The sequence below is a fragment of the Bos taurus genome, chromosome 15 (assembly GCF_002263795.3).
Source record: "Bos taurus isolate L1 Dominette 01449 registration number 42190680 breed Hereford chromosome 15, ARS-UCD2.0, whole genome shotgun sequence".
Classification (NCBI taxonomy): domain Eukaryota; kingdom Metazoa; phylum Chordata; class Mammalia; order Artiodactyla; family Bovidae; genus Bos; species Bos taurus.
The window spans coordinates 28659139-28943719 of record NC_037342.1 but is presented as its reverse complement, the minus strand read 5'-3'; the positions used below and the strand labels follow the sequence as shown (position 1 = coordinate 28943719).

The 284581-nt window shown below is 46.7% G+C and overlaps 8 protein-coding genes, 1 long non-coding RNA gene and 1 other non-coding gene across 25 annotated transcripts in view; 6 read left to right on the top strand and 4 right to left on the bottom strand.

The window, feature by feature from the left end:
* MPZL2 (myelin protein zero like 2) overlaps positions 1-821 on the top strand; it is a 10547-nt gene extending 9726 nt beyond the window's left edge. Inside the window, 1 exon segment of the mRNA NM_001015673.2 lies at positions 1-821. This exon segment is cut by the window's left edge and continues 379 nt beyond it. The gene's annotated coding sequence lies outside the window, so the exon portion shown is untranslated.
* Positions 822-2827: 2006 nt separating this feature from the next.
* MPZL3 (myelin protein zero like 3) lies at positions 2828-29958 on the top strand. Of its 3 annotated transcripts, none has more exon segments than NM_001098051.1 (6): positions 2828-2937; positions 16202-16368; positions 19857-20067; positions 22341-22506; positions 24291-24351; positions 27122-29952. In NM_001098051.1, coding segments are annotated over 6 exon segments (705 nt in total). In that variant the 5' UTR covers positions 2828-2864; the 3' UTR covers positions 27149-29952.
* A 1036-nt stretch (positions 29959-30994) lies between these two features.
* On the top strand, positions 30995-62194 carry JAML (junction adhesion molecule like). Of its 7 annotated transcripts, XR_009490576.1 has the most exons (12): positions 30995-31063; positions 33432-33536; positions 34082-34192; positions 35579-35641; positions 38807-38961; positions 40619-40844; positions 46256-46368; positions 48108-48345; positions 51554-51692; positions 54629-54689; positions 54881-57726; positions 57986-58072. XR_009490576.1 is itself a non-coding variant. In NM_001080250.1 (11 exon segments), coding segments are annotated over 9 exon segments (1155 nt in total). In that variant the 5' UTR covers positions 31018-31063; positions 33432-33536; positions 35579-35598; the 3' UTR covers positions 61780-62189.
* Positions 48851-51554, bottom strand: LOC132342272 (uncharacterized). Its single transcript, XR_009490590.1, has 2 exons — positions 51343-51554; positions 48851-49200 (listed from the first exon to the last, which is right to left on the bottom strand). It is a non-coding gene; the product is annotated as an uncharacterized lncRNA (long non-coding RNA).
* Positions 62195-72673: 10479 nt separating the features above from the next.
* SCN2B (sodium voltage-gated channel beta subunit 2) lies at positions 72674-84573 on the top strand. Its single transcript, NM_001192074.2, has 4 exons — positions 72674-72840; positions 81891-82057; positions 82370-82580; positions 84143-84573. Exons 1-4 carry the CDS (start codon positions 72771-72773, stop codon positions 84340-84342), a joined length of 648 nt encoding a protein of 215 aa, NP_001179003.1. The 5' UTR covers positions 72674-72770; the 3' UTR covers positions 84343-84573.
* Positions 84574-98315: 13742 nt separating this feature from the next.
* On the top strand, positions 98316-118180 carry SCN4B (sodium voltage-gated channel beta subunit 4). The gene is given in 5 exon segments (NM_001076912.1): positions 98316-98496; positions 106945-107117; positions 108551-108779; positions 110452-110581; positions 114558-118180. Coding segments are annotated over 5 exon segments (687 nt in total). The 5' UTR covers positions 98316-98435; the 3' UTR covers positions 114652-118180.
* A 23945-nt stretch (positions 118181-142125) lies between these two features.
* On the bottom strand, positions 142126-182125 carry TMPRSS4 (transmembrane serine protease 4). 4 transcript variants are annotated; one of them, XM_005215824.5, is made up of 13 exons: positions 181772-182086; positions 163896-163929; positions 161254-161367; positions 158153-158305; positions 156257-156386; positions 153089-153193; positions 151762-151802; positions 148529-148688; positions 147090-147256; positions 145867-145965; positions 145538-145680; positions 143619-143768; positions 142126-142683 (listed from the first exon to the last, which is right to left on the bottom strand). In XM_005215824.5, the coding sequence occupies exons 1-13, from the start codon at positions 181802-181804 to the stop codon at positions 142672-142674; spliced, it is 1341 nt and encodes a 446-aa protein (XP_005215881.1). In that variant the 5' UTR covers positions 181805-182086; the 3' UTR covers positions 142126-142671.
* On the top strand, positions 166710-274950 carry SMIM35 (small integral membrane protein 35). Of its 3 annotated transcripts, XM_024975770.2 has the most exons (5): positions 166710-166923; positions 253607-253723; positions 254984-255017; positions 255720-255854; positions 256716-274950. In XM_024975770.2, the coding sequence occupies exons 1-4, from the start codon at positions 166881-166883 to the stop codon at positions 255817-255819; spliced, it is 294 nt and encodes a 97-aa protein (XP_024831538.1). In that variant the 5' UTR covers positions 166710-166880; the 3' UTR covers positions 255820-255854; positions 256716-274950. The 3 variants fall into 3 exon arrangements, with proteins under 3 accessions (XP_024831538.1, XP_059730992.1, XP_024831537.1); XM_059875009.1 differs by lacking the exon at positions 166710-166923 and having other exon boundaries at positions 252771-253723; positions 264513-274950; XM_024975769.2 differs by lacking the exon at positions 166710-166923 and having other exon boundaries at positions 252771-253723.
* Positions 233699-233825, bottom strand: LOC112441673 (small nucleolar RNA SNORA40). The gene has a single exon (XR_003029538.1). It is a non-coding gene; the product is annotated as a small nucleolar RNA SNORA40 (small nucleolar RNA).
* Positions 270687-284103, bottom strand: IL10RA (interleukin 10 receptor subunit alpha). 3 transcript variants are annotated; one of them, XM_005215831.5, is made up of 7 exons: positions 283951-284103; positions 281431-281545; positions 280639-280829; positions 279361-279530; positions 278342-278489; positions 276205-276326; positions 270687-273423 (listed from the first exon to the last, which is right to left on the bottom strand). In XM_005215831.5, exons 1-7 carry the CDS (start codon positions 284015-284017, stop codon positions 272494-272496), a joined length of 1743 nt encoding a protein of 580 aa, XP_005215888.1. In that variant the 5' UTR covers positions 284018-284103; the 3' UTR covers positions 270687-272493. The 3 variants fall into 3 exon arrangements, with proteins under 3 accessions (XP_005215888.1, XP_024830982.1, NP_001192686.1); NM_001205757.2 differs by having other exon boundaries at positions 272373-273423; positions 283939-284017; XM_024975214.2 differs by lacking the exons at positions 280639-280829; positions 281431-281545.
* Between the last annotated feature and the right edge of the window lie 478 nt (positions 284104-284581).

Here is a 284581-nt window from a genome sequence, read left to right as displayed (position 1 = left end):
CTTTAGAGCAGCGTTTTAGCTACTAAAGTTAACATGTTTATTCTTTCCTTCTCACATGCTTGATTAAAAGGTGAGCTAATTCTTTCAAGAGTTTTGATTAATTAACAGAAAATCCTAAATTCAAACTGCTAAAGAACAGTTTGATTTTTATGGCTCTCCTTAAGTATGAGACACATCTTATTTTATTGAATTTCTTTCAATACCCTAGATGGCAGGGTTTTGTTTTTGTTTGTTTTTGGCCAGTTGACCCAAGGTTTACAGTAGCACAAGCCAAAACCACAGAGTAAATAGGGAAGGTGATATAAATGCTAATAGATTGACAAATGCCACCTCAGGATGAAATGCTTGTTACTTTTTTTCTGTGCTCTGCTAAGTGATCTGCTAAGGTGAAATGCTTGTCACCTTTTTTCTGTGCTCTGATTTTTCACGAGCAGTGAATGACTGTTTAGATTACTGTATTCCCCACTTCCAATTCAATTATTTACAACAACAGAGCAAAATCTATGCTCATTTGTAGACTGGAATCTTTAAGCAGTTAAATGGAAGGATTCTGAAGTAGTATATTACAATTTAAAAATTGAGGGCTAATGAAAAAAAATCAACCCTAAGTTGTGATAATTTTCTCTAGTGTTATACAAAGCTCTGAGAACTGGAAGAGATTACATTTTTTCTTTCTTTTATTTATTTTTTGTTTTAATACAGCTTGATACTTTGTTTTCACCAACTAGGCTGAGGATATTATTTCTTTTAACAAACTGGAATTTCAAAGCAGTTTATTTGTATTTAAAGATGATGAACTTTGATTTTTTTCCCCCAATACTAAAAAAAAAAAAAACCCACCCTGGTATAATTTACTTATGAACTTGAAATGCTTCTCATGCCTGTCTCATTTTGCTTTTTATGCTGTCTAAAAAAGTAGTTTCAGTACCCAGTTTTGAAACTAAAAATCAGATTTAAAGTCCATTATTACCTTTCATTCACATTTTCTTTTTTTCTTCTACATTCAACCTTTGAAAATATAGTAAGTGGATATTTCTTCAAACAGATGGCCTGGATAAAGAGTAACTGCTGCTGCTGCTAAGTCGCTTCAGTCGTGTCCGACTCTGTGCGACCCCATAGACGGCAGCCCACCAGGCTCCTGGTCCCTGGGATTCTCCAGGCAAGAACACTGGAGTGGGTTGCCATTTCCTTCTCCAATGCATGAAAGTGAAAAGTGAAAGTGAAGTCGCTCAGTCCTGTCCGACTCTTAGCGACCCCATGGACTGTAGCCTACCAGGCTCCTCTGTCCATGGGATTTTCCAGGCAAGAGTACTGGAGTGGGGTGCCATCGCCTTCTCCGATAAAGAGTAAAGAGATAGTTAAAAACTCATGGAAGCTGTTTCCAGCAAAACCTGTAGTTTCCGTGTCTTGATTAAATGCTCAAGGGTTAATACAGCCCCACTGTTCAGTGTCTTCTACTTAAAGAGAACTTTTGTATTGTAATTTATTTTTTATTGTGCCTTAAACACTATGTAAATAACCGTCAGTAATAAAGCATTACAATTAAATAATTTGCTTATACAAAAATCTAAAATTTTTACATAGCAGGTAACAGAAAACTGATGGGAATGTATTTTACCTCTATTGAAAATTTTTCTAAGGAGCAGCCTGGAAGTCAATAATAGAATTAGTTTCTACTGGGTAAATAAACCTATATGAATTTCCACAGAATTTTCACATTGCTTTGAATAACAGGATTGAGCACAACAAACTACTTAGTTTGGGGACTCTTTTGAAGGAACAGTATCATCTATTCCATCTGATACTCTTACATTACCTTCTTAATAGAGAAAACTACCAGCTTTCAAGTCTGGTAAAGAAATGCAAGTTGAAAAATGTGAAGTTATTAACTATTCCAAAAGCTGAAGCATATTTTCATTCCCTTGCTTTCATTAAACATGCGTAGATTCCAGGAGAATAGACTGACTAATAATTAAAGGAAGGTACCATCCCATTTCTTTTTCAGAAGAATCTGACACCGCCTCTTCATTGCACTTCAAGCACTGTGAAAACACTTTCTCACTTTTCCAACCAAAAGAAGCATAAGCCTCAGCTCCTTTTTGTAATGATTTCATCATTGCCACTGTCAGCAGTAATTTAAATGAAAGAAAGTGAAGTTGCTCAGTGGTGTCCGACTCTTTGCGACCCCATGGACTGTAGCCTACCAGGCTCCTCCGTCCATGGGATTTCCCAGGCAAGATTACTGGTGTGGGTTGCCATTTACTTCTCCAGGGGAACTTCCAGACCCAGGGATCGAACCCGGAGTCTCCAGTAATTTAACAGACACCTAATTTAAACTTAGGTACGTACTGAGATGGATGCTGTATTAGCTACACATACACACAAAATACAAATCAGTTTTGTACAAACTGCCCACGAAGGCCTAATACAAATTTATCTATTCACTGAATGACCCTGTATACTCACTCTCCAGGGTTCCTGTGAACTCTTAAATGCATAGAAATCTATTCCGAAAGCATTCAATAAAATAATCTGTAAGGAGTTAAAGGATTTCTGGCTTAGAGTCAGAGGATCAAGACGATAAAGTCCTGCAGAATTCCATTACAAAAGTCAATTCTCCAAAGCCTGTCCGACTTCATTTCGAGTAAAAGAGAATAATGAACTCCTACTTGAGAGTTAAGCGTCTCTGACTGGAAGTGAGCAAGTCCAGGTGTGGCTCTGGAAAGAAGCCACGTTGCTATGGCAACTTAAATCGCCATTTTAGGTCTTCTCGCGGCCTCCCGCCCAAGCGTCACTTCCGGTGTTACCTGTGTGGTTATCGGGAGCCGTAAACAAGGTGTGCAAACTTCTGGAGACCTGTCGGGATGCAGCAGAGCGGGGTTCCTGGAAGCCGTGGCTGCGCTCTGTGCCCACTGCTGGGTGTCTTGTTCTTCCAGGGTGAGTGAGCCGGCGGCGGGCTCGACTTACACTTCCGGCCGGGGGTTCGGGGAAGATGGTCGCTTTTCCGGTTCCGGTGGGGGGTCTGAGGAAAGCCCCCACTGAGCTTCTGGGAAGGAAGGAAGTAAGCGGGAGGCCGTGGCGGGGGATGTTCTCGGAATTACCACCCACTGAGCAGGGGGTCGGTTGCTTGTCAGTGTTTTCCCGAGCCCCTGAGAGCTCGACCACCTTGCGTGACTCTTGTATTGGGGCGAGGGCGCGACTTGATAGAAACACGGAGGGCACTGATTTTGGGGGCACCTGGCATTATCTTGTGATGAGTTATCAACGGTTGACTCGGCTGTGGTTTTGTGGGCCTTATCTTCTGCTTAGGAGAGAACAGTTCTAGTCTTCAGCAGTTTGTCCCAGTAATTTTGGGAAAGTAAATTCATGATTGTTGGCAATTTTATTTTTTGTAAGAGATTGTCAGGGCCAAGGAAGTAAAACATTTGTTAGCCGCAGAAAGGATGTGCTTTGATCTCGTGATAGTGATGCATTTGTTGAGGAAAAGCAACTGCTTTAGTATTTTAATAACAGTTTCTTTTTTTTAAATGGAAGGTAGGGAATGTCAATTCTGTTAAAATTTTAACTAAACATCAGTTAATATTCACTCTATGACATAATATTAAAATTTGGATAAGTTTTGCTTTCATTCAGTTTTCAAGTTGCATAAATTTCAGTCAACCTAATTACCTTCATCTAGGGTGCAATTATTTCCTGGATTTTTGTGTATGTATGTGTTTGTCTTCCTCAGGAAATCATATGTTAGTAGAGCTAGCATTAGAGTGAATTGTTAACTTTGTAAAAAATTTCCCTGTGGGAATTTCTGAAGAGGACCTTTGACATAAAGGCTTCAGGTGTTGTAAGTCTCAGCAGGTAGGGCTAGGGAGTTTTTATTTATTTGATGATGACTAGTATTTATGCCGCCAGGACACTCCCTGATCCTTCCCAGCTTTTCAGCTAAATTATTTTGCAATATACTATTTAGGCTGAATTGCTGTCACTCTAAATAATCCTGGTTTCCTGTCTCCCTCTTTCTCTCTCACACAAATGTTCAAATATTACCCTATTGAAAAAAAAAATTCTAGAAATAGTGGGTGATCTCACAAACTTGAAGTCATTTCACATTAAAAAACATCCATCAATTCAGCAGGCCAAAAAAATCCAAGTGTTCAAAGTTGAGTTTATGATCTGTATATACTTGTTGATTTATCTTTTGCCTTGAAAAGCAAAAGAAAAACCAAAACAGATATATTGAATATAGTTCATGTGCCAAATGATTTACCTATTTAAAGTGTACCATTCAGGGAATTTGGGGATGGTCCAGTGGTTAGGATTCCTTGCTTCCACTGCAGGTGGCAGGGGTTTGGTCTCTGGTGGTGGTTCAGTGCTAAAGAATCTACCTGCAGTGCAGGAGACGCAAGGCTCAAGTTCTATCCCTGGGTTGGGAAGATCCCTTGGAGGAGGAAATGGCACCCCACTCCAGTATTCTTGTCTGGAAAATCCCATGGACAGAGGAGCCTGGTGGGCTAAAGCCCATAGGATCACAAAGGGTCGAACACGACTAAGCACGAGCACAATAGGGAACTAAGATTCTGCATGCTGTGCAGTGCAGCCAAAAAAGAAAAATAAAGTGTATTGTTTACAGTTGTGCAATTATTACGACAGTTTTATAACATTTGCATCATCTCAAAGAGAAACTGCATAGTCATTAATAGTCATGCCTTATTCTTCCCACTCCTCTGGTCCTGGCAAACACCAATTTATTTTCTACTGCTGTGGTTGCCTATTCTGGATATTTCATAGAATTGGACTTGTACAATATGTGTTCTTTTGTAACTAGGTTTTTTTTTTTTCACTTAGTGTGTTTTCAAGGTTCATCTATTTTTGGGAGGTCTTACTTTTGAGTCTATTAGGTAATAGACTTTGGTTTCATTCCAAGTTATCTGCCTTGCCTTTTCATATTTTTGTTGTTGATGTTTAGTTGCTTAGTCGTGTTCGACTGTTTGCGACCCCATGGACTGTTAATAGCCTACCAGGCTCCTCTGTCTATGGGATTCTCCAGGCAAGAATACTGGAGTGGGTTGCCATTTCCTTCTCCAGTGCATCTTCCCGACCCAGAGACTGAACAGAAGTCTCCTGCTTGGCAGGCGGATTCTTTACTGTCTGAGCCACCAAGGAAGCCCAAATATGTAGAACCAGTGGATTAAGACTCCTAGAGCTTACACTTTTCTCTTTTCCATCTAAGTGTACAATTTTATGAATCAAAGTTTGACAGATTTGTATTTTGGAAAATTGGGTGTATAAAATTGGGAGTTTTATAATTTCTCCCCATTTCTTCCATGTATAAAATTACGTATGCTTAAATATGATTTTCTTGTTTTCTTCCCAGATTAAAAAAATTTTTTAATTTATATATTACTTCTGTTGGCTATTTTTACCTGGCAAAATGCTTTTCCCTCTGCATGTGTCCTAAGTCACTTCAGTCATGTCCGACTCTGGAATCCTATGGACTGTAGCATGCCAGGCTCCTCTCCATGGGATTTTCCAGGCAAGAATACTGGAGTGGATTGCCACGCCTTCCTCCTGGGGATCTTCCCGACCCAGAGATTGAATCAGCATCTCATGTCTCCTGCACTGGCAGGCAATTTCTTTACCACTAGTACCACCTGGAAAACCCTTTTCTTTCTGGGGAAAAGATAAATATCCATTAGCACATTAGGCCTAGGGTGAAAGTTTCTGAATGAATGTAACTTTGGATGGATGTTTTTTTTCTCTTTTTTTTTTTGAGTGGAAGAGATGAATTATTTTATATCCAGTGATTTTAGAATACTTTTAATTTCAGTAAAACATGTAGAGGAAAGTGCCCTTGTCATAAGTGTACAGCTTAGTGAATTTTGAGAAACTGAGCATGCCTGGTTAGCTAACCAGAGCCAAAATCAGGATGCAGGTTGTTACTGACTTTCCAGAAACTTTCCTCATGCCTCCTTTCAGGCTTTCTCCCTTCTCCTCCAGGGGAACCAATGTTAGTGTAGGTTTGTTTAGTTCACCATGGATAAGATGGTTACTTTTCTGTAACTATACATTGAAGACCTGCTTATCTAGTGTTTAAAGTTCAGTAAGGCCTGGCGTGCTGCAATTCATGGGGTCACAAAGAGTTGGACACGACTGAATGACTGAACTGAACTGAAAGTGACTTTACATATTGATCGCTTTGTGGCAAAATTATGTTCATGGAAATGGAGTTTCTATAAAGAAGAAAGTTTCTAGTAGGTAGTTTTATTGAAGGTGTGCTTACTATAATTCAGTAATCAAAATTTGCTCAGAACTTGTCATTTTTATGCTTACTTTATAGCAATTTTCATTTTGTAAAGGGAAACTCTTGGTTTTTTCCATTGAATAAATATTACTGAGCATCCATAATATGCTAGGTTCCATTTGGATGAGTTTAGGATCTATTGAATCAGACAGACAAGTCAACAGATTATTTTAGAATCTAGTACTAAGCAAAATGCACTAGAAACCATGACATCACAGAGGAGGTGCCCTTAATCTGCTAAGATGATACAGGGAAGACTTACTGGAGATGTCTCAAAAATTAAATCTTAAAAGACAGATAAGAGTTAGGTCTTGAAGAATAGAAAATGGAGCTTCCCTGGTGGCTCAAATGGTAAAGAATCTGTCTGCAATGCAGGAGACCCAGGTTTGCTCCCTGGGTTGGGAAGATCCCCTGGAGAAGGGACTGGCTACCCCATGGACAGAGGAACCTGGTGGGCTACAGTCCACGGGATCACAAAGAGTTGGACAGGACTGAGCTACTAACACAACAACAATAGAGAAAGAGAGTAAGGAAAAATTCCAGACATAGAAACATAAACAGGGGATGGCGGTATTAAGTAATTTTCCAAACAAATTTGATTAGATTAACCTAAATGCCATGTTGACCCCAGGTATATCTCTGTGGTCAGGAGGATGGTGTGCTGGATCTAGTTCCTACTGGCTTTCAAGAGTTGATCATGCATGTGTCTTCCTAACTCGCATTCACAGACTTTGCCATTTGTAGCTTGAAAATGGCCATGGTGGGAGTATCTGTACCACAGAAATTGTGAAACCCTACACACTTGGGTTTTCTATTTTTAGTTTTTCACCAGCACACCTCTGGATGTAATGATTGGTTTAGGCCAGTCTGAGGCACCATCCAGAGCTGGGAGTGAAAGTTAAAGTGAAAAGTGAAAGTTAAGTAGCTCAGTCGTGTCCGACTCTTTGCGACCCTGTGGACTGTAGCCCACCAGGCTCCTCCATCCATGGGATTCTCCAGGCAAGAATACTAGAGTGGGTTGCCATTTCCTTCTCCACGGGATCTTCCCAACCGAGGGATTGAACCCAGGTTTCCCACATTGCAGGCAGACGTTTAACCTCTGAGCCACCAGGGAAGCTGGGAGTAAGTAGGGTCTATTTATTCTTAATTTGCTGTTCTCTCACCAAATCCATTCACTTTTCTTCTCTGTTTTTCCTACTCCCCGGAAAGCTAACCTATAAACTACATCATCCAGGCTCCCGTCCTTTGGCTTCCAATTAGATTTGGTCAATGGGAGGCATTGGCAGGAGATTGGAAGGCAGGAGGAGAAAGACATTTTTCTTCCATACTCCCTCCCTGTCATGGTGCCATGGTTGATAGTGGCTGTGTTCTACTGTGGCTACAGCTTCTGTCAAATGGGCCACACATCCACCTCTTACCAGGCTGCAGTAACACCATTTCCTCTCTTTGCCCCTCAGGACTGGAGTGGTAACGACTTTGTGCCTTCGTTGGGGATCTGACCCTGAGAAAGACGGATAAGAGTTAGACCTGACCCTGACCCTGAGAAAAGTCCCTCTGAAAAGTGGCCCATACACTTTTTAAAGTCTTAGCTGACTCTGCCTTCTGTTTCCTGCCTGGACATTGACAGAGGCCTGCAAGCTCTTGGGCTATGTGGGAAAGGTGGATATCCTGAGAAAATCTGGGTATCGTGAGGAAAGGAGATGAGGAAAGGAATGGGTATTGAGCTCGTAACAAACAAGAGTTCACTACCTTCAGGTTAGAGTCCTGTGGTGGTGATAGTCAAGTGAGTATATCCTGTAATAGTTGGACACTCAGAGGCAGGTCATGGCAGGCGACATACTTTGGGGAATCATTTGTGGTTGTGAAATCTGTAAAACTGGATAAGGTTGTCTAAAGAGAACATGTTGAAAGCAGGACCATGGGCTCAGGGTGAACTCTGAGCAACACCAATGTTTAAGAGATGGGGTAGGAAAAAAGGAGCCTTAGAAAGAAATTTGATAGAAACTCTCAGAGAAGTGGAGTGTGTACGTGTGTATGTATATGTAACACAGTGTGGAGATTTGGTTGGAGGGAGACTAATGAGATTCTGATTTTATAGCTTTAATCCATATTTCTTCTTTGGTATAAACCAGGATTGGCAAACTTTTGTAAAGGGCCAGGTAGTATTTTAGGCTTTGTAGGCTATATAATCTCTGTTGCAACTATTCAATTTTGTTGGAGTAGCACAAAGGGATCCCTACACAATACATAAATAAATGGAGCTGGTTGTGTTTGAATAAAAATTTATCTATAAAAAGATGTTATGATACACACTACTATATATAAAATAGATAACTAATAAGGACCTACTGGGTATCACGGGGAAATCTAATAAATATTCTGTAATGACCTATGTGGGAAAAGAATCTAAAAAAATAAATACCTGCAAGGAGATCCAACCAGTCCATTCTAAGGAGATCAGCCCTGGGTGTTCTTTGGAAGGAATGATGCTAAAGCTGAAACTCCAGTACTTTGGCCACCTCATGCGAAGAGTTGACTCATTGGAGAAGACTCTGATGCTGGGAGGGATTGGGGGCAGGAGGAGAAGGGGACGACAGAGGATGAGATGGCTGGATGGCATCACTGACTCGATGGACGTGAGTCTGAGTGAACTCTGGGAGTTGGTGATGGACAGGGAGGCCTGGCGTGCTGCGATTCATGGGGACGCAAAGAGTTGGACACGACTGAGCAACTGATCTGATCTGATCTGATCTGATACGTATAACTGATTTGCTTTGCTGTACAGCAGAAACTAGCACAACATTGTAAATCAACAATAAAAGTTTTTAAAAAAGAATGTAGAGAATAGTATAGAATATAACCATTTTGCAATCCTAATAAATAAAGCAAATTGATGATTAAAAAAAGCTTGATGTGGGCTAGATTTGGCCCATGGTCCATAGTTTGCTGACCCCTGCCCTAAATCAACTGCCTCCCCACCCCCAGCCCCTGATATTATCCCTTGGATATCTCAAAGTCACCTTAAACTTATCCAAAATCAAACTCATTTTCTATCCTGCCGAGCCTGGTACTTTTCTAGTCTTCCCTGTGTCAGTGAATGGTATCACCAAGACATAAACTTGGGAGTTACCCTTGACATTTCTCTTCCCCAAACATTTCACATATGACCTGTCACCAGCTCTTGCTGGTTTTACGTTGTAAGTACTGTTGTCTTCTGAGTTCTCTCCATGTCCACTGCCACCAAGTTAGTTCAAGCTTTCCTTATTTCCCCCTTTGACTATTTAAGTAGCTTCTTAGGTTATTTCTTTATATATACTCTTGGCTCACTCTAAGTGTCTTCCCTAGAGTGATGTTTTAAAAATGCAAACTTCATCATGCCCCTTCTCACTCCGTCCCATACTTAAGTATTTTCCACTTTGAAAGCACGACTTCCCATTACTCGGAGAATAAGGACCCAAATCTCTAACGTCCTGCCTAATCTGGTTTCAGTTTACCTCCTAGTCACGTCTCATTCTTCTCTCTTGTGCTTTTGTGTTGTTGCCATTCTGCTTTTCTTTCTGTTCCCTGACTGACTGTCCTCTTTCTGGCACAGGACCTTTGCATATGCAGAATTCTCTGCCTGGAATGCTCCCAGTCTCCTCACGTTGTTACCCTTCCTTCAGAACTCAACCCAAAATTAATTTTCCTTTTCAGGGAAACTTTCATTAACCACTCCCTACTCCCCTGTCAAACTGATATAGTTCTCATAGCACTCTCTTTGTCTTTTCCATGTAGTGCTTATCAGAGTTTGTAATTATACATTTGTCTTTATGATTATTTGATTAGTATATTGAACTTCTACATTAAAAAAATATTTGTTTATTTGGCTATACTTGGTCTTAGTTGTGGCATGTGAGATGTTTTGTTGCAGCTCGTGGGATCTAGTTTCCTGCTGCTGCAGCTGCTAAGTCGCTTAAGTCATGTCTGACTCTGTGCGACCCCATAGATGGTAGCCCACCAGGCTCCCCCGTCCCTGAGATTCTCCAGGCAAGAACACTGGAGTGGGTTGCCATTTCCTTCTCCAATGCATGAAAGTGAAAGTGAAAGTGAACTTGCTCAGTCGTGTCTGACTCTTAGAGACCCCATGGACTGCAGCCTACCAGGCTCCTCTGTCCATGGGATTTTCCAGGCAGAAGTACTGGAGTGGGGCAATCAGGGATCAAACCCCAGAGTGTGGAGTTGTAGCCATTGGACCACCAGGGAAGTCCCCTTCTGCTGCATTTTAAACTCCAAAACAGGGAGTATATGTATTTTGCTCACATTTAATCTCAAACTCAGAGGGTGGCACAAAACAGATGCTCAATAAATCTATGTTTGAAGAATGAGTGAATGAATGAGAGTATCATTCTGGAAACTTTGAGACAGAGAAGATCATGGAGCAAATGGTCACTCTTGCAGAGGGAGCCAGTAAAGTCAGGAGAGAAAAGTCAGTTTTGATCCCTTGGATTTTTCAGGTTTAAGACAATACTACCTTTTATTAAAAGTGGTAGTGGAGTCCAGGTTGTGCTGTAGGGGTCCAGGAGTGGATAGGCAGGAAAGAAAGGGAGATGTTAGATGTAGAGAACTCTTGCACAAACTTGGCTTAGGAAAGAGAGGGCAGTGGTTGGTAACGAATAGTATGACAGGGTTAAGGAAACTGTAATACTGTAACAATAGTTATATATTTGTTTATATAGATGAGAGAGACTCCTATGTTTTTAGAGGCTGAGGGAAGAGACCGCCCTTCTTGAAAGGGGTAAGCTGAAGATATTGAGAGGGTTTTTGTTTTTGTTTGTTTTTTTTCTGGAGCAGGGCTTGGAAGGGAGGAATTCAGGCAGAGAAGAAGGGCTTGACCTTGCATAGAAAAAGGGACACCACACCCTTTCAGATTGGAGGTAGGCATGGGTACAGACACAGGAAGGTGTGTGACTAAGCAGTTTGTACTGCTTCAAGTTTCTTGAAGAAGAGAGATGTTTTCTTTTGAGAATGAGGTGTTTATAGGTTGTACAGGGGATAAAAGATAATGGCAAAGTTTGAGGAGTCAGAGGAGCTGACCAAGGCTGGTGAAAGAGTCGTCATAACTTGGGACTTCCCTGGTGGTCCAGTGCTTAAGACTCTGGGCAGGGAGTGTGTGTTTGATCCCTGGTCAGGGAACTAAGATCCCACATGCTGTGCAGTGTGGCAAAAAAAAAAAAAAAAAAATCTAGATAATTAAAAAAAAAAGTCATCTTGCCTCATTAAAGGCTTAGCTGTGATGGAATTCATGAGTTTCTTATGGTAACTATTTGTGCAACGGTGTGATTTTTCTCCTTCAGTAGATACCAGCTATAGTCTAGACGTGGTCATTTAGGCTGTTTTTCCTGAATCAGTGCAAAGGAAAGATAGGTGTCTAGGAGGCTTAAAAATGTTGAAAATACTATAAAAATGGGAAAGGAGGAGAGTGAGGGACTAATAAGCACACTTGGTTGCTATATGAGAACTTTGGTGACCTGTCCACCTCTTTCTCTCAGTCTCTCTTTGCTTCTCTTCCTCTGAATTTTGCCCTTAAGTTACTTCTATTTAATGGAGGAAATTATCTTTACAAATTGAGTACAGACAGTGGTATGTATGCTTGAGTAGCACTATATGCTAAATATTATGTGAAAATTGAAAAAAATAATAAACTGCATCAGAGAACTTGGGAGGGCATTGTAAGGGAGCTGATATTTGAGCTGAGTTTTGAAGGGTGTGGGGGATGTGGTGTTGTGGGAACAACCCAGGCAGGTTTGGTAGGGATGGGGAGAGCATTCTAGACAAAGACATAGTCAACGAAAGTCACAGTGGCATGAAGGATATAGTAAATTTGGGAAATGGTAGGACATTTTGGGCATAGTGAAGGGAATGGGATGGGTAGTGGGTACAGTAGCAGAAGGAGGCCAGATTGGCACTATTTAGATTTTATGTTATAGCCCAATAGAAAATTCCTGAAGGTTTTTGAATCTTCGTGGTGTTCATTTTAATGATAATAGCATTTATTGGAAGTTTCAATTTCGGGTTCTATGCTAAACATTTTATGTGTTACCTTCTTTAATCTTATTAGATCCTCCCAGTGACTCAGTGAAGTAGGTCTTTTTTATTATTCCCACTTAGAGTGAGAAAGTTGAGTCTGGAACAGGTTAGGTAACTATAATCAAGATTTCATAGGCAGAAAGTAGCTGGGCTAGAACTCAAGTTCAAGTCTGTCTAATTCTAAATCCCAACTTTAAAATCTCTCTGGTATTCTTATGTTTTAAGATAAAGATAGTGGGCTGGTCAAAAAGTTTGTTTGGGTTTTTCCATAAGTTCTTATGTAAAACCCGAGTGACCTTTTTGGCCAATCCAAATATATAAAGGATATGAGGAGAATGTAGATTATCCGTTTATTATTTATTTCTGCTTTCCAGTTTTTAGAGCTGCATCTTTAGTACAGAGACCCTGTATCTTGGATCAGGAGTGAGGGCTTAGGAGCGACTAGGTTTTGAAGGATCAAGTCTTTCCAGACAAAGTAGCAGCATTTGCAAAGGCATGGGAGGAATGACAAGTTTAGCATGGCAAAGTCAGGATGTTTTAGATGAGCCAAAAATAGTCCTCATTTTGGGGATGGGCTTAGTCTTGGTCTTGTGAGCTTAGTCTTGGTCTCCTCCTTTTAAGAGGAATGTGAACAGACTGGATTGTCCAGAGAGGAGAGAGAAACGTGATTAAAAGCAGCAGAGGTAAAGGCGGTGGAATGGATGACTCATAAGTATGTCTGTGATAAGAAAGGTTGAGAGCCCAAGTTCAGTTCAGTTCAGTTGCTAAGTTGTGTCTGACTCTTTGCAACCCATGGACTGCAGCATGCCAAGCTTCCCTGTCCTTCACCATCTCCTGGAGTTTGCTCAAATTCATGTCCATTGAATTGATGATGCCATCCAACCATCTCATTCTCTGTCACCCCCTTCTCCTCCTGTCCTCAGTCTTTCCCAGCACCGGGGGCTCATGCAATGAGTCAGCTCCTCATATCAGGTGGCCAAAGTATTGGAGCTTCAGCATCAGTCCATCCAATGAATATTCAGGGTTGATTTCCTTTAGGATTTACTGGTTTGATCTCCTTACTGTCCAAGGGACTCTCAAGAGCCTTCTACAGAACCACAGTTCAAAAGCATCAACTCTTCGGTGCTGAGTCTTTTTTTTTTTTTTCCTCTAGGCCTTCTTTTTGGTCCAACTCTCACATCCCTACGTGACTACTAGATAAACCATAGCATTGACTATATGGATCTTTGTTGCAAAGGGATGTCTCTGCTTTTTAGTATGGTGTCTAGGTTTATCATAGTTTTTCTTCCAAGGAACAGGTATCTTTTAATTTCATGGCTGAAGTCACTGTCCTTAGTGATTTTGGAAGCCAAGAAAATAAAGTCTGTCACTGTTTCCATTTTCCCCCCATCTGTTTGCCATTAAGTGATGGGACCAGATGCCGTGGTCTTAGTTTTTTGAATATTTAGTATTAAGTCATCCTTTTCAACTCTTCTCTTTCACCCTCATCAAGAGGCTCTTTAGTTCCTCTTCACTTTCTGGCATTAGGGTGGTATCCTCTGCATTTCTGAGGTGGTTAAGGATAGAACTAAAGAGTTGGCAGTAAGGATGAAGCTAGCTAATGCGCATTGATCACTTACTCTGGGTTAGGTAGGGTTCTTAGTGTGGCACCTGTTTTAATTCAAACATTTCTCACAGTTACCTACTAAGGTAAGTGTTATTATTCTCATTCCTACCAGAACGAGAAGCTGAAGAAATCAAGTATGAAGACCACAGAGTCAGCAATTGATAGGGCTGGGATTTGTATACTGTCTCAACCAGAGGGACTGCTGGTTTTCAGGATGGTGTGTGGGTTTGTTCTCTTTTGAAACCTTGCAGCTCTCTCTGCCTTTGGCCTGCCATATGAATCATAGCTCATTGTGGTGGAGAAGGAAGCAGGAAAAATGAACTGCTAGTGGCTTACTTTCCTAAAAACTGGCTCCCTAGTGGGAGAGAAATTTCTACTACTGTTCTCTGAAAGTAGAGGGAATTGTCCAAAGAAAGTGCCAACTCTTTTAGGGGAGACAGAGTTTCAGAGTTGGATCTATGGTGGTGGTTTTGGACAGAGGAAGTCTCTAGAGAGTTTTAAAATCATATCTTATTTTTACATTTTAAAATGCATTAAATTGCCTAGAGGCTGCCATGCAGAGTGAGGTAAGTCAGAAAGAGAAAAAAATATCGTATATTAACATATATTTGGAATCTAGAAAAATGGTATTGATGAACAGATTTGCAGGGCAGAAATAGTGACGCAGAGAATGGACTTGCGGACACGGCGGGGGAAGGAGAGGATGGGACAAATTGACATGAGTGACACTGACATATATACGCTACCATGCGTAAAGTAGATAGCTAGTGGGAAGCAGCTGTACAGCAAGGAATACTAAGCTCTGTAATGACCTAGAGAGATGAGATGGGGGATGGGGTGGGAGGAGGCGCAAGGGGGAGGGGATACATGTATACTCACAGCTGAATCATGTTGTCGTGCAGCAGAAATGAACACAACATTGTAAAGCAATTATCCTCCAATAAAAAAAAATAAAAAGAACCTTACCAAGCCAAAAAAAAAAATGCATTAAATTGCAAATTTAGTAAACTTTTTCCTGCCCCTGATTTACTTTTAATGGATATGTGATTCATTCAGATTCAGATCAGTCGCTCAGTTGTGTCCAACTCTTTTGACCCCATGAATCGCAGCACTCCAGGCCTCCCTGTCCATCACCATCTCCCAGAGTTCACTCAAACTCACGTCCATCGAGTCAGTGATGCCATCTAGCCATCTCATCCTCTGTCGTCCCCTTCTCCTCCTGTCCCCAATCCCTCCCAGCATCAGAGTCTTTTCCAATGAGTCAACTCTTCGTATGAGGTGGCCAAAGAACTGGAGTTTCAGCTTTAGCATCATTCCTTCCAAAGAATACCCAGGGCTGATCTCCTTAGAATGGACTAGTTGGTTCTCCTTGCAGTCCAAGGGACTCTCAAGAGTCTTCTCCAACACCACAGTTCAAAAGCATCAATTCTTCAGCGCTCAGCTTTCTTCACAGTCCAACTCTCACATCCATACATGACCACAGGAAAAACCATAGCCTTGACTAGACGGACCTTTTTTGGCAAAGTAATGTCTCTGCTTTTGAATATGCTATCTAGGTTGGTCATAACTTTTCTTCCAAGGAGTAAGTGTCTTTTAATTTCATGGCTGTAGTCACCATCTGCAGTGATTTTGGAGCCCAGAAAAATAAAGTCTGACACTGTTTCCACTGTTTCCCCATCTATTTCATTAACCGGCTTTAAGAAAGGGAAAAACAACAAAACCAGATAGAACCTTGAGGTAGATTTATAAAATTCTTTGAAAAAAATTCCAATTCTTATTTCTGCTGGTGGTTGGGACAGTGATAGCTTTAGGTTAACAGCTGAACTGTATTTGGGGTAAATCCCTCAGATACAATAGTTGTCATACTCCTGCAGTGTAAGTGTGTCAAGGGAGTGGGTGGCATTGCCTTTTAGCCTTCTGTGGGCTGACATGCTTCATTATCATTAATTTAACCACAAGTCTATTGGAAAAATGCTGGTATGACCAGGTTTAAAATTTTTACCCAGACTTTCATTCTATGACTTCATTTCGTAAAATGATGAACCACCACCCCACTGTTAATTAATGTAGATATCTACTCCCTATCCTTTTGGGCCTGCCTGAGAAGATGTTTATTCCCATGGCTTTTTGATGAGAGACCTAAAAATGATACCTACTGCTTCTGTGTTGTTCACTTACATCTATGTATTCCATCCAATGCACACATTTTTAAAGTTTGGGCTTGCTTTGATTAGGTGTTTATGTCATCTTTTCCCTGGAGATTAAAGCGGATGCCCACGTCCGGGGTTATGTTGGAGAAAATATCAAGTTGAGATGCACCTTCAAGTCATCCTCTTCTATCACAGACAAACTCACCATAGACTGGACATACCGGCCTCCGAGCAGCAGTCGCACAGAATCAGTAAGTGTACACTTTAATTTTTACAGCATTCATTTATTTGGCTGTGTTGACTCACATGGGCTCTTTAGTTGTGGCACGTGGTCTTAGTTGCCTCACAGCACGTGGGGTCTTAGTTTCCCAACCAGGGATAGAACCCACGTCCCCTGCATTGCAAGGTGGATTCTTAACTACTAGACCACCAGGGAAATCCCAGTAAGTGTATACTTTAAGGCTCTTTCCTTGAGCTTTCTGTTGTCAGCAACTCTGGAACCCTTTTATTCTAAGTCACAGGCATACTTTAGGCCTTCTCATCTTCAAATAGAAGATGAGCTTCTATTAAATAGAAGGAGATGAGCTTCTACTCTGTATGACAGCCATTTTTGGTCATGGAGGGCTTTTTCTTCTACATAAGAATCTTGCAAATATGCTATAGGAAAAAACCAGTCAGAAACTCAGAGGAAATGTGGTTTAATTTTGTTTCCCCTTTGTTGTTTCATTTTGCTTGGCTTCATAGCTTGAGTTTCAGATTTGTTGTACAAAAAGGGTACCTCCAGGCTGTTGGATAGAAAAATTCTACAGGTCCCAGTCTTAGACATCCTTTCACTTAATACTGCTCATTTCCTGTCATGTGAGGTCATCTCTGTGGGTGTATCTGTTTGCATATCGGTACTGTGTAGATTTATCTTGGCATCTTCTCCAGTGTATAAACATCTGCATTGATTTACATAGCTCCCTTTGAAGGAAGTGGTGGCACCTTATGTTGATGACAGATGCTGTTGGTGACATTTGGTCTTGAAATATTAGAAGCAATATATTTTAATCAGACATATAAAACACGTTTATGGCTCAAATCCATTGTGGATGTCTAATTGAAGATTGCAATGCTATTAAAAAATACTTTCTCCGTATGCTTTCAGCAACATCCTAGGTCAGGATACATTTTATTAAGAATGTGAATGTCATAGCGGTATGTAAGATTGTGTTTTTGAAAGTATCCTTCATTTGTTATCCTATTTCCTTCACTGGAAGTACTTTCTCTTTGATTTTAATGTGTAAGCTTTGGATTTTGTTTTAGGAGCCATTATTGAATGCCAGGTAGCATCTCCCAGTAGCTACAGTAGGTGTCCCGGTAGGGTGTTGTAGTGACGGTGGCTCCAGTGAGGGAAGCAAGGCTGTATTTGCAGTCCCTTTTTCTTTAGACTTAAAATAGGTCACTTTATTTTGAGTGGGCAGGAAACTATGGCTGGCTTTATATGACTCTTCTTCCTTGGCCAAAAGTAGGACAGAATAAACAATGGGGATTTTCTAGGGGTAGAAACCTGAAATGCAAACAGCAGTTCTCATATGATGCTGCTTTTTGTGAGGCTAGTCAGGAAATCAGCAAACACACCCAAGCTGTAATTATTGGACCCTTAAAGTTTGCATTATGCTATGTTGCAGTTATGTGCTCAGTCAGGATTCTATCAAACTAATCAGATAACAGGATTTGAATATCACTAGTTTAACTGGAAATTTACAGGTTAGATTAATCTTGAAGATTCACAGTAGGCTTTGTTTTGTCAGTCAGTTCAGTTCAGTCACTCAGTCGTGTCCAACTCTTTGCGACCCCATGGACTGCAGCACACCAGGCCTCCCTGTCCATTACCAACTCCCAGAGTTTACTCAAACTCATGTCCACTGAGTCGGTGATGCCATCCAACCATCTCATCCTCTGTCGTCCCCTTCTCCTCTTGCCTTCAATCTTTCCCAGCATCAGTGTCTTTTCAAATGAGTCAGCTCTTCTCATCAGGTGGCCAAAGTATTGGAGTTTCAGCTTCAGCATCAGTCCTTCCAATGAACACTCAGGACTAATCTCCTTTAGGATGGACTGGTTGGATCTCCTTGCAGTCCAAGGGACTCTCAAGAGTCTTCTCCAACACCATAGTTCAAAAGCATCAATTCTTCAGCACTCAGCTTTCTTTATAGTCCAACTCTCACATCTATACATGACTACTGGAAAAACCATAGCCTTGACTATGACCTTTGTTGGCAAAGTAATGTCTCTGCTTTTTAATATGCTGTCTAAGTTGGTCATAATTTTTCTTCCAAGGAGTAAGTGTCTTTTAATTTCATGGCTGCAATCACCATCTGCAGTGATTTTGGAACCCCCCAAATAGTCTGCCACTGTTTTCACTGTTTCTCCATCTATTTGCCATGAAGTGATGGGACCGGATGCCATGATCTTTGTTTTCTGAACAAAAATTGTTTTGTCAATAAGGAGTTTTAAACCCTTTTATGCTGATGCTGATAATCTGTGATAGGTATTCTTTACCTCCCTCTTTGGAACACTCAAAGAGTGTTCCAGCTGTGTAAATCAATTAGTAAACAGATATTGTTTACTAATATCTGTATTTCCCACTAGCTGGTAAATTCCTGCCCTAATCCCACTGTATCATTTTGCTAAACACAGTGACTAAGGGCATGTAGTAGGTGTGCAACAAGTATTCATTGAATGAATGCCTGAACCAGGAAGTGATTTAGTGTCCTCTCTGGGAAATTGCTTTTCAAAATTGGGCAATGCAGTTTGTAAAAGCCTGGGCTCCTAAGTGGGGAGGATACCAAGTAAGAAAAGAATGAGGAAAGGCTAGAGTCTTGCAAAAGAGAGAAAGATGATATTGTATTGTAGGGCCTGCCCAACCTACCATCAGGTGTAATGAGGTGTTTTTTGGCGATTAGGTATGTGATTACCAATCTGAAGCAGTGTTGTTTTAATTCAGTGTATATTCATTGAGTACAAATCACACATCTGACTTGGGGTTTTATTAATTTCCAAGATAGATGACTTGAGAGAGGCTTATGTTATAGTCTCTTGGTGATTTTGAGGATAAATGAAAAATCTCTCTGTTCCCACTTATTCGTTGTGTGCCTTTGAGTAACTCACTTAATTTTCTGTTTTTGGCCTTGTTTCCCCGTCTGCCCCATGGATAGTTCAGTGTTGTTGTGAAGGTCAGATGAGTGAATGTGTAGAGATTGATCGCACCCTATGAAGTACCATATGATAGTAGGTGCTGCTTTAGGATAGGATTTATCGACTTTGGCACTATTGGCACTTTGATGCAGATAATTCTTTGTTGTGTGGGGCTAGCCTATGCACTGTAGGATTTTCAGCAATATCCCCTGGCCTTTACCCTCCAGATACCAGTAGTACAACAAACAATATCTCCAGATGGTGCCAAATGTCTTGAGGGTAAAATTGCCCCTAATTGAGACCTACTACTTTAGTACTTTGGGGAGAAGAGGTTTGAGAATCAGAATCTTTGGATTCTTTCATTAGGACTATTTTGGGGACAAGTTTCATAAACCTGTCTTTTTAACCTATAGTACAGAAGTGAACAAAGTGTAAGAAAAAATTGTCCAACTGGGAAAACCCATTATACATTTGTATTTTATTTTGGACCTACTTAGATTTACATTTCATTGCATTGTCCATATTAACTCTTTTTTTTTTTCTCATGGTGTTGCTTTCCTAGATTTTTCATTATCAGTCTTTCCAGTACCCAACCACAGCGGGCACTTTTCGGGATCGGATATCCTGGGTTGGAGATGTGTACAAAGGGGATGCATCCATAAGCATAAGCAATCCTACCATGAAGGACAATGGGACATTCAGCTGTGCTGTGAAAAACCCCCCGGACGTGCACCATAATATTCCGGCGACAGAGCTGACAGTCACAGAACGGGGTAAGCTAACTGCTACCAACCTTGTGCTGCAGTGAGTGCTCTGGGACTTCTGTGGTGGTTTGTGGAGAGATCAGTGATAAGCAGAACTTACCTTATCTTTATCAGAACATTCTGCCATCTTGAATTGTCTTTGAAGATGAGTTCTTTATTTTGCAAACTAAAGCTTTTTTTTTCCCCAAATATCGTCAGTTTCACCATGATTCTTCTTTAAATTTTCATTTCAGGTGACCAGAGTCTTGTGGAATGTAATGAAACCCCTGAGTAAATGGAGGGTTGCTATCTGTGTGAAACATGTCATTCTGGTTTCCCTAATATGTTCATACCCTCAGTTATGAGACTGTGTTTTTGCCTGAGTCTTGAAAGGGTACCTCCTTTAAATATGGAGGCTGCACATTTCTTTTCTGTTGCAAAGAGCAGCTGTTTGCATTCGGTGTGAAACATGAGTGGGATAAGGACTGACCTTTTTTCTTCCACCATTCCCTGGTGACTATTGAGTGGTCATTCTAGTCCTTATTTGGATTTGAACCAAAGATTTAGAGATAGAGACCTGCATTATGGTTCATTATAGCTACTTTGTCATTTCTCAAATCTTTCTGTATGTCTCTGTCTCTTTCCCCCTTCCCTTTCTCTTTATTTTTTTAGGACAACTCATAGATTTAAAAGATATGGGCACATTCATACTGCTGGTGGGGGTAGATACTGGTATAGTTTTTCTGGCAGACTGTTTGATAGTATAAATCAGATACCTTAAAATTATATATCCTTTGATCCAGCAATTCCATTTTAAACTGTTTTAAAAAATAGGGCTAAGTATGAACGTTTATATACAAGGATGATCATCGCTACATAACTGATAGATTCAAAAATTGGAAACAACTTGAATATCCAGCGTTAGCTGATTAATTCAATAAATTATTCAATATGCAGAATACTATGCAGCCCTTTGGAGAAGGCAATGGCACCCCACTCCAGTACTCTTGCCTGGAAAATCCCATGGATGGAGGAGCCTGGTGGGCTGCAGTCCATGGGGTCGCTAGGAGTCGGACATGACTGAGCGACTTCACTTTCACTTTTCACTTTCATGCATTGGAGAAGGAAATGGCAAACCACTCCAGTGTTCTTGCCTGGAGAATCCCAGAGACGGGGGAGCCTGGTGGGCTGCCATCTATGGGGTTGCACAGAGTCGGACACGACTGAAGTGAAGGGCATGCAGCCCTTAAAAAAAAGTCACAGTTGGACTGATGAAGCTATTTGCAGGGCAGGAAAAGAGATGCAGACTTGGAGAATGGACTTTGTGGACACAGTGGGAGCAGGAGAGGGTGGAGTGAACTGGAAGAGTGGCGTTGACACACGCGCACACCACGGGCAAAATAGACAGCTAGTGGGAAAGTGCTGTGGGGCACAGGGAGCCCAGTTCGGCACTGATGGCCTGGAGGAGGGAGCGGGGCTCAGAGGGGAGGGAGATACGGACACACAGCTGATTCACACTGTTGCACAGCAGAAACTAGCACACCATTGTAAAGAAATCATGTGTGTGTTAGTCAGTCATATCTGACTCTTTGTGACCCCATGGACTGTAGCCCGCCAGTCTCCTCTGTCCATGGGATTCTCCAGGCAGGAATACTTGAGAAGGTTGCCATTTCCTTCTCCAGGGGATCTTCCCAACCCAGGGATTGAACCCGAGTCTCCTGGACTGCAGGTGGACTCTTTACTGTCTGAATCACCAAGGAAGCCACCAATTATACTCCAATGAAGAAAATAAATAAAATGGAAAAAAATCACACATGGATGGAATATTTATGGAAAATATTTATATAGTAAATAAAAAAGAGGTTAGAAAAAGTATGTAAAGTATGGTCTACACTTCTGAACATATAGTCTCCTCCCTGTATTCCCACTCATACCCACATACTCCTGGGGATTACCCTGGTGGTCCAGTGGTTAAGACTTCATCTTCCAACACTGGGGGTGTGTTTTCCATCCCTGTCAGGGGAGCTAAGATCCCACCTGCCTCGTGGCCAAAACCCCAAAACATAAAACAGAGACACATACTCCTAGAAAGAAGAGTGAACAGATAGATACTGACATGTTGATCCTAGGTATCCAGATTATGGGTAAATTTTAATCCTTTGTATTTTTGTGTGTTTTCTAGTGTTTCTACCATGAATTCATTCCTTTTGTAATCAGAAGGAAACTGGAGCAAAAGTAAGACTATCTCATGTCATAGGAAGCACTTTGCACATCCTCTTTTACCTTCTCTTTTCCTCCTTCAGGTTTTGGCACGATGCTGTCCTCTGTGGCCCTTCTTTCCATTCTTGTCTTCATTCCCTCAACTGTAGTGGTTATTCTGCTACTGGTGCGAATGGGAAGGAAGTCTGCGGGGCTGAAGAAGAGGAGCAAGTCTGGCTATAAGAAGTCGTCTATTGAGGTTTCAGATGAGTAAGTCCAGTTGCAGTCCTGAGCCGTCAACCCTCTTCAGAGCCGTGCTTTCTGGACAGCACCAGACCTCTGCATCCATGCCTTCCTTTCTTCCAGGCTGACCTCAGTTCTGCTGAAAGGGAAATTTGTGGATATTAATTTGGAGAGAAAGAGATAGAGGAGTTAATAGCATGGTCCTAGTCTCTTTTTTTTGGAAATAAGATTGTACAGTGCTGTGGTTCAGAGGGTAAATTCTGAAATGAATCTCTAATTCTTTCCAAATGAACAGGAGGTCACCAAGTCAATTATTTTTTCCTTTTCCTTGTTTTGGCACCAAGCTGACAGAAATGCCTGAGCAGTGAGAGAGGCTGTAGAACAGCCATGGAGGGCAACATAATTTAAATAAGCGAGCACTATTCTTGGTCAGCAAATGCTCCAAAGAGGTTAACTGGATTCTGATTATCAAAAGCAGGTGAGCAGGTGTGATCCAGTATTTTCCCTAAGAACAAATCCACTAAAAAAAAAAAAAAAAAAGGTAGCAAAAGTCTACATAAAACTCTGTTGATTCTCCATTGTCAATTTCAGGGGCTTGGAACCTTGGGAGAAAAATCTGACTTTGAGAGAGTCTAAAATCTTTCTCTGTGTGTGTGTATGCATGTACACATTTATATAATGGGAGTAAGAGTCCCCTTTAAAGGAATCTGTGGCCTCCCACAAGGCAAAGAACTCTTGGTAAAAAATAACTAAAATGTCTATTTCTAAGTATGGTCTAATAAGACCTCCTTATGATCTAAGCCTGAACCACATTGTTTCTTGCTATTTCTTCTCATTGGTTCCAGTGAGCTGTTTCCTTCTCCAAACCCAGTATACTCATTTAGATCTTTAAAAATAACTATTTATTTATTTGGTTGCTCTGGGTCTTTGTTGCTGTGCACAGGCTTTCTCTAGTTGCAGCCAGCGGGGGCTACTCTCCAGTGGTGGTGCACGGGCTTCTCACTGTGGTGGCTTCTGCTATTGCAGAGCATGGGCTCTAGAGCGTAGGCTCAGTAGTTGTAGCACATGGGCCTAGTTGCCTCACAGCATGTGGGATCTTCCCAGACCAGGGACTGAACTGGTGTCCCTGGCATTGCAAGGCAGATTCTTAACCACTAGACCACCAAGGAAGCCCTATTTAGATATTAAAAAAATTTTTTTTCAATGTGCTTTCCCTCTCACCTGGATTCCCCTCCCTCCTTCCCTTGTTTGCCTGGAAAACTCTTCCTTATCTTCCAAGACCCTGCTGCAGCTTCTCCTTCTCTTGAATTTCCCTGACTCTTTCAGGGTAAACTAATCTCTCTCTCCCCTTTGCTGCTGCAACAGTTTGATTTTAACTCTGTGAAAACATTTATCACATTGTATTGTGACATACTTGTTACGTTCTAATGGGTCTTTCACCCTCAGGAAATCATGAGCTCAAGGAACAGTGCCCAGACATGATTGATGCTGAGTATATTTCTAAATGAACAGTTGCCACTAGCTCTTATTTATTGAGCACTTACTATGTGCCAAGCACTGTGGTCCATGATTTACATGTGCTTATTTTGCGTATACTCCTCACCACTATCCTTTAAGTGTAGCTGGTAATACGTGCATTTTGTAGATGAGGAAACAGGCTCCTGGAGCTTAAATAATTTGCCCAGTCACCCTGTTAGTAAGTGGCAGAACTGGAATTTAAAACCACACCCGTCTGACTTCAATACTTGTCCTCTTAACAGTCACTACCAAGGATGGTGACTGTCCATATTTGGTCTGTCCTCTTTCTACAGCACTGACCAGGAGGGGGATGACTGCATGGCGAAGCTCTGTGTTCGTTGTGCCGAGTGTGTGGTAAGCCCATGCCATTTCACTGTTCATGCTTTCTTTTCCTGCTTAATTAAGGTAATCCTTTGTCCTCAGAGAAGCAGGGGACATGCAGGTAGGTCTACAGCAAAGTATGAACCAAGGTCTTTGCCCAGAGCATTTTAGTCTCAGGGGACCCTTCCCAGTTCTAACCACTATTTTATTTTCTGTCTTGTGGGCACTAAGTGGTGTCCTTAGGTTAGGGAAGGGGACTGTGTAGGCAGCCTCTGCTGACTAACAGGGAGCATCCTGAAAGAGGAGTGTCCTGTGTTGCTAAGGTCATAGTGGGAGAGCTGGCTGAACTGGCTCAACCTAAAGCCAGTGGAACTGAGCTTTTCTGCTGAGCCTCAGTTTTTCCCAGGAAATTAGAGTGATATCACCATTTAGATGACTTGATTGTTTTGTCCATAAGAAATACCCATGTTGGAAGGCTTGAGTTTTGATTGAAATTGCGGAAAGCACTTGCTGTGACTGGTAGGCTTGCGTGGCTGCCCCAGGATCCTAGGAGGAGAGGCTTTCTGATGTAGTACTGTTGGAAACAGGTCAAAAGCAACTCATGATCTAATATGAAGTATACCTGTCATTTCAGGGTTTAAGCTGGAGCCTTCTTTGTACTTACTGCTAAGCTCAGCACTTGGCCAGATGACTACAGCCCAATTACTCATCGCAGTGTTCTTTGTTTCTCTTTCTCTCATGTACTTGCGTATTATAAGTGGCTTCTCTGATGAGAGAAAGGTGGATAACGCCAGTGGATAAAATCTAATTAAAACCCTTTGGGATTTGAATATTTTGATGAAACAAAATAAGCTAATGTCCTGAAACTAACACATTTTTAATCAACTATATTCCAAGATAGAATAAAAACTTAAAAAACAGAGGAAAAAGAATCATTTTTCTGAAACTAATACAGCATTGTTAATCAACTATATTCCAATATAAGGTAAAAATTAAAAAGAAAAAGAATCACTTTGCTGTACACCTGAAACTACACAACATTGCTAGTTATGTCTCATCCTCCAGGACACAGTTGAAATGTTCAGTTCAGTTCAGTTCAGTTGCTCAGTCGTGTCCGACTCTTTGCGACCCCATGAATCGCAGCATGCCAGGCCCCCCTGTCCATCACCAACTCCCAGAGTTCACTCAGACTCACGTCCATCAACTCAGCGATGCCATCCAGCCATCTCATCCTCTGTCGTCCCCTTCTCCTCCTGCCCCCAATCCCTCCCAGCATCAGAGTCTTTTCCAATGAGTCAACTCTTCGCATGAGGTGGCCAAAGTACTGAAGTTTCAGCTTTAGCATCATTCCTTCCAAAGAAATCCCAGGGCTGATCTCCTTAGAATGGACTGGTTGGATCTCCTTGCAGTCCAAGGGACTCTCAAGAGTCCTCTCCAACACCACAGTTCAAAAGCATCAATTCTTCAGCGCTCAGCTTTCTTCACAGTCCAACTCTCACATCCATACATGACCACAGGAAAAACCATAGCCTTGACTAGACGGACCTTTTTTGGCAAAGTAATGTCTCTGCTTTTGAATATGCTATCTAGGTTGGACATAACTTATCTTCCAAGGAGTAAGCGTCTTTTAGTTTCATGGCTGCAGTCACCATCTGGAGTGATTTTGGAGCCCCCCAAAATAAAGTCTGACACTGTTTCCACTGTTTCCCCATCTATTTCCCATGGTGTCTCAGATAGTGCTTCATGCTATAGAGAAAAAATAAAATAGGAAGAGGAGATGGAATGGCTAGAGAAGGGGGTATGATACTAAATAGGATGGTTGGGGGAATTCCCTAGTGGTCCTAGTGGTTAGGACTAGACACCTTCACTGTTGTGGACCAGGTTCAATCCCTGGTTGGAGAACTAAGATCCCATAAGCCACATGCTGTGGCCAAAAAAAATAGGATGGTTGGGGGCATCTTTATTGAGACACTATTTAAATAGACATCTAAAACAAGAAGCAAGAGACATGGCTACCATGGAGGAGCATTATTCTAGGCAGAGGAAATGGTTGGCGCAAAGACCCCGGGGAGTGGCCATGATTGGCATGTTCTAGGAACAGCATGGAGACCAGTGTGGCAGGAATGAAGAGAGCAAGGCAAAGAATAGCATTTCTTCAGAGAGATAACGTCATATCTTATACAACATTGCATGACTGTAATGACCTAGACTTTGAATCTTACTGAAACAGAATCCACTGCAGGTTTTTGCAAAGAGAACGCTGAACTGATTTAAGTGCTAAAAATGTCATTCTGGCTTCTGTGTTGAAAACAGGTGGTGAGGGACCATGACAGAAACACAGTCCATTTAGGAGACTTTAGCAATAATGGAGATGAGGGAAAAGGGTGTTGATCTGGACCAAGACGGTGGTAGTGGGGATGGTGAGAAGTGGTTGTTCTCTGGTTATAGTTTGTAGGTAAAGCCAGAAGGACTTCTTGATGAGTTGCATGTGTCTGTGAACAAAAGTTAAGGATAAATCCAAAGTTCTTGACCTGAGCAAATGGTAGAATAGAGTTGCCATTTTCTAATATGTACAAGCCTGTGGCTGGAACAAGTTTTAGGCAGAAGATCAGGAGCTGAGTTTGGATATATTAAATTTGAAATACTTAGTAAATTTAGGTGGATTGAGTCAGTGCCATTTTACTCTTAATGAAGTCCCTAGCTGAGTTCCATTTGGGGGGCCCTTCCGTATGGTCTTTACCTGAATTCTGACTGTGGCATGTACTTCATATACACACCACAACTACTATTCTTTCCTTTCCAGGATTCAGACTATGAAGAGACATATTGATGGAAGTTTGCATGATTGAAGAAGAGTCACCTAACAACAGAAAATGTTTCATTCCACTGGCAGCTAAATCCTCCTAGAGAAGTGGAGCTGGCTTGGACAATAATGGTGGAGAATCCTGGAAGTCATCAGTAAAGACTTTAGGAGTGACTTATTTATTGAAGAAATATTCTTTTTGTATTTATAAACTGTTCAAAAACTCTCAGAAGAGACTCATAACTACCCCTGTTAATAACTTATACTCTAATTGAATGAAGGAATTCTTTTCCTAAGTAGATAACTTTTTGTTTAGTTTTTGCTCTTGAATGTATTACATGTTTTCTTCCAGTTTTTATGAGGGAGAATCCTAGATGTTGGCCACACTGCTGAAACACACACACACACATACACATATATGTATGTATGTATTTAATGAAATGGATCTTAGAGCTTCCTGATGTGCTCCTGGACAAAATGTTTTTTGGGGATATTCTTTGTTTTTTGCTCCATGAATATTTTCAGCTGTGAGTTAGCCTACAGCATATACTCATTGGTTTAATTATCTCATCATCAGTTGTGTTTGGGAGGCTTGGAGTGTATAACCCCAGTTTTTTAGAGATGGTGGGATTGGGAGTCAGTGGTTTATTTGACTGAGTTTCTAAAGTATTAAAGTGTCAACAATTTACAATTAAGAAATGCTGAGATGGAGGGGTTCCCTTCTTTTTCTCACTAGGTGCAATTTGTTATTTTACTTTCTTACAGCTGAGTGGTTTATGGTTTCCTTCTTGACCTTTCAGATCAGAGGCAAGAAAAACTCTTCATAGGGTTTTTAGTGGGGATAAGTAGAATAACTTTACCAGTTATTTGCAATGAAATCTCTTTTAACCTATGCTGTTCTTAAAAATTTTCTTCTAAAATGCAGAAAATATGAGTGAAAGAAGGTATTTATAAATCCTTTTTTGCATAATATTTGAGATAAGGAAGTGAGGGTGTACACAACTTATAGTTCCTTCTTCTGTTCTCTCGATATCTTCTATCAAGTTCCTCCATTCTACTGAACCACATTATTTCAAATATTAATTTACATGGGATTTTCTATAAGCCATTAAGAAATATGTATGACATATCAGGAAGGGTTGACTGTCTAGTCCTCTGTAATAGAGGGATAGAATTTGCTTCTTAATTATGAGAGACAAAAAATGTGTCTCATAATTTGATTCTTTTAACAGGATAGCCCCTTTCTGTGATTCTTTGCTAGTGACTCAGGAGGTTTCCATATTATAGCACAATGCACTGTATGCTGTACAAAAATCACATTTATACTTTTTTGCCAAGATCTATTTTTAAAAATTTAGGTTATTCTGTCTCATAGATTTGGCCTGGCCTTTTATGTTAATCTAGTCCATTAATGAGAAAGTCTGATTAGTTAATAGATGTTATGATTTACCTCTGATCATATAAGAAAGAAGAGGCAGAAGCAAGATTGTCGTCTGCATCTACAGTGGTTAAGTCTTACAGTCTTGGGCTACTTGTAAAGTATGCGGTTGTCTGGGGCCAATCTAGTGAGACAGTCTAGTCTGACACCTCAAGGCAGAAAGGAAAACAGTTTGAGCAACAAGAGTAGATAATTTGGGCTCTAGGACATTTAAAAGATAGAGATCTAGTTGTGAGATAGACTTCTTGTGGGTCCTTATTCTTTGAGAAAGAGATGATGTTACAGGAATCCAGGGAAAGTTATATCCCATTCAATAAAGGACCAGTTTTGACTGAGTTTTCTGGCAGTTTCCTTTCGGGCATGTTATAAGGATTCATCCAGCGGGATATGTTTATCAATTTAGGTAAATAGTGCTGTGTGACTGCCTGGCCATGTTATTTTGTAGCCTTGATCATGGTTTGAATCAGTTCCTTCCTTTTTAAGTGACCAAATGATGAAATCCTTCAGGGTAGGAGAGTAAGTTGACCACTAGTCTGTTCCTTGGATTTGTGGTCACATCACAGTCTTAAGGTTGCTCTCAGTCTCCTTCTTCAGCCCTTTTATTGGGGTCTGAATTACAGCTCTTTTTTTTCTTCAAAGAAGCACAAAGCAGTGTTTGGATACCTGCCTTTTAAGGATGAAAGGAAGATAAAGTGTTTTTTTTTTTAACTTACTGTTTTAATATTTTCTAAGGTGCTACTCTCTCTTTTTATTTTTTTCATTTTGCTTCTCCATGAGTTCTTATCACACTTTATGGAGACCAGCCTTGTCTAGAAACGGAATTGAATTCTGAACCTTCAGAGGGGGTTAAAAGCCTTTCAGAATTTTTCTTTTGGCTGCTGAAGTCTTTACTTGTGGCTACATTGCTTTTATGAGTTTTGTGCATTGAGCTCTTAATTCTGTTACCAAATGTGAACTTATAAAATGTTTTGTGTTTCCCATGTGACCTAGTACCTCAAGCTTCTTGGGGGGCACATTCTCTGCAGCCCTTAAACTGGGCTCTGTGCTTCACGAGGGAATGTTTCATGTCCTTGTTTAGAAAAAATTCTGGTGGCCAAATCCTGAGACTGCATGTTCTTGTGTGTTACTCGGTTATGATTCCAAACAGGAGTTGTAAGAAGACCAATAATGTGTGGCACAAGACTCTCATTTAATTGCACAATTAAAACTTTGCTGCTAGAAGAGGCAACTCCGTCCTTTTGACTCTAGTGTTGGACTGTTACCTGCTGCATTTCACTTTGTTTCTTGTTTGTTAATTTTTGTAGGAGGATATGCACTATTGGGTCATATGCACAGATGTTGTAACTCTTGAGATCTTTACCACATCATAGTTAATAAACTTCTTTGCACTTTCTGGCTACTTTTTGGTGTGTGTGTACATATAAGACTAGAGCCATCATGTGAAAGAGAAGGGAGGTGGTTTATGATTTTCGGCACCCAGTAACCATTCATCTCTGAGCCGTACCCCAGCAAAAATCTACATAGATTCAGAGGTGTGCTGGAGCCAGCTCACGGCTTAAGAGCTGATTGTTAAATTTTTAGGAAGTTTTAACAATTGTTAAAATGTTGGTAGTTTAAAATAGACCACATTGTGGGTATTTGCTCAGTTGCTGGCTTACCGGCATACCCATTCTCAAGAACCATGAGACATAGTCCTGGAGAAGAGCAAGCATTCAACAACTTGTCAAACAATACAGAACAAGTTTCAAAAAACAAGTATGCCCATGTGTAAGTCAAACAAATGCAGGCAAGATTGAAGGTGTGTACACTGAAAACACTTATTTTGAAGTGGTGACTTGAAAGCAAAAGATACCTTGATTCAAAGAAGCTTTGAGTTTTTAATCTAGGATGTCCAAGTCCCCCGGGGGATTCTCTGAGGAATAAAATGCTTCTTGTATGCTAGAAATGCTGATGTCACATGGTCAGGGGAGACTGACATGCCTCGGTGGTGAGTTGGAGGAGGGGACAGGCATACCTTTGGAAGCAGGGATTGGCTATATTGCCCCTCTGTACTGAGAGGAAAAATAAAATTGCAAGATTGCTATATTTTAGATACAGAGCAAAATGTTTTGTGTTAATCTTAAACGTATTTTGTTTGCATGAAGCTGATTTCTCAGCTTGTTTACCTGGGACCATTCAACATCCCACCCTAGGAGGTTGTCACCTAGGAGAGGAGATGACACCTGCAGAGGTCTGAAGCATGAGGCTTGCCTCAGTAAGGTGAATTTATTACCTCATTTTAGAATGAAAGTGTAAATAAAAATTGAGTAATAGGCCAGCTGACTGAAACGAGAACCTTAATTCGGAGGTTCCTGTTTGTGTCGCAGCAGCCACCTCAGGATGCACGCATATGGTTTGATCTGAGCCTGACCTTCTGTGCAGGCAGAAGTGTCTTCAGTCAGACTTGGGAACTGCAGTGGTGGGAGAATTGAGTGAATTGCTTCTCCTGGTTTTCATCATTTTGGGTAAGCGCCTGCTTTGTATTTCTTAAGCAGTGACTTGAACTTTTCTCACTCGGAATAAAGCTGGTTCTGAAGGTTTTCATTTAAAGGCCATCCTTTTGGGCTGTGAGGCAATCCCAGAACTGTGAGCCTCTGCAGGAGGACTGCCATAAGGTAGTCTAGTGGGTCCAGTTTTCCTTTCTGCAGTGTAGAGTAACCTGTATTAAGATCCTCAGAGAAAAAACCAGTAAGGTTTGCTCTTAATAAAAGAATAAATGATGATGATGATGGTGATAAGCTTTAGCTTTTAAGTTGCCTGTGTCTTTAAGATAGAGCTGTGGCTGGCTGTTCCTTGGACTCATGGCAGAACTCTTCCTGAACTGTTTCTTTTCTCCCAATCCTACACAGGCCAATATTTAACCTTAAGAAGTCAGGAACTTAAACCTCCCAAGAGGGCTAGGCTGTTGTTCATGCTTGCCTCACCATCTGCATGGCTGGATCTCAGGGAAGATAAAGTAGGATGGTTTAGATAGAAGCTGGTCTAAAGGAGAGAGCAGGAATAATGACTGCCTGATTGAGGGAAGGTGGTGAGGTTATCGGTGAGCTCAGTGGTCACTTGTCCTTACTAGGGGCAAACACTTGACTGAGAGAGAGTGCCTCTCCGTTATTTTGTCCTGTAATATTGTAATATTGAGGGGGTCATTTCCACATCCTCTGTGGTCATCTCATTGCCGTGAACCTCTTTTCTGAAGATTTTTTTTTTTCTGTTATAATTGTGCCAAAGACAACAATTCCCTTACACTTTTAATAATAGAAAAGGAGGTCCTGATAGTTACAACTCCCCAGGGGTGATAGAAGATACTTGCCAAGAGTTATATTGTGAAAGAACCATAAGCTTAGCTCCAAACATTTGACCAACACATGAGATAACTTACTATGCAGAATTACCTCAAGAACATGCTTGTGAGAAGATAAATCAGCATCTGGGAAGGAAGCTGGCAGAGTCGAAGATTCAGATGGAGTCCATCAAGGTGCTTAAGGTTCATCTGAGTGCTTTTGTTAGATTTTTTAGAGACTGAGATTCATATATGTATTCTGAATTATTCATCTGAATAATAAAATTCTGAACTATATGTGTGTGTGTATATATATATATATATATGTATATATAAGATTACCCGTCTACTATTATTTATCTATCTGTATTACATGGTAGGAATTTCTGAATATCTGCCAACTAACTAGGAAACTTGAAACTTGACTCAAGTCATGTTCTTGGCCCATTTAAGTGTTTATTAATTCATCTGATCAGTGGTCCCTGGACTTTCACTCTGGGTCTTACTCTGTGATGGTGCTGGAGATGCACTGGCCAATAGGCATGGCTCTTGGCCTCATGAAGCTTATAGTCTTGGGGGTTGAGGGGTGGAGTACAAGCCTTTAATCAAACAAGCACTTAAGCGAATATGTAATTAGAAATTGTGACAAGTGCCCTAAAAGAAAGAGAAATAACAGTACTATTAAAACATGTGGCTAGGATGTGTCCTGGATAGGGTGGTTTGGGAGAGGTTTCTTTGAGGAAATTACATTTAATTTGAGATCTGAAAGATGAACAGGAGTTAACTAGGGGCAGGAGGTGAGAAGAATAGTCAGTCAGGGGGATCAGATTAATCTTGTTTTGTTAAATGAAGTTCAGGAAAGCTTTGCTCTAAAACACTGATTACTTTCACATGCATGGAGGAGACGTCCATAGTAGTAAGAACACGGTCTCTGATCCAGAAGACCCCGGTTTGAATCCTGGCTCTGCTACTTGCTCTATGTTGTTAGGCAGGTTATTTCACCAATTTGTGCCTCAGTTTCCTCATGTGTAAAACCTCATAGAGGGTTGTGAGAATTAAATTGGTTAATGTGCAGAGCACTCAGACAGTGCCTGTCACATACTGTTCTCTAGTTTAATGAGTGTCAGTTACTGACTTCTAGTGTGGTGCTATAACTAGAGGGGAAAAGTCTGATCCTTTAATGTTAAGAATAAGGCCTGGGGAGATGGAGTGGTTTCCCAAATATCAAAGAATTAGTTAATGGAATGTCTGATCTGGGAAGGGAATTTTTAAAAAACTTAATGCTTTTACTGTTAAGTCATTGCTTCTCTATTCATTCACACAGAGTTCTAATGGTGCCTTTGAGTACTTAGGACTGAAAATGGGTATCTTCTATTTGTCAGATTGTTGGCACATTTCTTAGAATTTGTTTGAAAAAGGTTTGGGTGTGGCTCTGTGTGTCTTGAGTTTGGTGACTAGATTCAGAATCTTTTTGGAGTCGCTGGTTTCCTCTTAAAATAGAACAGTGCGTTTGCAGGATGTCGAAGCTGATTTCAATTTGATGGTTATATTGGCAGCTATCAGCACGTATCCAGTATATGCCAGACACTTCACCAGTGCTGTAGCACAGGCATGGACAGTCAGAAATGAGATGCATTTTGGTCCTGCCCTTGAGGGTGTAGGTAAGTCTACTCTGTAATCAATGACTACTCCTCGGTGCAAATAGTGCACTGCTTTGGGGAATATAGAAAAACTATTTGCTGGGGAATGAAGGGAGCACAACCAACTTCCTGGAGAAAAAATTCATCCAGAATACAACAGGGATCTTAGTTGTCCCAGATATGATGAATTAAAGTTATACTATAAAGGAAGCCCCTTATGCTCAGCGATGGATGTGTGGGATAAGGTGGGTGTATCTTTTATATAGAGCTGGAATAAAGCACGCTGTGGCTATCTTGAGAGAGATCTGTATTTTCATTAGAAATACTTATATTTGGGAAAACTTAATGTGACTTTTGGTACATCTGAGTCAGTGTAATTGTTACCTTCATTGTTGTAATGGATTCAAGAACCGAAACTTAAGAAGTTTCCAGTTCATTCTGATTCATCATTTGCCATTCTTGTAAAGGTAGATTCTCAGAGTCCAAAATCTCCTCTAAATTTCCTATATGACTTTTAGGCTATAAAAAATAGGATCTTATATAGTAATGCTTTCTATTTTTTAAAGCACTGATATCTACATTCTTACATCTGATTCTTGCGTCGTTATCCCCATGTTATAAGTGAGGAAATTGAGGTTCATCAAGGTCAACTGACTTTCGGCACAAGCAAGACCTAGGTAGGGCTGCCTTGAACAGCTTGACCCTGATTTTCCAGATGGGGAATTTTTTTAAATGATTTTATTCATTTGTGGCTGTGTTGCGTGTTCGTTGCTGTGTGCGGGCTTTCTCTGTGGTGTGCTGACTTCTCACTGTGGTGGCTTCTCCTGTTGTGGAACGCGGGCTCTGGGCGTGCATGCTTCATTAGCTGTGGTTCCCAGGCTGCAGAGCACAGAGTTGTGGTGCCCAGACTTAGTTGCTCTGCGGCACGTGGGATCTTCCCAGATCAGGGATTGCACCCATGTCTCCTGCACTGGCAGGCAGATTCTTTACCACTGAGCCACCAGGGAAGACCCAGTTGGAGAATTTTGTTGATTAAAATTCAGATAAGAAACTCTTAGGTAATCATTTTTTTATAAGTTGAAATGGCCACCACACACATGCTGGACTTCCAGCAGAGCTGGCTAGGGTAATATGATGTTAATACACCAAGAAGACCTTTCCTTTCAGCAAATTCTGAGGTGGAATTACTCCAGGCTGTCAAGGGTTCAGAGATCATGGCTGAGGCCCGCCGCAGGAGTAGGTTGGAGCCTAAGGCTGGTTGAATTGTGACTCTTTGGAGTTAAGGTATTTCTGTTTTGTTAAGAAAACTGTGGGGCTTTGTGTAGAACAGCAAATCTATTCCCAGGAAATGGTGGATGCCGTGAAATTTATACCACAGAGATAATAGAGATGCTTTTAAAGTACTTTTGCCTGTGTACAGCCCGATTCTCCTTCTACTCCTGCTATCCTGCCTGAAAAAGTGAAAAAATAAAATCTCGCCATGGACCTTTCAGGTGGCTTCTTTGTGTCATAGAACTTGGTGAATGCCTTAACTGAGCTTAGAAATTTCCCCCTTATTTGTGTATCTCCCTTCTTACATGTTCAGAATGTTCTTTATATATTTAAGGCAGTTGTTTTAATTTAGTTGGAGATATAGATCAACATTTCAGGCTGAGTATCCTGTAATCTTTCATTTTTATGAAACTGTCAGACTGTAGATTGTTTAGGGTTGTCATCTCAAGGTTATCCTGGAATTATTTGCTTTTATTCTCTCGAAAAGCAACTTTCACATGATCTTCCCTTACAGCCAATCTGAGGCAGCCCCCAAGTAACTCTCCAAACACCACTCTGTTTTATCATAGCAGTTACCAGCATCCGCTGTTTCTTATTCATTCATTTGCTGCTTTTTTCTCTCCATTTCCCTGCCAATGCAAGCTGCATGTGACTAGGCCCTTGTCTTCCTTGTTCCATGCTGCATCCTAGTACTTCAGAGAAAGACTGGCTCACAGAGGTACTCACTAGTGATTGGTTGAATGAATGAACTCCTCCTAACACTATTTTCTGACTTTTTTTTTTCTTTTAAGATTGAAAAATTGACAACAGCATGTTTTACCCACTGAAAGTCATCCTGATACCAGTGTTACTGGGTAAGTGGAAGCCAAGGGACCAAGGAGGGTATTTGATTTAAGTCTCATGTGTGTTCAGAAGCCAATGTTATGTATTTTCATTTCCCCTTGCTTTGCTGAAAACGGAAACCCCAGCCTGGAACTTTATAGTTTTGTTGAAACAGTTGTTTTAGAAGCCAGGTAGCAGACTCTTTCTTGGAAAGCTGAATATTCCTCTGTTTCTATTAGAAACAGAATGCCTTTTGGTCCTGACTGGGTGTTCTATGACCTTCTTACAGAATATGAAGAAAGTTTCTCACTGGCATTCCTGCACTTTCAACTGTTATCTTTATCAGGAAATGAAATCATCAAAGAGAGTCCCTAAGTCTCTGTAATTGTTTTCCTGCTTTAGTCATGCCAGCCTTCTTGCAGTTCCTCAAATGCACCAAGCTCTTGCCCAGTTTTTGATAGTTTCTTTTGCCTAGTACCGTCTCTCCCCACTTAACCCTAGCAAGCCTGCCTAAGCCTTCAGCCTTCTCCTTAAGCTCTACTTCCTTTTAAAAAGCCTGCTGTGGTTGCCTCCCTGAACCGGGTTGGAGTCTCCTGTTCCTACAGTGCTCAAGGCTGCTGCTTCTTGCTCATCTGTTGTCTTTTCATCCTTTAGCCCCCTTTCATCCGTTAGCCCCTTGTCTCTCTCTTTATCCCATGGATAAATTAATTAGGTGCTTTACTCTCATGACTTTTAAATTTGTTTTCTTAAAAAATTTTTTTTTGAATTTCATTTAAAAATTTATTCTGTTTATTTATTTGGCTGTGTTGGGCCTGAGTTGCAGCACTCGGGAGCTTTAGTTGTGGCATATGGGATCCAGTTCCCTGTTGAGGGATTGAACCTGAGGTCCCTGCATTGGGAACTCAGAGTCTCAGCCACTGGACCACCAGGGAAGTCCAAAATTTTTTATTTTATTGAAGTATAGTTGATTTATAATGTGTTAATTTCTGCTGTGTAGCAAAGCAATTCAGTTATACATATATACATACTGTTTCATATTCTTTTCTATTGTGTTTATCACAGGATATTGACTGTTGTTCCCTGTGATATACAGTAAGACCTTGTTGTTTATCCATTCCATTTTTCTCTTCTTTATTAGCTTTTTGGACTTTGCATGGTGACCTAAAGAATGACTCAGCAAAGTGCACAAAAGAATGGTCTTTGCTTTAATTCCAGGCAACATAGCATTTGCACACACATGCAGTTAGACACGTGCGCGCACAAGAAAATAGTCCATATTAGAGAAGTTTTTTCACCATGGAATCAGGGTTATAATAATCTCAGGGGCTTCCCTGATAGCTCAGTTGGTAAAGAATCTGCCTGCAATGCAGGAGACCTGGGTGTGATCCCTGGGTTGGGAAGATCCCCTGGAGAAGGGAACAGCTAGCCACTCCAGTATTCTGGCCTGGAGAATTGCATGGACTGTTTAGTCCATGGGGTTGTGAGAGACTTTCACTTTCACTTTCTTTTCTTTCCAGAGATGGGTGAAGCAGCCTGCAGCATTTTGCCCTTCCATCAGAGACTTAGCAATCTAACCCCCTGTGGAGTTGCCTGGTGACACTGGGCGACCAGGATTGTACTTCTTGATGGAGAGGTTTTCCTCCTCTGTAGAAAGTCTTGATTTCTTCAGTTATTTCTGTACAAAGGCTGCCGGTCAAGTCTAAGTTTCTGTCCGCTTTGCTTGCTGCTCTTACCTTCTAGCAAGCTCATTTAATTCTACAGTCAGCACTCTTCATATCACATTATACAGCTTCTTATCCCTTTAACCACACTTGAAGCTGCTCAGTTCTTCCCTACAGGAAAATTCCAAATCATTTTTGGAGGTACTTTTGGATTTCTTTCAAAATAATTTCCTCCAGAGGGTGGTGAGTTCATGTTTTCTTTCCCATCTTCCCCACTGTGTGTGCCTGCTGTTGGGCAGGAAGTTAACACTCTTCTCTTGGAACAACAACTTGGATGGAGAGGCTGGTGCATTTTGTTTATACCCAAATCCATTCACTTGGCTCTTCTTTGATGGGAACTGGCCAGCATCTGATTGTGTCTTGCTGTGGTTGTCTCTTTGCATAGAGCATGTCTTATAAAAACAGAAAAATCCATGTGATGGTTTTCTCTTTAGAAATGGTTTTCTCTTTAAGTGAAAAGAGAAATTACTTGAACAATGGACAGATATTGGAGGGGTATGATGAAGATTAACCCCTAGAGGCTGGAAAGCCAGGCTGAGGGCAGACCTGGAGGGGGCAGGTGGGGAGAAAGCAAACAAAGGAAATTCAAGGGAGGGGCCGTGCTCTGTGTTGACCTAATTACAAGGATCTGCACTACGGCCAGAATCAGCTGGCACACTCAGAGATAAGCTTTTGTAGAGGGACGAAAAAAGGAGAAAAACTGAGGGAAGCAAAGTTACCTGTGAACTGGCCTTTCAGTTAGGGGACTGGTGGGAAACTAGGAGCCAGAGACATCATCACCTGCTTAGAGGCATCTAAATTCACGACCTCAGGGGAGAGACTTCAGGGTTTCTCTTCTTCTTATTTTTGTTTTGTTTTTTGGCCCTGCTACATGCCTTGTAGGATCTTAGTTCCCCAACCAGAGATTGAACCTGTGCCCTCAGCAGTGAAAGCACGGAGTCCTATCTACTGAATTGCCAAGGAATTCCCTCTCTTCTTTCTTTAGAAAGGAGATTTCAGGGATGAAGACTAGAAAAGAGAGAGGGTCTAGCTAGGAGCTATTGGACAGTATGAAGATTGTAGAAGTCCTTTGACTTGAGCCACGTGGGGGTAACCACAGGGTATTTTTGTTACCCTTGGGAATGCCACGCTGGGTTGAATTAAAGTCCTCTGAATACTTTGTTCATGTTGGGTTATCTGGGGAGGGAAGATGTTAGTTGCTTAGTCATATCGGACTCTTTGTGACCCCATTGACTATAGCCCACCAGGCTCCTCTGTCCCTGGAATTCTCCAGGCAAGAATACTGGAGTGGGTAACCATTCCCTTCTCCAGGGGATTTTCTTGACCCAGGGATTGAACCCAGGTATCCTGCATTGCAGGCAGATTCTTTACCATCTGAGCCACCAGGAAAGTCTGCATCTACTTGGAGATTAATACTAGTTTCTGTGTTCAGTGTGTTTGTCTGATGATATCTCTCTTGCCTGTTGCCTTCTCTAGGTTATTCCTTGGGCCTGGATGACTTGAGTATTTCTGCCGTGGAGCTAACAGTCCACGTGGGTGATTCAGCCCTTCTGGGATGTGTTTCCCAGAGCACAGGAGAGAAACATGTGACCAAGGTAGACTGGATGTTCTCATCAGGAAAGCACATAGAGGTAACAAGGAGGAAACCCTGCTGTGTATTAGAAGCCCCAGCCAATGGTGTCAGAATATGGGGAGAGGGAGAATCAAGTCATCCCATGCCATGAGGTGGGGGGGGTTTCAGGAGTTGGGTTCTGGAGCTCACCAGAACTGAGCCTCCTCCTAGTTTGAGCTCTTGGTGGTACACAGCTGATTACAATCAGCTGGGAAAGTTACTCAACCTCTCAGAGCTTCTCTTCCCCATCTGTGAATAATGGTAATACTTTTCAGGTCATTGAGAAGCTAATGGGAGACATACACATAAAGTTCTTTCAGTTTCTTTTCTTTCCTGTTTCTCCCATTTGTGGAGTAGCATAGGTGGGTGGGAGGGGTGAGAAGAATGAAAACACATTGGTCTAGACAAAAAGAGTTATGGCCCAGGCACAGGGATGATGTCACTGTAATCTTTCAGGAGGGTGGAGAGTCTTTCGGCATTCTGCCGATCCGTTTAAGTGCTGAATCATCTCTTTCTCCTTCATGGCTGCTTAAACTGTTAGGATTGGCAGGTTCAGCATGGCTGAGTGAGGGAGCTCTTTGGATTGGCAAAAGTGTATGAAGCCTCATCTGGGATTCTGTGGAGATAGATACTTGTGTATTGGTCTCATTTGTGAAATATACTCCAAGTAATGTATGACTAGCAATAAAGTCCTAAGGTTTTCAAATGAAATATTGTTTCAGTAGCTCAGAGCATGTTATTTCCATAATGTTACTATCACTCAAATGTTTGTTACTATTTATTTTTTTCAAAGATTTTTTTTGCTGCAGACCATTTTTAAAGTCTTTATTGAATTTGTTACAATATTGCTTCTGTTTTATGTTTTAGTTTTTTGGCCCCAAGACATGTGGGATCTCAGTTTCCTGACCAGAGATTGAACCCTCCTCACCCTCTGCATTGGAAGGCAAAGTCTTAACCTCCTGACTGTTTATTGTTATAGGAGGGGTATACCCATGGTCTAAGTGAAACTACGAATTCCCTATGGCTTTTCCCCCAAGTCTGTAAACCATTTCCTTTGATGACTCCTTCTCATGCCTTACGATGTGCTGCCTGGAGGAGGGTGGAAAGGAGAGGGCTGACAGCTAACACGGCAGGAATTCTTACAACAGCCAGTCTGTGGGGTTGCATTTAGATGCCATTGAATCCAGGGGCCATGGCAGAACACAGGGAGGTACTTTTCAAAAGTTGTGAGTTTGTGGAATTCCCTGGAGGTCCTGTGGTGAGAACTCTGTACTCTCACTGCCTAGAGTCCAGGTGCAATCCCTGGTTGGAAAACTAAGATCCCACATGCCGTGCAGCGTGGCCAAACAAACACCGAAAGTTGTGAGTCTGAATCACCAAAGTGATTTTCAGAGTAGGTGTTACATTTTACCTTAAACTATAAGAAATGAAAATGTGTTCATCCTGTTTCTCCAATTGTCATTGTCTAATAGAAGCCACAGAGTCTTGTGTCAGTTAAAGTATTGTCTGGCACATTCTTCTTATTCTTCTTCTTATTAATTGGGTACCAAGTACTTCTTTGATGCTGGTGGTGACAATGACTATGCTGCCTCCATGGAACAGGGGCTTTTGAACTCAGACTTCTGGGTCTGGTGCCATGGGCTTGAAATTTCCTCTGATGTTGTGTTGCCCTCCAGGATGAGTACGTGCTCTTCTATTACTCTAACATCAGCGTGCCTGTGGGGCACTTCCAGAATCGTGTGCGTTTGGTGGGGGACATCTTACACCATGACGGTTCCCTCCTGCTCCAAAACGTGGAAGAGACCGACCAAGGAAACTTTACCTGTGAAATCCGCTTCCAAATGGAGAGCCTCGTGTTCAAAAAAGTGGTGGTCCTGCATGTACTGCCAGAGGAACCCAAAGGTAACATGAATGCTTACTCAGAGAAGGGCAAAGGGCAAGAGATTTGGTGTGCAAAGAGGGATGTGAACTGATTTTGTTGACTAAATCCTAGTCAGTGGGCTAGGTACTTACCACGAAGTGAGTCCTCAATAAATGGTGCTCTCTATTTATTATTAGTTTTTTAAAGTAACCCATAGAGGATTAAAAAAAATATGATCTATTTAATATTTTTGGCTGCTCTGGGTCCTTGTTGCTGCTCGCGGCAGGGGCTACTCTGTACTTGTGGTGCGTAGGCTTCTCGCTGAGGTGACTTCTCTTGTTGTGGGTCATGAGCTCTAGGGCATGGGCTCAGTAGTTGTGGTGCATGGGTTTAGTTGCCCCATGGCACATGGGATCTTAGTTCCCAGACCAGGGGTTGAACCTGTGCCCCCTGTGTTGGCAGGCAGATTCTTAACCACTGGACCTCCAGGGAAGTTCCAGTGGTGCTCTTTAAATAAAAATAATGATGATTATTATTTTATCATTCCTTTAAACATATTTCATCCTTATGAAAATTCTGTGAAGGAAGTACCGTGTTCTCCTTTTCATTTTATAGACATGTTAACTGAGGCTTAGAGAGTTTAAGTGACTTGCCTGAGGACATATATTTATTAAATGGCATATCCAATACTTGGACCCTTGTACCTCTGTCAACATAGTTCATGTTCTTTCCACTATACCCTGATGCTCCCCATGAGTTTTGCAGATTGATGTTGTCTCCATACTTTGTAGGTAACTATGTTTTCTGGGGGATACAAAAGAAATGAGCAGGTTTCCCTCATGTTCCTATTTATAAATAGCTTCAGTAGTTTGTTGGTTTTAAAAACATACTCTGTGGAACACTCAGGGTCCAAGGGACCTGGTGGGCCACACAGAGGGTGAGAACAAGGCAGCGGGGACAGAGGACCTAGTCACGCCCGGACCTCAGGTTTCCACCTCCACTACAACCGAGTCCTTTTCCTTTTTTCTGTTGTATTCTTGGGCTTCCAGGTAAGATTTTGTTTGAAGAAAGAATTCTGCTGCTTTAAAAGTTTGAAAATCACAGAATGAAGTATCTTTAAATGTGTGAAATGGAGACTTCGCTGGTGGTACAGTGGATAAGAATCCACTTGCCAGTGCAGGGGACACGGGCTTGATCCCTGATCCAGGAAGATTTTACACGCTGTGGAGCAACTAAGTCTGTGCGCCACAACTACTGAAGCCTGTGCACCCTGGAGCCCGTGCTCCGCAGCAGGAGAAGCCACGACGGTGGGAAGGCCGCACAGTGCAACTAGAGAGTGCACTTATTCTCCACAGCTAGAATAAGCCTGCACACAGCAACGAAGACCCAGTGCAACCAAACATAAACAACTGAAAAAAAGAAAACAACAAAAAAGTGTGAAGCGGAAGAACCGGCTCTGTCCTCAGGAGAGCTTGCTGTCTAGGGCAGGAGCTAGGATCTAGACCGCTCCCCCTGCCAGCCTGCTTAGGTCTGTCCTTTCAGTGAGCTCCTTTGGAGCACCCAGCTCTCCTCTCTGGTGACACACTCATCACACCTGTTCAGTTGTGTCTCCCTGTCCACCTGCATCCGTGTTCTTGGTTCCATGACCAGCCCCAGGCTCAGCACCTGGCACAGAGTACGCAGTCAATAAACATTGGTCAAATGAATGAAATCCTTAGGTGAGCATCTCTCACTTGAATCTGCTTTCTAAAAACATGAAGTGGTAGAAGGAATTGTGGAAGGTGGCCTCTGACCTCACTCCTAACTTCATACTAATACTTTTTATCAATTGCATTTTTTCTTTTGATTTCAAAGCTAGGGCTCTCCAGGAAGAAGAAATGAACCAGCTACCTGTGTCTCCCAAGGATTATCTTTGAATTACCCCTTTCTTCTTTGGTCTCTGATGCTGGCCTTGAGAACATGCAAGCATGTCCTACAAAATGGTGCCTTTTCCTGCTTAGAAGAGGCACAGAGGGAACAAATCCAAAGGAGGCAATTTTAAGAGTTGAGTCCATGGGAGTAGGCTAGAGCAATTTTATGGGAGGCAGATATTTTCCAGTAGCCAGTGGAGCAACTTGTATTTACTTTTTCCTTCCAGCCAGAGTGGGGATAGCTCTGAGTGCTCACCATTTGCCTGGTGGCCATCTCCTCCCATGTGGAAACTCATGTACGGCTTCCTCCACGAAGTTTACTCTTCAGTTTGTAATTCTTCCGTCTTTCTACTGCTCCAACTCTTTTAATTCTTATTTTAAAAGCTAGAGACAGTTTTATTTTTCTTTTCTTTTCTCTCTCTCTCTCTTTTAAGAATTTGCTTCCTTGTATTCTGTGAAAGGATTTTAAGGCATCTGAATGTGTGTGTTCACAGATTATATAATTACACTGTATAGATATATGTTAATGAGATGTATAAAGAGAACAAAAAGTAATTGTTGCTCAAGCACGTGCATATTATTTCAATTGTGTGATCTGTATTTTTAAGATTCAAAATGGAATTAAAGTTTTCATAGCAGATGAATTGCCTGAACAACGTTTTGAGTTGTTCAGGGAGAGAAAATACTCTTATTGAAGAGACTCATGCACGTGATAGGTGGCATAGTAGGTGAGCTTTAGGTGACTTCTGGATCCTAACTTCATTCAGTTCAGTTCAGTCATTCAGTCGTGTCTGATTCTTTGTGACCCCATGGACTGAAGCACGCCAGGCCTCCCTGTCCATCACCAACTCCCGGAGTTCACTCAAACTCATGTCTATTGAGTCGGTGATGCTATCCAGCCATCTCATCCTCTGTTGTCCCCTTCTCCTCCCACCTTCAATCTTTCCCAGCATCAGGGCCTTTTCAAATGACTCAGCTCTTCGCATCAGGTGGCCAAAGTATTGGAGTTTCAGCTTCAACATCATTACTTCATTACTCTAGCTATTTTTATTCTATTGTAATCTCTTCTCAATTTATGAAGGTCTGTGATACTAGAAAGAAAGAAAGTGAAGGTGAAAGTGAAAGTCACTCAGTCATGTCTCACTCTTTGAGACCCCATGGACTATACAGTCCTTGGAATTGTCCAGGCCAGAATACTGGAGTGGGTAGCTTTTCCCTTCTCCAGGGGATCTTCCCAACCCAGGGATGAAACCCAGGTCTCCCACAAATCCGGTCAGGTGGTTCTTTACCACCTGAGCCACAAGGGAAGCCCAAGAATACTGGAGTAGGTAGCCTATCCCTTCTCTAGCAGATCCTCCCAACCCAGGAATTATACTGGGGTCTCCGGCATTGCAGACAGATTCTTTATCAACTGATCTATCAGGGAAGCCCCATGATACTAGAAAAAGCCCACAAAAGTCCACCTAGTCAAAGCTATGGTTTTTCCAGTAGTCATGTATGGATGTGAGAGTTGGACCATAAAGAAAGCTGAGCACTGAAGAATTGATGCTTTTGAACTGTGGTGTGAAGACTCTTGAGAGTCCCTTGGACTGAAAGGAGGTCAAATCTGTCAATCCTAAAGGAAATTAGTCCTGAATATTCATTGGAAGCGCTGGTGCTGAAGCTGAAACTCCAATACTTTGGCCACCTAATGTGAAGAACTGACTCATTGGAAAAGACCCTGATGCTGGAAAAATTGAAGGCAGGAGGAGAAGGGGATGATAGAGGATGAGATGGTTGGATGGCATCACTGACTTGATGGACTTGAGTTTGAGCAAGTTCCGGGAGTTGGTGATGGACAGGGAAGCCTGGCATGCTGCAGTCCATGGGGTTGCAAAGAGTCAGACACAACTGAGCGACTAAACTGAACTGATGATACTAGAAAGGAGGGAAGAGAATGAAATAATTAAAAGTCCATGTTTTAGAATCACATGTGACAGGCTTTAAATTTTAATTTAGAGAAAGTTCCTAATATTTGAAAGACAAATTTCAGTTGTATAGGCAGTTTTCTTACAAATAAAAATAATGTTAACTTCCTGTACTTTTGCTCTAGAATCAGCCATCTTTCCACTTATGTGAGGTGGTAACAGTAAAGGGAGTGAGAACACATGGGCTTTGTTTTCACTCAGACCTGGGTGTGAGTTCTGCTCTGCCTTTTACTGGCCATGAAGCGTTGCACTCATTCAATTTCTTTCTCTGTGAAATGGGAGAATAATAGTGCATATCTCAAAATACTGTAATGACTAGGTGATAACCTAGGTGTTTAGCACATGTCTGGTGTGTTGAAAGAATTCATAATATTTAGTTCTTATTACTGCATTTAAAATATAGGGTTCAATTCTTGATATACGCATAGATTTAGAGGGCATTTCGTTTGCTATTGATATTCTTTGGAGTGAATTTTTATCACTTCCAAATTAATTCCCTCCATAGAGTTCCAAGTTCATGATATTTTCTTTTGCTTTCCTCCCATTGTACATCTTTCCTGCTGAGCGGGAAGTTATTGTTCTGCCAGGGACACAATTTGGATGAAAAAGTTAGCTGATGTACTGTGTTGCTTTGTGAGCTTTGCTCAATGCTCTTTTGAAGGAACTCTGTCCAAATAAGACCTAGACTTGTGTCTCCCTTAAATACCATCCTGCCTTTAATATCTTGACTGAGTTTGTAGTTGATTTATATAGAGCACTGTTGAAAAATCAGAAGCATCTTTCTAATTATTTTCTTTTTCAGGGACTTCTTAAAATGATATAAGTAGTATGGGATCAGCTGTTTACACAAATAAGCAGGAGGAAGAGACTATGAGTTGGAAAGCCAAGAATGAGGGGAAGGGGGAGCAGGTGCAGAAGAGGGAACAGGTGGGGAAGTGGGGGCAGGGATTAAAATGAGAGAAAAGTCAAAAGGAAAACTGTCTGTTGTTTGACCTAATTAGCAAGCAGTCCTGTGACCTGTAGTCTAGCCAGAATTGTCCTAAGCAAGTCCTAAGACAACTTGTAAAAGAATTAAGTAGAAGAGTCACCCATGATTCAGTTTTTCACCTGGGAGAGCCAGTGGGTTATTTATAAGAATGAGAGTTACTTCTACTTCCTGTTTATGTTAAGCAGATGTGGGTACTCAAGTGGGCGAACAGAAAGTGGAGGGCTTCATGGTTTTCCATTCTTTATTACAGGCTTGAAGTGAAGTTGGGGCTTGTGGGAGAAGTTCTAGAAAAGGAGAAGGAGAAAGAAATTAAAGAGAAGCCAGAAAGTGTTTATTGACGTCAGTGGGACCCTCAGACTTGATGTGTGTTGGCAGCTAGAGGATGCTGTCTTACCCTTGGGGCATCGTGTTGGTTTGATGAGAGGCCTCTGAATATTCTGGCCGCACAGAGGGAAAGTGTGCAGTGTGTGGTGGTGACATTGGTTTTACTGCAGAGGATCTTTGGCTAAACATGATCTCTTCCAGAAGTTCTTTGGCTTCTAGAGATTATACTTTGAGTTTGACTTGACTTATCGTTTTATCCCCAGAGCTGATGGTTCATGTGGGTGATTCGACTCAGATGAGATGTGTTTTCCACAGCACAGAAGAGAAGCACATGAGCAGGGCAGACTGGATGTTCTCATCAGGAGAGCCTGCCAAGGTAAGGAGGAGAAGCCCTCGTTGTGTAGAAGAAGCCCCTGGCCAGTGGTGTCAGGACAGAGTGGGGACAACAAGAACCTAGGCATCAGGTGCCACATGGTGGTCTCATGAGGGCTTGGACTTTGGAGTTTGTTTAAAAAAAAAAAACAAACTGGGCCTCTTAGCTTGGCTGGGCAATTTCAGCTTCCGGTTGGGAAAAATGACTAATGAAGATGATGAAGAAGTAGATGTTGCTACCGCTCGACTTTTTGGGTTGTCAGGATGCATCTAGGACATGGTGATGTAGAGCATTGGTTCATGACTTGGCTACTGCGTCTTGGCTTTATCCTTTCTCTCTCTTTTCCTTTTTATAGAATTCATGGAATAACAAGGGGGAATGCTTTTGGTGATCTAGCCAGGAAAGCAGTGGGTTAGGCATAAGAATGATTGTCTTATTTGGGTTATTTTTGTGAGTTTTCTTCTGCACCCCTTCACCCCATTTATGTGATGGGATTTTCTTTGTCTTCATGGATGTGTTGAATGTTGGGATTAGTAGTGCTGGAGGCCAAGATGAGGAGTGTACTTCACAGGGACTCTGAAGCAGTAAACAGCAGGTTAGTTCATTAGACAAGTAGATGTCAACTATGGCATGGTGATGTCCTGATGAGTCAAGCTGTGTCTTGAGAGATATCTCACATGACTTATCGTTAATAAAAGTTAAGGTACCAAGCTTAGAAAAGATTTGGCTTTTACAAATGAAGACATATTCCAGGTCATCCATACAAAATGTCATTTACACTCAGTTGATTCCTATATGCTGTCTGTGTGGATCAGAAAGGATGGCTTCATGGTGGGGTCTGGGGAATTACATGTAGTTTCGGGTTCACCTCTGGGAACTCACTGTGTATTTAATTGTCATCCACCAAAGTGAGTCACTGCAGAACACAGGATGGTAGTTGACTTTTGTGAGTTATGAATTGGAATCACAAGAGACAACAGGTTTGGTGCCAGATCTTTTCATTCATATTTGTGTCTGTATCCTCATTTCCTGTTCTTAAAAACTTCTAAAAAATAATGGTATTTATATACCTTTTTGAAAAATTCAGACACTTTTTTATTTAACAAGTATTTTTAAAGTGTCTGTTATGTGGTGAATACTCAAAGCTCCTGCCCTGGTGGGAGACTTACAATCAAGATGGAGGGAGATACATAGAAGAATAGTGAAGAAGTAGGAATTTCCCTGGTGGTCCGGTGGTTAAGAATTCATCTTGCAATGCAGGGACACTGGTTTGATCCCTGGTCAGGGAACTAAGATCCCACATGCTGTGGGGCAACTAACACCCAATGCGGCCAAATAATAGTAATAATGAAGAAGTATATACACAGTATGTCAGGTAATAGTAAGAGCTATGGAGAACAAGAAAGCAGGCTTTTGTGATTGTTATTTTATGTAGGTGGCCAGGGAGGCCTCACCAAAAAGGTAACATCTGAGTAGAGGTCTCGGGAAGTGAAGGAGGCAACCATGCATCTGTCTAGGTGGGAAGACTGTTCCAGGCATAGGGAGCAGCAAGTGCAAAGGCCCTGAGGCCAGCACTCAAGGAACAGCAAGGAGGTTGGTGTGGACACGTGTGTCCGTGGCTTTGTGTTTTCTGATACTTTCTGATGATACCTTTACTGCTTCTACACACAGGGCCTGTGAATCCCGAGAGCTCCCTCCCACCCCAGTCCTTCAGTCTCTTACATTTTACCTTTCCCTTCTAGGAGGAGATTGTGTTGCGTTATCAGCGCAAACTCAGGACACCCATGGGGTACTCCCAGAACTGGGGCCGCTTCCTGAACCGTGTAAACTTGGTGGGAGACACTTCCCGCAATGATGTCTCTATAATGCTCCACGGAGTGAAGGAGTCTGATGGGGGAAACTACACCTGCCATATCTACCTGGGGAACCTGACATTCAGGAAAACCACTGTGCTGCAAGTGATCCTGAAAGAGTCCCGAAGTATGTAGCAACTGGCCGGGCAGGGAGGAGGGGCTGCATAGCCGGTAGGCAGGGGCAGTACCAGGGGGAAGCTGGAGAGGCTTCTAGGATGCACAATTTAAGGAGGCATCACTCTCAGGTCCTGTACTTGCCTGACCCTGATAAGCCTCGGACTTATCAAGCACTCCTACCCTGTGCTTGCATGACCTTGAGAGTAATCCCTCCTTAAATTTGGTGCCCTAGGCACCTTGCCTGCCTCACCCTAGTGCTTCCCTGATGGTAGGTCAAGGGAAAAAAAGATAATAATACTGAGTGAATGCCAACCCCTCTGCCAAGCCTCACTCATGGTTTCTGTAATATACCAATTTAAAGATACAGGAGCTCAGAGATGGGTTGGGGTCATTTTGACTTGGCTTCAAGGAAGATGCTCTATGCTCTGTAGTAGAAGGGAAGATGCTCCTGAGCTGGTGAGAGACAGCAAAGAACAGAGGAAACAGGAAGGGGAAGGAACCAAAAATAGAGGGAGTTTCTGATCCAAGGTTCTTTATTCTGGCAGTGTGTATTAAGGGCATTGGTGAGGAGGAGAGTAAAGACTCAATTGTGTTGACTGAGAGGGGTTGATAAGTGAGGGGTTAAAGTTAAACCAGAACCCAGTTAGCAGTCAGGATGTGGCCTGTGGACTTTGCCTTTTGCAAGGGCCCCAGGGGTTGGCTGTGGTTGGTTGGGGGCAGGGATAGGGGTGAGGAAGCACCTCTACCCTCAATACCTCTGGCCAGAGACTTAAGCCCATGGAGGCACCTTCTTGTCAATAACGGAGGATCCCAGCTAGAGAGGGAAGCAGGGCAGATGGCTTTCTTCACTCTCAGAAGTCTTAACCTGTGCTTCACAGGAAAGAGAAGCCATTAGCGGAAACTCATGCAACTTCTGAGCCCTCCACACCCACAAACAGACCTCCATCTACTCCATCCTCATCTTTGGCCTGCCATCCTGAGTGGCCTTCCCTTTGGGGGCTTATCTGAGCCCCTGTGCTCAGGTGGTACCCTCTTCTCCTTTTTAGGACCCTCACAACATGCCTCTTTAAGCTCATACTCCCCATGGGCTTCTGCCATTAAGCCCATGCATACACTCAACTCTTCCTCTTACCTGTGTCCTTGTCTACTTTAGCTCTCACCCTATGTCATACCTTTTCTTTTTTCTCTTCTTTCACTTAAACTTTATTTATTTATTTATTTTAATTGAATTACTTTACAGTATTGTGGTGGTTTTTGCCACACATCAACATGAATCGGCCATAGGCGTACATGTGTCCCCTCCCTCTTGAACTCCTCCCCACATCCCTCCTCACACCACCCCTCCAGGAGACACAGACATAAAGAACAGACTTTTGGACTCAGTGGGAGGAGTTGAGAGGGTGGGATGCTTGGAGAGAATAGCATTGAAAGATATACATTACCATATGTAAAATAGATAGCCAGTGTCTTACTTTTTCTTGAAACAGCTTTATCGAGATACAACTCACACGCCACACAGTTCACTCATTTAAAACGTACAACTCAGTGTTTTTAGTATATTCTGAGTTGTGCGACTTTCATCATAATACATTTCTTTCTAGACACCATCAGATAGTTTGCAGAGGACTGAACTCAGTGCTTCCTGTCTCATCCTGCATTAACTCCCAGCGCCCTGCAGCCAGCCTTCTACTTGTACCTCTCCTCCAGTGTAGGCCACAGAGGCACTCTAACTGTTCATCCTTGACTTTCCTACCCCAGCAGTATTGAACACCATGTTCTGTATATATTTAATATACTCTGTTAGGCACAACCTATCTGTCCATCCATCCATCCATCCATCCATCCATCTCTGTATATGAACTCCACCCAGATATTCCACAAATACTCAAACACGAATAATCCAAATCTACCACTCACACCTCTCCCCTGCCCACCTCTGCAACCTCAGTCGATGCCACCGCTATCTACACAATTATCCAACTGCATGCCTGGGAGTTGTACTTGATTTTTCCCTTTCCCAGGACCCCCAATCTAACAAGTCAACAGGTCCTGTCATTTAGACTGCTGACTTTGGATCTGTCTTCTTTCTCATCTGGCACCATCCCCTCATTCTGCCTGTCGACCTGTCTCAGGCTGTAGGCCTCTCACCAGTCTCTGCTTTCGCTTAGTCACTACCCCTCATCCTCGGTGCCATCTTTCTCAATCACAATCTGAACTTCCTACAACCTTTCAATGTCTTCTCCATTGCCTACAGAAAAAACAAAAAACAGAGCAAAACGAAAATTGAAACAAACTCCTCATTGAGATAATTAAGGTCCTTCATGACTTAGATCCTATTATCTACCCAGCCTCATTCCCCATCACGCCCTCACACGCAACCTTTGACCCAGAGCCATGGACCTCTTGCTAGTTTCTCTAAGCACCATCCTGAACCTAAAGGCTCCAGACCTTGGGTATAATGTCCCTACCTCCCTCACCCCTATCCTTCTCCCATTGTTGCTAAAATCTTTGATTGTTCCTTTCAGACTCAAACTTTAAAACTTTTGCTGACAAAGTCTCAGGTTCTGCTCCCCATAGAACTGGGTGCCCTTTTCTCAGCGCTGCTTTGTCCCCCATGCGGACTGCTCTCATAGCTCCTATAGCAGTCCGGTGTTCCGTGCACACTGTCCCCCTCCTTGAGGGCACGGACCATGCATCATTGGTCTTCGTATCTTCTGCGCCTAGTACTATCTGGCACCCAGGAGGTGTTTGATGTATGTGTTCGGAGTGAATTGAGAAATGGGTGAAGGGTGCTATATAGACGGATGAAGTGTCATGCTTGGTATCACGACTGTGGGGCTGTGTTGTAGCCTAGATACCTTTGAGAACAATCACTTCACCATAGAAAGGACAGCAGCCTCTACATGTCTGTTATTTGTGTCATTTGGTGAACCGCATTTTAAGATAGAATTGTTAATGTAACAGAAACTCTACGGTACGTCAGGTGATATTCTGTTTACCCACCCACCTTCATCTATATTTTAAGTGAAAAAGGGGTGGGCAAAGGCTGGTTCTCAGTCTAAAGGGGTGAGCTGGAGTCCCAGTGCTTCCGTGTGGGGTGAAGGCTGGCCTTCTCCTCCTCCTTCCTGACGTGGCGGTTGCTGCTTGGCATAGAACTGGTGAGGCTCCCAGCTCTTCTCTGGAATGTTGAGGCTCTGTCATTGCTCTCCTTTCCCAAGCGTTGGTGACCCCGGTAGCCCTCAGACCAGAGATCCTGGGTGGTAACCAGCTGGTGATCATCGTGGGGATTGTCTGCGCCACCATCCTGCTGCTTCCGGTTCTGATACTGATTGTGAAGATGGCCTACGGAAATAAGAGGTATGGGGCTGCTCCCATCTCTTGGACCGGGAGGCTCAGGTGCCTCTAGGCTGAAGTGGAGGAGAGTGGTAGGACCCTATGTGTACCATTTCCCCAGAAGGGTGTATTTTATTTATTTTTAGAAAGATGTATTCATTTACTGTGGTGGGTCTTCTCTAGTTGCGACGAGTGAGCTTCTTGTTACAGTGGCTTCTCTTGTTGCTGAGCACAGGCTCTAGGTGCTCAGGCTTCAGTCATGCGGTGAGTGGGCTCAGTAGCTGTGGTGCACAGGCTTAGTTGCTCCATGGCATGTGGGATCTTCCTGGACCAGGGAATCGAACCTGTGTCCCCTGCATTGGCTTGAGGAGTTTTAACCAATGAACCACCAGGGAAGCCCGGAAGGGAGTATTTTAAACTGGCCATCATCTGGGGTAATCACGTTAGATGTCATCATATAGTGACCCCACCTGCCTTGCTCACTGTTCAGTCTCTAAGTTGTCTCTGACTCTTTTGCGAGCCTATGGACTGTAGCCTGCCAGGCTCCTCTGTCCATGGGATTTCCCAGACAAGAATAGTGGAATAGGTTGCCATTTCTTTCTCCAAGGGATCTTCCTGACCCGGGGATCAAACCCATATCTTCTGCATTGGCAGGTGGATTCTTTACCACTGAGCCACCAGGGAAGCCTCTTCTGTTCTTGGTTGTCCTGAAAGGCCTTGCACATTCCCACATGATCCTCATTTTATAAGATTACAAAGACTTACAAATGTTTGTCCAAGTAGAGCATAATTAAGAGTATAAATCCTATGCAAGAACCATAATGGTGCTATTCAATGCCTGAAAGAAATGATTTTTGAATTACCCATAGTACGTATACACGTTTTAGAGAAGCTCAGATTTTGAAGGTTGTCAGTGACTTTATTTGAAGGACCACATTTTAATTATGAGAAGCTACTTTTGAATGGACAGCCTCAGGTCCTAAATTATTTTTAGTGAATGTATTTTTAAAGGCTTGAAGTTCTCTGTACATGCATGCTCAGAGCTGTGTCTGACTGTTTGCGACACCATGGACTATAGCCCTCCAGGCCCCTCTGTCCATGGGATTTTCTAGGCAAGAATACTGGAACGGGTTGCCATTTTCTCCACCAGGGGATCTTCCCGACCCAGGGATTGAACCTGTATCTGTTTGTTTCCTGCATTGAACAGGCAGATTCTTTACCAGTTCCATCACCTGCAGTTCTCCTAGTATCTCAGGAATTTGTAGATGCTCTGGTGTGAGCACTAGCATTTCACAGATTTTGGCTGGGCCATACCCTTCTGTTTACCCAGCTATTGATGAACTATGTTGCTAGGGCAAATTGACTCTCCTTTTGAAATAGTGTCAAGGGGCAAGAACCCCCATTTAGACTGAGTAGAGCTGACTTTTAGGTCTCCTTTCTCCACGGGACATGGATCATACAGAAACTGCTGGTGTCTGCTAGGTTTGCATTTGACTCCCCAGGGGCTTTCTGACTTGGTTTTGAAATTGAAAGTCTTTGCTCAGGGCAGGTGGGCAACACGGAACGAAGAGTTATACAGTGTGGCTTCCCTATCAGCTCACTTCCCTGATCTGGACCTGTTTCTCTCAAAATGAAGAACAGAACTCCAACGTCTGTGTATCTGTTTAGTCTAAGGAATAATCAGATGGATGTGTTGAGATTTGTGCATAAACATGGTTGCTGTAACAAAGGTTATAATTAAAAACTGAAATCATTGTCAGTGCCTGTCAGAAAGGTAATGATCCAATGAATTTCAGCAGTCAGTGAAATACTGCTCAGCCCTGTATGTAATGATGGGGAAAGATGTCCAAGAAGTAATATATAATGTATAGTAGGGTCTTATTTTAATAAAAAAGTAAATTATGTAATTCTCACTTCAGCAGCACACATACTAAATATATTCTGTGTGAGCATACTTATGCATTGAGAGAAGTTTGGAAGGATAATTTTAAAATACTAATAGTGCTATTTGGGAGAAAAGAAAAGGTGGGTCCTATGAAGGTAGGAGGTTTACTGGAACTTGAACTTCAGACTGTCTACATTTCTGTAATATTTGAATTATTTTACAATCAGAGCATACAACTTTATAATCAGGAAATATGATTAAAATATTTACACTTTGAGACAAAAAAACAAATTCCCCTTCTAGCTTTAACCCTGGTTGTTATTTTTAGCTGTACTTCAGGCCAAAGTAGAAAAACGGAAGGCCATTCAGTAGCAAAAGCAGAAGGCAAATGGTCAAGAGATCAAAGGCCAAGGGGCCAGGAAGGGGCCAGAGCTCCCAGCCCTGGGTGTTTGCCGGGTTGATTCTGCTTGTCCTTCCCCCAGGGAGAGTCCCAGAGCCTTTAAACTGGTGTCTTGCTGAGTTTCTGCTGCCCCCTGCTGGTCCAGCTTCTTCTCCCTAGTCCTCGGAAATGATGAAATCGAATCCCATGGAGTCCCTCTATTAATTCACTTACAGGAAGTTATTAGGGTGACAGTAGAGAGGCTGAGGGCTTCCCTTGTGGCTCAGCTGGTAAAGAATCTGCCTGCAGTACGGGAGACATGGGTTCGATCTCTGGGTTGGGAAGATCCCCTGGAGAAGGGAAAGGCTACCCACTCCAGTATTCTGGCCTAGAGAATTCTATGGATTGTATAGTCCATGGGGTTGCAAAGAGTCAGACACCACTGAGCAACTTTCACTCACTAGAGAGGCTGAAGCTGTCTTCAGCCCAGGCTTTCTCTAGATACTTCTCTGCTCTCCATTAAAGAGATGCATGCCTCAGATTCTAAGCTGAGCTGTGTAGTGTGGGCTGAAGGTGTCTAGAAGTGGGTCCTCCTCTGGGGTCTCTTTTTGTAAAAACAATGTGTGGTCTTGTGTTATCACCCTTGACTCTACAATGCCGGGTGGTTAATTGCACATGCTTTTCATGTCTTTGCAGTTCAGTCACTTCCACCACCCTGGTCAAAAGCCTGGAGAACACAGAGAAGGCTTGTGCAGAGGTAAGAGAAGAATTCTGCCATTCCAGGACCTCCCTGGCGGTCCAGTTGTTAAGACTCTGTGCCTCCAACACACGGGACATGGGTTTGATTCCTGGTCAGGGAACTAAGAGCCCACAGGCCTGTAGGGCCAAATAAATAAATAAAATAATAAAAAAAGACAAACCAAAAAACAGAATTATCCTGTTTTGCAGCTGTGCCCCATGAGGACAAGGTGGAGACTGCTCCAGCACCCAGGTGGTGTCTTTATCATTCTCCTGAGAACTGTGTCTCATTCATTGTTATGTCTCAGCACCTCCAGTGCCTGGCCCAGAGCAGTGCCTAGGAGATCTCCATCACTCAGTAACAGCCCAGGAGTAGTGAGGAGCATAGTGAGTAGGGGTGGGCGGGGCCAGCCCAGCAGCCCCGCCCAGTCTTGGAGGGTCCTGGGAAAGAGCACTGGACTCGGAATCGGAAAGTCCCGGTTCAAGCCCAGCTCTGCCACTCCTTGAGCCTCTGTTTTCTCATCCCCCAAATGAGGATAAGGACAAACACATTTGCCCAGTTGTGAGGTTCAAATAACGTGACGCTATGTGCAAGTGCTCTATAATCTCTGAGGCACTGTATCAATATGAGGGGTGATTATGATCCATTCTGAGGTTAAGTGACAGAAATCGTATGGACCTAACAGAAGCAGAAGATATTAAGAAGAGATGGCAAGAATACACAGAAGAACTGTACAAAAAAGATCTTCATGACCTAGATAATCACGATGGTGTGATCACTCACCTAGAGCCAGACATCCTGGAATGTGAAGTCAAGTGGGCCTTAGAAAGCAGCACTACGAACAAAGCTAGTGGAGGTGATGGAATTCCAGTGGAGCTATTTCAAATCCTGAAAGATGATCCTGTGAAAGTGCTGCACTCAATATACCAGCAAATTTGGAAAACTCAGCAGTGACCACAGGACTGGAAAAAGTCAGTTTTCATTCCAATCCCAAAGAAAGGCAATGCCAAAGAATGCTCAAACTATCGCACAATTGCACTCATCTCACACACTAGTAAAGTAATGCTCAAAATTCTCCAAGCCAGGCTTCAGCAATTTGTGAACCCAATGTTCAGGCTGGTTTTAGAAAAGGCAGAGGAACCAGAGATCAAATTGCCAACATCCGCTGGATCATCAAAAAAGCAAGAGAGTTCCAGAAAAACATCTATTTCTGCTTTATTAACTATGCCAAAGCCTTTGACTGTGTGGATCACAATAAACTGTGGAAAATTCTGAAAGAGATGGGAATACCAGAACACCTGATCTGCCTCTTGAGAAATTTGTATGCAGGTCAGGAAGCAACAGTTAGAACTGGACATGGAACAACAGACTGGTTCCAAATAGGAAAAGGAGTTCGTCAAGGCTGTATATTGTCACCCTGTTTATTTAACTTATATGCAGAGTACATCATGAGAAACGTTGGACTGGAAGAAACACAAGCTGGAATCAAGATTGCTGGGAGAAATATCAGTAACCTCAGATATGCAGATGACACCACCCTTATGGCAGAAAGTGAAGAGGAACTCAAAAGCCTCTTGATGAAAGTGAAAGTGGAGAGTGAAAAAGTTGGCTTAAAGCTCAACATTCAGAAAATGAAGATCATGGCATCCGGTCCCACCACTTCATGGGAAACAGTGGAAACAGTGTCAGACTTTATTTTTCTGGGCTCCAAAATCACTACAGATGGTGACTGCAGCCATGAAATTAAAAGACGCTTACTCCTTGGAAGGAAAGTTATGACCAACCTAGATAGCATATTCAAAAGCAGAGACATTACTTTGCCAACAAAGGTCCATCTAGTCAAGGCTATGGTTTTCCTGTGGTCATGTATGGATGTGAGAATTGGACTGTGAAGAAGGCTGAGCGCCGAAGAATTGATGCTTCTGAACTGTAGTGTTGGAGAAGACTCTTGAGAGTCCCTTGGACTGCAAAGAGATCCAAGCAGTCCATTCTGAAGGAGATCAGCCCTGGGATTTCTTTGGAAGGAGTGATGCTAAAGCTGAAACTCCAGTACTTTGGCCACCTCATGTGAAGAGTTGACTCATTGGAAAAGACTCTGATGCTGGGAGGAATTGGGGGCAGGAGGAGAAGGGGATGACAGAGGATGAGATGGCTGGATGGCATCACTGACTCGATGGACGTGAGCCTCAGTGAACTCTGGGTGTTGGTGTTGGAGAGGGAGGCCTGGCGTGCTGTGATTCATGGGATCGCAAAGGGTCGGACACAACTGAGTGACTGATCTGATCTGATCTGATCTGAGGTTAAGTGAAGGAGTTAATAGTTACATTAAATATTCAGGAACCTTTAGAAAGAGAGAATCAAGAACTTTTTCTTGATCATATTGGTTTGTGATAGTTTATATAAAAAATAAATAATTTCTAGTAGGAACTGAGAAATGGATTAATTTCCTTAAACTCCCCCCCCTTTTGTTCTTTCTTTTCTTCCCTCCTCTCTTCCCCCCTCCCTCCCTCTTTATTTCTTCCTTCCTGTTTTCCTTCTTCCTGCCTTCCTTTCTTTCCTTTGAAAAACTCTTCTTACATACCTATCCATCTTTTGGGCTGTTTGGGACCCAAGAGTAGGATTTTCTCACATCACAGTACAGGGGACTCCAGAAGTCTAAGAATTTGTCACTGGATGATATCACTTCCCCAGATAGTGACAGGGACGGGAGTCACAAAGTACCTCTGACCTCACAGACATGAAGTTCAGTGAGGGCTGTTCCTGCCATTGAAGCCCCATCGGAGAGATGATGACAATTACATGCTGATGAATGCTGTCCTGCCAAGACTCTAATTAGGAAGAAATAACCACAAAATTCAAATCATTAGGCAAAATAAGAATTCCCTGCTGCTACCTCAATGCCCATCCAAACAAAGACGTTGGACTTTTTTTTTTTTTTTCCTGGTCACACCGTGGGACAAGTGGAATCTTAGTTCCCAGACAAGGGATTGAACCCGTGCCCCCTGCATTGGGAGTGTGGAGTCTTAACCACTGGACCACCAGCGAAGTCCCAGAGGTTTGACTTTTGAACCAAAGAATTTGGTTCTTAATATAGTGTTCTTTGCCAATGAGTTAATTTTCAGGAAGTCTGAGGACTGGATTATTGTGACCTATGATCATTCTGTAGCTCTCAATAACCCTCAGAACCCACTGATTTTGGGGGTTGATGCCCTGTGAACATAGGGGATCATAAGAACATAGAAAAGAAAGCCTTTTCTCTGGCATGTAAGATTTGTTAAGTTTTAAGAATGTTTATATGATTTTCTCCCCTCCAGAAACATATTTATTCCTCAATAACCACACAAGAGGTGAACGATGAGGAGGAATCAAGTGGAAAATCAGAGGCCACCTACATGACCATGGTGAGGAATTGTTCTGGGTCCCGCTGAGCCTGGTGTCTGGAGGCAGGAAAAGAACTTGGGAAGGATATGGCAGACTCACGGGGGATGGACATTGTTAGGTTTCCTGGCGGGAGCAGGGGTTGGGGTGAGGTGGGGTGGTGGTGGGGTAAGGGGACACTCTGCTGAAGACAGAGCTTTTTCTAGGTAGTTGGAAATTGTAAGAAGTTGAAGCTCTGCTGGATAGAAGAGTAGTAGCAAACTTGTCCTTATACCCAATTTCGAGTCTTCTGAGCATCTCTAGGGCTAGAGAGGGTTGATCTTAGAGGTAAAAGGAAGTGCCATCATGAGGTTAGACAAAGATCTCTTCCTCATCAGCACAATACTGGTTTCACAATGTAGTGAAGAGGGACTGGAAGATCCTTGTACAAAAATCATGTCATGAGGAACTGTTTTCCTCCCTTTCAAAAGGTCCCTTCCAACTCTTAGATTTTTTTGTTTTTGCAGCATAAGATCATTATTTGCACTTTATTAACTGAACACAACACAAATTTACCATGCACATTAGATGCTCATATACACATGCCTGCAAGCCCAGCACCAATTACTTCCTAGTGCGTGTTGTGCTAAGGAACTGCTATATACGATTTAAGCCCTAGGTCCCTTAATGAATTCCATGTCTTTCCCAAGTCCTCTTTATGCTAGTAACATTCTTTATTTGATGCACCACTAACTATGAGAACTCTACTGTTTATGCTGTTTTACCCAATGCTCCTTTATTCACAGCCCTTACAGTTTTCCTATGGTGTCTGGATATTTTATTGTTGTTGTTTAGTCACTAAGTCATACCTGACTCTTTCGTGACCTCAAGGACTTTAGCCCACCAGGCTCCTCTGTCCATGGGATCTCCAGGCAAGAATACTGGAGTAGGTTGCCATTTCCTCCTCCAGGGTGTCTTCTTGACTCAGGGATCCAACCTGTGTCCCCTGCATTGGCAGTTGGGTTCCTTGCCACTGAGTCATATCCATTGGGATATTTTAAATACTTGCTAATTGCTTTATCTTGTTATTAAATTTTATTTTTTTACATTTCTGAGTATGACCTCTTCTCTGCACATATCTTTTAGAATTCCTTAGATTACTAATGGTTTTATCTTTACACTGATTTCTGCTGCTCCTGCTGCTGCTACTAAGTCGCTTCAGTCATGTCCAACTCTGTGCGACCCCATAGATGGCAGCCCACCAGGCTCCCCGTGCCTGGGATTCTCCAGGCAAGAACACTGGAGTGGGTTGCCATTTCCTTCTCCAATGCATGAAAGTGAAAAGTGAAAGTGAAGTCGCTCAGTCGTATCCGACTCTTAGCAACCCCATGGACTGCAGCCCACTAGGCTCCTCTGTCCATGGGATTTTCCAGGCAGGAGTACTGGAGTGGGGTGCCATCGCCTTCTCCACACTGATTTCTAGTTGGCTCCAATTCTGGATGGCCAACGTATATCCAAATATATACGTTCTAGTATGTCCTGGAGTGTTACGCGTCTTCAGTGTTAGCTTGTGAGCTTCTCCTTCACTGGTATTTTCCTGTAATTTACACTGTTTACTAAACTTACCTGTGTGTGCTCAGTCACATCCGACTCTTTGTGGTCCCACGGACTGTAGCCCGCCAGACTCCTCTGTCCATGGGATTCTCCAGGCAAGAACACTGGAGTGGGGTGCCATTTCCTGCTCTAGGGGATCTTCCTGACCCAGGGGTTGAATGCACACCTGCACTGGCAGGCAGATTCTTCGCGCTAGCTCCACATGTGTTGTTTAATCGCTCAGTTAAGCCCCACGGGGGCTCTTTGCCGACCCCTTGGCCTGCAGCGCTCCAGGTCTCCCTGTCCTTCACTATCTCATGGCGTTTGCTCAAACTCGTGACCATTGAGTCGAAGCTCCACCTGGGAAGCCCTAAACTAAATTTACCCACCAGTTGTATTTAAAGTCAATATCTTTCAACTCTTAGATTTTTTAAATTCTGTGACTTATTGTACCTTGACATAATCCAACTGCTGGAAGGCTGCATGCTGGATTTCCTGTAATAATACAGAGTCTGATTCCTATGTTCTCTTTGTTCAACTCTCCAGGGAAGTCTAGCACCTAGAAAAGACACTGGCTGTGTAGTGAGAAGGGCTAAGGACAAAAGGAATGAGCTGGCGAGGGACATGATGCTATTTGTAGATAAATAATAGCTGGTCAAGAATCCCCCTGCAGGGCGGGAGACCTGGGTTCGATCCCTGAGTTGGGAAGATCCCCTGGAGAAGGGAGCAGCTATCCAGTCCAGTATTCTGGCCTGGAGAATTCCGTGGACTGTGTAGTCCATGGGGTCGCAGAGAGTCGGACACGACTGAGGGACTTTCGCAATAGGCACCCCAGCCATGGAGGGAACAGTGTTCTGCTGTGTTCAGGAAGGCTGGCCTCCTCTGTTTACAGGATGATGGCTTGTGTTGTTTTCCTGTTACGCCAGCTCCAAGGACACATGACTCCCAGATGACTGCAGCAGAGAAAGGCTCTGCCAGGGCAGACTGAGATCAGAATCTGGCCTTGCTCCGCCAAGTGAAACGCGAGCTCCCCTCTGAAGTTGAACACAGTCACTCCCCTTCCCCCCATGCTTCTCCCATCATTGCCATGTGATGCTGCAGCAGCTGCCAGGACCTTGCCTTAGAGACCTGCTGACAACGGTGCCTGCTGCTCAGTGTGGCCGTCACCTGGGCGGTGCCGTTCGCAGACGCTCTGTGGGGCAGAGGTGACGGAGCAGTGAGCCACCTTCAGTGCCAGCGTCTCATGCTTGGCGCCAGGTGTTTGCGATTTAAACTCTGCAGAAAACAGCACCCATGGCCCCTTGAAACGGATCCAATAAAGCAAGTGTGATGGGGGACCAGGGCCACAGACTCAAAGCCCTTCAGGGGCTCGTCAAGCTACTGCAAAACACTGTGTCAAGTTACACACCGCTGTGGGTGAATTCTGGCCTGTGTACCACTTGTTTGAGACTTCAGGTAGGGGGCTGTTATCTGATAGAGAGCAGGGGTAACAAAGAAATTTTGCTTAAAAAAAAATTTTTTTTTTTGATTTTTTGTTCATCATGGATTTTTTTTTTTTACATTGATGTTTATTTTTGACTACACCTGCAGTGTGCAGGATCTTAAATCCCCAGCCAGGGACTGAGCCCTTGCCCCCCTACCCGTGCCTCCCTGGTGTCCTGACCACTGGGCCGCCAGGGAAGTCCCAGAACCTTTGCTTTTCTATTAAATTTACTTAAATGGAGGGGCGCCATACCACGTCCTCTTTCTGAGGCCATGTGGCACAATGGTTACAATCCCTAGCTTTGGAGTTGGACAGACCAGCATCCGCATCTTTACCCTGACTTAGAAGCTGGATCGTCTTGGGCAGTGGGCAGGTAACTTGGTTTCTTGAGCTTCAGTTTCCTCATCCTTAATGGGAATAATATTAATAAAACCTACCTCTTGGGTGGTGAGGAACAAATGAGGTAGTGCAGCGTGTGAAATTCAGAACTGGCCCAGAGAGATGGAAGGAGCTCAGTAAATGGTAACTATTATGATTGAAATGCTTCTTACAAATATGCTTTTGTTTCTCTCCCCCCCACAGAACCCAGTTTGGCCTTCTCTGAGGTCAGCACCAATTAGCCCTCCAGACCAAAGGTCAACTTGGGGAATGGCAAAAACAGAGCAAGCCTTCTGAGAAGGGGTGGTCCTTTTACCCTTGGCTGCGGCAGAGACTCTCTTTGTTGTGTGTCCTGAGTCCATCCATGTAGCGGTTGTTTCAGACCCTCTGCCCTCCCAGTCCTCTTCCTGCCTCCCTGTTTGGGCAGAGGGCTGACGATGGAGGGCTCGAAGGCCAGCAAAGAGACTGGACAGCCCTGGAGGAAGACAGGCTGATAAGAGGCAGCATGGACTTGGTCCCCCTGGAGTGAGACTCTGGTCCTGGGGACCCTGGTCAGCTGCCGCAGTGGCCTCGAGCATCCCTTCAGGTCAGACCCTCTGCTTGGACAGTGCTCTCTGTGGAAGGTTCCAGAGAAGAAACAGAGATAAAAACCACCCCAAATGATTATTCCTTTGGCCAACGATCCCTAAATAAATGCAGTCTGTGGCAATCATCCTGTGTTTCTACCCTGGCTGAAGGGCATGTGGAGTGCTGGTGAAGAATCTGTAGTTGGGAACTCCTGAAACAGCTGAAGTGACTGGAAGAAAGCCCTGCTGTGACTCACACGTTGGGGGCCAGTTTGAGGCCTGAGGAAGTTTGGGGGGCATGAATGGGGTGGAAGTGGGGTATGAATACATCTCTTCGATGTAACTCAGTGCTTCTTGACGCCGGCTGGGTATCAGAGTGGCTGGTGGCTCTTGGTTGGGCCCCACCAGAGGTCTGGATAGACTATATGGGTGGATCTGGAGCACTTGTCTTTTTCAGAAGCGACACTCCTGGGTCGCCAAAGCGGACAGCCACTGATTTAACTCTTGGTCTGAAATGTGAGATTCCTTTCCTTTCGGTTCCTTTACTGTTGTAAGATTTAATAAGGCTAGTTGTTTGTTTTTTTTTTAAATCCTCTGGTTCTGAACTCCTGTTTCTAGTCTGGGCTCAGCTCAGATCTCTTTGTCTTTACTCCCATACGGCCTGCCTCAGGTACTGTGTCCCATTTTCCCCTCTTAGCCATTTAGGGCCTGGATAAAGAGCAGATCCTTTGTAGGTCTCTGATTTCTGATCCAGTCTCAAGTTGAGGTAATTTTTAATATTTTTTAGCTGCACCCCACAGCACGTGGGATCTTAGTTCCCTGATCAGTGATCGAACCCATGCACCTTTCATTGGAAGTGTGGAGTCTTAACCACTGGACCACCAGGGAAGTCCCAGAGCTACATTTTTGAGTGATTTCCCTAACTCTCCAGATTTCAAGGACCCTCCACTAGACACTCATCATTAACTTTCTCTTTTACCAGCTGTCCTCTGGTCTCTACTTGGAGGCTTGAAGCCTCTTTTTGTTCAGCCATGGCTAAGAGTTGTGAAATGTTTCCTCCTCATTGTTAGCTCTCAATAAGGAGCATGTCAGTAATTTACAATATGTGGATTAAGGCAATATCCTGTCCGAGACATATCAGAGAGGGGAGACATGTTGACATGATGGGGTGGGGACCCTCTTTCATATACTAAGAGTTCATGGGGAGGAAGTGGTTTCATTTCTGACTTATTAGGCAACATGCTTTCCTGGGCTAAGGGGCCCTTTTCCACTTCCTCAAATATTGTTTTCATGTGATGACAACCTTCAGGATACTGAGTGGAGTGGATGGATGGTGATTGTACATCTGTTGTCCTGGGTAGAAAGGAATACTTGGGATAAGGGCTGAGTGGGGCAGGCAGCTTCTCCATGTGCTCCTCCCTACAGAGGGTGCTCTGCCCCGCAAGTGTGCACATAGCCCTGCAGGGTTTGACTAGCGCACATCAAATTTGAATTCCATTCATTCAAGGTTAAGCTTTCATTCTGAGGAGGAAGAAGAGGAAGTCTACCTCTCTCCCTCAACTCTGCCTCTCCACAAATCTTCCTCTTACACACAGGCATGGAGTTAAGGTTGAGAGCGCAAGTTCACAGCTGTCAAATACAATTTTGCCGCAAACCAAAATAGCCCTGCAGGGGCCCATGGGAAAGACCTGCCTGCCCCCTATGCCCTTCGCTTAGGGGTGGTTGTCTACTAAATCCAGGACCATGAAGGCATATGGCGTAGGGAATGGCTTCTAGGTGAAACAAACCTGGTTTAAACTGTGGTTCTGCCTCTTACTCTCTGTTCAATATGACGAAGTTGATGTCAATTCTTTGAGGCTATTTGCCAGATAGAAAATAATCATGGGAACTAAATGAGGTCGGTTAGGGGCTAGAGCCTGGTCTGGGTCCTCCATCCCCTTCCAACATGTTTTCCCCAGTGGATTTGTCATCTGATGATTCAGTCCCCATCTTATTACTTTTTATGTCTATGGGCAGGAAGCCCTGCAACCCTAAATATAATAACTAAGTCCTTCTTCTCATCCAAAGAAAGAGTTAGGAAGCCAAACTTGGGAAAGGATTTTGCATAGCTTTGAGGGGTGACGTTCTGAAGGGCAAGACAGCTGCTAGAGATGGAGCAAGTTGGATCTCCTTGTAGATCCAAGCAGTTATGTTACTTGAATTTGCAGTATTTTAAGTCTCTAGGTGACCAGATGCTCCCATATTCAAAGGCTTCCAGAAGTGACCAAATTTTTGCCAACAGAAAGCAGCCTAAGGGTGGAGGGGGTGGGGCCATCCAGGAATAATGGAGAATCTGGCACCATCAGAGTTTGGCTACTGGAATTGAAACAGTTCAGCCTGTCCCCTGGGGACCTACAGAAGACATGCCTCCTTTAGAAGACTTCTGCCTTCTTGCCAGCCCTTCAGTCTTTTTCTCTTTGCCACCTCACTCTTTCTCCTTTTAGCTAGTCTATGTTCTTACATGTCTATACTGGGAATTTTCTTAAAAACACCAGCTCTTTGTACATGTATGTGTGTGTGTGTGTTTGGAAGCGGTCATGCTGCCATTGATTTGGCTCAGTTACTTAGACCTAGAGAACCTTAGGTTGCAAGTTTTGTCCCAACCCAGACCAGTTATCTTCTTACTGAGAGTAAACCAAAGTTTCTCAGAACTTCTGACCTTCTGTCCTGGCCAGTTGGTTTGCAAATGTGGTTCGTTCTTCCTCAAGGGAGATCAGGTGGCCCATTACCACTTCTATAAAAACCAACTCTTGAAACATCCCTTCTTCATCAAAAAATAAGGGAACTTGGAGTTTTAACAGAAAGCTAAACCCTTTCATATTTCCTAGATGGTGAGAGCAATAGTGACTTACTTTGTCCCAGAACTCCCCAAACCCTTGTCTGAATTCCCCATTGTATGCTCATGGCCTCTGACACTGGGTACATCTTGTCTACCCATCCACACCTCCCATTTTTTTCCCCCATGCTCCAAATACCTTTGTCTTTTGGGCTTCTGAGCCTTTGCTCTTGGTGTTCCCCTGTCTAGAATTCTCTTTTTCTTCTTACCTGCCCAAATAAACATTTCTTCAAGGACCTGCTTGAGTCTTGCTTGGGTGATGGTCCATTTCTACGTGTCTCTACACTTACTGGATTTTATTATCTGATGTTTTCTAATTGTTTCATGGGTGTGGGTTTTATTTTCTCTGAGAGATCTTAAACTCTTTAGAGATCCTGCTTTAGGTCTTTTCTGTGAGTGTTGCAGTATCTGACTCCATGTGGGGAAATCCTTCATTGAATGGAATTCCTAGAGAATAGGGTAGCTGAACCTGGCTCCCAGTCCTGGTTCCACCACTCTTTGGCTGTGAAAGGTCAGGTTGATGGAGTTTCTGCTCTTTCCCAAGACATGAAATAGATATTCATTCATACATTCATTCTCATCTCCTCAGGGACTAATAGTGGCCTAGCACAAACTAAGAGGAATAAGACAGAACCCCTGTCTTTAAGGAGCTACAGTCTAGTTGGGGAGGTAAGATATAAAAACAAAAAACGACAATACTCCCTGGCTTAAGCAATCCCAGGGGTACCGTAGATGAGAGTTGAGACATTTATCTGTCTAGAAGGTAAACTTTCACAGACTGAGTTGGTTCTCATTCTTGTTTATGTCTCTAGTTTCTAGCCTTGTGTTTGGCACACAGGGGACATTAGATATTTGAGTTTGTTGTATGAAGGAACTGATGAGTGAGCGGACCCAGGGTCAAGCAGCACAGAGAGAAGTATGTAGGTACAACAAGGAAGGGGTTACTTTGTAGCAGATTTAAAAAAAAAACTATTTATGTTTTATTTGTTTATGGCTGCACTGAATCTTCACTGCTGCGAGCTGGGTCAACTCTCTAGTTGTAGCGCACGGGCTGCTCATTGTGCTGGCTTCTCTTGTTGCGGAGCACAGACTAGGGGCGCGGGCTTCGGTAGGTGTGGCATTCAAGCTCTAGAGCATGTGTGATTCTGTGGTTGTGGGGCACGGGCTTAGTTGCCCCACTGTATGTGGGGTCTTCCCGGACCAGGGATCAAACCTGTGTCCCTTACATTTTTGGCAGGCAGATTCTTAATCACTGGACCACCAGGGAAGTCATTTAGTAGATTTTTGAAGAAGGACTAGGAGCTAGCTGAACAGACAAGGGAGAAAGGGCATTCCTGGAAGAGGAAACTTCAAAGGTAGAGACACCATGATGTGAAGCTCTTGCATGGGGTAAGAGAAACCTCGAAACTTGCCTGGTGCAGAACGGCTTGGGAAGGGTCGGGGCAGAGAAGAAAGGTGAGTGCTATTGTTATTCCTGAGCAGGCCACTTGGTGCTGTACACATTTAATCCCAAGCTTGTTCCTGCTCGCCAGCCCCTTCTTCCCAGCCTCCCATACCTGGCCTCTGCACTGCTTCTTGCTCCTGGGATGCACCCCTTTTAATATTCATTGAAGGCATTACTTCTTAAACTTTCATGTGCTCAAGAAACATCTAAAGATCTTGTTTAACATGCAGATTCTGATTCTTTGGGTCTGAGGTGGGACCCATGACTCTGCATTTCTAAGGAGCTCCCAGGTGAGGCTGAGGGTGTTGGTCCAGTAAGGCAGTGGCACCCAGGGGTTCTCTGTAGCCTCAACTAAGAATTCCAAAGGCAGGGGAGGGAGGAGGGAGGAGGGTTCGGGATGGGGAACACATGTATACCTGTGGCGGATTCATTTTGATATTTGGCAAAACTGATACAATTATGTAAAGTTTAAAAATTAAATAAAATTTAAAAAAAAAAAGAATTCCACAGGCAAAAGGAAACCACCTTCCTTTGGATTATTTGTAACATTCTTCTGCCAGCAGGATAGAAAATTGAGTGTTGTCTAATCCAGTCTTCAGGGATAAATGGCACTGGGTAGAAATGCTGAAAAGAGGGCCCCATTCCCCAGATAGCCCGTCTTCAATAGTGGTGTCTTCGTTTTGCAGATTATTGATTACCTCTTTGAGTTTCTGCTTCCCAGGCTTTTATTGGCTCCTGGGGCAAGGCATACCTTTTTGAAGCAGATGGGCATCTGGAAGCCCGGTTGAGCTGTGGGGAGGCTCGAGGTCTGCTCTCTTCCCAATTCACCCTGCCAGGGTGCCTCTCCCCTGACCCATTGCCTTCTGACTCTTGGTCCTGGAGAGCTGAATTGGACAAAGGCTATACTAAGTCACAGGCTTGGCTTCTCTTAGCCAAGTTCTGGATAGAGGCAAAGGAACTTCTGGGTCTGTTTCTTAGACGTCCCCCAAATAGAAGCTTTTGGACCCAGTGTGAGACCAAGTGAGCTGGGTAAGCAAGCAGCTTCCCTGGGCCTCACAGGCATGCTCAACAGCGTTAAGAAAAATGAGGAGGCCGGCTACATCAAACCAAAACTCTCCGCCAGACATGTGTCTGCGGCAGCATGGTGCTGCAGACTGGGACCGGGCTGAGGGGCTGGGAGGGAGCTGGAGGGACCCTGGACCGATGTCGTTGTATCCCTGTGAGTGCACCTGAGAGCCAGGCCAGTGCTGATGGCAGAGGAGGCCTGGGATCTGAGGGTTGTGGCCACCAGGAGACCCTTTTCTCCTAGGCTACCCCATCTCTCCTTCTCTGATTTCTCTTCCTTTGGGCTGTGAGCTCTGTGAATGAGCCAGCTAGAGCCAGACTCTGGTGAAGTGAGAGAGGCACTTTGGCAACAGAGTCTCTGTAAGATCAGGTGCGGATAAGCACCTCTGGTGTGGAGAAGCTCAGAGGTCTTCTCCCCACACCTCTGCCTTCAGCAACTGCCACCCACATTTGACCCACTTCACTCCTCCTCAACCTAGGATGGCTTCAGTGGCCTGGGCTAGATTTCACTGCCTTCTCAATAATGTGGATGATGTCCCATCCCTCTCCAAATTCACTCATTCATTCATCCAGGGTACCGCTGGGCAGCTAGGCAGCACCGGTGTCTGCTCTGAACTCAGCACTGTGCTGGCCTCCCATTTGATTCCTTTGTGCCCTGACTCTTTCTGCATTCTGTTACACACACACACACACAGACACACACACACACACAGGCATCTTGCTTCATCTATTCTGGTTTTCTCTTCTCTGTGTCTCTAAACAACCCAAGGGAAGTTCTCATGTCTCCTTCCCTTGGTAACAGGTGATATGGATTGCTGGATATATGCAGTGTTTCACACAGACCTCAGCTTGAGTCCTGACTCCAGCCCTGCCCTTAACTATTAATATCATAGGTAACTTAAGTGGGCTCAAGTTAAAGATGGGCTCAATAAAAGACAGAAATGGTATGGACCTAACAGAAGCAGAAGATGTTAAGAAGAGGTGGCAAGAATACACAGAAGAACTGTACAAAAAAGATCTTCATGACCCAGATAATCACGATGGTGTGATCACTGACCTAGAGCCAGACATCCTGGAATGTGAAGTCAAGTGGGCCTTAGGAAGCATCACTATGAACAAAGCTAGTGGAGGTGATGGAATTCCAGTTGAGCTATTTCAAATCCTGAAAGATGATCCTGTGAAAGTGCTGCACTCAATATGCCGACAAATTGGAAAACTCAGCAGTGGCCACAGGACTGGAAAAGGTCAGTTTTCATTCCAATCCCAAAGAAAGGCAATGCCAAAGAATGCTCAAACTACCACACAATTGCACTCATCTCACACACTAGTAAAGTAATGCTCAAAATTCTCCAAGCCAGGCTTCAGCAATATGTGAACCGTGAACTTCCAGATGTTCAAGCTGGTTTTAGAAAAGGCAGAGGACCTGGAGATCAAATTGCCAACATCCGCTGGATCATCAAAAAAGCAAGAGAGTTCCAGAAAAACATCTATTTCTGCTTTATCAACTATGCCAAAGCCTTTGACTGTGTGTATCACAAGAAACTGTGGAAAATTCTGAAAGAGATGGGAATACCAGACCAACTGACCTGCCTCTTGAGAAACCTGTATGCAGGTCAGGAAGCGACAGTTAGAACTGGACATGGAACAACAGACTGGTTCCAAATAGGAAAAGGAGTATGTTAAGGCTATATATTGTCACCCTGCTTATTTAACTTATATGCAGAGTACATCATATGAGAAACGCTGGGCTGGAAGAAGCACAATCTGGAATCAAGATTGCTGGGAGAAATACCAATAACCTCAGATATGCAGATGACACCACCCTTAGGGCAGAAAGTGAAGAAGAACTGAAGAGCCTCTTGATAAAAGTGAAAGTGGAGAGTGAAAAACTTGGCTTAAAGCTCAATATTGAGAAAATGAAGATCATGGCATCCGGTCCCATCACTTCATGGCAAATAGATGGAGAAACAGTGGAAACAGTGGCTGACTTTATTTTTCTGGGCTCCAAAATCACTACAGATGGTGATGGCAGCCATGAAATTAAAAGATGCTTACTCCTTGGAAGGAAAATTATGACCAACCTAGACAGTTTATTAAAAAGGAGAGACATTATTTTGCCAACAAAGGTTTGTCTAGTCAAAGCTATGGTTTTTCCAGTAGTCATGTGTGAATGTGAGAGTTGGACTATAAAGAAAGCTGAGCACTGAAGGATTGACGCTTTTGAACTGTGGCGTGGAGAAGACTCTTGAGCGTCCCTTGGACTTCAAGGAGATCCAACCAGTCCATCCTAAAGGAAATCAGTCCTGGGTGTTCATTGGAAGGACTAATGTTGAAGCTGAAACTCCAATACTTTAGCCACCTCATGCAAAGAGGTGACTCATTTGAAAAGACCCTGATGCCAGGAAAGATTGAGGGCAGGAAGAGAAGGGGATGTCAGAGGATGAGATGGTTGGATGGCATTACCAACTCAATGGACATGAGTTTGAGCAAACTCCAGGAATTGGTGATGGACAGGGAGGCCTGGCGTGCTGCAGTCCATGGGGTCGCAAAGAGTTGGACATGACTGAGCGACTGAATTGAACTGAACTTGAGTGGGTTAGGCCCTGTTGTCCTCTGTTTCCTCATTGCAATTAACAAAAAGAAAGGGAAAAGGATGAATTGAGAGAGCAGCATTGACACACATACACTACTTATCTCAGGTGGCCTTGGCCCGCAATCGCTTGGAGGGAGGCTTGGGTTCCCAGCCACAGAGCGAGGCCAGGCTGTGGTGGTGAGTGCACCAGATCCTGGCCATTAGACCAGCGGTCAGTGACAAGGGGCCTGGCCCTTTGGCTTTACAGAAAAGAATTTCCACAAAGACAGAAAGTAGGGAAGCAAGTAGTTATTAAGAGGAAGAAAGAGTACAGGATGTGTGCATAGACACAAGTGCAAACTCAGAGGGAAAGTCCTTGAACTGTGCTCACATGGCAGTTAAAATGACTTACGTGGGGCATTTCTTCCTGTTTTCCTTTGGCCAATCATTTTGAGTTGCCTGATCATTTTGAGTTGCCAGTTTATATTTGGTATATCTCAGGATCCTTCCATGTGTGTACAGGCGTTTCTTAGCCAAGATGAATTCTACCGCAAAGGTCTGTGGGTAGAGCATCCATTGACATCGATCCCCCTTTAACCTCCAAGGAGCCTTTCTGTGCACATGTGGTTGGGGAGGTCTCCTGATTTCAAGAATGAGAAATATGTTTTCTAGGCAGGGCCCAGCCTCCTCCCTTAATTGTCCTACTCTTACATTATATTAGGGCTTCCCTAGTGGCTCAGACAATAAAGAATCTGCCTACAATGCAGGAGACCCAGTTTGGATCCCTGGGTTGAGAAGACCCCCTGGAAAAGGGAATGGCTACCCACTCTAGTGTTCTTGCCTGGAGAACTCCATGAACTGAGGAATCTGGCGGGCTACAGTATTATATCATTTTTATTATTGTAATTATTGAACAACAGCATATAATTATAATTCATTCATAATTATTCATATATATATAATGAATATTATATGAATTCATAATCATATATATTATTCATAATTTATGTAATTATTGAACAACAACAATTATTGTTGTTGTGTTAGTCACTCAGTTATGTCTAGCTCTTTGCACCGCCATGGACTGTAGGCCACCAGACTCTCTGTCCATGGGATTGTGCAGGTGAGAATACTGGAGCGGGTAGCCATTCCCTTCTCCAGGGGATCTTCTCGACCCAGGGATTGAACCTGGGTCTCCTGCATCGCAGGCAGATTCTTTACTGTCTGAGCCACCAGGGAATCATATTATTAATACTTACATATATATTATATTATTATTCCGCAGGGAATGACTCTCCAATTGCTTTACCCTGGGGGGTGGGCATGTATCTCCTGTTTCACGACCCTGTGTGAACTAGACAGCTAGTGGGAAGCTGCTGTGTAACACGGGGAGCTGAGCTCTGTGATGGCCTAGAGGGCTGGGATGGGGGAGGTGGGAGGGAGGCTCAAGAGGGAGAGGATGCTTGTGTACTGATCCATGTTGTTGTAGGGCAGAAACTAGCCCAACATTGTGAAGAAACTATACTCCAATTAAAAAATAAACTTAAAAAAGAAGAAAGCACTTCTTCCAGGCTTATATCGAGGTAGAGACTTGTTCAGACTTGGTACAGAGTTAATGCTCTCAGATGCAAGTGGCTCCCTCTTGGCTCTTCAGTGGCCCGTCACAAGGGCATGTAGTGGCTGCATGAGAGTCTGTGTTCTCCTTAAATGTCTCCTTGGAAGAGTGGGTACTACACCGCAAGTTCTCTTATGATTTTAGCTTTTTTTCTTCTTCTTTTTTTCAAAGGAGGTATTTTCCAACATACACAACAGAAGAGTGGACATATAGTAAACCTTTGCATCCATCACTACTTTCAACAGTCAACAACTACCACGTCTCCTGTGTCACCGGCCTCCCCCCATAATTTTTTTTCTTGAAATATTTTAAAGCAAATTTCATCCATCCTATCATTTCAACTATAAACATTCCAGTGCGTATAACAGAAAAAACGTTAAAGAACATAACTACAATTTTTTTTATTACACCCCCGAAATGAAGTATTCTTCATTAATCTAACACCCAGTCCATATTTGTTCTCTCCCCAGTGATCTCAACAATGTCTTTTTACTATTGATTTGATTGAATCAGGATTCCCCAAAAGTTCACATTACATTTGATTATAAGGTCTCCTAGACATTTTCACACCAATCTGCTGTTCTGTTTTCAGTGGAAATGCTAGAAAAATGAGGAAGTTCTTACTTCCTGAAAATCTCCCAGCCTACTTCCTGAACCCATTCCAAGTAAAAAAAAATTATCATCTCCTTTTTTGGGTGTTTTTAAATGACAAAAAAGAATTCACCCCCAAAAAAGGATTCAGCTGCTTTGAGATAAATGGGTTCCTCAAACAACTTTCAAACCCCAACAATCATCCCAGTGAAGAAGAAAAGCAGTCCATACTTCAGTGCTGCTGTTGGAGGGACTTTTTTCTTTGCAGAAAGACTTTTTTATGCCCTCCCACCTGCTTTTCAAAATCCACTAACCACAAAATTTACTCCATCCACTTTTTTCTCTCTCCCTTCCACACTCCCTCTCTCTTTTTTAGCAGCAACATACAAGCCGGCCATATTAGAGAGATGGAAATAAAGGTTCCTTAATGTTGTATGTGTCTTTGAAGTACATCCGTGCATTTTTTTTTTTTAGCACCTAACCATTCCTCCCTCGTAGCCCTCGGCCCCTCTCAAATCGCCCTCTCCCCTCTCCCACCCGACTAACATCTCAGTCTGAAAATGCACAGAAATGCCTGGCTACCTCGCCCTGCCTTCAGTCTCACGGGGCTCAGTCTCTTTTTCTCTTTGGGTAAGTTAGACTGCACATCTGCATGCTCCTGAGGGGTCCAGAAGTGCAGCTGCAACAGGAGGAGGATGGGGGCCGGGGGCAGGAAAGAAGACATTGCTTGTGGTTCCCTTGGTGTCCTTGGGGAGAGAGGTGCTGGGACTGGGGGACTGCATAATGCAGTCTGGGGACTGCCTAATGCTGGGGTGATCTGGTCACAGAAACGCTGGGTCAGGGGATCTGAGAATTCCCCGGAGGTGTCAAGAGAAGTGATTTTTCTGTGGATTTCCCTGAAATGGACCTATGTGGGGGTGGGGGCAGAGGGTAGGTTGATCTGCAGAGCCTCTTCATGGATTTTTGCTTTCAGCTGCTACAGATGATCTGGGACTTAATGTCTGTGAATCTTCAGAATCTGGCAGATTTAGGGTATTGAAAAGAGTATTCGGTGGTGGAGTAGGGGGCAGAAAGTTGAGTCTGGGTCTGGCTTCCTGGAAATCTGTACCACTGATCTGTTGCTGTGTGTGGGGGCATAGGTGGGAAGCAGGCTTGAGGAATGATTTCTGCATTGGGATGAGAACTGCTGAAGCAGGCACTGATGAAGAAGCTCTCTGGCTTGGGCCAGATGGAGTGGAGGAGGGGTCAGGTGAAGGGATCAGGAGAAAAAAAAAAGCAACTCATGGACTGAGGGTGGTTGTGGCCCTTTAGATCATGTCTCTAAACTGCCCAGCACTGCCCCCACCACCCCGCTTGCAGACTGTCAAGAGATCCAAATGCTAATTTCATACCTGACCACTCATGGACTTCCTGGTGGGTAGGTGGGTGAAGGAGTTACTTGCAAGCCTGCTTTCAAGGTAGTTTCACTCTTGCTCTTAAACTTATTCATTGCTGGCGTAGCAATTGAGGATCCAGTCCAAGGGCGGTCAGTGGGAATATTCCCTATCACAAAGTCTCTCTCTCACTCCCACTCTTTAACCCTCTTTCTCTCTCCTTATCTGGCATGCTGTGCTGGCTATTGGTGGCGCTAGTGGTAAAGAACCTGCCTGCCAATGCAGGAGACATAAGAGACGTGAGTTCAATCCCTGGGTGGGGAAGATCCCCTGGAGGAGGGCATGGCAACCCACTCCAGTATTCTTGCCTGGAGAATCCCATGGACAGAGGAAGCTGGCAGGCTACAGTCCATGGGGTCACAAAGAGTTGGACATGACTGAAGTGACTTAGCATACATGCTGGCTATTGGGCTGGAGTGCTAAACAGAGAGAGCACAGGGCCCCTGGCAGCCTGCACGATGAGGCAAATGAGCTTTGCTGGATTATTGGGTGTATTAACAGAGTGTTACAGAAGCTAAGGTGGTAGAAAGAGCATGAGCCTTGGATTCCATCTGGTTTTAAAGCCACCTTTGTCATTTACTTCATACTATTGCCAAGTTGCGATTCATGGGGTCGCAAAGAGTCGGACACGACTGAGCGACTGAACTGGACTGATTGCCAAGTTACTCACCTCTTTCCTGGGTGAACTGAAGAGTATCTACTGCCTGGGGTGTTTTGAGTCTGGCACACAGCAGATGCTCAATGATAGTTAACATTTATGAATGCTTTTCACATGCCTGTGCACTGCAATTGTTTAGTCCTGAGGCAATTGGTAATCATGTGGGGTAGATATGCTGTGATTCTCATGTTATAGATAAGGAAACAGGCACAGAGAAGTAACTTGCCCAATAGGGTCCCAGGAATAGTTTAAAGGGAGTTGAGATTTGAACCCTTGGTTGTCTGACTTCAGCCCATTCTTAACCACTGAACTCTACTGCCCCCAATGTTTGAGAAATGGTATTTCTATGCTAAAAATGGGCTCTGTTAGCTCAGCTGGTAAAGAATCAGCCTGCAACGCACTAGATCCTGGTTTGATCCCTGGGTCAGGAAGATCCCGTGGAGAAGGGATAGGCTATCCACTCCAGTATTCTTGGGCTACCCTGGTAGCGCAGACAGTAAAGAATCCACCTGCGGGAGACCTGAGTTCGATCCATGGGTTGGGAATATCCCCCTGGAGGAGGAAATAGCAACCTACTCCAAAATTCTCGCCTGGAAAATCCAATGGACAGAGAAGCCTGGTGGGCTACAGTCTGTGGGGTTGCAAAGAGTCAGACACAACTGAGCGACTAAGCACAGCACATGCTAACAATTTGGATTAAAGAATCTTAAGTACGGGCAAAAAAAGGGGAGCTGGGTGAGTGACCAGTGTATAAGGAGATGGGGAAGCAGGACAGGCGATCTCTTCCAGGAGTTAGAGAGAGCTTCCTGTGGGAGGGAGAGCCTTCCCTAAATAAAGAAAGGGAGGGTATTTGGGGGTCCTGAACCAGGGTGTGGCTCAGGGGAAGGTGGAGTCTGGGGTGAAGAAGTCAGGGTGTGGAGGCTGTGATGTGGTGGTGGGAGGAAAGCTTCTGCAAACCTGGATGGGGGGAGGATGCAAGAGTGGGGACCTTGAACTTGGACTTGGTTGGTGCTGTGATGAGGCATGCTCTGGCACTCCAAGGCCAAGGAGTCAGGTGGACAAGGCAACTTTGACGGCTGTAGCAGCAACAGTCCCTGAGATGGCGGGACGCCACAGGTGAGAAGGGTGGGGCCACGACAGGGGCTGGGCTTGTGAGGATGACTGTAGAGCGGACACAGGGCAGGGGACAGTGGGTCAACCTGCTGTATACACGGCAGAAGCACGTGAGACTAGCTCTCAGTTGGAAGCAATCCAATTGACTGATCTTTCCTAGAGTTTTTCTCAAGAGCCTCGGCTCCGTAGTCACTGGACTGGTTACCAGAGTCTGGATTATGTTGTTGGTATTGTTTAGTCACTAAATCGTGTCTGACTCTTTTGTGGACACTGTAGCCCACCAGTCTCCTCTGTCCATGAGATCTTCCCAGGCAAGAATACTGGAGTGGGGTGGCATTTTCTTCTCCAGTGGATGTTCCTGACCCAGGGATCAAACCTGTGCTTGGCAGGTGGATTCTTCACCATTGAGCCACCCAGGAAGCCCCTGGGTCATATTAGGTGAGGCCTAGAAAGTGGAGTCTGGTCCTCACTCAAGCCCACTGTGCATGAACACACGGGGGAAGAGGCCTTCCCTTCCCCCTACAGACTGTTACTGAGCGTCCCCTGTGTGTCGTTCACTGTTCTAGGTCCAGGGATGCCAAGATGGGTAAGAATCAGCTCCCCAGAGTCTCCCGAGGGATTTGGGAACATAAATAACAATGCCACATCACACGTGCTATAAAACAACAGCAATGGTGATAACGCTGCTGCTGCTGCTGCTAAGTCGCTTCAGTCGTGTCCGACTCTGTGCGACCCCATAGACGGCAGCCCACCAGGCTCCCCATCCCTGGGATTCTCCAGGCAAGAACACTGGAGTGGGTTGCCATTTCCTTCTCCAATGCATGAAAGTGAAAAGTGAAAGTGAAGTCTCTCAGTCGTGTCCGACCCTCAGCGACCCCATGGACTGCAGCCTACCAGGCTCCTCTGTCCATGGGATTTTCCAGGCAAGAGTACTGGAGTGGGGTGCCTTTGCCTTCTCCGAATGGTGATAATAACAGCAGCTAACCTTTGGTGAGGCTGACCACGTACCAGGCACTGCCATGAGCTTTATGTTTTAGTATGTAATCCTCACAACAACCCTAGGAGGTAGGGCCTATTGTTGTCTCCCGTTTTACAGATGAGGAAGCTGAGGTGTTGGGAGGTGAACCATCTTGCCTGAGATCAGAGCAGGGTATGAGAGCACTGGTCTTGGCCATGATACTGCTCTGCCTATGGGTCTGGAAGGCTGGGGAGAAGGTTCAGGCGCTGGGGAAGTGATGCCTTGTTAGCTGGGGTCTGCAGGATAAGCAGGAGGGCTCAGGTGCAGCAGGGTGAATGAGCGTCCCAACCTGGAGCAAAAACTCATGCAAAGGCATGGAGGAGTGGAGGAAGGCGGTGTTTTCAGAAAAGTAAGAACTCTGGAGAAGGGAATGGCAACCCACTCCAATATTCTTGCCTGGAGCACCCCATGGACAGAGGAGCCCAGGAGGCTACAGTCCATGGGGTCGCAAGAATTGGATGTAACTTAGCGACTAAACCACCACAAGAACTCTGGAGTCACTGGAGTGGAGGAAGTATGGAGGGTTGGGAGCTGGAAATGAGGTTGGGATGCTGGTTGGCCCCAGATGGTAAAGGGCTTGGAAGCCCAGGAGCCTGGACGAGATCCTGAAAGTACCAGGGAGCCTGTGGTGGTTGGGAGTGAGGGGTGATGAGGACAAGGGCTTTCATGGCTGCATGGGGGTGGCCTGGCCTGGGAGGGGAGCCCTGAGGTGATAGGTCTAAATAGTGAGGCAGCCCAGGAGATAGACTGCACGTCACACTCACCTGGGAGTCAGGGGCGGCAGGAGGCCATGTGCTCCAGAAGGGTGGGAGGCAATTTCTCTGCTTAGACAAACTTTTTTTTTTTTTTTTAACCAAGAAAAAATTAGTCTACCTCATAGACTGGAAGGAGGCATGAGGAGAATTAACTCCTAGTCTCTGTAGGAAAGTGTTTGACGGTAATGAGCAAATGTTCATGATCTCTGCAGGATGGGCCATTGTATGACATGGGGCCCTCGATGCCCAGATGAGCTTAGGAGAAAATGAGGGGGCCTGGGCCCTGGTAATGTCAAAAGCCACATCCTGACTGTACCGCTGTTGATCATATCCCTTCTGTGAGCTGGAATTCAGGAGACCCAGGCTCTAGACCTGGTCCAGGAAGACCGTGGGCTCCCCTTGTACGGGGCACGTGTGCTAAGTCGCTTCAGTCATGTCAGACTCTTTGTGATCCTATAGCCCACCAGGCTCCTCTGTCCATGGGGTTCTCCAGGCAAGAATACTGGAATGGGTTGCCATGCCCTCCTCCAGGGGTCTTCCCAACCCAGGGATCAAACCCACATCTCTTACATCTCCTGCATTGGCAGGCAGGTTCTTTACCACTAGTACCACCTGGGAAGCCCCCTCTTGTATGGAAGTTCATTTTAAATAAGACCATTCCCCTCTGGCCAGCCTGGGGGCTGACAGTTATGGCGCAGGACCTGCTTTGCAGACAGCAGGAGGCCTGGTCTCTGGGACCCCTTGGAACAAAACCCACACCCTCACGCAGTCTCCACCCCTCAACCCTCTCTGTCTGGAGCCTAGAAGCCTGGGTTCCAATCTAGCTTTGTCACTTACTAGCTGTGAACTTGGGCTATTTATTTACTTCTTTGTGCTCCATTTCTTCACCTGGAAAGTGGGGGTGGTCATAGGGCAATATCTGTAGGGTGCTTAAACAGAGCCTGGTACATGGTAAAGGCCTTGTTATTATGAAGTCCTTTTGTGGCCTTAGCTGTGGATTCCGCTACTTTCCTGAAGCAGCAGAGTTCATCAGGAGCCAAGAAGTTTGCTCAGAGTTCTGCCTGTGTTGCCTGATGACTTACTCATCTTTAAGGACCGCCTGGATTGGTGAAAGGACATCAAGACTTTGCCCTGAGCTGGGATCCTGGGAGGCCTCAGGTGGAAGTAGGCGCTGGACAGGGAGTCAGGGACCATGACTCCGGCCCCGGCTTGTCCCTATCCGCGGTGTGTCTTCCTCAGGCCTCCCTTTCCTCGTTGGTAAGATGATGGAGCTGGATCTGTGGATACAATTCCCGAGTTTCCCTCTCTGCAGTTGGGAATTGACGATTGACCTCTCTGGCCGCTAGAGGGCACACGCGTCCGCCTGGTGCCTCCTGCCGGACGTGCGGTAGGGATGCAGGAGGCATCCGCATTGCATCTCTGTGTCTGCCTCCCTCCTGCGGGCCAGAAAAGGCCCCTCGCTTCCCAGAGTCCCGACCTCCCCGAAGGGTGCTAGCTTCTTCAAGATGGAGGGGTTTCCTGGTAGGGTTCAAGTTCTGTGTGTGGAGTGATGTCGTGGGCTGGGGCGGGACAGAGGCAGGGATGGGTTACGCAGATTCACCCGACCTACTTCCTGATGTCACTTGGAGGCTCCTTTTGCTCAGGAGCCCTGGGAAAGGGCAGACCCTTCCCAGGGAAGGTGCTGGAGAAGCAGGGTGTTCCTGGGATATGAGGTAAGCTCAGGACAAGGCCCTGCCAGGCTCTTTCCCTGCAGATTCCTCTGCCTCTGCAGAGCGGGGGTGGAGATGGCATTTTCCGCACACCTCCTCCTAGCCTGGCGTATCTATGCTCGGCGCTTTCATAACGGCTGTGAGTGGGGAGGTAGGAACTGGGCTTTGTTCTTCTGGGCCGGCAGCTCAGCCTCCCCAGTTCATATTCCCCTGACATGCACGTCAGGACACCTAGCAGCCTGTCCTTGCAGGTGGGGCCACCTGTCTGCCCCCGCTGTCTATGGTTAGGTCCTGATCTCTGGGGCCAGCATCAGGATGTTTCTGAACATCCTCTGTTCTTAAGTGCTGCCTGCTGGGCCCTGGCCACTCATCCCGAGGAATGAGCTGAGCGGAAGGACTTTGCTATCCCTGCTTCCAGGCTGCAGTGCCTGGGGTGGGGCCTCTGCAGCTTGGCACAAAAAACAACTTCTGCAGAAGGAGCGCCCTGTGCCAGATCCCAGGGAGTTCCAAGGGGCTGTCCTGAGGGGCCAGGCTCCAAGGTGCCCCTGCCAGGAGAGTGCCCCAGAAGCTCTTCCTTCTATGGGGCAGAGCTTGAGGAGAATTTAGGCTACCTTTTGCTTTATTTTATTTTTGGGCCCATGCTGTGCAGCTTGCGGGATCTTAAGTTCCCCAACCAGGGGTTGAACCCCAGCCACTGCAGTGAAGTGCAGGCCTAAGCGCTGGACAGCCAGGGAATTCCTCTACCCTTTGGTTTATATGTTTTGTCTTATTTAATTGTTATAATAACCCCAGCAGGTAGATATCATCGGTGCATTTTACACAGGGGGTGCCTGAGCCTCAGAAGGTGGAAGAACCTGCCCACGTTCTCCCAGCTGACAGAAGGCAGAGCTAGGATTGAACTGTGTCTAATGGGAACTCCGTGCCTCCTAGCTGCTCCCTGGGCACCCTCTAGCGGCTTCCTATCTCAGAAGAATGGCAGCCTGGTCCCTGCCTAAGTCTGAGACCTCAGCTGTCTCCAACTGCCCCTTTGATCACCTCCTGGGTTGTGCCCCAGACACGTGATGCTCATTCAACCACTGGAACTTTCCTCTGGATGTTCTGCTGCCCCGGCTTCCTTCAAAATTTGAAAACTTCTCCCTCCCTCACTTTAGTGGGGCCCACCTACAGGGCACCCCTTGGGGAAGCCTTCCCTGACTTTTGATGTCAAACAGCACCCTGCACCTTATATTGTTTACAGCCCTTGCCCTGTATCACTAAAGTTACATTATTATCTTTTCCCTGTTAACATCTGCCCCCCTCCCTAGAATACAAACTCAGTTATAGCATCTCTGCCTATATCACAGCAATAACTCTGGGGCCTAGACTGAGTGTCTGGGCGGGGCGGGGGGGGGGGGGGCGCCGGGGCGGGCAGAGAAGGTGATTTAGAAATGTTTGGTAAATATTTGGTAAATGGATGAATGAATGATTGATACTTAGTATTACTATTTCTCCTCTGTGTTGTTGTTCAGCCACTCAGTCCTGTCTGACTCTTTGTGACCCCATGGACTGCAGCATGCCAGGCTTCCCTGTCCTTCACTATCTCTCAGAGTTTGCTCAAAGTCATGTCCATTGAATCGATGATGTCAGCCAACTATCTCATCCTCTGTCACCTTCTTCTCCTCCTGCCCTCAATCTTTCCCAGCATCAGGGTCTTTTCCAATGAGTCAGCTCTTTGCACCACGTGGCCAAAGGATTGAAGCTTCAGCTTCAGCATCAGTCCTTTCAATGAATATTCAGGGTTGATTTCCTTCAGGATTGACTGGTTTGCTGGGCTTGCTGTCCAAAGGACTGTCAAGAATCTTCTCCAGCACCACAGTTCAAAAGCATCAGTTCTTTGGCACTTAGCTTTCTTTATGGTCCAATTCTCACCTCCCTACATGACTATGGAAATTTTGACTGTATGGACTTTTGTGAGTAAAGTGATGTCTCTGCTTTTTAATATGCTGTCTAGGTTTGTCATAGCTTTTCTTTCAAGGAGCAAGCTTTTTTTTAATTTCATGGCTGCAGTCACTGTCCACAGTAATTTTGGAGCCCAAGAAAATATAATCTGCCACTGTTTTCATTTTTTCCCCATATTGTTTCCATGAAGTGATGGGATCATATGCCATGATCTGAGTTTTCTGAATGTTGAGTTTTAAGCCAGCTTTTTCCAGTCTCCTCTTTCACCTTCATCAAGAGGCTCTTTAGTTCCTTTTCACTTTCTGCCATAAGTGTGGTGTCATCTGCATATCTGAAGTTGTTAATATTTCTCATGGCAGTCTTGATTCCAGCTTGTGATTCATCCAGCCTGGCATTTTGCAGTCCAGGCCTGATGTCTCCTAAAGGGACTCCTGTCCTTGTAGACCCATCGGTTGATCCCTTCGAATTGTGCTTGTTCTTCTGGGGTATTGCTTCCCTCCTGTTGTTCATCTGCCATCCCCACCAGGACCCTGGGGAAGAGGAGAGAGCTGGGCTGGGCTGAGTGCACAAGCTTTCCTCTGCTCTGGGGTGTGCGGGTCTGCATCTGTCCTCCCGGCTGCCTGCCCCCGAGACACCGCAGCTGCAGCTGGAAGGGCATGGGCTCTGTTGAGATGGTTGGAAGCGGTGGCAAGAAGGGGAAAGCTAGGCCAGCATAATGCAGCGCCTTGTCCAAGGTCTTCAGCCACCAGGTGGCCATGACAGTCCTGTGGAGTCATGACAGTCAGGTGGAGGGAGGCCTTGAGGCCATCTGTCTGTCCCTGGCTTGACAGATGCTTTCTCTTCACCCCAGCCTTGTTCTGTCCCCCACTTCTCTCCAAGGCCACATGAGGCACCCCTTAGGAGTTTTGCCCTCCCCTCCACCCCTTCCCCCGACAAATTGCAGCCACAAGGGACTCAGCCAGCTGCCCGAGCTCTGCTCCACTCCCCATCAGGCGCACCTGTCCCCTCCCCGGCAGCGTCAGCCAGAATCCTCACTGGGTGTGACTTTGTCCACAGTGCCACCAGGAAGGAGCATGGAAGTCACAGTACCTAACACCCTCAACGTCCTCAATGGCTCTGATGCCCGCCTGTCCTGCACCTTCAACTCCTGCTACACCGTGAACCACAAACAGTTCTCCCTGAACTGGACTTACCAGGAGTGTAACAACTGCTCCGAGGAGATGGTGAGCCCTGGGATGGTGGCAGGGGATGGGGGAGGAGGCAGGAGCCCCACAGCATGAAGCCCCCTTTCCCACCACCTGTCCCTGCCTTGGACCAGGACTGCAGCATACCCTGGTGGGCTGTCTGCTCCCCAGGGCCTCAGCAGAGGTGTGTTGTCACACCTGGGTGGCCCTGGGAGGGCGGCAGAGATCTGGAGGTGACTGCCTCCCTTCCAGGTAAAGGCGGGGGAGGGAGAAGGGGGGTCCTGCTGTCCTTGCAGCTCCTCGCTCATCCAGCCCCCCCCCGACCCCATCCTGTCCTTCGCCCCCACTCAGTTCCTCCAGTTCCGCATGAAGATCATTAACCTGAAGCTGGAGCGGTTCCGAGACCGCGTGGAGTTCTCAGGGAACCCCAGCAAGTATGACGTGTCAGTCACCCTGAAAAAAGTGCAGCTGGAGGATGAGGGCACCTACAACTGCTACATCATGAATCCGCCTGACCGCCACCGCGGCCACGGCAAGATCTATCTGCAGGTCCTCATGGAAGGTGAGAGGCTGCTGGGGGGCCCTGCCCATTCCCAGCCCGCTACTCTCCAGCAGGGATAGTGGGCGCCTTGGGAGAAGCCGTGCCCTCCTGAGGGGTGGGAGCCACAGCGTGTGCTGGGTGGAAGGCATCTGTTTTACTCCTTCCAGTCCTTGAGGACTGTGTCTCCTAGAGTCCTGATGATGCTATCCATCATGATCATGACCTTAAGAATCTTGAGAACAGCTTTCATTTATTGGACACTTACTATGTCTCAGTTATAGGTACAGGTAAACTCTCTATATGCATTATCTCATTTCATCTTCATACAGCCCTTTCTCATCCCCATTTTACAGATGAGAAAACCAAGGCTTTGTGAGGTACCTAAGGTCACACAATAAATAGTACAGCAACTTCCCTGGTGGTCCAGTGGTCAAGACTCTGCATCCAGAGGGCTTAGGTTTGGTTCCTGGTCAGGAAACTAGATCACACATGCCGTAACTAAGACTTCGAGTGCTGCCACTAAAGATCCCACACGCCACAACTAAGGATCCTACATGCAGCAATTGAGATTCGGTGCAAATGAATAATTAATTTAAAAAGAGAACTTAAAAAAATAGTGCAATCAGACATTGGTATATTTAAAATGGATAAGCAGTGAGGATCTACTGTACAGCCTTTGGAACTCTGTTCCATGTTATGTGGTAGCCTGGAAGGGAGGGGAGTTTCAGGGAGAACAGATACTTGTACATGTGTGGCTGAGTCCCTTCGATGTTCACTTGAAACTGTACAACACTGTTTATCGGCTATGCCCCAATATAGAATAAAAGGTTTATAAAACAAATTGGCAAATTTGTTAGCGTTGCCAAAATGTTAATAATTGGTGAAACTGTGAAGAGTATATGGGAGTGCGGCAGCTTTTCTATATTTTACTTTTTAAAAATTAAAAAAATTTTGAGAGAAGTTTTTAATAAAAGAAATGTTACTAAAGAAGTGTGGGGGAAAAAAAAAAAAAGGAAAAATAGTACAATTGGGACTCAGATTGGGTCCATTGGCCTCAAAGCCCATCCTCTTGGATATGGTATTGGAACACTCACCCCTGGCGATTTCAGGTGCCCTGGGATTATGGGGTGGGCCGGGCGCTGAGAGGCTGGGTTGGATTTTGGCTATGACTAGCTTTCCCGCACGGAGAAGGCAATAGCACCCCACTCCAGTACTCTTGCCTGGCAAATCCCATGGACGGAGGAGCCTGGTGGGCTGCAGTCCATGGGGTCGCTAGGAGTCGGACACGACTGAGTGACTTCACTTTCACTTTTCACTTTCATGCATTGGAGAAGGCAATGGCAGCCCACTCCAGTGTTCTTGCCTGGAGAATCCCAGGGACCGGGGAGCCTGGTGGGCTGCCGTCTATGGGGTCGCTCCGAATCGGATACGACTGAAGCGACTTAGCAGCAGCTGCTGCAGCTTTACAGCAGGAGAGTGAAGGCAGGACCACCCCGCGCGCGCTGCAGGGAGCAGGCGCCAGCGGGCGGGACTCCCTTTTCCAGCCCTATTGCTCAGCGGGTCTGTCTCCTTTCCTTCTCCAGAGCCCCCCGAGCGGGATTCCACAGTGGCCGTGATCGTGGGCGCCTCCGTCGGAGGCTTTCTGGCTGTGGTCATCTTGGTGCTGATGGTGGTGAAGTGCGTGAGGAGGAAAAAAGAGCAGAAACTGAGCACGGATGACCTGAAGACTGAGGAGGAGGGCAAGACCGACGGAGAGGGCAACGCGGACGACGGCGCCAAGTAACGGCGGCGGCCCTGCGGCCCCGCCCCCGTGCGCTGCCCCTCCCTCCCCCACCCCGCCCCGCCTGCCCTCTCTAGGTGTGCTTCTCTCGAGCCAGGACCCCGGGGCCGCCTGGGGCCTCCTCCTGAGCCCCTCCCTTCCTGTCCCCTGCACCAAGAGTGACCCACCTCTCTTTGATTTGAGAAACCTGCTGGGCGTCTGGGATGTGTGGGCCCTGGGTGGGGGGTGGGGGGGTGGTGGAGAAGCGGGGTGAAAACTGCCAGCCCCTGAGAGGAGGCAGGAGGCCTGCGGGAGGGGCGCGGAGAGAGAGGAGGGGACCAGCTGTCCAGCCTGCCCAGGGCGTGGGCTGATCTGGTGGTGGCTTCAGAGGGGGCCTGAAGGTGGGACAGGGCTCTGGGGCTGCCCCTTCAAGGCGCGGGGCGCATGGCCCGGCTCCCAGCCCCGGGCGGCCTCGTCATGGGGGTGGTGACAGCTTCCTGTAACTTGGAGGCTTGTTGAAGGGACACCTGTGCGTTTCCTGGGTGTGGAAGGAAGGGGAGCCGGGGCTGGAGGCAGCCAGAGACAAGCCTTGACCCCGGGATCTCTACTCCTCGCCCTTCCCCACCTCGTCTGCTTCCACAGATGCCCCTGGGTCTCCACTGGCTGCCAAGCCTTTGGGACTTCTGGAGAGAGAAAAGTACCAAAGGCCTGCTGAGCGAGGCCATGGGGCAGGGGTCGGGTCTGTCTGGCTGGTGGTCCGTTTTCACCACAGTTACCCACTAACAGGAGATGAAGTTCAGAGTTAGCGGAGAGAGAGACAAGGGGCTGGGGGCTCTGTTGTAGAATGGAGTTTACGGTCAACTGCCTTCTCGCCCAGGGTGGCGGCTCTCACTGGCCCAGGAGCCGCCTCAGGTGTGGAGATGAGGAGGGAGGGGGTGGGAGCCACACTGGAAGAGCTGGTGCGCAGAGTGGAGGGCTTCACTGGGACTTCTGCTCAAACTTTCCCGAGCTCAGCAGGGTTCCATCCGGCTTTTGGCCGGGAGGGAAGCCTCTGAGACCCGTGTGGCCATGTCACATCTGGAGCCATGTTACACCCTCCCCTGCCTGGACGACTCTCTCTGTGGAGAGCAGAGTAGCATTTGTGGGGAGCCAACTTTCACTGCCATTTTACTCACACGGAGAGGGAATTGCTTAAACCTCAGGAGAGGGAGAGAGACAGAGAGAAACTGCCTTGGAAGGCCCTGGGAGATCAACTAACCTCGTCACCCATACTACAGACCAGGAGACTGAGGGTCACATTCACAGAAACCAAGGGGCCTGCTTTTCCTTGGGTTTCTTATTTTCCAGTTTGAATCAACAGAGCTACAGTTTGTGGAAGAGATGGGGAGAGGGAGTCGGGCTCCTCCAGCCCCACTCACCTCTTGGGAGCCTGGGATGGGGTGATGGCAGTGGGAGGGCAGAGCTGCCGGAATGCCCCACCCTGCCCCAAGCGGACCCTCTGCAGCACTTCCCAATCTTTCTCGGAGCTCAAGCCCTGCCCAGGCTCAGGGAGTCAGTGCCCAGAACCCGAGAATGGGAGTCTGGGGAAATGGGGTGGAGACAGGACTCCAGCAGCCTCTGGGACCATTCTCTGCCTCTGCCCAGCAGAGGGGAGAGAGCAATAGCATATGGACGATTCACTTTAATTCACTTCAACTCACCATCCATTTATTGAGCATCTCCTATGTGCCAGGCACTGGGCCAGGTGCTGGGGATGTACACAAAGCCATAACAGAGCTGGGAACTGCTAGGTCAGCACTATGGGGAACCAAGATGATTTTTTTTTTTTTTGGTGCATCTAATTCCACCTCTGCAGCTACTGCTTCCAGGGCTGGAGTAGGAGAAGAAGGAAGAGATTCCAGAATCTGGGCCCTGGGAAGGGAAGAAAGGAAGGAAAAAGGGAAGATACAATAGGGAAGAGGGTGAGAGGCCAGGCAGAGTGCACACAGAGTTGGGGATGGGCCACAGCCTGAGAGCTCCTAGGTGGGATGAGTCCGGCTCATCTGGAAATTCTAAGTCATCAGTACCTAACTGCCAATCAACACACTGCCAATGGGGGGTGGGCTAAGCCCCCAGGATACCTGGGGTGGGTGGACATTGCCCATCCTTGAAGCCAGCCAGCTGAGAGGAGAGAGGTGGGTGGTGGGCACCTTGATCTCCAGCTGAGATCAAGGGTGGTTGTAGATACACGTCTGCCCCTTGCAGATTTCACTTTTTTGGGCAACTTCTTAAGTGCTCTCCTCTTCCAGGATGAGGAAGGATCTGCAGATGCTGGAAGCTCTTCTTTTTCATAACATTTAGGGGAATTATTTGCAAGATTCCCTAGGTTTATTCTAAGAAATTCTACTCTCTATAAAAGAAGCCTGAGACTTTCGGGTTCCTTCCTTTCTCTGCCCTGACCTGGAGGGTCCTAGGGAGAGCAATGCCTCTCCAAGGGGCCTCAGATGCCTGAGCCGATGGGGAGGGACCAGGAACCACCTTTGTCCCAGGGGCCCATCTTCATATGCTCTTTCTTCCCAAGCCTCTTAAGAATCTCTTCCAGAGGCCTCATGGAGCTACCTCCCCCAAGGCGATGAGGTTGGGAACAAAATGGGGCTTCTGCGAGTAGAGGTGGGAGACCGGTGAGATGTCCCCTCGGCACCCTGCTTTCTAGCATGGACCTCCTCCTGCACCATGGGGCTCAAGCCCTGCTTCCAGCTGCACATTCCCATCACTGCACTCTGCTGGTTTTCTCAACTGCTCCTGCCTCACCTGCTCTCTTGGAACCCCCTATCTGTCTCTTTCTCCTAATTAAGGGTCCCTGTAAAGAGAGGTGGGCTGGCCAACCCATGGAGTTTAGCTTATGAAGAACAAAGCACACTTTTTCAGGACTGAAATGCCTTGAGGTGCCTTGGAACTGGCTTTGGAAATAGCTATCTGCCCCCTGGCTCTGGGCTAATCACAGTTTATTCTCGATTTATAAAAAGGAGAAGCTGGATCCGTATTTCTCCTTGTGAATCTCCTTGGTGAGGCCGGGCTGGTAAGTATTTGCAAGGTCAGGTTAAGCAGATGGACAAATGAAAATACTGGCTAGGTCCAAAAAAGATAGTCCCAGCCATAGGAATGGCTTGATGTAATTGGAACGGGTGATGATCAAGAGATTTTTCTTCCTATCTGCGTCTTAAGGATAGACAGCCTGTGTCTTTTGCTGTGCCTCTTGCTGATGTTGTCCTTTATTGAAGCTTGCCGATGCGTTTGTACATAGTCTATATATAGGTAGAGATATATTATATATACAAATATAGGACATCTCACTACATCCACCCCAAAAGTTACACTGGGATGGGGGGGAAACAATCATTTCTCAATATTTTGAGTTGATTCATCAAAGGCAAATTATGGAATGTTCTCATGGCTGTTTGTGCACTTGGAGGGGAAAACACAGCTACTCATGCATTTTCTAGGACTGATGTGCTATGTGGTGATGGAAGAGGTAGTGGGGAGAGAAACTCAAGTGGTCCTCTGTGACCCAACCGCTGTGAGGCGTCTGCTTTCGGTAGCAGACTGAGTTTCTTCCGCGGTGTGTCTCCTTGCTTGGATGTATTGGCTGCAATAAACTGACGGTCTCCCCTGAACCTCCCTTGAGTGTGACTTTTTTCAGGGGGTGGGGCAAGTTGAAGCAGTGCCAGGACCGTCACAGGGGCCCCTGTTACTCCTTTCCTGGTGACGTCACTGACACTGCCGGGTCCCCATCAAGGATGAGGTCGTCCCGCTCCCCTCTTGTTGTCAGATGTCTCCTCTTTTTCCCTCATGGCCTTCCCAGAATCCTGGGCGACTCCATCCACCTTGAAAGCACCCTGGGGACAGGGTGGCTAAACACCCACTTCTTGGAGGGCTCTTGGTTATTTCTGGATGACAACAACACTGCAAGCCCCCAAGGCCGACTGTCATGCTGGTGCTGTCTACTCTTTCTGGGGGTGGATGGGCCATCCTTCCTGCTCCCTGTTGCTAAGCTGCTTCTGACTAGGCAGACATCTCTTTCATCTGCTTCAGGCTCACAGAAAATAGACGACAGCTGGTGCAGAGTCTGCCCTCATGCAACTTCACGGATGAGGGTGGCTGCAGGGAGGAATCAGGTTTCTTGTGTCCCATCTGCGAACCGCTGTATCCTAGTGATGTGTTGATGTGTCAGCCCTCAATTTAGGACCAAAAGCAACCACCTGGCCCTGGGGTTCTGCTTCCCCTAGGCACATACAGTCTTTTTCTCTCTTGCCTCCTGTTCTTATGTTTCTCTTTGCATTTTTCTCTCTCTTACGCACAGACACACACACAACACACACACACACACACACACACACACACAAACCCTTGCCTAGGAAGCTCACCCAATAAGAAAAGCCTCAACTTTCTGAATGTCAAGGGAATGCTGAAGTGGTTGGTTCCTGTTTTTTTCTTAGTTCCTTTCTCATTTTTGCCTGCTCCCCGGTAATCCAGAGACCTTCACCAGTGGTGAGTGGTCAGATGCATTTTAGAATATTCCAGGAGGAGCCTAACACTCATAGTCCTAATGCTGGCAGCTGCTCCCCAAGAAAGCAGCCAGATAGAAGGTGGCAGCCTTAAGCAGAGGTGGCCGGTATTTGACAGAACTGAAGCTACCCTAGTTTAAAAGGATGTCTGTCCTTGGAGTCCCGGAGTCCTTCCAAGGACCTGATGTTAGACAGGATGCTTCTTTACCTAACAGGGAAACTGATGCAAGCGACGTGGACTCAGGAGTAGAAGCTGCTAGGATCCTGGCTGGTTCCTTCTGGGTGGAATCAGCATCTAACTCAGCCCAGGGCTTTTCCACCAGAGCCTTGGAGGACACCTCGGATCTGGGCCTGGCTTGTGGGAGTCTTCCCTTGTGGCTCAGCAGTAAAGAACCCGCCCACCAGTGCAGGAGACGTGTGTTTGATCCCTGGGTTGGGAAGATCCCCTGGAGGAGGAAATGGCAACCCACTCCAGTATTTTTGCCTGGAAAATCCCATGGACAGAGGAGCCTGGTGGGCTACAGTCCATGAGGTCACAAGGAGTTGGACATGACTTAGCGACTAAACAATAACAACTGGCTTCTGGGAGGGCTGGGTTTGGCTCAGGTGTCTCCCCTAAATTGATGTTTTGGGGCCCAGCCTGCTTGGGGCCTGGGGGGAGGTTTGTTTCTGATTGCTGAAGGCACTGCCGTGTCAGGGGAAGGTTAGCTCCCACCCTGGTGTTCAGAATTGCTCACCAGCCTCCCATGGCCCCCAGCCAAGGTGCCTGTACAAGAGCCTCCCCATCCCCACTGCTCCTTGGCTTCCCACTGGAGCCCCCGTGGCTCAGGCCATCGGCCTGCTCACAGTCAGCTGCCATGGAACAGGAGTCTGTGTGCCGGGCCTGAGTCTCTAAGACAGGTTTTAGAGCCCAGAAGAATGGTGGAGTTTGGGAGGGAGTAGGTCTTTACATCAGACGGGTCCTAGGGACTACTTGACCAGGTCTCCTGATTATCCTGAAGGGGAAATTGAGGACCAGATTGGGGAAGTGACTTGCTTAAGGACAGTTGATGAGTCCAGGACGATCCAGGATCTCCCAGCAGGCTCCAACCTGTTCTTCCCATAGCCCACACCTCGTCTGGGCCTAGAGCTCGGCACAGCTCAGCACAGCAGCCCACACCGGCCCAGGCACCTGCCTGCCCCTCCCCAGAGGGCTTGAGTTGCACAAGAAGAGGTCCCAGGCTTCTCGTCAGGGTGCAGTTTTTAAAGCTGAGGTTCAAAGAGGGTAAGTAATTTTCCCAAAGTCACACAGTAGGCTATTGACAGAGCTTGGCTTTAGTTGCCTTTCTGAGTCCTCTTCTACACCCCAGTAGAGTGACTTTCTTCAGGCTGGTTTGTGTCCAGTCCCTCTTAGACCACTTGTCTTCCTTCCATCTTTCAGGGGTGGGGGTGGTATCTAAAAACCTTTAGGTGAGAGGAGGCTGGAGCAGGGCCTGGTGAAATGTGGGCTGGGCAGCTGGAAGGCGGAGCATGGGCCCCACTAGCTCTCCTGCCCTCCTCCTCCTTTGGCGTTTTGGGGCCTCAGAAGGTCCATGCTGGCTGGGCTTTGCAGGCATGCTTCTCAGATGCCCTAGTGGCATTGCCCTGCACAGACTCATCCTGATGCCAGCCATGATGCCTGCTACCATGCTGACGTGCAAGGCTCCAACCACCCAGTGATTGAGGGTTCCAGAGGGTGATGGGGAAGGAGGCTCATCTTAGAACTAGATCCTGGCATCTTGACATGGCACATAAACTTGCCCCCATATAGATTAGTCTAGCCTAGAACCCCGCTCCTCTGTGGGGCCGAGGACATCTCTGTCTAGGAGAGAGAAAGACTGTGGGATGCAGGTGGCGGGACTGGATGAGTTGAGTGCTCCCACTAGGCTAGTAGTGGGAAGCCTCACAAAGCAGCCTCTTTTCTCTGGCCATCATGACCTTGAGGGTCCATGAGGTGTTAGGGAAGGGGGGCAAGTGGACACTGGATGCTCTGCTTGGTAACTCAGGATTCCATGGGAGGGGCTTTCCCTTTTGCCTCATTGGCAAATCACCTTTGTCCTGACCATAGCTGTCTCTGCTTCTCAGCTGTGACAAATTCCCTGTGAACAGGTGGCGTGAGGACTAGGAACTGTTTGCCTCAACAGATTGAGAGCCCCCTGTGGGCAAACGGACAAATGAAGAGGGTGGGTTCCGCTTGGAGGGAAAGTATATGTCACAGCTGATGGCCAAAAAGTGGTTAGGGCTGTGGCCACAGGGGAGAGGGATTAGCCTTGTCCTGTTCTGCCCCAGGGTGAAACATTAGAGCTGGCAGACAGAGGCGGGTATAGATCCAGCGTAAGTCAGAGCTGTGCAGAGGGTTGAGTTTCTTTGAGGTAATGAGATCGCGATCCCGGAAGGTCTTCAAGCCTAGCTTGGGGGTGTTGTCCAGAAGATGCATATATTAGGGCATACTTTTAGATGCTGTCTAAACTTACTGGCGATGTCCCTCTGCCGCTGTCATCTTAGGATTCAAATGACAGATGTGGGATTAACTCTTGCTTGGCTGAAGATGAACAGGACACACACAAGGGCAAACTCTGTCCTGTCTGGCTGCCGTGTTCCTGTCGTGCTCTATCCCAGGCTGCCTCTGCATCCTTCTACCTGCCTGCCCTGGCCATCTTTACTTGACTTAGCAATGGTGGGGAGAGGGCAGGTGGCAAAACCCTATTCACAGTGGGAAATAGGCTGGGAGAGGGTGGAAATTTGGAGTTAGGAACCCTCAGGAGCTTCCTTCCAAAGATCACACCAAGCCTAACTTGAATGCTTGGTCCTCCAGCAGGGGCAGAGTATCCCTTGTCCTTCAAGCAAAACTGCAGAAAATGGTGACAATCCTTTCCCCCTCCTCCCTTCGCCCTCCCAACTTTGCTATAGTCTTCAGCCTCCCCATCCTTGTCTCATAGCATGTTCAAATGCATATGGCAGGAATACTGGAGTGGGTTGCCATGCCCTCTTCCAAGGGATCTTCCCAACCCAGGGGTCGAACCCATGCATCTCCTGCATTACAGGTGGATTCTTTACCACTGAGACATTGAGAAGCTCAGGTGGGTTCATATCCAGCCTCAGAGGGCTTGGATGGTGGGGCCGGGTTGGTTGCAGGGATGAGTGACAGTTGGCTAGGCTAATAAGGATGATCACTTTTTACTGAGTAGCCACTCTGTGCCTTGCTCTGAACTCAGTATTCTGTGTGCATCAGCTGACTTAATCCTCAGGACAACTCCCCCAATATGCATTCTTTTCTCACTTTTACAGATAAAGAGACCAAGGTTCTGTTATACAAAGTATGTGTACATTCAAGGTGACACAGCTAGAAAATACTAGCAAAGAATTCAAACCCAGGGTGGAGCGATGCCAAAGCCATCACATCAGACTGTGAGAGGGCAGTGGACCAGCCTCTTGCAGCCCAGAGACCTGGGAGTGGGTTGGGGAAGGGCGACTCGGAGCCAGTCTCAAAATGACCGTGGACAGCAAGAGGTGGGCAAAAGTGTTTGGAAGCAGAGGCAAAGCCTCCCCACTGGGATGTTTGGGATGCCCCAAACATCCCACCCTGACTGGCCTGGCCCTTGACCCCACAGCTCTGTGCAAACAGCTCTGGCCTCTGCCGGCCACCCTCTCCTCTCTTGGTTTCTGAAAATCTATGAAAATTCTTCTTCACCTGCTGACCAGTTGCCTCTATCGTTACCCCTCCTCCTCGGCCTGTGTCTCACTCCAACTTCCCCAGGCGACCCTTCACTCCGGGCAGACTCTCTCCATGCTGCTTCCCTTCCTCTTGGCCAAATCCTGACCTTCTGTCCCTGTCATAGCTCTGCTCCTACTCCATGCCCTCCCTTTCCCCTCATTTTACAAGATCCACTGCTCCTGCACTAAAATGTTCATAGCAGACGGGATCAGAACATCCAGGGAGCCTTGCCTGGCGCTCTGTTCCATTTTATGCTCCTGGTTTTGGTCAGTCTGTCCCAGTGCCCAGCTCAGTGGCAGGACCAGGTCTAGGGTTCTGGGAGGACATCTGGCCATTCAGATGACAAGGCAGTCTCCCTGCGATCAGTGACCACCTTCCCGATGCCTCCGACCCCCAGCCCTCCTGAACCCCCATCCTCCCTTGATGGGAAGGCAGTGAGGAGGCATGGTAACCCCTGAAGCAGAGAGGTAAACACAGCTCTGGGGTGCTGGGCAGGGTGGCAGAGACCTTGCCGTGGGGCTTCACACCCCACCCCAAAGTGGCCCAGAATAAAGGGATGCCCAGGACTCACCCCATCTCTGAGTTGCAGTGAGGGAAGCAGAGCCTGTTCCTGGAAGAGGGCACACACCCCTCTCCAGCTTAGGATGGTCCGGTGAGCATCTCTCTGGTCAGGATATTTCAGCTTCCTCCTCTCTCTGCCCTCCTCCTCCCAATGAGCTCATCTGTCTGGGGCTCCCCACCCCCCTTTGCCTGAGAGGATGTTTGGAAAGAACCTGGCAGAAAACAGAAAAAGAGGAAGGGAGGGATGGAGGAAGTGGCTGCCTACCTGCCTGCATCCAGAGCCCTTAGAAAGTGGAGATGCCTGAGAAGGGTTCAGGAAGGGTTTATCTCCACCCCAACTCAGATGCCCGGTGGGCTGGGGATCAGCAGGCAAGGTGGCCAGTACTGGTTCCTTGCTGGACTGCTGAGCCACGTGCCTGCGGGTTGGTTAGGTACACTCTGTCGGGTTAACCCCCTCAGCACCTGCCAAACTTCAGCGGATGCTGAGACTGTGGCTGGGGCAAGCCGGCAGTGAATTGGGGGTGGGGGCAGAATAGTAAGGATGGGCAGCGAATAGACCGAGGTACACTAGAAAGAGGTTCCCAAATGTCTGTCCAGGTCACATCCACTCTACCCCAACCCCAGAGGCAGAAGGATTTGGGGGCATTCAGCTTGAAGTTCATGCAGAGCTTCCTGGCTCCTGCAGTCCCGCGGTCCTGAGGTTGGGACTCTGTTTATAACCGGGGGTTATAAGCTCTGGGGTGTTGATGCAAGTGGTCCATGGTTGGTGGGAGAGGCTGTGAAGTGGAGGGCTTGGGGAGGTCCCTGCAAAGCCCCTCGTCCTCTGCCTCTAAGAGCCGAGTCAGCAGGGTTGCCCTCCAGCCCCGTTACCTGCAATGCCCGGACAGGAGCCGCGAGGGCTTGTGGGGGAGCGGGGGAGGCGAGCGGCAGGCAAGGGCGAGAGGGGAGCCGGGGGGTGGAGGGGGGCGGCTCCCTGCCAGGTTCTCTTTACTTAGAAGGAACTCCTCTTAAAATAGCTCTGGAGACCTCACCAGATCTCTCCCTTCCTCCCCTGCCGGGGTCTTGGCTCGCTTTCTGAGAACAGATAGGGGATGGAATCTTCCATCACCACCCCCCAACACCCCACCCCCTACCCCCCACCGTGGAAGGTGGGACCGCGCCCAGGGGTGCGTGCCTTCCCGGGTAAGAGCATCTCCCGGAAGGCTTCGAGCCAGAGCTCTAACCCCCGTTCCTGCCCGGGCCATGTCCCCACCACACTCTGACACTCTGACCCTCATTTCGTGCTTGCGCCCCCTTCCTAGCTCCTATCTTGCTCCCGGGAGGGCCGGGGGTGGAGGCCGAGAGCAGGAACTGAGAGAGGCTCGCCTATCTCAGAGAAGACTGTTGGACTAACTGCCTCAAAGAACCGCTTGAATCCTCCCCCCGTTCCCCCTCCCCCCACCCCCCTACATAGAAAAAAAATCCTTTCCCCTTAAATCTAGGCCCTATCTCCTCCCACCTGATAACAGCTCCCTGACAGCTCCTTGGCCCAGGGCCCAATCCCTCTATGCCTCCCTGAAAACTTGCTCTTCAGGGTATTTCTGAGCCAAGGCGCCCAAGACCTGAGGGTGCAGGAGCCCACCCTCAGGAATCCACCCTGCTGGGTGCAGGTGGGGGCTGTGTCCCAACTGCCATCCTGCCCTCTAGGACTTCCAACAGAAGGAGGAGGAGGAGGAGGAAAGAGCCAAGGTACCTGCCCATCTCCCTCCCAGACCCCAGACTGGGGCTCTTGAGTTGGATGAAGGGGGTTTATGTCAGGGAGGGCTCTGCAAAGAAGTAGCTTTCTAAAGGTGGGACAGAGGAATTCTGACTTTTGCTTGCCCTCTCCCCTGGCATCCCTGGATGGATCAATCGATGGACTAGGGTTTTGAGAATTTTTGAGGAAAGTGCTCTCTAAATGTAAAATTCCTCTAGCCGCTAATGCATCTCTCAAACACTTTTTCTGCCCAGTTGTGGAGCCCTCCTGATGTTCTTTAGAGGAGAGCTGGGGGTGTGGAGGGAGGGAATCAAATAATGGGGTAGATTCTAATTCTGACTTGAAGAATCACTTTCTCTGTGACCTTGGCCCACACATCTTACCTCTCTGCGCCTGTTTTTTCATTTGGGAGGCGTATGGATTTTGTAAAGACCCTTTCGGCTCTACGAATTGGTGAGCAGAGATGCAGCTGAGAAGGTGGAGGGCATGGAGGAAACTGGCACATTTTCGGGTCACCAGGATCTAGAGATACCCAGGGAGCTCTGTCCCCTCCCAACCCCCTTCTCTGGGCAGGGGTCACGTTCCTTCCCTTTGGCTCACCTCCTGACTCACCTCAGGCTCCGGCTCCTGAGAAACATAACCCCTGCTGTAAAAATAAATTGAGCAGCGAGGAGGCCTGGCCCTGTGGATCTAGTGTCTGGGACCTCCTGGCAAAGGAGGGGGTGAACGTGCAAACTTGGAGACAGAAAGAGGCTTAGACTTTTTAGGGCCCCAGACCTCTTTGAGAATAATAAGAGCTAAAATGTACTGGGAGCTGACCCTGTGCCTAGAACTCTATTAGCATTTTACATGTGATAATAGCTCATCCAGGGCTTCCCTGGTGGCTCAGTGGTAAAGAATCTACCTGGCAACCAGGAGATGCAGGTTCAATCCCTGGGTCAGGAAGATCCCCTAGAAGAGGAAATGGCAACCCACTCCAGTATTCTTGCCTGGGAAACCCTGGACAGAGGAGCCTGGTGGGCTGTAGTCCATGGGGTTGCAGAGGAGTCAGACACAAGTTAGAGACTAAAGGACAAACAACAACATCTCATCCAGTCTCCATAGGTCTACATCTGATGTCTGTGATGCTTGGGGTGAGCACACAAATGGAAATTACATATATGTCTAAATATAAGTTAAGAATCAAGATAAAAAAGTGTGGAAACTTACCTATTATCTTCTGTCTTTGATGGATTTTTCTCAGTCTTAATTTTAAGGCCAGGGCCCAAAGCCATTCCCTGGTCCACTCTTCCCTGGTCCTTGGAGTATAGGGTCTCTGATGCGTGTCTGGATGTCAGGTTCCACCTGAATGTCAAGTTCCATCCACTCCCCACCCTCTGCAAACAGCTGCCCTTTGCCCTCTCCCCAGGCCTGTGGGTACACATTCTGCATGGGCAGCTCCTAAGAGGATGGGCCCAGGGAAGAGGCTTGCTCAGAATTGGGTCATTTGAACAGAGAATTCCATGATCTCAGGTGTCTGGAGCATGGTCTAGAAGATGAGGTGTAGGGATTACCCTTCCCTGCTGTCCCAGGAACCACTTTTCCAGTGAGGAGGAGGGGGTGTGATCAAAGGAGGGCCAGAGTGAGACCCTCCAAACTCAGCAGCCCAGGGCTGAGGCCCCTGTTGCCCAGGTCTAAGGGTGGCATTGCCCTGAACAATTTCACGAGGTAAATATCACTTTCATCATATTTCAAATGAGGTTTCTGCAGAAGATTGCATAACTTGCTCAAGGTCATCCAACAATAAACGCTGGAGCCGGGACTTGATTCCCCAGCGTATAGCTCCAGAGCCACTGTACCACTATCACAGCTATACTGAATCTTTCTCCCAGGAAAAAAAAGAAAAAACCACATAGACTTCCAGCATTTCCCATACAACCTCAAGGGGTCCATGATCTCTGAATCCCACCAAGGACCCTCAAGTCAAGAAGGTGGGTGGTGGGGGGGCTGTAGCAGGGGTCAGGCCACGAAGTGGAAGCAGGTTTCCAAGTGTGGAACCAGTGTCCAGACAGGCGAAGGATGGAGGGTCAGGAATGCAGACAGGACCTGCGGTGGAGGGAGGGGGCTGGAATGGTTGGGTAGGGGGCCGGAGGAGGAGAGCAGACGTGAGATACTAAACCACTGGGAATAGCACTGTGCGTGGGCGCATGCCTGGGAGTGTGTGTGCTCAGTCCTCAGGACTCTTTGCGACCCCATGAACTGTAGCCCACCAGGCTCCTCTGCTCGTGGAATTCTCCAGGCAAGAATACTGGAGTGGGTTGCCATTTCCTACTCCAGGGGATCTTCCCGACCCAGGGATCGAAACTGTGTCCCTTCCGTCTCCTGCGTTGGCTGGTGGGTTCTTTACCAACCGAGGCACCCGAGACAGGCTCCCTTGTAACTCCAGAGGTTCTGGGAAAAAGCCCTCTGACCTGGCTGTGACCACCCCCCTCCTATCCCGGGCTAATCTACCCCCACTTCAAAACAGAGGCAAGCCTAAGAGAGTCTTCGAGGATTCTGAAGGACACAGGAAACCCTTGGAAGAGGGGGAAAAAGGGAGGTTCGAGGGTGGAGGGGGTGGCCTAGTTGGAAAAAAGAAGTAGTGGCTCCCCAGAGGGTGAATCAGGGCTTGGACCCAACGGTAGGGCCTGGCCGGATTCCGTAACCAGGAGCATCAAGATTTCTGAGGAGTCCATAAAGCAGTGGGAGAGGTTGGTGTGCGGTGGCAGGGGCAGTTTGCAGTTGGAAGCCGGGTCCGTGGGACCCTGTACAGCTGGGCTTCAAGGCTGCACACACGCGCGTCGGCGGCCGCAGTGTACATACAAGCCCGCACACGCCCACCGGCTGCGGCAGTGCCGGCTGCGGGCGACCGAGCGGTCCTTTCGCGGCCCCGGGAGAGGGAGCCGTTACCCAAACTCATGTTCCCCAAAGCAGACATCGCAGCCTTCCAACACCCGAAACGCTCCACCTCGACTCCTCCCCAAACTATCCTCCTAATTGGCAGCTCAGCGCACGGGATGATGCGGGCGGCTGCGGGCGGCCCTGCAGTGCCAAGCCGCAGCCGCCCAGCCCAAGCCGGAGAGGAAGCAAGGGGGTGTGTGTGTGGGGGGGGGGGGCGGTGCTGGGGGTGCGGCCGGCTCCCGGGGCTCCGGGACCTGGAGGCGGGGGCGCCCCGGGCTCCGCGGCGGCCACCGCCCCTCCTGCGGCTGGAGCGCTTCCAGAGCAGAGGCGCAGCGTCGCTCGCCTAGGTGCTAGTTCGGCGGGCCTCCTGGCCCTGCTCGCGTTCCTCCTCCGCGGGCTCCTCCTTCTCCTCCCGCGCCCCCGGCGGCCGCTCCCGCAGCCGGCTCCTCCTCTCCCTCCCTGCCTCCCCCTCCTCGCGCTCTCCGCGCTAACTTTCCCGAGCCCTGGCCAGCGGCGCAGAGCTCCCCGGCAGCCTCCGGCCCCACTGCAGACCGCGGGCTGCGAGCGCGGGTGTGCCCTGTATCCCGTCCCCGCGCCCCGGGGGCGCTCCGGAGAGAACAGAACGATGCCCGGGGCTCGGGACCAAGGCGCAGCCCGGGCGAGATGGCTGGGCATTGGGCTTTTGGGTAAGACAGACACCCGGCTTGGTTTCTTCTACCTCTTGCCCCAACCCTTCCCCCCTCCCCCTCCCCCCAGAGCAGGGAACACTTAGAAGAACAGCACCTTGGATAGGGTGGGCTTTGGAGCGCGGCCCCCAATGAGCGGCTCCAGCTACTTCCAGGACGCCGTTTGGACTGCTGAGCTGCCGGGGGACCTTGCGCCGTCCCCCGCCCCATCCCACCCGCCAGCCCGGAGATTAGTTCTTTGCTGTCTCTAGTGCGTTCAGCTTCAGGAGCTGGAGCTTGGGGCCGCAGAGGTTTAAGCCGGCTGGGCGAACGTGTCTGGGATCGGATGTAGGAGATGCCCGGTGGGTTGCACGTGTGGTTGTTGGGACGCTGGTTTCTACCCCAGCCCGGAGCCCCTTGCAACTTAGATGCGTGTTGCCTGGGCACTGGCGTGCACCAGTTCAAGGCGGGGGAGCGCCCCTTCCTCCTGTCCCTTTTCCGTTTGGCTCCTCTGCTGTCTACTTCCTCTAGTGCCCATTGCCTTCTCTGCAGACTGGATGGTGTTGGAGGGACTTGGAGGATCGTTCAAGCCCTCCTTTAAATTTTATTTATGTTTTTATGGCTCGACACTTGTGGGAATCTTAGTTCTTCGACTAGGGATTGAACCCATGCACTCGGCAGTGAAGGCACCAAATCTTAACCACTGGACTGCCAAGAATTTCCCCCTTTTAGGAAGGATCCTGTCTCTCTTCTTAGGTAAAGATTCCATGGGGTTGGGCGGTGGGACCTGTTTAACCTGCTCTTGGCTCTTCATTTTTGGGATGAGTATGAAGACTAAGGAGCACATCCGGAGACCACAGAAGGAACCCATGATTAGTGTCTATTTTATGCATATGATACTTTTGAACGTCAAACTCCCAGAGATTAGGGAATGACATTTAGTAGTCCAGAATGTAGCCTTTCAGAAGTCAAAGCTGGATTTCAGTGTAAGCCGATTCCATCTCTGGCACCTGCACCTCTTCCTGTTTATATTTGTCAGATTTGGCTTTTGGCAGCTCCCCTCATCGGGTTGGGCACACGATGTAAGCATTTGGGCTGAAAACAGGAAGACAGAAGTCTTTAAGGGTGGCCGCTGCTGCTTCTGCCGAGGTAAACCATGTGCTGACCTGTCATGTTAGCACCTGGGGGTGGAGCGGGGATAAAGTACGTCCTTCACTCAGGAGCCGCTGCTTTTGTTACATCCCTACAGCTGGTGTTCTCTCTTGTAGTTTAGGCACAGGTGTGCTGATTCCACGGTGACCCTAAGAGGTGGGTCTCTGCGAGGCCCGAGGCTTCTCTTCATGGGCAGGGCACAGTGGCCCTCTGCTCCCCCTCATCCCATCTCTGATCACTGTGGCCATGGCAAGGGGAAGGGGTCACTGGGGAATTCACTCACACCACCATTAAACTAGCCTGCTTATCAACACCTCTGGCTTCCCTTTCTCCTATTGCCTGGTTGGCTGGTGGAATGTGAGTGCCAGAGTATTCATAGAAGTTGTCTTCTGTGGGGAACCCCACCATACACCGTGTGTGAGTGTGTGTGTGTGTACACACCAAGGCACAGATTCTTGGTACTTTTCTCCAGGTGGAAACCCCCACATCCTCTAAGCACTGTTTGAGCTGATAGACTAGGGAGGGACAGAGGCCCATTGGAACAGGTTTGGAAGATTCCCTGAGCTACCCTCTGGGAGCCCGGGAGAGAGCAGAGTGATTCGTAGGGGGAGACCAGAAGACCTTAGAACTGGCCCCAGCTGCTCTGCCCCTTGCCCCTCTGGTCTGCCGAGGGAATACAACCTGAGTCCCTCCCTGGACGTTGCCCAGGCAGCCACCGATAAGACCTCGCAGTGGCATTGCTTTGAGCTTGGCAAGAAGACACCATCCTTGGTCTTGGTCCAGGAGGGGAGATGCAGAGATGACTGGACAGCCAAGTAGAGCATCAGAGCTGGCAGGAGCTTTGGAAACCATAGCACAGAGCTCCCCTCAGGATGTAGAAACCACGGTCCAGAGAGGGAAGGTGACTTGCTCACTGGTGTGTAGCCAGTTGATGGCCAGGTAGGCCAGAATCCAGGTCTCTGGGGCTTTGTCACACCAACTTCCCTCTCAGTTAACCACAGTCTGCTGCGGGGGAAGGTCAGCAGGGGTCGTGCTGATGGACTGAAGAAGCAGTGAGCTCGGGAGCCTGAGTGTGGAAGAACAGAGGCTTAGGGGCCCAGAGCTGTTCTCACAACTATGGAAACTGGGTACAGAGTAGTAAGCTCCTAGGAGTCCTCTACCCCTCCAGCTTCCTCTCCCCACATCAAACTCAATCTCCTAGGCGAGATGAAACTGATTTTTGATAATCTGACCAGATGCTCCTTTCTTAAATTGAGACACAGTTTTCAAGACAGCAGTATTGCAACTGAGGCTAAAAGGTGTCAGTCCCTTCCTAAGCACGTGACTGGTAATGTATCTGTCCTACCCACTCCTTACTTGTTGCCTGATCTGCCTAATTGCTGCGATCTCTGTGTAATTATCACTTGTGAGGGTGCTCTGTTGCCCAACCCTCTTTCCCTGGGCATGTATTTATTAAGGACTTGTTTAATGAGAAGGCAATTAAGCAGAGGGTGTTTAGTCCCACTCAGAGGAAGGAAAAGGAAAGGGTAAATAAGCGGTTCATGGCAAAGAAGATGGGAAAGCAGGGAAGAGGAGAAAGATCCCAGGGTTGGGGATTCATTCTTTTTTTGGACGTGCAGGCTTGTGGGGTCCCAAGTCATTATGGCTGCTGTGGCGGGTGGGACCAGCATGTTAGGTAGACCCCAGGCACAGATTCTCCCACCTTGCCCCGCTGCTGAGGGTGTAAGGATCTCTGCAGAAGCCACACCCATTCCATGGCCTGCAAGAGGAGGGATGGGCACACTGCTTGGAATTGTTTGCAAAGCTGGTTTTGTTGAGCATCCAGCGCTGTCTCAGGGGCATGTTTCTATCCTGGCAAAGCTCCTGGGGGTGGGCAGGAAGCCGGCAGGTTGCCTAGGGAGAGGGAGCTGAAATCTTTCCTCTGTCTTTGGGCCCAGGGGCCTTGCCTGGCTCAGCCCTGCCTCCCACAGCCCCCAGGGCCTGCACCCCAGGAGGGGTCTTGTCCTGCTGGCCTCGGCCCACTTTCTCCCTCCCAGCTCTTACTTTGAACCTGACTCCCCTGGGGCCAGTGTATCATCTTCTCTATTAAAGTCAGCCGCGATTCTGCCTGCCTTGCCAGGCAAGCCCGGGAAGCTAAACTTAGAGTGTGCTCCACGCTGCCCCTCTTTCCTCCTCTCGGCCTGTTGGGTATCACTGTACCCGGATATGGGAAAAGGTGGCAGAAGATTTCTGCCTTGGCATTTGACTTGGAATGTCTGATGGTAGATATGAGATCCCCCTTGGTGTATTTAATAAGATTTGCCTGTACAAATATATTTTTACTTTAAATGGGAGGCCTGAGTCAATCCTTAGACATAATCGGGTGGGATAGGAGGGGGCCGATCCGAAAACAGCCAAGAAAATGGCTGTTCTGAGAACGGTTCGGCAGTTAGCGAGCAAAGACAAGGCTTAGGATTGAATTCCACAGGATCACGGGTCAGAGGACTTGTTCCCACCCATCCCAAGATGCAGGAAAGGGACCCCCAATCTGAAACACACACAAGATCACTTGAAATTCTAAAGAGTTTAGTTTGGGACAAAGAAAGTCCTTCTTTATCCGAGGAAGTAGCCACATGGAAATAATTACCTCCAGGAAGTAATACAGGGTGAAAGTATAAAACAGTGCTTGAATGGCTTGGAGATATTGTTGGCTGACACGGGTTGAGTGTCTTGGTTACATCTAGACCTACAGTGGAGGCCAGCCCTGTCCCTCTGCCTCCTTTTACACACTATGTTCCTCTACCCACAGAGAGCCCAGGCCAGAGGGATGCACTCATTGAAGCCCTTCTCATGTTTTATAAGCTCATGTTTTTTTTTAGCTTTATACCAAGCTTAGAAGGTAGGAAAGACAGGCATCCCTGGTTTGAGGATGTAGCACCTCTGACTTTCTCAAGGTCAGCCAGCCAAGTGGGGTCTGCCATGTGCCTCCTGATACATGCATCCTGGCTTGGTCATCCTGCTGAAGTACCTCTCTGAGTCCTCTAGTGGGTCTAGATCTGACTCTGCCCCCTTCTCTCCCCACAGCACAGGCTCACAGGGAAGAAGGCACAGGATGCAGGCTTCCGGATTTGCCCGTGCACGAGCCTCCCAGACACGGCCGATAAGACTTCTGTGTGCTGGGAGGGTGTGCAGTGGAGAAGCCAGGCTTGCTCCCCGTCTCTGATGCTTTAATTCAGGCAGGACTCTGAACTTCATCGTATAAACATCTCTGCCTTCCCTTTGTCCCTTCCAGGCTACGGTGGGAATGGTGATGCTTCACTCTGGGAGTCTGGGAGTCCTGAGTACATTAGAGTTAATTCATCTGCACAGGCACACACACTAATCAGGTGGAAATGCGCACCGTCATGAGTCAGACCTTAGAGAAGTACTTTTCTCCTCTGTCCTGGACTGTTTTTTTTTGTTTGTTTTTGCTTCTATTTAAAGTGATCAAAAAGATTTCGCTTCTGATGGGTATCTCTGGTGCTTGGATAGTCTATTCCAGCTGAGGTTGGGGGGAAGGGGTTTGGCCCCTGACTTGGATCCCCTGTCTCCCCTAGGATCCTGGACACTAGAGGCTGGTGCTGTGGTGCTCCCTGGAACATGTGCTCAGGCTCCGAGGGAGCACTGTAGGCATCAGGAAGCTCCTTCTGCTGAGAGCTTCACCACACTGCACTCCATTCTTTGGTTTGTGGAGGTGGTAGGGGTGGTGAGAAGCAAAACTGAGATCTCCCATCAGAAGGTTGTCTTCTTGGGACTTCCCAGGCAGTCCAGAAGCAAGCAAAACTCCTTGCTTCTACTGCAGGGGGTATGGGTTCAATCCCTAGGTGAGGAACTAAGATCCCACATGCCATGCAGTGTGGCAAAAAAAAAAAAAAAAAAAAACCCAACCAAATTGAAGGCCATCTTTTAGGCAGGAGGGTGTAATCTCATGTCTGGCTCCTGTCTGTAGATCTCTGGGGCAAGGTGGTGAGGGAGGGGAGAAATGAAAAGAAAACCAGGAGCTTTAAGGAGGGCTGGCCCTGACGGCGTTGTTCCCTTGGAGAGGCACCATCACAGAGTGGTGGAAAGCAGAGCTCGGTCTGTAGTCTGCTTATTCCACTTACCAGTTGTGTGGCCTTGAGCAAGTTAATCTCTCTGAGGCTGTTTCTTCATTTTGCATGTTGGGGATAAAAATAATAACTACCTCATTTGGATTATCATGAGGATTAAATGAGACAGTGCCTGTAAAATGCCCATCCTATTTTACCATCAGTGCTCAATTCCAGATCCACCATTTATTATGTGACCCTGTGCAAGTGACTTAACCTCTCTGAGCCTCAATTGTATCATCTGTACAATGAGAAAAATGATACCCATCTTTCGGCATTCTAATCAGAGTTGAAGTTAATAGGTAGAAATCCTCTAGCACAGTGGGGCCCAAAGTGTCATCTCTGATTGCAGCATTTTCTGGGAACCTCTTAGAAATGCAAAATTTCAGGCTCCACTCTAGGTGCTGGATCTGAAACTGCTGGGGTGGGGCCGGCGGAGCTAGCTGTAATCACCTCCAGGTGATTCTGATGCTTTGTGAAAGCCACTGCTCTAGAACAATCCCTGGCACAGAGGAGCTGATCAAAGATTGAAGGCTAATTGAAATGACCCCTCAGCACTAACTGGAACTCTGGTGGGCAAAATCTGCTGTTTTAGGATGTAAGGTAGGGCTTTCTTGCTTTGGGATGCTAGAAATGTCTCTTGTTGACCTTTGTGTGTATGTGCTAAGTTGCTTCAGTCATATCTGACTCTGTGCCACCCTATGGACTGTGGCCTGCCAGTCTCCTGTGTCCATGGGATTTTCCAGGCAAGAATACTGGAGTGGGGTGCCTTTCCCTTCTCAAGGGGATCTTCCTGACCCGGGGATCGAACCTGAACCCATGTGTCTTACATCTGCATTGGCAGACGGGTTCTTTACCACTAGCACCATGTGGGAAGCCCCTCTGTTGACCTTAGGCAAGTCACCAAACCTGTCTGTGTTCAGTTGCTGTGTCTGCAATATGGAGCTATTACGGTACACCACTCAGAGCGTGGCTGTGGGGGTTATATGTAGCCGGCACATAGTAAGTGCTGAGCATATACCAGCAGTTGTTGATAGCTGTTGATCCTGGACTATGGGTTGTTATTTCTGAGCTTTGTGTTAAGAGCAGTCCGCTTTGCCTTCAGAAGTAAAGAGGACATGAAGAAGCTGAGGGAGTCCTAAGGGCAGAGTTGGGCCTCCAGCTCTCCATGGAGCTCCTCTTACTTACTTAAGGCTGCACCACATGGCAGGCGAGATCTTAGTTCCGCAACCAGGGATTGAAACTGAGCCCCCTGCAGTGGGAAGTGCAGAGTCTTAACCACTGGACTGATGGAGAGGTCTCCTTCTTCTAAGTTAAAAAGCATTGCCCAGGTGGCACTAGGCATCCTTATCTCGTGTGTGCAAACCAAGAGGAAGCTGGTTTATGATGTATCGATACAATGAGGAAATTAAGTTTGATGAAAGAGGTCCTTCCCTGAGAATGAGGATGGGAGCAAGGTTGGCAACTTTAAAACAAAGACTGGCCCTATCTGTCTTGGGAACAAGAACAGTTCTGGGAATTGCCTGCAGAGCTGGGAGCTGACTGGCCTGAGAGGGGTTCTCAAGTGGCTCAGCCACTAAACCCAGTTAGTTTAGCCAAGTCTCCTCCCATTTGGGGTCTTGGTTGTCCCATCTCTAAAATCAGGCAGTGGCAACTTAGTGTCTCTAAGCTGAAACCATCCGGGTCCTTTAGGCTCTGACACTGTGGGAACGCCAGGCTGGTGGTCCAAGTAGTTGAGAGAAGCTACAGTCTGGGAAGAGATGCCAGGGAAACTTTGGCATAGGAGGTGGTACAGCCAGGTGTCTGCTCTCAACTGCCCAACTGGAGTCACACTCCAGTTCACATTTACCTCTGGAAGTTGTAGGACTTTGGCCAAGGCACAGGGCACTTTGCTCTTCTGAGCCTTATCTTTCCCACCTGTAAAATGTGATTAATAAGACCCTCCTTCCAGGTGAGAGGTGAATATGCTATGAAATTACTCATACGCAGCCTTAGCCAACATCTCTGCTCAGGAAAAGGTCATTATTCTCAGCATCACTGGGAACCTGAGAAGGACTCTGAGTCCTCACCCGGGGTGACCCTGGTTCATTCAGGGGCAAGGACAGCTAGTGTCTAATTCTGAAACCCCTCCTCCTCATGACCTTGAGGTACAGTGGGGTTGCCTCAAGGACTCTGTAGGACAGGAGGGCCAGGTTCTCTTACAAGAACTCACAAACTCACGAGGCAGGACCCAGAGGCCATGAGTGGAAATTCACAACTGCCACCTGCTCAACTGGCAGCGATGGCATTGGACTGGAAGGTGTGGGAAAGAAGGGGGTGGGGGTGGGGATGGTCCCCGCAGTGGGGCTGCAGGGGGTCGGGGGGCTACTCTGGGTCCGGAGGGGACCACGGGTGCAGCGCCCACTCCAGCCACCGGCTTGCAAGCATCCTGCTGCCCTGAGTTGGCCTCCATCAAGTGTCTCCCGCCCTCACTTTCTCTGAGGTTATTGCTTTACTCCCTCTGATTTCACGGCTGCTGACTGATGCCAAGACATCCCCGTTCCACCCCACCCTGCGGGATGCCCTCTAGGTCCGCCTTGTCTCTCTTTTCTTCTCGAGGTCCCTTTCGGTGGTGGAGCAAAGTCCAGCGGGAGGCATCCCCCTGCCTCTCGGCCCCTTGGGGCAGGTGGGAGCCGCCAGGGTCCGTAATGAGTGGCCGAGGAGCCGGTGTCTGCCGTTTTCCTTTTAGCCACCTCAGGAGACCCGCTCAGCCTCCCAACACCCCTGCCCCGCCAAATCCCGAAAATATCACAAGGGAGTGGCGCACAGCCCTTGGGGAGATTCCCAGTGCGAACAGGAGGCGCAGGTTCTGCACTTGGGGGCCACAGGGACCACATCCGCTGGTTAAGGGGCGCGGACTCGCGGCACGGAGGCCGGGACCTGGTTTTCCTGGGTTGGGGTGACCCCTGGTGGTCACTTAGAGTGTCACAAGGGTTACTAACAGGCTCAGAAGTCCATCCAGCTCAGGCCAAGAGGGAGAATCAATCACGGAGGTAGTCCAGGCAGAGTTGGTTAAAGTAAAGAGAACCATCTTCCTAATATTGACACAGAGGGCAATAGAGACATCCCTGCCTGACCATGCCACTGCACTCCACCGGAGAGGTCCCTTCCAGGGCTGCAGGCTGGAGGTTCTGGTGGGGTTTTACTCAGGGAGGTGGTGCCCCTCACACAGGTCTCTTCCTGCTCCCGGTGTCCCTGTCGCTGGAGGTGTCAGTGGGAAAGGCCACCACCATCTACGCTGTCAACGGCACGGAGATCCTGCTACCCTGCACCTTCTCCAGCTGCTTTGGCTTCGAGAACCTACACTTCTGGTGGTCCTACAACAGCAGTGATACATACAAGATCGTAAGTAGCCGGAGAAGGGATGGGGCAGCTCAGATCCTCCTCCGGGGTTTGTCCCCTCACCCCTGCCTCCCACCCCAGGCTATGGTCCTTTCTGGACTGACCCTTCAATGATGGTCTCCAGGGATGCATCTTTGGTCACCCTCACCTTTTATTTATTTTAAAAATACATGTATTTCGTTCTTTTTGGCTGCACTGGGTCTTTGACATTTTCTTTGGTTGCAGCTAGTGGAGGCTACCTTCTAGTTCGGTGCACGGGCTTCTCACTGCAGCGGCCCCTCTGGCTGTGGAGCAGGGGCTCTGGGGCACATGGGTTCAGTAGTTGTGGTGCACAGGCTTAGTTGCCCCGTGGCATGTGGGATCTTCCCGGACTAGGGATCGAACCCGTGGCCCCTGCATTGGCAGGCGGATTCTTAACCACTGGACCTCTAGGGAAGTCTCTCTCCCAGTATTCTTTCCAGAGCCTGTCTAGACAGATCTATGTGGGAAGGATGCTTAGATTTTTGTTGCTAGAATTTGGGGTGGAATTCCTGTCTAGAGTCCTCTGTCTGGTCTGAAGAAATACCGGAAACTTGGTTAGCTGGTGTAAATATTAATAATTTAATTTAAAAAGCAGAAGAGACAAGACATTTGGAAGACTTGGAGACGGAGAATGAGAAGAGTCCAAACAGGAGAAGGGCTGGGGAATAGGCCTTGGAAGGATGGAAGGGGATGCTGGAGAAGAGAAGGGTCCAGGGCTTTGGCTGGGGGTGGGGATGGAGAGTCAGCAATTGTTTTTTAAATGTTTCTTTACGTATTTGACTGCACCAGATCTTAGTTGTGGCAAGCAGGATCTTTAGTTGTGGCATGTGGGATCTAGTTCCCTGACCAGGGATTGAACCCAGGCCACCCTGCATTGGGAGTGTGGAGTCTTAGCCACCGGACCACCAAGGAAGTCCCAGCATGTGCTTTTTGAGTACTCTGCAACCTAGTAGGGGACTGGAAGTCACAAGAGACCAACTCTGGATGTAATTAAACACTGAACTCAGAGGGTGCCGATGCACTGCCCTGTGGGATTGATCCACATCTTGATGGAGGGTCAGAATTCAGGCAGATAGGGGATGAGGTGCTAGCAAAAGCTGGAAGGAATGACAGAGGGAAGCGAGTGTGGTATTAACAGGCTTTTATGTGGTATTAAAAGGCTTTTATGAAGAAAGCAGTAAAAGTCATGCTACATTCTAGGGAGACCTTAGTAACAGAAATTGGGTTTAGCCTGAAGCAAGTAAAATCCAGGTTAGACAGACAGATCTATCGATAAGCGTGGGAAACCAAGGGGAAGGGCTCTTCCTGACCTGGGCAGGAAGGTGCCCAAGGAGTGGGCTGGAGTGATGTCATGACTCTAGAAAGGACTCTGATTTTTTTCTTGGCCCCCTCCTTGCTCCCATCTTCCCACACAGCTCATAGATGGGACTGTGAAGAATGAGAAATCGGACCCCAAGGTGAAATTGAAAGATGATGACCGCATCACTCTGGAGGGCTCCACAAAGGAGAAAATGAACAATATTTCCATTTCGCTGAAGAACCTGGAGTTCAGCGACACGGGCAAATACACCTGCCACGTGAAGAACCCCAAGGAGAATGATTTTCAGCACCAGGCCACCATCTTCCTCCAAGTTGTTGATAAATGTACGTAATGGGTCTGGGACAAGGGCAATGGCGTTGGAAGGACGGGGCTGGGGGTGGGTACCCATCTCAGTGTAATGGTGAAATGGACCATTGGTGTTTTCTTTCACTTTATGCTTTCAAGGGCAACTGGAGTTACATCTGGAAACTCGAATAACTTAGTGTGAATACTTATTCTGCCACTGAATAGCTTAAGATATACACTGAGGCCCTCTGAGCCTTGTTTTCCTCATATGAAGATCTGCCTTCTCTTAGGGTTGCTGTGAGAGTTCCAGAAGCTATATGGAAGTGTGTTGTGAAGTTCTCCTTATGTGTTGATTATTACTGCTCTTGTGTATTCTGTTAGCAACAGCTGATTGAATGCCATGTAGGACCAAAAAGTGCTATGAATGATACACTCAAAGAATTGACAGGTCAGGGTAGGACAGAAGACAAGTAAACACATAACTGAGATGGGGCAAAGCATGCAAAGCCAAAGCGAAGGAGATTAAAAATATATTTATCTATTTATTTGGCTGAGCCAGATCTTAGTTGAGGCATGCGGGCTCTTAGTTGCCACATGTGGGATCTAGTTCTCTGACTAGGGCTTGAACCAGGGCCCTCTTCATTAGGAGCTCAGAGTCGTAAGTTCCAGTAGAGATTGATAAGAATGGTCTCTCCTCTCTGGGGCTTAAGTCCTGGTTGAGGGGATTCCAATCCGACAATGGTGGAACAATTAGACAATGAGGAAACATGTGATGAGGGTATCCCATGACCCCGACACTGGACGTGTTTAGAGAAAGGGCTGAAGGAGTTAAGACTGGGTGGGCATCATGGAGAGGGGAGCCTGGAAGGCTGGCGAGGCATGGAAGCAGAGAAAAAGGAAGGAAACTTGCTTAAGCATCCTGATTGTGTTGTGTTTCTTGTGTTCCTGGGGATCCACTGCTCTCCTGGATGATGTGGGATTCCTGCAGAGAAGATGCTCATGATTCTGCAATTTTTTGGAGTTAGGGCCATTAAGATTCTCAGGTGGGTTGGATATAGGGGTTTGAGAAAAAGAGAGGAGTCAAGGATGACTCCAAGGATTTTGGTCAGAGCAACTCAAAGGATGGTGTTTTCTCAGCAGAGATGGAGGAGATTGTGGGTGGAACAGGTTTGGGAAGTCAGGAGGTCAGTTTTCAGATGAGGGAACTGAGGCTAGAAGGGTTAAGTGACCAGCTGTAGGCTATTAGTGACTATTGGTGACCAGCTCATTTGTGACGGTGGAAATCCTGTTGTTGAAATCCAGATTACCTGGCTACTGTGTCTTCTGGCTGCATAAGAGGTATTGCAGGGAGACTCTCAATTTTTTTTTCTGCATGGGTAAAAGGAAACCTAGAAGGAGGCAATGAAAGTCTCATGCTTGAGGGTCAAGTCAAACCTGGATGCTGTGGTCCCCAAGTCTGAGTTATTCCAGAACTTGTTGTGTGGGTGTCTGCGGGAGGGCGTATGTGTGGAGCACAGGGGGAGAGGGACGACTTCCTGTTATGCCTTAGCCTGACGGATGCCATATTCTAGCTTCTCCTGCTTCCTGCTGGGGTGGGCGTGTCCCAGATGCCCAGGTTGGAGGCTGGGGAGCTGCTGGGCTGCCGTGGTGCTCCAGGTGACTCCTGCTCTCCTTCTCCACCCCTCTTCTTTCCCTTCTCTGACCATGAAGTGGAAGAAGTGGACAACACTGTGACCCTCATCATCCTGGGTGTCGTGGGCGGGGTCATTGGGCTCCTCATCTTCATCCTGCTGGTTAAGAAGTTCATTGCCTTCATCATCAAGAAGACTCAGGAGAAGAAGTAAGTTGACTCCTGCCTTCCCACTGGCCCGCCACCCATTCTCATCTCATGGGTGTTCCAGCATCCTCTCATCCACCATCATATATCCCCATCTGCCTTCATCCTTCCATCTATCTCCTAATCCCTCCTCTCTCCCTAATTCTTCTACTCTCTTTTTTATCCCTGCCCCGCTCCTTTCATCTTTCAGCCTTATTCTTCATCTCACTCCCTTTCCCCCATCCGCTCAGGAGGTGTTTATTGAATACACTGACTTCACTGAGAACATACATACAACTCATCTGCTCTACCTCATTCCCCCGTCTTCCTGCCCATCCCGTTATTTGTACCATCTCAATCTAAAGTCCTACCAAAGGCTTTAAAATGCATTTTTTTTTTTTTTAGATCAGGGGAAATAATGAGATTCTGCATACAGAAACTCTAAAATGGGAAGATCCTTCTAGGGTGATGGGAGTCTTTTATTGTGAAATTCTGAAAATTCAAATGAAGGAGAGAAAAACAGTCTGAAAAGGCTGATATGACTACCCGGGAAGCCCTAGGACAAATTCAGGTATAAAGACAGATATTTGTAAGAGGAACGAGAAGAAAGATCGGGAGGTACAAAGGGTGCAGCCCACACTTACCCAGAATTGCCAGAGCTGGCAGGTTCCATGATTGAATGCTGCAAAACCCAGAGCAGACCAAAGGCATTTGAAAGTTGTGTTCTTGGCAAGAAAGATGAGATGAGGCAGGCCTTCCATTGAAGCAGAGAGGGTGAAAGTAAGTAGGAGAAGCAAGGGAGAAGCAGAAGATAGAAGGAGAAGATCTGTTGGGGTTGGCTTCATGCTGCTTTGTTGAGAAGAAATTAGGCTGAAAAGGGCACTGGTCAGAAAGGAAGGCAGCTGAAGGCAGGGAGAGAATTTTAGAGATTGGCAGAGGGGAGGGAGAGCTGGGAGGACTGGTTGCGATGATGAACTCTTGGGCTATCTAGCTGCATCATGGTCAGAGGCTGGGAGGATTTCAGAGATCTTGAGAGGAGTCTGGAGCATGGATTCAGACCAAATTGTGTTTTTAATAATCAGTCTTACTATTGCTGGTGAGAAAATTTGGAGAACAAAGAGACATTTGTGGTCAGCCTTGCAAGATGGATATGAGTTAAGTCCCAGGGAGGGTGAAGAGAACGTTGTTCTGTAGGGGGAACTGCTGAGAGCAAAGACAGCCAGCCTGGGAAGCGAGCATGTTGTGGAGAACAGGCGTTTGTGGTTGCTGTTGTTGAGAGAGTGGGGGTGGGGTCAGGAGGAAGGGGGGAAACCCGCAAAGGGGGTGGGGACAGACCCTTGAGGACCCTTGAGGCTGAGATTGGCTTTCCTCTGACCACAGGGGAGCTGGGGAGGGCTTGCAGGGCCTGGCTTCATCAGAGGACCTGGAAGAAAGGGTCTGGTGTTGATGGGCACAGGGACTGGGAAGGCAGAGGCTAGAGGTGGGAGACAGGCCAGGAGGAAGCCTGAGAGGGTCCTCTGAGCAGCGAGGTAGGCCTGCGTGACAGTAAAGATGTGGTGGCTTCCTGAGAAGAAGGGAGGTGTGGGGCAGCATCTTATGATCAGTTCTGGGCTTTCACATGTGAGGGTGTTCCCTCTGCCTCGAACGTCTCCTCCCTCTTTTCCTGCTCATCTTTCTTGGTCTCAGCTTAAATGATGCTTCCAAAGGGCCCTCCCTGACCCTAGAAGGAGCCCTCTTAGGCTGAGTCCCTCCCTGGCATGCCCCACCCCCGTCCTGCCATTTACTGCATTGTGCTGCAGGTACTTGTTTAATAGCATATTCCCTGGAAGACTGCAGGTTTTTGGAGAGCAGGCACCTTGTCAGTTGGACACCTTTGTAGCCTGACACAGTGCCTGGTAGCTAGCAGGGTCTTTGGAAAGAAATATGGATGGTTAGGTGGATAGGAATTGGCTAGACTGACCATTCCTTAGGTTTAGAGATAGGCAGGTAGGTAGATAGATGATAGACCCATCTGAATAGGGGTCTTTAGTGGTATGTCACAGGCTCTGTTTGTTCATTGTTATTACTGATTTAAACTACACTAAGAATGACATGGGCTCTGGTGGCTCAGGGGTAAAGAACCAACCTGCCAATGCACTAGACACAGGTTCGATCCCCGGGTTGGGAAGATCCCCTGGAAAAGGAAATGGCAACTCACTCCAGTAGTCTTGTCTAGGAAATCCCACGGACAGAGCAACCTTGTGGGCTACAGTCCATGGGGTCGAAAAGAGTTGGACACGACTTAGTGACTAAACAACAACAACAGGAATGATACGCTTATCAAATTTCCAGAAACCTAGCCACTGTATTGGATGGATAACAAAATTGGGATCTGGGAGGATATTTTTTAATTTTTTTTTAAATTGAAGTATAGCTAATTTAGTGTTGTGTTGGTTTGCTGGAATCACAGCAAAGTGGTTCAGTTGTACATACCTACATATTTGTTCTTTTTCAGATTCTTTTCCATTGTGGTTTATTATCAGATATTGAATATAGTTCCCTGTGCTATACAGTAAGGCATTGTGGTTTATCTATTTTATATAATAGTAGTTTGTATCTGTTAATCCCTAATTTATCCCTCCCCCTTTGGTAATTATAAGTTTTTTTCTATCTCTGTGATTTTCTGTTTATGCTTTGTAAAGAAGTTCATTTCACTCATACTTTAGATTCCACATATAAGTATATATGGTGTTTCTCTGTCTGATCTACTTCACTTAGTGTGATAATCTCTATGTCCATCCATGTTGCTGCAAATGCATTATTTCATTATTTTTATGGCTGAGTAATATTTCACTGTATACATGTACCACATCTTCTTTATTCATTCGTCTATGGATGGACATTCAGATTGTTTCCATGTCTTGGCTATTGTAAATAGCGCTGCTATGACCTTTGGGGTGCATGTATCTTTTTGAATTAGAGTTTTCTCTGGATATATGCCCAAGAGTGGGATTGTCGGATCATATGGCAACTCTATTTTTAGTTTTAAAAAACTAAACCTCCAAACTGTTTTGCATAGTGGCTGCACCAATTTACATGCCCACCAACAGTGTAGGAGAGTTCCCTTTTCCAGATTTAGGAGCATAGGCTGGAGGTATAGACTAAATCCTGCAAGATGAAATTGATGAAGATGAAATGTTAAATCTCTCCTGAAGGCCTCAAACTCAGCTACACAAGCCCAGGGTGAGGCTAAGATGTAGTTTAGTGACAAAAGCCATGAAAAAGACTTGGAAGTTTTCATGGGCCAAAATGTAGGAGTAATGCAGCAGTCAGGTCTTCTCTGGAGCACCCTGTGCGGCCTGGCCACTGCTGTTGGGGGGTCTTGTACTTAAGACTGGAACATGCCCAGCACAGGGTGGCCGGGGTGGTGCCCGTTCTGGGGGGTATTCCCACCTGCCCACCTCTCCTTCCTCCTGCCCCATCCCCCGCCTCTGCCCGCACCTGCCTACCCTTCCATCTCATTTTGCTACCTCTAGTCCCAGAGAACTTCAGGAGGAAGGGCCTGCAGGGCCTGGGTGAGGAGCTACTTGCCCTGGGCATCCTGTCTGCTGGCCTGGACCCTTCCCCTGGCTTGGCACAGCCTGACATCTACCCTGGTTTGGGCTCCCCTCATTACTGACCCCTGGGAGGAGTGACTGGTACCCTTGCCCTCTGCCATGTTGAGATGACCTGGTGATGCTGGCCTTACTGAGTACTTCCTGTGGCTCAGGCACTGTTCCAAGTGCTCCCTGGCTCCTCCCAGTAATCCCATGAAGAAGGGGCCATTGCAGCCATTTTTTAGACAAGGAAATGGAGGCAGAGAGGGTGGGCGATCTGGCCTCTGGCTACCGTGGCACTACAGAAGGCCAGGGAGAGGCTCGGGGCTGGCACAGGGGGCCACGGCTCCCCTCCCACACAGTTTTACCCACTACTTGGCTCTCCCTCTCACCACTGCCTCCCCTCTCTCCTTTCTCCCTCTCAGGAAGGAGTGCCTCGTGAGTTCCTCAGGGAACGATAATACCGAGAATGGGTTGCCCGGCTCCAAGGCGGAGGAGAAAGCACCAACCAAAGTGTGAGCCCTGCGTGGGGCCAAGCAGCTGCTGGGAGCCTCACTTTCCTATGATGAAGCCGATGCTTGAGCCGTGTCCGTGACCCCATGTGCCTGAGACATCTGCTGCTTGGCTCAAACTGTAGTCTTCCCCGGGCGGGGAGAAACTGGGGTCCTGTCCCGCCTGCCCCACCCGCTACCTCCCACCAGGGCTCCCCAGGGACAATGGCTGGCCAGGGAAAGGAACCCGCGGAAGGTTCAGGAAAGGAGGGGCTGAGGCGGTGTGGATGGCCTGTTCCCCGACACCGGGGTAGATGGTCTTCAGTGCCCCCCACCCTAGATGAGGAGCACCTTGGTTTTCCTCCTGATGTCTCTTTGTGAGAGACTTGGGGGGTCGCCGAGGGCTGCCCCAGTAGTTGGACCCTGAGTATGGAAGACTAACCCTTTTATGGCGGGAGTGGCCGGAGGACTCTCTACAGGCTCTGGGGGTTTGGGGGTTGCTGGAAGGATCCTGCAGGGAGAGGCTTCGATGGATACCTGGTTCCCCATGTCCCTCCAGTGAGGAACTTCCCTCCCCCTACGCCGACCCCTGGGTGCCTGCCTGCCTTGGTTCTTCCCCTTCTCCCCCGCTGCTCGGAGTCCCTGAAGACTCCCAGCTAGGGCTGCCACTTTGTGCTAGGGGGTCCTAGCCCACCTGGTCTGCTTTTCTAATCTCTGGGTTCCGAAGGGCTCATGAATGGGTCCCTCAGGATGTCCCAGAGCACTGGGCGCCACTTATTTCTTTCCTAGAATTTCTGTTCGGGGCGTCAGGGCCGTAGAACGCCCACCAACGCCGGCTGCCCCTTCTCCTTGGCCTGGCAGGACCGTGGCCGCTCGTGGGAACTCCCAACCGGCTCCGCCCTGCTGCTCTTCATCCGAAGCAGCAGGTGGCGCCATCTCGCTTGAGGAGCTGCTCGCTCCTGTGTTCCTCTCGCTTCTCCCCTCCCAGGGTTGTTCACCTCCATCCCCGGGTCAAGGCTTGCCTTCGCCTCAGGGACCCTCTTGCTTTGAATGAGAGGGCTCTTGGGTTGTCTGGCTGCTTCCTGCTCAGCTGTCTCCTCCATCCTCAGCCTGGGGTGGGGGAAGGGCAGGTAGAGAGTGCCCACAGTTTTCCTCTGCTTTTCCACGCACTGGTTTGCACACCGCTTGTGTGTGGGGCTAGACTGTGCCTTAGCTCCTGAGTCCTGGCTCATAAGGTCTTCGACCCCTTCCTTCAGCCCACGTGGAACAGCCAACTCTGGTGGGGCCCTGGTGAGGGGTCCCCAGCCGCCCACACTCAGGGTCAGGCAAGGGACCGGGGAGCTAACGCCCCCTGGGCCAACAGCTGAGTCCTGGAGGCATCTGCCAAGTGCTCCCTGGGGCCCTGCCATGTCATGGTGTTTTCCCTGTGAGTTGATGAAGTGGGGGATGGACGGGGCTGTGATCATGGAGGAATCCACCATCTGCTTCCACCCACCTCCATCTCTCATTAAATTTCTGACACTCTGTCCTTTGGGGCCCTGGGAGGAATGAGAGGGGAGTAGCCCCTTTTTCAAAGTGTATGGGGACTGCCTAAGGGCTCTCCCTGCCAAAAATCAGCAGTGAACATCCCAGCAAGGGCCCACTCAGATCTGCTTCCGTCCCTTGTGTCTTCCTTCTCCCATCCTGGGCTCAGGTTCAGGCTTTCCTGTCTTTAGGAGCAGACAGACCAGAGCCACCAGTTATTCTGGAAACGTATTAGGTTCCCTTCATTTAGAACCGTTTTCTTTTCCTTTCCCAGCTTCAGCATTTGGACAGGCTTGGGCTCCTCTGACTTCCCTGAGAGGAAACCAAGGCATACAGAGTATGGGAGAGGGAGAGCATCATCCTCTATATTCCTGGGTCTGCTGCTGACTCATAGGCAGATCATGTAACTTCTCTGGGCTCAACTTTTCCTATCTGTAAAATGGGGTAATAATACTTACCTACTTCACAGGACTGTAAGACTTGGAAAGTTTTGGTTTAAAAATGTCTTTTTGGCTTGGAAAGGGATTTAGGAGTTCAGGTATCAAAGTTGGAGGGAGTGTTCCAAGTCTATCCTGTCCTCTGCGTCCTATCCCTATAGTGCACACACTCACACACACACACACATACACACATTCTCACTCTTTTCTGTCTCTCTCTTCCCACCCACCCCCTGCCCTTAGAATTATTTTAGCTTTTGTAATGTTAGAAACCTTGGCTCTGATGCTTAAAGCTTCTTGTCCATGGCTTTTGTTTGGTAGTTTTCCATAGAGGTGATTGGAACTGTAGAGGGGGACACTTTAGATTGCTCCAAGGCCTGAGGACTCATGGCTACTGCCGTTTAATGAGCGTGAGGGCTAAGGATGTTCAACTCAGTCCCCACAACAAAGACTGTCCTGCCCCAAGGCTGGGATTATACCCATGGAGAAGCTCTGGCATGAACTTGCAGTGGAAGATGTGTGGGCAAAGCCATCTTCCCAAGCAGACCCTCAGCGCGTGCAGGTCTCTGAGAGGGATCTTCAGGGGCTGGTGAGGGTGTTTTCAGGGTGTGTGGGCTAGAGAGCATTCACAGTATTGAACTTGGGAGCCCAGGACACATGCAGTTTCTCTGACACTAAAGTCAGGAGACCACAATCAAAGTCTTTCCCACTCCCCCTTCCTTGACCCCCAAGTAGGACCTGAGCATTCCAAGCCTTGGGATTCTCCTGATGTAGGAATTGTGCAGAAGGCAGCCAGAACGAGCCTGGAGAGGTCTGGGAGGACAGCTGGTGGAGCTCAGACTTTCACATCTGGCTGGCTGCCCACAGCTGGATGCAAAGGGAGGGGTGTAAGAGCAAGCTCCTGAGATGGAGGCAGCCGAGGGTGTGCCTGTGTGGACTGAGCGTGTGGAAATGCGTGGCTGTGGTGTGGGTGGGCCATGCATGGGCATGCGGATGTATGGAGCTATGTATAAAGGCTGAGTGTGCCTGAGATGGGGGAGCTTCTATACATTTCAGAGCCATCTTTCCTGTTGGGGCACCTGGAATCTGAGAAAGAATAAGAGACAGAGGGAGAGACCAGCTGTGCTCCTGGGTCGCATAACACACCATGATGCCATCTCACTGTCACAGCTGCCGTCAGAGTGTGGGGGGGAGGGGGTGCTAGGAGAGGGGACTTCTCTGGGGGAAATCCTACAGCTTGCTTGACTACTGTGTCCCAGGGAGTCCCTACCCTCCCACCTCCCACCTGATACGCAGTGCTTTCGACTATCTTATGCATGGTTTATCCCTCTGGCTTGGATAACAACAATACTCATAGTCAATTTCCTGTAAAACTATAGATCAAAACAATGCAGCACAAACGGGCCTTGTGGGGGCGGGCCTTAGATCTGCGGGTGCCTCTGGGAGGCGCAGATGTGTACACACCAAGCACTTACTTGTGTTCAAGCACAGAACGAACGTGAGCTGACTGACTGTCTTGCCTTGACAACATGTTTTGCTTTGTAGAATTTTATTTAGTTTTGCCTTGGATGAAATAAAAATTATGTTTAATAGAAACAGTTTGGGGTTTCTATCCTTGGCTAATTGGAAGTTGGGGTCCAGTTTTATTACTTTGCCAGCTGAGCCTCAGTCTCCTTGTGTCTGAAACGTCCCCTGCCTTGGTGAGATACCAGATGTAAAAAGTCTAAGAATGTCTGCTGTATTCATAGGCATTCAGGTTGTATTAGTGCTGATAGTACTTCTCCTTCCCCAAAGAAGGTGCAAAGATGGCCCTCTGATACTGGAATCGTTACCAGGGCCTTCCCTGTACTGATGACCTTGGCAATGATTCTGGTACCAGTCAATGTCATCACATTCCCTTACCCAGGTCTCTCCACCCCAGGTTAACATGTGTATCCAGGTGAAATCTGTTTCAAATGACAAGGCCAACCTTAAAGAGGAAAAGCACAGGGCTTCCCTGGTAGCTGAGTGGTGAAGAATGCCCCTGCCAACGCAGGCGACATGGGTTCAATCCCTGATCTGGGAAGACCCCATATGCCGTGAAGCAACTAAGTCCATGCACCACAACTGCTGAGCCCGGGCTCTAGAGCCCAGGAGCACAACTACTGAGCCCATGTGCTGAAACTCCTGAAGCGCACGTGCCCTAGAACCTGTGCTCTACAGCAAGAGAGGCCATTGCAGCAAAAAGCCTGCGTACCACGACTAGAGAGTAGCCCCTGCTCGCCACAGCCAGAGAAAAGCCCGTGAAGCAACAAAGATGAAGCACAGCCAAAAATAAATAAAATTTAAAAAATAGTCCACATTAAAACAAATCTAAAAAGATTAAAAAAGAGAGAAAGCACAAAAGGACCTACTGACTGGTCTATATAGGCACAACGAGCCACGCTTGGTGGGTCATGCTGTCTGGAGGGATGGGAGGATGGGCGTGGGTGGGGATGGGGGAGGGAGGAAGTTTAGGCTTACATCCCAGGAATGACTACCCATGTGCATTTCATATTGTCCATCTTAATTATTTGAAAGAAAGTGAAAGTGAAGTCGCTCAGTTGTGTCTGACTCTTTGCCACCCCGTGAACTGTAGCCCACCAGGCTCCTCCGTCCATGGGATTCTCCAGGCAAGAATACTGGAATGGGTTGCTATTTCCTTCTCCAGGGGATCTTCCCAACCCAGGGATTGAACCCAGGTCTCCTGCATTGCAGGCAGACGCTTTAACCTCTGAGCCACCTAAGTTATTTGAACATAGTTTAACCGAGCACTCCAGCCTCCTTTCCAGCTGCTGGGCATAAGGCAGGCTGGGAAGGAATTGTGAATGTGTGTGTGTGCTTATATTTGTGGATTCTATCATTCCACATTTTTCCCCCATATCCCTCTCTTAAATGGGTTCACCTAAGACTGCATCTCAAAGAGTTTCAAACACTAAGTCCTTAAGAGATCTTATTAAAAGACTCTGCTTCCTCAATCAAGGACCCCAGCAAGGCAGAGGTCTATGAGGTCCTCAGTGTCAGCAGATGCCGTTAACATCTGTGTTTCCTTCACCCTCAGCAATAGTAACTCCTCTGTGCTCCCACCCTGAATGGACTCATCACCAGGATCCATGTGCTCACCCGTCTTCAGCGCCTGCTTGTTGCCTGGGACCTCCTGGCACCTTCTCATCAGCTAGAGACCTGTGAGATATTGAGGTTTCCTGGTCCATATCTGAGTTTATAACACTCTTGGAGTGCTGTGCATTGAACTTGTAGTTCCCCATGTAAGGATCAGTCCCAAGATCTAGGTAGGTTTCCATCTTTGCTGTTTCATTCTATTTCCTTTCTGTACTCAACTGTCATAATTGATAGATAAACGAATGTGTCAAAACCAAATTAGGAACTGGGACTGTCCTGGGTAAACCTGACATAGGATCACCCTGTGAAGGCCATACTGACTCAGCCAGGACGAAAATACACATAAACTGTTTTTGTTTAGTCATTAAGTTGTGTCTGACTCTTTTGCGACCCCACGGACTGTAGCCCTCCAGGGTCCTCCGTCCATGGGATTTCCCAGGCAAGAATACTGGAGTGGTTGCCATTTCCTTCTCCAGGGGATCTTTCCAACCCAGGGATTGAACCCACATCTCCTGTGTTGGCAGGTGGATTCTTTACCACTGAGACATCAGGGAAGCCCCTCCCCACCATACACATAAATTTAAGGGTTCTTAATTTGAGCTGCTGGCAGGCACACAGACTAGATGGCCTATTTTGAACCAGAAGCTCTGTTAGAAGCTAGTGTTACTAAAATGGGCTAAATACAAAGCATACTCTCGGGGAGCTTATAGTCTCTTGTGATTCAAACAGAAAACTTCTAACACGATGCAAGTTTGCTTCTCACTTGTGGATCTTCTGTCTAGGCTCTTTCCACATCTTGCTCAGAGGTGTGGCATCTTACATTGTGGCTTTGTCCTCCTCTGGGTCCTTGGAGCCTTTCCCATGCAGCTGATGGACGGGGAAGGAGAGAATGAAGATGGTGTGTGGGGATTTTTACGGGCTAGGCTTGGAAAAGAACCACATCACTCTGTTCATGTGCTTCCCACAGGGAAGCTGGGTGCCCAGGAGAAAGCGAAGTGTGTTTTGGGGAACATAAAACAGCCCATGAGAGGACAGGGGTTCAGGCAACTGTAGGAGATTCAACTGTGGCTGAAGCCCCAGTGGTGTGCTGGAGATGGGGAGGGAGGTCTGCAGGCAGCATAGGTGGGGCCCCAATCCTGCAGGGCTCGTAGGCCATGCTAGAAGGTTCAACCTGTATTTTGTAGGCAATGGGGAACCATTGGAAGACTTGGGGAAGACAAGACAGGAGACAATGAGTATGGCAGGGCTGATGTGGTTGCCCAGGCAACAGATGAAGGCAGGAAGGGAATGGAGAGCAAGGGTTGAGATAATCAAGGGGATAGAATATACAGAGCTTGATTTGGGGGCGGGGGGCGGGTAGGAGAAGACGGTGCCAAGGATGGCTTCTAAGATCCCCCTGCAGATGATAAGGTATTTAGAAATAATTTTGCCCTGAAAGGGAGCAGAGGGAACTCTGGGTGTGGGGAGAATATAAATGCATTTATGAAAATGTTCAATGTGCCTCCAGAATAATAGCAGGTAGCTGTAAAGAAGAGTCTAGAACTTAGGAGTAGTTCAGGTAGTATGTTCAAACCATGGCGAAGGTGGGCTCATCTAGAGAATCCTGGGCTCTGACACTCAAGGGCTGTTTGGAGGAAGGGGAGGCCATAAAGAGTGTCATGAGGGTGGGCCCAAGGGCAAGGTCAATGGTGTCTTTGAGGTCAAGGTGGCAAGGAGTGCTAAGAACTGAGTGGTCATCGCTAAGTTAAGGATCAATCCTTACAAAGGACATTGGTGACCCCCATGAGCCCAGCACAGGAGAAGGGAGGGCCAGGTGGGAGAGGCTTAAGGAGCCTGATTCCAGGGTGTGGGTGAGTCAGTGGAAGGGAGGAACTCACTGGCACACAAGGTTACGAATTCAAGGAACTTGAAGGAAAGAAAAGGCATTGGCCCAGGTAGGAAGGAGAATGGATGGTTTTCTTCTTAAGATGGGAGAAATAAAATAAAATCAGGGTTAAACGCGGGTGGGGAAGAGGTAGTGGAGAGGGGAAGGCTGTCTTGGCTGATAGGCAAGCAAGAGTCCTTCAGACCTGAGGGGATGGGCCCCGGAGGCTGGGAGGGTTTTATCTTGTCTAATTGGCTTTAGACAAGAGGGGAATCAACCCTCTACTACTGCAACAGGGAAAAGGAAAGGAAAGAAAGTGAAGTTGCTCAGTCGTGTCTGACTCTTTGCGACTCCATGGACTGCAGCCTCCTAGGCTCCTCGTCCATGGGATTTTCCAGGCAAGAATACTGGAGTCGGGTGCCATTGCCTTCTCCAGGGGATCTTCCTGACTCAGGGATTGAATCCGGGTCTCCCGCATTGCAGGTGGACACTTTACCTTCTAAGCCGCCAGGGAAAGGAGTACAAGTGGAAATTAAGGCTGCTAAATTTGCAGGGGGTGTGGGGCAAGAGACTGAGAGACTTTGCCTCATGGTCTTGGTTCCTACTAAGACACCAGGTCATTTGCGGAGCAGACTTTAGACTGAAGCTGGAGACAGCTCAGCATCCCTCTCAATTCAGGGCTCTGGGCATCTGGCCGGCTCTTTCCTGGCATTCCACTTGCACGTGCACGCACTGCAACAGGAACACACTAATGGTGGGAAGGGGATGTGCTCATGGATCAAGGCTCAGATAAAGCCTCCGAGGTGCTAACAGGTAAGATGAAGGGTCCCCTTCCACTGCCTGAGTCTAAGTATGGAAAAGAACAATCCTGGATTTAGAATCCAGAGTTCAGGTTCAAGTTTTCACTCTATGATTGACCAGTAATGGCCTTGGGCACCACCTCACCTTTCTCAATCTTAGTTCCAGTTCCATAACCTGCAAATAGAGATGATTACACCCACCACTGTTGCTCTTGAGAGGATTAAGGGAGACAATAGTTGTGAAATACTTTAAAAACTGGTGGCTCAGAGGTTAAAGCGTCTGCCTGCAATGTGGGAGACCTGGGTTCGATCCCTGGGTTGAGAAGATCCCCTGGAGAAGGAAATGGCAACCCACTCCAGTATTCTTGCCTGGAGAATCCCATGGATGGAGGAGCCTGGTGGGCTACAGTCCACAGGGTTGCAAAGAGTCGGACATGACTGAGCGACTTCAATTTCACTTTCACTTTAAAAACTACAAAGTGCTGGCCATAAATGTCAGTAGTTTCTAAGCCAGGTAAAGGCTTCCATGAGCGTTTCTATACTTGGAAAGGGCTGCCCGAGGCAGGGCTCCATCACGGCATCTCCAGTGGACTGGAAGGCAAGCCAGGGTGTGCCCAGAGCTGAGCACACCCTCATGTTCCAGGTTAGGAGAGACCGTCAGTGGAGTGGGGCAGACCTGGGAGGGAGGGAAACGTGTTGAGAAATGACTTCCTGGCAGACAGGGTTATGTCAACTCTTCAAAACCAAATTCCGGATCTTGTTTCATTCCAATCTTGCTGCTCCCAGTCTTCCGCATTCACCCAGTCATTCAGGCCCCAAATAGTAGAGTCGACCATGACTCCTTATGATCTCTCACACATGAATCTCACACATGAATCAGCAAATCTCATTGGCTCTGCCTTCAAAGTACACCCTGAACTCAGTGACCTCACACCACCATCCCTGAAGTCATGGGCCAGGGGACCGCTGGCTGTCCCCTGGATTACTGCCATTGTCCACTGGTCTTTCTACTGTTGCCCTTGCCCATCCTTAGTCTGGTCTCCAGAGTGATCCTTTTAAGACAAAATTAGATGATGTCATCTCCACTTCCCAGCCAAGATGGAGTCTTGGAGACCATTTACCCTTGTACTTCAAATAACTAAAAAACTGGGGGAAATATATAACATGGTGGTTTTCATCATAAATCATAAGACAAAGGGGAGTGGGGAACAGATGGTTTCTGAGAGTGAAAAAGAAATGAACCTTCCACTCGTCCAGCTTACTGCCTGGAGAGAATTTCTAGACTACAGTGCAGGGAGGGAGGGGGACCCAGGCTAAGCCCAGTGTTGTCCCTGAGTTGATGACAGGAGTTGCGAATTCCTGGGTCTTCCTGAGTCTTTAGCTGAGCATTGCTAGTTGGGTGTGTGAGGAAACTCTGTGAGGCTAAGGAAGAGAACCAGCAGAAAGGGTTCGGGGGAATGCTTGCTGGAGCTGACACAAGGTAGCTTTCCATCTAGGGTCGATCTCACCCACTGGGCTTCCTGGTGGCTCAGTGGTAAAGAATCTGCCTGCCAATGGTGGAGACCCAGGAGACACAGGTTTGACTCCAGGATCAAGAAGATTGCCTGGAGAAGGAAATGGCAACCCACGCCAGTATTCTTGCCTGGGAAGCCCCATGGACAGAGGAGCCCGGCCGGCTATAGTCCAAAGGGTAACAAAGAGTTGGATATGACTGAGCAACTACGCAGCATCTCACTGACTACTGAGGCAATACCCTTTGAACTCTCTTCCTCGTGTCCAAAGGAATCATGACGTTTTCCATTCTGGTTGGTGCTGATGATCCTCCTCTCCCCGGCCTGTGTGAGCTCCAGGGGTTGTTCTCACCAATCCTTTCTGGTGGTTCTTCCTCAGCCTTAGGTGGCTTCCTCACATACATGGGTTGTTCAGAAGCCAAAGACCTGAGGGGGCCCTTTGCAGCTCTCCGGAACTTTCTTTCTGGGAAGTTCTCATCTCCAGGACTTTGCAAGGTGGGCCCCATCTGCTTTGGTCTCCCTGACTCCCACTTCATCTCCTTGATTCCAGGGGGCTGCCAGGCTCTGCCTGAGTCCCCCTCCCTGCGCTCAGCATTTGTAGGGCTCCTTTCACTGGTTCCTCCCCTCTCAGCTATCGCTGTCATGTGATGTCTGATGTCCTCCTATGTCTGAAAACCATTTTGTATATTATTTTCCCCCAGGTTTTTAGTTGTTTCAGATAGGAGAGTAAATCCATTTCCTGTTACTCCATCTTTGTCCGAAGAAATTCATGAAAACCTATGATCACACAAAAACATGTGTATAGATGTTTGTAGGGATTTTATTTTGTCATTGTCATCAACAAGAAACAGTCCAAATGTCTTTCACCTGGTGAATGGATGAACAAACTATCACATCCATACAGTGGAATATTCTTCAGTAATAAAAAGCTCCATACATGGTATAATATCTAGAGCAACTACTAAGTAACAGTAAATGAATGTATATATTAAAACAACCTGGTGTTTTTCTAGTCTTTATGGAAATGACAGGATACTGACCATGTGACATCAACAAAAGCCAGAAATCTTGCTCAATTTTAATCTTTGAATTTGGAAAATAAAAAGAAGTTCTATATGCCAATATGGATGAATCTCAAGTGCTTTATGCTAAGGGAAAGGATTCAGACTCAAGAGGGCATCTACTATAAAGTTTCCTCTAAATGACACCCTGGAAGAAGCAAAGCTATTGGGACAGAAAATAGATCCGTGGTTGCCAATGGCAATAGGTGGGGATGGGAAAGGCTACAAAGGGCAAGGGAGACTTTTGCGGGGGTGATAGAGCCGTGATTGCTCGCTTGCGCACATTCGTCAGAACTGGCAGAACTCTATACCCAAAATGGTAAAGTTTACTTTATGTAAATGACATCTTAAAAAATTACCAAAAGAAAGATGATGTCACTCTTTTGTTCAGAATTTTCCAGTTTGTCTTACTCACGCCTCACAATTGCCCAGAAGGCTCTATTGTTCTCCCTGGTGCTGCCTCTTTGATATCTTCTTTTCCTGACACGCTCCTGCTGACTCATCCCATGCCAGTCTCACTGTTCTCCTTGCTGTTCCTCCAAATATCAGTCTCCTTCTGTCTCAGGACCTTTGCACATGCTGTTCCTCTACTAGAATGTTCTTCCCCAGATATGCACAGAAGTCATTCTCCTATTTCTTCTTCTTTTTTATTTTGACTGTTCTGGGTCTTCGTTGCTGCTGGGTCTTTTCTCTAGTTGCAGGGAGCAGGGACTGCTCTTGAGTTGTGGTTCGTGGTCTCCTCGCTGCGGTGGCTTCTTTTGCCGGGGAGTTTGGGCTCCAGGTGTGTGGGCTTCAGTAGTTGTGGTTCCTGGGCTCTGGAGCGCAGGCTCAATAGTTGTGGCACAGGCTTAGCTGCTCCGTGGCACGTGGAATCTTCCTGGATCAGGGATCAGACTCATGTCTCCTGCGTTGACAGGGAGATTCTTTACCACTGAGCCACCAGGGTAGCCCCTCCTATTTCTTTTTATTTTATTTATTTTTTTTGCTGTGTGGTTTGTGGAATCCTAGTTCCCTCAGGAATTAAACCTGGGGCCCCCACAGTGAGACTGCCAAGTCCTACCCACTGGACTGCTAGGGAATTCCCTATTATTCTCCTATTTCAGTCAGATCTCTGCTCAAAACCCATCTCTCAGAGAAGATTCCCCTGGCTATCTTACCTACAATCACACCTTTCACACTCAGATGCTGTCTACCTATCCTGCTTTATTTTTTTCAAAGCACTTCTCTCTAGCAGATGTCTATTTGTTTACTTGTTTATTGTATACTTTCTCTAATTAGGACATAAACTCCATGGGAGCAGAGGCTGTGTCTATTCTCTGAGGAGAATCTAGATTTTCCCTGCTTTCTTTGAAGGAATAGGATTCTCAGAGGCTTGAGTGTGCCCAGAGGGAGGGCAGCCCCTTGGGGTTCAGAATGAATTGTGAGGTCAATTGTCTGGGTCCTTGATCTTGTCAGGCAGAACATTTGTCCATGTCTTTCAGTTGGGCCACAGGAAGGACAGGAGTCAAGGGCCCTGACTACTAAAAGTGTGGTCTGCCGGCCTACAGCATGAGTGTTACTGGAGAGCTTGTTAGAGATGCAGAAGTTCAGGCCTCATCCCCAAAGCACAGAATCAGAATTTGCACCTGTAACAAGTTTCCCAGGAGATTTCTGTGCAAGTTCTAGTCCCTGGCCCAAACTCCATCCTTTTCTTGGGCACGGTCTGCAGGAGGGTGAGAAAAGCCAGGGTTTGTCTTGCCCTTGATCTCCTCTTCTTTTTGGTGTAAGATGGCCTTAATCAGTGAGTGTGAAGACCTGTGGGAGCAAGCAAGGGAGACCCGGGCTCTGTGTAGTCATGACTAAGGCAAGTACTGATCTGGTTCCTGAGATTCTAGTCCCCTTCCTGCAACATATTCACATCTCATTACAATCCTTAAAGGTAGGTAGAATTAATTCCCTTTTACCCATGATAAAACCAAAGCGCTGAGGAGGAAAAATAATTTTCCAAAGACATGTAACTATTAGCTGTGTGCCTGCTCAGTTGCTCAGTCGTATCTGACTCTTTGTGACCCCATGGATTGTGGCTCTCTAGACTTCTCTGTCCATGGGATTCTCCAGGTAGGAATACTGGAGGTGGTTGCCATTCCCTTCTCCAGGGGTGAGTCTCCTGCATTTCCTGCATTGCAGGTGGCTTCTTCACAGCTGAGCCACTGGGGAAGCTCCAGCCCTATGAGGGAAGAGCCATTATTACTAGTCCCATTTTACAGATGAGGAAATAGAGACACAGGTATGGTTATTGATAATTGTATAGAAAAGAGTCTGAAAAGATACCCATTCAGCTGAGGTCAGTGGTTGTCTCTGATGAGGAGGACTGGGGATTCAGCTGGGAATTGAAGACAAAACTATTCTTTTTAAAAGTAAAGCAACTATACCCCAATAAAAATTCAAAAATATGCTATAAAATTATATTTTTATTGAAATATAATTGATTTGCGATGTTGTGGTACAGTGAAGGAATTCGGTTATGTATATATGCACTCTTTTTTAAATTTTAATTTTTTAGTTGAATGGTAATTGCTTTACAGAATTTTGTTGTTTTCAGTCAAACAGCAGCAAGAATCAGTCCTAGGTACACCCATGTTCCCTCCCTCCTGAACCCCCCTCCCATCCCCCTCCCACTCCAACCCCTCTGGATCGTCACAGAGCCCCCGTTTGAGTTCCCTGAATCATTCAGCAAATTCCCACTGGCTGTCTATTTTACATATGGTATTGTAAGTTTCCATGTTACTCTCTCCATGCATCTTACCCTCTCCCTCCTCCCCTCCTGCTATGTCCATAGGTCTGTTCTCTGTGTCTATTTCTCCTTGCTGCCCTGAAAATAATCAGTACCATTTTTCTAGATTCCATATATATGTGTGTTAGTATACGATATTTATATTTCTCTTTCTGATTTACTTCACTCTGTATAATAGGCTCTAGGTTCATCCACCTCATTAGGATTGACTCAAATGCATTCCTTTTTATGGCTGAATAATATTCCATTGTATATATGCACCACAGCTTCTTTATCCATTCACCTGTCGATGGACATCTAGACTGCTTCCGTGTCTAACTAGTGTAAATAGTGCTGCAGCGAACACTGGGGTACATGTGTCTTCTTCAGTTTTGGTTTCCTCAGGGTATATGCCTAGTTGTGCAATTGCTGGGTCATATGGTGGTTTTCTTCCTAGTATTTTAAGGAATCTCCATACCTTCTTCCACAGTGGCTGTATCAGTTTACATTCCCACCAGCAATGCAAGAGTGTTCCCTTTGCTCCACACCCTCTCCAGCATTTATTGTTTGTGGACTTTTTGATGATGGCCATTCTGACTGGTTTGAGGTGGTATCTCACTGTAGTTTTGATTATATATGCACTGTTTTTAGTATTCTTTTCTGTGATGGTTTATCACAGGATATTGAATACAGTTGCCTGTGCTATACAGTAGGACTTCGTTGTTTATCTATTCTATATATAATGGTTTGCATCTGCTAACCCCAACCTCCCACTCCATCCCTCCTCCACCCGCCCCCTGCCTTGGCAACCGCAATTCTATTTTCTATGACTGTGCTTAACTCTTTACTTTAAACCTTTGGTGTTGGAGTTTTTTATAACTATGTAATACATTCTTGAGAGTCCCTTGGTTTGCAAGGAGATCCAACCAGTCCATCCTAAAGGAGATCAGTCCTGGGTGTTCATTGGAAGGACTGATGCTAAAGCTGAAACTCCAGTACTTTGGCCACCTCATGCAAAGAGTTGACTCATTGGAAAAGACCCTGATGCTGGGACGGGTTGGGGGCAGGAGGAGAAGGGGACGACAGAGGCTGAGATGGCTGGATGGCATCACCGACTCGATGGACATGAGTTTGAGTGAACTCTGGGAGTTGGTGATGGACAGCGAGGCTTGGTGTGCTGTGATTCATGGGGTGGCAAAGAGTCGGACACGATTGAGCGACCGAACTGAACTGAACTGAATACGTTCATAATAAACACACACATACACACAGAGTTTTGAGTCAGATGTACTTGCCTCTAAAATCCTTTCTCTTCACTATGGTGTCATCCACGTCTCTCCTTTCTACTTCCCATTCTGTCCCCGCTCATACTGTTCTCTAAACACAGGGCTTCTTCCTACCCCTTCCTTTGTGCTTGCTGTTCCCTCTAGCCATGCTCTCCTCCTGGGCTGGGTACAGCCTATGGTCTCCAGCTCTATTTCAGACGTCACTGTCTCATGGCATTTGTACACACTTGTATTGTGCTGTTTCCCATGCCATCCTTAAATTCTCTCCTGAGTTCCCCTAAGGGGCTGGGCTGCCTCTTTACCCTCTCCCTCTGCCTTTTCTAGTTCCTGACCCACATTCACACTCAGGGCTCCATCATGGTCTCTGTAACGACTTGCTTTTAGGTGGGGAGTTTCTAGTGTAGATGGCCCTGGACAGAAGCTGAGAGCACCACAGAGCCAGGCTCATCTTTCTGGGGTTCAGGTCCCATCCTTCTTAGTGGGAAGGGGACAGGGGTCTTCTCTCCACCAACCCCCTCACCACACCCTCCCTTCCAGAGATGGTGAGGGTCACCTTTGTGAGTCTCAGTGCTAGTCACTTTATAGCTTCCTGTTGTTTCTCTCTTGATTCCTCTCCCCTTGTCTAGTGGAACCACTTATACTCTGAGTGTCAAGTGCAAATATTGGTCCATCTCCAAACAAATCCAGATCAGTATGAGCACAAAGACTTTCAGGTTAGCTGCTGAATGTCACTCTGAAACAATCTATGCATATGTGCTTGTGTCTGTGTACATCTTTACATATATTCTATATCTTTCATTATCATTCTAAGTAAATTTTTTTCTTACAATTTCTGCTTTGACCTATGAATTATTTAGAAGTGCTGTTAAACATCACATATATTTTATATTTAAAAATTACTGCTTGCTGTTGTCTTGTAACTTAATGGGGTTGCAATCAGAGTTTCATTGGCTTGATAGTCAGACCAGGTTTCTTAGAAAACTTAAGTTGTATAAATTAAAGTTAATCTTAATGCTTTTTTATGGGGTTCAGTCTCAGGGAAGTAGCATTTCGGGGGAAAGGACAGAATGGCAGATAAAGAGAGAAAGGAAACACAAAGCAATGCAGCCCTGAGCTGACACAGCTCTATCAGCAACACGCCGCTGGTTGCTGAATCACAGGACTGTCTCTGGAGAACTAGGGCTTCTCTGAATAGTTTCATTCTGGGGAAGAAGGTAGAATAATTTATCTTCTGGCTCCTTCCTGTCTACTGTTTTCCATTATTAAACATTTATACCATAGACAATACCTTCCATATTTTACCCAGTCCTTCCAGACAGCCCTGGGGAAGCAGAGCCTTGTGGGTATAGTCTGCTGGTGCTGAGTGCTGGTGGGTATGATGAAGACCCTTCAAGCCACACACCATCCCTGGCTCCAGGGGAGGTGGAGACCAACGTGGTGTTAGGAGAAGAGGCGGTGACAGTTGAAAGGGCTTTAGAACCAAGGGAATGAAAGGAACCAGAGCTGGGGCAGGAAGCCAGGCCAGTGACTTCATCCAAGTGGTGAGAGGATGGGGGATGCAGACAAGGCTGAGTAGAAATTGATGGATGTGGTGGGTGCCCATACTGCCTTTGAAACAGGTTGAAACTTACCTTATGAACCAGTATGGAGTTAATTTTTTTTTTTTTAACAAATGTGCTTGAGAAGGATGTTTACTTTCTAAGCATTGAGTGCAAGGTCCTACACATGTGTATTAATCAAGTATGCTAAGTATATTGTTTACACATCTATGTGTGTATGTGTGTGTGTGTGTGTGTGTGCACACACTCAGTGGTGTCTGACTTTTTGCAACCCCATGGACTATAGCTTGTCAGGTTCCTCTGTTCATGGGATTTCCCAGGCAAGAACACTGGAGCAGGTTGCCATTTCCCACTCTAGGGATCTTCCCGACCCAGGGATTGAACCCATGTCTCTTGCATCTCCTGCATTGGTAGGCAGATTCTTTACTACTGAGTCACCTGGGAAGCCTTTAGCATCTATACTTCACTAATATTTTACCTGTTTGACCTAATAATCATTGAGAGAAGTATGCTTCAAGTTTGCTTTATGATGGTGGATTTATCCATATCTCCTTGAAGTTCTTTCAGTTTTGAGATGGATTTAAAACTGTGCTTATATGGTTTTTTTTAATCTATTACTGAGAAAAAATTCAGATATACAGAAAAGTAGGAAGAATAATAAATATCCATCACCTAGATTCCACACTTGTTGACACTTTTCTATCTTGTTTCAACTCTTTTTTAAATGAATTACAACATTGTGTCATTTTATTCCAGACACTTCTATATGAATCTCTAAAAATTAAAGGTATTTAAAGTAGAATATTATAATGAAATTAACAATTCCTTGTTATCATCCAATATCCGGATGGTATTCATATTTCCCCAGTTAGCCCTTAGCTCAGATGTCTTTTGGGATTCCCAGGTGGCTCAATGGTGAAGAATCCACCTGCCAGTGCAGGAGACGAGACACAGGAGACCCGGGTTTGATCCTGGGTTGGGAAGATCCCCTGGAGGAGGGCATGGCAACCCACTCCAGTATTCTTGCCTGAAGAACCCTATGGACAGAGGAGCCTGGCGGACTACAGTCCATGGGGTTGCAAAGAGTCGGACATGACTGAGCGACTGAGCAAATGCTCAGGGAGGATCCAGTCGAGGTCCACACTTTCTATTTGGTTGTTACTCTCTTAAGTCTTTTTTACTTTTTACATTGTTATTATTATTATTTTTACTGTTTACACTGGCTGTGCTGGGTCTTCGCTGTGGTGCATGGGATCAGCAGTTGCAGCCCATGGGCTTAGTTGTAGTATGTGGGATCTTTGTTCCCTGACCAGGTCTCTTGGTCTTTAGAATGTCCCACCTTCTGGATTTGTCGGTTAGGTCCCAAGAGTGTCATTTAACTTATTCCTCTAATTCTTATATTTCCTATAAACTGGAAATTAGATGTAAAGCTTTGACTTAAGCATATTTGATAAGTCACCTTTAGGTGACAAAACATGAGGTATATGTTATCTTCATGTTGGGAGGCATATAATCTGGTTGTTTCACTGTTAGTGAGTAGATGATGATCTTTTGATTATATTTTAGCTTTTAAATTTGAAATATTTTTCTGTTCAGAATTTTCTCATTTTTATTTTTTGTCAATTTATATTTTATTTATTAATTTTTGGCTGTACCGTGTGGCTTGTGGGATCTTTGTTACCTGACCAGGGATTGAACCTGTGCCCCCTGCATTGGGAGCATGGAGTCTTAATTACTGGACCACCAGGGAAGTCCCCTCTTGATTTTAAAACTAGGTTTTACTCTTGAGATTAGCAGGGAATCTGTGAGGGTTATACTTGGGCTTTATGCAAATATCCTGTTCTCTTTCAACCTTTCATTTAATGGTTTTAGCATCTGTTGATGATACTTGCCTGAATCAATTATTTCATTGACGATGCAAAAAATGATTTTTTATCATTCATCTATATCAATTTGCTATATTTTTTCTTTAAAGAAGAGCTTTCCCTTACCACCTTGAGTCATCTTGTTAACTGCAAGTAGATTTTTATGGCAAAACAGAATGATGCTCCCTTTTTTCTCTCTAAATACAATTTCCAAATAAAGACTTGGTGTGATAGCTAACTCCTGTGGTGACAAAGAGATGGCATTTTTTCATTTCTTTTTTCTTCTCTTTGTTTACAAGTTTTTCTTTTTAATTTATTTTTTTATTGAAGGATAATTGCTTTACAGAATTTTGTTGTTTTCTGTCAAACCTCAGCATGAACCAGCCATAGGTATACACATATCCCCTTCCTTTTGAACCTCCCTCCATCTCCTACACCATCCCACCCCTCTAGATTGATATAGATCCCCTGTTTGAGTTTCCTGAGCCATACAACAAATTCCTGTTGGCTATCTATTTTACATATGGTTATGTAAGTTTCCGTGTTACTCTTTCCATACATCTCACTCTCTCCTTCCCTCTTCCCAGGTCCATAAGTCTGTTCTCTATGTCTGTTTCTTCATTGCTGCCCTATAAATAAATTCTTCAGTATCATTTTTCTAGATTCTGTATATATGTGTTAGAATATGATATTTGTCTTTCTCTTTCTGACTCACTTCACTTTGTATAATAGGTTCTAGGTTCATCCGCCTCATCAGAACTGACTCAAATGTGTTCCGTTTTATGGCTAATATTCCACTGTGTATATGTACCACAACTTCTTTATCCATTTATCTGTCAATGGACATCTAGATTGCTTCCATGTTCTAGCTATTGTAAATAGTACTACAATGAAAAATGGGATACATGTGTCTTTTTCAATTTTGGTTTCCTCAGGGTATATGCCTAAGAGTGGGGTTGCTGGGTCATATGGTGGTTTTATTCCTAAGTTTTAAAGAATCTCCATACTGTCTTTCATAGTGGCTGTATCAGTGTACATTCCCACCAATAGTGCAAGAACGTTCCCTTTTCTCCACTCGCTTTCCAGCATTTATTGTTTGTAGCATTTTTGATGATGGCCATTCTGACCAGTGTCAGGTGATATCTCATTGCAGTTTCGATTTGCAGCTCTCTAATAATGAGCGCTGTTGAGCATCTTTTCACGTGTTTGTTAGCCATCTGGGTGTCTTCTTTGGAGAAATGTCTGTTTAGGTCTTTTCCCCACTTTTTGATTGGGTTGTTTTTCTGGCATTGAGTTGTACGAGCTTCTTGCATATTTTGGAAATGAATCCTTTGTCAGTTGTTTTATTTGCTATTATTTTCTCCTATTCTGACAGTTGTCTTTTCACCTTGCTTATAGTTTCCTTTGCTGTGCAAAAGCTTTTAAGTTTAATCAGGTCCCCCTTGTTTACTTTTGTTTTTATTTCTGTTACTCTAGGAGGTGTGTCATAGAGGATCTTGCTTTGATTTATGTCATCGAGTATTCTGCCTATGCTTTCCTCTAAGAGCTTTATAGTTTCTGGTCTTATGTTTAGGTCTTTAATCCATTTTGAGTTAATCTTTGTGTATGGTGTTAGGAAGTGTTCTAATTTCATTCTTTAACATGTAGCTGTTGAGTTTTCCCAGCACCATTTATTGAAGAGGCTGTCTTTGCCCCATTGTAGATTCTTCCCTTCTTTGTCAAAAATAAGGTTCCCATAGGTGCATGGGTTTATTTCTGGGCTTTCTATCTTGTTCCATTGGTCTATATTTCTGTTTCTGTGCCAGAACTATATTGTCTTGATGACCATAGCTTTATAGTATAATCTGAAGTCAGGAAGCTTGATTCCTCCAGCTCCATTCTTCTTTCTCAAGACTGCTTTGGCTATTCGGGGTCTTTTGTGTTCCCATATGAATTGTGAAATTTTGTGTTCTAGTTCTGTGAAAAATGGTATTGGTAATTTGATAGGGATTGCATTGAATCTGTAGACTGTATTTGGTAGCACAGTCATTTTCACAATATTGATTCTTTCTACCCAGGAACATGAAATATCTCTTCTGTTTGTGTCATCTTTGATTTCTTTCATTAGTGTCTTATAATTTTCTGTGTTCTTTTGTCTCCTTAGGTAAGTTTATTCCTACATATTTAATTCTTTTTGTTGCAATGGTGAATGGGATTGACTCCTTAATTTCTCTTTCTGATTTTTCATTGTTAGTATATAGAATAATTGCAAGTGATTTCTGTGTATTGATTTTGTATCCTGCAACTTTACTAAATTCACTGATTAGCTCTAGTAATTTTCTGATATTATCTTTAGGGTTTTCTATGTACAGTATCATGCCATCTGCAAACAGTGAGAGCTTTACTTCTTTTTCTCCAATCTGGATTTCTTTTATTTCTTTTTCTTCTCTGATTGCTGTAGCTAGGACTTCCAGAACTATGTTGAATAATAGTGGGGAAAGTGGACACCCTTGTCTTGTTCTTGATCTTAGGGGGAAGCTTTCAGATTTTTACCATTGAGAATAATGTTTGCTATAGGCTTATAATATATGGCCTTTACTATGTTGAGGTAGGTTCCTTCTATGCCCATTTTTTGAAGAGTTTTAATCATAAATGGGTGCTGAATTTTGTCAAAGGCTTTTTCTGCATCTATTGAGATTCTCATATGGTTTTCATCTTTCAATTTGTTAATATGGTGTATCATTGATTTGCATATACTGAAGAATCCTTGCATTCCTGGAATAAACCCAACTTGATCATGGTGTATGAGCTTTTTGACGTGTTGCTGAATTCTGTTTGCTAAACTTTTATTGAGGATTTTTGGATCTATGTTCATCAGTGATATTGACCTGTAGTTTTCTTTTTTAGTGTTGTCTTTGTCTGGTTTCCTGGTAGCTCAGACGGTAAAGCGTCTGCCTGCAATGCGGGAGACCTGGGTTCGATCTCTGGGTCGGGAAGGTCCTCTGGAGAAGGAAGTGGCAACCCACTCCAGTATTCTTGCCTGGAAAATCTCATGGATGGAGCCTGGTAGGCTACAGTCCATGAGGTCGCAAAGAGTCAGACATGACGGAGCAACTTCACTTCACTTTGTCTGGTTTTGATATCAGGGTGATGGTGGCCTCATAGAATGAGTTTGGAAGTGTTCCTTCCTTTGCAGTTTTTTGAAAGAGCTTTAGAAGGATAGGCATTAGCTCTTCTCTAAATATTTGCTAGATTTCTCCTGTGAAGCCATCTGGTCCTGGGCTTTTGTATTTTGGGAACTTTTTGATCACAGCTTCAATTTCAGTGCTTGTAATTGGGTTGTTCATAGTTTCTATTTCTTCCTGGTTCAGTCTTGGAAGATTGAGCTTTTCTAAGAATCTGTCCATTTCTTCCAGGTTATCCATTTTATTGCCATATAGTTGTTCATAATAGTCTCTTATAATCCTTTGTATTTCTGCATTGTCTGTTGTAACCTCTCCTTTTTTATTTCTAATTTTGTTGATTTGATTCTTCTCTCTTTTTCTTGATGAGTCTGACAAAAGGCTTGTCAATTTTGTTTATCTTCTCAAAGAACCAGCGTTTAGTTTTATTGATCTTTACTATTGTTTCTTTCATTTCTTTTTCATTTATTTCTGCTTGGATCTTTATAATTTATTTCCTTCTACTAATTTTGGGGTTTTTTTTGTTCATCTTTTTCCAGTTATTTTAGGTGTAAAGTTAGGTTGTCTATTCGATGTTTTTCTTGTTTGTTGAGGTAAGTATGGCTATAAACTTCCCTCTTAGAACTGCTTTTGCTACATCCCATAGATTTTGAGTTGTCGTGTTTTCATTGAAATTTTTGATTTCCCTTTTGATTTCTTCAGTAACTTGTTGATTATTTAGAAACATGTTGTTTAATCTCCACGTGTTTGTGTTTCTTACAGTTTTTTTTTTTCTTGTAATTGATATCTAGTCTTATAACATTGTGGTCGGAGAAGATGCTTGACATGATTTTGATTTTCTTAAATTTACTGAGGTTTGATTTGTGACCCAAGATGTGGTCTATCCTGGAGAACGTTCCATGTGCACTTGAGAAGAAGGTGTATTCTTCTACATTTGGATGAAATGTCCTGAAAATATCAATGAGATCCATCTCATCTAATGTATTATTTAAGACTTGTGTTTCCTTATTAATTTTCTGTTTTGATGATTTGTCCATTGGTGTGAGTGGGGTGTTAGAGTCTCCTACTATTATTGTGTTACTGTCAATTTCTCCTTTTACGTTTGTTAGTGTTTGTCTTGTGTGTTGAGGTGCTCCTGTGTTGGGTGCATAGATATTTACAATTGCTATGTCTTCCTCTTGGATTGATCCCTTGATCTTTATGTAGTGTCCTTCCTTATCTCTTGCAATCTTCTTTATTTTAAGGTCTGTTTTGTCTGATATGAGGATTGCTACCCCAGCTTTCTTTTGCTTCCCATTTGCGTGGAATATATTTTTCCATCTTCTCACTTTCAGTCTATCTGTGCCCTGAGGTCTGAAGTGGGTTTCCTGTAGACAGCATATATATGGGTCTTGTTTTTGTATCCATTCAGCTAGTCTGTGTCCTTTGGTTGGAGCATTTAATTATTTACATTTAAAGAAATTATTGATATATATTTTCCTATTGCCATTTTTTAATTGTTTGGGGTCGATTTTGTAGATCTTTTTTCTTCTTTTGTATTTCTTGACTATATAAGTCCCTTTAACATTTGTTGTAAAGCTGGTTTGGTGGTACTGAATTCTCTTAACTTTTGCTTGTTTGAAAAGCTTTATATTTCTCCAACAATTTTGAATGAGATCCTTGCCAGGTACAGTAATCTTGGTTGTATATTTTTCCCTTTCAGTACTTTAAATATATTCTGCCATTCCCTTCTGGCTTGCAGTTTCTGCTGAAAGATCAGCTGTTAAGCGTGTGGGGTTTCCCTTGTATGTTACTTGTTGTTTCTCCCTTGTTGCTTTTAATATTCTTTCTTTGTGTTTAGTCTTTGTTAGTTTGATTAATATGTGTCTTGGTGTGTTTCTCTTTGGGTTTATCCTGTATGGGACTCTTTGTGCCTCCTGGACTTGATTGACTATTGCCTTTTCCATGTTGGGGAAATTTTCAACTATAATCTCTTCAAAAGTTTTCTCATACCCTTTCTTTTTACCTTCTTCTTCTGGGACCCCTATAACTCGAATGTTGGTGCATTTGATATTGTCCCAGAGGTCTCAGAGACTGTCTCCAGTTCTTTTCATTCTTTTTACTTTATTTTGCTCTTCAGAAGTTGTTTCCACCATTTTATCTTCCAGCTCACTGATTCGTTCTTTTGCTTCAGATATTCTGCTATTGATTCCTTCTAGAGTATTTTTAATTTCAGTAATTGTGTTGTTTGTCTCTATATGTTTATTCTTTATTTCTTCTAGGTCTTTGTTAATTGAGTCTTGCATTTTCTCCATTTTGTTTTCAAGGTTTTTAATCATCTTTACTATCATTATTCTGATTTCTTTTTCAGGTAGTTTGCCTATTTCCTCTTCATTTATTTGGACTTCTGTGTTTCTAGTTTGTGTAGTATTTATCTGCCTTTTCATTATTATTTTTTTAACTTATTGTGTTTGAGGTCTCCTTTTCCCAGGCTTCAAGATTGAATTCCTTCTTCCTTTTGGTTTCTGCCCTCCTACGGTTGGTCTAGTGATTTGTGTAAGCTTTGTATAGGGTGTGATTTGTGCTGAGTTTTTGTTTATTTGTTTTTCCTCTGATGGGCAAGGCTGAGTGAGGTGGTGATCCTGTCTGCTGATGATTTGGTTTGTATTTTTTTTTGTTTGTTGTTTAGATGAGGCATCCTGCACAGGCTGCTACTGGTGGTAGGGGGATGCTGGTCTTGTCTTCAAGTGGTTTCCTTTGTGTGAGTTCTGACCATCTGATACTCCCAAGAGTTAGTTCTCTGGTAGTCTAGGGTCTTGGAGTCAGTGATCCCACTCCAAAGGCTCAGAGCTTGATCTCTCTGCATCTAAGAGAAGATGAGGGAAGGCTGAAGTCAGTTAGAAGCTGTTTTCTGATGGAAGATGAGGAAAACCTGCAATGACTTAGATGCTCCTGGAAGCCCTCTGTGGGGCAGCCATTTGGTTCCGGGACTGGAAGGAAAAGAGCAGCAGCCGCTTTTACAAGTTTTAACTTACTGTGTCTTCCTGGTGAATTGAAGCTTTTATGATTGTGTAGTGACTCTCTTTATCCTTAAGTATTTTTTCCTTTTTTGTCCTAAATCCCTATTTAAAAAAAATATTTAGCTTCTCCAGCTTACATTTTATGATGTGCTTGCTTTCTGTACTTTTTTTCTTCTTCTTGGTTTTAACAGTCTGTAACCTAACATTCTGGTGTGTCTCTTATAAATAACATGTAGCTTAATTTTACATTTTAATCCATTTTGCCTATCTCTATGTATTAGTTGATGAATTTAACATTTATTGTAATTATTGATATTTTATCCTATCTTTGTATATTTTATTTATTCCATGTTCTATACTTTTTTAATTTTAGCTCTCATCCTTCTTTTGAGATTGCTTGATATTTAGTTTGTTTTTCCTTAATCTACTGGACAATGTCAGTTTTAATTCTGATCCCAAAGAAAGGCAATGCCAAAGAATGCTCAAACTACTGCACAATTGCACTCATCTCACATGCTAGTAAAGTCATGCTCAAAATTCTCCAAGCCAGGCTTCAGCAATATGTGAACCGTGAACTTCCTGATGTTCAAGCTGGTTTTAGAAAAGGCAGAGGAACCAGAGATCAAATTGCCAACATCCGCTGGATCATGGAAAAAGCAAGAGAGTTCCAGAAAAACATCTATTTCTGCTTTAATGACTATGCCAAAGCCTTTGACTGTGTGGATCACAATAAACTGTGGAAAATTCTGAGAGATGGGAATACCAGACCACCTGACCTGCCTCTTGAGAAAGCTATATGCAGGTCAGGAAGCAACAGTTAGAACTGGACATGGAACAACAGACTGGTTCCAAATAGGAAAAGGAGTATGTCAAGGCTGTATATTGTCACCCTGCTTATTTAACTTATATGCAGAGTACATCATGAGAAATGCTGGACTGGAAGAAACAAAAGCTGGAATCAAGATTGCTGGGAGAAATATCAATAACCTCAGATATGCAGATGACACCACCCTTATGGCAGAAAGTGAAGAGGAACAAAAAAGCCTCTTGATGAAAGTGAAAGAGGAGAGTGAAAAAGTTGGCTTAAAGCTCAAGATTCAGAAAACGAAGATCATGGCATCTGGTCCCACCACTTCATGGGAAATAGATGGGGAAACAGTGGAAATGGTGTCAGACTTTATTTTTTTGGTCTCCAAAATCACTGCAGATGGTGACTGCAGCCATGAAATTAAAAGAAGCTTACTCCTTGGAAGGAAAGTTATGTCCAACCTAGATAGCATATTGAAAAGCAGAGACATTACTTTGCCAACAAAGGTCCATCTAGTCAAGGCTATGGTTTTTCCTGTGGTCATGTATGGATGTGAGAGTTGGACTGTGAAGAAGGCTGAGCGCTGAAGAATTGATGCTTTTGAATTGTGGTGTTGGAGAAGACTCTTGAGAGTCCCTTGGACTGCAAGGAGATCCAACCAGTCCATTCTGAAGGAGATCAGCCCTGGGATTTCTTTGGAAGGAATGATGCTAAAGCTGAAACTCCAGTACTTTGGCCACCTCATGCGAAGAGTTGACTCATTGGAAAAGACTCTGATGCTGGGAGGGATTGGGGGCAGGAGGAGAAGGGGACGACAGAGGATGAGACGGCTGGATGGCATCACCGACTCGATGGACGTGAGTCTGAGTGAACTCCGGGAGTTGGTGATGGACAGGGAGGCCTGGCGTGCTGTGATTCATGGGGTCGCAAAGAGTTGGACACGACTGAGCGACTGAACTGAACTGAACTGAACTGAATCTATTTCTTGTTTTTATTGTTTTGAAGTTAAAAACTTTATTTCCATTCTTTTGGTGGTTATTCTTTTGACCACTTAGAATATGTATGGCCCAATATTTTGGTAGTTTGTAGCATGAACTCTGGAGTGAGAATGCTTATGTTAAACTTGCCAGTATACAACCTCAGGCAAGGTATCTACTCTGATTATGCTTAGTTTTCTTATCTATAAAATGGGGATAAGAATAGAACCAATTTCATAGATTTGTGTGAGTATTAAGTGACTACCTACATGATGAAGCCATTAAAGAGTAGTGTCCATCACACAGACATACTCTATCATATATATATGATATATGATATATATATATATGATAGAGTATATATATACTATGTATAATAAAATATAATAATTATTATAATTATCTATAATTCTAACATCTAAAGTTCTTGAGGTTTTATTTTTAAACTCTTCGCCAATCTTTGATTGTGAACTCATATTTGGAGGATCTTCCTCTGGGAATCCTGAGGCCCTAAATCTAATGGAGTCTTTCCTCCTCCATTATATTTGCCACATGGGATCTACCCCATTCAGTTGTCTCTGTTTTATGTGAGAATCCCAGTTTCAGCTTCCCTGCCTGCAGTGGGTCTGGGGTTAGTTCTGATCTCAGCTTTCATGTAAATCTTTGTCTGAGGGCAACCCAAGACTTTAGTAAGCAATTGTTCCCAGATCTCCCCCATAGTTTCAGCTCATGATTCTGATGGCTTTGCTTTATTTTTACTTTTTTGGCCTTTGAGGATTTCTGTTGTTTACTAAGACCCTAAGAAGACATTAACAAGTATATTTTATCAAGGATTTGACACAAGTATAGCAAGAGGGTCCTCAAAACACCTAGGCTCCCTACAGCTGCCAGAAAAGTTCATGGGGCTTACTTCTCTGATTATTTTGAGTGCAGGAACTTATTCATGCTAATATCCTCAGATCCCAGCTTGGAGACCATCTCATTCCTGTGCAGGATTGTGCTCAATTGCTCAGTCATGTCCGACTCTTTGTGGCCCCATGAACTGTAGCCCACCAGGCTCCTCTGCCCATGGAATTTTCCAGGCAAGAATACTGGAGTGGGGTGCCATTTCCTATTCCAGGGGGTCTTCCAGACCCAGGGATCGAACCTGCATTTCCTGCATTGGCAGGCGGATTCTTTACCACTAGTGCCACCAGGGAAGCAGGTGATAAATGACTGCTTAAAACGAATGATAGGGACTTCCCTGGTGGTCCAGTGGTTAAGACTCTGCACTTCTGTGCAGGGGTGTGGGTTTGATCCTGGTGGGGAACTAAGATCTCACATGCCATGTGGCTAAAAAAAAAAGAAAAGAATGGTTAAAAATCACACCTAGAGTTCTTAAGGTAGATGTTAGGACCTAGAGTTGCAATACCTTTTCCCAGCCTCTTGGGGAGCCATGATTCACAGTCAGCCTTGAAAGCCCAGATCCTCTCCCTGCTTGTGGCTGATATCAGGGCAGAGAGGAAGGGGAGGAAGGCAGTGGGACAAGTCCCCTGTGTAGAAAGCACACTTAATGACCCCTGGCTTCCCCAGTTGGTTGTTCACTGTTGCCCCCTGAGTGGGGTGCCCCCACCCATCAGCTCTGGTACCCATGCCTTCTTTTCTTCTACTTTGAAAATCAATCATTTCCCATAGATCTTTTCCTACCCAGGACAAGGAATAAAGATCATAGTTTGGTAGTCTTTAGCTCAACACTTTTCAAGCAGCCCAGTCAGCCTATGTCAAAGACTTCACGCACCAGTTTAATAAACAGTGGCCACAATACGAAACAGTAAGAAACAGTACTTGAGCCAAGAGCAGGACAGCACATTTCCCATTATAAACGGTTTCTTGTTCAGGTGGGCTTGGGGATGGGTGGGGAGGCAGAGGGCTGGCTCAGACCCTCTCCTCCCTCCACTCCAGCCCTTGGTGATCTAGGCTCTTAGAAGAGCGTCTGTTTCCATTCAATAGAGTAGAAAGTTCTTGGCTTAGCAATGCCTTCTGAGACCTCAGTCTTGGAGGCTGGCTTGTTCGGTGGGCTGTGTCTCTCCCTCCTTGGGATGCCGAGAGCATCATGGGCAGCTGAACTGGAGCTGCTGATTTCCTGCGTGCCTGTGAGCTGTGGGGTGACTTACAGGATTGCAGGTCCTTTGCTGCACCTAGAAATGCTGAGAGTGTGGGCAGAGAGGTGTGCCCCAGGGGGCTCTTGGTCTGTGTCTGACTTCTGGGGGATTCCCATGTGGGCAGGGCAGGGGGAAGCAGTTTCCAGCACTTCAAGGGCAGGAGCATCATGGATCAGACTAGAATAAAAGAGACCAACAAATAAACTAGGTAATTTGAAATTGAACAAAATGGTGGCATGCAAAATTAATCTTCCTTTTCTGAAGCTCTTTGCGCCTCTCTCTACTCTCTAGAGCTCAGGAAGTCTTATAAGCCTTTCCATCCTCCTTTTTTTTTTTTAATTGGAGGATAATCGCTTTATAGCATTGTGGTGGTCTCTGCTGTACATTAATGGAATCAGTCATGATTATACATATCACCTCCCTTTTGAGCCTCCCTCCCCCCATCCATTCCACCCCCTAGGTCATCACAAAGCACCAGGCTGAGCTCCCTGTGTTATATAGCAGCTTCCCACTACTTCTCTGTTTTACACATGATAGTGTATATATATCAATGCTCCTTTCTCAATTTGTCCCACCCTCTCCTTCTCCAAATGCATCCACAAGTCTGTTCGCTATGTCTATATCTCCATTTCTTCTCTGTAAATAGGTTCATCAGTACTATTTTTTTCTAGATTCCATATATATGCATTAATATCTGATGTTTGTTTTTCTCTTTCTGATCAACTTCACTCTGTATAAAAGGCTCTAGGTTCATCCACCTCACTACAACTGACTCAAATTCATTCCTTTTTATGACTGAGTAATATTTCCATCCTCCTTCTTATCAGAATCTGGTCTCTGGAAAGTGTCTGATAGCTGCATTTGATCAGAGAACAAGAGAATGGTAAAACTGGGTGTGTTCCATACAGTAAGGTATTTGGATTTAATGGGAGTCTCTGATCTAAAGAATTTCAGCTCTTAATGGTGGAATTCCAGGTTGTCACTTGCTGGAAATGAAGACTATTGGGGGTTTAAAGGGGAATCTCAGAGCCATTAAGTCACTAAGGGTGGCTTGGAACCCACAGAGGAGAGGAAGGGAGGGAGGGTACCACAGGGAGGGCAAACACGCTTACCTTCCGGACATTGTAGATCCAGTTGAGATAGGCTGTGACCTTAGTGTATACTCCTGGGGTAGTAGGCCCCCCACAGCCATGGCCCCAGCTCACGATGCCCACCACTTGCCACCAGTCAGAGTGATACATCAGAGGGCCACCACTGTCACCCTGTGAGAGAGGCCAGAGCAGAGGCTGCTGGGGAGGGTGGGCAGGGCTGGGGTGGAGAGGTGGGCTTCTCCACCCTCCCCTCACTGCATTGGCCCATCTGGTCCCTGCTCTCCAGCACCCTCTGCTGTTCCACCTTCACTTCCCCTGCTCCTGCTGTTCCTGCAGCCTGGAATGCCCTTCCCTTTCGGGGTGAAAGGGTTTTGTCTGCAGTCAAGCAAGTTGTGGGTGTGCTGTTAGCCCTTTCTTGGAGATCTACAACTCACACTAGCACAGTGAGGGCTCTAAGGGGTCCTGTAGTAAAGAAGCCTGGTTATCTTTGTCTAACTCAGTGTGTGCTGGAGAACGAAATGGCACCCCACTCCAGTACTCTTGCCTGGAGAATCCCATGGACGGAGGAGCCTGGTAGGCTGCAGTCCATGGGGTCGCTAAGAGTCGGACACGACTGAGCGACTTCACTTTCACTTTTCATTTTGATGCATTGGAGAAGGAAATGGCAACCCACTCCAGTGTTCTTGCCTTGAGAATCCCAGGGATGGGGGAGCCTGGTGGGCTGCCGTCTATGGGGTCGCACAGAGTCGGACATGACTGAAGCGACTTAGCAGCAGCAGCAGCAGTGCATGCTAAGTCGCTTCAGTCATGTCCGACTCTATGTGACCATATGGACTGCAGCGCGCCAGGCTTCTCTGTCCGTGGGATTCTCCAAGCAAGAATATTGAAGTGGGTAGCCATTCCCTTCTCCAGGGGATCTTCCCGATCCAGGGATAGAACCCGCACTTCCTGCATTTCAGGCGAATTCTTTACCAACCGAGCCCCCTGGGAAGCCCATCTAACCTAGTAGTTTCCAGATTTATTGAACCATTACAGGGGGGCTTATTTCATGCTAGTCACTGTTCTAGATAACTGGGATCAATTAATGAAAAGAGAAAAGATCCTTGCCCTAAGGGAGCTTAGAATTAAATGGAGAGAGAGAGAGAGAACAAGCAAACTACAAAATGACATTTTCTTGTACAAAAAATGAGAGAGAGTGAAAAGTTCACTTATTTGGGTGTCCTTCTTACCAGCTCTTATAGCCTCCGGGGTTTCATCCCTCAGAACCCAATAACTCTGTAGCTGAACTGCCTGTGGAGTTATTCACCCCCGCCCCCATTACTGTGAACTCCCTGAGGGAAGACACTGTCCTCAAAGTTCTGCATCTACCTGATATCAAGTCATCAAGAGATGACTAAGAGATGCCTCTTGAGTGAAGGAATTTAATGACTGAGAATGGGGGTGGGAGAAGGGTTTGGGGTTTTAACGAAAATAGTTGAGAAGATCCTCTGGGTGGGGATGTGAGAATATATTCATGGACTGGCCAGTAGGATGGGTGAAGGACAGTGCACTGGGGCTTATCCAGCACGAGATGGGTTTTCTCTAGTGTAGTTCAGCAGCTTGAGGACAGTTGTAGAGAAAACAGACCTGGGGTTCCTGCCTGCTAGGGGCTCATACTGTTTTAAATGACGGGAAGTAAGAGCAGGTGGGGAGGGAAACATCATCTTTGTATGTAAAATATACATTTGAAATCTCTTTGCTTCTATCTGTCTATCCATGCATCCATGCATGCATCCATCCTTATATCTTTTTCCCTCTCCCCCTTCCTCCCTTCATCACACACCGAGTGCCCACCATGTGCAAGCCTTCATGTGGGGGCATTCATCCTCTGAACTTTTTCATCTCTTCAGAGCAGACTTCCCCTATCTCTGTAATTCCCTCATGATCCTTGGAGGCCGCACCTGGCAGGTGTCCACGCCGCCCTCCGGGAGGCCTGCACACATCATCGTCTTGGTGACCTCCCCCTGGTACGCATCCTCTGCATTGCACCGAGTTCTGTTGATGAGCTGGACGGATCCCTGCTGCAGTATGTCAGACATCTTCCCTGGAGGTTGAAAACACACTTGCATTCCCATTCTTGCCTTCAAATCCCAGCCCAGGACAGTTCTCTGGGTTTCCTGGTACCTTGGTGCTTGGACCTCCAGGATGGGTTTTTCTAAAGGATGGTCCTCCTTCCCATCACTTTTGGGAGCTGCTCACTTAGTCCTGTAATCCTGAGCCTGGCACTTACCTCCGTTCTCTTCTGTAAAGCCCCATCCGATGACCCAGAGTGGGGTGCCTGGAGTGAGCTCCTCATCAGAGAAGGGCAGGCAGATGGGCCTGATTGTGCCTACCAGGAGCAGAGAGGAAGAGGGGACCCAAAGTTCAGGAGAACCTGGTGGCTAATCCTCTGTTAGGGTTAACACCAGGGTTTCCATAGCACATGTTCCATGGGATGTTAATAGAAGTAGCATGGGAAAAAAAAAAAAGATTCTGTGGTCAAATAAGTTTAGAAAATGTGTTGGACTTCCCTGGTGGTGTAGTGAATGAGAGTCCACCTGCCAATGCAGGAGACATGAGTTTGGTCCCTGGTCCAGGAAGATTCCACATGCCACAGAGCAACTGAGTCCAGGAGACACAACTGCTGAGCCCATGTGCTGCAACTACTGGAGCCGAGTGCCTAGAGCCCTTGCTCTGCAACAGGAGAAGCCATAGTAGTGAGAAGCCTGAGCACCGCGAGGAAGAGTAGCCCCTGCTTGCCACAACTGGAGAAAAGCCTATGCAGCAATCAAGACCCAGCACAGCCAAAAACAAATAAATAATTTTAAATAAAGAAAATGTGAATTAAACACAACAAAACAAATTGCTAAAAAAACCCAAACCCTCTTAATGTCATTAATATACTAACGTGTTCCAGGAAGAGAGCTATGGTATAAAAATATTTTCCAAACTTATTTGAGAAAGGAACCCTCTTGTACCCAAGGGACCCGTGTTCTATGGAACCAACCATTGGAGATGCTGATCTAAATACTACCCAGTGTAAGCCTGAGTCATTGAACAGAGCTGGTCAAAGATGCTATGGGTTGCCTTAACAGTAATGAGTTGCTGTCCCTGGAGGAGAGCAAATGAGCTCAATGACCCTTTGGCAGGGAGATTGTGCAGGCTTTTGCATTGGTTGGGGTGGAGGATGGGCCAGGAGATCTTTTAGGTCCCTCACAACTCCAAGATTGGATGAATCTGTGATTCTCACTTGGGGTGCTCTATGTATAGAAAACAGACATCAGAAGAATCTGGCAGGGGTAAGGTGTCAGCTGAGAGCTCGAGGAGGCCTCATGGCTTTCATGACAATAGGCTGATATACTTGCCAGAAACAATGGGCCAACTGAGATCTTGAGAGTAGTGATGTGCCCAAGGCCACTTAGTGAAAGAGCTAGTGGCGGAATGGGAGTTCTGTCCCCAGGCGCCGGCTCTCACCGGAGAACGTGAGCGGGAGCTGCAGCTTCACGAGGGCAATGTCGTGCTCTCTGGGATATGTGGCGTTAGGCTCAAGGATGAAGATCTTGGCCACAGGCAGGGATGGGAAGCTGCCCAATCTGTCTGAGCCAGCCCTCACCTTCCAGTTGGGCACATCGAGATGCTTCCTGGGGGCAGAGACAGTGAAGCTCAGGTCCGAGTCAAGCGTGAGGAGGTTTTGCTAAAGGCTGGGTCTCCGGGGCCCTGGGGAGTGGGTGCTGCATGTCCCTGCCTTGGCGGGTAATGATGATAAGGGCAGGGGTGCTGGAGAAGGGCCATCTGAGGAATCACCTACTGCAGGTCAGATTCTAAAGGGGATTTGATTCTTCTCCCTGGTGAAACCTGCTGGAAGAAACTTAAAACTGGAGGGCTGGGGAATGGGCTATGCTCAGTGCCTGTGCTCTGGGTCCTGACACTCTAGTGCATTTTACTGGTCTTGTTACTCATGTGATACTTGCATTATGGTCAGTTCTATTGTATACAGTAAGTCCCCTACGTATGAACCTTCAAGTTGAAGACTCTCAAAGATGTGAATGTGTGTTTGCATCTCCAATCATGTAAGTTAGTTAATGTGTCTGGCGCTATTTGTAAAAGTTGGGTACCTAGGCTAACTTTGTTGAAGTTAATGAACAAATTGGACTTACAAACGTATTCTTGGAATGGAACACATTCATATGTAGGGAATTTACTGTACTTTTCTTCTTCCTGACACCAGACACAGCTGAGTGCACAGGGGAAATATAGCTTTTATCAGATTCTCCAAAAAAGTTAAAAATCACTGGCCTACACGGTGTGCTCCTCTGAGGCACTTCTGGCGTCTGCTGCACGAAGGCACGTGGTACCTAGTAGGTACTCATAGATGGTGAATGAATGAACAGATGGATGAATGAAGGTGAAGAGGACCTGGAATGGTCCTTCTCCAGAGGTATGGGCAGGCCTGTCTCTGCTGGCTGGTAACAGAATACTTTTTTCTGTTTTAACTTCTGGATATAATGAAGGAGTGGCATGGACCTGGGATTTGGAACCACTTCTTGAAAGACTAGCAGAAAGGGAGAGAGTTCTCAAGCCTCCCTTGGAGTCCTCAGAGGCGGATGGGAAGTGCTTTTGTGCAGTGAGTGATGTAGGGGAGAGTGAGGACACGGGGTCTTTGCTGGCTTCCCCCCCGAAAGGGAAGGGCCTGGTGACTGGTACCAGTCAGGCCTGGTGACTGGTACCCTCTGCTAAGACCCCCCAAGGCCTAACAAAGGATGTCATGTCCAGTGTCTCATTAGGCAGCCACACCCTTCTTTAGGGGGAAGGGAAGGGCTGGAGGGCATCAGACAACAGATTGGAGACAGAGGATCCAGGTGCTCAGGTTCCTCTGCAGCTCTGACCCCAGGAGCTCCCCGAATGCGCCTTACCAGAAGCAGTGGGCAGCCGTGAGGATCCAGTGTGGGTCTAGGATGCTCCCTCCACAGATGTGTTGTTTGTCATACTGGATGCTGACCTGCCAAGGCCAAGAATCCACAGAGGCCTCCTTCCCACCCACCACCCGAGGGGCCTTCACACTCTGTCCGCAGGCTGGACTCAGAGGGAAGGAGGAAGAAAAGAAGGAGTCAGGCTCTTGGGGACTGGGGTTGTCCCCCTTAGAGCCCCCAGCCAGCCTATCCTGAGCAGGGTCCTTAGGACTGGAAACAGGGGTGGGGGTAGAGAACCAGGCCAATTTTGAATTATTCACCAGGAGACGCTGAGTATCCCAGACTCCCCCAATCTCTGTCTCCTGTTTTTAGCTTCGGATGGAGTTTATACTGGGAATATAGATGTGTCCATTGTGCTGGAATTCATGACCTTGAAGCTAAACGTGGACCCAGAATTATGAAAGTCCTGCCCAGGGGGTGTCCCCAGCTGCTCCCACTGAGTAACAGTGAACAGACGCCCACAGGCTGCTTCGGGATTAGAGAGTGGGAAGAAAGTTCCAGAAATGGATCTTCCCATCCTAAACACACCTTTCTCCAAGTCCCTTCCCCCTGCTCAGAGAGTCTCCCGATTTGACATCCTGTTCCCTCTTTCACATCCCACTCTCCTGGCTCTCACGTCTGACTTGTGAACTCTTGTAAAAAATCTCCAGTTCCACCTCTCCGCCCTGTTCCCAGCCTCTCCAATCCTTCTGGCAGTCACTGCCACAGTGATGGTTCTAAGGGGGAAAGGCCACCACCCTCTCTGGGTTTGTGCCTGGAAGGGGCTTGTGAAACACTTTCTAATTCCAAACACTGCTTTCTACACATCCCTCACTCCCTCACTCAAAGCTCCTTAGCATCCCTCTCTGTCTGTAGGGGAAGAGTTTAAACTCCTGCTCCTGGCAGCCTCCTGATAGAAAATTGCTGTCTAGCCAAATCGATCTGCTGGTAGCTCCCTGAAAAGTCTTTCTGTTTTTGCTCCAGGAAGTCCCTGTCCCTGAGATGCTGTCTCCTCTCATGTTCATCTAAATCACTGTTCATTCGGCTGGGAAGAGAGCACTGGCCAAGACAGAGAGACAGACCTGGTTCCTGCCCTCTTAGAGCCTACAGTTCATTCTGTGATGTTTAGCCTGAGAATCTTCTCCACATTGCCTGATCCCTGGGGATTTCCCTCTCCTGGCATTTTCACAGCATGCCTGGATGTTAGCCAGCTTTCCTTGTTGTCATTGTTCAGTCTTGTCTTCTCAATGAGACTGAAGCCTCCTGTAGGGAGGATCTGTGGCTTAAGCCTTGTTCTGACTTCAGTGCTGCTTAGCTCAGCACATCAGGTGCTCAGATCCCATCAGTAACTTGAGATCACATGAGAATGGGTAAAAGTCTTAACATCCAACAGGGATGCATCAGTCAGTTCAGTTGCTCAGTCATGTCCGACTCTCTGCGACCCCATGGACTGCAGCACGCCAGGCTTCCCTGTCCATCACCAACTCCCAGAACTTGCTCAAACTCATGTCCATCGAGTCAGTGATGCCATCCAGCCATCTCATCCTCTGTCATCCCCTTCTCCTCCTGCCTTCAATCTTTCCCAGCATCAGGGTCTTTTCCAATGAGTCGGTTCTTCACATCAGGTGGCCAAAGTGTTGAGTTTCACCTTCAGCATCAGCCCTTCCAATGAATATTCAGGACTGATTTCCTTTAGGATTGACTGGTTGGATCTCCTTGCAGTCCAAGGGACTCCCAAGAGTCTTCTCCAACAACACAGTTCAAAAGCACCAATTCTTCGGCACTCAGCTTTCTTCATAGTCCAACTCTCACATCCATACATGACTACTGGAAAAACCATAGCTTTGACTAGATGGACCTTTGTTGGTAAAGTAATGTCTCTGCTTTTTAACATGCTGTCTAGGTTGGTCATAGCTTTTCTTCTAAGGAGCAAGCATCTTCCAATTTCATGGCTGCAGTCACCATCTGCAGTGATTTTGGAGCCCAAGAAAATAAAGTCTGTCACTGTTACTATTGTTTCCCCATCTATTTGCCACGAAGTGATGGGACCAGACGCCATAATTTTGGTTTTTTGAAGGTTGAGATTTAAGTCAGCTTTTTCACTCCCCTCTTTCACTTTCATCAAAAGGCTCTTCAGTTCCTCTTCACTTTCTGCCATAAGGGTGGTGTCATCTGCGTATCTGAGGTGATTGATATTTCTCCTGGCAATCTTGATTCCAGCTTGTGCTTCATCCAGCCCAGCGTTTCTCATGATGTACTCTGCATAGAAGTTAAATAAGAAGGGTGACAATATACAGCCTTGAATTACTCCTTTCCCAGTTTGGAACCAGTCCGTTGTTCCATGCACACACACTACTAAGCTGCAGGGATGCATCCTCACTGCTCAACTGCAAAGGCAGCGAGGATGACCTTCCTCCTCTCAGGCGATCCAGTTTCTGGCCATCTGCCAGGCTCAGCCTGGTTCTCCCACGAGGCTGGTGGGATGAGTGGGACCTCAGAGCTTGTTTTTCCTTCTGATCTTCTCTCAGAACTAGGGGCTCTCCCAGGATTCTGTTGGGCTGTTGGACTAAAGGGCTTCTTGGGAAGATGAACTTCCGAGAGATCAAGTGAATTACCCAAGGTCACACTGGAAGCCAGTGGGACAGGTGCTGTCCAGATCTCCTGATGTCCTCCCTGCCCTCCCGGCCCCATGCCATCACTCTGGAGCATGTTAGTCAGGACTACTGGTCAGTTTGGCACTTCCTCCATGTGGCCTCACACCTCTCCCTTTGGTCAGCCATTAGCTCCTGAGGACAGAGGCCAATTCTCTTGCTTGTCTGGTATCTTCTACTTCCAGCTAGCATCTGACAGTGATGACGCATCTTAACTGTTCCATGAATCTTTGCTAAACGGAATGAGCAGATGAGATTACGTGGGCCCTGGCCAGGGGTGAGAGCGGGTAGAGGCTCTGGTTTTCCTACTCTCTCTTGGATCTCTGCCCACAACAAGTGTGGAGATATGGGTGGGCAGTGGGAGGGAGTTCTTAACATCAACTACTTGAAGGAGTGTTCACCTACAAGCCCAAGGTCCAGGGAGTAATGTCTGGACAGAATAGAGTGACACTTGGAGTCTGAGTGATTTAAGAATGAGGATGAAGGTCTTCTTTCCTGCTTATTGCTGGCCCAGGACCCAAACCCTCAGAGATGGGGCGTACTCACCAAGGCACTGCAGGGAAACCAGGGAACCTGAGAGACAGGGGCTGGAAAGGAGACACAGGCATCCTGTGGCTTTTGCTTGTCTTTTGGCTGGGGGGCAGGGACTCGGGTCTCCTGGCACTATTGACTCCAGTCCCCTCCCAGCACCCGGGAAATATGAAGCCTTGCTGGGTGGGGGCTGTACAGACACCGTGCTGTGCTGTACTTAGCTGTTCAATCGTGTCTGACTCTGACCCCATGGTCTATAGCCTTCCAGCCTCCTCTGTCCATCAGATTCTCCAGGCAAGAACACTGAGGTGGGTTGCCATGCCCTCCTCCAGGGGATCTTCCCAACCTAGGGATCGAACACAAGTCTCCTGCATTGCAGGTGGATTCTTTACTGTCTGAGCCACCAGAGAAGCCCAAGAATACTGGAGTGGGTAGCCTATCCTTTCTCCATGGGATTTTCCCAACCCAGGAAACTCACCAGGGTCTCCTGCCTTGCAGGTGGATTCTTTACCAGTTGAGCCACCAGGGAAGCCCCATACAGACACCGTACTTCCACCCAATTCAGTGCGACTGAATGCAGTTGGATTCCACACCCCTACTGATAAGCATCTGCTATGTGCTGGGCCCTGCCTGAGTCACAGCCCACCCTGGGGCTCTTGGCAGCCTGAGATGGAAGAGAGCAGAGGCTGGACCAGTGTCTGCGGCACTGCAGGTTCTTCAAACAGAAGAGGAATGGGATTTTAGTGAAACTCCAGGCAAACAATCATTCTGCTCCTAGTCCTCTCCTTTTCAAGATTTACTCTTTGATGAATAAGCAGCTCTCAGCAACCTCCCTGCGTCCTAAGGAGACATCATTCTCTCTGTGGGGTGACAGTGTTCCTGTAGATGCCGGGCTCTGGCACGGGTGGTGGGCATGAGAACAGGACAGCGGCCATACAGCTGCTCCCCTGGAGAGTTAGAAATGCAGAGGGGGGTACTACTCTGGCCTGGGTGAGTGGCAGGAAGGACAAAGTGGCCTTTGGAATCCTGCCTCTGGGGCTCAAAGAGAGCATAAGGCCATAGGAAACCAATTTGGTTTTCTTCTTTGACTGATGAAAGGCCGCCAGCATGTGGACAGCACACTTTGTCCAGCTGCCCCTTGTATTAAGCCAAAGAGTCAACACAGAAAACCGCTCAGAAATGTGATGCTCTAGCTTTTGATATCGGACTGTCTGCCTGGCCAGGAGTTCTTGTTGTCTGGCTTATGTTCCCCTTGCTGCATCCGTTCAGGGCAGTCTGGCTGCAATCCCAACGACAGCGAGCGTGGCTGAGCTTTCTGGGCCAGAGGCGTCCTCTCACTTACCCACTTGAGTTTTGCACCTGAAGCTCCTGCAGGTTCTCTGTGACTTTGACGATGTCCAGATCTTGGGCTGGGCCAGCGTCCACAGCTCTGAAGGTGGGTTTGCTGCTAGTGTTGGGAGGGAAAGGGAGAGAGCGAGAGATGTGAGCTGAGGCAGGAGCTCAGACCAAGATGGTGGGAGTAGCCCCTACTCCCAGGAGAGGGGGCAGCGGAGGGTGCTGGGTGGGGTGTGGCAGGAGAGTGGAGGTGGTAAGCGAGGGTAGTGCCTGCTTTGCTAGAGGACAAGGTATGTTTCTTGACATCCAGGACTCAGCCCTGAGCACAGCGCTGATGTCTTTCTTGGGCAGGGAAGACTGGTTCAGAGCCCAGAGCTCTGAAGAAATCCTATGGATGCTCTTTTGTAACTCCCAGCTCTGTCCTTATTCCAAATGTCCCAGCTGTTTCTCCTGGTTCACAAGGAGGCAGAGGAAACAAGTTAGCACCCATCCCTACCTTGGAGGGAACTAGATGTGGACATTTGGTTCTCCAAACGAGGCATCTGGTCTGAACGTGGTAGTGGGGTACATTTATGGTCCCTTTGAAGGTGGGACAGGCCAAGATCAGGCTTCACGTGCATTCAGACAAACATCTCTCTCATTTGGATCACTATCTCTCTTTCTCTCCACAAATCCATGTTTGTTTTCTTTCAGACCTTGAGTATAAGTCTTCCCTCCTCCAAGAAGTCTTCCCTGATTAGTCTCATCTTTCTGATTGTTGCTGTACTGAATGTACCTCTTTTCCATCTCTCCTGTCCTTGCCTATCCTTTATACCAGTCATGCTAGCGTAAGCTCTGTATGCAGGTTTGGGTCAACCCAAGACACTGGCTGACTGGCACACTCTCACATGCCCACCCAGGAATCTGGCACTACTTGGATGACCCAGCCATGGCACCTGAAAGGCTGAAGTCTAGCAGTGCTGGGTTTTGTGCTGAGAGCCCTCAAGCCTGAGATTCTTGTCCTGGCTCTGACACTAGCTTGATGTGTGACCCTTGGCAGGTCACATTTTCTCTCTGGGTCTCTCTAAGCCTCAGTTTCCCCCTCTATTAATGATGGGTAGACCAGATGATCTTCAGAGTCCTTCCCATCTTGAGGCATCTAGAGTTTTGTGGTCCTGGAACAAGAAGGCCCTCCTAGCCAGGGAAATCTGAGATACAGAAAGAAGGATCATGGTGGAAGTGGACATTCCCAGGAGAGTTAGCCTCTATTCACCAGTTACATCATGATGAATAATTCTGATCAGCTTTGATCTTGCAGAGCCCAAGAGCTAGATGGCTTGATGCCTTAAAGAGCTTAGAAGGACAGAAAATCTAGGAGCCTTTTACCTTAAGAACCCCTGGAGACATCCTGGTTTCATAATCAGGCTGCAGCCTGCTCTGCTAGTACAGCTGACACTGCAGTTGGCTGGCCTGCAGTAGGAGGGGGGTGCTGCAGCCAGGAGGCCAGGCTGGGGTTGCTGTTGGGGGAGGGGTGACGCAGGGGCAGGGCTTGCCTTCCTAGCTCTCCTTGGAAATGAAGGGGGCAGGGTGTCCTTTCCGGAGGGTACTGCAAGTTGCACACTGTGGAGGGCAGAGAGCAGGAGAAACCTGACAACCAGAGAGCAGAAGGCGCAAATAGTTCTGATGGATCGGTGATGTCTGTCTAGAGTACTTACTGAAAAATGAGCTTGAGGCTGCTCTAGGATTTGATGGAAGAGGATTCTGTGATTGACTGATGGACTATGTCTGCCTAGGATGTATCATTTACACCTAGTCTCTGGGTCCAGTTTCTTAGAATCCTAAAATTTGGGGCCTGCCAGGAAGAGATTACCCCCTGTGCAGCTGAATGCATGGGTCCTTTTCTATCCTCTCCAGTTAGGCTCTGAGTGATCAACTGTCTCCCCTCTCCTCCCTTTATAGATGAAACCTCCACAAAAGAGAGAATTACGCAACCTAGAAACAGATATAATTCTGACACCCAGGAATTAGGGGGTCTTGGGCACACATTCCAGCCCTCTTGCTCCCAGCTACTATCCGATCAAGTTATTCACCTTCTTTGAACCTACTTATAGAACAGATAGAATAATAACTACCATTTTGGTTTTTGCCAAGATCAAATGAATATAAATATGCAATGTTAATTACCCTTCTTAAAACTGTATATTTTTTCATCCACTAAAGATTTAAAACTGCCTTTGAAATTTGCTGAGAGCTGAGATTGCTCATGAAACCCCAGTGAGATCAGGTTCATTTAAACTAAATTTTAACCAATAGGACTTTGAATAAATAAATAAGATTTTTTTTGTATTCTGGGGCAGGGATGGCAGCTTGCCAAACCAAGAAGAAATGAGGGTTGAGGAGTAAAGGAAAGGAGGGGATTATAAGGAGCCTGAACTGTGTGTGGGGGTGGGGATAGGGGTGAGGGGGGATGGGGGGGCAGATATTCTTTTTTCTTTTTTTTTCTTTTGGGGGCAGATATTCTCTCTCTCATAACCATCCTATGAGGTTGGCATTGCTTCTCCCATTAATTCTTTTTTTAAATTAATTAATTAATTTGTCTGTAGGCTTCCCAGGTGGCTCAGTGGTAAAACAATCTGCCTGCCAATGCAGGAGACATGGGTTCGATCCCTGAGTTGGGAATATCCCCTGGAGGAGGAAATGGCAACCCACTCCAGAGTTCTTGCCTAGGAAATCCCATGGACAAAGGAGCCTGGTGGGCTATCCATGGGGGTCACAAAAGGGTCGGACATGACTGAGCCACTAAACAACAACCAGGTCTCAGCTGTGGCACGCAGGATCTTCAGTCTTCATTATGGCATGCAGGGTCTAGTTCACCCACGAGAGGTCAGACCTGGGCCTTTGCATTGGGAGCACAGAATCTTAGCCACTGGACCACCAAGGAAGCCTCACCACCTCCCCCCACCACACACACACATCTCCATTAACTCTTCAACAAACTGAGCCTTACAAGATTTAACTTCATGCTGCTTGTAAGGAAAAGTGTTTCAAAAGCAGTTGTCTGACTCCAATACCTACAATTTTTAGGAAAGAGACAGGAAGGAGGAAGGAAAGAGGGAAAGGGGAAAAGAGGAGGGAAGGAAGAGAGGGAGAGAGGTCATGGGGTGAGGTGACAGCCACCGGACCTTGGGCTGGGTACCTGTCATAGCCCATCTGCCGACAGGCGGTCTTGGCCAGAGCTTCTGTGAAGCTGTCGAAACAGGCGGAGGCCCAGTTCTTCGTGGCGGGGTTCAGCACCTGCAGGGTGGATCGGTCCCTGGAGAGGCGGACTGGGAGGGAAGGAACCCGGGTCAGCTCAGGGCAGGGGCTCATCTGGCTCATCTCCCAAAGAATTTATCATGTGACCAGCCCAAACTGGTGGTCCAAACCCTCCTGGGAACCGGGGAGCCTTACAGAACACCAAACCTTTCCACCTCAAGAGGAGTTCCTCCTTTTGGCTTTGCCTGATTGAGTCTCATTCTGACAGGAGCTAGGGTGACCAGGAGAAGGCAATGGCACCCCACTCCAGTACTCTTGCCTGGAAAATCCCATGGATGGAGGAGCCTGGTAGGCTGAAGTCCATGGGGTCGCTGAGGGTTGGACATGACTGAGGGACTTCACTTTCACTTTTCACTTGCATGCATTGGAGAAGGAAATGGCAACCCACTCCAGTGTTCTTGCCTGGAGAATCCCAGGGATGGGGAGCCTGATGGGCTGCCGTCTATGGGGTCGCACAGAGTCAGACACGACTGAAGCGACTTAGCAGCAGCAGCAGCAGGGTGACCAGATGTCCTGGGAATAATCTCCATTTTGACTTTTGCCCTGGCATAATTATTAATAGCTCCCCTTCCACTTTTGGGCTTCCCCTGTAGCTCAGCTGGTAAATAATCTGTGCAATGTGGGAGACCTGGGTTCAATCCCTGAGTTGGGAAGGTCCCCTGGAGAAGGGAAAGGCTATCCACTCCAGTATTCTGGCTTGGAGAATTTCCTGGACTGTGTAGTCCATAGGGTCACAAAGAATGGGACAAAACTGAGTGACTTTCACTTTTTAGATGTATTTGCATATATGTATTTGATGGTTGTATTATAAGGCCTTCCTACCCGTGGTTCACACAAGTTCTCTTGTCTGGGAAAACTTCTCAAAGAGGAACCTTGCTCTTTTTTCCATGTAAGGTCAGAGAGGGGTAGGCGAGTGAGAATTGCTATTGGCAGTAGGGTGGCAAGGCTCACAGGCATTTGATTTCTGATTAAAAAAAGGGTCAAATACACAGGATGTCACTCAGCCTTGCCCTATAAAAGCCCCCATCACCCATGCCCTGGGCTGTCTTTTCTTTGCAGAGCCCAAGTACTAGGGTGGATCAAGCTGGAGTAACCCAATCCAAGGAAGAACATGGGTTTTTATGTAAAAACCATCCTTTGAAGGACCTAGCTCAGTCTTGTTCCATAACATGTTACAATAAACACTTCTATAATGAATAGCCACCCCTGGTGGCTCAGATGGTAAATAAACTATCTGTAATTCAAGAGACTGGGTTCGATCCCTGGGTCAGGAAGATCCCCTGGAGAAGGAAATGGCAACCCACTCCAGTATTCTTGCCTGGAGAATCCCATGGACAGGGGAGCCTGGGGGACCACAGTCCATGGGGTTGCAAAGAGTAGACACGATTGAGCAACTAAGCACACACGCAAAATAAATAGAAGAATCAATAGCTGGCTAGTGGCCATATGGTCTCTTTGCAGTCCTCTTGAAATAATAGGTGTCAGAGAAAAAAGGGAACTCCCCAAGGTCATTCAATTCAGCGTCCAGGTGCAGCAGGAATGGGGCAGGCTCAGTTACAACTCCCTGTCCCCTCTGGTCCACATTTGTTCATCAAAATGTACTGAGTGTTTGCTACATGTTAAGTATTGGGGATCCAGTAGATAAGACATGATCCTGTTTTTAAGACTCTTACAATAGGGAAGGAAGCTGACTTGTCAGGTAGCAGATGCTATGCAGTGGACCTGAGCCAACTTCCTGCTCTGTCCACTCCCCTGGCCCCTTGGCCCCTGGACTCACCTGCCACTGGAGGTCCGTCGGGGAGTTTCTTGACGCAGTACTTCTCATCCTCCCCCGAGGCACAGTCCTGGTGGCCATCACACACCTGCTCCCTTGGGATGAAGAGGAGGGGCTGCCCACAGAAGAAGAAGTAACTGTCCAGAATCACCTTGACTGGAAGGCAAGGGCAGGGAAGGGCAGAGAGGGCTGATGGTCAGGCAGGCAGCCCAGGGGTAGGAGAGGCTGTGTTTCCCTGAAAACCTGCTGGGCCTGGAGACAGGCAGATATGGGTTCCAGGCCCACTTCTGCCACTTAATTACTGGTGTCCTCAGTCTTCTCATCTGTAAAGTGTTGATAATAACACCAGTCCCCAGAGTCTATCAAGATCATGTGTGAGGAGCAACTCAGAAATAGCCCCCACTTGCTTCTCAACCCCAAGTATTGGCCAGGGCCTCTGTGGATGGGGGAGATAGCACTGGGCCCGGAGTCTGAAGACTTGAGTACTGGCTCTCCCACCTCCTGGGTGACTTTAGACCAATCGCTGCCCTTTCTGGGCCCGGAGTCTGAAGACCTGAGTACTGGCTCTCCCACCTCCTGGGTGACTTTAGACCAATCGCTGCCCTTTCTGGGCCCGGAGTCTGAAGACCTGAGCACTGGCTCTGCCACCTCCTGGGTGACTTTAGACCAATCGCTGCCCTTTCTGGGCCTGGAGTCTGAAGACCTGAGTACTGGCTCTCCCACCTCCTGGGTGACTTTAGACCAATCGCTGCCCTTTCTGGGCCCGGAGTCTGAAGACCTGAGCACTGGCTCTGCCACCTCCTGGGTGACTTTAGACCAATCTCTTGCCCTTTCTGGGCTTCACAGGGTTGTGGAGAATGAACACTTAGTGGGCTGGTGGTTGTGAAAGCATCTCTTCGCTATCAAGCGCAGTTCTAGGACAAGGTGTTTTTACCTGGGGTTGAAAGAGGCTGGCATTTTGCTTGCTTTGTCTTCTGCCTCCTGCCTTCAGAGTCTATTGCTCCTTCTCTGTCTTGGATGATGGGAAGGAGTCTGGTGTTTTTAAGTCCTCAGGAAACAGATATTTCAATACTTTTCCAAACTCTCCCAGCTCCTCCTGTCTAACTGAACTCTCCTTTGGCCTGAAGCTCCCCTGGGCAGCCTAGCATCACCCTTGAGTGGCCCTCAGAGTGATAGAAACAAGTGTCATGATGGGGCTGCTTATCACTGCTAACAGCTTTCCAGGCATTGTCACCCGGAGTCCTGACAATAACTTTAGGAAGTAGGTGCTATCATTAACTCATGTTACAAACAATGATATGGAAGTTTAGAGAGTTAGGGTTTACTTCCCAAGCCACATGCAGTTAGGTGGAGCCAGGATTTCAATTAGTCCGTCCAGCTCCAAAGCTCTTTGCTGCTTCTCCCAGCCTTCCCTACAGGAGCTTAAAATGTGACTTCTTGGTCCTGATGCTCCTGCTTTGAGAAGTAAGGGAAAAGGAGCAGATCAGCTATTTCCTCAACTTTCAGGGTTTGGTTCATGGTCAGGAGCCAGGGTCAGAAAGGGTCAGTCCTGCCTCCTGGGGGAAGCCAGGATACAGTGTTGAGTCCCACTCAACACCAGTTGAGTCCCCAGAAACCAAATGTTGGAGCCCAGCCCAGGAAGGAAGTTCAGGTTACTGCTTCTAGTTGCAGAACCTGGGGGCCCCGGGCTGGAAGTCACTCAGGACCTTCCAGGACAAGGAAAGCCTGACTCTAAATCATGTATTAGTACCTGCCCTGGCTCACCCTGAACCTGGCCCTGACTGCTCTCTCCACTATGGCGGGGCACATGATCAGAGAAGGTAAGCTCATCTTACTATTAGTTTGAGCCAAACAGGCTTAGGACAACAAATCTGCTGACGCCCACCACCACTCTTGGGTCAGCCAAGGTCTAAAGGGTTTGGGTTTATCTGCATCTCATGTCCCCGTGGGCACCCAGGATGGGTGATGTTTATGTTTTGGATCTGCATTTCCACCGCCATGAGGTGGAAATGGACATGCTCATTTGGGGGCCTGATTGTCTGTCCAGGCCCCTCAACTGCCATATCCCCTTTCTCTGCCTCAGTGCCCAAGTGGAGACTGAGGGGTTGGATCAGATGAGCTCTGAGTGTCCTCCGATGGGGCGGAGGCCAGGCTCCTAGAAAGCCGTCCTGGCCTGGTGAGCAAACACATGCCCTTGGCCTCAGCCCTACATACGCATGATGACTTCCACTTTTGCACAGCCTAGTTTTTAATCCAAGTACTTTACACACATTACCTCATTGGTTCTCTGATATCCCTCTGATGAAGATAGGGTATTTTACAGGCGAGGCAACTGAGGTTAAGAGAGGTTGGGAGACTTACTCAAGGTCACACAGCACCAAGAAGGGGCAGCACCGGGATCCCCATCCCAGGTGTCTTGAGTCCTAGTCAGGTCCTCTTGGCCCTACTTCCTGGGTGAAATCTGTGGTCAGTACCCTGCTTGGCTATGGTGGGGGGTGGAGGTGAGGGCTCAGTCGTAGGATGGGGTGTGGGGGAGGCTGAGAGGGACAGGCTCTGGGAATCAGGGCTTGCTTGATTCACTCATTTTTTGCCTGCTTGGATCACACTGGGTCTTAGGCTCCAGCCATGGTGAAACCAAAGCTCAAGATGGGGTGAGGTGCTACCCTCCTGGGCATCTTCCCTAATGCCTCTTCCTTCTTCCCCTCCTCACAAGCAGACATGCTCTGCTTCTCCAGCCCCAGAGCTGCCAGAATTCACTCAGCTCTCAGTCTGCAGACCTGGAAAGGAGGAGGCTGGGGGCGCGGCTGCTGCCTGAGTAGGTTTGTAACTGGTGCAAACTGTGCTTTCCTGGCAGAAGGAATCATCGGGGACAGAATCCATCTGGGATAGATGGGGGAGGAGTTCATCTCCCCTCCACTCCAAGAGGAAGACTTCGTTCAAAGCAGGGGTGGATTCAAAGCTATATGCACATCTCCTCCCCTCGACTCTGCTGGGGTGGGAGGGGTAAGGATGGGTAGCGCTGGGAGGTGAGGGCAGGGGAGGGGTGGGTGGGAGCTACCCCTTGCTGGGGTGAGGTTGGACACTGGGTGGGGGCTGGGACTTACTGAGGACGGCCACCACAATGATGGTTGCCAGGATCAGCACTGCTGCGATGATCGGGATCCCTACTTTTTTGAAGATCTCCAACGGGGTGCGGGATTTGCGCAGGGGGGTGACATCTGTAGGGGGAGGGAAAGAGCAGTCAGCTTTCAGAGGCTGCCCCTGCCAAGGGCTACAGCCTCCCCACCCTCTGGCCCTGGGAAAACTTTGGGTACAGTTTTGTTTGGTGCTGGGGTTATTCCTGCAGACTAGGCTCAGCTTCCTCAGCGCGTGGACCCCCACCTCCTTTCACTTTCCCGGGCTTGTCCATCTTTCCCGGTGCTCCTCCCGCCGTGGTACCTGTCCTAGGATGTTTTACTCTGTCCAGTCTGACCTGCGTCTGCCCCAGGAGAGGCCCGTCCCCTTTCCTTTTATATCACGTGACCTCTTTCCTGGGCTTCCCGAGTGGCGCCAGTGGTAACGAACCTGCCTGTCAATGCGGGAGACGTTAAGAGACAGGATCCGATCCCTGGGTTGGGAAGATTCCCTGGAGAAGGGCATGGCAACCCACTCCAGTATTCTTGCCTGGAGAATCCCATGGTCAGAGGAGCCTGGCAGGCTATAGTCCACAGGGTTGTTAAGAGTCGGACACGACTGAGCACGTGTGCAGGCATCCTCTTTCCCGGGTTAACTTTTGACCAGACTTTGAGCTCCAGGTGTGCAGGGGCTGCCAGCACAGTACGTGCTTGTCCAGTCCAGTGTGCTTCGTAGCTCAGTTGTGTCTGAGTCTTTGTGATCCTACGGACTGTAGCCCTCCAGGCTCCTCTGTCCATGGGATTCTCCAGGCAAGAATACTGGAGTAGGTTGCCATGCCCTCCTGCAGGGGATCTTCCTGACCCAGGGATTGAACCTGCATCTATTATTGTCTCCTGCACTGGCAGGCGGATTCTTTACCACTAATGCCGCCTGGCAACATTAATAATGTTATTAATAATGTTATTAATAATGTTAGTGGGTGTTGTTTTTCAAGTTCCAGCAGTGAGTGTTCAAAACTATCCTCTTTCCTGGGGCCGTGGACATGGAGACATTTTGCTCCTTCATTCATGTGCAATTTCTTCATTGAGCACTTACCTCTGGGGATACAAGGTTGGCTGGTTTTCCCACACGTACTTACTGGGAATTCTTTGATGAGTTCCCTTGTCCAGGGCCCAGAGTCTCTGCCTCCCTGATGTTCTCATGGAGAACATCATCATGAAGGGAAGGGTTTTCTTGGTTTATTGTCTATAAAGTTTACTGTTTATAAAGTTAACCAACCCTCTGACCTGTGAACAGCGTCCCTGCCTGCCTCAGTTCCTTCAGCCTGTCCAGCCATCTGCTGCTAGACAGAGCTTCCTAATACTTTGCTTTCATCCTGTCATGTCCCTGCTCCGGAACCCACAAGGGCTCCCCACGACTTCCATAACTGGACCACACTCTTCTCTGGGCTTTCAAACCCAGTGTAATTTGGCCTCCTTCTCCCAGTCAGATGGATTCCCACTGCTAGTCCTCACCAGCCCCGGTTCCACACAAACAGATTCACTCCCTGGTCCTTGCACAACCTGTAATCACTCTTAACTTCAGGATTGTCACTTGGCACTGATTTCTCCCTCCCGGGCTCCCTTAATTGTTTTCTCGTTTGGCAGTTCCCAGGCTTACTCAGGTGATGGAGCGCTTGTACGTCTGGTGTTCTTTGGGGATACCAGGGAATACTGATACGTTAAATCGCAAAGTAGAAACTAGGCATCATTTTACCTGCTGAAGATTGTATTGTTTGTGATCTTTATTAACCCATGACCCTGAAATAATAAGCTATCAAAGTAAGTGGGTTTGGTCATTTCCTTATGAACCTGTCATATTAATATCTGTTCTCTGCTCACTTTTTTTTTTTTTTTGCTGATCCAGGCTATAAGACATAGGTATCAAAAATTTAAGGAAATGGAATGAGAGGAAAAACAACCCCTCTATATTTGGGAAGACTTTATCTATTAACTCCTTTTTTCTGCTGTAAGTCAGGCAAATACTGCTATTTTCATTTTATATGCTATTTTTTGCTTTTATTTTTTACAATTTAATTAAACAAATTTTTGGCATGTGGGATCTTAGTTCCCGGACCAGGGATCAGACTGGCATCCTCTGCAGTGGAAGTTTGGAGATTTAACCACTGGACCGCCAGGGAAGTCCCTCCCATTTTCTGTTTTACTAGTGAAAGCACTTTTGTTCAGGCTGTTCCTCGGCAGCATGGTCAGACTGTAAACTTCACGAGGGCAGGGACATTAGCTCTTGTATTTACGTTGTAGCTCAACGTCCAGTCCAGGGCCTGGCCCATGCAGGCTCTCATAGTATTGTTGAAGGAATGAGAGAATGAGGAACTGAATGAGTGAATTAGAGTCACTGCCACTAGGGTTTTAGGTTTGTTGATCCTATTTCTCCAGAGACTGTGCCTCTTTCTTATAGAACGAATCCTGGAGATTACACTCGCTCAATAAATGTTTGTTGAATGATGGATGGGTGTCTCCCGTAGCATTTACCACTTGGAGGTGGTGGTGAGGGTCCTGCAAGAGGGGTTTAGTATCTACTTGGTAACTGATTGAGGCCAAGGTAGACAAATGAAAGCTAGACCTGAGCTTACCGAGGCTGTTCAGGGGTCGATTGATCTCAGGATCCTGTAATTGAAGGAAAAATAGTGAGTTAAGTGAGGGAGCCTTTTAAGCTGGGGCTCTGAACTGAGGGAAGGGCTTTTATCTACATTCTCTTTTCCCTGTTAAGTCTAAGTTGGAGGTCTCCATGATATCTAAATAATTGGTTCAAAATATATAAATCAGTTATGCATTCAAATGACCTGGTACAGCAGATTTACTAGTTGTAGCTACTAGTTATCAATTATTAGAAGCAACTGGCTGCTGGGCTATTGTGTGTTTTACTGAGTTTCTAAGATGATTTTGCTTTCTTTGATGTTTTTGTCCATCATTTGTCTACTTTTATGGATGATATAATTCTTTAGAAACTTGAACAAACACTTCACAAAAGGAGCTGCTTCCATGGCCAATTAAGTGCCAAAAGATGCTTGATATCATCACTCATCAGCCTAATGTAAATTATTTTATTATTTTTACCATGCCACACGGCTTGTGGGATCTTAGTTCTCTGACCGAAAGTTGAACCTAGGCCTTCAGCAGTGAAAGTGCGGAGTCCTAACCACTGGACCACCAGGGAATTCCAGGCCAAAGTAAATTCAAACCACAATGAGCCATGTCTACACAGACACCAGAGTGGCTAAAATTAAAAAGCCTGACAATAACAGGTGTTGATGAGAATGTGGAGCAGTTGGAAATCTCACACACTGCTGCTGTGAGTGTAAATTGGTATAAATATTTTGGAAAAAGGTTTAGCTGAGTTTACTAAAGCTAAACAAATGACTCTTCTCTGATTCTATGACCAAGAATTAGGGCCAAGAGAAATGAGTACATCTGTTCAGCAAAACACCTGTATAGAAGTCTTCCTACTATATCCAAAAGTCAATCACTGGTGGAATAGATATGTAAATTGTGGTATATTCATATAATGGAATATAATTCAGCAGTAGACAAGAATCAGATCAGATAAAATCAGTTGCTCAGTCGTGTCCAACTCTTTGCGACCCCATGAATCGCAGCACTCCAGGCCTCCCTGTCCATCACCAACTCCTGGAGTTCACTCAGACTCACGTCCATCGAGTCAGTGATGCCATCCAGCCATCTCATCCTCTGTCGTCCCCTTCTCCTCTTGCCCCCAATCCCTCCCAGCATCAGAGTCTTTTCCAATGAGTCAACTCTTCGCACGAGGTGGCCAAAGTACTGGAGTTTCAGCACTAGTGCAAATGCAATGACACATGGAGTAATCTCAAAGACATAATAATAATAAAAAAGAAACTATAGACATGAATATCATTTCATATATATGACTAAAAGGTAAAGGTAATCCATGGTGATAGAAATCATAACAGTGATTATAATGAGGGTTATTGGAAGGAGCACAATGGAGCCTTTTGGAATGTTGGAAAACTGGATCTTGATCTAAGCATTGATTACATGGGGGTATATTGTTGTTCAGCCGCTAAGTTGTGTCCAGCTCTTTTGCAGCCCCATGGACTGTAGCCTGTCAGGCTCTCTGTCCATGGGATTTCACAGGCAAGAATACTGGAGTGGGTTGCCAGTTCCTTTTCCAGGGCATCTTTCTGACCCAGAGATTGAACCTGAGTCTCTTGCATAGCAGGCAAATTCTTTACCACTGAGCCCCTATGGGTAAAAATTCATTGAGTTGTACATTTTAGATTTGAGTAATTTACTGAACATATATTATACTCAACAGAATAGACAGAAAAAAAAAAGCAACCAGGACACTAAAGTATTTCTTCAAGTGTAGTCTTGTCAACACACATACAAAAATATATACACAATGACTCTCATGCCAAGTACTTGCATCCTTTCCTGCAATGCAGAGGTTAGGGGAGGGTGCTGCCTAAGTTCATGCTTTCCTGCCACTTGTGAACTCTCTTTTCTTTCTTCCTTTTCCTTGTCTAGCACATGACCGGGAGCCCCTGGGCAGGGCGAGGTCTAGGTCTCCACCCCGGGGCTCACCTGTGCACTGGCTGAGGTCACAGCCATTCCAGAGCAGGTGGGGAAGCTGCAGGTCCCTGGACATTTCCAGCTGGAATTTCCTGAGTCCCATTGGGGATTGAGAGGGACTCTTCTAATGCCTGGAGGGGAGGGTGGTGATCTAGATTATAAATTGTGGGGTCCCTGGGAGCTACCTGCTCTCATGGCAGACACAGTCACTGGGAGAAGGAGCTTCTTCCTTTCTTCCTCAACTCTGTGGTCTGCTCTGGGGACGTGCCTGGCTTTGCCCTATGGGGGCACTAGGCCATGGGTAGCTGGGGGATGCAGCAGAGATGGCCAAGGCTCTGCAGGGACCAAGTTGGAACATGGGCTCTGCCTCCTATTAACTGTGAGCCTTTGGGCAAGATACTTAACCTCTCTGAGCTTTAGGCGTCCCCTCGGCAGAGCGGGGAAAATGACACCTGCATCATAGTGCTGCCGTGAAATATCTAGTGGGAAGCGCCTGGTTCACAAAGCAGCTTCCTTCCGGGCCCTTCCTCCCTGTGCCCCCAGACGCTTGGCCCAGGACTCTACCCCAGGAACTCTCCAGTCAGGCGATCTCTATTTCTTATTGCCTTTGCCTTCGGTGCTTTGCGTCTGGCTTGTACCTAGTAGAGGCCCAGTAAATGACAGCTAGAATTCTGGGCTCTGTACTGTAGCTCCTTCTGGGCCATCTCTCCTCCACCATCACCAGGGCCTGCATCAGCAGCTACTTCCAGGATGAAGATGAGAACAAATCTGGTGACTCCCTCCATTTCGGTAGCTACAGAGTCAGGTGATGTTACCAACAGTAATCTACACACAATCAGCAAGTAACAGTCTACAAAGCTCTTTTGTCTAATTCAGTCAAATACAAAGGTGAAAAGAAATAACACTTGTCTGATAACCAGAGTGGTTCAATAGCTAAGTATTAAACAACTATTTGTTGAGGGTCAGTGTTGTACCAGGCACTGCTCTGGGAGCTACGGATTTAAAGACAAATGAGAAATAATTACAGCAAGGATGGGAGAAGTGCCAAACAAGGTATGCGGGACCCTGGTCTTGAGAAGCTTGTATCCTGGGGTGAGGTGGGGGTGGGGGAGTCAGGGGGAGAGTAGGGGAAGGTGGGGGAAAGTAGGGGAAGTTAGGGGAGAGCCGACCATCAACAGATAAACCCAGAGAGAGCTGGGTGCTATGCGGAGAGTAATGTGGGTGATGGGAGACAGTGCCTGACTGTGTGCTGAGAATGGGAGATCTGGGGAAGGGATCATCTTAGAGAGCACCTCTGGTCTGAGGCTTGAATGACCGGAAGTTGCCAGGCAGGCAGGAATAAGCTTGGTGCTGGAGGAACAGAATGGAGATCAGTGTGGCTACAGCAAGGAGGGATAAACAGACAGCTGGTGAAAGATTCAGCTGTGCTTCAAAGATAAAGGCAATGTGTGTGTGTGTGTTCAGTCGCTCCGTCAAGTCTGACTTTTTGCAACCCCCTGGACTGTAGCCTGCCAGGCTCCACTGTTTATGGAATTTTCCAGGCAAGAATACTGGAGCGGGTTGCAGTTTCCTCCTCCAGGGGATCTTCCTGACCCAGGGATGAACCCGAGTTGACCTCAGTTTCTTGTGTCTCCTGTGTCGGCAGGCAGATTCTTTACCAGTGCGCCACCTGGGAAGCCCCTGAAGGCAATGTGTGCTTAGTCGCTCAGTCATGTCTGACTCTTTGAGACCTCATGACCTGTATCCCACCAAGCTCCTCTGTCCATGGGGATTCTCCAGGCAAGAATATGGAGTGGATTGCCATGCCCTCCTCCAGGGCCTAAAGGCAATCGGCCTTCCTAATAGATTGAATGCTTTTGGGTTTTTAGTGAACAGGCAAGAGGGTATATGCTGAGATGTGGAAGGCTATGGGAGGGGCAGTTTGGAGGGGTATCAAGAACATCCAGTTAGTGGCCAGTCCCCTGTCAAGTCCTTCTTTTTCACAGAGTCTGCCTGCACATAAGTGTCTGCATTGGTTGAAGCAGGTAGGTCGAGTCTCTTTTGTTTATTATTTCAACAAATATTGACTGTTTTCCTTTGGTGGGTCCAGAGTTGCTCTAGAAGCTGAGAGCAGGAACCAAAGAGGCTTTCAGCCTGTTCTTGCTGGGACCTTGAATTCCTCATCTCTGAACTGAAGTGACCTCAGCACCCCGGGCTAATATGCTTTCTGTCGCTATCAACTGAATAGTGGTCATTATACAGAAAAGCCTTACCTTTTAGAATACAAAAGAAAAATGGGGAGAAAAGCCTGCAAACTAGAAGGATAGAGGCTGTGGGTGTTTTGGTCATGACTGCACCCCTGGTGTCTCCTACAATGCCTGACACATTATGGGTAGTTAATAAATCTTTGCTGAATGAAAAAATTAAGGAAAAGATTGCAGTTTTAGGGCTCAGTCCCAAGCTAGCCTTGAAGAAGCTGGCTGTTAATTCGCACAATAGAATATTATGCTGCAGTCAAAACACACAGAATATAGTGCCGCGGAGTACTACGAATGGCTTGAGCAATTTCATATTAAAGGAAAAATTAACTCCCAGAAGATTTCATAGAACACAGAATCTTTTCCGGAAAAAGGCAAGGAAATTATGAACATGGCATTCAGGTTGATTCTAGCACTCTTTCTGGCCTATCAAATATGTACAACTAAGATTTGTTGAATCAATAAACAAAAGAGACTTGCCCACGTCCCTCAGCAAGGAGATCGCCTGGTTAGATATAGGTTATTGCTAAATCCTAGCTTTTGTTTTGGGTGGTAGGTTTATGGAGACTTATTATGTTACTGAAACTAGGGGGTGAGCTCCATACAGTGAGACCTGCATGGGCCAACAGTGAAAAACGCCATGAATCAAGGATTATGATTTATCCAGGGCCATGTATCTGAGGGTCAAAGAGAAAACAAAAATGCAGCCACCTGGCTCTGCTGAGGGGTTCAAGGTGTTGAACTCTCATCCTCCTGATGTTCTGCTCTGATTCCCTCCAGGCCAGGGGAGTGTCTTGCCTTGGAGCTGATAGAGCGAAGGGGGCTATAAGGCCGCCAAAGACCAGCTGTGTCTCCTTCCGCTTTGCTGGAGGCGTCTCTGTTTATCCTCAGCTTGAACTCAGCCTCTGGCCACAGTGCCACAGCCCAGGCCCAGCCCTGCCCATGCAAAGGCATTGGCCCTCCTCTTTTGGTTGGGGCTGCTGGTGGGGTCACCTGCCTTATTGACTCAGTCTGCCAGTAGAGCCCTGACTCACAGGGCCAGCCAAACCGGTGTCTGACCCAGGGCTTATCCTGGAATAAGGCTCCTGCTGTCTGGAGTAAAACAAAAGGGCAAGAATCCCTAGGGCCCCGGAGACCCCAGAGCTGGAGGGAGGTGGGAGGTGGGTGGAAGTTATTTGACTGGAAAACATTACGTTAGTGCCTACTGCCTGATGCTCTCAGAGAATCTTCTTACCTTGCTTCTCAATTGGTGGCAGAAAGACATTAACCCAAGACCTAAATATGGAGGCAGAACAACTTATTCTGCAATTGGGTATTGTTACATATCTTTCATAAATGCCACGAGGATTAAATATTTTCACAACAACCCTGAGAAATTATCCCCACTTTATACAAGAGAAAACCCAGACTCCTATAGATTGAGTGGTCGCTATGGCCCCAGAGTAAGTAACAGATCCAGCCCTTGAGGCCAACCTCTTGGGCTTGGTGGACTGTTGTTTTCATTTCCCCACTGTTTCAGGAACCTGTTTGGCTGTTGTCAACCGGTACTGGATCCTTCTGATTCTCCACTCCCCTGCAACGAGGTCTTCAGTTCAGTTCAGTTCAGTTCAGTTCAGTCGCTCAGTCGTGTCCGACTCTTTGCGACCCCATGAATGTCTAGTTGCATATAATTAGCATGCAATCAACATGTAGAACTTAACTCCCAGCATCTCCCCAGCCCTTCTTCAGTCTGGAGGCAAACCCACCTCTGCATGATTCTTGACTCTGCTAAATTGTCCGTGAGCAGGGCTGAGAAAACCTTCCTCCCAGGCTGAGTTAAGGAAAGGCCTACTACAGTGCTTGGTACCTGGCAGGAGCTTTATTGATTTACTACCCCTTCTTCCCTCTGTTCTTTTAGCTTTGCACCTTTATCACCTGCTCTCCTTCCTTTATTTACCTTTATTTTATTTACTTTCTTTCCTTTATTTACCTCAGCCACTGCTGTTTTGCTATTTTTTTAACTTTTAGTTTTGCACCGGGGTACAGCCGATAAACAATGTTCTGATAGTTTTAGGTGGACAGCAAAGGGACTCAGCCGTGCATATACATGTATCCATCCTCTCCCACACTCTGCTCCCATCCAGGCTGCCACATAACACTGAGCAGAGTTTCCTGTGCTAGACAGTAGGTCCTTGTTGGTTATCTGTTTTAAATACAGCATGTGTGCATGTCCATCCCAAACTCCCTAACTATCCCTTCCCCTCAAGTCCCTGCTGTTTTAGATCCCAAGAAATTCCTGGTTGTATTTAGCTCAGCTCCAAATCACAGATAACTATCTCAGCTGTTTCCCCTCCTGCACAGAGGTGATGAATCAAACAGAAGGCAGCTCTTATTTTTAAATAGGGGCGAGGATTAAGTGTACTGTAGGAAAGACGAAGACCCAGTTGGGGGAGTATGAGTTCTCATCTTGCCCTGTCTTCTGACTTGCTGGGTGAGCTTGGGCATGCTCCTCGACCTCTCTGAACCTCAAGATGCCTTCAGTAATTGGGAGCTCTCTTTCAGAGATGATGAAGCAGAGAAGAGGGTAACTAACCGCACAATGAAATGGGCACCACCAGGCTAATAATGAGGCAAAGAAGAAGCAACTGCTCACAGAGGCCAGAAAGCCTGGTCAGCTCCTTGGTGTGCTTTCTTTGCCAAGTAGCCTGCTCTTGGACCTCATTTCTCTCTTCTTTTCTGTAATGCTATCTCTTCATTCCTTATTCCAGAAAGAAGTTGGTAGGGGCGCAGAGCTGGCTGATTGGGGTGTAGAAGAATGGAGAAAAGCAGGGGTCTACAGAAAGGAGGTTTCTGGCCCTGATCTGGTCTGTGGCAGCTTCAAGCTCCCATGGGGTCTGAAGCTCTGGCTTCCCATAGTCTCCCTGGGAAAACTTAGAGAAGGGATGCTGCTGTTGCTAGGTGACGGGATATACAGGTCCTCTGGGGCTCTGGCAGGTGGCAGCTAGGTTGCTAAGGCTGGTGATATGGTAGGGAGGGGGGAAACCCAGGGGAGGAGGTGGGGGAAGTTCTCTGGGTGAGCCAGGGGACCCAGAGGCTGCTCCCAGTTAGCCTGCAGAGTGGGGCTCGGCCATCGGCTGGCTCAGGGGCTGCTCTGAGGGGCCTCACACAGTTCTGACCCATGAACCTGCATCTCACTCCCAACCTGACGGCAAGCAGTTACATACTGTCCATCCGCAGTCTGATGCCTTTGGCAGGCTGAAGCGAGTACCCTCTCTCTAGGGTGCCTCAGCCATGACAGGTAAGGTAAGGAGGGTGGCTGTGAGTGGGGCTGAGGGATCACGAGTCAAGAGAGGAGAGTGTGAGTGTCCTGAGACGAGCCTGGATGGGAAGCAGCAGCCCTGAGTACATGGAAGGTTCTCAGAGATGACAGATCATGCTGGCTTTCAAGTATCTTCTGAACTGTTAGAGCCCATGGCCAGGCAGACCCCTCAGCCATGGCCACGCACAGGTGGGTATCCCCACCCTGGCAAGGAGGGGCCTCTGGATACGCCCTTGCTCACTCTGCCTTGGGCAGAGATGTCCTTATGGCAGCATGCTTTCCTTTGGACCAACCTCAGTCTCAGTTGCTACATTCAAAACCATTTTGTCTTGTTCTAAGCCCATAGATGCTGACCTGTTGGCAACTTGAGCTGAGCACCTTGGCCCCATCCCAGCTTATAATGGCTCCAGGGCAGGGCCTGGGGCGGAAGGGAGGTGTCGGGTGACCTGCCATTATCCTGTGGCCAGCCTGCTGTTCACTGCCATCAATTAAGAATCAGCCTTTGTGTTCAGGCACAGCTCTCAACTCCAGGTAGGGCCAGGGGAGAGAGCAAAGGTGGCTTACAAGTGAGGAAACTGAGGTCCAGAGGCACTGTGCTGTCTCGCCCCAGGTCACATGGCTGAACATTGTGAAGGGCTGGCGGGAGGTATTAGTACATGCCTGTTGGGTTGAGTCAAACTGAAGGAAGCTGGGGTTCCCCAGTGCAGAGCCCTTGCCTCCAGCTGATTTTGCTGTTACCTGTCGCTCCTACAAATCCCACTGAGGGCCATCCTTCGGCCTCAGGAGGAGCAGCCCCTTCTCTGCAGCCTCTCTGAATTCTCCTAGCAATTCTACTTTATTCAGTTTGCTTTCTGACAGTGGCTCCATCCAGCCCACTTTCCCTTCCCTGCACGGTGTGATGGGAAGGAAGGTGTCCCCACCTCTGCACACCCGAGGGCTATGCCTGCGCAGAGGCTGAAGGGGACAGGAAAGCCGCCAGGAGGCAGGCCACCCAGGCTGACAGGGACCCTTAGGGGTTTGCCTTTGGAACTGCCTTTTAAGCTGATGGATCTCAAAGCTTGGCAGGGTTCTCTAAACCTTGTAATTTACCTGAACTAAGGAACAGCCATCCGTGATTCAGGCTGAGGTTGATAAAGAACCCCACAAAGTTTATATTGCCTTGGAAAAATCATACTCCCTTGGCTTGTCCTGAATTGTCCTTTAAACTTTAACAGGGAGAGAAATGGTGGGGAGGGAAGAGGGACTTTGGTGTTATAAAATCTGACTATTTACCTGCGGAGCTCTTTTTTAGCTACTATTTACCTTAGGTAAATCATTTAACATCTTCTGGACCGAGTTTTTTCCTTCGGAACTCAGGTGTGATAAACCTTACTGTGATAAAACCTGACAGTGAGAAAGTTTCCATCAGGTACTTTACCTCCTAGTTTCGATGCACCTTTTCAAGCTCACAGAAAGCCGCATCTGGTCTTCTCCTGGTCAAACAGACCTGCTCATGGTCCCGCTCACTTGGTGTTTGTGGTCTGAGGAGGGGTGTTTCTGCTCTTGTACCCTCTGAACTCTGAGTCAGGAGCACTGGCCTGAATCTAGTTCCGCCCCTTATCGACAGTGAGATCCTGAGCAAGTTACTCAGTTTTTCTGTTTCCTCATCTGTAAAATGGGGAGAATACGATCTACTTCACAGGGTTGTTGGTGAGGATTAACTGAGGTGACGCACACAGTGCTTTGATGTACAGAGGAACTGTTGATGTTGTTCAGTCACTCAATCATGTCTGACTCTTTGCGACCCCATGGACTGTAGCCCACCAGGCCTCTCTGTCCATGGAATTCTCCAGGCAAGAATACTGGAGTGGGTAGCCATTCCCTTCTTCAGGGATCTTCCTGACATGAAAATTCACCCCTCCAACATGCCCCGGAGGCTTGGGGAGCAGGACTCCCCGCAGCAGTGGAGGAGGGTCTGAAGGCGGCTCCGCACAGGGAGGACTGAGCGGAACTGATTCTCAGTTCCCAGCGGAACTGAGAACTGATTCTCCCTGTTCCGCATGAGGCCAGAGAACCAGCTTCTAGTGGGCTGGTTTGGCTGCTGCAGCAAAGAGCTGCCATCTCCTGGCTGAAGTTTGTAGTCATTCCGGGATCTCTGCCTGTGAACCCTGAACTCGTGATCCTGCAAACGGTGCTTCAGCGCTGCTTCCGTGGCTGCTCCGCATCTATTACTTTGGAGTTGTACAACGTGAAGCTCCTTTCCCGCATTCCCATTGTTATTGTTCAGTCACTCAGTCGTGTCTGACTCTTTTGTGACCCCACGGACTGTAGCCTGCCAGGCTCCTCTGTCCATGAGATTCCCCAGGCAAGAATAGTGGAGTGGGTTACCATTTCCTTCTCCAGGGGATCTTCCTGACTCAGAGATTGAATCCAAGTCTTGTGCATTAGCAGGTGGATTCTTTACCACTGAACCACCAAGGAAGCCCCCTGCTTTCCTGCCCACTCAGATGACACTGGGAGCGCTTGGTGAAGTTTCTCCTTTCTGGGCTGCCGTTTTCTAGAGGAGACTGTGCTTCATGCTGGATGGATGGAGCACGGGCCTCAATCAAGTTATTTAGCCCTTGGTGGCCTCAAGGATGTGTGTGTGTGTGTGTGTGTGTGTGAGAGAGAGAGAGAGAGTGAAAGAGAGAGACAGAGACACAGATAGAGCTAGACAGAGATTCAGTGTCTTCCTCTTAATGAGACCAAAATATGCATAGCATATAGCACATTGCCTATTACATAGTAGGAATGCAATAAATATTAACAACAACAACAACAACAATACTACTAATACTTTGTCCATTCAGTAAGACACTGTTCTGGGACTGGAGATATAGCAATGAACAAGTAGGCAAAGTCCTTGTGCCCATGGGGTATATATTGTATTACTTAAATTAATAATTCACAATATTAATATAGAACCTAGGAAGGGCTTGACATAATAGATACTAAAATATCATTAATTATTAATGAGAAAGCCTAGTAGAGGGTCTAGCATGTGTGTAATAGGAGCAGAGCAAATGGTAACTATTTTATGGTTTCATTAGGTCAACGGTTCTGACTTCAGGAAAGGAATTGAAGGATGAGGATGCCCTGGTGGGGAGAATGACCAGGGCAGTTAGGGGACCTGAAGTGATGTCATGGGACGTGTGTGATCTTTCCATGAACAAAGATTGGAGGATGCAGGAGCCAGAGAAGTGAAGATTTCAGGTAGCACAGATGTGGTCCTTTAAAATATGTAGGGCTGGACTTCCCCAGTGGCTAAGAATCTTCCTGCCAATGCAGGGGACACGAACTCCATCCTTGGTCTTGGAAGATTCCACATGCCGTAGGGAAACTAAGCCTGTGTTTCTCTATTGAACCCGTGCTCTAGAGCCCAAGAGCTGCAACTACTGAAGCCCGTGCACCCTAGAGCCCATGCTCTGCAGGAGAGAGAAGCCACCGCCATAAGGAGCTCACCTACCACAACGAAAGTGTAGCCCCTGCTCACCACCACTAGAGAAAGCCTGCACAATCAAGACCCAGGGCAGCCAAGAATAAAACATAAATAAAAGGTTAAAACACGTGTAGGGCCATCTCAAGGTGGAGGCAAAAAGGATGCTGAGGACAAATGGGGCCAGTCACATAAAGATGGCTTTCTCTTGGCAAAGGGAAGATTGTTATGAACCACGGAAGGACTATGAGTAGAAGCTGAATCGTGAAGGAAATTTCCGTTCTAGACAAAGGCAAGGCCAGTGAAGCGCTCTGGGGAATCCTGGGGGGATTTGGCGGAGCCCCAGAGGTTGCTGCAGCAGGAGGGAGGCAGGAGAGGAGTGGATGGGGGTCACAGTTCTTTCAAATACTGCAGCTCTGGCTTTTTCTCTGTCCACGTGGGGTTCTATATTAGATTTCAGAGGGGCCAAGGGCTCTGAGGCTGAACCAAATTTGGGGAAACCACTTATCTGGAAGACCTCTAAAGTCCTTTCCTTAGGGCCTATGATTCTGAAGAGCTTGCTGTTAATAAGGAACTTCTGTTACCTCCTTGCCAGATAAGATAGTCCTAGTGCTGATTTACTCATAACATTCTCTCTTTAAATCAATTTTCTGTCCTTAGGGATCTCATTGTAACTTGCTTTTCTCCTAGGTAGCATCAGGCATGAACCTTGTCCTAGGCCTTCTTGAAAGTCTGAGTTAATCGTGCCCACTGGCTTCTTGTGTCCCTGTATTTTATTTCTTCCTTAGTGACCTTTAGCAGCTTAGCAAGGAATGCAGTCTCCTTGCAGAAATGACATTGTCTTTATTCCATTTGGTTGTACCAGCTGATGCAGTCTTCCCTAAATGCATACTTTATTATAAAATTTATCAGCTTCTAGATAGGAAACTGGGGCCCTCTGGTCTTACAGTTTCTAGTTTAAGTTCAGGTCTTATGGGTCCACATCTTCGAGGAGATAGGACGGCAGGACGGAAAAGCAGGGGACTGGATCCCCAAATCCCAGAGCTTAGGGTCCCAGCCCTGACTCCTCTTGGCTAAGTGATCCTGCTCAAGTCACTTGAGCTCTTTGAGCCTCAGTCTCCTCATCTGTACAAGGAGGATCACTACATCTCAGAGAGCGGGGGTAAGAGGCAGAGAGATTCTTGGGACTTCCCTGGCGATCCAGTGGCTAAGACTTCATGCTCCCAATGCAGGGGGCCTTTTCGATTCCTGGTCAGGGAACCAGAGCCCACATGCTGCAACTAAGAGAGTTCACATGTTGCAACTAAGCCCTCGTGCAGCCAAATAAATACATATTGAAAAAAGGATTCAGGGTGATTCTGGATATGAATGTGCTTCTCAAGCCAGAAAATGCTGCTCTTGCTGTGTTCAGGTGGAGATGAGATGCAGCTGCTATTGTTACTATTCTCTTTAGAGTGTCAGTGATTCTTTCTCACCAGGGTAGGTCCTCTGACACCCTGGCAGGACCCTCTTCTCTGGGGATCAGAGGCATGATCATGCATGTAGTCCTCAGTGTCAGGGTGGGAATGGAACTAAGGTGAGGTGGGGTGGCCTCAGCTACGTTGTTCCCTTTCTGTTTCATGTCCGTGGGTGAACAGATGCTCTGCTCTGCCTGAGGTGGGGGGAAGTAGTTTTCCTTGCTTCTAGGAGAAGGAAATGGCAACCCACTCCAGCATTCTTGCCTGGAGAATCCCAGGGACAGAGGAGCCTGGTGGGCTGCCGTCTATGGGGTCGCACAGAGTCTGACACGACTGAGGCGACTTAGCAGCAGCAGCATTCCATCCATAGAGAGCATATGGAGCACATGAGCTTAGATTTTGGGTGTTCTCTGAGTCTCCCACCGTGTCCTGCCCGTGCATAGTACATACTGTATTCTCAAGGAAGCACATGCTGAATGCATGCATGCATGTTATATAGGCAGAGACTGACTGCAGGAAATGCCTAAAGCATCAGCCACACCAGCAGGCAGAGCCCCTGCCAGCCCGGTGTGCTGCACGTTTCGTGACGGAAGACGCTGCTGACACCCCTGGACGTGTGTCCACCCCTGAAGGGGTGCCAAAGCAGCCTCTTGCCCTCTTCCTCAAGTGTTTCTTTCTCCTGCTACCCTGTGAGAGTTTCCAGTTGCATGTGGATTATGCGAGGAAGCTGGAAGCTGCTCTGGGAAGGAGGAGTGGAGAGAGGTGTTGCGGTTTTGAGTCTTAACTCTTGTTTACGAATTTCCCTGCTGTGATCATGACAGAGCTGCAGGCTGTGAGGTGGATTTAATCACGTCGCACGGCGATTGCCACATTGGCTGTGCTCAAACTCTCTCTTTCTTATCACTGGGGTTTCCAGGTGGGCTCAGGCCTCATCCCAGCCCCATCTGGGATGAAAACAGCTGGGGAACACCTCTGGTGGCATCTGGGATCTTTCCATTCAGACTTGGGTAATCTTGTTTTCAGTGTCAAATAAATCAAACTGCTAGGTACAGGGGTTCCAGTCTTTGGTCATTTGTTTGTCCTTTGTTAGCAAACATTTATCAGGTGCCTATTCCGTGCTAGGTCCTATGGTAGGTTTGGGGCTAAAAAGATGGAAAAGACACAGACCTGGGCTTCTATATACAGTGGTAAAGAATCCACTTGCCAACGCAGGAGACAAGACAGGTTTGATCCCTGGTCCAGGAAGACCCCACATGGTGTGGAGCAACTAATTCCATGTACCACAACTCTGGAGCCTGTGCTCTGGAGCCTGGGAATCACAACTACTAAGCCCACGAGCCTTACTGAAGCCCATGAGCCCTAGAGCCTGTGCTCCGCAGTAAGTAAAGCAACGAGAAGCCTGCACACCAAAACTAGAGGGTAGCCCCTGCTCGCTACAACTAGAGAAAAGCCGCGCAGCAGTGAAGACCCAGCACAGCCAACAACAAATAAATAAGTAAAAATAACAATAGAGACACAGACCCTCCTCTCAAAGCTCACAGTCTGGTAGTAACTCTGATGTTTATAAAACAATGTGGCAGATGAATGCATTTCAGGTTTTGGGGAATCACTGTTGGGGTGGATCATTGCTTGGGCATTTGAGGTACTTTTTAGAGGCAGATGTTTTTATTTGAGCAAGAAGGAAGAGTGAGGGGAGGTGAGCTGAGGAAATCTGAGAGGCCTGCCAAGATTTTCAGGCCTGAGAACACCTGTCTCCGGCTATCCTGGGTTAGTTCTGGGCTTCAGAAAAGTTTGTCCAGAGTTCTTGAGCCCTGTTTTTGGTTTCTTCCATGTTCCCCCTCTGTCCTGAACTAGTCTCGCCTCACTTCCCACATTTAGCTCCTCAGTTTCTCAGTCTTTGTCAAGGGCACAGATGTTTGCTGCAGATGACCGCTGGGGTCTCAGTGGCACAGAGCGGGGGCAGGGAGGATGAGGGAGAGGCCGGGGGCAGGACCAGGCCTGACTTCTAAACCACTTCTCCACGTCCTCAAGCCCAGGCACAAAGCTCTACCCCCAGGGCTGCAGGGAAGAGCCCTGGGAGACAGAAGAGGGCCTGGGGCTGTACATCCACCTTCTAGCCCACTGTTCCCTCCACCCGGCATGGCCCATCTCCCTGCATCCCAGCTCCTATGCAGCCCTTGGCCTCTGCTGACCTCTAGCCAGGCCCACACCCTGGTCTGGCTCTGACAGCTCCTGTGTGTCTCATCGCAGCCTGTGATACTCAGTTGTTTGGTAAAACTCCTGTTTCAGGAGTGAAACAAATTGTTAATAACCATCAACCCCTTCCTACCCTCCATGTGCTCTAGGCGCTGAGCTCCGTGAGTGCATGGCCCACGTCTGCTCTGTCACCAGCGAGTCTAGTGTGGGTGCAGAGAAGGCACAGCACCCATTTCTTGGGACGAGGTGGGGCTGTGCCAGGTTCTAGGGGTGGCTCAACCTGAAGCATGAGCACCCAGCAGTTGCTGGGACTTCACCCTTGCCCAGCCCCCCTGAACTCCAGGGCAGGGTGGGGACCCCGAACCTAATCTCCATGGAGAGCCTGCATGACACCCCGAGGGGCCCATACCCCAGCTTCGCCCTCTGTGCTTGCTGCGCCTGTGCCCTTTGCTCCAGCCACTGCCCCTGCCCCCTTGCCACTGCACTGCCATGCTTTCTGCTATTCACATGCACTTCCTCTTGCCTGGAGAGAGCCTGCTTCAAGGTCAAGTGCAAGTACTGTCTCTTCTGGGACGACTCCCCGGCTACCCCTAGAGAGAATCTGCTGCCTTCTCTGCTCCACCGGTACCTCACACCTTCTCTGGTTATTGGATTGCTCACACTGCCTTAGGATCCTTTGCTTAAGGAGCCGCCCTTCCTCTGGATTCGAGCACCTCCAGGCCAGAACCCAGGCATTGTACCCTCTTGTTCCACTTCCAGCCGTCTGGAGGCTGGCCAGTAGGAGGGGCTGATTAAATGGCAGTTGGAAGGGTGCAGCTACTTTGGGGGTCACAGCAGGAGGGGGGCCTGGAGAACAGGAGGGCGCCTAGCCCTTCTTTGCCTGTCTTGCTCTCTTGGGTCTTTGCATGGCCCAACTCTTCTACCAGCCAGGAAGGCACCACGAGGACTGAGTGGGCTCCTGGACTCAACCTCTCTTTGAAGTGGACACCACTCATGCTCCCTGACCCCTGCTGCCAGCAGGCTGCCCGCTGACCGGCCACTTTCCTGAGTCCCACCAAACCCAGTAACCTCTGGGCCTGTATCAGTAGCAAGTTAAGGAGGAGAGGCAAGGAGGACCTGCTTTCTCCAGGGTAGCCCGAGGGTTGGACTGACCTCAAGTGTTGAGCCCTCTACTCCTGTGACTCATAGTGTATTGGGGCCTCTTGGGCAGTAACCAGTTAAGACCAGGACGGCTAGTCCTCCCATCCCAGGCTTCCCTCCAGGGCTCAGCTGTAGGTATCAGATACCAAGGGACATGTTCCCCTTGAGGGCCGAGGCTCAGACCTCTTCCCAGGGCCCTCTCCCTCCCTAGCTCCTGTCTCACTGGCACATCTGGTTGAATAGGTTTGAGGGAGAACCAGTATGAAGACAAAGCCACAGTGCAGGACCTGGTCCAGGGAGTGGCCCTGGGGTGTGGGAGGAGGAGGGAAGGCTGTCTCATCTCTCCCAGGGCTGGGAGCTATAGTTGTCTGGGCCTCATTAGAGGAAATAGCAGGTTATGAGGCACAGTGGTTTAATGGTTAGCTCAGAGACTGGAAGCTCGCTGGGTGCCATCCTGATTTATGGCCTCACTGTTGCCTGGCCTTTGGGGCCCCAGGCCCCTCCTCCCCAGTGTGTTCACCTGCCCCAACTTGTTCACACAGCATTGAGCACCCAGCTCCTGCCCAGGGCAGCGGAGGGTCAGTGTAGGTCATGCCCCCCGATCTGCCATTCCCTGGAGCAAGTTCTATTTAGTCATAAAGTCCTGACTTCTGCACAGGGTTCCCTGGTTTACAGAGGCTATTCTCATATATCACTAGGCTAACCTGTGTGTATGCCTAGGGGGTGGTGTGGATATTTCTGTTTTATAGAAGGAGACAGTGAGTTTCAAAGTCTCGAGACTGATAAGCTCACAAAGGAGCTGGCCATGCGACCTTTGACTCTGCAGGCAGTGCCCCAGCAATCTGCCATCAAAACTGCCTCCTGGGACTTTCCTGGTGGCTCAGTGGTAAAGAATCCACCTGCCAATGCAGGTTTGATCCCTGGTCTGAGAAGATCCCACATGCCATGGAGCAACTAAGCCCGTGTGCCACAACTGTTGAACCTGTACTCTAGAGCCCAGGAACCGCAACTTCAGAGCCCACAGGCCCTGGAGCCCATGTTCCACAAGAGAAGCCAGTGCATTGAGAAACCTGTGCACGGCAATGAAGAGTAGTTCCCGCTCACCATAGTAGAAAAAAGCACAAACATCAATGATGACCTGGTGCAGCCAAAGTAAATAAATAAAACTATAAATCAAAAAACTGCCTCCTATGTGGCTCCAAGTGACACCAGGAAGCTGCCAACACTCAGGCAGGCTGGTACCACTCCCTCCTCCATTCTGAGAGCCCCGCAGGATGGAGCTTCTCGGCACACAGGCTGGGCGTCTAGGGATGGGACACGGGAGGGTGTGCTTCGATCCTGGCTGAATTACAGAGTAAAGCGGCGAGCCCTTCCTGGCCCCGGCTACCCCAGCCCTGGGGCCGGAGTGTTGCCGGACAGTCCAGAGGAGTGTCACGGGACGTGCTCGAGAGTCAGGAGACCAGCACCTGAGGGGCCCCAGCAGGTCATCCCTTTCTCCCTGGACATAGTGCTCCCCCCTCCCCTCCCCTTCATTTTCATGCTGGTTGTTGGCAACTGTGGCATCTTGTCCAACAATCGGAGAAGGAAGGTTCCCTGGGTTCCACCTCCTCCCCTTCTTGTCCTCAGTTATCCTCCCTGAAAAATGGGATTGATTCTCTTCACCCCAAGACCGTGGAGAAGCTCTCAGTGTTCAGAGGAGAAGGAGAGCAGACAGAGCCAACAAAAGAGACAAGTAGATCTCCATGGCACCCTAGATTGTTCTAAGTCAGTGCTCTACTGTTTTCTTTAAAAAGAAATGAGTCAGTTTCCCCACAGAGGGGGCAGAGGGCCACCATTGTGTCAAGACAGTCCCTCGCCATTGGCAAGGTGGTGCCAGTCTCCAGCCAACAAGCCAGGAGACCTTGGGTAAGAGAGAGGCAGGATTTAGGAGGGCTGAGCTGACAGGATAGCCCCGGCTTGGCTGTTGGAGGGAGGGGAGGGCAGGTGGGGACCAGGGTGACTTAGGTGTGACCTCTTTTTTCACCTGGAAGGTGCTGCAAAGTTGTGAGCTGATGACCTCTTAGGCTGCCTGAAGAGGGGAGACCCTCCCTCTCCCAGTCCTTGGAGCCCCCACACTTACCACCCTGGCTCGTCGATCTTCTGAATTTTCCATGGCCTGGAGCTGAGGTCGCCAGCCCAAGTCAGGATGAGGGTCTCTCGGGACCGGGCCCTGGCTGGCCAGCAGGTCAGCGATCCCCAGGCAACATTGGCTGGAGGAGCCCTAAGTGCAGGGCAGGCCTTGGTGGTTCCCGGCGTCCAGCATCTCTATCCCCTGGCGTAGCTGGCGCGTGCCTCCCACTGCCGTCTTCCAGGAGTGATTTGGGGAGTGTGGGGCAGGTCAATTAAAGCAATCCTCCAGGTAAAGTTGCCAAACTGGAATGATTATGTTTTGTAACCTGACACCTGTCTTAGTTAGGGGCTGGAACAACACCTGGAGTCATTCCTGGGACCTTCAGCCTCAGAACAGGCGACACACCTAGATGTCGTAAAGGCCTTCCCGCCTGAGTGGCTTCCACCCAACTGGGTGTTGGCTGCCGGTGATGTTAGAAGGCCCTCTCTCTCTATCTCTTCTAGATGAGTGACTTCTCCCTGTGTGGGTGCTGTGTTTGGGGTTGTGGGGAGTTAGGATGACAGAGTTTACTGCTCAGTGGAACCAGATTGTTGCCATGAGTGGAGCAACCGGATTGGAAAGTCCATGGAGAAGAGGTTCCCTCCTTTTTCCCTGGACCGTGGGGTGACGCTGTCCTGGGTAGGCTTATATATGGGGTTCCAGTCAGCAGCCCTTCTAAGCATTTCTTAGCCCCACCAAACCAGTTATTACTTTTGGGTTGGCCAAAAAGGTTTTTTTGTTTTTGTTTTTCTGATTTTTCTGTAACATCCTATGGAAAAACCCAAAGGAACATTTTAGCCAATTCAATATTTTGGCTCTTACTCTTGGTGCTGTGGCTTGAACACGGGTCCCACTCCTCACAGGGTCCCTGCTGATTCACATCTTGCCATATTCTCAGGGTTGGAGCCACCCCTTGGCCAGTGGGGTGTGCAGAGAGACCTTGGGACTGCAGAACCACACAGCTGGAAGGGATTTGGGCAACCGTCATTTCCCATCGTTTTTATGGGTCAGGAAACTAAGTTCCAAGTTCCCAAGGTCACATAGTAAATTAGTGTTGGTTTCTGAACAAATCCAGATCTTCGTCCATTTCTCAGCCTGGACCCTCCCCAGGGACCAGCCCAGGTTAGATCTGTGTATTGGGCCATCCATTGATAACATGCATTTATGTATCATCTCTTTAGTTCTCACCACAACCCTGTCAAAACTCCCATTTGACATTGAGGAAATAGTAGCTCATGGAGACAAGGGACTGGCCCCCAAGTCGTACTGGGCTCTTGGCAGTTTTGAGTGTGGCTCAGGATTGAATGTAGCACAGGTGTCTGGAAGCCCTGGGTAATGGCCTGGGGAGATATGGCCCGTGGAAGACCCTGGTGAGCTCTGAGCAGGAGGAGGAGTATGGGCTAGATTGAACAGTTTACTGGCCTAATTTTGGCTGCTCCGTGAGGTATGGCCTTGGACTTGTCTCTGAGCAGCAGAGATCTGAGCTGGTCTGAAGTGTCTCTTGAGCCAACCACTTTCCCCCAGTCAAGGGTGGTGCCTTTAGAATCAGAAGTTTTGGGCAATGTGAACAGCTCGTGATCTTAGAACAGACGACATCAAGGGACAGGCTGTGAAGACACAGGCAGGCATGTCCCTTTCAAGGAGGACCCAGCAATCAGGCAGTGGGAGGCCAGTGGGTTACCCTGAACCAAGCTTTTCATGCTTCTTATATGTATTGAGCTAAACATCGGGCCCCAGGCTTGCATCTCCTCACTGGGTTCTCAGGTGATGAACCAGGAAAGAGGTAGCTGCCTGGGCAAGAATGCTGCTGGGCGAGGCTGGCTGGAGGGCTGATTACTCAGGCCTCCTGGCTGCAGCTCTGGGGCAGCTCCCAGGGTCTGGGAGCCAGAGGAGAGGCTGGAGAAGGAGATACGTGGACAGGATGAGGCAGGGTCCTTGCAGGGAGGAGGCTTACAGTGTGCAGGTGGAGGTGTCATGGCCTGCAGAGAGTAGAGGGCCCATCCTTCCAGGTGCCTGGGGCGGGGGTGCAGGACCAGCTGGCTGGATGTTCCCCGCTCCCCCACCTCCGTTCATCCAGAGGCAGCTTCATCTCTCCCTCAATCCCTTCCTGTCCTGCTCTTTCTGTTTTCTAACCATCTCTTTATATGTGTGTGTGTGTGTGTGTGTGTGTGTGTGTGTGTGTGCTCACTCAGTCATGTGACTCTACGACCCCATGGACTGCAGCCCACCAGGCTCCCTAGTCTATAGGATTTTCTAGGCAAAAATACTGGAGTGGGTTGCCATTTCCTTTTCCCAACCAAGCTTTTCATGCTTCTTATATGTATTGAGCTAAACATCGGGCCCCAGGCTTGCATCTCCTCACTGGGTTCTCATCCAGTTGGTTCGATCCCAACCCAGGGATCGAACTTGCGTCTCTTATGTCTCCTGCATTGGCAGATAGTTTCTTTACCACTGTGCCACCTGGGAAAAGATGTATATGTATATACATCAGTTCAGTTCAGTCGCTCAGTTGTGTCCGGCGACCCCATGGACTGCAGCATGCCAGGCTTCCCTGTCCATCACCAATTCCCAGAGCTTATTCAAACTCATGTCCATCGAGTTGGTGATGCCATCCAACCATCTCTTCCCCTGTCATCCCCTTCTCCTCCTGCCTTCAATCTTTCCCAGCATCAGGGTCTTTTCCAATGAATCAGTTCTTCACATCAGGTGGCCAAAGTATTGGAGTTTCAGCTTCACCGTCAGTCCTTCTAATGAATTTTCAGGACTGATTTCCTTTAGGATGGACTGGTTGGATCTCCTTGCAGTCCAAGGGACTCTCAAGAGTCTTCAACACCACAGTTCAAAAGCATCAGTTCTTCAGCGCTCAGCTTTCTTTATAGTCCAACTCTCATATCTGTACATGACTACTGGGAAAACCATAGCTTTGACTAGACAGACCGTTGTTGGCAAAGTAACGTCTCTGCTTTTTAATAGGCTGTCTAGGTTGGTCATAGCTTTTCTTCCAAGGAGCAAGCGTCTTTTAATTTCATGGCTGCAGTCACCATCTGCAGTGATTTTGGAGCCTTCACTGTTTCCAGTCTCTCACTGTTTCCATTGTTTCCCCATCTATTTGCCATGAAGTGATGGGACCAGATATACATAGTGTTTATTTATTTTTGACTGTGCTCTTTGTTGCTATGCATGGACTTCTCATTGCAGTGGCTTCCCCTGTGTGGCTCTAGAGCACAGGCTCTGTAGTTGTGACACACTGGCTTAGTTGCTCCACAGCACACGGGATCTTCCTGGACCAGGGATCGAACCAGTGTCTCCTGCACTGGCATGTGGATTCTTCACCACTGAGCCACCAAGGAAGTCCCCCAGCCATCTCTTTAGAGTCCCCTCCTTTTCCCTTCCTCCTCCCTTTCCTTTTGTTCCTTTTTTATCACTTCATCTCTTTTTCTGACATTTTTATCTCTTCCTTCTTCCTGTTGCTTCTGGTTCCAGTCCGTGGGTCAAGATCAGAGGACGTTTTGCCATGGCACTTGTATGGTCCAAGCTTCAGAGCCCCTCCCTGCATGGCCCCTGTAAGGAGCCCTGTCTTGGTTCTGTGTTCACATGGTCATACTATTCTGTAAACTTTGCAGCAGATTTTTGGGGTATTCTTTTCCGTAAAGTGAGTCCCTCGAAATATATCAGCTTCAGGCCTCACAAAATCTGGCTATCACTTGGTCAAGACTGTGGGCTCTGGTCCAACCGCTGATTATGTAGACTATGGGCATTTTATTTAATCCTGCTACATTTCACCATCCTCATCTGTAAAGTGCGGATAATCAGACTGGCCTCATAAGACTGTTACAGGATTAAATGAGATATCCATGTCTGGTCCCTAAAAAGGATTTCTTGAATGGAGCTATTATCGCTATTCATTTCACAAAATGTATGTTTACAGAGTTCCTGCTAGAGCCAGGCAGTGGGGATTAGGAGATAAAAGACGCAGTCTCGCATGCACATACCTTATAGTTTACGGGAGGGGATGTGACGCATCCATAAATCATTCTAAATTAGTAAGATGTTCCAGTAAAGGGATAAAGAAAACTCTTTGGGGGTTTGGAGAGTTTTTCCTCTTTCACTACCTTCTTTCCTTTCCCCCCTCCCTCTGTCTCTCTGCCCCTCCCTGTCTTCCTCCCACCCTTCTTCCTTCCTTCTCCCTTCCCCCATTTCCCCCCAGGACTATTTTGCCTCTATATATAATAGGTAAATACATATGTAAATATTTAATAGTATGGTCTATCACTTTCTTTCTTTCTATAGTTCCTTTTGGAGAAGGAAATGGCAACCCATTCCAGTGTTCTTGCCTGGAGAGTCCCATGGACAGAGGGGCCTGGTGGGCTACAGTCTATGGGGTTGCCAGGAGTCGGACATGACTGAGCAACTAACACACACACACACACACACAGTCTATCAATTGCTGACTGTTTCTGATTGATTTGATTTTCACATCAGCACCCATCCACCCATCCATTCACATGTGCCCACCCAATCATACAACCATCCAACAAATATTTTCTATAGTTACAGGTTATGATATTAAAGGTACTGTGATGTTAGACTATGTGACTGGAGAAAATATAAAGCTCTTGCCCTGGAGGGCTCAGCCTGCCCAGAGACTGCACTTCCCCCACTAAAACAGGAGCTTTTGAGGGCAGCAAGGTGTATTGATCGATTTACTCAATCAGTAAATCTGCATTACAAGGATCCTGGGTGATTTGAATGTTCCCTTAAGTTTGAAAAATGCTGGGCTAGATCTCTTCTCACACTGGAGAGTGGGTTCTTGTGCGGTTGTTTAGTTGCTAAGTCAGGTCCGACTCTTTTGCGACCCTATGGGCTGTAGGTCACCAGGCTCCTCTGCCTATGAGATTTCCCAGGCAAGAATATACTCGAGTGGGTTGCCATTTCCTTCTCCAGGGGATCTTCCTGACTCAGGGATTAAACCTACATCTTTGCATCTCCTGTACTGGCAGGCAGATTCTTGACCACTAGTGCCACCAGGGAAGCCCTGGGGAGAGGATAGAGGCTGTCATTTCTGGAGCAAGCTGAATTCAGAGACTGAGGCTTGACATCCATGAGTCCTTGGGGTTTCTTCCAAGCAGCAGAGTCTATGATTCCTTCCTCTGAGCCCAAGTAATTTGAGATCAGTGTCAGGAACAGACCCTTTTTTTTGAGCCTTTCCTAGGAAATTAAGTGAGGAAGGGTGCAGCCTGTGGGCACATGCTGGCAGCGGCTCCTGTCACCAGAGCCTGGTGACTCTGAAATACAGCACACGGGGAATGCAGTACCTGTACTCTAGGGACAGCAAGGGGTAGCCCGGCTCGCTGTGAGGGATGCTTCAGGTGTGGCGCTCTGTTCAGTCTCTTTGCAGAGGAAATGTCTCTTTTCACTGCTTGCCAACCCTTCTTCCAAGACCTGGGTTAGGCCCCAAGGCTGTAGAATTGAGTCTTAAATATCTGCACCGAAGAAGCACGGGGGAAACCCTGGCTGATCTCTGATGGGTGGGAGCTGACCTTTCTCTGGCCGGGATGAACGTCCCTGGGTTGGGGAACTAAGGTTGGGGGCAGGAGGGGAAATGACAGGACTCATTTGCTCCACAAAAGGGGCAAAAGGCCAGCACATAAATTGTGCTCCCATGTGCCAGGCTTTTACACCTGTGCAAAGAAAGAACATCACCTTATTTAGTCCCTGTGGCCACCGTAAGATGTGGATGCTGCTCTTCCTCTATTTTACAAAGAAGGAGATGCAGGCTCAGATCGGGCTGGGATCCAGGTCTGTGTGACCCGGCACACCCAGGTCTCTTCCACTGTGCATGGGTAGGCCTTGCATGGGTCAGGGAGAGAATCTGCAATGGCCTCTGCTGTCCTCCAGGGACCTCTGGAAAGCCACTTGGGCCCCCGAGCAAGCTACCAGGTGAGCCTGCCTGGGTTCCAGGGGGCAGTTTCTACATTGCCAGTGTAACTTGAAATCAGTTTCAGAAAAAACATTTTCATTCAGGCCTCTCCCCCCACAGTAGGCAAATAATGAGTTTCCGATCATTTCAGAGGCAGCCTCTTTCTTTTCTTCTGTCTCTAGAGGCTACTCATAGCTTCACCCTGGAGAAGCCCAGTGGTTTAGAAGAAGGGGGAGCAGTGGGGCTGGGAGATGCTGCTTTTCCTCTGAACTGTGCTGTAGATTTGAGACTCTGAACATACAGTACTTTGATAACTTTTTTAAAAAAAGGAATCTGGTTAGAAATTAAATAGTATAGATGGAAACTTCATTACATTTATTTTCTCAGGGTCAAATAATGAACAGATTCTACATGGGATTAACTCCATGAACAGGTTTAAATTTTAACTATAACGGTTCTGTCTACCTACTACCTTGGGCATGTTAGTTAGCCTCTCTGTGCCTCACTTTCCTCATCTGTAAAATGGATTGTTACAGAGTCCAAGCTCCCTCTGCTCACAGCATGACAGGCCAATGAATCAGAGACAAGGCATTGAGACAAGGAATATGACTTTATTTGGAGAGCCATCTGACTGAGAAGATGGCAGACTAACGTCTTGAAGTAACCATCTTACCAGGTTCTGGATGCAGGTTTTTTCATAGAGCAGAGATGGGGGGAGGTGGTGCGTGTGCACATGCGTGCTGGGTTGTGTCTGACTCTGCGACCCGGTGGACTGTAGCCCTCCAGGCTTCTCTGTCCATGGGATTCTCTAGGCAAGAATACTGGAGTGGATTGCCATTTTCTACTCCAGGGGATCTTCCCAACCCAGGGATCAAACCCACATCTCTTGTGTATCCTGCATTGGCAGGTGGCTTCTTTACCACTGCACCAGCTGGGAAGCCAGGAAACAAAGTAAAAAGGCCACTAATCTTGCAACTATCTCTTAGAATGGCAAGTCTCAAGCAGGGGATATGTTAATTTCTTCCTTCTTGTCATCTACATGTGGACCGAGTTCTGAACAAAGGCACTTTAACATTCAGGCAAAGGCACAGGATAGTCTCAGAGGCAGGACATTATGTATGATTATAATAACAAAAGCAATGAACAGCAAGTCAAAGAAACTGTTCCAACATAGAGTCAGAATTGGCTTTTCCCTGCAACAGGATGACAATAATATATATCATCTAGGACTGTTGCAGGGATTAGGTGACTTAATATTTGTAAAGTGCTTGCAATGCTACCATAAAAATATTGTCAGTGATTATTTTTTTAGCCACAGGTTAAATAAATCACCACCTTTGGAATGTGTTGGGTTTTTTTTTTTACTCCCCCATGGAGTACATGGCATGTTGGATCTGTCACGCGAGTGTATGTTCCTCAGTTCTTTGTTTTGTCACAACAAAGATTTGGAGTGACGGACATTAAAGCCCCCTCGGCCTGTCACAGCTCTCAGGTCTTGGATAGACCGTGTTATAGCTCTCAGGTCTCGAATGGACCATGTTATAGCTCTTAGACAAATCAGTGTTACAACTCAGTGTTACAGCTCTATTTTATTTAGAAGATAGCAGGAAAATCCATCTTCGAGGCGTGAGGGCACGTTGATCCAAAGACGCGAAGAGAAGAGCGCCCCAGCGTGCGGGAGAGGGAGAGAGAGAGAAAGCTAGCTTTGGCTCCTCTATTCATATGTTTCTCTCTCCCTGGGCCTGTCCTATGTAAATTGGGCCAGCCAGGAGTGTTGTTTGTTTTACCTGAGGTCCTCACTCCAGTCCTCGGACCTTCTTTTGTTCTATTTTTGTGGGCTTTCCCTTCCTTGTCTTTTAGCCACTGCCATTTTGGACTCCTTTTCCCTATTCTACCTACCTAACAGATCCTAGTTCTTGAACTGAAGCAGGAGATAGGTGGGACCCAGGCAAGGCATTTACAACTGGCATCCTGTTTACGTTTCTTGGGGCAAGAAAAAGATGGGCTTCGTGTTAGAGCTTACACCTAGCTTGTTTGCATTTCCTGACTCGGGGGCTAGGTGGGTTCCAGGTTAGATGTTTACAACCAGCCTCCTTCTGTTTGCTCTCCAAAGTGGAAGGAAAAACTGAAACAGGGTAAATAGCCGGGACTTGTCTCCCGTGGACACCACAGGGTGACAGTCAGGGCAGGAACAGAGAGAAGCTAAACTTTGTTTGAGCAAAGGATCAGAAAGTCATGTATTTCCCATCCTTGGGGCAAGGAGACATTTCACATGTGCAGAAAGGCTCCTCTGGGGTCAAAAAGAGGAGACACCACCCTGTAATATATGATGCTAATATGTGATCCCATAGGCCTCTGGGCTGGAATCCATCTTGGAAAATGTTGCGCATTCATGTTGGGGAGGGTCCCAGGGTAGGTCAGGTGAGGAAAAAACTAGATAATTAGCCAAAGGTAAACAAAGACCTGAAAGACCTGTCCTATATAAATGATTTAACTGCTTCTTCGCTGCTCTCTTCCTCACAAGGGGCAATGGCCACACCCTTTCTTTCTGGGTGTGCATCTGCCTTGCTTCTATCTTAACTAAGCAAACAGTTTCTCTGTGTGCTTTCCCACTTGTTCCTGTGCTGTGTTTCTAATAATAACTTCATACATATTTTTACAGTTTTTACCTCCTTGAGAAATGCATTTTTCAGTGGGGGCAAGATCCAGGGAAAATTTGCTTCTAACCTCTAGCCCTTGCTGGTCTGGTAGTTAGGATTCCTGGTTTTCATCCAGGCTATCCAAGTTCAGTTCCTGGGCAGGGAATTAAGATCTTGCTTCATGCGACTGCTCATGGCTGCCTCTTCGAGATCACAAACAGGGATCAAACCCGTGTCCCCTGTAGGGGAAGCACACGGAGTCTTAACCATTGGACCACCGGGGAAGTCCCAGAATGTGTGTTTTGATGACTGTGTGCTGAGTAGTCTACACCCCATTAGTCTTTTTACTGCTTCATCAACAATGCATGCTTTTTATTCAGATTCCAGCCCCATCTTTTGCCAGTTCTGGGGGTGAGGGCAGGACATTACTTCTTGACCTCAGTTACCTGTGGGGTAAAAATAGCTGCACAGTCTGGTCCATGATGTGGTTGTGACAGTGGGAGGGGAGGACATTTGTGTAAGGTCTTCTGGCTCAGATGGTAAAGCGTCTGTCTACAATGCAGGAGACCTGGATTCGCTCCCTGGGTCGGGAAGATTCCCTGGAGAAGGAAATGGCAACCCACTCCAGTACTCTTGCCTAGAAAATCCCATGGACGGAGGAGCCTGGTGCAGGCTACTGCCCATGGGGTCGCAAAGATTCAGGCACGACTGAGTGACTTCACTTTCACTTTCTTTCACCCACTGTGCAGGACTCTGTCAGTGTAAGGGACCCATTCATTATAGATGTGGGACTTGGGAGAATTTTGAAGGCCCTGGTGTAGTCCATGTACCTGCTCCAGGAAGGGCTGGACTGTTCCGCAGATGCGATCTCACCCGAGTTTTGCTTTGTTGTGTGCTTGGCTTATCCTGCATCTCCTTACCTTGTCTTCTTTCCCAACTCTGAGCTTTCACACCCCTATAGGGATGGAATTATAAACAGATCGCTGAAGAGTTCCTAGTGCTGTGTGCAATGAGGAGCCTGGACCAGAGGAGGCAGCTAGTTGGTTGAAGGCTTAATAGGACAATACACCAATTAACTCTGGCAGCTGTTATAGGAGATAATCTGTTTCTTTTACTTTAACCCTTTGCTTCCTATTGCTTTTGTTCACTAAGAGGATATAGTCTAGACATAATTGCCTGCCTGGGGGAACCCTACACCTCTGCTAGAATGTTAATACATCTCTCCCTGGAGGCTGGCCATTCTAGGAGATATTTGGAAGATTAATCAGTTTAGTTCAATTCAGTTGCGTCCAACTCTATGTGACCCAATGAATTGCAGCACGCCAGGCTTCCCTGTCCATCACCAACTCCTGAAATTTACTCAAACTTATGTCCATCGAGTCGGTGATATCATCCAACCATCTCATCCTCTGTTTTCCCCTTCTCCTCCTGCCTTCAATCTTTCCCAGCATCATGGTCTTTTCCAATGAGTCAATTCTTCACATCAGGTGGCCAAAGTATTGGAGCTTTGCATCAGTATTGAAGCTTCAGCATCAGTCCTTCCAATGAACACCCAGGACTGATCTCCTTTAGGATGGACTGGTTGGATCTCCTTGCTGCCCAAGGGACTCTCAAGAATCTTCTCCAACACCACGGTTCAAAAACATCAATTCTTTGGCTCTCAGCTTTCTTTATAGTCTAACTCTCACATCCATACATGACCACAGGAAAAACCATAGCCTTGACTAGATGAACCTTTGTTGGCAAAGTAATGTCTCTGCTTTTGAATATGCTATCTAGGTTGGTCATAACTTTTCTTCCAAGGAGCAAGCATCTTTTTATTTCATGGCTGCAGTCACCATCTGCAGTGATTTTGGAGCCCAGAAAAATAAAGTCTGCCACTGTTTCCACTGTTTCCCCATCTATTTTCCATGAAGTGATGTGTCCAGATGCCATGATCTTAGTTTCTGAATGTTGAGTTTTAAGCCAACTTTTCACTCTCCTCTTTCAGTTTCATCAAAAGCCTCTTTAGTTCTTCTTTGCTTTCTGCCATAAGGGTGGTGTCATCTGCATATCTGAGGTTATTGATATTTCTCCCAGCAATCTTGATTCCAGCTTGTGTTTCATCCAGCCCAGCATTTCTCAAGATGTACTCTGCATAGAACTTAAATAAGCAGGGTGACAATATACAGCCTTGATGTACTCCTTTTCCTATTTGGAACCAGTCTGTTGTTCCATGTCCAGTTCTAACTGTTGCTTCCTGACCTGCATACAGATTTCTCAAGAGGCAGGTCAGGTGGTCTGGTATTCCCCTCTTTTTAAGAATTTTCCATAGTTTGTTGTGATCCACACAGTCAAAGGCTTTGATGTAGTCAATAAAGCAGAAATAGATGTTTTCTGGAATTCTTTTGCTTGTTCGATGATCCAACAGATGTTGGCAATTTGATCTCTGGTTCCTCTGCCTTTTCTAAAACCAGCTTGAATATCTGGAAGTTCACAGTTCACATATTGCTGAAGCCTGGCTTGGAGAATTTTGAGCATGACTTTACTAGCATGTGAGATGAGTGCAATTGTGCAGTGGTTTGAGCATTCTTTGGCATTGCCTTTCTTTGGGACTGGAACGAAAACTGACCTTTTCCAGTCCTGTGGCCACTGCTGAGTTTTCCAAATTTGCTGGCATGTTGCATGCAGCACTTTCACAGCATCATCTTCCAGGATTTGAAATAGCTCCACTGGAATTCCATCACCTCCACTAGCTTTGTTTGTAGTGATGTTTCCTATGGCCCACTTGACTTCACTTTTCAGGATGTCGAGCTCTTGGTGAGTGATCATACCATCGTGATTATCTGGGTTGTGAGGATCTTTTTTTGTATAGCTCTTCTGTGTATTCTTGCCACCTCTTCTTAATATCTTCTGCTTCTGTTAGGTCCATACCATTTCTGTCCTTTATTGAGCCCATCTTTGCATGAAATGTTCCCTTGAAATCTCTAATTTTCTTGAAGAGATCTCTAGTCTTTCCCATTCTATTGTTTTCTTCTATTTCTTTGCAGTGACCACTGAGGAAGGCTTTCTTATCTCTCATTGCTATTCTTTGGAACTCTGCATTCAAATGGGGATATCTTTCCTTTTCGCCTTTGCCTTTCACTTCTTTTCACAGCGGTTTGTAAGGCCTCTTCAAACAACCATTTGGCCTTTTGGCATTTGTTTTTCTTATGGATGGTCTTGATCCCTGCCTCCTGTGCAATGTCATGAATCTCAGTCCATAGTTCTTCAGGCACTCTCTCTGTCAGATCTAATCCCTTGAATCTATTTGTCACTTCCACTGTATAATCGTAAGGGATTTGATTTAGGTCATATCTGAATGGTCTACTGGTTCTCCCTACTTTCTTCAATTTAAGTCTGAATTTGGCAATAAGGAGTTCATGATCTGAGCCACAGTCAGCTCCCAGTCTTGTTTTTGCTGACTGTATAGAGCTTCTCCATCTTTGGCTGTGAAGTATATAATCAATCTGATTTCGGTATTGAGCATCTGGTGATGTCCATGTGTAGAATTTTCTCTTGTGTTGTTGGAAGAGGGTGTTTGCATTCTCTTGGGGAAAAAAAAAGCCTTTGCCTGCTTCATTCTGTACTCCAGGCCAAATTTGCCTGTTATTCCGGGTATCTCGTGATTTCCTCCTTTTGCATTTGAGTCCCCTATAATGAAAAGGACATCTTTTTTGGGTGTTAATTCTAGAAGGTCTTGTAGGTCTTCATAGAACTATTCAACTTCAGCTTCTTCAGGATTACTGCTCAGGGTATAGACTTGGATTACTGTAATATTGAATGGTTTGCTTTGGAAAAGAACAGAGATCATTCTCTCATTTTTGAGATTGCATCCAATCCAATCCAATCCAACAAGATTACATTTTGGACTCTTTTGTTGACTATGATGGCTTCTCCATTTCTTCTAAGGGATTCTTGCCCACAGTAGTAGATATTATGGTCATTGAGTTAAATTCACCCATTCCAGTCCATTTTAGTTTGCTGATTCCTAAAAATGTTGATGATCACTCTTGCCACTTCCTGTTTGACCACTTTCAATTTGCCTTGATTCATGGACCTATCATTCCAGGTTCCTATGCAATATTGCTCTTTACAGTATTGGACTATATTTCCGTCACCAGTCACATCCACTGCTGGATTCTTCATTCTTTCTGGAGTTATTTCTCCACTGATCTCCAGTAGCATATTGGGCACCTACCGACTTGGGGAGTTCATCTTTCAGTGTCCTATCTTTTTGCCTTTTCATACTGTTCATGGGATTCTCAAGGCAAGAATACTGAAGTGGTTTGCCATTCCCTTCTCCAGTGGACCACGTTTTGTCAGAACTCTCCACCATGACTGGTCTGTCTTGGGTGGCCCTACATGGCATGGCTCATAGTTTCACTGAGTTAGACAAGGCTGTGGTCCATGGGATCAGACTGGTTAGTTTTCTGTGATTGTGGTTTTCATTCTGTCTGCCCTCTGATGGAGAAGGATATGATGAAGAAGCTTATGGAAGCTTCCTGATGAGAGACTGACTGAGGGGGGAAACTGGGTCTTGTTATGAAGGGCGGGGCCATGCTCAGTAAATCTTTAATCCAATTTTCTGTTGATGGGTGGGGCTGTGTTTCCTCCCTGTTATTTACCTGGGGCCAAAGTATGGTGGACTAATGAAGATAATGGTGACCTCCTTCAAAAGGTCCCATGCACGCACTGCTACACTCAGTGCAGCTAACCCTGCAGCAGGCCGCCGCCAACCCACGCCTCTGCTGGAGTCTCCTGGACACTCATGGGCAAGTCTGGGTCAGTCTTTTGTGGGGTCACGGCTCCCTTCTTCTGGGTCCTGGTGCACACAGAGTTCTGTTTGTGCCCTCCCAGAGTCTGTTTCTCAGTCCTGTGTAAGTTCTGGTGGCTCTGTGGTGGGGTTAACGACAACCTCCTCCAAGAGAGCTTCTGCCATAGCCGAGTCTGCTGCACCCAGAGCCCCTGACCCTGCGGCAGTCCACTGCTGACCCATACCTCCACAGGAGACACTCAAACACAGTTCTGTCTCAGTCTCTGTGGGGTCTCCAGGTCCTGGTGCATATAAGGTTGTTTGAGCCCTCTGAGCATCTCTGGCAGGTATGGGGCTTGATTCTAAATGTGAATTCGCCCTTCCTATCATCTTGCAGTGGCTTCTCCTTTGCCCTTGGACATGGGGTATCTCCTCACAGTTGCTCCAGCAAGAGACATGATTAATGGTCTTTTGTTTTACTTCCTCATCTCCTCCCCCTCTGGGTTCTGTAAAAGAAACAGACATCCAGACCCTGATAAGATGGTTATTTTGAGACATTAGTCTGCCATGTGCAGAAAAGTCTGCAGGATTTTCAAATAAACTCATGATTCCTTGCCCGTACACTTGACTAATTGACCTGGCATAGTGAGCTTGCGGAAGGCCCACGGGGAGCGGGGGCGGTGGGCCAGCGGGAGGGCGGGGCAGGGAGCCGCGTCGGCGTTGCTGGGCGCGGGCGATTGGAGGCCGACGCATCCGCGCGTGCGCGCGCCGGCAAAGTGTCCGCGTTAGAGGGGAGTGACGCGTGCGCGTTCACGTGCACCCCGGAGAGGGTGTTGCAAGCTGGTTTCTAAAGAGGAAGAGGAAGGCAGCCCTGGAGTGGTTTCTTTCTGTAATTTCAACAGAAGAGCCAGAGATGGAACCGAAGAAGAAAGGAATGGTTACAGCCAGAGATTGTTCGCCAGATGCAGGCCTGCCTTTGCCAGGATAAGGAGAAACATCTACAGCTTGAACCATTGTCTGAATGCTGCTGTTTTGACCCAGGAAATCCTGTAGATTCAGGATGAAAGCAGTAACCATAATGCCAGCAGTAAAGTGATTGTTGGCCAGTTTGCTGTGAAGGCAGGCCCTTCATTTAGGAAGTAAACCTGTTATTAAGAGCAGGAGCTCTGTTTAGAGGGAAGGAAAGAGCACCTTTGTTTGTGGCAATGGAGCTTGGATAACCCCTCTTGCCTTCCTATTTACCTGAACTGACTGTGGAAGAGGAGGTGGTAGAAAAGCATTAGAGACGTGTCGGAGAAGGCAATGGCAACCCACTCCAGTACTCTTGCCTAGAAAATGGAAGAAGGAAATGAAAATGCTCCTCCTGCCATGGACGGAGGAGCCTCGTAGGCTGCAGTCCATGGGGTCCCTAAGAGTCGGACACGACTGAGCGACTTCACTTTCACTTTTCACTTTCATGCATTGGAGGAGGAAATGGCAACCCACTCCAGTGTTCTTGCCTGGAGAATCCCAGGGACGGCAGGGCCTGGTGGGCTGCCATCTATGGGGTCGCAAAGAGTTGGACACGACTGAAGCGACTTAGCTGCAGTGAGCTTGGACTCTCTAACACAGTTACTAAAGGATGCCCTCCAGAAATCCCAAATCATAAAATTATCTAGTTTTGATTTTTTTCAGAGATGCCTCAGCAAATGCTTGATGAGGGTAGCTTGCAGTTCATTCAAGAAACCAACTTGTGTTCACAGGCACAGGGGAGTATTCTGGCAGAAGCACTGAATCCAGAAAAGAGGGAGTGAGAATGTCAATGTCTTCTCAGGCATTGTTGAGAGAAAAGGTGCATGAATTGGTGAATAAATGTCACATGTGTCTGTGTGGGTTTTACAGAGCAACAAAGCATCTTTTCTTATTTGACCTTCAAAACAATCCTGTGCTGTCAACCAGAGAATCGAGGCTCAGAGAATTTGAGCAGCTTTTCCAGGACTATACCTACTAAGATGTCCACCTGGAACTGACCTGTCCCAAATCCCTTCACATGGTCCTTTCTTCTAACTTTTATTGGCAACTTGGCAGTATATCCTCGTGCTGGATTGTAGATGCTGTACTGGGTTGAATAGTGTCTCCCTGAGACAGACTGGGGCCTGGGACGCTTTGCTGCAGTGCTTGCATCTGGATAAACATCTGCTAGTGCCAAAGAATACAAAGAAACTACAAGGGACTAAAACTAACTGCACACATGTGCAGATGGGACAGAGAAGAAACAATAAGATACAAAAAGGCCACAAACCAACAGCCATTTCTGAGTTACCAGGAGCAAAAGCAAGATACTATGAATCATCCCTGTACACAGCACCACCAAGGGGGTGGGCAGACCACCTAAGCCACCCCTCTAGCCCAACTCAGTGGGCTGATCTGCCCCTACCCTCCTCCGTTTAAGAAACCACCTTGTTCTGGTTCCCTTGAGGTGCAGCAGAAATACCAATAATGCCTTCCAGAATTCCTTGTCTGGCCTCTTATCAATTTGTACTGGTTACAGAATTTGAGGACTTGAGTTGGTAACACCCGAGTCTTCATGTTCACCCAGATCCTCAGCATGTAACCTTATTTGGAAAGAGGGTCATTGTAGATGTAATCAGTTAAGACTGGGTCGTGCTTGAGAAGGGAAGATGGCTAATTGAAGATGGAGGCAGAGATTAGAGTGATGCTGCTATAGGCCAAGGATCACTTGGGGCCACCAGAAGTCAGAAGAGGCCATGAATAATCCTCCCTAGAGGCTTCAGAGGGAGCACAGCCCTGCCAACACCCTGATTTCAGACTTCTGGTTGAATGGTGAGACAGTAGTTTCTTGTTTTTGCTGCCTAGTTTATGGTATGTTAGTGCTGTTCAGTGATAAGAGAAGGGATTGTCCTATTCTTCCTTGTGTTTCTGTTTCCTCTAGTCTTGCTGTGTCCTTTTCCCTACTGGATGGTTATACACAAAGCGCAGCTAAGTCCTGACAACTCATGCCCTCCATAGACATGGAGTTTGGATTCCTTGACCTGGATTATATTTATTACAGCAAATTCACCTGTCTAATCCTATTTGGCTCTGGCTTTTATTCAGCATAACTTCTACTGTCTCAGCTACTCTCTGAGAGTGTGTCCGTCTGTGTTTGTAGGCGTGATGGTGTCTGGGAGGGGAGGTAGGAGGCGGTGTGGCCATCACACCCTGGGGAACAAGTTTTTGTCTGGCAGACCCTCAGAGTCCATCTGTCTGGGGCTGGAGGTCTCAGGCTGGGGCTGAGGGCTCAAGCTGGATCTTGTTCTTGGCCTTCAACTGAGGGCTGGATCAATGCTGCCTGAGGATCTTATCTTGTTTAGGCTGCCACGTAAAGGAAAATATCGAGAAAGGAGTTGACCACCCAACCCCCACCAAGAGAGGCATTTCCTCCACTAGAGCCATTGAACCAGGTTCTTGCAGATATTTGAGTCATAATCTTTGCCTGTTGACTGTTGCTGTCACCATGCTTAGACCGTATCTTTATGCGGGGACTTTCTGCTACTTGTCTTTGTGATGAGTGCTTCCCCGGTGGCTCAGTGGTAAAGAATCTGCCTGCAGTGCAGGAGAAACAGGAAATGCAGGTTTGACCCCTGCATCCGGAAGATCCCCTGAAGAAGGGCATGGCAACCCACTCCAGTATTCTTGCCTGGAGAATCCCGTGGACAGAGGAGGCTGGTGGGCTACAGTCCATGGGGTCACAGAGTCAGACACGACTGAAACGGCTGGGCACACGTGCATGCACACATACACATCTTTGTGATGAAAGTGGCTGGGGGAAATGGAGGAAGGAAGGCAGGTGAGGGTGATGGAGATCAGGGGTAAATCAGAAAGACCATGAGTTCGGTGTCCATGGGTTCGAGTCCCTGCTTAATGACCTCCTAGGTGAAAAAGTCATAAGTATTTACGGAACCCTGTGCTGGGCTCCCTGTGAGAGAGCTCATTTATTTATATATCTGTAGCACTGGTGCAATGCCTGGCACACAACAATGCCTGGCACACAACGTGCTTAAATGTTGCTTGAGTAAATTTAGTTTAAAATGTAACTCTTGCCACAGGGGAAGATACTTCAGCCAGCCATGTAGGACAGCAGTGGGGAGACCAGGTGAGAGGCAGTTGCAATATTTCAGGCAAAAATGGAGAAGTTCTAGAGATGATGAAGAAAAGGAAAGGCTCTCTTTATTAATTTTCTACTCTGTGTTGGGCCCTATCCTATGTGCTATATCTAAGTTATTTTGTGCTAATAACCTTGCAGACTCACCCTCATAAAATGTTCCCATTTTATGGCTGAGGGAACTGAAGTCACTGACCCAACATCACTCAGCTCATACTTGGCAGGGAAACGCAGAGCAGAGGATTGGTGCCAGGATTTAGAAACATGGCGGACACAGACTAACGGACTGGCTGTGGGAGGAACTGGGGATGACTCTGAGGTTTCTCTGTGGGTGATGGAGTTATGGTGCGCCATTAACAATTGGGTACATTTGAATCAGTTCTAATGAGGTGGATGAAACTGGAGCCTATTATACAGACTGAAGTAAGCCAGAAAGAAAAACACCAATACAGTATGCTAATGCATATATATGGAATTTAGAAAGATGGTAACAATAACCCTGTGTACGAGACAGCAAAAGAGACACTGATGTATAGAACAGTCTTATGGACTCTGTGGGAGAGGGAGAGGGTGGGAAGATTTGGGAGAATGGCATTGAAGCATGTATAATATCATGTATGAAACGAGTCGCCAGTCCAGGTTCAATGCACGATACTGGATGCTTGGGGCTGGTGCACTGGGACGACCCAGAGGGATGGTATGGGGAGGGAGGAGGGAGGAGGGTTCAGGATGGGGAACACATGTATACCTGTGGCGGATTCATTTTGATACTTGGCAAAACTAACACAATATTGTAAAGTTTAAAAATAAAATTAAAAAAAAAAAAAAAAGAGTCGGACACGACTGAGCGACTGATCTGATCTGATCTGATTAAAAAAAAAAAAAAATTGGGTTCAGTGGGTTGACCCTGTTGGAAGAGGAAATGCTTTTAGATGGTCTGTGTCCAGGCCTTCCCAAATCCCGCAGATGAGCACTTAATGACAATGCTGGTGCCTCTGGCTTGACTGAGTGCTTCTGGCCACAGAGTGGTGCTTGGGGAGAGGCTGCCTGGCTCCTGGAAGCTGCTCTGCCTCCCTAGGATTCCCCGACGCTGCCAGGTGGTGGAAGCTCGCTCCCTCACCCCAGGGTCCCTGTTTCTTTTTTAAGTAGATTCGTCTCCCACCTGAAAGACCATCAGTGAGGAGTCCTCCTGAGGTTCAGCATGCAGACACGGTCCTGGACGCCCCTCACACAATCTCTCTTGGCCCTCATCCTCTCCCTGTCCATTACCCAGAGAACCTGAAAGTCTCTGGCCCAGACTATCCCTTGACCTCACCCCGGGCTCTGTGGGATTCTCTCACTCATCAGCCATTTACTGAGCACCTGCAGTCTAGGGACGTGGTGAATCAGGCAACTTCCCTGCCCCATGGTTCTGTGATCTGCCTGGGAGGCTAAGCTGAGAGAGCAAACAGAGCCAGAGTTGGCAGCCTCCCCAGAAGAGGTAACATTTGTGCTGAGCTTATGAGGATGAGCAGGATGCGGTCAGGTGGAAGAGTGGGAGCCAAAGGGGAGGAGAGCATTCGCAGCACAGAGGGGAGGCTGGGTGTCTGGGGAAGGAGCTCTGAATTCCACAAATATTTACTGAGCACCTTGTCCATGCCAGCCTTCAACTGGGGCTGGGAAGCTGCAGAGTTCCAGTGAAACTCACAAGATATCTTCTTTTGCAGAACCTGTGCACGAAATGAGGAATTTGGACACAGGCCCATGTACTAGTCTTAGAAGTTCCCAATAAGGGTTCTTAAACCCGGTGATTATGCAAGAGGATCCACTGGGATAGGAGGAAAAAATATTGAAACTTCAATATTGAAAAATAATGAAATTGTTATGTGTGTTTTAAAATGAAAATCAAAGGAAGAATTTGAGTTTTTCCAATATTTTCTGTGTGAGGTGACCCCAGTGCCTGCACTTAGCCCCTGTGTCATGCATGTTGTGTGTGTTTGAGGGGATCTGAGGGGAACAGGGGATGCAGAATTCCATGACAATGGACAGAAGGGTCCTTCCACCTTCACTCCCTTGTAGCATCTTGTGACACACTTACACATGCTCACAAAGTAGATTTAGGGGTGAGCTCATCTAGTTAAAAAAGAAAGTTTCCCTGATGGCTCAGATGTTAATGAATCTGCCTGCAATGCAGGAGACTCAGGTTTAATCCCTGGGTCGGGAAGTTTCCCTGGAGAAGGAAATGGCAACCCACTCCAGTATTCCTGCCTGGAGACTCCCATGGACAGAGGAGTCCAGTGGGCTACAGTCCATGGGATCTCAAACAGTTGGGCATGACTGAGTGACTAACACTTTCATCTAGTTTTAACTAAATTGACCCACATGCAATGGACAATAGCAAGTTTCCTGAAAAGACGGTGGCGGTTGAAGAGAAAGCCAGTGGTCCAAGCAGATGGCAACCCACTCTTCAAATAGGCTCCTTGTTACCTTTTAGTCTTGAGTTAAAAACTGTAACAATCTAATCACTATTAATGGAAGCTGATTAGAACTGTTAAAAATTATCAGGATTATTTGAAATATAGACTTAAATCTCTTGGTGTTGGTGATACTCTTTTTCTAAAGGTTGGTTATCCTTTAGATATTGGCTAATGAGAGTCCCTTGGACTGAAAAGAGATCCAACCAGTCCATTCTGAAGGAGATCAGCCCTGGGTGTTCTTTGGAAGGAATGATGCTAAAGCTGAAACTCCAGTACTTTGGTCACCTCATGCAAAGAGTTGACTCGTTGGAAAAGACTCTGATGCTGGGAGTGATTGGGGGTAGGAGGAGAAGGGGACGACAGAGGATGAGATGGCTGGATGGCATCACCGACTCGATGGACGTGAGTTTGAGTGAACTCTGGGAGTTGGTGATGGACAGGGAGGCCTGGCGTGCTGCAGTTCATGGGGTCGCAAAGAGCTGGACACGACTGAGCAACTGAACTGAACTGAATGATGGTAGAATATGGAAATACAATTTTTATGTAAAGAAATATACCTATGTTAGAAGTGGGTGCCAAAATTATTTTGGTATTAATAAGCATCAAAGAGGCTTGGAGACCAGCTCTAGGCAGTAAAAGCCAGTAGAATTTATTCAAGTAGAGATGACTTTTTCTCCTTGTTTTGTTAATTTTGGAAGACTCCCCACCCAGCAGCAGCATGGAGTGACACATACGGCTGGAGACACTTGTAGGGACTTGCTGGCAGAAGTCCCAGTGGGAGGATGGAACCGGAAGAGCAGAGAGAAGTTTTAGGTGTGATGGGAGTTGATGACTAATTAGATTTGGAGAACAAGGCAGGTGGAGGGAGTAAGGAGAGTCTCAGTTCTCCGGGTGATTGGGCAAATGGAGGCACCATACACGGAGGGTGCAAACACAAGCGAGGAGTGGGTTAGGGAGGAAGATAAAGAATCTGAGCAGGTTAAATCATACACGCCAGAGAGAAGCCTGGCTGGAGCTGGCCCGCTTGGTCAGGCTTCTGGAGGTCTCTGGGCTGCAGACACCCCTTCCCGAGGCATGGCCCAGGTGAGTGATGGTGATGGTAGCACTCAAAGGTCACGAAAAGGGTCAGTCAGGCAGTAGTGGTGACTTCTGTCCACTCTTCCAGATTTTAGTCTGGCCACTGGGCTCCATGTCCCAGGGATCACACCTAGACCACTCCTCATATTTCACTTCTGGGAACCACCCAAATTGTAGGTACCCTGGTTTTCCTCCTCCTCTGAGCCATCTTAGGTAGTGAGCAGGCTACTACCCATCGAACTCCAGGCCAGTTATTGGGAAAGGCTGATTAGGCTGGGTGTGTCCTTGCTATCATCTTCAGGTGCTAAGATAAGCAAAATAGAGGGCAGGGCTGCAGCTGGGTGAGGCAGGGTAGGGTGTGGATGCCCTGCGGTTGCCCAGGCAGGACAGGTGTGGGACTGCTGAGAAGGGACCCACTGTGGGGATCACGTTTTAGAATAGATGTATTTCATTCTGTCCTGGTCTGATCATTCCTGAACTGGTATATCAGGGCTGCCCCAATTTAATGGGCTTGCCCAACAGTCCTCCTGGGGCTCAATGTGAAGAAGGTTAACAGTTTTGTCAGTGATGATGGGGCCCCAGAACTACCAGCCTGAGCTGTTGGCAGGATCTTGGGGTCTGGGTATGTGGGGGTGGGGTGGGTGTGTCATCGATGGAAGGTAGGTGAGTATCTTATCTCCCACATCAGTATTTTTCTTTGGAAGGGAAAAGTAGGGAGATCTAGATAACAAAAAGACTGAGTAATTAACAGTGAAGATGAGAGATGAGAGAGAGACAGGAGAGACAAAACAGAAAGGAGAGCAGAAAGGTATATAGAAGATTACCAACTGGAAGAAGAGAAAGAAGAGTAGGATTAAGATAGAACATCCCCGATGATCCATAAGCTAAGACTCCTGCTTCCAGTGCTCAGAAGGCACCTGTACTCCCAGTGCTCCCTGTGGTCTCAGGGCGCCAGGGTTCAATCCCTGGTCAGGGAACTAGATCCCACATGCTTCAACTAAGAGTCTGCATGCTGCACCTGAAGATCCCACGTGCCACAAGTAAAGATCTCACATGCCACAACAAAGATCAAAGATCCTGCGTGCCACAACTAAGACCCAATGCAGCTACATAAATAAATATAAGTAAAAAATGCTAAAAAAAAAAAAAAAAGACAGAGGGAAGACAAGAAAGTGAGGGAGACGAACAAGGACACAAATGGAGGTTGATGTGGCAGAAAACTCAAAGACATGGAGGAGACAAGGGTCAAGAGACACGGAGGGCAGGGGTCAGGCATGTGGAAGGAGGGATGGAGAGAGAGAGAGAGAGTCCTGCTTGGATGAAGCCCTGGTCCTCCACCTTCCTTTCTTCCCTACCCATCTGCCTGCTTCTCAATCACAAAATCAAAAGAGCCAGAGCCCCTGTGAATGGCTGTTTCTACTCCTGACACCCAGCTGCACTGCAGGAAGAGTGAGAGGCAGCTGTCACCTTTGCTTCTGCTGGGCTGGGGCCCTCCAGCAGGGGCTGACCTGGGGAAGGAGACGTCCGATTTGATGTTTCAGCTCTGGGTGCTTCCCCAGACTTGCTTTTTCTTTGTGATGGAACAGATTTATACGTCCATGTGATGAAATTGTTGAGAACAGAGACTGAGTTGTAGGAAGCTTAGCCCAGATAGTGCGTAGGGCAGAAGCAGTTGGTGACAGTCATGCCCTATGGCATTGTTACTTGTGCACCATCAGCCAGCCTGTGGGCTGTGAAGGAGGGAAGTCCCTGAGCAGTGAGGGCTGCTTTTGTGAAATCAACTCATAACGAGAAGAGAAACACCATCTTGGTGGCCCAAGGTACAGAGGTGACTCCTGGGGTATGGAGGGTCCTAGCCAGCCCAGGTTGGGGGACGGGGCCTGGGAGTGAGCAGGCACTAGCAAGTTCTACTTACAGAGGGGAATCCTCTGTGGAGGCTACTGGTGCTTGTGGGGCCTTCCCAGAGCACAGGTGAAAGTCCCTCCCACCCCCACCCCCACTTTCCCACTTCCTTTGATTTGATCGTGTTCATCTGATAGTTACTGTTTCTGCTTCCCTGGGACTTCGATGCCAGTAAGAAGATAACCTGAGGGGTGGGGTCTCACCACACAAGTCCCTGAAATCATTTGCTAATTATAAAAATATATCATTCATTGGCATCATAGTAGCAAGAAATGCCTCTTATTGAGCACGCACTTACCAGGCTCTGCTGAATGCTTTATGTGACTCTATCACATAAAGACTCTATGCTGCCATTAATGGTGAGAAGTGAGCATCATTGCTTCCATCATATAGATGGGAAAATGGGTCTAAATCTGAGGTTTACAGCCACCTCCCAGAGACCAAAGTCTAGTCTCTTGACCTCTTCTTCCTTGGAGGAGCTGGGGATGAGGGTGATGCAGGCTCAGAGCTCTGGCCCTCTCCAGCCCCTCTGTCATCCGCACTGAGCTAGGGGTGGGGTGCAGTGGGCAGGCGAGTCTGTCATTGAGCTGGTGATGCAGGCAGTCCCATCTCTGGACAAGCGAGTATGTGAATGAGTGACTCAGCAGAAGTGGTGGCTCTGGGAGGCTCTGCTGGCCCTAGGGTCTCTGCATTGGAGCCCCCCAAACCTGTAACCAGGACTATTCTGATGGGAGGTCACAGAACTGGAAGAGCATCGCAGAGGTACTTTCTCTGTTGCTCCCTCTTGGATCAATAAAGGGAAAATAAAGGTAGGCCAGTGTGGATGTCTGCCTGGGAGGCTATGTGTCTGTCCTCAGGGCCAAAAAGAGATTTGCAGGCCAGAATGGAGTCACATTCCAGCCCACTTGGAGCTGGCAGGGAACTAGAGGAAGAGAAGGGAGAAGGCGATCACTAGGGGTAAAGGAAAGAGGAATCCCTCTAAGTTCCAGCTCTGTTCAGGGGACTCAAGCCAACCAATGGCAGCTGTTTTCTCCCCACCTGCGACCCAAAGGCTCACAGGAGCCCATGCTTGGAAGGGAAAGGAGGTCAAGGATAATCCCTTAGGGAAGCAGGTCAGCCACCTCTGGCTTTCCACCACGAAAGCTTCCGAGGGCTGCCTGCACCCCTGTCCACCCTCCTCTGCCAGCTGGGGACAGCAGATTGGTTATAACATTTGCCGCAGCAAAACAGAGCTGTAACAAAAGTCTGACTCATGTTTTCCAAAGCCAGAAGATCTTATTTTAGGATCTCCCAGCTCTTTCATCAGCACTGAGAGTTCATCACAAGAGGGCTGTTGCGGGTGGAGGGTGGTGAGAGGGGATGTTAACATTCAGAGATGGAAAAGCCTGGAACTCCCGTTGGTGGAGGAAGCCCTCAGCCTTTCTCCACGTCCCTGATGACCAGGAAGGGTGTGAGTTGGGTTGTCTGGGCTCTGGGTGGAGGCTCCAGGCAGGCTTCCCGGGGGTGAGGCGTGAGAGGGGAGGTAAACTGGGAGAGCCCTGGAGCGTGGGAATTGGGTTGGTGGCTAGGGGCCCTGGCTGCCTCCCAGTCAAGGTGGGTCTGCAGGTTTGTCTGCCAGGGCAGGGCCGCCTCCACTTCTCCTGACAGGCTCCCAAGCTCAGGGTGAAGAGATAAAATGCTAATGGAACTCTTCTCGACCCTCAAGTTTGCTTTGGCTATCATACTCCAGGAACCTTGCCGGGAAAAATCCCATGGACAGAAGAGCCTGGCAGGCTATAGTCCATGGGGTTGTAAGAGTCGGACACAGACATGACTGAGCGACTAAACAGCAATAACAACAAATTGTAAAACGACTCTGTGCCCGCAGGTTCTTAGCTTGTCTTGGTTCAGTGAGAATTCTCCTTCCATTGTCCCTGTCACAGAAGGAGTAGGGGGCCGCAAACCCCAGCAGCGCCTCGATGCTCTGGGTGGAACCACAGTTTTATTCCAGCTTACCCCGCAGAAGCTGAGAACCTGTACCCCAGATCTGGGCATTCCTAACGATCCTCCAAGGCTTCTAGGCCCAGAGCGAGGCAGAGTGTGGGGGAGCCCTGAATGCTGCCGCAGGGGGAGCAGCAAAGGAATGGAGATTCACCCAGAGGGCCGGGGGGCCAGGGGGCTCCAGTACACCCCAAACTTGCGTCAGTTTGCTCTTCTTGGTAGTGGAGCGCGCATGATGCATTTTTGTATTTTCAACAAAGGTGGCAAACATTCTTTCACACATTTTCTCATTTACATCTTAAGGCAATCCAGGAGATAGCTCCTACAGGGCTGCTCATTATTTCAAAACAGGGAGGTGACCCCTTAGTAAGTGGATGAGGTGGGACCCGAATGGGTCTGAGGGTACCACTCTGGGGATGTTTCACTTCCTCAAACACATTTTTTTTTTTTTTTTTAAAGAAGGCTTTTAAAATTAAAAAAAAAAAAAATTATTGATTTTGGGCTGCACCAGGTCTTTATTGCTGCGTGTGGACTTTCTCTAGCTGTGTCGAGCAGGAGCTGCGCTCTAGTTGAGGTGCATGGGCTTCTCATTGGGGTGGCTTCTCATGTTGAGGGACACAGGCTCTAGAGCATGAAGCCTCAGTAGTTATGCCGCACAGGCTTAGTTGCCCTGTGGTATGTGGGATCTTTCCTGACCAGGGATTGAACATGTGTCCCCTGAATAGGCAGGTGAATTTTTAACCACTGGACCACTAGGGAAGCCCCCTCCAGCACCTTTGATAGAAAACATCACTCCCCTCCCCAGACCGAGGCCCACCGCGCTCCTGTCCTGGGCTTCACAGGCGACAGGGCTTCATGTTCATGTCCCCCTCACTCCTCACATGGTCTCCGTGTGATGGGGGGCACTGACGTTGAAAGCGTCCAGGGGCCCTCTTGGTTTCTCATACCTTTACTGAATGGCCAGGGTCTCCCAGAGGTTTCAGTGCCCCAGCTGGTGCCCAGAAACACCGGCTTGGGATGGACCCAGTGTTGGGGAGCCCCGAGGGCCCCACCTCTCCAGATAAGAGCCCCACCCTGTGAGAGAGGTGGGTAGAGGCCCCGGGCCAGGAGTGAGGCCTCACCCCAGCTATGCTGGGGCTCTGGTGACATTTCTGCTCAACTTGTGACTTGCCCTAACTTGTGATTTGTCCTAACTTGACCTCTCTCCTGGTTCCCTTTGCTGCTGCTGCTAAGTCGCTTCAGTCGTGTCCGACTCTGTGTGACCCCATAGACGGCAGCCCACTAGGCTCCTCTGTCCCTGGGATTCTCCAGGCAAGAACACTGGAGTGGGTCGCTATTTCCTTCTCCAATGCATGAGAGTGAAAAGTGAAAGTGAAGTCACTCAGTCGTGCCTAACTTTTAGCGACCCCATGGACTGCAGCCTACCAGGTTTCTCCGTCCATGGGATTTTCCAGGCAAGAGTACTGGAGTGGGGTGCCATTGCCTTCTCCCTTTAGTTTCCAGCAAAACCTCAGAAGCACAGTGCTCTGTTTTAGGGCCAGGAAAAGTGTGTGTGTGGGGATGCTCGGAACCTGCTGCCGCCTCCTCTGCAGAAGGACCCCTTCCCCCATTTCTTCCCCAGGTCCCTGAAGTTGAGGTCATGGTCAAATTCTGGAGAATCTAGAGGCAAGACACTCAGTATTCCAGGATTCGAGTAATGGGTAGCCCCAATTAAGGGCTCTACTGACTCTTGGCTCCCCAACTTCTTTTAATGCAGAGGTACCCACCCCAGAGTTTCCTCATGTTCTGTATTTTCTTTAGTTCTTACAAGTGGGTTTCTGGTTTGGTCCCTAACCAAGCCCTTGTTCCAGAATTCTGCACTCAGGCTGCCCTGACCCCTGGCACTTGCCTCTCACCCTCCTGTTGGGCCTCCATCCCCACGTCCATCATTTCTCCTGGTACCCAGGCCATGGCTGCCTGTCAGACCCCTGTCCGCAGCTGTCCCAGCGGCCCAGGCCTGCCCCTCCCTCTCCTTGGGTCCATTTCCAGCTCCAGTCCTCCTCTGCTAGCCTGGCCCTGGCATGAATCCTGAACTTGAGACTGGGCTTGGAGGAGAGAAAACTCAAAGGAAGGAGGGGTAGACCAAGGAATCAGGGACAGTGGACCACCTGGGGGCTGCAGGAAACTCCTGAGGGGGACTTAGCTGCCAAAGCGAGTAAGCCCAGGAGGGGTACCTCCCTGTTTCAGGGACACTGCTCTCCTAGCCTCTGGCATAATAGCCCCCTGTAATGGGGTGGCCTGTTAATGGTGTGGGTGCCTGAGATATTTTTGTAAAATGATTACAAAATTGTTCTAATTAGGGAGGATCAACTCCCAGCTATGCCACAAGGTCATTTAATCCCTTGCCTGTTGTTACTTTGCTCTTGTGGCCAGGTGTCAAATTATAGGCTTAGATCAACTGAGGATGGAAATGTAATGATTTATTTTTAAGCCGTTCACATTTAATCCCACAAAAATTGCACCACGCAGCAGACATTATGGGGGACTACTTGGGAAAAGGAAAAGAAGCATGGCGTTGGGTCTGCTTCTACTTGACTCGTGTTCCGCAGGTGGACCCCTTCCAGTGGGTCATTGGTTTCCATGCTTATGGTTTCCACGCTGACGTTTTCCTACTCTCGTAGGCCTTGCCTTTAACATGTGGATCCCACAGGTCTCTGTGCTGGGGGGCACGTACAAGTCAGGTGTGAGCCTTTGTCCTGTGCTTGGTTGCACTGAATGCTCATTACCTTTTCCTATTATTATTAATCATCTTAACGATAGCACCCCCTCAGACTTCTGGGAGAGAAGGAGGTGGGGAGAGGTTGGTATCAAGCAGATTTAGTATTGTGTGTGTGTGTGTGTGTGTGTGTGTGCGTGTGTGATTACATGTGGCATATCCTCCCAAAGCACTTACTAGTAATACAGCTCTTCTACCCTCCTGGTCTTGGGCTGTAAATCTTATTTCCATATGCTCAGACTGTTTGTCAAAACAATAATTATTGAACAGATAGGTCAAAGAGGACTTCCTAGAAGAGGCAATTTTTAAGTACATTTTGTAGGTAGACAGGAAATGGTGTGGAAAGGAGGCTGTGAATGAACTGTATGAGCGGGAGTCTCTAACTTAGATCCTTCAGGACTAAGAGAAACTGGGAGGAATGACGGCAGATGGTCCCTAACTTACAATGGTTCAACTTAAGATGTTTCAACTTTATGATGGTGCAGAAACAATGCTTATTCAGTAGAAGCTTTGAATTTTGACCTTTTCCTGGCTAGTGATGAGCTGTACCACAATACTCTCTTATGATGTTGGACAGTTGTGGCAACCACAGCTCCCAGTCAGCCACGAGATCTGAAAGTAAACAACTAGTACACTTATAACCACTCTGTACCCAAATAACCATGTATTCTTCCCTTTCAGTATAGTATTTAGTAGGTTACATGATATATTCAACACTTCATTATATGCTAGGCTTTGTGTTAGATGATTCTGCCTAGCTATAGGCTAGGCTTTGTGTTAGGTAATTCTGCCCAGCTATAGGCTAATTTAAGTGTTGTGAGCATGTTTTAGATAGATTAGGCTAAGCTATGACGTTTGGTAGTGAGAAATGCAATATTTCCTGCCATACTAGTAAATAAGGATGCTATGCTGCTGCTGCTGCTGCTGCATTGCTTCAGTAGTGTGCGACTCCATGTGACCCCATAGACGGCAGCCCACCAGGCTCCCCGCCCCTGGGATTCTCCAGGCAAGAAGACTGGAGTGGGTTGCCATTTCCTTCTCCAGTGCATGAAAGTGAAAAGTGAAAGTGAAGTTGCTCAGTCGTGTCCGACTCTTAGCGACCCCATGGACTGCAGCCTACCAGGCTCCTCCGCCCATGGGATTTTCCAGGCAAGAGTACTGGAGTGGGTTGCCAATGCTATAGTCACCAGCAATTGCAGCCACCGTGGATGGTGAGCTGGTGAGCCCTGAGGGAACTCAGGAAGGAAAGAATACCTGCCATCTAGCAGCCATCAGACTGCAGCCACTCCCTAAGATGAGCCCTGAGGAACTTAGGATGTGAAAACACAGGATATTGGCCCCACACAGCTGAGGTATGTATCAAAGGAATGATTTTAGTGAGCCCAGACTCTTGCATCTTCCTCTGCGTAGAAAAGCACTAAAGTCCTTAACTTGAGATATCTGTTTTCTTTAATTAACAAAAATCTTTTGATGTTCCCAACTACCTGACCTTTGTCACAAAACTCCTGTATGTTCTAGCTCTTCCCCTTACCTCCTCAGAGCAGTTTCTCAGAACTATCTGAAATGCTGTCTCCTGGGCTGCATTCCTTGTTTGGCCCCAAATAAAACTTAACTTGCAACTCTCATGTTGTCCAAAGAAATGTTTAACCGTAGGCTAGGTATATTAAATGCATTCTTACGTACATGCATTTTTGACTTATTATATTTTCAACTTAGGAAGAGCTTATCAGGACATAACCTCACTGTCGAGGAAGATCTGTACATCTATTTAACAGAGGGCAGGAGACACCAGCAGAAGGCATGTCCCGTTGAAAGTCTTCACATTCCACCATGAACACAATACCGCACAGGCTGCACAAGGCACAGTAGCCGCCGCCCATGGCTCCAGGCGCCAGACTGGAGGGGCGGCGAGACTGTGTGGTCCAGAGTGGGGAAACCTGTAGCAATAACGTAGCTGGTGAGTTTCTTTGGAAGCCAGGAAGTAGGGCGTGACTTTGCCATGCTGACTCTGCGGGATGGCCCACAGCTCAGCCTGGCTCTGGCACACATTCCAGCTGTCTTGGAGGGCCTTGGAAGGCACAGGCAAGAATGTAAGATCAGAGACACAGGAAGCAGGATGGCTTTCCTTTTTTCTGAGATCTCTTGGACAGGTATGGAGACCACCATGACTCAAGGGAACTGGGTCCAGGGTGGGGTTTTGGGGACCGCAGGTGAGAGGAGTCCTTATAGCCCCTTATAGACCAAGGAATTACAGAAATTGTAGGACGTGAGCCTCCACGTGAGTAAGACCGTTGTGAACATATTGCTCTTGAGGGTGGAGGTGGGGTGTGTCAAGCATCTGTGCAGGTCGTCCAAGGATTGGGCTCCACCTGGGCTTCCCTGGTGGCTCAGATGTCTCAGATGGTAAAGAATCCACCTGCAATGCAGGAGACCTGGGTTCAATCCCTGGGTTGGGAAGATCCCCTGGAGAATGGCTATCCACTCCAGCATTCTGGCCGGGAGAATTTCATGGACTGTATAGTCCCTGGGTTTGCAGTCAGACATGGGACTTTTACTTTCCTACTTCACTTGCTGCCTCTATTCAGCCACCAGGGGGCAAACAGGCTCCAGGAATGATTTCTCCTTGTTCAGCTTGCCTGGTGGAGAGTGATAAGGTATCATCAGGAGGGGGTGGCCAGAGCGTGAGAGCAAAGACTGCAGCTGTGTCCCAGCACTGAACTTGACCTTTTAAAATCACTCTGTTATTGTCCCCAGCACTAGCATTACTCAATTCATTTATTCAAGAAACATTTGCCCAGCACCTGGGAGGGGCCAGTTCTGAGCTGGTGGGCTCTGGAGACCCGAATCAGATAAACTTGCTTGGACCCTGGCAGAGAGGTGGACCCTCAAAACTGAAGCCTCCCTGGGATGGATTTGTGCTGTGACAGAGGGACCCACTGAAGGCAGTGGGGACGCCTAGGAGGGCGGGGTGAACTTGCCTGAGACTTGGGAGAAAGCTTCCTACTGTTGGTAGTGTTTGCTGGGGGACTAGGCAACAGTGCAACGGGCTGAAATGTTAGGGAAAATGTAGTCCTGGCTGGAGAATGCCATATCATGGAGGCCTGTCTGAGTTGGCTAGACAGGTGGACATCAAGGGAGGAGGCCAGCTGGTGGAGGCTACCAGGCTGGGGAGTGATGGGTGCTTGCCTCTCTCTGATGAGCAAAGAGTCCTATTTGGGAGCCAGAGCAGACCCACATTTTCTGGGGGCCTGAAGTTTCAATGGTTTTGCAGTCTTTCTTAAAGCAAGAATACAGAAATAAATCCAAAATTAGATAGAGTGGTTTGGTGAGGTCCTTGCAGGTAAGGGACCTGACATTTAACTTATTCAGTTCAGTTCAGTTCAGTCGCTCAGTTGTGTCCGACTCTTTGCGACCCCATGAATCACAGCACGCCAGGCCTCCCTGTCCATCACCAACTCCCGGAGTTTACTCAAACTCACGTCCATTGAGTTGGTGATACCATCCAGCCATCTCATCCTCTGTCATCCCCTTCTCCTCCTGCCCCCAATCCCTCCCAGCATCAGAGTCTTTTCCAATGAGTCAACTCTTCACATGAGGTGGCCAAAGTACTGGAGTTTCAGCTTTAGCATCAGTCCTTCCAAAGAACACCCAGGGCTGATCTCCTTTAGAATGGACTGGTTGGATCTCCTTGCAGTCCAAGGGACTCTCAGAAGTCTTCTCCAACACCACAGTTCAAAAGCATCAATTCTTCGGCGCTCAGCCTTTTTCACAGTCCAACTCTCACATCCATACATGACCACACAAAAAACCATAGCCTTGACTAGACGGACCTTTGTTGGCAAAGTAATGTCTCTGCTTTTGAACATGCTATCTAGGTTGGTCATAACTTTCCTTCCAAGGAGTAAGCGTCTTTTAATTTCATGGCTGTAGTCACCATCTGCAGTGATTTTGGAGCCCAGAAAATAAAGTCTGCCACTGTTTAGCTTTGTGTACAAACCTGGCAGCAAACTGCTTTTGCTCTCTTTCCTTTCTCTCTTCCTCTGGGGAGCCCTGGACCCCTGAGCAGCTAGTCAAGACTGGATTCAGGAAACCCGAGTCTGTGGTCTCCTCTGGAGGCCGAGCTGCTCTGTCAGGGTAAGAGGAGGTCAGTGGGGGTGACTTTTTATACTGAGTCTATGCAAATAGTGCCCCGAAATTGTTCCAAGGGGTGGCCTTGAATCTGACCATAACTCCTGTTAATGTTTTAAGTAATGCACAGGTGGGGCTTCCCCGGTGGCTCAGCAGTAAAGAATCTGCCTGCCAATGCAGGAGACCGGGTTCAAGCCCTGGGTGGGGAAGATCCCCTGGGGAAGGAAATGGCAACCTGCTTCAGTATTCTTGCCTGGAGAATCCCATGGACAGAAGAGCCTGGTGGGCTACAGTCCATGGGGTTGCAAAAGAGCTGGACACGACTGAGTGACTTAACAATAACAACAACAATGCACGGGTATGGAGGCTTTTCGCGTTGGCCAGACGCTTTCATCTTTGTGTCGTTCTCACCCCATCCTGGTGAGGCAGGTAAACAGCTCCCTCCACCAAGGCTCACGACTGGGCCTAAGGACACCTGGCTGAACCCCCGCAGGTTGGGACCTCACACCCTACTTGCCCTCGGTGCTTCCCTTTCACTACTGGTTCAACAATATTTAAACCCAAGCTTGCCCTCTTGGCCCCCTGTACAGAGAACTGATTCACCATAGTAGTGAAACCACAAGTGACTCGGCTGGCTTTGGTAGTCCCCCACCCCTTCCTGCATCGGCTCTGGTGGTAAGGGCAGGCACAGGTAGGGTGGAGCTGACAGCTTTTTTCCTTCACCCTATCTGTACTGTGGTGAGAGAGGGTTCTCACCTTCACCCCCTTCCTGGGCTGTTGGGAGAGCTCACACCTGGGTAAAACCTTGATCTCAAGGCTCCACCCAGGCCGTGGATCTCTGAGAGTCAACACTGATTTGCCGAGGGGTCCGAAGCCCGTGTTTAAGTCCCAGCCGGGGCAGGTAGGGGAGAGAGATGCCTGCTTATTCCAGTAGCTTTAATCAAGCTGTGCTGAGCATCCGCTGTGTTAGACATGGTGCTAGCCCCAGTAGGATAGAGCCAAGTCAGCCATGCCCTTGTCCACATGGCTCCCTTCAGCATCTACCTGTGCCAGGTACTGAGCTGGGTGGGGAGACATGGAGATGGATGAACAGCTGTGAACCTGGGCATGGGAAGCTCACAGTCCAATTCAGGGTCTCAGCAGAGAATGGTAAAAGGCAGAACATAATCTGTTCAAAACTGGGAAGGATACTTTCTCTGCTTTTGTACTCCAAGCTGGAGTGGGAGGCAGTGCCTTGACCTCAACTGACTTTTTTTCTTGGCCCTGGATGTGGCATTGATAAGCCGGCTTCTACCTCCTTTAAGCATCTCCTTCAAAGTGCATAGCAGAACCCAAGCTCCTGCTTTCCAAAATGCAAGAGTCAGAAATGGGAGAATGGAATGGGTCAAAGGCATGTTCCTGCTCCCAGGGAAGTGCTTTTGCAGGGATTTAGAGGAAATGGGAATGAACTGGAGAAGTCAGTGAAACGATTTCCTCCGAATGGTGCAGGAAGGATTGGGAAGCTCTTGTCTGGGGTTCAGTTCAGTACCCATCAGAGGAAAAGAGAGGTGGGAGTCATCCAAGTGGTCAGATGTTTCTAGATGCTTCCAGGCCAGATCCAGAAAAACCCCAAAGCCTCTGAACTTGTAACCACACAAACCAGCTCTGGTTTATCCTATTTTCTGCAACCTGCATGAATCCACTTGTGGTTGTGACCAGGAAACAGAGGGAGAGAGGGTTTTGGGGCTCTGAGGCAGAAGGACCCCTGGGTGCTCAGAATGAGTTCCTGCCATTGTGTGCATGTTAGCTGTCTCCTCTCCTCCCTGCAAAGGTCTGGCAGAGATCAACACAAAGACTCAAAATGTAACAACCAGCTTGACCTTGAAATTTCCCAGCAGCTGCAGGAGCCCGGAGACAGCAGGGGTGGCTGATGGTTGGTGTGGGCGGCTGGGTGCTGGGTCACCTGGGCCGTGTGTGACTTCTGGCTCATCTGAGCAAAGACCTGGCTTTGTTTGGGCAGGGGCCTTGGCACAAGCTCCCCTTGCTGACCTGGCAGCACCCCTTCCTGACAGGCTTTGGAGCTTGGGAACCTCTGGGATACTCCTTGGGAGAAGGAAGATGCTCTGTGATTCCTCAAAGCCTCATGTGAGCCTTGCATAGATGGTGTGAGGTGCATACCACTCATGAGTTCTTCATTTCACAGAAGACAAGCTTGAAGTTGAGAGTGGTCACCCAAGATGGCACAGCTGGTGTGTGCTAGGGCTTGGGGCTGCTCCCTGGAGGGTCTCTCTGAAGGCAAACCCTGTGCTCTTTCCAGGACTCTCAGTTTTACAGAGCCTTTCCCATTCCTGCTCCTCCTAAGGAGTCTGGGCCCCAGGGAACCCTCCAGGCCCCAGAGATGCCTCTACAGCATAAGCTGGTTTGAACTCAGTGGCACAGGTCCCCCCACCAAAAACTCCCCAAACCTCCTCCCTCAGCACCTAGTGGAGGACGTACAGTTTACATAGAGGAAGTGTTGACAGCAATTAACACTTAGTGAGTAAAGTAGGAGTATAAAGTAGCCAAACTTTTGGATCCTGCCTCCTCAGTTCAGTTCAGTTCAGTCGCTCAGTCATGTCCGACTCTTTGCGACCCCATGGACTGCAGCACAACAGGCCTCCCTGTCCATCACCAACTCCCAGAGTTTACTCAAACTCATGTCCATTGAGTCAGTAATGCCAATCATCTCATCCTCTGTCGTCCCCTTCTCCTCCCACCTTCAATCTTTCCCAGCATCAGGGTCTTTTCAAATGAGTCAGGTCTTTGCATCAGGTGGCCAAAGTGTTAGAGTTTCAGCTTCAGCATCAGTCCTTCCAATGAACACTCAGGACTGATCTCCTTTAGGATGGACTGGTTGGATCTCCTTGCCTTGGCAAGGGGCCTTGGCACAAGGGACTCTCAAGAGTCTTCTCTGACACCACAGTTCAAAAGCATCAATTCTTCGGCGCTCAGCTTTCTTTACAGTCCAACTCTCACATCCATACATGACTACTGGAAAAACCATAGCCTTGACTAGACAGACCTTTGTTAGCAAAGTAATGTCTCTGCTTTTTAATATGCTGTCTAGGTTGGTCATAACTCCTGCCTCCTAGACATAAACGATTGTCAGTGTTTACGAGGGTCTTTACAAATTGTATTTGTACTTACACTCTGGTATATGGTGGTGGTTTAGTCACTAAGTTGTGTCTGACTCTTGTGACCCCATGGACTGCAGCCTGCCAGGCTCCTCTGCCCATGGGATTTCTCAGGCAAAATACTGGAGTGGGCTGCAGTTTTCTTCTCTAAGGGGATCTTCTGGACCCAGGGATTGAATCCGGGTCTCCTGCATTGCAGGTAGATGGTTTAACAACTGAGCCATCAGGGAAGCCCACTCTAGTATATATGAGCATTATAAAATATAATTAAAAATAAGAAAAAAGGAGAAACACATGTGAGAATTACAGCTTCCAGACGTAGAGAATGGACTTGTAGACATGAAGTTGGGGGAAAGGGAGGGTGAGACAAATTGGGGGAGTTGCATTATATATACACTACCCTCTGTGAAATAGATAGCTAGTGGGAAGCTGCTGTAGAGCACAGGGAGCTCAGCTCGGTGCTCTGTGATGCCGGTGGGGAGGGAAGTTGGTGGGAGGGTGGTTCAAGAGGGAGGGGATATATGTATGCTTATAACTTACTCACTTTGTTGTACAACAGAAACTAACTCAACATTGTAAAGCAATTATACTCTAATAAAAAATAAATACAAGATTGACGGCATTGCAGATTCACCATTTGGACCCCAGCACCCTTGGCCACCTCTTGGCAGAGCTATTCCCCTCTGCCGGCTCATGGTGCCATTGCCCCCTGTTGCTGCCAGAGTCATGGCCGTGGCTGCTCTACTGAAACTGGTGAAGGGCCCTCCTGCCTGCAGCTGTCTGATGTCCAGGGCCTGTGCTCGGCATGGAAGGGCCATTTCCTGTTGCTGCTACAGCTCGTGCTTGCACTGTCGCATGGGAAGTTTAGTGAAAGAACACTTTTTGGAGTTAATAAACGTATTGTTGGTTACCAAAGGGATGCATTATGTCTCTTTCTCTCTGTTGTCAGGCACCTGTTGGATCATTTTTCTCTGATCACCGTGTTAGGAGTGGGGGCTGACCCTCAGCTGTCCATTTACTCCCAAGGCTCAGTTATTAGAAACGAGGCTGACTTCTACTTTTCTCATTGACTGTATCTTTAAAAAAAAGTATTAATTAGTTAAGCTGTGGCCTGGTCTTTTGAGGCATGCAGGATCTTGAGTTGTGGTATGGGACCTCTTAGTTATGGTATGTGGGATCTGGTTCATTAAGCAGGGTTTGAACCTGGGCCCCTGCATTAGGAGCATGGACTCTTTGCCACTGGACCACCAGGGAAGTCCCTCATTGACTTTATCTTGCTCAGAAAGTACTAAAACCAAGTGTTCTTGGGACTGGCATCTACCAAGAAATCTAAAGTGTTTATTTATCTTAAACTCTTACTCAAAACAATACATTTCCAAACCCAAATATCTTTGTGTCTAACCTTAAGTATATTCAATATGACTCTCACCTTCTTCCTCTTCAATGTGAGATAATCAGAACTATTTTCTTTGGGAAACTCCCTATACTGACTCTCCTACGATAGACGCTGACAGATCCAGTCCCCTGATTTTCAGACCCAAATAGTGGCAGCCTGGCTTCAAGAGAATCCTCTGGGGGAACTTACTGAAAATGACAGATTCCTGGGCTCTGTCTCTGCAGAAGTGGACTGGACAGATCTGGAGTAGCTCCACTCTGAAAGATCCTTGGTGGATCCTTAAGCATTTGGGAACACCTGCTCTGTACCTTCCTCGACTTGTCTAAATTGTGGGGGAAACTTGACTCCATCTCCAGCTGAGATCCAAGATACACAGGGGTGCATTGAGGCTCAGGGCTGCGTAGGCAGAGACCCACTTGACTTTAAATTGCTCTTCTGCATGGGCGGGAACCAGCACTTAGAATTTCTCGAGGTTACCTCCTGATTCTTCATATGCTCTCCTCTCGGTACAGAAGGTGATGTTTATCTTCCTGTGTGCCTCAACAGACACCACACAGCCATCTAATCTAAAAGTAATATCTGGTCATGTCACATCACTTAAAGAGAAAGGGGCCCAGCACTCAGCCCCATTTGGCATTGATGGAGATGGTGATCTCTCAGGAGACCGTTTCTGCCCACCTTCATTCTTGTGTTAGGGTTCAAAAGTAGACTTTTGAGCAACTTCAGTAGGTGGCGATCTGTGTGGATCACATGGCTTGGTGTCAGCTGATTTCTGTTCTGGGGGTCAGAGGCAGTAGTTGTTAAACAGATGCAAAGCTGCTGCTGCTGCTGCTAAGTCGCTTCAGTCGAGTCTGACTCTGTGCGACCCCAGAGACAGCAGCCCACCAGGCTTCCCCGTCCCTGGGATTCTCCAGGCAAGAACACTGGAGTGGGTTGCCATTTCCTTCTCCAATGCATGAAAGTGAAAGTGAAAAGTGAAAGTGAAGTCACTCAGTCATGTCCGACTCTTAGCGACCCCGAGGACTGCAGCCCACCATGCTCCTCCATCCATGGGATTTTCCAGGCGAGAGTACTGGAGTGGGTTGCCATTTCCTTCTCCAATGCATGAAAGTGAAAAGTGAAAGTGAAGTCGCTCAGTCGTTCCCGACTCCCAGCGACCCCATGGACCGCAGCCCACCAGGCTCCTCCATCCATGGATTTTCCAGGCAAGAGTACTGGAGTGGGGTGCCATTGCCTTCTCCAAGATGCAAAGCTACCAACACTCTAATGCTGTCCTAGAAATATCCATCTTCAGAGAATGAAAGTAACATGGAGTGTATACTGTGTCAGAAACTGTACTACTCCCCTCTTTGCACACACATCTCACTTTTTCTTCACAGTAGCCAAAATCACTGCAGATGGTGACTGCAGCCATGAAATTAAAAGACACTTACTCCTTGGAAGGAAAGTTATGACCAACCTAGACAGCATATTGAAAAACAGAGACATTACTTTGCCAACAAAGGTCCGTCTAGTCAAGGCTATGGTTTTTCCTGTGGTCATGTATGGATGTGAGAGTTGGACTGTTAAGAAGGCTGAGCGCCGAAGAATTGATGCTTTTGAACTGTGGTGTTGGAGAAGACTCTTGAGAGTCCCTTGGACTGCAAGGAGATCCAACCAGTCCATTCTGAAGGAGATCAGCCCTGGCATTTCTTTGGAAGGACTGATGCTAAAGCTGAAACTCCAGTACTTTGGCCACCTCATGCGAAGAGTTGACTCGTTGGAAAAGACTCTGATGCTGGGAGGGATTGGGGGCAGGAGGAGAAGGGGACGACAGAGGATGAGATGGCTGGATGGGATCACTGACTCAGTGGACATGAGTCTGAGTGAACTCTGGCAGTTGGTGATGGACAGGGAGGCCTGGCATGCTGCGATTCACGGGGTCGCAAAAAGTCAGACACGACTGAGTGACTGAACTGAACTGAACTGAACCATGCAAAGGTAAAATTTTTATCTCCATGTTGACAAAGATGAGGATGGAAACTTGATCTTGCCCAAAGTAAAAAAATTTCACCCCCTAGATGGCTCAACTCCAAGTCTCGTTCCATGATCTCATACCACTAAAGCCAGCAGTCTTTTGGCCAAGAAGAGTTAGGAAGATCTGCCTGAAATTCTCTGTCTGGTCATTCATGAAATTGGATTGAATGATGGGGGGAAATGAGGTTAAAATTTGTGAGGGGAGGGCAGTAAGCAAACCAGTCTAGTTTATTTTTAATTGAGAATTTACTTTTAGGGAAGTTTAGGTTTACAGCAAAATTGAAGGGAAGGTACAGAAATTCCCTATATTCCCCCTGACTCCATAATGTATAGCCTCCCTCATTATCAACATGACCCACCAGAAGGGGACACTTCCTGTAACTGATGAACTTATGTTGACACATCAATATTACCCAAGGTCTACAATCTACATTAGGGCTCACTTTGGGTGTTGTACATTTTGATAGATATATAGATATCTATATCTATATATATTAGATAGATATATAAATGACATGGATTCAATATTATAGGGTCATACAGCATATTTTCACTGCCCCAAAAATGCTCTGGTTTTTCCAGTAGTCATGTATGGATGTGAGAGTTGGACTATAAAGAAAGCTGAGTGCTGAAGAATTGATGCTTTTGAACTGTGGGGTTGGAGAAGACCCTTGAGAGTCCCTTGGATGGCAAGGAGATCCAACCAGTCCATCCTAAAGGAAATTAGTCCTGAATATTCATTGGAAGGACTGATGCTGAAGCTGAAACTCCAATACTTTGGCCAACTGATGCGGAGAACTGACTCATTGGAAAAGACCCTGATGCTGAGAAAGATTGAAGGCAGGAGAAGGGGATGGTAGAGAATGAGATGGTTGGATGGCATCACCGACTCAATGGACATGAGTTTGAGTAAGCTCCAGGAGTTGGTGATGGACAGGGAAGCTTGGTGTGCTGCAGTCCATGGGGCTGCAAAGAGTTGGACATGACTGAGCAACTGAACTGAACTGAACTGCCTCACTCTCACACAATTTGGGACATAAAGTTGATTTTAGAACCCCTCCCCCAAAAAACGCTTTAGCTATAAACCCTCTTCCCTTCAACTTCCCACCCTAAAGCAAGCAACAATCTACTTTCTGTTTCTATAGATTTTCCTACTTAAGACTTCCAAATGAATGGAATCATATAATATGTGACTGTCTTCTTTCACTTAGCATAAGGTTTTCAAGGTTCATCCAAGCTGTAGCATGTATTAGTCCTTCATTTTTTTTTTTTTTTTTTGACCAAATAACATTTTCTTGTATGGACATACCACATTTTGTTTATCCATTTGTCTGTTGATTGATATTGAGGTTTTCCTACTTTTCAGTTAGGATGAATGATGCTCCTAAAAACATCATATCTGAGTTTTTGTGTGGGTGTAGCTTTCATTTCTTTGTGGTGTATATCCAGGAGTGGAATTGCTGGAACATGTGATGACACGATGTTTGAGAAATGGCCAGATATTTTCCAAATCGGCTGCACCGTTTCACATTCCCAACAGCTCTCTATGAGGGTTCTGATTCTCTACATTCTCATCTACACTAACTATCTGACTTTTGGAGTCTAGCCATCCTAGTGGATGTGACACGGTATCTCACTGTGGTTCTTGTTTGCATTTCCCTAATGACTAATAGTGTTGAAAGTATCTTTTCATGTGCTCATTGGCCATGAATATATCTTCCTTATGCATGTATGCATGCTCATTCGCTCAGTTGTGTCCGACTATTTATGACCCCATGGACTGTAGCCTGCAAGGCTCCTCTGTCCATGGAATTTTTCAGGCTAGAATACTGGAGTGGGTTGCCATTTTCCTCCTCTAGGGGATCTTCCCGACCTAGGGATTGAAACTCTGTCTTGTGCATCTCCTGCACTGGCAAGCAGATTCTTTACCACTAATACCACCTGCTAAGCACATAGAAACATCTATTCAGATCCTTTGCTCCTTTTAAAATTGTTTTTTTATTATTAAGTCATAAGAGTTATTATCAGATACATAATTTGCAAATATTTTCTCCCAGTCTGTGTGGGGCATCTTTCACTTTATTCATGCTGTCTTTTGAAGCACCAAAGTTTTGAATTTTAATGAAGTTCAATTTATCTATTTTTCTCTCACTGCTTATGCTTTGGGTGTCTTATCTAAGAATTATTTGCCAAATCCAAGGTAATAAAATTTTTCCTCTATTTTGTTCTAAGAGTTTTATAGTTTTAGTTCTTACATTTAGGTCTTTGACCCATTTGAGTTAATTTTTGTATACGGTGTGAGCTAAGCTTCACTCTTTCTCATGTGGCCATCCAGTTGTCTCAGCATCATTGTTGAAAAGACCATTCTTTCTCCATTAAATAGCTTTGGCATTTTTGTAAAAAAAAAAAAAAAATCAATTGATTATATGTGCACAGGTTTATTCCTGGATTCTCAATTCTATTCCACAGATTTATGTGTTTATCCCTGTGTAGGACCACACTGTCTTGATTACCACTGGTTTGTAGTAAGTTTTAAAATTGGGAGGTTTGAATCCCTCTACTTTTCTCTTATTTTTCAGGTCTGCTTTAACCATTCCAAGTCCCTTGCAATTCTGTGCAGATTTTAGAGTCAGCTTGTCGATTTCTTTAAGGAAGTCTTTGGGATTCTGATTGGATGCGCTGAATCCGTAGGTCACTTTGAGGAGTACTGCCATCTTAATGTTAAGTGTTCTGATTCATGAACAAGGGATGTTTTCCCTTTTATTTAGATTTTTATCTTTTTCCCAACAATGACTTGTAATATTCAGAGTCTAAGTTTTACACTTATTTCATTAAATTTATTTCTAAGCATTTTATTTTTTGATGATATTGTGAATTAATATTTTCTTAATTTCATTTTTGAATTTTTCATTGCAAGTGTATGTGACAACAGCAGTCTTGTATATTGATCTTCTATCCTGCAATCTTGTTGAATTTGCTTATTAGTTTTAATGGGTTTTAGTGGATTTCTTAGTTTTTTTATGTATAAGATATACTCTGTGGCTAGAAACAGCTTCATTTCTTCCCTTCCAATGTGAATGCCACTTACTTCTTTTTACTACCTTAATTGCCCTGGCTAGAACCTCCAGAACAATGTTGAATAGGAGTGGCAAGAATGGGCATCTTTGTTTTATTCTTAATCTCAGGAGGAAATCATCCAGTGTTTTTACCATTACACCTGGTATTAGCTGCGGGTTTCTCATAAAGGCCTTTTATCAAGTTTGGGGAAGTTTCTTCCTAGTTTGTTGAGTGTTTTTATCATGAAAGGGTGTTAGATTTTGTCAGATGCTTTTTCTGCATCTATTGAGATGTATATTGTCACCCTGATCATTTAATTTAAATGCAGAGTACATTATGCCAAATGCCGGCTGGATGAAGCGCAAGCTGAAATCAAGATTGCCCAGAGAAATATCAATAACCTCAGCTATACAGATGACACCACTCTAATGGCAGAAAATGAAGAGGAACTAAAGAGTGTCTTGGTGAAGGTGAAAGAGGAGAGTGAAAAAGCTTTCTTAAAAACTCAACATTCAAAAGACTAAGATCATGGCATCTAGTCCCATCACTTCATGGCAAATAGATGGGGAAAAATGGAAACAGTGAGAGACTTTGTTTTCTTGGTATCCAAAATCACTGCAGATGGTGACTGCAGCCATGAAATTAAAAGACAGTTGCTCCTTGGAAGAAAAGCTATGACCAACCTAGACAACATATTAAAAAGCAGAGGTATCATGTTGCCTACAAAGGTCTGTCTAGTCAAAGCTTTGGTTTTTCCACTAGTCATGTGCAGATGTGAGAGCTGGACCATAAAGAAGGCTGAGCGTGGAAGAATTGATGCTCCCAAACTGTGGTGCTGGGGAAGACTCTTGAAAGTCCCTTGGACAGTAAGGGGATCAAACCAGTCAATCCTAAAGGAAATCAGTCCTGAATATTCATTGGAAGGACTGATGCTGAAGTTGAACTTCCAGTACTTTGGGCACCTGATGTGAAGAGCCTACTCACTGGGAAAGACCCTGATGCTGGGAAAGATTGAGGGCAGGAGGAGAAGGGGATGACAGAGGATGAAATGGTTGGATGGCAACACTGACTCAATAGATGTGATTTTGAGCAAACTCCAGGAAGTAGTGAAGGACAGGGAAGCCTGGCGTGCTGCAGTCCATGGGGTTGGCAACTGAACAGCAACAATCTCTATTGCTCTAGTGATTCAAGTCCTTTAATTATTTTTGCCAGTTCAAATATGTTAAACCCTTCTAAAGAATTTTGTATTTCATTCACTGTATTTCTCAACTCCAGAATTTCAATTTGTTTTTTTTTAAAAAACAATTTTCATTGGTTTATTGATATCCGTCATTTGCTGAGACATTGTTATCATATCTTTCTTTACTTCTTTAACATGCTTTTCTTTAGTTCTCTGAATATTCCTTCTTTTAAAAAACTTTTTATTTATTTATTTTTGGCTGCATCAGGTCTTAGTTTCGGCACACGCAGGATCATTTATTGTGGTGCCTGGGCCTTTCCTGTTGCAGAGTATGGGCTCCAGAGCAAATGGGCTCTGTAGTTGTGGCAGGTGGGCTTAGGTGCCCTACAGCATAGGGGATCTTAGTTCCCTGACCAGGGATTGAACCCATATCCCCTGCGTTGGAAGGTGGATTCTTAATTACCTGGTTTTAGTGAAGTGATGGTTTTAGTGAAGTCTATTTTTCTGCATCAGTGTTTGGCCTTTGATGCTGTTCCTTGGGGAGATGTAGCTTTGAGTGTGCCCACAGTTCCCTGAATGATGGTATTTGTAGAACTTTCTTGCTTATCTTGACTATACCCAGCTGTTAAATTCCACTAACTGCTGGTTAATAGCTCTAATGTTTTCAATAGTGCTCTGCAGCGCAAACTGCTCTATAAATGAATCCAATCAAACTGTGACTCTTTTGAAGGAATAGTTTTTGAAGTATGTATTTGAGATTTGTTCTGACCTCAATGGGTTCCTCTTAGCTGTTTTATTTCCTGATTATCTCCTACAAACTATCCAGCCTGTATTCTGGGTTATATCTTCATTAAATCCATTAAATCTCTCTATTTTCTTTCCTCTATAACCTCCACTGTCTTGAGAGCAAACATTAGGTTTGAACTTTTCCATGCTCTTTTGCAAAGAAAGTCAGTTCTTTTGAGAAGACCTGATGAGCTATCTGTTTTATGGTCTGCTTTCCCCTCAGAAAAATCTTTGGAGCTGTGCAGCTGGGGATGGAAACAATGGCAAATCTCTCTCTGAGGAACTGAATAATCAGTAGGTGAGGGCAAGCAGTCTGAGATTCTCTGGGCTGGCCTCTCCTCATGTGAAGCCATTGTCTCATGAGTTAAATCAAGGGCAGTCGAGGCTCCAATAGTCTCAGCATGCCATACCCAAGCTAGAGCCTCCATCTCATGAGACGGGAGTGGGTGGAAGGGGAAGACCCACCACTTCTCAACTGGACTTGCCTGCGACTTAGCCTTAGCAATAGTAGCTGGGGACGGGATGAAAAATGCCAAATGTCCTCAAATGAGAAATGTCCTCCTAAGAAGAAAGTCCTCTAATTGGTTGTCATGGGGAGAGGAAGTCCTGTGTTCATGAAAGCAACAGCCTGGAGTGGAGTTTCTGTCTTGCTGAGCTGAGTGAAAGGAGGGAGGCCAAGGCCTTGGTTCAGATACCACAACTTCTTGCTTTTCTTACCAAATTTTCATAGATTTCCTCGAATGGATGTTTCTTCACACACTAAACAGTAATTGAAGCCTTAGAACTGCTTATAGAGTTCTTGTAAAAAATTATTCTTATTTTCATATTTGGCTGTGCTGGGTCTTCACTGCTGTGCATGGGCTTTCTCTAGTTGCAGCGCACACGCTTCACATTGTGGTGGGTTTCCTTTTTGCAGATCACAAGCTTTAGAGCTTGGGTTTCAGTAGCCCTGGTCACGGGCTTAGTTGTCCCTTGGCATGTGGGATCTTCCCGGACCAGGGATCAAACCTGTGTCCCCTACATTGGCAGGCAGATTCTTAACCATTGGACAATCAGGGAAGACCTTAGAGAGTTTTAAATGATTGTTTATCAAAATATTTTTCACTAGTTGCAATGGGTGTGGGTCAGTAGATCTTGTGCTAGAATTTTACCTCTCTGGCTCCTTTATTCTTGAGGAAACCTAAAGAGGTTGCCCTGTAGCTCCTGGACTAAGGCAATAAAATCATGCTTTGATCCAACCTAGTTTCTTAATTAACTGATTGTGACCCCAATAGTATTTCCACCAAAGCTACCTGTTCAGATGTCTGGATGTTTAGATTACTTATTCTATGTGTTGCTAGGCAGAGATAATAATTACCTAAGTTTTCTTGCTACCCAACTGGTCAACCTGGCTTCTGTTTTTGCTCTCTAATTTATTCTGCACATGGCAGTCAGAGTGAGTGATTTTTAGAAAGAGCTCATTTTGTCATAATATAATACCACTTAGCTGCTTGAGTGATTTTCCATTGTTCTTACAATAAAGTACAAAAGTCCTTAACATGATCTCCAAGACCCCATTTTTCTCTTTCACTTCTTCTCGTGTCTCAGTCACTCTGAGCCCCACTTCCTGTTCCACCCCACCCCTCTGCCTTTCACCAACATGTTCTCTAGTCTCACACTAGTCTTGCAAATTTTTATTGTGCATTTAACATACTCTCTCCTATTTCATGCCCACTACACATGTTCTCTGCCTTACGTGCTGTTCTTTCCTGATTCAGATCTTACCTAAATGTCACCTCCTCTAGGAAACTTCCCCTAACCTCCCAGAATAGTTCAGGTATTCCTATTCTAATAACACCCTGACACCTTCTACTTCTTCACAGAATGTTTTTTTTTTAATGTTTATTTATTTGGCTGCACCGGATCTTACTTGTGGCATGTGAGGTCTAGTTCCTAGACCCCCTGCAGCGGAAGTGTGGGCTCTTAATCCCTGGACTGCCAGGGAAGTCCCTAGAATGTGTGTTTTTGATCAACTGATTCATAGGATGATTATCTGTTTAGCAAACCCCTCCTCATAGTATGGGCTTCCCTGGTGGCCGAGATGGTAAAGAATCTGCCTGCAATGCAGAAGAACTGGTTCAATCTCTGGGTTGGGAAGATCCCCTGGAGAAGGGAATGGCTACCCACTCCAGTATTCTTGCCTGGAGGATTCTGTGGACAGAGGAGCCTGGCGGCTACAGTTCATGAGGTTGCAAAGAGTCAGACTTTCCATTTCCCCATAGCATACTAGCTTATGAAGGCAGGGTTTCTCTCTGCCTTGACCCAGTGTTTAGCATAGGACCTGACACAGAGTAGGGACTCCACAAACACTTGCTGAGTGTGGGAACAATGTTCTTTAGAGCATTGAATGCCAGAGTTGTGAGGGTGATCCCTGGGGGGTCTACTTACACCTGATATGGAACCAGAGGAAAAGTTGTAAATTTAAAAAGAAAACTTCTCCCCACTTATATTTATATTTATAAAACCCAATCTTAGTGATGAGCAGACTGGTGGACACTTATTCCAAAGGAAGTTTCACTAACATCTCTATCCTTGGGCTAGTGTTGTAATAATGTGGCTGGCCCCTCTTTCTTAAGATTCTTGTGATGAATGTCATGACACATATGAAAAATGGCTTTTTACTCTTGACACTGTGGTCTGCGAGTCTGTTTTAATCCATATACGAGCTCATGATATTGAGAATATAGACTGAGAAAGCAATTATTTTTTAAAAGTAATCAACAACAACAATACTTACTACTGTTAGTACTGATTAAGTGTTTTCTTTGTGGTAGATTATATTATTTCCAAAAAATTCCATAATAATTTCATAGAGTAGATAATTTTATTTCCATTTTCTAGATAAATAAACTGAGTTTTGCAAAGATTAAGTTCCTTGCTCAAAGACACATTGTAAATATTAAGCTGAGACTCAAACTCATGTGTTTTTGGCACCAGCGCCCAAACTCTTGATCTCTGTTCTTTTTTTTAAATTGAAGTACAGACTCACAGGTGTAGAGAATATACTTGTGGCTGCCAAGGTGGGGCGGGGGAGGGACGGCCTGGGAGTTTGGTGTTAACAGATGGTAACTATTACATTTAGAACAGATTAAACAACAAGTCTCTACTGTATAGCACATGAAACTATATTCAGTGTTCTCTGATAAACCATAAGGGAAAAGAGTATGAAAAAGAATGGATATATATATGTATATCCTGAAAAAAAGTAGTGAAAGTGTTAGTTGCTCAGTTGTATCTGACTCTTTGCAATCCCCATGGACAGTGGCCTGCCAGGTTTCTCTGTTCATGGAATTCTCCAAGCAAGAATACTGGAATGGGTAGCCACCTTCTCCAGGGGATCTTCCCAACCCAGGAATCAAATCCAGGTCTCCTCTATTGCAGACAGATGCTTTACCATCTGAGCTGCCAGAATATCTCTATATATACTGAAATGGGGTAGCCCACTCCACTAGTCTTACTTAGAGAATCCTACGGACAGAGAAGCCTGGCAGGCTACATACAGTCCATGGGGTTGCAAAGAGTCGGACACAACTGAGCAAGTAGCACCTTCCTTACTTTTTTAATATATATGTATATATATACATTCTTTTTCATATTTTTTCCCTCATGATTTATTACAGGATATTGAATATAATTCCCTGTGATATGCAGTAGGATCTTGTTGTCTATCCATCCTAAATGTAATAGTTTGCATCTGTTAACCCCAGACTCCCAGGCTGTCCTTCCCCTGACCCCCTTGGCAACCACAAGTGTGTTCTCTACATCTGTGAGTCTGGTTCTGTTTTATAGATAGGTTCATTTGTGCATGTTTTAGATTCTACATATAAGTGCTTTATATGGCATTTGTCTTTCTCTTCTAATCTCTGTTTGATATTGCAAAGTGATTCTAGAATTCTGCAAGTGATTTCTTGCTGACAGTCTTCTGAAACTTCATGTAAACTTTCCTCTGAGGTGCCTTTTGAAAACTTTCATCTTTAAGTGGCTTGAGAGAGGGAGGCTTCTCACTTCATCTCTTATCAAAAGATCACCAAAAGCTAAAATCTGTTTTAACCATTCCATGTTTGAGTAAATGTGAGTCTTGCTCCAGAGTTTCTTGATTTTACATGGACATTATCAGGAAATCAAAACAGCAGTGACAATAACAATAATGGGAAAAGCCCCTTGACTGTGGTAATAAGGCAGCACATAAAGGGATATGGATGAAAACACACAGGAGTTTATCAAATCTAAATCCTATTTAAACTTATTACCTCCCAAATCACTGGAGTGTGCTTGTCAAGAAAGAGAGTAGGTTTTAAAACATATCCTACAGAGTGAGGTTTTGGTGAGTGAAGTAATTGGAGGTATGGATCTAAATTAATAAGTGGGAAAAGGCTTTTCTTACAGTTCTGAGATAACTGCCTTGAAGTCTATGTGTTCTAGAATCCTTGCTCACTGGGTAGCTAAGATATGGAAACAACCTAAACGTCCATTGACAGGTGAGCAGATGAAGAAGACACGGTGGGAGACACACAAGGGAATCCATTCAGTCATAAAAAGGAAAGAAATAATGCCATGTGCGGCAACATGGATGACTTAGCAAGCATCACACTGACTGAAGTAAGTCAGAGCGAGGACAAAGACTGTGTGATGTTACATGCATGAAATCTGAAATAAGACAAAAATGAACTTACTTGTGAAACAGAGATAGACTCGCAGATACAGAAAACAAACTTATGTTTACCAGAGGAGAAGAGGTTGGTGGAGAGACAAATTAGGAGTTTGGGGTTAGCAAGTAGGAACTGCTGCTGCTGCTGCTAAGTCGCTTCAGTCGTGTCCAACTCTGTGCGACCCCATAGACAGCAGCCCATCAGGCTCCCCCGTCCCTGGGATTCTCCAGGCAAGAACACTGGAGTGGGTTGCCATTTCCTTCTCCAATGCATGAGAGTGAAGAGTGAAAGTGAAGTTGCTCAGTCATGTCCGACTCTTAGCGACCCCATGGACTGCAGCCTACCAGGCTCCTCCATCCATGGGATTTTCCAGACAAGAATACTGGAGTGGGGTGCCATTGCCTTCTCCAAAGTAGGACCTACTATATATCAAATAGTTAAAGCAAGGTCTTACTTATAGCACAGGAAACTATTGTCAATATCCTATAATAAACCACAATGGAAAAAATATAAAAGAATATGTATATCTGTATAACTGAATCACTTTACTATACACCAAAAACTAACATAACATTGTAAATCAACTGTACTTCAATGAAAAATATGATCCTTGCTATTCAGTAGCCAAGGACAATTCTTCATACAGATCTTTAAGTTAAAAAGCCTAAGTAAATAAAACTCCAGGTAAAGACTTTCTGCCATCAAAATTATTCAGAATGGCTTAACTGATGATGCTATCTGATCCTTGTTAACCTTTTACCCTAATTATAAACAGAAAAGAATTTATAATGTGTGTACATCCAAATGTTTATATAATATTTATTAAGTTTTGATTTTGTAAGAATATAAAGAAAAACAAAAATGGAACATAATCTCATCTTCCAGAAAACTCCTGTTTTTTTTTTTCTTTAATTAGACTAATACATGTATCTGGTTGTTGTTGTTCAGTCGCTCAGCTGTGTCTGACTCTTTGTGACCTCATGGACTGCGCACGCCAGGCTTCCTTGTCCTTCATTATCTCCCGGAGTTTGCTCAAACTCACGCCCATTGAGTTGGTGATGGCATCTAACCATCTCATCCTTTCTCTTCCTGCTTTCAATCTTTCCTAGCATCAGGAACTTTTTCAATGAGTCAGTTCTGGTACCTGGTAATGTACCTGGTACCTGTAGTAAAAATCCAAATCATGCAGGAAGATATAAAATGAAAAATGAAAGCTCCTTCCCACTACCACCCCCTCCCAGATCATCAAAAAATCTTTCTTCTTCATTTTTCCAAAAAATTATATATATACATATGATGAAATATAAATACATATATTTGAAAAGTATACCAAAAGACATACTATATCCACTTAAACTTTGCTTTTTCTTTTTTTTTTCTTTTTTTTTAAATTTTATTTTATTTTTAAACTTTACAATATTGTATTAGTTTTGCCAAATATCGAAATGAATCCACCACAGGTATACCCACGTTCCCCATCGTGAACCCTCCTCCCACCTCCCTCCCCTACCCTCCCTCTGGGTCGTCCCAGTGCACCAGCCCCAAGCATGCTTTTTCATTTATAAAATGTCTTGGAGATTTGTAAATCAGTAAATAGAGACCAATTGCATATAAAAATTATCAAATTTTATTTTGAAATGATTAAAAATTTACAGAAAATTTGGAACTATATCTTAAAAAAAGTAAACCAAAACTTTTTCTCCCTGAATGATTTAATTGTAAGTTTTTGACCTAATGCCCCATTACACCTGAATACTCTAGAGTCTGTTGCCTACAAAGACAATTCCCTGCATAGCCACAATGCGATGATCAAAATCAGAAAATTAAATCAAATGTATTACTTCTATCTAAGTGTTTTATTATTCAAGTTTTGTCAATTGCCCCAGTAATGGCTTTTATAGCAAAAGAATCCAGTTTAGAATCAAAATTTGCATTTAGTTCTCTGGTCTTTCTAGCCTGCTTCTGTATGGAACATTTCCTCAATCTTCTTTTGATTTTTTTTTTTTTTTTGACCTTTACACTGGAAGACTGAAGGTCAGCTATTTCCTAAAATGGCCTCAGTTTGGGCTTGTATAATGTCTCTTCATGCTTGGACTCGGGTCTTGTATCTTTGGCAAACTCGTCACAGAAGTGATTCTGTGTTCTTCGTATTATGGCATCCTAGCAAGAGGCACACCATTCGTGTTTGTCTTCATGCTAAAGACTTTGACTGTTTGGATCACACAAACTCTGGAAAATTCTTAAAGAAATGAATACCAGACCACCTTACTTGTCTCCTGAGAAACCTGTATGCAGGTCAAGAAGCAACAGTTAGAACCAGACATGGAACAATGGACTGGTTCAAAATTGGGAAAGGAGAACATCAAGGCTACATATTGTCACCCTGCTTACTTACATGCAGAGTACCTCATACAAAATGCTGGGCTGGATGAATCACAAGCTGGAATCTAGATTGCTGGGAGAAATATCAACAAACTCAGACGTGCAGATGATACACTCTAATGGCTGAGAGTGAAGAGGAACTAAAGAACGTCGTGTTGAGCATGAAAGAGGAGAGTGAAAAAGCTGGCTTAAAACTCAACAAACTTTCAAAAAATGAAGATCATGGCATCTGGTCCCATCACTTCATGGCAAATAGATGGGGAAAAAGTGGAAACAGTGGCAGATTTTATTTTCTTGGTCTCCAAAATCCCTGCAGGTGGTGATTGTAGTCCCCAAATTAAAAGATGCTTGCTTTTGGAAGAAAAGCTATGACAAACCTAGACAACGTATTAAAAAGCAGAGACATCACTTTGCCAACAAAGGTCCTTATAGTCAAAGCTATGGTTTTTCCTAGTGCTTCCTATGGCTTCCTTATTAGTGTAGATGGTAAAGAATCTGCCTGCATTGCAGGAGACCAGGATTTGATCCCAGTTGGGAAGATACTCTGGAGAAGGGAATGGCAACCCACTCCAGGATTCTTGCCTAGAGAATTCCATGGACAGATCACGGGGTCACAAAGAGTCGGACATGACTGAGCACTAAACTGCATGGTTTTTCCAGTAGTCATGTATGGATGTGAGAGTTGGACCATAAAGAAGGCTGAGTGCTGCAGCCTTGTCCTCCCAGTGATGCTTTCAAACTGGGGTATTGGAGAAGACTCTTGAGAGTCCCTTGGACTGCAAGGAGATCAAACCAGTCAATCCTAAAGGAAATCAGTCCTGAATATCCATTGGAAGAACTGATGCTGAAGCTGAAACTCTGATACTTTGGCCACATGATGCAAAGAGCTGATTCACTGGAAAAGAGCTCCATACTGGGAAAGATTGAAGGCAAGAAGAGAAGGTCCATCTAGTCAAGGCTATGGTTTTTCCAGTAGTCATGAATGGATGTGAGAGTTTGACTATAAAGAAAGCTGAGTGCAGAAGAATTGTTGCTTTTGAACTGTAGTTCTGTAGAAGACTCTTGAGAGTCCCTTGGACAATAAGGAGATCAAACCAGTCAATCCTAAAGGAAACCAATCCTAAATATTCATTGGAAGGAGTGATGCTGAAGTTGAAATTCTAATACTTTGGCACCCAATGTTAAGAGCCTACTCACTGGGAAAGACCCTGATGCTGGGAAAGACTGAGGGCAGGAGGAAAAGGGGATGACAGAGGATGAAATGGTTGGATGGCATCACTGACTCAATGGACATGAGTTTGAGCTAACTCTGGGAGATGAAGGACAGGGAAGCCTGGCATACTGAAGTCCATGGGGTCAAAAAGAGACACACACCACTTAGTGACTGAACAACAAAAACTATAGCCCTGGAAGCAATCTTTAAGTTCATCAATACAGCCCTATCATTTGAATCTGTTTTAGTTATCATGTTCCTTCTTACCTGTATCAAAACTCATACTAAACAATGAGTTCTGGGTTGCAAAAGAGGGTTTATTTTTGCACCTGTCTATAAGTCTTTGCTCACAAGCTTAACAAAAACAAACACAAGTGCTATTACTAGGTATTTTTATTATAGAGACTTGCTAACTAGATAACTGAAAAGGCAGATAGGTATCATGGAAGTAGCAATTGCAGGAAGAGCTACTACCGCTAGGACTGGGAAAGCAAAAGAAAGAATCTGAAAGTATTAAGATATGGAGCTTGGAGGAGAACCTCAGACCTCGGGGTCTTTGGCCATCTGGTGCTCATACTTCTCCCAGGTGGTGAAGTGGTAAAGAATCCACCTGCCAATGCAGGAGACACAAGAGACGTGGGTTTGATCCCTGGATTGGGAAGATCCCTTGGAGTAGGAAATGGCAACCTGCTTCAGTATTCTTGCTTGGAAAATTCCATGGACAGAGGAGCCTGGCAGTCTACTGTCCATGGGGTCGCAAAGAGTCAGACATGACTGAGCAATTGAGCACTCATACTTCTGCAGTGGAGCATAGGAAATAATGATACTGGTTTTATGAACTTGGAAAAACTGAAAACCGTACCCAACTACTTGTAGAAAAAAACTTCTGGGGTGAGAAAGAAGCAAAGGGTGTTACTGATAGTACTAGGACATCTGCAGGAAGACGATGGGAAGCAGGCAGAACAGAGCAAGTCCCGTCTTTATCCTTGAGTCCTTCAGTCTCCTTCTATCATCTGCTATTGGCAGAACCTCCCAGCTGGCCAAAAAGAAGTATGGTCTACAGAGTCCCAGCAGCAGCTTTAGAAACCTGAGTATAGACGCTGGGCTTGAAGCTGAGAAACAATAGCTTAATAACTGGAACAAAACTTTAACTCTAATGTGGCTCAGAGGGTAAAGCGTCTGCCTGCAATGCAGGAGACCTGGGTTCGATCCCTGGTCAGGAAGATCCCCTGGAGAAGGAAATGGCAACCCACTCCAGTACTCTTGCCTGGAAAATCCCGTGGACAGAGAAGCTTGGTAGACTACAGTCCATGGGATCGCAAAGAGTCGGACACGACTGAGCGACTTCACTCATTAATAGAACCCGGTGTGTATTATACTTAAACTGCAGATGCCATTCTCTAGACCATCCTGCCTTATTCAGGGAAATTCTCTTGTATTGTATCTTTGAAAATATTTTCTATTTAATTTATTGGATTTTCTACCTCAGCCTGTCAACTTTTTTTTGTTGGATTAGCTTGATCTTCCATAGGTATTAGCTTTTTCTCTAATTTATTTAATATTTTGTATTTTCCTCCCCATTCTCTGTGCTTTTCTCAAGCTTTCCCTCTGTTAGTAATTTAGTTTTTAATGACCTCTATTTTATTACTTTCTATTTCTGTTGGATCTATTATCTCCATAATGGTATTATGTGCTCTTCAATTTGTTTCCTTAATCTTTCTCTTCCTGTAAACTTCCTTTATTTTAATGCATGCTTTAAGCAAGTGGCTCTAGGGAATGAAGTGATTTTGAAGAATTTTCTTGTATTCTCTGAGTAATACTGTGTTCTAGGCAGAGGTCTTTGCCTCTCTTTTGCATATGGTTTTATTTATATACTCATGCTACACTTTGGTTGCTATGCCATTTAGTTATGTGGTTGCTATGCCATTTATATTCTATTTGACATATTGATTGGCCATATTCTTCTGCATTTTGATTCTGTTTTCAAAAAGGGAAATTACTATTTTCACCCCAAACTACATGTTAACTAATTAGTTTTTCTTCTCCTCTCAATTCCCTCCTCTTCCTTCTCTTTCCCCACCTCCTAGTTTTACTTTTTTTGCCCTACTTTGTTCTCAGTCTTCTTTTCCTTTTTCATCATATCCTCTTTTCTTCTTCATTATTCTAAGTAAACTTCATGCCAATTTCTTCTTTACAAACTACAAACCTGAGTTTCCTCGGTTAATATTTTACATAAGGACAAGCTAAGGGTTCTTTGTAAAATCAGTATGTACAGGTTTTTTAAAAAGGGGGTATGGATGGAATTAAGATGATATTTTGGTTGTCTCCAGGAATGCTGAAATTCTATAGAAAATCTCTGGAGGAGATTAACTATCTATCTATCCATCTAGATACAGACATACAAAAAAAGAGACAAATCAATGTTTAAAATAAAGTAACATTATAGCAGAGATCTTGCGCCTCAGGTTCACACAGACATGTCTTGCAAACTTGGATGAAGCAAACAGCAAGGCTGAAGACCCTTGGGCCATTTTTTTCTCCTTCTTCAGTTCAGTTCAGTTGCTCAGTTATGTCCTACTCTTTGCGACCCCATGAATCGCAGCATGCCAGGCTTCCCTGTCCATCACCAACTCGCGGAGTTCACTCAAACTAATGTCCATCGAGTCGGTAATGCCATCCAGCCATCTCATCCTCTGTCGTTCCCTTCTCCTCCTGCCCTCAATCCCTCCCAGCATCAGGGTCTTTTCAAACGAGTCAACTCTTTGCATGAGGTGGCCAAAGTACTGGAGTTTCAGTTTTAGCATCAGTCCTTCCAATGAACACCCAGGACTGATCTCCTTTAGGATGGACTGATTGGATCTCCTTGCAGTCCAAGAGACTCTCAAGAGTCTTCTCCAACACCATAGTTCAAAAGCATCAATTCTTCGGCTCTCAGCTTTCTTCACAGTCCAACTCTCACATCCATACATGACCACTGGAAAAACCATAGCCTTGACTAGATGGACCTTTGTTGGCAAAGTAACATCTCTGCTTTTGAATATGCTATCTAGGTTGGTCATAACTTTCCTTCCAAGGAGTAAGCGTCTTTTAATTTCATGGCTGCAATCACCATCTACAGTGATTTTGGAGACCCCAAAAATAAAGTCTGACACTGTTTCCACTGTTTCCCCATCTATTTCCCATGAAATGATGGGACCAGATGCCATGATCTTCGTTTTTTGAATGTTGAGCTTTAAGCCAACTTTTTCATTCTCCTTTTTCACTTTCATCAAGAGGCTTTTTAGTTCCTCTTCACTTTCTGCCATAAGGGTGATGTCATCTGCATATCTGAGGTTATTGATATTTCTCCCTGCAATCTTGATTCCAGCTTGTGCTTCTTCCAGCCCAGAGTTTCTCATGATGTACTCTGCATAGAAGTTAAATAAGCAGGGTGACAATATACAGCCTTGACAGACTCCTTTTCCTATTTGGAACCAGTCTGTTGTTCCATGTTCAGTTCTAACTCTTGCTTCCTGACCTGCATATAGCTTTCTCAAGAGGCAGGTCAGGTGGTCTGGTATTCCCATCTCTTTCAGAATTTTCCACAGTTTATTGTGATCCACACAGTCAAAGGCTTTGGCATAGTCAATAAAGCAGAAATAGATGTTTTTCTGGAACTCTCTTGCTTTTTCCATGATCCAGAGGATGTTAGCAATTTTATCTCTGGTTCCTCTGCCTTTTCTAAAACCAGCTTGAGCAAATGCAAGTTCATGGTTCACGTATTGCTGAAGCCTGGCTTGGAGAATTTTGAGCATGACTTTACTAGCGTGTGAGATGAGTGCAATTGTGCGGTAGTTTGAGCATTCCTTGGCATTGCCTTTCTTTGGGATTGGAATGAAAACTGACCTTTTCCAGTCCTGTGGCCACTGGTGAGTTTTCCAAATTGCTGGCATATTGAGTGGAGCACTTTCACAGCATCATCTTTCAGGATTTGAAATAGCTCCATTGGAATTCCATCACCTCCACTAGCTTTGTTTGTAGTCATGCTTCCTAAGGCCCACTTGACTTCACATTCCAGGATGTCTGGCTCTAGGTGAGTGATCACACCATCGTGATTATCTTGGTCATGAAGCTCTTTTTTGTACTGTTCTTCTGTGTATTCTTGCCACCTCTTCTTAATATCTTCTGCTTCTGTGAGGTCCATACCATTTCTGCCCTTTATCGAGCCCCTCTTTGCATGAAATATTCTCTTGGTATCTCTAATTTTCTTGAAGAGATCTCTAGTCTTTCCCATTCTGTTGTTTCCCTCTATTTCTTTGCATTGATCACTGAGGAAGGCTTTCTTACCTCTCCTTGCTATTTTTTGGAACTCTGAATTCAGATGCTTATATCTTTCTTAGTCCCAATCCAAATGCTGAAACTTACCAGCTCTGGCATGCAAGGGCAGGAAACTGTCATAATGAGAGTATGTGGGCATGAATGAGAAAAGCATGATGGCTAGACTGGATGCCTACCCCTCCAGATGTCTAGAGAGAGGAAGTAGAATGGAAAGTGTCACAACTATGACTCACTAGTTGGCTAGCGAACTTGGGCCAATCAGCATGGCTCAGGGATGCTAGTAAAGCAGGAGGGGAAAGGGGAGGGAAGGGTTGTCCTCAATGCATCTCTTCTCCTAGAGCCTGATGGTCCTTTGTGGAACCAGGACTCATAAACGATCACAATTGTACTTTTATTTTAACCTTTGACTACATGGCTACTGACTTCTAATTAGATTTGCATCTTAACAGTAACAGTGGAGGTTAAGAGATATGCCCCACCCCCTATCAAATAACGACTAGGAGGAGTACAAACTGGGACTCCCATTTTGAATAATCTCATTTTAAACAAACATCCTCGTGATCTGAAACCGCTTTTGGATATGGATGCATACCTCCCTGCTGTAGATAGTGGAGGTATGAGTCTTCTTGCAAGCTGATGCTAATGGGTGTATTGAGTTAGGGTTAGTTTAAATAATCAGTTAATTCTGTTTAACTACTGATATAAAGAAACTTAATATAAACTATTTCAAAGGTGATATAGTTTTGGAGATGTCATTTGCATTTATTCAGTTTTGAACTAATAACTTAAACTTGGAAGAAGATCTTTTCTGTATAGTTCTTCTGTGTATTCTTGCCACCTCTTCTTAATATCTTCTGCTTCTGTTAGGTCCATGCTGTTTCTGTCCTTTATTGTGCCCATCTTTGCATGAAATGTTCCCATGGTATCTCTGATTTTCTGGAAGAGATCTCTAGTCTTTCCCATTCTATTTTTCTCCTCTATTTCTTTGCATGGATCGCTGAAGCAGGTTTTCTTATCTATTCTTGCTATTCTTTGGAACTCCACATTCAAATGGGTATATCTTTCCTTTTCTCCTTTTCCTTTAGCTTCTCTTCTTTTCTCAGGTATTTGTAAGCCCTCCTCAGACAAACATTTTGCCTTTTTGCATTTCTTTTTCTTGGGGATGGTCTTCATCACTTCCTCCTGTACAATGTCACAAACCTCCATTCATAATTCTTCCACTCTATCAGATCTAATCCCTTGAATCTCTTTGTCACTTCCACTGTATCAGATCAGATCAGATCAGATCAGTCGCTCACTCATTCAGATCTTTGCGACCCCATGAATCGCAGCACGCCAGGCCTCCCTGTCCATCACCAACGCCCAGAGCTCACTCAGACTCACATCCATCGAGTCAGTGATGCCATCCAGCCATCTCATCCTCTGTTATCCCCTTCTCCTCTTGCCCCCAATCCGTCCCAGCATCAGAGTCTTTTCCAATGAGTCAACTCTTTGCATGAGGTGGCCAAAGCACTGGAGTTTCAGCCTTAGCATCATTCCTTCCAAAGAAATCCCAGGGCTGATCTGGGATTGGTTGGATCCCAGATGGATCCAACCAGAATGGACTGGTTGGATCTCCTTGCAGTCCAAGGGACTCTCAGAAGTCTTCTCCAACACCACAGTTCAAAAGCATCAATTCTTCGGCGCTCAGCCTTCTTCACAGTCCAATTCTCACATCCATACATGACCACAGGAAAAACCATAGCCTTGACTAGACGGACCTTTGTTGGCAAAGTAATGTCTCTGCTTTTGAATATGCTATCTAGGTTGGTCACAACTTTCCTTCCAAGGAGTAAGCGTCTTTTAATTTCATGGCTGCAGTCATCATCTGCAGTGATTTTGGAGCCCAGAAAAATAAAGTCTGACACTGTTTCCACTGTTTCCCCATCTATTTGCCATGAAGTGATGGGACTGGATGCCATGATCTTAGTTTTCTGAATGTTGAGCATTAAGCCAACTTTTTCACTCTCTACTTTCTTTTTTTTTAAATTTTATTTTATTTTTAAACTTTACAATATTGTATTAGTTTTGCCAAATATCGAAATGAATCCACCACAGGTATACCCGCATTCCCCATCCTGAACCCTCCTCCCTCCTCCCTCCCCTACCCTCCTTCTGGGTCGTCCCAGTGTACCAGCCCCAAGCATCCAGTACCGTGCATCGAACCTGGACTGGAGACTCATTTCATACATGATATTATACATGTTTCAATGCTATTCTCCCAAAGGCTTTTGAGTTCCTCTTCACTTTCTGCCATAAGGGTGGTGTCATCTGCATATCTGAGGTTATTGATATTTCTCCCGGCAATCTTGATTCCAGCTTGTGTTTCTTCCAGTCCAGCGTTTCTCATGATGTACTCTGCATAGAAGTTAAATAAACAGGGTGACAATATACAACCTTGACGAACTCCTTTTCCTATTTGGAACCAGTCTGTTGTTCCATGTCCAGTTCTAACTGTTCCACTGTATAATCATCCAGAAAAACATCTATTTCTGCTTTATTGGCTATGCCAAAGCCCTTGACTCTGTGGATCACCACAAAACTGTGGGAAATTCTTAAAAGGATGGGAATACCAGACCACCTGATCTGCCTCTTGAGAAATCTGTATGCAGGTCAGGAAGCAACAGTTAGAACTGAACATGGAACAACAGACTGGTTCTAAATAGGGCAAGGAGTCTGTCAAGGCTGTATATTGTCACCCTGCTTATTTAACTTCTATGCAGAGTACATCATGAGAAACTCTGGGCTGGAAGAAGCACAAGCTGGAATCAAGATTGCAGGGAGAAATATCAATAACCTCAGATATGCAGATGACACCTTCCATAAGGCAAAAAGCAAAGAAGAACTAAAGAGCCTCTTGATGAAAGTGAAAGAGGAGAGTAAAAAAGTTGGCTTAAAGCTCAACATTCAGAAAACTAAGATCATGGCATCCAGTCCCATCACTTCATGGCAAATAGATGGGGAAATAGTGAAAACAGTGACAGACTTTATTTTGGGGGGCTCCAAAATCACTGCAGATGGTGACTGCAGCCTTGAAATTAAAAGACACTTACTCCTTGGAAGAAAAATTATGACCAACCTAGACAGCCTATTAAAAAGCAGAGACATTACTTTGCCAACAAAGGTCTGTCTAGTCAAAGCTATGGTTTTTCCAGTAGTATGTATGGATGTGAGAGTTGGACTGTGAAGAAGGCTGAGTGCCGAAGAATTGATGCTTTTGAACTATGGTGTTGGAGAAGACTCTTGAGAGTCCCTTGGACTGCAAGGAGATCCAACCAGTCCATCCTAAAGGAAACCAGTCCTGAATATTCATTAGAAGGACTGATGCTGAAGCCGAAACTCCAATACTTTGGCTACCTGATGCAAAGAACTGACTCATTTGAAAAGACCCTGATGCTGGGAAAGATTGAAGGCAAGAGAAGGGGACGACAGATGATGAGATGGTTGGATGGCAGCACCAACTCAATGGCCATGAGTTTGAGTAAACTCTGGAAGATGGTGATGGACAGGAAGGCCTAGCATGCTGCAGTCCATGGGGTCAAAAAGAGTTGGACATGACTGAGCTACTTCACTTTCACTTTTCGCTTTCATGCATTGGAGAAGGAAATGACAACCCACTCCAGTGTTCTTGCCTGGAGAATCCCAGGGATGGGGGAGCCTGGTGGGCTGCCGTCTATGGGGTCACACAGAGTCGGACACGACTAAAGTGACTTAGCAGCAGCAGCAGCAGCAGCAGAGTGACTGAACTGAACTGTATAGTCATAAGGGATTTGATTTAGGTCATACCTGAGTGGTCTAGTGGTTTTCCCTGCTTTTTGTTCAATTTAAGTATGAATTTGGCAATAAGGAGTTCATGATCTGAGTCACAGTCAGCTCCTGGTCTTGTTTTTGCTGACTGTATAGAGCTTCCCCATCTTTGGCTACAAAGAATACAATCAATCTGATTTTGGTATTGACCATCTGGTGACGTCCATGTGTAGAGTCTTCTCCTGTGTTGTTGGAAGAGGGTGTTTGCTATGACCAGTGCATTCTCTTGGCAAAACTGCATTAGCCTTTGCCCTGCTTCATTTTGTACTCCAAGGCCAAATTTGCCTGTTACTCCAAGCATCTCTTGACTTCCTACTTTTGGATTCCAGTCCCCCATAATGAAAAGGACATCTTTTTTGGGTGTTAGTTCTAGAAGGTCTTGTAGACCTTCATAGAACCATTCAACTTCAACTTTTTCAGCGTTACTGCTCAGGGCACAGACTTGGATTACTGTGATATTGAATAGTTTGCCTTGGAAATGAACAGAGATCATTCTGTCATTTTTGAGATTGCATCCAAGTACTGAATTTTGGACTCTATTATGGACTATAATGGCTACTCCATTTCTTCTAAGGGATTTTTGCCCGCAGTAGTAGATATTATGGTCATTGAGTTAAATTCACCCATTCCAGTCCATTTTAGTTCACTGATTCCTAAAATGTCGATGTTCACTCTTGCCATCTCCTGTTTGACCACTTTCAATTTGCCTTGATTCATGGGCCTATCATTCCAGGTTCCTATCCAATATTGCTCTTTACAGCATTGGACTTTATTTCCGTCACCAGTCACATACACAACTGGATGTTGTTTTTGCTTTAGCTCTGTCTCTTCATTCTTTCTGAAGTTATTTCTCCATTGATCCCCAGTAGCATATTGGGCACCTACTGATCTGGGAAGGGCTTCCCTGGTGGCTCAAAGGTTAAAGCATCTGCCTGGAATGTGGGAGACTGGGGTTCGGTCCCTGGGTCAGGAAGATCCCCTGGAGAAGGAAAATGGCAATGCACTCCAATACTCTTGCGTGGAGAATCCCATGGAGGGAGGAGCCTGGTAGGCTAGAGTCCATGGGGTTGCAAAGAGTTGGACATGACTGAGCAACTTCACTTCTTCTTCACTGACCTGGGAAGTTCATCTTTCAGTGTCCTATCTTTTCACTTTTTCATACTGTTCATGGGCTTCTCAAGGCAAGAATACTGAAGTGTTTGCCATTCCCTTCTCCAGTGGACCACGTTTTGTCAGAACTCTCCACCATGACCCGTCCGTCTTGGGTGGCCCTACACAGCATGGCTCATAGTTTCATTGAGTTAGACAAGGCTGTGGTCCATGGGATCAGATTGGTTAGTTTCCTGGGGTTGTGGTTTTCATTCTGTCTGCCTTCTGATGGGGGAGAAGGCAATGGCACCCCACTCCAATACTCTTGCCTGGAAAATCCCATGGACGGAGGAGCCTGATGGGCTGCAGTCCATGGGGTCGAGAAGAGTCGGACACGACTGAGCTACTTCACTTTCACTTTCAAGCATTGGAGAAGGAAATGGCAACCCACTCCAGTGTTCTTGCCTGGAGAATCCTAGGGGTGGGGGAGCCTGGTGGCTGCCATCTATGGGGTCTCACAGAGTTGGACACAACTGAAACGACTTAGCAGCAGCAGCAGCCCCCTGATGGAAAAGAATAAGAGGCTTATGGAAGCTTCCTGATGGGAGAGACTGACTGAGGGGGGAAACTGGGTCTTGTTCTGAAGGACGGGGCCATGCTCAGTAAATCTTTAATCCAATTTTCTGTTGCTGGCCTGTGTTCCCTCCCTATTGTTTGACCTGAGGCTGAACTATGGTGGAGGTAATGAAGATAATGGTCACCTCCTTCAAAAGGTCCCATGCACGCACTGCTACACTCAGTGCCACTAACCCTGCATCAGGCCACCACGGACCCACGCCTCTACCGGAGACTCCTGGACACTCACGGGCAAGTCTGGGTCAGTCTCTTGTGAGGTCACTGCTCCTTTCTCTTGGATCCTGGTGTGCATAAGCTTTTGTTTGTGCCCTCCAAGGGTCTGTTTCCTCAGTCCTGTGTAAGTTCTGGTGGCTCTATAGTGGGGTTAATGACGACTTCCTCCAGGAGGTCTTATGCCATCCCAGGCCTATTGCACCCGGAGCCCCTGCCCCTGCGGCAGTCCACTGCTGATCTGTACCTCTGCAGGAGACTCTTAGACACAGCACAGTTTAGGCTTTAGCATAGTTTAGGCTTTCCTTAATATAATGAAAAAGAAAATTGATTATGATATCAACCATGGGTACCATAACTCCTTTTAGGGAAGAAAGTGTATCATTTGAATAAATAATTTGAAGGGCTTTTCAAGCTTGGAAAATTTTTGGTCATATCTCTTCAAATATTTTTTCAGTTCTCCTTTTTGCCTTTGAGGACTCTAATTACACATGCATGAGGTTGCTCAAAGTTGTCCTACATCTCACTGGTGCTGTTTTCATTTGTTTTATTCTTTTTATACCCGTTCTTCATTTTTCCTAGTTTCTGTTGCTATGTCTTCAAGTGCATTGTTTTTTCCTTTCTAATAACTGATCTGCTGTTAATCACATTTCATATTTGCATACCAAATATCTTTGGTATTTTAATATCTTGAATGACTCTGCCTATATTTTGAACAAGTGAAATATAGTTATAATGTCTTTGTTTGCCAATTCTAACATTCCTGTCGGTTCTGAGTGGGTTTCAACTGATTACTTACCTTCTTCATTATGAGTCAGGTTTCTCTGCTCCTCTGTAAGTCTGGTAATCTTTGATTGGGTTCCAGACATTGTACATTTTACCCTGCTGAATGCAGATAGTTTTGTTTTTCTATAAATATTCTGGGAAGCAGTTAAGTTTCTTGGAAGAAATTTGGTCCCTTCTGGTCTTCCTGTGGTGACGTGTTAGGTGAGTCCAGAACAGTATGGGGCTAATTATTTCCCGTTACTGAGGTAAGACCGTCCTGAGTTCTCTAGTCAATGCCCTGTGAATTATGAGTTTTGCCAGTCTAGGTTATGGGAACAGACACAGCTGTTAATATCAGCCCCATTTGAATGCTGAATACTGTTCCTGCTATTCTTCTTCGATGACTCTCTCTCCAGCTTCAGGTAGTTTGTTCACACACATGATTGATCCATGCCTTAGTGAATACTTTAGGGGGATCCTGTGCACATCCCTGGGTTCTCTTTTTGTGTAGCTCTTACCTTCATCCTGTGAACTCCACTGTCTTGATCTTTCTAGATTGTCTCTTCCATCCACAATTTTTGATATGTTGTGTTTTCACTCCTATTTAGTTCTAAGTATTTTCGGTCTTTTCTTGTGATATCTACTTTTACCCATGAGCTATGTAGATGTGTGTTGTTTAATTTCCAAATATTGAGGAATTTTCCAGGTTTTATTTTAGACTTTCATCTCCATACAATTCTATGGTCTGTGAATATACTCCATATGATTTTAATCTTTTAGAATTTATTTAAACTGTTTTATAGTTTAGTAAATGATCCATTTTGATGAATGTTTCATGTATTACTTGAAAAAAATGTATTCTAACAGATTTTGGATGGCGTGTTCTATAAATGTCTACTGGATCAAGTTGGCTGGTAGTGTTGTTTGTGTCTTCAATACACTTACTGATTTCATGTTCCATTAATTACTGAGAGAGAAGAGTTAGGTTCTTTAATGACAATTAAGGATTTGTCTAGTTTTTCTTTTAGTTGTCCATTTTTTCCTCTTGTATTTTAAAACTGTATAATAGAGATGCATGTGCATTTAAGGCTCCATTTTGATGAATCAGTCTTTGTATCATTATGAAATGTCTTCTTTTATCCTTCTTCAGCTTTCTTTTGAGTATTTTTTGTATGATATATCTTTATCATTTACTTTAAACTTATATGTGGCTGTGATCAGTTAAAGATTCATATTATAAGCCTTCAGTTCAGTTCAGTTCTGTAGCTCAGTCGTGTCCAACTCTTTGCAATCCCATGAATAGCAGCACGCCAGGCCTCCCTGTCCATCACCAACTCCCAGAGTTCACTCAAACTCACGTCCATCGAGTCGGTGATGCCATCCAGCCATCTCATCTTCTGTTGTCCCCTTCTCCTCCTGCCCCCAATCCGTCCCAGCATCAGGGTCTTTTCCAATGAGTCAGCTCTTCACATGAGGTGGCCAAAGTATTAGAGTTTCAGCTTTAGCATCATTCCTTCCAATGAACATCCAGGACTGATCTCCTTTAGAATGGACTGGTTGGATCTCCTTGCAGTCCAAGGGACTCTCAAGAGTCTTCTCCAACACCACCGTTCAAAAGCATCAATTCTTCGGCGCTCAGCCTTCTTCACAGTCCAACTCTCACATCCATACATGACCACTGGAAAAACCATAGCCTTGACTAGACGGACCTTTGTTGGCAAAGTAATGTCTCTGCTTTTGAATATGCTATCTAGGTTGGTCATAACTTTCCTTCCAAGGAGTAAGCGTCTTTTAATTTCATGGGATTCAAACTCACGCCTCCAGGGGAAACTGCAACCTGAACGCAGCGCCTTAGACTGCTCAGCCATCCTGACTTCCTATTATAAGCCTTAGGACAACCAATAAAAAATAAATGAAAGTGGTATAGCAAATAAATGACTTGATGGAAAAATTGACAAATAATTAAAAATTATAAAAATAAGTCCAAAAAAAATAAGTCAAAATTTTGGAGATGGAAAGTACAAACTGAAATTAGGAACACAAAGGATGGTTTAATAACAAGTTAGATGCAGCTTAAGAGAGAATTGAAAGCTTCCCTGGTGGCTCAGACGGTAAAGCGTCTGCCTGCAATGCGGGAGATCCAGGTTCGATTCCTGGGTCGGGAAGATCCCCTGGAGAAGGAAATGGCAATCCACTCCAGCACTCTTGCCTGGAAAATCCCATGGACGGAGGAGCCTGGTAGGCTACAGTCCATGGGGTCACAAAGAGTTGGACACGACTGAGAGACTTCACTTTCACTTTCTTTCACTTAAGAGAGAATTAGTCAAGTACAAAATAGGTGAGAAAAAATATCCAAGACTGAAGCACAGTATGAAAAATGCAAAAACAACTTTATCATTAACATTAAACTCAAACTAAATTTTCAATAACATTCACAATGATCTCAGGCATTTTACCTTATACAAAATGAACTTCTAAAAGCTTTACTTTGACCTCATGAATTAGATGGAAATATTGAGCCATTTTTGAAATTAATTTAATTTTAATTAATTTAAATTAAATTAATTTCTTATAGAATATCAGCCATAATGTTATAACCAACATCTATCAAAATAAACAGTAAAAAGACAAAGACCTTATTCCATATATTTAGAAACTAAAAAGGCACTGCCAAAGAATTCCTGGATTAAAGAGAAAAATTCCACTTGAAATGACAGAACATCTGGATCAGACATAGGTAAAAATATTACGTATCAAATATAACAGTATGAAGCTGAAGTGGTACTTAGAAATAAATTTAGAGCATTTAATGTTGTTGTTGTTCAGTCGCTCAGTCATGTCCAGCTCTTTGTGACCCCATGAACTAGCATGCCAAGCTTCCCTGTCCTTCACAATCTCCCCGAGTTTCCTCAAACTCATGTTCATTGAATCAGTGGTGCTATCCAACCAGCTCATCCTCTGTCATCTCCTTCTCCTCCTGCCTTCAGGCTTTCTGAGCATCCGGGTCTTTTCAATGAGTCGGCTCTTCACATCAGGTGGCCAAAGTTGGAGCTTCAGCTTCAGCATCAGTCTTTCCAGTGAACATTCAGGGTTTGATCTCCTTGCAGTCCAAGGGACTCTCAAGAGTCTTCTCCAGCAGCACAGTTCAAAAGCATCAATTCTTGGTGCTTTGTCTTCTTTATGGTCTTTATTACTCCTTTGGCAGGACCCAAGACTCTCTTTGGGTCCCCCCCGTACTGTGAGTTGGAAACTCACCCCATGCCATAAGCTCAACAATCATGGATCGCACTTCATTTCATTTCCTTCTTTCAGACAGCACTATCATGCACTGCACTACCATTCTCTGCTGTTTTATGTATTTCTTTGGGTTTCTAGTTATTTAAGATGAGAGAGCAAATCTGGCCTCCTTTATTCCATGGCAGCTGAAAGTAGAAGTAATCTGCATTTTTATAAAGTTTGAAAACATGCAAAACAATGCCACATATATATCCCCCCTTTCTATACATAAATAAATATGTATTCATATAGACATAGTTTGGGGGAAATGAGCTAATAGTATAAAAACCATGCATAGGGAAGCTGAACACCAAATTTGGGAGAAAAGTTACTTAGAGGGAGAGATAGCAGAAAACTACCCTGAAATTGAGATAATGAGCAAGAATGGTAAAATTTTAGAGTTCTTTGAAGATTAGTAGTAGGCACAGGGATATTCACCATGTTTTTCTATATACTTCTTGTGTGCATGAAATATTTTATAATAAAAATTTAAAGGTATGCAAAAGGGAGAATAAGTAAAGAGTATTAGTTAAAGGAGTATTCTGGAAAGATAAAGAGGTAAAATAGGATAGTAATTAAATGTGTCTATAAGCCACATCTAAGCCAGATGGCACTGTTGGGCGTGGGGACCAAGTGGTAGCAAACAGAAATAATACATCTTCTTCTCTCACCAGCCAGGTCTCGGCAGGCTGTGATTTACCTCTTGGTGCTTTCCTATGAGTACTTTCTACTCCTGGGCAGAATTCTTTGATCAGTTGTGTCCAACTCTTTGTGACCCCATGGACTGTATCACGCCAGGCTTCCCTGTCCATCACCAACTCCTGGAGCCTACTCAAACTCATCTTCATCGTCTTAGTGATGCCATCTAACCATCTCATCCTCTGTTTTCTCCTTCTCCTCCTGCCTTCAATCTTTCCCAGCATCAGGGTCTTTTTCCAATGAGCCAGTTCTTCGCATCAGGTGGCCAAATATTGGAGTTTCAGCTATAACATCAGTCCTTCCAATGGTTATTCAGGACTGATTTCCTTTAGGATAGACTTGTTGGATCTCCTTGCAGTTCTCGAGACTCTCAAGAGTCTTCTCTAACACCACACTTCAAAAGCATCAATTCTTTGGCGCTCAGCTTTCTTTGTAGTCCAACTCTCACATCCATATATGACTACTGGAAAAACCATAGCTTTGACTTTGTTGGCAAAGTAATGTCTCTGCTTTTTAATATGCTGTCTAGGTTGGTCATAGCTTTTCTTCCAAGGAGCAAGTGTCTTTTAATTTCATGGCTGCAGTCACCATCTGCAGTGATTTTGGAGCCCAAAAATATAAAGTCTGTCACTGTTTCCACTGTTTCCCCATCTATTTGCCATGAAGTAATGGGACCAGATGCCATGATCTTAGTTTTCTGAATGTTGAGTTTTAAGCCAACTTTTTCACTCTCCTCTTTCACTTTCATCAAGAGGCTCTTTAGCTCTTCACTTTCTGCCATAAGTGTGGTATCATCTGTGTATCTGAGGTTATTGATATTTCTCTTTGATGGAACCCTTCATAACCCCAGCTTCCATAAACACCACAATGTTACCACCATGTCTTGTTGAGTTATCTGTTGACCTGCCTCTGGACTTGAGCTCTTGGGTCACTGTTGTGCTCTCTCTTAACCACATAGATGATCTATGTCTGACTTTGGCCTCTCAGTATCTTGGCGCTACTTCTCTTCAATGATCATCTCTTGCTTGGATCTTTGCAATAGCCTTCTGACTTGTTTCCCTTCATCATTATTCCCTGCTGCATCTACCCTTAATATGGTAGCTGATGGAGTGGTCCTCTGAAAACCTCGGAGCATGTCACTTCTCTGCTCAAAATTCTCTGTCTTGCTCAGAGGAAAAACCAAATTCCCCTATTGCCTTCAAAGAACTGCAGTGATCTGGCTCCTTCCACCCCATCTCTCACTGCTCTCCCCCACTCCCTGTCCCTACTCATCACTCGGGGCTCCCTGATGCGTCTAGCACCTGCTTGGTGTGCTCCTGCCTCAACTGTACCTGCTGCTCCCTCTTAGAAACTTTTTACCTGATTATCTACCTGGCTTGTTCTTTCTCTCACCAAAAGTGTGGTTTTCTCAATTGTCACATTTTACAGGTCTTTCCAATCCCTTTATTTAAAGCTACTCTCATTTTCATGATGCATTCCATTTCTTCCTCTGCTTATCTCTTTCTCCCTGGTATGTGTGGTCCTCCAATATACTATAAAATTTATTTCTTAATTTTTTTTATTGTCTGTCTCCCTCCACTGGAATATAATCTTCATGAAAACAGGGATTTTTGTGTTTTATTTACTGCTGTAATACAAGCACCTAGACAAGTGCCTGGCAAGGAGATTGCCAACAGTGGCTTTGAGGATCTGTTTCCTCCTTTACTCAGAGACTTAAGGAGTGAGGGAGAGGGGTATAGCCCCTTGTACCAGCTGTTCACCTGGCACACTTGTGACAGCAATCCCTTAGACTGGGCTTTGAGCATCAGCTAGGCAGAGTGCTGCAGAGGTGTTCCTAGGTCCCAGGTGTTTAGCTCCTTCAGGTCTGGAGAGCCCCTCTCTGACTTTCCTGCCTCTTGTAGGGACCCAGAAATCATTTGATTGCTTCCATGCATGAATGCAAAAGAAGGAGGTGGCAGAGGATGAGATGGTTAGATAGCATCACTGACTCAGTAGACATGAATTTGAGAAAACTCTGAGAGATAATGGAGGACAGAGAAGCCTGATTGCTGCAGTCCATGGGGTTGCAAAGAGTCGGACACAAGTGAGCGACTGAACAACAGTAACAAAAGCATAAGAAGGCACCGTAACTCTCCAAGGCTGTCCAAGGCTCCATCTGCCCAGGAGCTTGCTGGCACTCTCCTTACTGGGCTCTTTCTGTCTTTCTGGGACTCAGCCCAGCTCTCAGATCCCACAACTCTATCTAAGAATTCTGTTGCCTTTCTGGGCTCCACTTCAGATCAGGGAATAAGGACTTTCTCTATGTAGAGTCCACCGATATCTTTTCAATGTTCCCCACCCCCACCCCCCATCTCTCACCGTACTTCACCTTCTCTCTTCTCCTCCCCCAAGCTGGAAATTTTTCCATAGTATAACAAGAACGCTAATCTTGCTTCTGTTCATCTCTCATCTGTATTGTGAATCCATTTTTCTAAGGGCCTGGGCTTTTGGAATCTAAAAATAGGAGGAGAGACATTATCTCTCTGCATTTGGGTGTCAAACTCTCAGAGGATAACTTGGCTGCTGTAACAGAAGAAGGGTCAGGAGCATGGGAGAGGGAAAGAGAGAGAGAAAGGCTTGGGTGGGGGAAATTGTGAAATATTTATAGAAGATGTGGTATATATACACAGTGGAATATTACTCAGCCATTAAAAGAATGAAATAAGGCTATTCGCAGCCACATGGATGGACCTAGAGAGTTTCATACTGAGTGAAGTAAGTCAGAGAAGGAGAAATATTATATATATTATATATATAATTATATAATATTATATATAATATATTATATATAATCATATATATTTATTATATAATTTTATATATATTTTATTTATATTTATATTTATTTATATAAATATTTATATAAATTTTATATATTATATATTTTATATATATTATATTTTATAAATTTTTATATATTATATATTTTATAAATTTTTATAAAATATATTATATATTTTATATATATTTTTTATAAAATTTATAAAATATATAAAATATATTATATATTTTATAAATTTTTATATATTATATATTTTATAAATTATATAAATATAAATATTTATATAAATATTTATATTATTTATATAAATTATATATAATTTTATATATATTGTATAATTTATTATATATATAATTATATAATATTATATATATAATATATATAATAATATATATTATATATATTATATAATATTATATTATATAATATATTATATGTGGAATCTAAAAATAAATGACCTTACTTACAAAACAGAAAGAGACTCACAGACTTAGAAAATGAATTTATGGTTGCCGGGCGAGGGTGAAGGGATAGTTAAGGACTTTGGGAAGATCATGTACACACTGCTGTATTTAAAATGGATAACCAACAGAAACCTATCATATAGCACATGGAACTCTGCTCAATGTTATGTGCCAGCCTTGATGGGAAGGGTGTTTGGGGGAGAATGAATACATTATATGCATGGCTGAGTCCCTTCACTGCTCACCTGAAACTATCACAACATTGTTAATTGGTTGTACCTCAATACAAAATGTTTTGGCATTAAAAAAATAAAAATAAAATTTAGAAAAAAAGAAAACAGTCTCATCACTTGATGATAGTAATGACAACAATGATAATGATGGTGGCGCTAGTGGTAAAGAATCGCCTGCCAATGCAGAAGACATAAGAGACATGAGTTTGATCCCTGTGTCAGAAAGATCCCCTGGAAAAGGATTTGGCAACCCACTCCAGTATTCTTGCCTGGAAAATTCCTTGGACAGAGAAGTCTGGTGGGCTACAGTCCAGGGGGTCACAAAGAGTCAGACACGACTGAGCACACCCTGCTGCTGCTAAGTCGATTTAATCGTGTCCGACTCTGTGCAACCCCATAGACGGCAGCCCACCAGGCTCCTCCGTCCATGGGCTTTTCCAGGCAAGAGTACTGGAGTGGGGTGCCACTGCCTTCTCCGCTGAGCATACACACAACATTAATTGAGCACTTCCTGTATGTCAGGTCTGCTCCCAAGTGCTCTGTATACAGCATCTCCATTAATCACCACCACAACTCCATGTGTATTTATTATTATAGTAATTTTTCATAAGAGCAAATTGAAGTCTAGTGAGGGAGAGGGATTTACTCAGGTCCCACATTTTACAAATGATGGGTGTGGGCTTCAGACACAAACCTGGTGTACACCAAAGGCTGTACCTCCTGGCCTCATGGAACTCCTCTAGAGCCTGAGGATACCAGGCCCTGTAGATGGGAAATTACTCCATTTTTCCACACTCCCGGCCCCTCACCCAGCAAGAGTGGGCCGTCCCTCCTCTTCCTGCCGTGCCCTGGGAAGGGCTGAATCATCCCCGTTTGTCCCCATGGTCAGCCTCTCCCTGCAAATTGGGCTTCCTACTTTGCTTCTGCTTCAGTAGGTTTCCAATCTCTCTCTCTTCTTCCTTCTCTTTGTCTCTTTTTCTCAGTGTGGCTTAACAAATAAAATATAAATTTAGCTGAGAGCTTATACCACAAAAAGGGAAGAAGTGATGAGTATAAGCAGCTAACAGAACCCAGGGGGTTAACACCCTGCTACCACACATGAAGGTCTTGTGGGGAGAGGACTGAGGATCTGTGTGTCTTTGCTCTTGGGGGTATTCAGACTGCCTTTGCTGCTTCCTGAAGAGATGTCCTGGGCTCCTCCCCAAAGAGCAGCGTCTTTATCAACAAGTAGAAAGCTGCAGCTTCTGGAAGGTGGCCCAACTCCAAATTATTTCTACTGTCAGAGGACTGCTACTTTGGAACAACAAGCTAACTCTTAAAAAAAAAAAAAAATCAAATATCAGCCATTGACATCTTAGTATAGCTGAGGTTAACCAGCTAGCCCAGATCCAGAGTCTTTTATTTTATTTTTTTTTAAAGATACAAGCACCTCAATGTGCAAAGCAGCACTGTTTTTTTTTTTTTTTTCCTTTTTTGAAGATTTTTTGGATGTAGACCATTTGCACAGTCTTTGTTGAAATTGTTAGAATATTGCTTCATTTGTTTATGTTCTTGTTTTCTGGCCATGAGGCACATGGGAATCTTAGCTCCCTAACCAGGGATCGAACCCGCACCCCTGCATTGGAAGGCAATGTCCTAACCACTGGACCACCAGGGAAGTTCCCAAGATCCAGATTCTTAGGGGACAGTCATTTTGATGGCAGTGAGGTGGGAGGAGAGGAAACTTGGAACAGGGTGCAATCAGTTGAGTCCGGGGCTGCGAGAGGGCTCTGGGCAGCTGGGCAAAGGCTGTGTGTCTCTGCAGGTGACGCCTCCATCAGCACCTTGGGCCTGATCCTCTGCGTGGGGCTGTCGCTGCTGCTCGTGTCCATCCTGGGCTACAGCCTGGCCAAGTGGTACCAGCGGGGGTACTGCTGGGAGGGTGAGTGAGCGCGGACCTTGTCACCCCAGCCCAGCCCAGCCCCTCCTCTTCCATGGTAGTCGGCCAGGCCAGATGGGGCAGCAAACTCTTTAGAATGGTGTCATGCAAAAATATTTCCTGCGGTGGCAGCAGTGGTCGAAGACTTGGGTGGGGTGGCTGAGCCCTTGGGGTGGCTGAACCCTTGAGTTGGCGGGGGTAGGGTTCTGGGGCCTTTATTGAATGGGGGGTTTTTCCCACACCCAGCAAGCAGTCGGCTTCCTCCTCCCTCAGAACTCACAGGAGTCCACTCCCAGGCCTGTGTGGGCCCCAAGGCCAAGGGTGATGGGCTAGACTGCCTAAGCTCCAGATGTCTTTTCTACCCCTGGCTCCTTGTCCTCTCTTCTCCTGCCTGTTTGTCTCGGGGCCTTCTCCTGAGCTTGCTGATGCTTCAGTCCCACTGGGCATCTCCTGGAATTTGCTGGGGGTGGCCCCAACTCTGATTCACATCTTAATTTCCCATAGAACCCAGGAGATCTGGGAGGGTGTACTAGAGTCCTGGGGGCTTACCAGGTGGTGCTAGTGGTAAAGAACCTACCTGCCAGTGCAGGAGACATAAGAGACGTGGGTTCCATCCCTGGATTGGGAAGATCCCTGGAGGAGGGCATGGTGACCAACTCCAGCATTTTTGCCTGGAGAATCCTGTGGACAGAGGAGCCTGGTGGGCTACAGTCCATAGGGTCGAAAAGAGTTGGACACGAAGTCACTTAGCATGCACTAGAAGCAGAGAACATTTCCTAGACCTGCAGTTAAATTCAACAGCTTCCACGGATGTTTGTTGAGCACCTACTATGTGCCAACGTACTTGTGCCTAATATGATTTAAAAAAAAATTCCATGTGAAGATGAAATTTTTAGTCTCTGTGTTTTTTTTTTTTTTTTTAAACAAAGATATGAGGCTAGAGTCACAGAGTTGGAAAGTGGTGGAGTCTGGATTCCAGCCTCCTTCCCAGAATCATTAGTGCCCTTAATGGAGAGATCCCCAGTGGCAGGATCTATCCTCAAAGAGCTGGTGTTTCTGTCTAGAAAGAAGGGAATGTACCCAAGAGTTTGGAGCAGGAAGAAGACACTGAAGGAGCCTGGGAACCTCCCATGACATCCTGAGGCCCAGCCTAGCCATCCACACCTCCCAGACAGGCATGAGGGTGGAACATATGCTCCCAGAAGAGTGGTGGGTCACTCTCCCTGGAGGTACCAACCCTTTCTTTTCTTATTGTCTTTCTAGGGCCTAATTTTGTCTTCAACTTGTACCAAATCCGGTGAGTAGATTCAGGACAGATCGGAGTGGGATGGGTGGGGGAAGGCTATGTATGCTTGAGAAAGAATCAAAGATGGAGCTCAAACTTATTACTTCCCTTCCCTGTCTCCTCCCCATGGAGGAGCAAGCAAGAGAAAAGGGTGGAGCAGGGTCCATGTAGAAAGTTCCATGAAAGAAAACTTTAACACAGACAGGACATGGAAGATCCTAATGACAGTGATCTACTTACATTCACCCCTGGGTGGGCATCATCTGTTCATCCATCCATTCATATATTCACTCACCCATCATTTATTCAGTAAAGATTCTATTGCAGTAAGTATTGTGGCCTTAGTTTCTAAGGGTACAAAGATAACTTGGCATAGTATCTGTCTTTAAGCTGCCCGTGGTGGACACATGCCTGGTTACAGATATAATCTCAGACATAACATGCTGTCCAAAGAGAGGAGCAAATGAAGACAACTGGGGATTCAAGGAGTGTCCTGAGTTATTGCAAGAAGATTCAGAAAGTCCTCCTGTGATAAGTCGTTTCATCTGGTCTCTGCCACACAGCAGGCCTGCTTCTCATCTGGCCCAAGGGTTGGGTAACTCTCATTCCAGAAAATAAGTCAGTGAGTCACTGCTGGAAGTTTTTCCCATGCTCTGGTCCCAGAGAGAGGCCAGGTTCTCAGCCCCAGTAACTTGATTGGATGGTCTCTCTCAGGAACCTGAAGGATCTGGAGATGGGTCCTCCCTTCACCATCAGTGGCCACATTAGCAGTTCAGATGGAGGCTACATGAAGTTCTCAGACAGGCTGGTCTGATGAGGGGAGTGTCAACTTTCTGGAGCCCCAGAGAGGTGAGTGGAACATTGGTGAGCTCCTGAGTGAACCTGATGTCCCAGTGTGGTCCTCAGGTGGTTCAGGCACCCAAGCCTAGCACCAAAGATGGCTTGGAACCCACAGATAATGTGGTTCATCCTCCGGGGAGTGAGTGCTGTAGGAGATGATCTTGAGAGCAAAGACCTGGGATCATGCTGTCCCTGCCTCTTGCTCCACTGGGTCGCTCCTTTTACTCCTGTCCACCTGATCCATGCCTTTCTTTCCTTTCTAATCAGATGGAAGTTTTTAGAATGGAGCTTTCTATCTCAACCCTTTGCTCTGAGATGAAGGCTCCAGATGGCCACCCTCTCCAAGAAGCATCACTGTAGAACTTCTGAACTTGTTGAACTTTCTAAGCCCAGGAGCCGTTCTTGCTTCCTGGCTGGTGAACCCCATGATCACACCTTTCCTTGCCTGCCTTTAAGCCCATCCCTCTTTGCATCACAGTTGCTTTCTCCCATCTAAACACTTTTCCCTTCCAGCAGTCCCTCATGGACCCTCAGTTTGATTTCTCTCCCATCTCCACATAGGACCCCACACTCAGCTCCTCTATATGTTTCTCCCTCTGCCCATATGTGATGGTTCAGAGCAGCAGTCCCCAATCTTTTTGACATCAGGAACCAGTTTTGTGGAAGACAATTTTTCCACAGATGGGCATGGGGGGTGGTTTCGAGATGATTCAAGCATTTTCATTTATTGTGCAATTTATCTCTATGATTAGTACATCAGTTCCACCTCAGATCATCCGGCTTTAGATCCCGGAAGTTGAGGAGCCCTGGTTTAGAGGAATCCTTTCCAAGACTCATTTCTTTGTCATGTCCCCTTATCTTTTTCTGCAGGAGGAGGCTCCTGGCTCAGAATCCACCCCTCTTGGGCTTCCCCTGCCTTCAACCCCTGGGTCTTCAAGGCCTGGCCTGGCCCCTCTTGTGAACATTGAGGAGTCTTCTCTTGGGACACCCCAGCTTGCAGCATGAGAGTCCCCGGGAGAGTCAGACCTCTGGGAACAAACTCTGTGATGTCACAGCGGCTTTCTCACAGAAACCAAGAGAAGGCCATTTCCTGAGGGGAGGGGCTGGTTCCTGGGGGGCTCCTGAGCCTGTGGCCACAGGTTCCAGGTGCCCTGGAGAGCAGAGCCCTCCCAGCTGGGCGGCGTGGGTGGGGCTTGGAGATTCCGGAGGGGAGCTCTCCATTGGGCATCCCCAGCCACTTCCCCTGGGGGACTGACACCAGGGCCAGAAAACCTGTCATAGCCTCCACAGGCAAAGTCATGTGGGAGGAAGGGTCATTCCAGATGCTTTTAAACCTTCCTACCAGAAGCCAACTTCTCCTGAGAGCTGTATACTGAGCTTAGGCCTTGACTCTGCCCTGCCCCCTCTGCCCTGGGTTCTGGCACTTTCCGCAAGTCCCCCCACCTCACTACCCAACCCCTCATGCCCTCCCACACATCTGTCCACCACCTGTGTCTGTTTCCCTTGCTACTGACCAGCGTCTGTGCCTCCCAGACAATTTTGAGGGCAGTACTGAGAACAGTCTAGAGACAAATTCTTATTTTTAGGTTCCTGTGATGGGGAGGGCCTGGTGTAGATAGCTGTCTCTCCCATGTACTCCATTTCCTGTGCAAGGCCTGCCTTGTAATGTGGAAAGTGGACCAGAAATGGTGAGAATGGGGGAAGAGGAACCTAGATTAGCCTGAAATAAACCAGATAATGCACATGGGAAATCAACAATCAAGTATAGCTTAGTGGACAGAACAGTTAGTTCATGAGTCATGACTCCTTCCTCCAGTCTATACCTTACTGGACCTGAGGTGGGGCCCAAACTGGGATGTCAGCTTGCATGCTAAGCTGCTTCAGTTGTGTCTGACTCTGTGCAATCCATGGACTGTAGCCTGCCAGGCTCCTGTTCACGGGATTCTCCAGGCAAGAATACTGGAGTGGGTTGCTGTTTCCTTCTCTGGGGGGTCTTCCCAAGCCAGGGATTGAACCTGTGTCTTCTGCATTGGCAGACGGGTTCTTTACCACTAGCGCCTCCTGGGAAGCCCCGGGATGTCACTTTAGTAGGTACTTTATGCAGCATTGTTCAGTCCAGAGGGACTGAATTCCTGAGGCAGCTGTGGATGGAGCAGGGTCTAATGGAGGTCCTGCCATTGGTGAAAACAGCAGTTAGAGCTACCAGCCACTGGTCTCCCTGACGATGTCCCAGAACAAGGCCAATAATATACAGAGGCCCAAGACCATAATAGGTGAAGAGAAAAGTCACATTTGTCCTCCTGTCCTCTCTTTTCTGAAGCCTGGTTTCTTTCTTGTTTTGGATTTTAACAGATTGACTTGCCAGGGCCTGGGGGCCATTCTCCCGACAGAGCCAGGTTACAACTTAATAAGCCAAGTCTCTGCCTTTGGAGGTCTTTGGCTGGGCCCCAACTCCTCTATTCCTGGGTAGGTGGAGGTGGGGAGGGGCCCCCTAGACTCTGGACCCCTCCCTTCCTTGAAGGCCCACTGGGAGAGGTGTGGGGAGGGGCTACGGGCTGACCTGGTGCCCTTCCTCCTTGCATTTCAGTTCTGAGGGCTGAGCACCATTGCTTAACCCAAGGGGGTGTCCAGTATCAGTAAACGCTCAGCTGCGCCCTGCTCAGTATGGATCCTGGGTCTGCAGCCCTGGCAGGGCCTCCCTAACCCCTGAAAGTGACCTGGGGAAACCTCAAAGGCTAGGGTCCTGGGCCCAGGTGGTCTTGGCCCCAGGTTTGATGGCTGCAGGTAGGGAGACAGGGACAGCTGCCCTAGGCTGGGAGAATGGAGGGTATTTCCTATCCTGGGGAGCGGAACTGAGACCCCGCCACTTCCTCTTTTTGGGTCCTCTGACGTGTTCCCTGTCCTCTCTGCCTCCCCCTCGTTTTCCTCACTTCCGGTGTCTGACTGGCTAATGCAGCTTTCTTTACCCTGGACTCTACATCTTTCTGTTGGGGGCAGATTCCAGCTCATTCAGAAATGGCGAGGGAGCAGATGTCTAGAAATCTGGCTCCAAGTCTGGTTATTTGCTGGGCACCTTGACCCATGGCGATGCCAGCACCGCCCCCGCCACCCAGGCCCTCCCCTTCCTCGTAACTTTTCTTCACCTCTCTGGCCCCAGGAGCCAGGAGGCAGTCATGGACAGCCCGCAGTTCCGTGGACTGGCTGTTCCCAGGCCACTGACTGACACCCTGTTCCTCTTTGGAGTCTTTGCCAAGGCTGTTCTCCTGCCTAGAATGCCTTCTCCCCCCGACCCCCACCCCCGGCCACATCTAATCTCCATGGTTGGCTCAAGTCTCATCTTTCCTGTGGCTTCCCTTGGACTCTAGACTTGATGCCACCCAAGCAGGCAGGGTTAAGTCCCACAGGTTTTTAGTAACCATTAAAAGTGGAGTCAATAGGAGGTGCTTAATAAATGCCAACTGAGTGGAAGGAAACACCCACTGTGGCCACAGACGCCTGCCTGGTGCTAGAGAAAGATGCCCAGGTGACATGAGGAAGAGAAGAAACTGCTTATACAGTGCAGAGTCTGCAGAGTGCAGTGCACTTCCACACACACCACTGTGTCTTGAGCCTGGTGGCAACCTTGTGATGTGGAGACGACTATCAGTCTCATTTTACATATAGAGAGATTGATGCTCAGAGAGTTGGTATTCTTTGCCTAAGGCTGCACAGCCAGCAACTGACAGAGGCAAGGCCTCATGGATACAGCCCGACCTCTGGGCTTGGAGGGAGGAGCACTGTAGAACAGGGTCTGGGGTAGAACCTGTCCTGCCATGCTGTGTGGTCACGGGCAGTCACTTCACCATCCTGGGATTAAATTGCAGCATCTGGCACTTAAGGGACTACTTCCTCAAAACCCCTCTCTGTTACTTGAAGCAGAAAAAGAGTCCTATCTTTTTTTTTTTTCTTTTCCAAATCTCTGGGCTCTCTGAGAATTGGGCCATAAAGAAAGCAGAATGCCGAAGAACTGATGCCTTCAAACTGTGGTGCTGAAGAAAACTCTTGAGAGTTCCTTGGACAGCAAGGAGATCATACCAGTCTATCTTAAAGGAAACCCTGAATATTCATTGGAAGGACTGAGGCTGAAGCTGAAGCTCCAATACTTTGGTCACCTGATTCGAAGAGTGACTCATTGGAAAAGACCCTGATGCTGGGAAAGACTGAGGGCAGGAGGAGAAGAGGACAACAGAAGATGAGATGGCTGGATGGCATCACTGATGCAATGAACATGAACTTGGGCAAACTCTGGGAGATGGTGAGAGACAGGAAGGCCTGGAGTGGTGCAGTCCATGGGGTCATGAAGAGTCAGATGTGACTAGGCGACTGAATAACAACTCTGTGTTTAGTGCCACAGAGCTGGCACTTAGTAGGCATACCATAATTTGAGTGGCTGCCTATAGCAGAAAAGAGAAGAGAAAACTCCCTAGGGCACTCTGTTGTCTTCTCTGTGAGTGACAGTGCTGCTTTCCCCGTTTAATCCCACTCCTCTGTGATCTGCTGAGCGTTGCTTATCTTTTGGAGCACTCTGCCAGAAGAGCCAGTTGTGTGTGGCCCTGGTGTGTGGCCATTCCCATCCAGGCTGGATTCTCCAGAGGTGAGCTTTTGCACTCTCCTTAGTGGATTCTGACTTCCTGTATCTGAGGAGCCTGGGCAGTACTATATTTCATGGCCACTGACCAAAAATGCCCTGCAGGCTCATTTCACATCCAGCTTCTCACCAACAAGAGCTTCTTCAGGTGTTCAGGCATCGGGATCCGTTGTGAACTTTGAAAAAGGAAAAAGATGGAAAATCATCCACATGTCGTAAACTGTGCTTCCAGCTAAATGAGTGTTTCCTTATATAGCATGTGCAGAGTCACAGAAAATTATATTCCTGCTTCTCTGGTGGCTCAATAGTAGAAGAACCCACCTGCAATGCAGGAGAAGTGAGTCGGGAAGATCCCTGGAGAAGGAAATGGCTACCCACTCCAGTATTCTTGCCTGGAGAATCCCATGGACAGAGGAACCTGGCGAGCTACAGTCCATGGGGTCATAAAGAGTTGAATATGACTTAGCAACTAAACCACCACAGTTTAGTGCATTTCATACACAAAAGAGGCACGTATAAAGTGTAGTGATAACTCTCTAACACAGGAGGTGGCAGCTGAAAGGTGATGGCTGCAGTTCCCTTTGACCCTGATAGTTTAGGATCCTAAATATGACTTCGTCTTTTTTTTGACCCTGGCTAAGACTGATGAGTACTGAAGACTGGACCATTTCCAACCTATCCCTTCTTGAGCAGGAAGGTGAAACACTAACACACGCCTCGGATTAGTGCAAGGCAGGGACTTCAAATGCACTGTCTCATTTCATCCTCCCCGTCTCCCAGGCTACGGAACAGAGGCTCAGGGTCTGGAGAAATGATTTGCTTAAGGCCAGGCAAGACTGTATTTTCTTTGTAACTCTTCCTCACTTTTAGCCTCTGCCCAAACTAGCAGCTCTCTGAGATCCCTGGCCCCCAAGGAAGCAGGCCCCTCCCTCTGGTCTCTCATCTCTTTTCCAGCCCCCTGGTGTGCTGAGAAGGACTTCTCAGAAGCCAGGGCTCTCCAGGCCCTGTCCTCAGCTGTGAGTTTCTCATCGACCCATTCCTCAATCTTTCTTTTACTTTTTATACCCCCTTTCACCTCCAAATCATCAAATTCTGCTTATTTTTTTAAATTTTAAAGCAAGATTTTAAAAAATATATAATTTATTAATTCTTGGGCCTTTGTTGCTGTGTGGGCTTTTCTCTAGTTTTGGGGAGAGGAGGCTAATCTGTAGTTGTGGTGCATGGGCTTCTCAGTGGTGGCTTCTCTCATTGTGGAGGACAGGCTCTGGGGGAGCATGGGCTACAGTTATTGTGGCTCATGAATTCTAGAGCACAGGCTTAATAGTTGTGGCTCATGGACTTAGCTGCTCCGTGCCATGTGGGATCTTCCCAGACCAGGAATGGAACCCACATCTCCTGCATTGGCAGGCAGTGTCTTTACCACTGAGCCACCAGGGAAGCCCAATTCTGCCCATTCTTTATGTCAGCTCAATTTTCACTTCTCCAGAGGAACTCCTTCAAGACCTATGGACCTCCTTGTCTTTTAGTCTTTAATTCCAGATACTCTCCTGTAACCTAATTATTGATCATTCCCTTGTATTCATTCATTCTTACAGTTTCTTTAACAGGTCAAGAACTGTGCTAGGCACTATGAGGGAATACATTCCCTCTTGAGAGTAACCTCACTCTCCCCTACTTGATGGGTACTTCTTGCTGGCAAAATTCAGAACTTACACCTTTTCTAAGTTCTTTATGGTGCCTTGTACAGCTCTGACCATAGCCAGTGACTCCTCAGGAAATTATGTTGTAGGAATCTTCAGTCTCTTCGGGGAATCTTGGTTGTTGCTTCATCCCTGGACCAATCCTGGGTGCTCTGAAAAACCAGAACTTTTGATTCTGTCTTCCCAACCTCAACCCTTTGATCATCCAGCGACATAAATCTGGAGAAGGTGCAGATCTTCTATTTGAGTTTTTCTATTTGAGGGTTAAACTAAGGGATGGCCAAACCCATGAAGAAGCTGGGCAGGTGAGGAGGGGGCTCTGAACTTCTGTAGCTCCCTTTCCAGTTTTAAGGACCTTGCCCCATGCCAGTGTCTTCCTGCTCCTCTCTCTGGCCCAGGGTTCTGAGAACCTCAAAGTGGGAGCAGATGGGTCTTTCCTTACAGTATTTTTAAAAGTGCTTAGTGATCAAAAAACCATCTAGAAGCAGTGATATTTAAGCAGTTCTAGTACAAAACAGGAAGCCAGTGGCCTGGTGAATTCTCACACTTGGGGACCAGAAGTGAAAATGTTCTGCCTGCCCAGAGCAGCAGCAGGTCAACAAAACAACAGGTGGGGTGGTGCTGGAGGCCCTGCCAGACTCCCTGTCTTCTGGGTTGTCCCTGCAGAGCCTTGGGGGCTATCTCCCCTTCTCCAATGCCTAGGAGGAGGTTTCTCATACACAGGCAGGGGGCCATGGGGAGGGAGAGGGGTGGAAAATGTAAGAAGCCTCATCTTCAGGTCTAGCCCCAGTAGCTGGTGGGCCCCAGGTGCCTTGTTTGTAATAAGGTTGCCGCTGGACTTGAGGATTCTGAGGTCCCCTCCAGCTGCAAGGCTGTTTCAGAGTGTGGGTGACTTCAGTTCCATGGGGCTGGGGGAGGGGGGCAGGGGAGGAGGTAGGCAGAGACACCTGAATGTGTTGCATATGTGTGCTTGTGTGTGTGTGTGTGTGCTGCAGAGGTGAGCCAAGGAAGACAGGGATGTCTTGTTGCCTGCTGTATTCCCAGAGGGCCTGCCCATGACTAGTGTTCAATGAATGTTTGCTGACGGGGTGAATGGCTGCCTGCTCAATGTTTTCATGGTCCCCTACCTTGCTTCCTGACCACATCCCCTTGCTCTAGGCTTCCTGTTTAGTCTGTAGCCCTGAGTACCTTCAGTACCTAAGAGCTATAGGGTGAAAATAGCAGGGAAGGGAATAATCATGGTATAATGTGACTAAATCAAGATGATAAGCCTGAAAACAAAATCAAATTTATGTACTACCTGCTTTCTTTTGGTGCTAATGTCTGCCAAGTATCCATTCAGCCCCAGGCTACTGTTACCATCATTGCTATCTCATGTTGGATATTATTTCTTCGACATATTTCACATGCATTTCTCTGTGAAGAAATCCGTTTGTTCAGGCATTCACTTATTCATCAAAAATGTGTTGAGCACCTAGGCTATATATTAGCCACTGGTTTAGCATGAAGGATACAGAGATAAACCAAGAGGAGTCTCTGTCTCCAAGAGCTCAGGTTGAAATGAGTACTGCATGTTGTAGGCACAATGACAGCAGTTGCCCAGCGAATTCAGGAGCAGAGTCATTGAGAATATTCTCTCCATTTGGCAGATGAGAAGACTGGGGCCCAGAGTTGACAAGATAAGATTAAGCTAGGGCTTCCCTGGTGGCTCAGATGGTAAAGTGTCTGCTTGCAGTGCGGGAGACCCAGGTTCGATTCCTGGGTCAGGAAGATCCCCTGGAGAAGGAAACAGCAACCCGCTCCAGTATTCTTGCCTGGAAAATCCCATGGATGGAGAAGCCTGGAAGGCTACAGTCCATGGGGTCGCAAAGAGTCAAACGTGACTGAATGACTTAACTTTCAGTTTCAGGTGAGGGTAGAACTCAGGTCTCCTGAGATCTGTTCCATTCCTAAGCACTCTTTACACTCCCTGGGTTTGTCACCTCTTCCCTTTTACCCTTGGGGCATCTCTAGACCAACCACCTTGTCTTGGAAGCCTGTCCATGCAGCCTGAGTGGACAGATGGACACTTGTGCCACGTGAGTGTCTTGCTTTCTTCACTCTGTTACAGCATGCTGCAGCACTTGTTCTGCTACACGTGTGGTCTCTTTGTCCCCTGTTTGAATTGTGGGCTCAGATCTTACAATATTTCAAGTTTTGGGAGAGTCTCCCAACCTCACTTAGCATCATCTAATAAACTGTGTATTTTACTCCTTTCAATTCAGTCCAACAAATGTGCATTGAACATTCTAGCTGGACCAAATGCTCCTGCCGTGACCCCCATGCATGTCTCCATCACAGCAGGTTCAGCTGATGCCTCTTATGACCCTGTACATCTTCTTGGCTCCACACCTAGTTCTGGCCAGTTCTGAGTGGGCTCCAACTGACTTTGTGCTGATAAGTCTCTTCTCCAGTGCCCACTGCACATCACTTGCTTCCTGCCCTGGCTCCTCCTGTTCCGGCAAAGCCCACACAGCACCTTGCACAGGACCCTGAGAATGCAGAGGAGTCAACATCTCTGCAGGAACCTCAAGCAGGGGAATTCAGGAACTGATGGATCAGGACTTCTGTTCTCAGGGGATGTTTGGAGGAGGACTCTCTATATGCTCCAATTAACATTCCAGTGGGATCAATTGCTCCCAGCATGACCAGTTTGATAAACTATTCTTGTTTTGGCTTTTCCTTCTCCTGGTCCCTTGCTCTTGTTCCCTGTGCTTAACTTCTAAATAAACTACCTTCCCATAAGTCCTTGAATCAGGCTCTGCTTCTGAATGGAGAAGTTTAGGCTGCCAGCAATGACTTCCTTATATTGCAAACCTGTCTGTATTCATTTATGTACGTGCTCGCTCATTCATTCCATCCCCAAATACAAACTGAGCGTCTACATTCTAGGTTTGGGAATGTAGGAGTAAATGAAAGAGATAAAGTCCCTGCTTTCACGTATCTTATATTTTCTTGGGAGTGACAGGCTATGAGCAAATAAACATATAAATAGATCATATCATTTTAGATAATGATAAGTGCTCTGAAGGCAAAAAGCTGGAGATGGAGGGATAGAACAGAGTTGGGGAGGATACTTGGATAGGGTGGTCAGTGAAGACTTCTCCAAGGAGGCTCCATTTGAGGAGACACTTGAATCAAATGAGGAGGGCATTCAGGAGAAGACCTGGGAGGAACAAGGGCTAATGACCTGAGATAGACGTTAGACTGAAGCAGAGTGGGCAGGGGGAGATTGCAGGAGGTATGTCAGGAGAGTGGGCAGATACCAGCTCATCTGGACTTTACCAAGATCAAAGGAGAGGGCTTCCAGCAGAGGAATAACATGACCTGAGTCATATGTTATGAAGATCATATAGGTTACTGTACTAGATTAAGTATACTGTACAAATCACACTGGATTAGACTAAGGGAGCAGGAGTGGAAACGGAGGGGCAGGAAGGGGATGAACAGTGGTCCAGGTGAGACAAGACAAGACAATGGATTTGACCAGGATAATACTGTGGGGGTGGTGATAAGTGATTGGATTCACCTATTTGGAAGGTAGAGCTGATTAGGACCTACCTGGTGGATCAGATGTGGGTTGTGGAAGAATGACTCCTGATTTTTTGTTATGAACAACTAGGTAAATGACGGTGCCATTTGGAGGGGAAGACTTGGGGAGGAATGAGTGTGTGAGGGAGTCAAGAGTTCTGTTTTAGGCATATTTTTGAGATGCGTGCTAGACATCTAAATGGAGCTGCTCAGGGGGCATTAGAATTCAGAAGTCCTGCTCAGACTTTTGGAAGTCATCAGCATCCAGATAGCGTTTAAATGTATGGACTGGGAGATATCCTCTAGGAGTAGTGAGGAGAGAAGCGTTGAGTTTAACAGAACAAGCAGCAAGTCATCAAGTTGTCCTCCGAAGGAGTGACTCTCAGACTTTGATGTGTATGTGAATCGCCTGAAACTTGATTATTTGTAACTTACTGACTAAGCAGGTCCCTGGGCACTAGCCTTAGAAATTCTGAGCCTTGGAGAGAAGCTTAGGAAGACAAGTAGCCCCAGATGGTTAAATGTAGGTTATACTTTGAGAAACTGTTCTGGGGGATAGGTAGAGGGTGGGAAGGGGAGGACAAAGAATAGCCCTAAGCGTTGGGGTGACTAGATAGCAGGATCCTAAAGAATGTTTCTGTTCTCTCCAGGGCTGTCATGAGGCCTTACCCTCCACCAGCCCCTCCTTCCATGTACGGAGAGGTATACCGTGTGGCACCCAGACTGTCCTCTGGCAGTCATGGGCCAGTCTTTGCCAGGCACCCCTCCTACCCCAGAACTAACCAGCCCTACAGAGCAGCTGACTTACGAAAAACCCTTGACTTCACCCCTGTGATGGATGGGCTGTCACTGTCCAAGGAACAACATGGCACCAATGACACTGGGATCTGCAAGACAGGTGCCCAGCACAGGTGTCACTAAGAGCAGAGGAATGGCAGCCCAGTTTTCCTCAAGGCGAGTGACCATCAGATGAGTATTCTAACTGCAGCGGGGCTTGATGGGCATCTCCACACCTTTGGATGTGGACTCAAACTAAGTGTATCACAGTACTAAAGTTTTCACATCTGAAAACTCCGAGCCTCAGCTCCAAGCCCTCATCCAGCGCCAGGTCTGCCTTGCCAACTGCTGGAGGAACTTTCCCTTGGCTGACTTGTCATATTGACTCCAGAACTTACCATCTCCCCTCTATCCCCTGCCCATATATCTCCCTTCCAAGGCCATATTTCACTTTTCTTATCATCCACATTCAAGTATGTGTGTGCTTAGTTGCTCAGTCCTGTCTGACTCTTTGTGACCTCAAGGACTGTAGCCCTCCAGGTTCCTCTGTCCGTGGGATTCTCCAGGCAAGAATACTGGAGTGGGTTGCCATGCCCTCCTCCAGGGGATCTTCCCAACCCAGGGATCAAACCCAGGTCTCCCACATTGCAGGCAGATTCTTTACTGTCTGAGCCACCAGGGAAGCCCACACTGAAGTATGATTAGTATCAATACCTCTGGTTCCTGTTTCTCTCACTCCAGCCAATCATCAAGTCTTGCCAATTCTCCCTTCGAAAATGTCTTTGGAATCTGTCACTTCCTTTCCATTCCCACTGTCCCTGCTCATTTGATTGGATTATCATTTAAGCCTCTGGTGTGGAATGAATGTTTGTGGTCCCACCGTTCATCTGTTGACGCCCTAACCCCTGAAGTGCTGGTATTAGGAGGCGGAGCCTTTGGCATGTGCTTAGGGTTAGATGAGGTTGTGAGAATGGAGCCCTCGCAATGGAAAACAGGGTCCTTATAAGAAGAGGAAGAGAAACCAGAGCTCTCTGCCACCCCTCCTCCATCCCACCCCGTTCAGTAAGGAGAAGGAGAAGCACCCATCGTGAATCTTTAGCCTCATCTGCAAGTCAGGAAGAGAGCCCTCACTAAGAAATGAATCTGCCAACAGTTTGGTCTTGGATGTCCCAGCCTCCAGCACAATGAAAAATAATTTTGTGCTGTTGAAGCCACGCAGCCTACAGTATTTTGTTATAGCAGCTTGAGCCAATACATCTCCCGTTCCATTTCTCTGCCTCTTGCCTTCGTCTGTTGTGTGGATAGCAGTGTCTTTCATGACACTTCTCAGTGATTATAGTCATATATACTTGTTGTTGAGCAGCTTGGTGCTTACCTTCATAACCAGAAGGTGCCCTCCATGAAGCTGTGCGTCTTTCGTTCACCATTCTTGACCCAGGGCTGAGTACCACGTTGGGCGCGTAGCAAGAGGTTACTAATATACTCCTTCAAGAAATGAAATGCTGATAAAGAATGCCTCCGACCAGTTCTCTCAGCTTTCTTCCTGGTCCCTTCTGACTCACGCCTGGGGGGCTGACCAGGGTTATCTTTCTGAAACACGAATTTCACTGCACTCAACCCTTCTTTTGTCAGTGCTTACTGGACCCTGTCAGTGTTTACCAGCACCCTTTCTGAATGTTTATGGGCGTGATAACAAAGTTAAGATCAAGCTGATAGTGAGGAAAGGTGTGGTGGATCAGTAATAAAAATGATCATAAGTGATTAATACAAATTTTTAAATTGTGGATTTGCTTTAAAAGAAACCCCCAAGCCCATGAGCACCACAGGAAATGGATGAGTCATGCGTTCCAAGTATCTAGTGTCCTCTAGATTGGGGCTTGATAAAATCAGCCCTAACTGCTAGAACTACCTCGCTTGGTTACCAGTGTACTGTCCCAGGTGGGCATCATGTTAGTGTCCCCTTCTCTGCTGTTCGCAGGTGGGGCTCAGAGACCACCGCCCTCAACCCACGCTGCCATGTGGGCTCCATTCGGTGAAATGGGTGGGACTATCTCAGGAGTCACGACCCGACCTGTGCGACCCTGTGTGCATTGGGAATGGGGTGGAGAGAAATGGAGATCAGGGAAGACAAGGGAGACCCGTTGACCATGGCTATTTACAAACTCAGGAAAGCACAGTTCAATAGAATTTCCTCTTCAGTGGAGCTGACCCATTTCCCCTCTCCTTAAAGAGGAAGTTCCATTAGCTCATAGAAACGCAGAGTCACCCATTCCTCAGCTTGGAAAAGCCCTCACAGGAGGTTTCTCAGTGTAGGAACAGACAGGGATGTCTCTTGGGGACTTTATTCCAAATTCCTGAGAAGTCTGGTGGCATCTCACCGCTGTTTGGAGGAACTCTCTCAGTTTCTCCCATGGCCCTGGTGCTGGGCAGTCTGAGCTGAAAAGGGGAGGAGACCCAGCCCAAACTCGCACCCATTCCACATCCTCAGACCCCCTCTCTCTTGAATCTTCATATTCAACATCTTGGCCAGCCCTCATCCAACCTGCCCCAGGGGCCTTTCCATTTCCAACACTCAGTTCCAGGAGAAAGTGACCAATCTCACACTTCTTACCAATCTGACAAGAAGACCTTTGGGGAAAAGTCTGAGCAGGTCCCAAACAGTATGAGATACGTCAAGTTCTGTGAAGGTGATAGATCAGGGCTTCCCCGGAACTGGTTAGTTTCTCAGATTAAGAGGGGAGAGGTGTGGTTGGAGACAACACAGTGGAACAGAGATGCGGTGTCCCTGGCCACCTCCTGGAGGATCCAGGATGTGACAGAGAGCAAAGTGTACCCAGACTCAAGCCTCGAGCCCTGGGTCTGCTCCACCCGCTGGGCTGAGCTTGGGGAGAGCCTCAAACCCACATGTGGCTTTTCGTGGAAGGAGGAGGCTGCTTTTAGAATTGAATGCAGATGGCTTCCGCCCTTATGAGAAGTACCTCTGGGACACACTTCCAGGTTGGGGGTAGCAGTTGGTGGGTTCCAGGGACACCTGGTTTGCTGTCTTCCTGGAAGGGAGGGGCCATTGGGGTCTCCTTTCAAGTTGTCAGAATTCACATCCAAAACACAGTGTTCTCTGTCCCATGGTTTCCTTTTCAGTCTTCCTAAAGAACCAACTCACTGGAAAAGACCCTGATGCTGGGCACGATTGAGGGCAGGAGGAGAAGGGGATGGCAGAGGATGAGATGGTTGGAAGGCATCACCGACTCAATGACTTGAGTTTGAGCAAACTCTGGGAGACAGTGAAGGACAGGGAAGCCTGGGGTGCTGCAGTTCATTGGGTCGCAGAGTTGGACACGACTTAGTGACTGGACAATTACAACAACAAAGAACCTCTGCATACTCTTTCATTTATATCCATTTTCATTATCTCTCATTATATTACATAATTTTTACATTATCATTCTTTTTTTTTTTTTGGTGGCACCCCATGACTTATGGGATCTTGGTTCCCGGACCAGGGATCGAACTCGGGCCCTTGTCACTGAAAGCTCAGGGTCCTAACCACTGGACTGCCAGGGAATTCCTTAATTATCTTTGCTTACCTTCTCTTTCAACAATTTTGTCATATATTTAATATACATTTTTAAAGATCTCTTTCATTTTCACCAGTTTCCAGGAAAAACTGTTCATTTCCCTTTACAGCTTTACAAGTCAACAACATACAGCTGAAGCCAACACAACACTGTAAAGCAATTATCCTCCAATTAAAAATTTAAAAAAACAAAGTCAATGTCAGCTACCTATGCCTAGAATACCATACACCTGGTACGTTAAACTGTTTATGTATGATCTCGTTTAAACCTCCCAACATCCCCACGAGGAATTATTATTCCCATTTTATAGATGAGGAAACGGGGACTTAGTAAGGAATTTGCCCAAGGTCACAGGCAACAAACGGTAACATGAGGAACTAGACCTGATTTGAGCGTTGAGTTCTCAGTCTTGGTGCCTTAAAGCGACATCACACATCTTATTCATTTTCATCCTTGATCATCAATAACTTGACACTTCTACCAGCCACTGTGTCATCGATATCTGACTGATGTCACACATCCTATTCATTATCATCCTTGATCATCAATAACCTCACGCCTCTACCAGCCACTGTGTCATCAGACATCTGACTGGTTTTCTGAGATTCCTGTGATCCCAATAATTTATTGGAAGAAAAAACATACATCAACTCATTAACAGAGCCTTGTGTTTCAAGCCACATTCGCACTCATGTTTTCAGTGGAACCTTATAAACAAAACAAGTCAGGCAACATTTTCTGGTTTCACAGATCAGGAAAGGTGACTTTCCCAAGGTCACATGGCTAGGAACAGTGAAGTCAGAATGAGAACTACTAGGCTCTTGAAATGCCCAGAACTCTTTCCCTGTACCAGGCTGCCTTTTCAATAAATAAACTAAATAAATAAACCCTCCAAGGAAATGCTGAGAAACCCTCCCTCAGACCTGTTTCTAGAGGGAATTATTATCGGACTGGCATCTATGAGCTTTCTGGCGGAGTGGAGGAGCTCTGGCTGGATTCACTGGGCCTGATGCTTATTCCAAGAGTGGCACGGAGAAGGCAGGGCCAAGGATGACCCGGGGGGCATACAGTTTCCCTGCTCACAGGTGCAGACAGATCCCAAACTGACTGTGGGGAAGCAGAGCCTACACCTGCCCCCTCCCTGGGCCCAGTGTCTGGTCATTGTCTCAGCACAATCCCATCCACTCCTGCTACGTGGATGAGCCCTCAGCGTGGGGCTGTCCCTCGGCCCTCAGCTCTGTGTGGACACGGCTTCCTCCCAGCCGAGCATCATGTGGGGTTGGAGGTGTCACCCCAGAAGCCAGGCTGGCCAACATCCCAGCATGAGACTGAGTCTTTATTTTACAAATGGAATAACCACGGCCCTTTGATAAGTGGCTCAGATGGTAAAGAATCTGCCTGTCATGCAGGAGACACAGGTTCGATCCCTGAGTCAGGAAGATCCCCTGGAGAAGGGAATGACTACCCTGTCCAATATTCTTGCTTGGAGAATCCCATGGACAGAGGAGCCTGGCAGGTTACAGCCTCCATGGGGTTGCACAGAGTCGGACACAACTGAGCGACATCCACTTCTGAGAAGTGGCTGCTGGTCCAAGCTCACCACATCTGATCACTGAGAGGACAGAGGTCTCAGCCCAGTGCCCTGTCCTATAGCTGGACATCAGCAGCAACACAAGTACAGGTCCTAACCCTGACCTTCCTGGGCAGATAAGGTGATGTCCAAGCCCAGAGAGCCACTGAAGGGCTGTGTTTGGACCAGGACAAACACCCATGGTTTCTCTGGTTCTGTCAGCAAGGTGGTGGGAGCAGCAGGATGAGGGCAGTGTGTGACATGGCCACTCCGAGTGCCCCAGGGGGCTGCTGCTCTATTTGCTCGAAAGAGGGCACTGTCTGCAGATGGACGCAACATCCCCAGGGTTCTGAGTCAGAAGCCCCCTTTTGGATCTCAGCTCCCTTTGGCTCCTGTTTCCTCCTTCCTCCCCTGGAAGTGGCCCCTGTATTGGCAGCCCTGACGCCTCTATCCTCCCAGCCCTCCATCCTACTGGAGGCTCTCCTGACACATGGACGGCCTAAGTGGGGAGGCCTGGCTCACTGAGCTGCCTTTAGCCTGGTGGCTTCATGATCCCCCTGAGCAAAGAGTCCTTTAAAGCACAGGACGTGTCCCGAGGAGAGGGGAGGTCTCTACCCTGCTCTTCTCAGCTCTGCCAGAGTCTGCAGGGCCCTGTCTGCAGAGCAGGCCGATGCCACCTATGTATCCTGTGTTAGTCTAGATTCCTCCTGGACACCTACTGGGCCTGCAGCAAAGTGCTCAGACTGGCATTGTGCTTCACTTCTGGCCCCTGGATCCTCTGGGTCCAGGCAGCGTGCAGCTGAAATCAAAAGCAAGCCCTTAGCCTGCCTCACTCATTTGACTGCAGGCTGGTGATCAGTGGCAGGGTGACCAGGTCTGAGTCAAAACTGCCCAGGAGACCGCCCGGGGCCGGCACACAATCCAGAGGGGCAAGGTCATGGGCAAAGCTCCAGTCAGATGTGCCGAGGTCGCCACAGCTGGTCAAGCCCAGAAATGACCAGTCCTCAGTTGGTCGGTCCCACTGTTCTTCAGGGGTCTGCAAAGGAGCAAGAATCATTTCTGGGGGGTCCTGTTGCACATAGCCCTTGGCCAGGGCTGGTAGAGGCCAGCCCGCCTCAGTATCCAGGCACGTCCTGAATTGGGGGTCAAGGTCCTCTGTTGAGGAAGACTCTTCTTCCAGGCCGCCTGCCTGGGCTGCCTTCTCCTCTGGGCACTGGGTCTGCTTCAGGTAGCCCTGGAAGGCCCCTGCCACTGAGTCTTCTTCCACAGGCTCCTCAGGTCCCAGGGGACTCACATGGCCTGAGGCTGAGCCACCCTGAGCATCCTCAGGCTGTCCCCTAGAGTTCTGGACCAGGCCAATGCCACTGTCCTCCCGGTCCCGGCTGTCGCTCCCCACCTGTGGCTCCCAGCTGGGCTCCGTGCCGGGACACAGGCGGGGATCTGGCAAGCAGATCCCGCTGTCTGCACTGTTGCTACTACCTGCACTACCACAGCTGTTCTCCAACTCCTGGGGCATCCCCTTTTCCAGAGTCCCCCCGGCCTGGGGGTCAGAGGCAGGGAGGAGGAACTGGGGCTCCTCGGTCTGCAGTGACGGCTTGGCACTGCCGAAGCCACTGTCGGTGCTGCCGTGCATGTCTGAGTTCCTCAGCTCCGGAGTCACCTTGGGGAAGGCCTCCTCGTCCAGGGTGTGGACGGTATCTTGGGTCTCTGGGTGGGAAAACTGGCTGATGAGGTTGAAGGGACTGGGCTTCTTGAAGACCTGGGGAGGAGAACGCAGAGTGAGAGGGGCGGGAGAGTCACCAGCAGGAACCCACCCCAGTGCAGCCAGGAGAGGTGAGGGGTTCAGGAGACACTGCTCCAACAGACAGGGGCACGGGAGAGCCTGCAGGACAGGTTGCTTGTCCTTTTGGCTTTGTTTCAGAATCGAGTTTTCCTCCTCGTGCAATTCTCAGTTTGACTCAGGCCAGCTACCTAAGAAGCCTGTGTTCTCAGAGCTCAGACAAAATGGGAGGCTGCAAGGAAAGGTGAACATTCTCAGGCAGCTCCGTCAGCAGTGCTTTTCAAACCCGAGAGGCTGGCTGGACCATTGAGATCTAGAAATGTGTTTCAGACTTTTTCCCCCCAGTAGGACCCTGAGTGAGAAACACGTTACATAATAACGCTACGTAAGATATAAATAGCACACAAATATAGTATTCATATACAACTGAAATCAGTTTCACAAAATAATACTTATTGTTACTGCCTGTGCATTGTGATCTATTGTATTCTGTCCCGTCCTATTCCATGCTATTTGTTTCATCTTTTAAAATGCTGGAGGTGAGATACCAAGATCATTTCTCCACTCCGAGTGTGACTCTCATAAACACAGCCTGGCTTCAGTGTGGGTCAGTGAACAGGCACAGAACTAGCAGCTGAGGAGGCTCTGCTGCTGCTGCTGCTGCTGCTAAGTCGCTTCAGTAGTGTCCGACTCTGTGCGACCCCACAGACGGCAGGCCACCAGGCTCCCCTGTCCCCAGGATTCTCCAGGCAGGAACACTGGAGTGGGTTGCCATTTTCCTCTCCAATGCATGAAAGTGAAAAGTGAAAGTGAAGTCGCTTAGTCCCCATTAATTGCTAATAGTCCCAGGAAGTCACTTAACCCTTCTCCCCCTAGCTCTTCTGCCCCAGTTGCACTGGGGTTCCTTCTGCTCCAGACAGTGCTGCCTCAGGGCCTTTGGCTACTCCTGCTCGGAATACTCTTCCCCAAACATTTTGTATGACTGTATCCTTCTTATCATTCAGGTCTTGGCTCAGAGGTCATCTCCTCAGAGAGACTTTTCCAATCTCCCCTCTTCCTATCAACCTTGTTTATTTATTCTTAGCACTTAGTTTCTGGAGTTAATTCTTTTTTCTGTGCTCCCACATGCATATACACAGATACGCTCACTCCCTATACCCAACAAAATGTTCACAAGCTCCTGAGGGTGGAAGTTGTCTGTTCTTATTGGCCACTCTATTCCCAGAGCTGCTTAAACTGAGCTGGCACACAGTAGGCACTCCTAAGGTTTATAGACTGACTTACTGACTCACGGTTGCACATCTAGATCCCTTTGTATGTGATGACTCTAATTCAACTCTTATTGGCTGGATCCCTATTAATATCATATGACTAAGGATGTATATTCTGGAGCCAGACTTTCCGGGTTCAAATTCCAGCTTTGCCTCTTATCAGCTGTGTCATTTAGGCCAAGGTTTGTATTAAAGTTAATAGCTGATTTAAGTCTCTGATCCAAATGTTCAGAAGGAACAAGAAACTACAGATTGCTTGTCATCTCCTTTGGCATTTTTGCATCTACGTCTATGTCTATTTCACTGGTTTGCATTAAAGTTAATAGTTGATTCATTGGCTGTCCCTCCAGACCTAATCAAGCCTCTTGGGCCCACTTACTCAGTTGCTTTCCGTACAACACTTAGCATGTTGTGGATGCTTGGTAACCGTAGCTCCACTGCCCACTCCCTCTTACTAGAAGTCTTTCCTCAAGCTCAACTAAGACACTTCTATCCAGTGGTCCTCTCCCACTGCTCTGCTTTCTAGTTCCCCATCCTTGAGGGCAGGCCCCACGGTGCGCTCACCAGGCAGCTTCACTCCCCTTCTCCCCACTCCATGCCCATCCCGGAATTCTTACTCAAGATCATTTCAGAGGGCCTTTGCCACTTGCCTTATCCTCCCTAGAGATCCTGGGAACCCTGCAGAAGGTCCCCTTCCATCTGTGAGCTTCCCCGGGCTCCTGTCTCCCTGACAGAGCCCATCCTTATAGCTGAGTCCTTGATCATCCCAATAATGTCAGTTTTGGGGACCATCTTTGGTCCAGTCTGAATCCCAGGCCAGAGATGGGCTGAGGTCTGGAGATGCTGCTCAATGGGACAAGTTGAATTTCAGAGGCTGACTGACTACAAACCAGCATCTGTCAGCACTGTGTAGTCAGAGGAGACCTGCCCCACCCCCACCCCCGCCCCTCCCAGGAAGGGCTGGAGATGCTGCTTCCTCCAGGAAGCCCTCCTCTCAGCATCCTCTCCAGGCTGCTCTCTCCACCCTGACCACAGCCCCTTGTCTTCCTCTTCCAGAGCACTCAGCACAGCCTCTAGGGATGGGCAAGGCTGGGCTCTGGCCTTGACTCTTGCTGGCTGTGGGGCTCTCTGCATGTAACGATCTCTTTCTGCCTCAGTTCCCTCAGTTGTAAAGTCAGGCTTATAACTGCCTGTCTCCAAGGTACTAATGCCCAGGGGCTGGTCTGCAGCCAGTCATTAGCAAATAGTAACAAAACGGCGTGAGGTGGGTTGGCATTACTGTGTTTTTTCTGGGCCACGATAAGGCAACATTCTCTGTACTGGGCTTGGCATTCAAGTTCTCCCTCCCACCCCATGGTGCTTGATGAAGGTGCCTCTGAAAACATCAGGACTGAGGTTACGGACTGCCTGGGAGGGTGTGCCCTGCCTCTAGGAGTCCTGGTAGGGCTGGGAAGGAAGGATGGGGCGGTAGCCTCTGTGCAAGACTCACCAGGACAGCAGGCAGCTTCCCCCGGCGCCGCACATACAGCTGGAAGGTCAGACAGAAGGCCAGGGCTCCATAGAGCAGCAGGACGAAGGTGAGAAAGATGCTGATGTTGGTCACTGTGAAATCTGTGGGGTCCAGAGAGATGGGTTTGTAGGCCGTGGGATGTGGAGGGGCGTCCCCGTGGCCCCTCTCAGGGGCCTCTCGGTGAGTGGCCGAGTAACCACCCCTCCGGCCCCTCAGGCTACCTCTAGGCCACAACTCCCGAGGCCACAGCTGCATTCTTGTTTTCACTGTGGCATGCAGAACCTAGTTTCCTGACCACGGATTGAACCTAGGCCCCCTGCACTGGGAGTGGTCCCTGGATTCTTGGGAATCCCTGCCTGGCTTTCCACCCTCCACGCTGAAGGATCCCTCACTAAACACATGGACCCTGCCGCCAGTCTTTGCAGAGAACTCACACGATGGCACACAGAGCTGAGGCGCAGGATGGTGCAACAGGTAAGAAGGGGGGCTCTGGGAGCGGCCAGACCTGGGTTCCGATCCCAGGTCTATCACTTACTAGCTGTGAGGCCGTGGACAAATTACTCAGTCTCCCTGAGCCTTAGTTTCACCATCTACAAAATGGCACAATAAGAGTGCCTCCCTCACAGGTGGCTGTGAAGTTCCAAGCCCTTGAAAACAGCACCCCCCGCCCCAATCTGTGGTTTCAGTGACCTGTGGTCCAAAAACGTTACATGGACGATTTCCAGAAATAAATAATTGATAAGTTAAATCATGTGCCATTCTGAGTAACGTGAAATCTCATGCTGTCCCACTCTATCACTCTGTCCCACCTGGGACATGAATCCTCCTTCTGTCCAGAAGATCCTGCCTGTGTCACTTAGGGACTGCCTCAGTTATCAGATGGGCGGTTGTGGTATTCAGTGCTTTTGTCTAAGAAACCCTTATTTTACTCAATCATGGCCCCAAAGTGCAAGAGTAATGATGCTGGCAATTTGGACATTCTTTTAACTTAAAATTATCTTCGATTTAATTGATAAATTAAACTCTGTCATATGCATGTATGTACAGGAAAAATTAGTATACATCCATGATTTCAGGGCCACCACTGGGGGTCTTGGAACGTATGCCCTGGGAATAAGGGGGGACTACGATACTTATGTTATCTGATTCTTACTCTTAAGAGGTAAATACTATTACCGTCCCTATTTTTATAGACTAGCATCCTGAGGTCCGCAGAGATTAAGTTGCCCAAAGTGATATATTTCCTAAGTGGTGAGGCTGAGATTTGAACCCAGACCTGTACACAAAACTATTTCTGTATTAGTGAGTGGATGTTGAAAAAGTGTGTAAGGCCACGTGGCACAGAGATGGTGCCTTGCTCTGCTTCAGTGAGAGTGGGGCTTAAATAACAACCAGCTTCTAAGTGTCTGTCATAAATTGAAATGTGTATAGAAAAGCAAGGAGTCCTTCTGGTCACTGCTGGATGCTGCCCCCACTGGACCGGGCACTCTCCCAGCCCACTGACTGTTGACATCACCCGCTAGGCATTCAACATCTACTATCCCAAGTAGCTAGATGCAGCCTCCTCTTGCCATGCCCTGTCTTCCCAGGCAGACCATAGGATCCTTGTGGGCAGAACCACGAACTTCACACCCTTCACACATTCCCTTGCCTGCCACCCACCCTCCACACCCCCAGCACTTGGTTGGGAGCCTGGCACAGTGTCTGCTGACTTTTGCAGCTGCGGAGAAGAGCTAGCTCAGTTCTGCTTCCTCTGAGGGGGAGGAGGGAAAGTTCTGAGATGCCCTTGGGGTCCCTAGCTCCATTCAGCCGAGGAATGTGACAAACAGGAACCATCACAGCTGACTAAGCGGGGCTGGGAAGGGCTCCTGGGAGCTTAGCTGGGCTCTGGTGGGAGACCTGGCACTGTGGCCACAGCCTGGAAGTCACTTATAGGTACTGAGCCTCAGTTCCCATCTCTCTAAAATCGGGACAACAGGAGCTCTTTCACAGGGGCTGGGTTAGGATGGAGGGCTGTGCTGGCGGGTGGGGGGCCAGCACAGTGCCCCTCAGCGGCAGCCCTGCTTCCTTCCCTCCTGCCTCCCTCCTGCCCGGACAGCAGCCCCAACCAACTCACACTGCGAGGTGAGCAGGATGCACTCCTCCTTGGACCAGACCTCCTTGTTTACTCGGGAGCCCACAGACGGTTTCACCCTGACGCAGAACTCTCCCACCCCTCTCGGGATTGGGAGTTTGAAGCTTTCGTTTTTGACCTTGCCATGGGACTGAAATGAAAACAACCAGAGCAATAAACACGATATCCTTGTTCCATGGCACATGAGAGCCAGAGGGGCAGTTAGAGATACTCTAAAGCACTGCAAGTCAACCTTCTTCAGTGTTCTTTTTTCTAAGGTGACAAACCCTGCTTTATCAATGCAGCCCAAGGTCTCTGTGATTACCATGATTTATTTTGTACTAAAAGAGAAAAGGAAGTGTTTTATAGATACTGAGGACCTTCCCAGAAGGGGCTGGAGTCAACTGTGGTGGAAAGGGATGCATGCATGCATGCTAAGTTGATTTAGTCATGTCCGACTCTTTGTGACGCCATGGACTATAGCCCACCAGACTCCTCTGTTCATGGGATTCTCCAGGCAAGGATACTGGAGTGGTTTGCCATGCCCTCCTCAGGGGATCGTCCCGACTCAGGGATTGAACCCGTGTCTCTTATATCTCCTCATTGGCAGGAGGGTTCTTTATGACTGGGCACCACCTGGGAAGCCCATGGTGGATAGGAAAGAAGATGGATTTTGTGGTTCCAGGTCCCTCATTTATGGGCGTGTGCTTACAGGGCCTCCAGGAGCCTCATTTCCCCAGCTATAAAACAAAATAAAGTCTCCGCCTACAAGAGGATTGGAAACCATAGCTATACAATGTCCCCTGTAGTTATACAATGTCCCGCAGACACCTAGCAGGCACTGCCTTCCCTGCCATCTGGCAGAAGCACATACTTGAGGACTGAGGCCATCTCAACCCTCCCTCTCCACCCCCATCCACCTCACAACCTCCCTGACTCTGCAGGTAAAGTTCCCAAGGGGAGGACAAAAGGCACTTCCGGCCCCAGGAGACAGGTGAGTCTGACCGTGGAGAACCCCATACCTCATAGTGTCCTGGTGCCTTGCGAACCTCAATCTGGTACTCCCGGAAATTGTGGAAGATGTTTTCATATGTGTCGCCTTCAGGGGCCACCTCGGGCCTGGGGAGCTGGATGGCCCCAACGATGTTACTGTTGTGCACCTCGAGCTTCACGCTGGCAACCGTCAGAGTCACTGGGTGGGGAGACAGAACCATGAGGCCGCTGGGCCGGGGAGGGCCTGGGCACCCCATCCCTGGCCTCCAAGGTCAAGTTCTTCCCACTCTAAAACCTGTATTACAGGTCTCCCAACCTGGCAGCACATAAAGAATTTCTGGGGTAGAGGGCTAAAAACAGATGCCTGGACCCACCCAAGACACAGTGAATCTGAATTTTGGAAGCGGAGCCCTGGCAACATCTATTTTAAACATACTCCTCAGTCATATTTCTGCAGCTAGTGAAGTATGGCCTGTGAACAGGCATTTGGGAGACAATGACCTCCAAGAGTATCATTCTGACTTCTGCAGAGCAGGCTTGCCATACACATAAGAGCACAGTCAGTCCCAATCTGAAGAATGAAAGAATCCTATCACATTTGGGGCTTATCATCCTTTTCACTACTCTCTGCAGAGAGAAACTCCCAACTTGATTTCAGTAGCAGTTCACTGCTTCAAATGGACTGCCCTGGTGGCTCAGACAGTAAAGCGTCTGTCTACAATACGGGAGACCTGAGTTCAATCCCTGAGTCGGGAAGATTCCCTGGAGAAAGAAACGGCAACCCACTCCAGTACTCTTGAAAATCCCATGGACGGAGGAGCCTGGTGTCCATGGGGTCACAAAGAGTTGGATGTGAATGAGCGACTTCACTTCACTTTCACTTTCACTGCTTCAAAGCCCCACACCCTGATCTCAGGGAATTCTTCCCTAAAGGCAGCAGGACCAGATTCAAATTCTGCCTGTTGCTTGTGGCCCGATGCTGAGTATTTATGGATTCACTTCCTCTCTCAGAACCCTACAAGTATACCAATCTGGCCCTCATGACTCAGCTGTTCCAGCTCACCCCAAGACTTCTCTTCTGTAGGATAAACAACTCCAGTTCCCTTTTAAATCTTGAACAACTTGGCTATTTTCATCTAAACTTTCTCCAAAGTCCTGACTCAGGTTTCTTTGAGCAACTAAATCCCTGACTAGAAAGCCAGGTGGATGTGGCAAGCCATGGGAACAGAGAGCAAAGGTCTAGACAAGAGCTTCTGGCGGGAAAGGAGCCTGAAAGCCATGCTCTAGGCCCAGGGGAGGAGAAGCACCTTCATCCATGGAGAAGCGGGTGTTAGGAGAGGTCCAGTTGGAATGCTGGCTTCCGTCCACTGCCCGGACTCTGGCCCGGTAACCATTGCTGCGATACAGGTCCAGGGTCTCCATAGTGACATCACAGGACATCATCAGCATCTGGCTACACCTCTGGATGGACTTCCAGGAGGTGGGCTCTACTCCATACCTGCGAGACAGCAGGGTAGGCATGGGGAGAGGAACTTATGCTTCACCCTACCTCCTTTAGGAGGGAAGCAAGGGGCCAGGGGAGAGCTCACACGACAATACAGCCCTCAGGGTATTCCCTCTAGTGTGGGCATCCAGTTGCAAGGGGATCTCCCTTGGTTCTGGGGCTCTGAGCCAGTTTCTCTGTGGTCCAGAAGACTCTCAGATTGGAATATGAGTAGCTCAAATGCCAACTCCTCCAGGAAGACTTCCTACTACTCTGCAACACAGCTCACTTTCTTCCTCCTCCCAATTTCATCTGCAGTCCTTAGGGCTTCCTTGTTCTCCAACTGTCTTATGGATGCTTTTCCTATTTTTACAATAAGATGGACAAGTCTTGACGGTAAAGGCTTGGCTTTCTCATCCCAAGCTCCCAGCATACTGCTCAGTGCACATGAGACTTGATCGGTACTTGTCAACTGATAGATATGTGCCAGGGTCCCTCCTGGTGTCATTTCAGTAACAAGGCAGGTATCTTCCCATGCCAGGGGTGGGTAGAAGGGGCTGCACTCTCCCACTTGCTCACTCATCTCCCTCCTTTCTCCACCCTCCTTTTTGCTTACCTCAGGAGTTCCACTTCATAATAGGTACTTTCAGACTGATTTGGAATGGGTGTCCAGTAGAGGACGTGGTGGAAAAACTCTGCTTCAAACCACGCAGATGGAGGTCTGGGCAGTTCTATCAGAAGAAAGGAGAGTGTCAGTACCAGAGGTAGCAGAGCCTCCCACTACCCACCCCGGGGAAGAGATGCTACTGCAGATGGCTGCAAGCATTCTGCCTGCCTGCTAAGTCGCTTCAGTAGTGTCCGACTCTCTGGGACTCTATGGGCTGTATCCTGCCAGGCTCCTCTGTCCATGGGATTCTCCAGGCAAGAATACTGGGGTGAGTTGCCATGCCCTCCTCCAGGGGATCTTCCTGACCCAAGGATTGAACCCATGTCTCTTAAGTCTCCTGCATTGCAGGCGGATTCTTTACTGCTGAGCCCCCAGGGAAGCCTATTTATTGAGCACTCAGCTAAGTACTTTACATATACTGTGTCTCATTTAATTACCACGGTAGTCATACAAGGTAGGCATCTATTACCCCAAGTTTACTAGAGAAGCAATGAAGGTTCAGAGATTTTAAGTGACTTGCCCAAGGTCAGTGGGGATAGTAAGGGGTAGAATGGGCCCTTGAATCCAGATGGATCTTATCCCAGAGCTAATGTGTCCTTAAATCACCATCTGTGCTATCTGGGATCAGAAGCAGAAGTGAGAAGAGACAAGCTGGGTGTGATGCATTCCAGGCAAGAAGGCAGGGGAAGAGGGTTAATCTGTGCCCATAATGAGCTCTCAGATGAGCTGGTCCCTGGCTGTGCCCAATCCCTGTGCCTGCTCCAGCCCTATCCCAAGGTCTGCTTCCCATCCCCACATCTGGTTCCCACTCTGGCCCCAGTTCTGGCCTTAACCCAAGGCCCCCCTCTCTGGAGTTCTTTGGTACACAGATATCCTCCTCATTGGCATCTACCTGTTTCTCTTCACAGAAGCCCAAGTTGAGTGGTTGCCCCATTCCCCAGCTTCCAGGAGAGCTTTACTACAGCCAGATATCCAGGCTCAGCCTGAGTACAACAAATAGTCCTGGTCCTAGACTGGGCTGAGGACATTTCCACAAAAAACTGGCACCCTTGGCTCCAAGGTGAGATGTGTGTGTGTTAGTCGCTCAGCCATGTTGGACTTTTTGAGACCCCATGGACTGTAGCTTGCCAGGTTCCTCTGTCCATGGAATTCTCCAGGCAAGAATACTGGAGTGGGTTGCCATTTCCTCCTCCAGGGGATCTTCCCGACCCATGGATCGAACCCTCATCTGCATTGCAGGCAGATTCTTTACCACCTGAGCCACCAGGGAAGATACTAAATACCAAAGCCTCTCTCCACCTCCTGTCTTCCCCTCCCTCCTCCACACACCATTCATCAAGGGCAAATCATTTAACCTAGCAGAAATCTTCTCATTTGTAAGAATGCAATAAATACACCTACTTTAAGAGTCTTGCAATGAAGATTTGCCCATTAAGTGCAATGAAGCATATCAAGGCCAATGCCAACATCCAGTTCTTCTCTCCCCAGTCCCTTAATATCTCTGCATCTGACACTGACTCCTAGGCTGCCCTAGTTCTCCAACTTCTAATCATCTCTCTGATAATGCCTTTTTTTTTTCCTGACGGTCATTCTCACTTAGAAAGCACATCTTGCTTGCTTTCTCATACTGTCTTTGATCCTCAAGTCTGTTTCTCAATTTCAGAAGAGTACATGGAAAGTGAAAAGTACAGTGGGTCTCTGTGGTGTTTGGGCTGCACATCCCCAGCTCAGCTCTCGATCATGTGAATGGTGACCTCATGTTTTACTTCATATTCTGGTTCTCTCCCTGCTCTCTCTGCCTCTGTTTCTGGGACTCCCCGCCCTTTCATTCTCTCCCTTCAGGATTTAGCTTTTCAATTGCAGAAACTTTCCAGGACATCTGGCTGGGTTAGGAGAGCTAAAGGGTAACAGTAGGAAAGAAGAGGCAGGTGGCAGTGGGAATGCTTTGGGGGCTAAAGGAGGAGAACGGATGATATGATGGGGGTGACAGGTGATGGTGGAGGAAAAGAGTTGAGGGGTGACATGGCACGGGGGAAGAAACAGGTTAATTGGAGAGCTAAGGGAAAGTAGAGTCAGACTGAGATCAAAGTAATTTCCCAGAGGGACCACCAGTCCCATAATTTGAACTAGAACAACAAAAGAGTCAGGGCTGAATTTATGACTCACCGGGACGTGGGTGGGCAGTGAGTTGAACGGGGGGTGGTCATTTAAATTCTCTATACACACTTCCCCACTACCCCAGTCAATCTCAGCCTGTTAGACGTCTACAACGTGTGAGACTGAGATTCAGGCTTGCCAGAATGCGGGAGATTCGGGGAGGGGGGAGATGATGGGTGCCTCTTTCCACAGAGGGCCGGTCAGTCAGACGGGGTTCTCCGTGGGAGGCAGAACTTTAATGCACAGTTGACAACCAGTGGGAGAGGGAGCAGGATGGGCGCGGAGAGGGCGAGGCTAGACCCAGATCCTTACCGTGCGCGCGAGAGCCGAGGAGCAGGCTGAGGAGCGCCACCAGCTTCACTATCTGGTGCGACAGCATCCTGGGCGCACCGCATTCTCCCGTGCCGGGGCCAAAGCCGGAGCCGAGAAGCTCGCCTCCGGCAGCGGCTCTACTCGGCTGCGACTGAAACCTCAGCCTGACGAGTCCGCTCACGCCCCGCGAGGCTGACGCCAGAAGGGCGGGGCCTCGAGGCGCCCCGCCCGCACGCCGTTGCGTCAGGAGGTCGAGCCCGCCGCCGGTTGCGCGGACTGCCCCAGCTCGTGGACAGGAAGCTGGGGAGCGCCTGGGCGGTGGCTTGGTGTCCCGGCCGGGGACCGGGATTGGTCAGCTCTCACCTTCCTTACCTCCCGGGGCCTCCAGTGCGATCGAGTGAAAAGGGGGGGGGGGGGGGGGGGTGTGTGTGTGTGTGTGTGTGTGTGTGTGTGTGTGTGTGTGTGTGTGTGTGTGTGTGTGTGTGTGTGTGTGTGTGTGTGTGTGTGTGTGTGTGTGTGTGTGTTTTCGGGCACAGGTTCGGGGAACCGGGGAAATTGCCCACAGAGGCAACGCGAGGGGCAGCCTTGCCTCGTGGGCGCGGAAGGTGGGGTGAGGGTGTCAGAGCAAATT

Bases quoted from the DNA above. Each gene is read 5' to 3' on its own strand.
- TMPRSS4 (XM_005215824.5), bottom strand. From the start codon at position 181,804: ATGGAAAATTCAGAAGATCGACGAGCCAGGGTG. The intron at 161,368-163,895 runs GTAAGCTCAGGT...CTCCCCCTACAG, and splicing joins TCGACCCCTGAACAGCCTCG to ATGTCACCCCCCTGCGCAAA. The intron at 153,194-156,256 runs GTACCCAGCCCA...TCCCAACACTAG, and splicing joins CGGCAGATGGGCTATGACAG to CAGCAAACCCACCTTCAGAG.
- JAML (XM_005215818.5), top strand. From the start codon at position 35,599: ATGTTTTACCCACTGAAAGTCATCCTGATACCAGTGTTACTGG. The intron at 35,642-38,806 runs GTAAGTGGAAGC...TGCCTTCTCTAG, and splicing joins CCTGATACCAGTGTTACTGG to GTTATTCCTTGGGCCTGGAT. The intron at 54,690-57,985 runs GTAAGAGAAGAA...TCTCCCCTCCAG, and splicing joins CAGAGAAGGCTTGTGCAGAG to AAACATATTTATTCCTCAAT.
- SCN2B (NM_001192074.2), top strand. From the start codon at position 72,771: ATGCACAGAAATGCCTGGCTACCTCGCCCTGCCTTCAGTCTCACGGGG. The intron at 72,841-81,890 runs GTAAGTTAGACT...CTTTGTCCACAG, and splicing joins CAGTCTCTTTTTCTCTTTGG to TGCCACCAGGAAGGAGCATG. The intron at 82,581-84,142 runs GTGAGAGGCTGC...TTCCTTCTCCAG, and splicing joins TCTGCAGGTCCTCATGGAAG to AGCCCCCCGAGCGGGATTCC.
- IL10RA (NM_001205757.2), bottom strand. From the start codon at position 284,017: ATGCTGTCGCACCAGATAGTGAAGCTGGTGGCGCTCCTCAGCCTGCTC. The intron at 280,830-281,430 runs GTAAGCAAAAAG...GCTGTCTCGCAG, and splicing joins TATGAAGTGGAACTCCTGAG to GTATGGAGTAGAGCCCACCT. The intron at 279,531-280,638 runs GTGCTTCTCCTC...CTCCCCACCCAG, and splicing joins CCGCTTCTCCATGGATGAAG to TGACTCTGACGGTTGCCAGC.
- SMIM35 (XM_059875009.1), top strand. From the start codon at position 253,348: ATGTTCTTGTTTTCTGGCCATGAGGCACATGGGAATCTTAGCTCCCTA. The intron at 253,724-254,983 runs GTGAGTGAGCGC...TTGTCTTTCTAG, and splicing joins GCGGGGGTACTGCTGGGAGG to GGCCTAATTTTGTCTTCAAC. The intron at 255,018-255,719 runs GTGAGTAGATTC...GGTCTCTCTCAG, and splicing joins TTCAACTTGTACCAAATCCG to GAACCTGAAGGATCTGGAGA.
- MPZL3 (XM_059874744.1), top strand. From the start codon at position 2,993: ATGGTCGCTTTTCCGGTTCCGGTGGGGGGTCTGAGGAAAGCCCCCACT. The intron at 3,062-16,227 runs GTAAGCGGGAGG...TTTTCCCTGGAG, and splicing joins AGCTTCTGGGAAGGAAGGAA to ATTAAAGCGGATGCCCACGT. The intron at 20,068-22,340 runs GTAAGCTAACTG...TTCCTCCTTCAG, and splicing joins GCTGACAGTCACAGAACGGG to GTTTTGGCACGATGCTGTCC.